This window comes from Coffea eugenioides, chromosome 3 (assembly GCF_003713205.1).
Source record: "Coffea eugenioides isolate CCC68of chromosome 3, Ceug_1.0, whole genome shotgun sequence".
Lineage (NCBI taxonomy): Eukaryota > Viridiplantae > Streptophyta > Magnoliopsida > Gentianales > Rubiaceae > Coffea > Coffea eugenioides.
In genome coordinates this window covers 2,850,326-3,130,148 of record NC_040037.1, presented here as the reverse complement: position 1 = coordinate 3,130,148, position 279,823 = coordinate 2,850,326, and the positions used below count along the sequence as shown (strand labels likewise).

The 279,823-nt window shown below is 36.4% G+C and overlaps 38 protein-coding genes, 1 long non-coding RNA gene and 3 other non-coding genes across 53 annotated transcripts; 15 read left to right on the top strand and 27 right to left on the bottom strand.

Moving 5' to 3' along the window:
* Positions 1–276: 276 nt before the first annotated feature.
* On the bottom strand, positions 277–6,515 carry LOC113765565 (probable LRR receptor-like serine/threonine-protein kinase At1g67720). Its single transcript, XM_027309790.1, has 9 exons — positions 6,084–6,515; positions 5,141–5,687; positions 4,175–4,638; positions 3,472–3,607; positions 3,319–3,390; positions 3,174–3,242; positions 2,751–2,822; positions 862–933; positions 277–764 (listed from the first exon to the last, which is right to left on the bottom strand). The coding sequence occupies exons 1-9, from the start codon at positions 6,157–6,159 to the stop codon at positions 725–727; spliced, it is 1,548 nt and encodes a 515-aa protein (XP_027165591.1). The 5' UTR covers positions 6,160–6,515; the 3' UTR covers positions 277–724.
* Positions 6,516–9,959: 3,444 nt separating this feature from the next.
* On the top strand, positions 9,960–11,271 carry LOC113764523 (2-hydroxyisoflavanone dehydratase-like). The gene has a single exon (XM_027308445.1). The coding sequence runs from the start codon at positions 10,097–10,099 to the stop codon at positions 11,051–11,053; it is 957 nt and encodes a 318-aa protein (XP_027164246.1). The 5' UTR covers positions 9,960–10,096; the 3' UTR covers positions 11,054–11,271.
* An 87-nt stretch (positions 11,272–11,358) lies between these two features.
* On the top strand, positions 11,359–12,409 carry LOC113764524 (2-hydroxyisoflavanone dehydratase-like). Its single transcript, XM_027308446.1, has one exon. It carries the CDS (start codon positions 11,439–11,441, stop codon positions 12,393–12,395), a length of 957 nt encoding a protein of 318 aa, XP_027164247.1. The 5' UTR covers positions 11,359–11,438; the 3' UTR covers positions 12,396–12,409.
* Positions 12,410–12,812: 403 nt separating this feature from the next.
* LOC113767150 (2-hydroxyisoflavanone dehydratase-like) lies at positions 12,813–13,881 on the top strand. The gene has a single exon (XM_027311332.1). The coding sequence runs from the start codon at positions 12,813–12,815 to the stop codon at positions 13,773–13,775; it is 963 nt and encodes a 320-aa protein (XP_027167133.1). The 3' UTR covers positions 13,776–13,881.
* Positions 13,882–18,258: 4,377 nt separating this feature from the next.
* On the top strand, positions 18,259–19,305 carry LOC113767114 (2-hydroxyisoflavanone dehydratase-like). Its single transcript, XM_027311291.1, has one exon. It carries the CDS (start codon positions 18,259–18,261, stop codon positions 19,237–19,239), a length of 981 nt encoding a protein of 326 aa, XP_027167092.1. The 3' UTR covers positions 19,240–19,305.
* A 3,043-nt stretch (positions 19,306–22,348) lies between these two features.
* TRNAN-GUU lies at positions 22,349–22,422 on the bottom strand. Its single transcript has one exon. It is a non-coding gene; the product is annotated as a tRNA-Asn (tRNA).
* A 970-nt stretch (positions 22,423–23,392) lies between these two features.
* Positions 23,393–26,287, top strand: LOC113764981 (RAN GTPase-activating protein 2). Its single transcript, XM_027309031.1, has 2 exons — positions 23,393–23,604; positions 24,336–26,287. The coding sequence occupies exon 2, from the start codon at positions 24,346–24,348 to the stop codon at positions 25,969–25,971; it is 1,626 nt and encodes a 541-aa protein (XP_027164832.1). The 5' UTR covers positions 23,393–23,604; positions 24,336–24,345; the 3' UTR covers positions 25,972–26,287.
* Positions 26,288–26,580: 293 nt separating this feature from the next.
* On the bottom strand, positions 26,581–36,882 carry LOC113764980 (probable ATP-dependent DNA helicase CHR12). The gene is made up of 12 exons (XM_027309030.1): positions 36,290–36,882; positions 35,346–35,502; positions 33,847–33,911; positions 32,513–32,701; positions 32,091–32,240; positions 30,811–31,209; positions 30,458–30,717; positions 30,126–30,344; positions 29,534–29,741; positions 29,282–29,435; positions 28,222–28,824; positions 26,581–27,609 (listed from the first exon to the last, which is right to left on the bottom strand). The coding sequence occupies exons 1-12, from the start codon at positions 36,680–36,682 to the stop codon at positions 26,960–26,962; spliced, it is 3,447 nt and encodes a 1,148-aa protein (XP_027164831.1). The 5' UTR covers positions 36,683–36,882; the 3' UTR covers positions 26,581–26,959.
* Positions 36,883–38,620: 1,738 nt separating this feature from the next.
* LOC113764485 (putative methyltransferase C9orf114 homolog) lies at positions 38,621–43,771 on the bottom strand. 3 transcript variants are annotated; one of them, XM_027308398.1, is made up of 11 exons: positions 43,489–43,771; positions 43,041–43,088; positions 42,692–42,871; positions 42,510–42,576; positions 41,183–41,247; positions 40,495–40,573; positions 39,991–40,109; positions 39,801–39,880; positions 39,577–39,646; positions 39,227–39,304; positions 38,621–39,134 (listed from the first exon to the last, which is right to left on the bottom strand). In XM_027308398.1, the coding sequence occupies exons 1-11, from the start codon at positions 43,741–43,743 to the stop codon at positions 39,060–39,062; spliced, it is 1,116 nt and encodes a 371-aa protein (XP_027164199.1). In that variant the 5' UTR covers positions 43,744–43,771; the 3' UTR covers positions 38,621–39,059. The 3 variants fall into 3 exon arrangements, with proteins under 3 accessions (XP_027164199.1, XP_027164201.1, XP_027164200.1); XM_027308400.1 differs by having other exon boundaries at positions 43,041–43,153; positions 43,489–43,576; XM_027308399.1 differs by lacking the exon at positions 39,577–39,646 and having other exon boundaries at positions 39,043–39,134.
* Positions 41,554–41,615, bottom strand: LOC113767232. The gene has a single exon (XR_003467950.1). It is a non-coding gene; the product is annotated as a small nucleolar RNA snoR101 (small nucleolar RNA).
* A 1,143-nt stretch (positions 43,772–44,914) lies between the features above and the next one.
* LOC113765353 (protein phosphatase 2C 70) lies at positions 44,915–52,245 on the bottom strand. Its single transcript, XM_027309498.1, has 13 exons — positions 51,941–52,245; positions 49,974–50,163; positions 49,631–49,828; positions 49,352–49,527; positions 49,104–49,262; positions 47,658–47,801; positions 47,515–47,576; positions 47,232–47,367; positions 46,500–46,594; positions 45,655–45,767; positions 45,446–45,575; positions 45,234–45,288; positions 44,915–45,139 (listed from the first exon to the last, which is right to left on the bottom strand). The coding sequence occupies exons 1-13, from the start codon at positions 52,163–52,165 to the stop codon at positions 44,978–44,980; spliced, it is 1,845 nt and encodes a 614-aa protein (XP_027165299.1). The 5' UTR covers positions 52,166–52,245; the 3' UTR covers positions 44,915–44,977.
* Positions 52,246–61,133: 8,888 nt separating this feature from the next.
* LOC113764979 (protein FANTASTIC FOUR 3) lies at positions 61,134–62,036 on the top strand. Its single transcript, XM_027309029.1, has one exon. The coding sequence runs from the start codon at positions 61,134–61,136 to the stop codon at positions 62,034–62,036; it is 903 nt and encodes a 300-aa protein (XP_027164830.1).
* A 10,053-nt stretch (positions 62,037–72,089) lies between these two features.
* On the bottom strand, positions 72,090–78,183 carry LOC113765134 (mitogen-activated protein kinase kinase kinase NPK1). The gene is made up of 18 exons (XM_027309210.1): positions 77,733–78,183; positions 77,584–77,625; positions 76,919–76,984; positions 76,717–76,827; positions 76,410–76,490; positions 76,252–76,329; positions 76,071–76,153; positions 75,574–75,655; positions 75,357–75,457; positions 75,150–75,189; positions 74,925–74,984; positions 74,787–74,839; positions 74,457–74,688; positions 74,125–74,361; positions 73,683–74,020; positions 73,512–73,579; positions 72,803–72,905; positions 72,090–72,707 (listed from the first exon to the last, which is right to left on the bottom strand). Exons 1-17 carry the CDS (start codon positions 78,066–78,068, stop codon positions 72,805–72,807), a joined length of 2,109 nt encoding a protein of 702 aa, XP_027165011.1. The 5' UTR covers positions 78,069–78,183; the 3' UTR covers positions 72,090–72,707; positions 72,803–72,804.
* A 3,415-nt stretch (positions 78,184–81,598) lies between these two features.
* On the top strand, positions 81,599–85,771 carry LOC113765728 (peroxisomal adenine nucleotide carrier 1-like). The gene is made up of 5 exons (XM_027309972.1): positions 81,599–81,907; positions 82,834–83,065; positions 83,561–83,707; positions 84,815–84,975; positions 85,217–85,771. Exons 1-5 carry the CDS (start codon positions 81,765–81,767, stop codon positions 85,500–85,502), a joined length of 969 nt encoding a protein of 322 aa, XP_027165773.1. The 5' UTR covers positions 81,599–81,764; the 3' UTR covers positions 85,503–85,771.
* Positions 85,772–85,972: 201 nt separating this feature from the next.
* LOC113765332 (uncharacterized GPI-anchored protein At5g19250-like) lies at positions 85,973–88,372 on the bottom strand. The gene is made up of 2 exons (XM_027309469.1): positions 88,177–88,372; positions 85,973–86,710 (listed from the first exon to the last, which is right to left on the bottom strand). The coding sequence occupies exons 1-2, from the start codon at positions 88,256–88,258 to the stop codon at positions 86,202–86,204; spliced, it is 591 nt and encodes a 196-aa protein (XP_027165270.1). The 5' UTR covers positions 88,259–88,372; the 3' UTR covers positions 85,973–86,201.
* Positions 88,373–91,313: 2,941 nt separating this feature from the next.
* Positions 91,314–96,396, top strand: LOC113765099 (glucose-1-phosphate adenylyltransferase large subunit 3, chloroplastic/amyloplastic). The gene is made up of 15 exons (XM_027309157.1): positions 91,314–91,645; positions 92,069–92,182; positions 92,465–92,638; positions 92,793–92,885; positions 93,212–93,295; positions 93,380–93,435; positions 93,718–93,811; positions 93,891–94,003; positions 94,150–94,222; positions 94,421–94,501; positions 94,940–95,026; positions 95,108–95,212; positions 95,482–95,588; positions 95,689–95,749; positions 96,115–96,396. Exons 1-15 carry the CDS (start codon positions 91,418–91,420, stop codon positions 96,214–96,216), a joined length of 1,572 nt encoding a protein of 523 aa, XP_027164958.1. The 5' UTR covers positions 91,314–91,417; the 3' UTR covers positions 96,217–96,396.
* Positions 96,397–96,857: 461 nt separating this feature from the next.
* Positions 96,858–101,343, bottom strand: LOC113765623 (DEAD-box ATP-dependent RNA helicase 58, chloroplastic). Of its 3 annotated transcripts, XM_027309858.1 has the most exons (10): positions 101,080–101,343; positions 100,428–100,521; positions 99,759–99,872; positions 99,549–99,671; positions 99,016–99,120; positions 98,645–98,803; positions 98,404–98,472; positions 98,080–98,169; positions 97,316–97,456; positions 96,858–97,177 (listed from the first exon to the last, which is right to left on the bottom strand). In XM_027309858.1, the coding sequence occupies exons 1-10, from the start codon at positions 101,199–101,201 to the stop codon at positions 96,914–96,916; spliced, it is 1,281 nt and encodes a 426-aa protein (XP_027165659.1). In that variant the 5' UTR covers positions 101,202–101,343; the 3' UTR covers positions 96,858–96,913. The 3 variants fall into 3 exon arrangements, with proteins under 3 accessions (XP_027165659.1, XP_027165661.1, XP_027165662.1); XM_027309860.1 differs by lacking the exon at positions 98,080–98,169; XM_027309861.1 differs by lacking the exon at positions 101,080–101,343 and having other exon boundaries at positions 99,759–99,868; positions 100,428–100,495.
* Positions 101,344–103,156: 1,813 nt separating this feature from the next.
* On the top strand, positions 103,157–107,121 carry LOC113765251 (E3 ubiquitin-protein ligase RHF1A-like). The gene is made up of 8 exons (XM_027309365.1): positions 103,157–103,469; positions 104,358–104,404; positions 104,561–104,623; positions 104,752–104,842; positions 104,934–105,241; positions 106,058–106,165; positions 106,245–106,635; positions 106,753–107,121. The coding sequence occupies exons 1-7, from the start codon at positions 103,281–103,283 to the stop codon at positions 106,633–106,635; spliced, it is 1,197 nt and encodes a 398-aa protein (XP_027165166.1). The 5' UTR covers positions 103,157–103,280; the 3' UTR covers positions 106,753–107,121.
* A 356-nt stretch (positions 107,122–107,477) lies between these two features.
* On the top strand, positions 107,478–109,323 carry LOC113764977 (DELLA protein DWARF8-like). The gene is made up of 4 exons (XM_027309026.1): positions 107,478–107,622; positions 107,777–107,867; positions 108,437–109,076; positions 109,141–109,323. The coding sequence occupies exons 1-4, from the start codon at positions 107,478–107,480 to the stop codon at positions 109,321–109,323; spliced, it is 1,059 nt and encodes a 352-aa protein (XP_027164827.1).
* Positions 109,324–111,673: 2,350 nt separating this feature from the next.
* On the top strand, positions 111,674–113,409 carry LOC113765793 (DELLA protein RGL2-like). Its single transcript, XM_027310046.1, has one exon. The coding sequence runs from the start codon at positions 111,675–111,677 to the stop codon at positions 113,097–113,099; it is 1,425 nt and encodes a 474-aa protein (XP_027165847.1). The 5' UTR covers position 111,674; the 3' UTR covers positions 113,100–113,409.
* A 10,394-nt stretch (positions 113,410–123,803) lies between these two features.
* LOC113764878 (peroxiredoxin-2F, mitochondrial) lies at positions 123,804–127,285 on the bottom strand. The gene is made up of 5 exons (XM_027308919.1): positions 126,989–127,285; positions 126,853–126,882; positions 125,477–125,635; positions 124,507–124,601; positions 123,804–124,228 (listed from the first exon to the last, which is right to left on the bottom strand). Exons 1-5 carry the CDS (start codon positions 127,199–127,201, stop codon positions 124,123–124,125), a joined length of 603 nt encoding a protein of 200 aa, XP_027164720.1. The 5' UTR covers positions 127,202–127,285; the 3' UTR covers positions 123,804–124,122.
* Positions 127,286–128,142: 857 nt separating this feature from the next.
* Positions 128,143–130,520, bottom strand: LOC113765102 (3-dehydrosphinganine reductase TSC10A-like). Its single transcript, XM_027309162.1, has 3 exons — positions 129,890–130,520; positions 128,756–128,903; positions 128,143–128,641 (listed from the first exon to the last, which is right to left on the bottom strand). The coding sequence occupies exons 1-3, from the start codon at positions 130,418–130,420 to the stop codon at positions 128,346–128,348; spliced, it is 975 nt and encodes a 324-aa protein (XP_027164963.1). The 5' UTR covers positions 130,421–130,520; the 3' UTR covers positions 128,143–128,345.
* A 4,169-nt stretch (positions 130,521–134,689) lies between these two features.
* LOC113765098 lies at positions 134,690–135,841 on the bottom strand. Its single transcript, XM_027309156.1, has 2 exons — positions 135,566–135,841; positions 134,690–135,333 (listed from the first exon to the last, which is right to left on the bottom strand). Exons 1-2 carry the CDS (start codon positions 135,689–135,691, stop codon positions 135,079–135,081), a joined length of 381 nt encoding a protein of 126 aa, XP_027164957.1. The 5' UTR covers positions 135,692–135,841; the 3' UTR covers positions 134,690–135,078.
* Positions 135,842–137,393: 1,552 nt separating this feature from the next.
* On the bottom strand, positions 137,394–143,225 carry LOC113765063 (NEDD8-activating enzyme E1 catalytic subunit). The gene is made up of 9 exons (XM_027309114.1): positions 143,027–143,225; positions 142,741–142,904; positions 141,642–141,844; positions 140,423–140,655; positions 140,265–140,327; positions 140,105–140,161; positions 139,726–139,847; positions 138,866–138,983; positions 137,394–138,070 (listed from the first exon to the last, which is right to left on the bottom strand). The coding sequence occupies exons 1-9, from the start codon at positions 143,126–143,128 to the stop codon at positions 137,783–137,785; spliced, it is 1,350 nt and encodes a 449-aa protein (XP_027164915.1). The 5' UTR covers positions 143,129–143,225; the 3' UTR covers positions 137,394–137,782.
* Positions 143,226–144,323: 1,098 nt separating this feature from the next.
* Positions 144,324–148,590, bottom strand: LOC113764433 (protein trichome birefringence-like 11). The gene is made up of 4 exons (XM_027308330.1): positions 147,810–148,590; positions 146,586–146,975; positions 145,941–146,099; positions 144,324–145,077 (listed from the first exon to the last, which is right to left on the bottom strand). The coding sequence occupies exons 1-4, from the start codon at positions 148,262–148,264 to the stop codon at positions 144,699–144,701; spliced, it is 1,383 nt and encodes a 460-aa protein (XP_027164131.1). The 5' UTR covers positions 148,265–148,590; the 3' UTR covers positions 144,324–144,698.
* Positions 148,591–157,387: 8,797 nt separating this feature from the next.
* LOC113765243 (ATP-dependent (S)-NAD(P)H-hydrate dehydratase) lies at positions 157,388–162,014 on the top strand. Its single transcript, XM_027309355.1, has 11 exons — positions 157,388–157,473; positions 157,719–157,970; positions 159,041–159,117; positions 159,237–159,346; positions 159,473–159,587; positions 159,956–160,018; positions 160,121–160,284; positions 160,894–160,955; positions 161,389–161,455; positions 161,551–161,730; positions 161,820–162,014. Exons 2-11 carry the CDS (start codon positions 157,733–157,735, stop codon positions 161,848–161,850), a joined length of 1,107 nt encoding a protein of 368 aa, XP_027165156.1. The 5' UTR covers positions 157,388–157,473; positions 157,719–157,732; the 3' UTR covers positions 161,851–162,014.
* Positions 162,015–162,674: 660 nt separating this feature from the next.
* LOC113765122 (nuclear transcription factor Y subunit C-9-like) lies at positions 162,675–166,307 on the bottom strand. Of its 4 annotated transcripts, none has more exons than XM_027309183.1 (5): positions 166,193–166,307; positions 166,030–166,084; positions 164,308–164,380; positions 163,538–164,214; positions 162,675–162,971 (listed from the first exon to the last, which is right to left on the bottom strand). In XM_027309183.1, exons 3-4 carry the CDS (start codon positions 164,336–164,338, stop codon positions 163,562–163,564), a joined length of 684 nt encoding a protein of 227 aa, XP_027164984.1. In that variant the 5' UTR covers positions 164,339–164,380; positions 166,030–166,084; positions 166,193–166,307; the 3' UTR covers positions 162,675–162,971; positions 163,538–163,561. The 4 variants fall into 4 exon arrangements, with proteins under 4 accessions (XP_027164984.1, XP_027164985.1, XP_027164986.1 ...); XM_027309184.1 differs by having other exon boundaries at positions 166,051–166,084; XM_027309185.1 differs by lacking the exon at positions 166,030–166,084.
* A 2,680-nt stretch (positions 166,308–168,987) lies between these two features.
* Positions 168,988–172,150, bottom strand: LOC113764840 (stem-specific protein TSJT1). The gene is made up of 5 exons (XM_027308856.1): positions 171,835–172,150; positions 170,126–170,366; positions 169,898–170,018; positions 169,597–169,706; positions 168,988–169,396 (listed from the first exon to the last, which is right to left on the bottom strand). The coding sequence occupies exons 1-5, from the start codon at positions 172,035–172,037 to the stop codon at positions 169,361–169,363; spliced, it is 711 nt and encodes a 236-aa protein (XP_027164657.1). The 5' UTR covers positions 172,038–172,150; the 3' UTR covers positions 168,988–169,360.
* Positions 172,151–180,748: 8,598 nt separating this feature from the next.
* Positions 180,749–182,376, bottom strand: LOC113764976 (probable aquaporin NIP7-1). Its single transcript, XM_027309025.1, has 5 exons — positions 182,197–182,376; positions 181,853–182,077; positions 181,575–181,784; positions 181,246–181,307; positions 180,749–181,131 (listed from the first exon to the last, which is right to left on the bottom strand). The coding sequence occupies exons 1-5, from the start codon at positions 182,374–182,376 to the stop codon at positions 180,948–180,950; spliced, it is 861 nt and encodes a 286-aa protein (XP_027164826.1). The 3' UTR covers positions 180,749–180,947.
* Positions 182,377–183,543: 1,167 nt separating this feature from the next.
* LOC113764975 (basic 7S globulin 2-like) lies at positions 183,544–184,785 on the bottom strand. Its single transcript, XM_027309024.1, has one exon. The coding sequence runs from the start codon at positions 184,783–184,785 to the stop codon at positions 183,544–183,546; it is 1,242 nt and encodes a 413-aa protein (XP_027164825.1).
* Positions 184,786–185,116: 331 nt separating this feature from the next.
* On the bottom strand, positions 185,117–186,666 carry LOC113765729 (basic 7S globulin-like). Its single transcript, XM_027309973.1, has one exon. The coding sequence runs from the start codon at positions 186,632–186,634 to the stop codon at positions 185,312–185,314; it is 1,323 nt and encodes a 440-aa protein (XP_027165774.1). The 5' UTR covers positions 186,635–186,666; the 3' UTR covers positions 185,117–185,311.
* Positions 186,667–188,538: 1,872 nt separating this feature from the next.
* LOC113765645 (basic 7S globulin 2-like) lies at positions 188,539–190,021 on the bottom strand. Its single transcript, XM_027309878.1, has one exon. The coding sequence runs from the start codon at positions 190,000–190,002 to the stop codon at positions 188,728–188,730; it is 1,275 nt and encodes a 424-aa protein (XP_027165679.1). The 5' UTR covers positions 190,003–190,021; the 3' UTR covers positions 188,539–188,727.
* A 566-nt stretch (positions 190,022–190,587) lies between these two features.
* On the top strand, positions 190,588–193,894 carry LOC113765336 (dual specificity protein phosphatase 1). Of its 3 annotated transcripts, none has more exons than XM_027309477.1 (6): positions 190,588–190,730; positions 191,572–191,748; positions 191,861–191,996; positions 192,431–192,551; positions 193,050–193,195; positions 193,467–193,894. In XM_027309477.1, the coding sequence occupies exons 2-6, from the start codon at positions 191,641–191,643 to the stop codon at positions 193,490–193,492; spliced, it is 537 nt and encodes a 178-aa protein (XP_027165278.1). In that variant the 5' UTR covers positions 190,588–190,730; positions 191,572–191,640; the 3' UTR covers positions 193,493–193,894. The 3 variants fall into 3 exon arrangements, with proteins under 3 accessions (XP_027165278.1, XP_027165277.1, XP_027165276.1); XM_027309476.1 differs by having other exon boundaries at positions 191,514–191,748; XM_027309475.1 differs by having other exon boundaries at positions 191,511–191,748.
* Positions 193,895–195,702: 1,808 nt separating this feature from the next.
* On the top strand, positions 195,703–197,686 carry LOC113766801 (transcription factor MUTE). Its single transcript, XM_027310952.1, has 3 exons — positions 195,703–195,864; positions 196,113–196,514; positions 197,133–197,686. Exons 1-3 carry the CDS (start codon positions 195,769–195,771, stop codon positions 197,229–197,231), a joined length of 597 nt encoding a protein of 198 aa, XP_027166753.1. The 5' UTR covers positions 195,703–195,768; the 3' UTR covers positions 197,232–197,686.
* Positions 197,687–220,641: 22,955 nt separating this feature from the next.
* Positions 220,642–223,832, bottom strand: LOC113765411 (heavy metal-associated isoprenylated plant protein 33-like). 3 transcript variants are annotated; one of them, XM_027309580.1, is made up of 4 exons: positions 223,228–223,832; positions 222,866–222,941; positions 222,334–222,660; positions 220,642–222,231 (listed from the first exon to the last, which is right to left on the bottom strand). In XM_027309580.1, exons 1-4 carry the CDS (start codon positions 223,255–223,257, stop codon positions 221,036–221,038), a joined length of 1,629 nt encoding a protein of 542 aa, XP_027165381.1. In that variant the 5' UTR covers positions 223,258–223,832; the 3' UTR covers positions 220,642–221,035. The 3 variants fall into 3 exon arrangements, with proteins under 3 accessions (XP_027165381.1, XP_027165380.1, XP_027165379.1); XM_027309579.1 differs by having other exon boundaries at positions 220,642–222,300; positions 222,403–222,660; XM_027309578.1 differs by having other exon boundaries at positions 220,642–222,660.
* Positions 223,833–228,154: 4,322 nt separating this feature from the next.
* On the bottom strand, positions 228,155–233,713 carry LOC113766878. Its single transcript, XR_003467809.1, has 3 exons — positions 233,548–233,713; positions 230,397–230,514; positions 228,155–228,630 (listed from the first exon to the last, which is right to left on the bottom strand). It is a non-coding gene; the product is annotated as an uncharacterized LOC113766878 (long non-coding RNA).
* On the bottom strand, positions 231,058–231,131 carry TRNAI-UAU. Its single transcript has one exon. It is a non-coding gene; the product is annotated as a tRNA-Ile (tRNA).
* Positions 233,714–238,040: 4,327 nt separating the features above from the next.
* On the bottom strand, positions 238,041–239,098 carry LOC113765718. Its single transcript, XM_027309965.1, has one exon. It carries the CDS (start codon positions 238,867–238,869, stop codon positions 238,420–238,422), a length of 450 nt encoding a protein of 149 aa, XP_027165766.1. The 5' UTR covers positions 238,870–239,098; the 3' UTR covers positions 238,041–238,419.
* Positions 239,099–240,139: 1,041 nt separating this feature from the next.
* Positions 240,140–246,654, bottom strand: LOC113767071 (TVP38/TMEM64 family membrane protein slr0305). Its single transcript, XM_027311240.1, has 9 exons — positions 246,211–246,654; positions 244,034–244,095; positions 243,253–243,307; positions 242,782–242,880; positions 242,518–242,604; positions 242,303–242,419; positions 242,005–242,097; positions 240,862–240,892; positions 240,140–240,598 (listed from the first exon to the last, which is right to left on the bottom strand). The coding sequence occupies exons 1-9, from the start codon at positions 246,310–246,312 to the stop codon at positions 240,414–240,416; spliced, it is 831 nt and encodes a 276-aa protein (XP_027167041.1). The 5' UTR covers positions 246,313–246,654; the 3' UTR covers positions 240,140–240,413.
* A 1,671-nt stretch (positions 246,655–248,325) lies between these two features.
* On the bottom strand, positions 248,326–251,116 carry LOC113765133. The gene is made up of 2 exons (XM_027309209.1): positions 250,906–251,116; positions 248,326–250,719 (listed from the first exon to the last, which is right to left on the bottom strand). The coding sequence occupies exon 2, from the start codon at positions 250,709–250,711 to the stop codon at positions 248,819–248,821; it is 1,893 nt and encodes a 630-aa protein (XP_027165010.1). The 5' UTR covers positions 250,712–250,719; positions 250,906–251,116; the 3' UTR covers positions 248,326–248,818.
* Positions 251,117–255,281: 4,165 nt separating this feature from the next.
* LOC113765433 (UPF0613 protein PB24D3.06c) lies at positions 255,282–260,506 on the bottom strand. Its single transcript, XM_027309608.1, has 9 exons — positions 260,178–260,506; positions 259,092–259,168; positions 257,684–257,789; positions 257,125–257,217; positions 256,962–257,027; positions 256,387–256,532; positions 256,139–256,247; positions 255,819–255,883; positions 255,282–255,676 (listed from the first exon to the last, which is right to left on the bottom strand). Exons 1-9 carry the CDS (start codon positions 260,391–260,393, stop codon positions 255,529–255,531), a joined length of 1,026 nt encoding a protein of 341 aa, XP_027165409.1. The 5' UTR covers positions 260,394–260,506; the 3' UTR covers positions 255,282–255,528.
* Positions 260,507–275,027: 14,521 nt separating this feature from the next.
* On the top strand, positions 275,028–276,831 carry LOC113765763 (adenylate isopentenyltransferase 5, chloroplastic). Its single transcript, XM_027310009.1, has 2 exons — positions 275,028–275,084; positions 275,291–276,831. Exon 2 carries the CDS (start codon positions 275,304–275,306, stop codon positions 276,303–276,305), a length of 1,002 nt encoding a protein of 333 aa, XP_027165810.1. The 5' UTR covers positions 275,028–275,084; positions 275,291–275,303; the 3' UTR covers positions 276,306–276,831.
* Positions 276,832–279,823: the final 2,992 nt, after the last annotated feature.

The window sequence follows — 279,823 nt, the reverse complement described above, 5'->3', positions numbered from 1 at the left end:
ATAGAACTAATTACGTTTGCTGGCACAAGATAAGAGGTTGCCTACTCAGGAATACTAAATCTTTAATCCGTCTTCTTTTATGAACTCTTGGGCCAGTTCAATGCAGAAAAAGATGTTCTTAGTTTCTCTCTCTTCTGCAAAGATGCCCAACATTAGCATTGCTCCCGCACTGGTCTTACCAAAGCATCTTTTGTTTCCATAGCAAATGAATCAAGACCAAGAACGATATCAAAATCTTCACAGAAAGCTAATAAAAATTCAAATACCATACAAAGATGCTACTAACTAACGTCACAACAATTTCAGAAAAATTAATTACAGAGTATTTGATTCAGATTACAACTGTGCAAATTCCATTTCCTTCAAGAATGCGGATTGACACAAATTGGTGTCATCATACCGAAAAAAAAAAAATGCGTCAGCGCTACCTCTGATCTGTATAATCCCATATACAAGCAGCATTTCCCAAAAAAAAAAAGATGTTCAGTACTGTGAGAATAGTCCACAAACAGGATCCCATATGCAAGACATAGACACGCAAGTGTTCGTTTTACTGAATGAAGCAGAAAGGTCGATCACAAATTTGTACACCCAAGTTTCCATGGTGACTGATTTATGGCAACCTCTATATACCAACAATAAATAACAGGAAACGGGCAGCTTTTAGAAAATGCCGGTACAGTCTTGGTTGTTGGACCATAAGAAGATACATTCGCTTGGGCTCTTATGAAGCAGGTGGTGGCAAAAATGGATTGCCGGAAACCCTGAGAAGAAAAAGAAAGTTTAATTAAAGAACTAAACACCTAACCCAAGTTCAATCAAGAATATAATAGAAAAATATACAAGGAAATGGTGACTTACTTAAGGTTCAGCCCAGACTTCCCAACAAGGTTGCTTGGTACTGTTCCAGTCAGATTATTATTTTGCAAGAAGCTGCCACGCACAAATACCACAGAAATTAAGTGGATGAAAGGTCATAATCTTTAACCTGCTCTCCGCTTAAAAAGAGTCGATATAATTATTCATTTTTTGATGAGTACAGTAAGTCTAGATTATGGAAACAGCCTCATAAAAATTCAAGCGTTTTGTTCCCTCCACCAGTAATAAGTCAAAATACCACTGGATCTTCAGACATTATTTAAGTCTTAATCAATAGTTAATATATGCAGAAGCAACTCGAGTACCAAGTATGCATCACGCTAACAACACTAACTCTAGTAACAAAAGCTCCTCATATGAATTTGAAGAGTACAACACAAAATATGATAAGAGTAAATAAAGTACAATTTTATAGGCTAGCACTTCTTTACACCATGACAGACAAGCTAATCGGAGATAAGCATTGCAGCACATTTGCATCAAAAAGGAAATGTCTCAGGAGAACCTTCTTTCCTTTGTTACAACCATATATGTGTAAATAGTGTGGTTAAATTTAACTCCTAAGATGTCATGGCCATCCAATGAGTAAGTCACAATACTGACAGTGGAACACGAGAATGCAAAATTAATGTTTGATCTGCATATAGTATAATGCTCCCCAAATGTAGGTATTATTTCCTGTATGTAAATAAGCAGATAAAAGGAACAAAATTATCTTCAGATAGAAATGATAAGCATTCACAGGTACTTGAAAGCCAAAGCTGGAAGGCATAAGTAGTTCTAGTTTCCCATTTTTCCCCTATAACAGAAGAACTGTTACAGTCAAATGGTCTTATTGTCACTAGTCACAACCAAAAAATGTTTCATGATGCATGTTTTGTTTGATCACTAATGAGCCTGCCTTTGTTGATGAAAGAGTTGCCTTCTAGAATACCATTGGTAATTGTGAAGCTACCATCGATAACCCGAGATGTTGCACAAGATATGTGTAACTATACAATGATAGGGTATCTGAAAGTTGCAGGAACTACAAGCAAATTAAGGGGGGCTTCTTGCTCTATTTTCTCATGCAGCACTTTCTCAATAGTATTAATGGAAAATTTGAAGCCCCCAACTCTAACACGTTTCTAAAGGTCTAGCTAGTATGAAGGTTTAGTATTTTACTTCTTTTGTAAGTCTAACAGAGAAACTACCATTTAGCTGCCGTGACAAAAGTCTGAAGAAAAGTGTATATATGGCCCATACAATGTAGTTGAAACATATATTTCATAACATAAGCTTCTGTTTCACGATCTCGCACTTAAGCATCTAAAACATATTGTCGACACTATTAATCCATTTAAAACTACCAGGACAAATGACAATGACCCATCTACCAGTCAAAAGCAAAGAAAAAACCCTAGTCTAAATGATACTATAAGGTTAAACAATCTTGTACAAAGAATATGTATAAACCTTATGCTAATGAATATTCAAGCTCATGTAGTTAAATTAACCTATTTCCTAGCAACCTAATCTTCTAAATATTGTGGTGATTCATTAGAAACAACTTTTAAACACAGCGTTCTGGTTCGTTGCCATCTAATGACTAAAAGGGTTTACCTACCTAGCATCTAGATTTTCCCTGACTATGCAATTGGAATGGCATCAGCCATGATTGCTAGGGGTAAACTAGTTCAACATCAGTAACCTGGTAGAGGATTTATAGGAGGTCTTCAAGGTAGGATGAATATATCAAGACACATGCATGCATGAGTGTGCATCAGGCGATTGTTCACATGGCATATAATGCACAAACAAGGCAGAGAAGTGAATATCCATCTACATGTGAAAGAAATCTGAGCCCTAAGCATGATAAGCATAGAACTCACAGTTCATGCAAATTTTGAATGTTTCCAAGTGATGAGGGAATCTCTCCACTGAGCTTATTGTCCTCCAGATGCCTGAAATAAAATATTTGGTCCATCAGATTTTGGAGACAGCTAGAGCATAATGAAGATTGCTTAAAGTATGAAAGGCAAATCTACTCTTGAAAATTATCTTGAAGGATTGAAAGAAAAAATCAAGACCACTGACATCAAAACAAAAGAGCCTCAAGTTACAGAATTTATATATCAGAGCTGCAAATTGCTAGCTGCATAAGAGAACCTAAGAAAACTATGGTCTTGGATATTTTACCAGACACCCTTAATACCTCACTCTATCAATTCTTGAGAAATCATGCTCTTCAATCCAGCAAATAATATCTCACCAGATGAAAAAGAGGTGAGGAAAGAAGATGAGATCCTACTCACAGAATTTCCAGTCTCTTCAGTGAAGAAAGGTTGGGTATAGATCCTGTCAAACTATTGTTTCCAAGCAATCTGTCAAACATTAAGAGATTGTTTAGCAAAGAGCATAAATCTCTTTGTCCTAGTGCAAAAAGAATAAACCACTTACATGCCAGACAATGCTGATAAACTGGATATGTTTGGTGAGATAGATCCCGAAATGCCCATATTCGTTAGGTTTCTGTTGACAATAAGGATGAAAGACTAAGGCATGATATGAGGTTGAGTCTGCCATTTTTATTCATATTAAGTTTGAACTTACAAGGTGGTAACTCGAACTTTGGGACCTTTTGAGCATGAAACTCCAGTCCAAGAGTATTGACGTGGTAAACATGGATCACCGTTCCAATCAAGTGGAGGGTTCTTAATGCTCGCCTTTATTCTTTCCATAGCAATTACTGCAAAATACAAATTTACATCATTTAGAGATACACAAAGTGCTCAATCTAGAGAAAGAAGAAGAGCAAACTTCTTGAAAACAAAATGAGAACCATATAACCAGCCACCATTTTCTAGCACTGAGAAGAAAGTCAACTCTGCAGGTTGACAATCTCGTAATAATATTAAGCTAGCTGCCACATAGCAGATTGCTTCATCTTAGAACAATTAGATCAAATCTGAACATCAGCATTCCCCCTTTCCCCCTCCTTCCCATTTCTTCTTTCCACTCCACCCTTTGCTTCCACAGGATTAAAAAAGGAATACAAGAAAATAACTTTCTGATGGGTAGATTCTACGTGAGCAAAAATTAAAGTCATTTAAATGAATAAATAAATTAAAAATATCATCAAGAATTTCATTAGTTTGCTAAGCCCCCAAAGATAATCTCTTTGAAATTGACTCAACCAAAATGTATCCCATTGAGCAGCTAGAATGCATGAAAAGAAATTAGACAAATGGTTACAGGTTATTAGCTGTTTATTTCCTTTAAGGCAAGAATAATAACTCATAGTTAGGAGCCAAACCATCTCTTGTAAGAGTTCTTCCACCAAGATTCAGAACTTCAAAAACCTCTCCAGCATTGATTAGAGGACCAATTGCCGAGCCAGTAGCTGGAGTCAAAGTTATATTTGTTAAGCCAGCAAGAGGCCACTGGTTTGCAAATACAGCTTCACCGGCTTCAGTCACAGCCAGATTCGCATAATACATAATGCCATTAACAGTTATGTTAAACACTCTTGGGCTCGCCGAAGGAGAAACACGATCATCAGCGAAATAAAGAGCAATATAATAGATTGAGTTTGGGAGAGACGTTGAAGGCCACGGTAACTCCAAGGGTTCTGGTTGATTGGTTCCTAGATGCGTCTGGAATACTTTAAGTGGTGGTATATTCCAGAAACCAGATACAGAGACATTCCTGGAAGATGGTGTGGTGGAATTATCTTCTCCAAATGGCTGCCAATACCGATCAAATTGATCATCAGGATACCTGCCATATTCTAATGCTTATGTCAGCACATCAACAATATGCATACCAAATACTAAAGTCGATGATATTTCTTTTGCATTTACTTGAAGGAATCAACTGAAGCATTAAAGCTGCTAGCCACTCAAAAAATGAACAAAAAAAAAGAAGAAAGAATTGTGAAGTAACACTAGTTTGATTGTAAAATCAGCAAAAGACAGAAAAACTATATTTAGCAGCTTTTATTGGAAAAAATGTAATAAACAGAAAAATGGGTAAAGGGAAAATGTCCTTTAACCCAAAGCCTTTTTTCTGGGAACCGGACAAAGAAAATCAAAATTTCACATTAACATCAAAATTTCACATAGATTTCACATTAAGCAGGTCGATATTCAAGCAAATTTGAACATCAAAATTTATCCATAATGCAAAATCTAAAGGACCTCAATATGATTCTGGCAAGACTTAATATATACGACGAAGACAAAAGCTGTATATAAAAAGGTGTAGCATTGATGCTACTCACCTTATGAGTGGTCCATTGTATCCAAAACTGTGCCTTGCCACCAATTTCAAACCATAAGTACCAAAATCCGTAGAATTATACAACGAATTAGCCAAGACTACAACCTCTAATGCAGATATAAAAGGGTCTGAATCAGTATAATTGTTGGCTGCCAAACAAACACTTATAGCTTTCCCTGCAGCCACAAAAATCCCCTCATAAATTGAAGCCTTCTTCTGTCCATAATCCTCAGTTGTATTCACAATACTCCAAATGGTCCCATCCACTACCTGATCAAATACAGGAGGATTGGCATTCCCATTTACTCCCCCATAAAAATATGTAGTCCTCACCAAGTATTTACCAGTTCTGAAAGCAGGAATATCATAGCAGAATTTCTTGTAAATATTGTTTTGGACTGGAAATGTACGGACAGTTGATAGGGTTAAGTCTTCATATTGAGTGGATAGATTCTTCGGTGTGCCTACAGTAATGAAATCATTGTCTGGAACCCATTGCTGGCCGTTGATCACTGTTGGGCTTGTTGCTCCACAATCGATAAATGTACCTGAAAAATGAAAAAGTCCGCACGATAAATATCATCTTCAGCAACAAAAGAAATAGCCCGCAAAGCTACAATTTTGTATTCAATTCCCCAACCCCGTCCCCTCCTCCCAAATGTAAAAGAAAAAGAAAGACAACCCAGAAATTTAGAAACTTTGGCTTAAATTCAACAAAAAAACAACCCACAAATTTCAAAAACTTCAACTGCAATCAGCCCTCCTCTCCCCTCCGCACCCCCCTCCCCCCCAGCCAAAAAAAAAAAGCAACAGGTTTGAAAACTTTGTCTTTAATTTTTTTTTAAAACAGAGAAACCACGCAGTTGAAAACTTTCTCAATCAATTTAATACAAAGATGGAAAAACAAGCGGAGAGATGATGTGATCATGCAAATGGGGTTTTACCTCTAAGGGATTCAGAGAAGGTAAGAGAAGGGATGAGAGACAGGAAAAGGAGGAGGAAGGGGAAAAGGAATTTCATGGTTGATGATGATTTTGGTGGCTAAGGCCAAGGTATACATGAAAAAATTGGAATTTTTGAGAAAAGGAATACGAGTTTGACGGGTCCGAGTGATTAATGTTACATTTAGTGGAGGAGTTGAAGTTGAATGAGTCGTTGGATGAGCTGTGCAAGAAAAGAATAGCAGCAATAGCGAGAAAGAGCAAGGGGTGAAGTTGGTGAAGAGAAAAGAATAAGTACTAGTATAACTGTATAACGTAGCACCAGGAATAATAGTGATGGGGATCAACTAAGGTCAGGCAGCTTTAGCAGCTGCTGGGGCCTCATGACGCACGAAGGAATGAGTTACAAGGACGCGGGAGGAGGAAGGATCGAAGAATCAGGGTCTGAAAGGTTGGATTTTTGGACGGAGGTAATAAGGGAGGTTAGGGAGGGAAGGGACTACGAGCCGGGGGCAGGGGCCGGCACGTTGGCTTTATTTTTCGGGTTAATTGCACTTTGCCCACCGAAGCTTGGGCCCTTATAATATTTTGCCCCCTAAACTCCAAATATATACATTTTACCCCTCATGGTCAATTTTTGACAGAGTTAACATGAATACATTTTTCACGACCAAAATATTCTTGGCTAATTCTTAAACACACATAATAATTATAATATAATAAATACCTATTTCTTTAATAGTTGCTAAATGTATCTAAACACAATTATACTATGCATTTCGATTTTTTAGCCTTAAAATGAATTAGATAATTCACAAAAAAAGGTCTAAGCAACTCAATGTATTTATCTTAATGTTGCTAGCAATACTAATTTTAAATGAAATAAAATTAATTAGTGTATTTGGAATGAAAATTATTTACTTATATTTTTTTATTATAGCACTTTAATGTGTTTTATATGAGATAAAAATATGATTAAAAGTAAAAATGTATTCAAAATGTATTAGAGAATATTCAATTTTTTTCAAAATGTAGAATGCAAACAAAATACAAAGAAAGGTATGAATGTGATATAAAATTACCAAATAGCATCTTATTGACTCATGAAAATCATGTGACAGTCACAAAGTAAATGAGAATTATCAAAACTAATCCGTTTATAATTTAAAGGAAGAAAGATAAGCGATGGAAAACTTGTGTAGATATTTTAGAAAATTTTAAATTATTTTTTTCTCTATAATACAATTTTTTAAATTCTTTGGTATTATACCATCTTTTATTTTTTAAAACATGTGATTGTGTTTTTTTCTAATAAAATGTTTCATATTTCGATTAAAAGTATAGCATTATTCTAGAACTATTATGTAAGGGTATTACTATTATTTTGTTAAAATTTTGGATAAAGAATTTATCATTAATATTTGATTAGTCAATGAAGAGGTCAAAGTATATATATTTAAAGTTTAGGGGCAAAGTGTTGTAAAAGATCAAGTTCAAGAGGTCAAACTGCAATTAATCCTTATTTTTAATTTCCTCCTTTGCGTCTATTGCCATTTGTTGGGTCGTGGGAATTTGGTGAGATATGGAATTGGTGTCGTTATTTTTTGCTGGTTTTTGGGATGCTTACAGCCAAACTGGAGCCCATGCAAGGATTAATTATTGTGTTTGACCAAATTACAAAACCTCGTTCTTAGTAACTTCCATCCAACTTCACAAATATTACCAAAAACAAAAAGAACTTCACAAATAGAAGATCTATAAGATAAGACGACCACAGTGCCCTATTACGCTGAGGCTTTCCTGCAAGAGTACTGGCAGATCCATAAGAGGCGAGAAACACGTCATTATAAGGAACACACCAAATGGGTAGCACCAGAAGAGGGTTGTCTAAGAATTAACGTCGATGGAGCTTTCGATGAAGAAGCAGCTGGTGTTGGTGTGGTGGTGAGGAATCACTTGGGTCAAGTAGAGGCTGCAAGGGTCGAAGGAGCCCGCAATGCTGAACACGTAGAATGCGCGGCTTTCCTCACAGCTTTGGAGTTTTTGCAAGAGACTTTGGCATCTCGCACTTCTTACTCGAAGGGGATGCTCTAAATATCGTACAAAGGATCAACAGCAAGGAACCTGATTTGTCATTGATAATAGGTAACCTAATCCATGGCATAAGATCATTTGATTCTGTCAAGGCCAGTCATGTGAGGAGGACCAAGAATGTCCCCGCCCACATCATGTCAAAGGTATCGTTGTCTCTTGAGGGAAGTAGAGTCTGGTTTGTAAACTTCCCCAAATCTGTTCTGCTGTGGATGCTGCTCTTGTCGATTTGCAATGAATGGAGGTTTACTTTTCAAAAAAAAAAGAAAAAAGATGACCACAGTGCCCCATGGCCCCCATCTAAGACGGAACAGGTAATCAGAATTCAGCAAATTACCCATCTGGCTCCTAAACTTTTATTCCCCCAACCAAGTTAACCCATTATATTATCTTGTAGATAATTTCATGAATAAAAGAACAATAATATCGTTGCATTCAGTTTACATGGGAGGTAAAGCGGATATATTTAAGGTTGAAGGGGGTAAAATAATGACTATCCAAAAGTTTCAGGGTGGAGTCTTGCCAACCCTTCTACCAAGTTTGTTGGTAAGCAAGATATGCCATTAATGTTCCAATGGATACCAATTTAACAGGTCTCGAGCCCAACCACCTTTCAACTGGCGGAGTTCAAAACAGCCAAAGGGGTAGCCAGCAATCTGATTTTCATATGAATCATTTCGGTTCACCGACGTAATATTAGCAGCTCATTTTAGAACTTCAGCCAAAAGAAGCCTAGAAAAGTTGTAGTTACTAGTCATTGGAGTCTAATCCCGTAGTCAAAGTTGCCGTTCTTACTCTTGTCAGCAGAAAATTCTAACCTTAACCATAAATACAAAGGATTCCATCAAGGATTCCAACAGTTAAACAGTGGCCATGAATATCTAAATGCCATCTTCTTCACAGTAAGTAATGCATATAGTAAAACGTTTTTGTCCCTCTATATATTTTGGTCTGTGTGTGCTTCAATTAAAATTTTTTTTTTTTCCAATCAATGTAGTATCTGTTTTACACTCAAAAAATAAAAATAAAAATAAAGAGTTCTGGTATTGGAAATGTTTTTCTATATTGTATTACATGCCTAATTGACAGTACCCCTTACTTGTCCAGAAATTATGATATATATATATATATATATATATATATATATATCTTATATCCACTGACAGTGCATATAATATTACTGTTGGATTTATGACATATGTGTAAAAATTGAATTTTAAATTCAAATTTTATATAATTGTCATTTATCCAACGCTGACTGTGTATATACTGTCAGTATAAAAAATATTTATTATATATATATATATATATGTGTATAGAACTTAGCCAAAAGATAAATTTTGTGATTCAGTCCATCAGGAGTGCTAATAAGCAAAAAAATAGAGAGAGAGAAGATTTTTAAGTTTCTCTTTATGATGCATATACGGATTTGAGACAGCTAGCAATTGAAGATGCATATACGGACAATTGAAGATAATCGTCCGAGAAAATTTACAGCTCTGGCAAGAAAAGCCGCTAAGTTGGACCACCGTAGAAGAAAAAACAAAGGAACAGCAGCCATCCATCAATAATTGTCCGAGGCAACTAACATCCTATGGACATCTATCAGTCCACAATTACCTCTTTTGCAATGGTAAAATTAACCATCATCTGATTATTAGTTTCTTATCCTTCTTGTACTCTGATGTTTCAGCACCACAAAAAAAAAAAAGAAGCGTTGCTACAATTCCAGAATGGACGGAACGGACGGTTTCTTATCTTTAAGCTATATTCAATGCCTTTACCGATTTCTCTTCCTCTCCATTTCTGTGCACCTATATATATGGAGTATTAAATTATTAATTCAACTTGTTCTCATTTCAATGCACCAAGTGAAGCCCACACTTTCACACACCTACAAAGGAAGAAGATAATTTCAAATCTCCATGGCTAACTCAGATTCCAAAGAGGTCATGGTCGATCTTTCTCCGGCCATCAAAGTCTACAAAGATGGGACGGTGGAGAGACTCTCTGGCTCGCCATTTGTACCACCGTCGCTAGATGATCCAACCACCGGTGTTTCTTCCAAAGACATCACTATTTCACCAAGCATTTCAGCTAGAATGTACCTTCCTAAGATCTCTGACCCCAACCACAAGCTCCCCATCTTAGTCTTCTTCCATGGTGGACGCTTCGTTGTCGAATCAGCCTTCTCTTCTCTCCACCATCGTTTTGTCAACGTATTAGTATCTGAAGCCAGAGCTGTTGCTGTTTCTGTGGAGTATAGGCTGGCCCCTGAGCACCCTTTACCAGCAGCGTTAGAAGATGGCTGGGCTGCCCTTCAATGGGTGGCCTCACATGTTGTTGAGGGCTCCTGCATTGAGAAAGAGCCTTGGTTGGTCAAACATGGCGATTTTAACAAGATTTATGTGGGGGGTAACAGTGCTGGTGGAAATATAGCGCATAACATGGCTATTCGAGCTGGAGTTGAGAGCTTGGTTGGTGATGTGAAAATCTTGGGTGGATTTTTGTCTCATCCTTACTTTTGGGATTCAACAACCAAGAAAGAAAATAATGAAGAAAGCATGCCTTACAAGGTCTTTATGTTTGCTTATCCCTTGGCGCCAGGTGGGATTGATAATCCAATGATCAATCCATTAGCTGATGGTGCACCCAAATTATCCGGGCTCGCTTGTTCCAGGTTGTTTGTTTGTACTTCTCAGAAGGATCAGTTCAGAGAAATCAATCTTCTTTACGTCGAGGCATTGAAGAAAAATGGTTGGAAAGGAGAACTGGAGCTTGTCGATGTTGATGGAGAAGATCATTGTTTTGAGGTCTTCAACCCTGAGACTGAGAAATCAAAGAGTCTGATTACCCGTTTGGCTTCCTTCATCAGGGATTAAGTTTGGTTTATGCTTTACATTACATATCTGTGTCTGTTTTTCCTGATTTGCGTACCTCTTTTTCTTTTGACTTGTTCTCCTAGTTTTGGCTTCTGCTAAATTATTGTTGACAATCATGCACAAGTCAAAGAAGGGCATGGATCGTGTATCCACCAATTATCCGTGCCTAAACATTGGTCAACCAGAAGTGGAAAATCACATCAGAAAAGAATTTCTTATATATCTTGTCCACATTAAAATACATTATCTCTTCGCGCTTTCTGACGACTTCTGTATCACCAAGTAAATATAAATGAAGTTTTATAAAAAACAATGATGTTAAGTTCTATTTCACCATCTAAACTAAGCACTGGTAAAACAAGAGAGACAATTTCCAGTTCTTTCCATGGCTTCGGATTCAAAAGAGGTTGCAACTGATCTTTCTCCACTCCTTAAGGTATACGAAGATGGCAGAGTGGAGAGATTCTTTGGTTCACCATACGTTCCACCATCACCAAAAGATCCATCCACTAGTGTATCATCGAAAGACATCACCATTTCAGCAGACTTTTCAGCTAGACTCTACCTTCCAAATGTCCAAGACTCGAGCAAGAAGTTCCCCATTTTAGTCTACTTCCACTGTGGAGGCTTCTGTACTGAATCAGCCTTTTCCATTCTCCATCATCGTTATCTCAACCTACTAGTCTCTGAGGCCAATGCACTGGCTGTTTCTGTTGAGTATAGACTAGCTCCAGAATGCCCTCTACCAGCAGCTTATGAAGATTGCTGGGCTGCCCTTCAGTGGATCTCTTCCCATGTTGTTGTCAACTCCGACACGGATAAGGAACATTGGCTGCTGAGCCATGGAAACTTTGATGAAGTTTATATAGGGGGTGACAGTTCTGGTGCCAACATAGTTCATAACATAGCCATGAGAGCTGGGGTTGAGAGCTTAGATGGGGATGTGAAAATCTTGGGTGGATTTCTGTCTCACCCTTTCTTCTGGGATCCAGAAATTAAGGCAGAAAATGTTGAAGAAACTATGCTGTATAGAGTTTGGAAGCTTGTTTATCCAGCACCTCCAGGTGGACTTGACAATCCAATGATAAATCCCTTAGCTGATGATGCACCTAGCTTATCCCAACTAGGGTGTTCGAGGTTATTTGTGTGCACTTCTGAGAAGGATGAGTTGAGAGAAAGAACAGGTCTTTATGTTCAGACTTTGACGAAAAGTGGTTGGAAAGGTCAAGTGGAGCTGGTTGAGATTGAAGGAGAGGATCACTGCTTTCACATCTTCCACCTCGAGTCTGAGAAAGCCAAGAGCCTTGTAAAGCGTTTAGCCTTTTTTATTAATAATAACTGATGTTGTTTTGCTTTTGTTCGTTCCTTTTTTATTAATAATAACTGAGAGGATCATTGCTTTTTTTTTTTTTTTATTCATGTGCCGTTTCTAGAATTTAACTCTTGCATTCGATGTTTATTTAATTCCGAGATTCATTGATCTATGAGACAAATTTATCAGCATATAATACTGCTAAGAACGGTTTTCCAAGATTCGGCAATTACAGGGAGAAAGAAGATGCTAATTGAATCAAACAAGAGCCGGTTCCTCAACTTAGGAGTTGGGACCGTTGATGTGAACCTCTTTGTCCAATTCTCTATCTCCTTCCTACTAATTAGTAATATACAGTAGTAACTGATATGGACTAATGGAAATAAGTACCATTGTTGACACCCTTTCCCCTGATTCCCCTGAAGAATAAGATAACACTGTAATCTCATGGTTTCCAATTCTAGTCATATTGTCACAGATCTCTTTCCAGTAATCAGAGTCTATAAAGATGGCAAAGTAGAGAGACTTTTTGGCTCACAATATGTTCCACCATCACCAGAAGATCCCATCACAGGTGTTTCCTCCAAAGACATCACAATCTCACCAGAAGTCTCAGCTAGGCTATACCTCCCAAAGATCACTGATCCCAACCAAAGGCTCCCAATTTTAGTGTACATCCATGGCGGAGGCTTTTGCATTGAATCGGCCTTCTCCTTTGACCATCAACGTCATATAAACCTCCTAGTCTCCCAAGCCAAAGTAGTAGCTGTTTCAGTCGAATATAGACTTGCCCCAGAACACCCTTTGCCTGCAGCATATGAAGACTGTTGGGCTGCCCTTCAATGGGTGGCTTCTCACATTGACAATTCGAGCATGGAAAGAGAACCATGGCTAGTTAGCCATGGAAACTTCAATAAACTCTATGTAGGAGGGGATAGTGCTGGTGCAAATATAGTGCACAATGTTGTTTTGAGAGCTGGTGCTGAAAGCTTATATGGGGATGTCAAGATCCTGGGTGCATTTCTTACTCAGCCATATTTTTGGAGCTCAAATTTAGCGTCTAAGGGTTGTGGCAATCCCAGGGTGGAGACTTTGGCAACTGAGATATGGATGTTTGCTTATCCATCTGCTCAAAGAGGAATTGATAATCCAATGATAAACCCTTTGGCTGATGGTGCACCTAGTTTGGCTAGACTAGGATGTTCAAGGTTGTTGGTCAATGTGGCTGAGAAAGACATTCTTAGAAATGGCGGAATTCTTTATGTAGATGCTGTGAAGGAAAGTGGATGGAAAGGTGAAATAGAACTGTTGGAAGTGGAAGGAAAGGACCATTCCTTTCATATTTTCAATCCAGAGGATAAGGAGGCAAAAATTCAGATGCAGGTTCTGGCTTCTTTTCTCATGTATTGAATATTTTGCTCTCACTCTTTATTTTTTTCCTGTTATAATTCGAACTGCGTAATGATTCTTGGGCCAATTCTTGAATTTGCACTTGGTTTTTTGAGCTTCTAGTTTGCTGGGAAGAATGCTAAGCAAAAGCATTTTGTGCCTAAACAGATGCCCATTGGAACTATGTTTCTTTACTCGTCTATTTGTCCCAGGTTTCTGTTCAGATTTGATCCTTATTTAACATCTCAAATCTTTGGATCTTTGTTGCGTTCCTTTTGTCTATTATATTGCAAACTAGTGATAAATCTCACTACTGTAATCAAAGTCTAGTCTGTGGATCATTAGCTCACTTACTACTATCATATTGCACTGGATACTGGCTTCCCAATCTCAATATGCCGCCATCTTTTCCCTATCATCGCTCTTATGTTTGATATTGGACCTGATGTCTGTATAATTTGATTGTTTTCACACTGAGATCAGAATACAAGTCAAATATCTGTAGACAATTTGGAGTTCCAATCTGCAACTATACTAGTTAAAATGAAAGAGATGAAAGATAAACACCACCCAGCCCTTTATTGCCAAAAATGGTCTCATTTCTAAGTTGAAATGGAAAATGAACATCAATAAAAGGTGCATTCAAAGCTTTTCAAATGAATCCTTGAGGTCATCTTAGAAAAGCTTCGGAATCAAATCCTACATGCTAGTATTCTTAGCCAGATGTGGTTGAACGTGGTAGTCAGTACGCATAAAAGAACAGATAATTGACCAACACTTCAACAGAGTCATGAAATGATTCTTTTTCAGCGTGTAGCCTCCTTCTGGTGGCGACCTTTTTCCTTCTCTTTCACTTTACTTCCTTGGTTAGTATCACATTCAGGGACTTTTGCTTGAACAATCTTCTCTTCATCATTTTTGGAAAGTTCATGATTTTCTCCATGTACCCCTCCAAACCCTTCTTCATCAGACCTCGTTGCATGGCATTCTCCAAAAGAATTCATGGTTTCTTCCCTTGGATGTTTGCCTTGAGATTGGTCCTTTTTTTTTTTTTTTAAACAAATAAGATGATATCCAAACAAACCCCACTCATTCAAGAACCTTTTCATAAGTTTGGGTTGGGGGTGGGAGGGAGCGAGGGAAGATGTAGAACAAAGGGTGGAGTCCCAACTAAAATAAGATGGAAGGGCAGAAATGCATGGCAGTTCGAGGAAAAATGAAGCAATCATAAGTCAATCTTAGATCATGCAAAGAAAAGAGTGGCTGGAGTTTCAAGAAGAACAACTAGACAATGATGAAAAGCACAGGACAGGAATAAGTCACCAGGTGTACAACCACCAGATGAAGGAAAAGTGATGATCAACACTGATGCGGCTGTATCTGCAACATTGGCTGGAGCAGGTTTGGGATTGATAGCAAGAGACAAACATGGAAGCCTCATTGAAGTTAGAGGTATAAGAAAAAACAGCAAGCGTGAAGCTGAATTAGAAGGAGCAAATGCAAATCCGGCAGGGATTGGCTATGGCCAAAAAATGCAAGGTGGCAAAGAATTGAGGTGGAGTCTGATTGCAAAGCTGTCATTGAAAGAATCCAAAGGGGATGCAAGGAGGAGTCACCCTCAATTGATATAGTTTTCTCTCGTGGCTTAAAGAAAGTATACATGAAGGAGAATAATAGGACAACTGTCCTCTTTTGTAACTGATATCTTGTGTTTTCAAGTTCAATATATAAATATGTTATCGTTAGTTCAAAAAAAAAAAAAAAAACTCAAAGTATACACACCTATTAAGATTTTTTTTTTGGGTTAATATGAGTACCATAAATTCGCAATTGTGAGATCATTTTGATACGCAAAAAATTAAATAATATCCAATTTTGTAGTCTAACATCTAATCATCAAAATTATTTTGGATCTTTTTTTAGAGCTCGGTATTTAATGGTATATCCAATTTAGAGTGAATCGTCTGAAAATCGAGTCCTGCATGACCGCAAGAACAAAAAATTTTTTCTTTTCAACTTTAAATATTAAAACTGCAATTCTATGTGTATTGTGGAACCGGAGCCCTCGTTCTTTTTAAGCACGCAAGATATGCTTCAAGATCGGGCCCCTCCAGAGTTGGGATCAGTCTTTGTGAATCGAGTTTAGCCCACTAAAATTTTAGGCTCAATACCTTGTGTCAGTTGAGGCCCATGTAACCCAACATTGCCTGCTCCGGACCACTCATTCTTGGTACCCTTAAAATTTCCCAAAAAAAAAAAAAAAAAGAGCAAGAAGTTCTTTTTGAATTTATTTATTTTTTGCACTGACAGTGTAATTAATTTTTATATTAACATTTATGAAGATATGTCACGTACGTGTAATTTGAAATTTGATTTCATATTATATAACGTGATCTAAATTTACTAGTAAAAAAAAAATTATATAGTAAAAGTGTATAAAAATATATATATTTTTTTTTGTTTTTGTGTGTGGCTTTTACCCTTATTAGGAGACATTCCGTACCAACAGGGGTTGGTCCGAGTGGTAAGCAGCTCGGATTCGCTTAAGCAGGTCTTGTGTTCGAGTCCTAGTGTATACAGACACCCTTGTTGGGAGACTCTCCCATCATAGTCAGGTGCGCGATACGAGTCGGATCCGGATTAGTCGAGGCAAAAGCTTAGGATACCGGGCGGGCAACCAAAAAAAAAAAAGGAGACATTCCGTTTGAAAAGACGGTGTGGAAAAGGAGAGTAAAAAATTGGGCGGGGCAGTTGGCTGCCACTCGTGAAAGTCGTGTGGTTCTTACCATGAAGACAAAAGCGACCGTCTCAAACTGGCTGATTGCCGTGCTAAGTGAGCTGTAATGGTTACCTAATCAAATTGGTCAACGAATTTTGTTAGTACCCAGAGCATCACGTCGTTTCCACCATAGTCGTCCCAAGCCATTCTTGAAAGTCCCTTAGGGGATTCATTCACATTATTCTGTTCGAAACCACAGTCTACTAGTGACTGTTTTGTGGCTGCGCGAAGTTTCTCGTTCTTACCGCGAAGACAAGTAATAAAATGATATCTTATTTGATTGACGTGCTTAGATAATTTTCTAAGGCTCACCTATTCGTATTTGGTGGCACCGGACTGACAGGACCATTCTAATTTTCACAACTTTTCATGTGAAGGCAAATGCTTTATTTTACGATCAATATAAATGCTTTTTTGGATTAACTGAATACATTACAGAATTTATTATATATATACATACATCTGTATATGTCAAAAACCTAATACATCTGTATAAACTCAACTTATTGGCTTAAACATGCATTTATCTGCGTGCATAAAGAATCCAAATTCACGAGGGTTTGTTTCAGAATACATATTGAAATTGGTTAAAATTCAATTCAAATTCTTGAAAGTCATTTTCTTGAGTTGGGCCATCCGAATATCAAAATCTACTCAATTTTGCTTATGTCCCTGTATGTCTCTATATATATATACATCCAATCACATCCAAAGGTTAATTTTTGACTCAGTCAGCAAGAGACTTGGGTTTACAGTGGAATACATGACCAGGGTGTCTTTTTTTTTTTTTTCTTTCAGATAAACAATCGAGTGAAACTCTTGAATTTAAATAATGTGGTGGCAGACTGCAGTCTTGTTAATTCACATGAAATTTGGAGTGTCAACTTTTCAAACAATAAGAATCATAGAATTCAGGCTCAACTTATAAGTATTTTCTCTACTAGTTGAAAAAAAAAATTCAATTATTTCGTCTTCTCAAATATACGTAAGGATGGCGTGAGGGCAACGTCAATATTAGGTTACCACAATTTTTCAAACTATATATACATGTAAAATCAAAATAGTAGTGTCTATGCAACGGAGAAGTACCATATGAAACCGGCCAATAATTCAATTCAACTTACCTGTAGTCATTTCTCTTAACTGAAACTTCATCAAATCCAAATCTACACTCGATCGAGTGCATGACAAGCGAGTTATAGTCCTTTCATTTTCTACGCACTTGAAAAACCGTGGTCAGAAAAACAATCAAGTAAAAGTCTTCAATTGAAATAATGTGGCAGCAGATTAATTACTGCAATCTCGTTAATGATCATGAAAATAGATAATTGTCATCTATCAAAGAATAGCAACCGTAGACTTTAGATTCAACTCACAAGTATTCCTCCCTTGCAAATTAATAAGCAACTTGGATTTAAATATGTCTAACAATGGCGTGAGGACAACATCAAACATATTTTGTCCATTATTTAGGATTTCCTTTCCTTTTCTTGGCCCAGAGCTCAAAATTGACATTCTAGCCCAAGTCTATTTAGTCAAGCCAGTCTGGAGCTGCTGTCTTTCTTTGCTAGAAAATGCTTTTAAATTTAGAAAAAGCGCCATTTTGGTTCATTGTTGAGGCTATATAAACGGCCATGCTATTCGTGATAAATGCAACAAAAGTATTAACTCGTACAACCGATATTACAAGCCAAACTGTGCCTACTCTTTGTTGAAAATATTGAAATGGTGTCTAGCAAGAAAGAAGTGTCATCTGAATTTCTTCCCTTCCTCAGGGTCTACAAAGATGGTTCAGTTGAGAGGTTTCTTGATTCACCATATGTTCCACCAGCATTAGAAGATCCTGCCACTGGAGTTTCCTCAAAGGATATAACCATTTCTCCAGACATCTCAGCCAGAATTTACCTCCCAAAGCCCCCCACCACCACCCAAAAGCTTCCCATTTTAGCCTATTTCCACGGTGGAGCCTTTTGTATTGAGTCTGCCTTCTCTTTCCTCAGCCAGCGTTACATCAACACCTTGGCGTCTCAAGCCAAAGTCCTCGTTGTATCAGTTGAATATAGACTAGCCCCTGAAAACCCAATTCCCACAGCTTATGAAGATTCATGGGCTGCTCTTCAGTGGATTGCATCACACTCCAGCAATGATCAAAACTACAAAAAAGAGCCATGGCTTCTCAACCATGCAGATTTCAATCGAGTCTTTGTCGGCGGCGACAGTTCAGGAGCAAACATAGCACATAATTTGAGCTTAAGAGCCAGCCGTGAGAGCCTTCAAGGTGGCATGAGTATCCACGGAGTTTTGCTTTCTCATCCTTACTTTCTGAGTTCAAAGCCAATAAGTTTAGAGCCAAGTTCTGATGATGATGTTGACAAGAATTTACTCTACAAGGCTTGGGAATTCGCGTATCCAAATGCACCAGGAGGTTTTGATAACCCATTGATCAATCCATTTTCTAATGACGCACCCAGTTTATCAAGCCTGCAATGTTCAAGATTGCTTGTTTGCGTCGCTGAGAAAGATGAGCTGAGGGAAAGAGGAGTCAGGTACTTCAATGCAATCAAGAAAAGCGGATGGAAAGGAAAGGTGGAGCTCTTTGATGTTGAAGGAGAAGATCATTGTTTCCAGATTTTTGATATTGAAAGTGGAAATGCCAAAATCATGTTCAAACGCTTGGCTTCCTTCCTCAGCACTCCATTGAATTAGGATATAGCAGTAATAGACTGTAGAAGTTGGTGTACGTTCTTCAATTTGTTGGGCTGTATTCTTTAATTTGTGTTGTTTTGCATATCTAGTCTATTCATTGTTGCCAATTATTATATGTTGTACCAGTTTATATTATTGAAGGTTCGTTATAATTAGTATGAAACTTGATCTTGAGTGTGCTCTGGACACATTTCTAGTTGAACTAGATTAACTGCTCTGATGCATAACTCTCGTCCACCAATTAATATTCTGAAGTAATAAGCTCATAATCGCAGGCGCTTGGTTGAACCAAATTCTGAATCTTATTATTTGAAAAGATCATTTCAACCAAGTAAATCCACGAATTATGCTGTCAATTCTTGAGTTGGGTACATTAGTGCCAAGAAAATTGAACTGAGATCTTGTGGCTCCAATGCCCACTGTAAACGCTTTAATGAATGTCTGCGCAATAAAACGAAAACTCTGACCAAAAAAAAAAATTTGAAACATGAAAAGTGCTGTCAAATTCGGAGTTGGGACTACCTCCGCAATTACTGTGTGAGTAGTCAAATTCGGAGTTGAAGTAGTTGTTTTCTTCTCTAAGAGGGAAAAGAATTTGAAGTGCATGAAAGCAATTCTTGCAATTGGACGGGGCATCACAATTAATGGTTGTTTTGAGGTGCAATTTTTCCAAGTTAGGTTTGTGATGGTCATTTCATAATTATTGTGTAGATTCCTGAATGTCTTTGAATTATTCAATCCTACGGATATTCGAGAAAGAAATGTACGCGAACCCTGACAATCAAACACAAAATATATATAAACAGCCAGTTTACTGGATTACACCCAATTCTTAAGATGAAACCATTGATTTCCCTTGAGGAGATTTGTTTTACTCAGTCTGTTTTGGTTTGCAGCAGTGGATTTGGTAACGAGATTGTTGGCACCTGCTACTTGGCCATTCTCCAAATTTCAACCAAATCAAACAACCCTCCTTTGACTGCAAACCACACAAATCAAAACAAGCACAAATTTTCTTTGTTTAACGATTCCAATCTTCAATCATTAGACAAAAAATGAAAACGATGAGCACAAGAGCTGACCCACGAAAATAACAAGAAAAGGAAAAACAAAATCAGCGGAAATTCCTCAGCATGTTCCTAAGAAATAGGTATAGCTACCTCAATCTGTTTCCCAACTCCCAATTCTGAAGGCGACACTGATGATTGTACATTAATTAATACCCATTTGTTTTCTTGTACCTGTATGTTTGTGATGTTTTCAAATATCTTGCAGGCCAAACCGGATTAACAAAGCTCTAAGAATCCACAAACACCAAATACTAGTGAATATCTTTCCAAGATCTTCACTCGAGCCAGAGTCCTATATTGTTAAATAACCAAACGAGGGATCAAAGAACAATGGATTAGAGGCAGAACTAATACCTAGATAAACAAACGTATACCAAGTCAATCTGTTTCCTTTGAAATTTTAAAAACTCGTAAAAGCATCTTCATAAGTAAAAATACATAAAGTATAAGAATAAAAAAATAGAATAGCGATATAATTAAAGTGAAAATCTAGTGACTAAAACAAGTCTCTAACTTTTAAAGTCATAATACGTAACATGTCTAGTTTTCTTCTTACATTTTGACATGTCAACTCTGATTCGCTTTCTTGATCTCAACAACACTTAAAATTCATGAACTGCTTCGAACAGTGTCAGCCAGTATTTTCCAGCATTAATCATATTACCAATGGCATCATTTATTACAGGTTCGAGAGAGAAGTATATAATAAATTTTAAAATGAATGAGGTACATTTACATAACAAAAATCTCAAAACACCCAAAATGTTATTTCTTCAACGCGGAGACAGTCGGCGGAAGCCCCCAATGGACCCATATCTTTCACCTTATGGGCTGAAAGATCAAGAAATCTGGCAAATTATAGACGGTCAACTCCGACTTCTTCTTGTTCTTCCCTTTTTATTTGGGATTTCTCAGCAGAATTGCACAAACACTCGTGCGTGGCATTTCTTTGGCTGCTTGGAAAGGTGCCATCGATCCGTTTCCTTTCCTGCATGGATTAATCCTGACTCCAACCATCAAAAGTTACCCATGCATTTTAACTCTTCTTCTTGAATTAAATTTTGTGTGACATATATACGTAGCAATGTCACATACTGTAGAAGTTGAACCCTTCATAGGTCTAGCAGCTTCCCTAATTGGCTTTGAATTTTGCCCATTTGTTTTTCCTGTTTCATCCAAAATTGCAAACGACTGAATCCAATGACCCAGGCATTCCGCTTCAAACCGTGGACAACAACATCTCATCCGACACGACCTTAACAAATTCGGTGGAGTACAAGTAATCTCAATCTGGTGACATGATGCGTGGGGGCTCCAATTGGTTTCTAACAGTTCACTGTGGAAAATGTCATCGTATCCCAGTAATTCTTCTTCTTCTTCTTTTTTCATTCTTCCTTCGTAACTAGAAGTGCATTATAAAGAACTATTTATGTCCATTCTAAGTCATTTTTGTTTACATGACAAATTAAGCTCCAATTGGGTTGTGACATCAAGAAGGTCTCTGTGATTGTGGAGGAAGGCAACTCTTATCTGCCTGAGTATTGCCGATTGGCAAGTCCAACAAGAGTTTTTGGTTCTAGGATAAATTGTATTCTTTCCTGTACAATTGGAACTAATAACGTATGTGCTACGAAATTACAGAGCGCAATATATCAGAAAACATGAACAAGATCAGCTTTATTTGTTAGAATTCTATTTTGATTGCATGGTTGGGCAAAGTAGTTGGGCAAAGCAATTTCTTCAGGACCACAAAAACCAAATTGTTTGACTAAATCATGCAACCGACTACAATTTTCCTTTGATCCGACTTAGTAATATGGGCTAAATCATTTCTTGTCTTTCAAAAACAGTTGCCTGATTAATCAATAATCCCCATCTTCATTGAAAGAAGGAAAAAAAAAGAGTCTTTCAAAAATAGCTGCCTGATTAATCAATTCCATGTTCATTTATATTCATTGAAAAGTTAAAACAAGAATGCTCTGCCTGATTAATCAACCCCATCTTATCCTAAATAGGGAAAAAAATGATATGGGGAGAAACGCTAGAGGAAGGGTTTGAACCTTCGACCTTGTGGTTAACAGCCACACGCTCTAACCAACTGAGCTACTCCAGCTTGTTGTGTCGGTTTATGTCTTAGTGATCCAATTGGTTGAGAATAAACGATTTATGTTAATAAAAATACTCCTTATTAAGGCAAGACACTAGCAATTTTCTTTTTGCCTTTTTGAGTCAACTATTAAGCATTAAAATCTTGATTCATTGTACATTACTTCTCTTCTTAATTTCAAAGCTGACCTTTACTTTTTTTTTTTTTTTTTTACATATTCGAATCCTGCATGGAGAATATTTTACCTTCTACCTAAGAACTAAATCAGATGATTTTGACTGGGCATTGACACAATAATTTTGTTTGGATTGAGGCTTATTTGTAAAAAATTATTAGCTTGTATCATAAACATATTTTTACATCATTTTTTTATTTTTTCAATTACATTTTTATCTGACATACATTTCATCACAAAAAACGTGATAAAATATTATTTTAAAAATTTTTTTCCCTCTAGAATTGATTGTCTATGATATAAAATTTGTACAAAAGAACAAGAAAATCCTCCTATCAAATACAATCAAATTTTTTTTTTGGGGTTGAATATCCCTAAGCATTTTTTTTCTCTCCACAAGAGCAGTGGGCAAAATAGAAGTGAGGGAGCCCCAGAAAAGAATTTTCAAAAAATAAATAAGAACGCAGAGTTAAAACAGTAATATGTTATATGTTGCGTACAATGATGACATATCTAGTTGTGATCACTGGACTGGACCGTACCGTCCCTGTCAATGGGTCTCAAGCGGGGCCACTATTTTTTATTGTGAGACAATCCACGGTAACATGGGTCAGCATTAAAATTTGCATTAATGTTAAGACAAGGTCCAAGGTATCGCCCTCAATTTTCCGAATAAAAGTTCAAAGCTACATCCTCCGAGGCCCAAACCAAAACAGAAGATTAAAAAAATCCAAAAAAGAGAAAATTTTTTTTAATCGCATTCATCTTTTTGGTCCTTGGGAATTGAGCCCACCGTCCCTAGTTTCTCACCACTCACTAGTCACACTAATGCTACACACTCTCTCTCTCTCTGGTGCAGTTCAGATTTTCTGAGTCCTTCCTTTTTCCCTCCAATCCAACCCAGCCCTCTCTCTACCTTGTAATCCTACCGAGAAGGCATTTTTTCACAGAGTCACACAGTGAGAAAAGGGTATTCCCCTACCTGAAAGAATCAAGAAAAGGGTCAAAAAAAGGTATCTTCTTTCTTCAAAATTGCCTCTCATATCTAGGGTTTTAGGGTTTTTATATCGTTGTTCCCTGCTTCATACATTATCTTTTCAGAATGGAGAAAAAGGTTACAATTTTGTTTCCTTTAGTTTTTCTTTCCCTGTTTCGTAGAAGGTTCCTTTTTTCTCTTCGATCTGTTGCGTTTGGTGCATATTTGGCCATTTTCGGCCTTAGTACTGTATAAGACAAATGTTACCAAAGAAAAGAAGGAAATTATACGGATATGTTTGTTTACTTGTTTATCTTTTGCGATTGGCTTAACTGATGTAGATTCTGAAATGATCATATTATAGTATTTTCACATGAGGAAATTATTTCAGTTTCTAGGAATGCGTTATGCTTGTAAATTAACTACTTTCTGGTGTGCTTATTTGAGAAAAAAAGATTTGAACATTTTATTTAGATAATCTTGCTATTTTTTTAAGGAAAATGTAAAGCTCATTTGTTCCAAGATGATAATTCTTTGTAAAATTAACTAGGCGTGATCTAATAGTAGTGGCAAAATGTTCTTTTGAGGGATAGCTCTCCTTAAATTGATTGTTATTAACTTTTTTCGCCATAGTCGTACGAGTAATCTGAGGTGGAAATGGGGATGGAGACTAAGGATGCCCATTTAGTTTATAAGTTAGTTTGGAAGCAGTTTCAGGTTTTTTTGAATAATCATTGAATATAAGCTAACATGCAACATTTTATTCAGCTGTGTCTCAATGGATTCTGTGACTTCACATCCACAACGCCGACCATTTTCAATCAAACTCTGGCCCCCTAGTCAGAACACACGACAAATGCTTGTGGAGAGGATGACAAATAATCTTTCCGATCCAACCATTTTCACCCGCAAGTATGGCAGTCTAAGCAGGGAGGAGGCTACCAAAAATGCCCAACAAATTGAAGAGACAGCTTTTGCTTTGGCCAATCAACATTACGAAAAGGAGCCCGATGGTGATGGAAGTTCTGCAGTGCAGCTTTATGCTAAGGAATGTAGCCAGCTCATTCTGGACATTCTTAAAAAGGGACCCAGTACAGAGGACAAAGAGGTTCTGAAACCTAAAGATGTCTTTTCTCCAGATGAAACTTTTTTCGATATTTCTAAAGGACAGAGGGCATTTATAAAAGCAGAAGAAGCTGAGGAACTTCTGAGGCCGCTCAAAGAACCAGGGAACTGTTACAATAAAATATGTTTTAGTAACAGAAGTTTTGGCACTGACGCAGCCCTTGTTGCAGCTCCTATATTGTCATCACTCAAGGGACAATTGAAGGAAGTTGACTTGTCCGATTTTGTTGCAGGAAGACCTGAGGAAGAGGCTCTTGAAGTCATGAAAATATTTTCGGCTGCACTGGAAGGTTCTGTTTTGAAGTCTTTGAATCTTTCACACAATGCCTTGGGTGAAAAGGGAGTTAGGGCATTTGGGGAGCTCCTGAAGTCACAGACTAGTTTGGAGGCATTGTATCTGATGAATGATGGTATCTCTGAGGAAGCTGCACGAGCTGTTTGTGAGTTAGTTCCATCAACTGATCTACTTACAGTTCTCCATTTCCACAATAATATGACTGGAGATGAAGGGGCTATAGCTATCTCTGAAGTTGTAAAGCGTTCTCCATTACTTGAGGATTTCCGATGCTCTTCTACCAGGGTAGGCTCTGATGGAGGAATTGCCTTGTCTGAAGCACTTGGCACATGTACCTATCTCAGGAAACTTGATTTGCGGGATAACATGTTTGGTCTGGAAGCTGGCATTGCACTTAGTAAGGCACTTTCTTTCCATGCAAATCTCACTGAGGTTTATCTGAGCTACCTGAATTTGGAAGATAAGGGGGCAATTGCAATAGCTGATGCACTTAAGAGCACAGCCCCTCTACTTGAAGTGTTGGACATAGCTGGAAATGATATAACAGCTGAAGCTGCTCCTGCTTTAGCTGCCTGTGTAGCTGCAAAGCAGCACCTCACCAAGCTGAACTTGGCAGAGAATGAACTGAAAGATGATGGTGCCATTCAGATAAGCAAGGCTCTGGAGGAAAGTCATGACAAATTGAAGGAAGTTGATGTTAGCTCCAATTCATTGAGAAGGGTTGGAGCAAGGACGTTAGCTCAGTCCGTTGTGCACAAGCCTGACTTGAAGTTGCTGAATGTTGATGGGAACTTCATCTCTGATGAAGGCATTGATGAGTTAAAAGATATCTTCAAAAAATTCTCTGACAAGCTGGCACCTCTTGATGAGAATGACCCTGATGGAGGGGATGATGATGACCAGGAATCTGGGGATGGAAGTGAAGGGAGTGAAGAGGAATTAGAATCAAAACTTGAGAAGCTTGATGTCAAGGAAGAGAAATAGATGTTCTATCATTACAGAGAATTTATTGGGTCATTTTGGCGAACTTGCTCCTGAATGTTAAACTAGTCAAAACTTTTTCTGGATTTCTTGGTAATTGCTAGTTTGTATGTTGTTATGCGTCAGAGGTAACTGTTGCTTTGACTCCGGCTATGCTAGCAAATTCTTCCATCAAGATTTTATGTTTGATGGAAGTTTGATAGTCAGTTTTTGCCTCTCCTTGTTTGTTTTTCCAAAATTTGTAAGCTAATGTTGGGGGCCTTGGGGCACTATTGCAAACCTTTTACTATTTCGATTCTACTTTAGATCTTCTGCATTCCACCTTCTTTTTGGGTGCTTAAACTATTCCATGTATTTTTTTTTTTTACCTTTTTTATTTTTAAGTATAATCTCCCAACCGAGTGAAGCTATATATTCTCATCTTCTATGATACTTTGGGATCAAGTTGGATCCAGAAGAAGCTAGCTGTTGTACACAATCTTTTGAGGTTAGTAATTGTCTCTCTTTAGCCATTACATTTCCAAGTCCAGGTCACGAGAAGCAGTTACATTAGCAACTTGGAAAAAAAAAAAAAAGGGAAGAGAATCGAATGACATTTTCAGAAGATTTGAGTGAAAAACCCAGGACTACTGCTTTCACTTTATAGTCTACCCATTGTACATGATAAACATGTTGCAGCTCCGAAGTCCTATGAACAAATAGGATTCTACCATGGAGACTTAGCAATTGACCGGCCAAGCAGGTAATATTCTTTGGCCATCTCTGCTACGTAGAATGGCCACTTCCATATCTGCAGCTCAAACAAAGAGGTCAAAACCCACGTTTACATGCTAAGAGCTGCAGGTATCATACAAATTGGTATAGATACCAGAAAGAATATTCATTAAACATGCGGATTAGACTATCTAGATCTGCATTGCTTTATTTGCAAACCATTATGATCGCCTCTCTCTTTGCAATTCCCCCTTGAGCTCGGTGAATTTACTGAATTTTATACCAAGCTTGACCTCTTTTTCTGATGTGCTTTCCACGTCAAGCCATCCAAGCTGCCCTCTTTTCGATCTGAATGATCAATTTTGGAAGAGTTTGCATCCTCGTACTTCAATCTTTTAGGGATTGATGTTGACCCAGAGGAAGTTCTTGTTATTTCAGCTGCCACAGCCACAGTTTCATTCTTCAAGACTGGTAACCTTTTCTCACCTCCAGCACTATTATTTGGCAGGTCATTATTCAAAGTTGGATTGTCCAACCTCCTCTTCTTACCTTTATCTGAATGCTTAGCCAAGTCTCCATTCTCCACAGCCTTTGTCCACTCTAATTCACCATATGTATCAGCATAAACAACCTCTTTTCTGCGACGCTTTCCAGTGATATTAGCAGCTTCATATTGAAAACCTTTCCCCTTGCGCTCCTTAGTTTCTGGAGCTGCATAAGCCCAATCTGGTACTTCATGCTCTTCCATAAGGCGTGATCTGTAACTCTCCTTCCTTCTTCTATCCTCATCCATCTTCTCAAAAAGCCAGAACTCTTCATCTGATCGAGCAGCAAGACGGTTAATTTCTCTCTCACTAGGTACATCCGCTCCAAGTGAACTAGTACCTTTGCGCATTATCTCTTCCAACATCTCCCGCCTATCTTGAGCTGCAAAGACAATGATGAGGAGAGTCAATTTCATCTCTCATAAAATCCACAATGAGAGCATGGTGAATGCAGACAACTCAGATGCTACTGAACCTTGACGCTTCTGAGACCCAATAAATCCTAGAACAAAGCAATGCTAAACAACTATACTTTGAGCTGAACAGAAATCACTAGAGCACAAGACATAGATAATCCTACTCAAAGACTTGCACATTAGCAGCATAAAAATCTGATTTTTGTTTCTCATGGTAACTTAACAAAAGTCAAAGTGACAAATAAAATTACTGCAACTGAAAATTCGAGAAATTAGAAGTTCAGAAAGTGAAGCATGAAATTTCTTATAAAGACATGCTTATATAACCCCCCAAAAAATACAATAAAAAAAAATCCGAACTACTACCTTTTCTAGGTTACCAGAGTAATGTATAACTACAGGTACGATCTTTTCTGTGGTACCATAAAGTGGAATTCCAAAAGCATAGGAATTAGAAATCTCGAAAACAAAATGGAAAAGACATCAAATGAAAGCTCAAGAACACAATTCCTGCCATTGACTTCCACTTGAGGAACAAAGATAATAGATGGATCATGGAATTTGTAAAAATGACTAACCGGTAGAAGTTGTATTGAATAATCCAGCCTGGATAACCTTGGCATCTATGCCCATCTTCTGTTTAGCACGCTCCAATATAACTTCTTCAATTGATCCAACACTTACCAACACAAAGACCCTAACCTCCTTCTTTTGCCCAATGCGATGAGCTCGATCCTCTGCCTGTTGGTCCATTTGTGGATTCCAATCACTGTCAAAAATTATCACCGTATCTGCAGTCTGCAAATTCAAACCAAGTCCTCCAGCACGCGTGCTGAGAAGAAACATAAAATAAGGAGAATCTGGAGCATTAAACTGCCTTAGTAAAGACCCTCTTTCCTCGGTTTTTGTTGACCCATCAAGTCTAAGATATTTAAAGTCATGAAGTTGGAGATATATTTCAAGAATGTCCATGAGACGAGTCATTTGTGAGAAGAGGAGAACCCTGTGCCCAGATTTGTGTAGTTTGGGTAATAAGCGGTCAAGAAGCTCAAATTTGCCAGATGCTCTGAATACCTCCTCTTTGCGCCACATATTATACTCAGCCACAAATAGGTATGGGTGATTACAACATTTTCTGAGTTGCATGGAAAGGTTCTGTAGACTTTTAGATTTCCCAGTTCCTGCAATATCATCAGTGTAAATTAGCTACTTTGCCTAGGAAATACGGATTCATAGGCCACCAGTGGGCACTCCAGATAACGTGGGATCAGCCTCGGAAAAAAAAAAAGGGTAATATTATTCCCTTCCATGGCACGAGAACAAAAAATAGGAAAAAAAAAAGGGGAAAGAAACAAGAACCATCATTATTTTGTGAACTCAAACATATAGTTAAGTCAAACAACATACTAAATATGGACCCGAAAAAAAGAACATGCTAAATCAGGAAATGGCAAGTGCATTACTTAGTTTAACTGAGCATAATAATAAAACACCAATTCGGCACAATGAAGATGAAAAATAATCAGGTAAACACATCAAGGTACAGAACTTTGAAAGTTCAACCTGTGATGATTATAAAGATTTATAAAAGCAAACAACATTGAAAACACGAAGGGCCTACGAGGCATCATTTTTTACCATTATCCAGTCCAACTCTTCCCACGTCAGTGACTTGCTGATAGTATACTCTTTGCCATGCTGACATATCACACTTCAGTATGACCTGTATCTTCCCAGGAAGGAACTTCTCCACTTCATCTTTCTTTCTCCTCAGTATAAATGGCCTTATAACCTGAGGATGTGTCCAAAGCAAGAACAATACAAAATTATTAACACATAAACATCATAAGTAGGCAAGAGGTATAGGAAAAGGTAGAAACCAATACATACATGGTGCAGGCGCCGAATGACCAGAAGTTCTTCTTCATCTGTCAGGGTGACATTACCTCTATCCGCAAAAGGGGCATTAAACCACTCCTCAAAATTCTCAACTGAATTAAATATATTTGGAAGCAGAAAATTAAGCAGGGACCATAATTCCTGCAAGCTATTCTGAATGGGGGTACCAGTCAGTAGGAGTCTCCTCCTAATGTTGTAGCTGCACCCAAAAAACATAAAAAGGAACTTCAATCAGTTGAAATGGACTTCCATGCTACAATGTACTTTCTTGCAGAAAGAATGCAATTTCAGAGGTCCAAAGCAAGTAACGGAAGAGCAGGTTAACAAAAGAACATATATGTAAGAAAAGATCAAAACTTGGATTCTTTAAAGTGCAAAGGACTCAGAGAACATAAACAAACACACAGATATTCATGGCTTTGCTAACCAAAGCTAGATGAGAATTGGAGAGCATATAAAACAATATACTATAAACATTGAGAATAGGAACTCATGAAGCAGCCACATATTTGAAACTCAGGATTGATAAGAAAGAGGTACACTAAAGTATTAGTATTACTGTTGGAAATTTTAGCTGACATACCCCGTTACAATGGTTCGTGAAAGAACACAGTCATGATTTTTCAATCGATGTCCTTCATCCACAATCAAGTAGTTCCACTGAATTTTGTTTAGAACCTTTTTGTCCCTAATAACAAGGTCATAATGGGTAATCAACACATTGAACTTCCCCTCAATGAAAAACTCTTCTTTGATTGCCTTCCTTTCATCTGCACGCCCATCATAAAGAACAGCAACAACACTGCAGCCAGGGTGGGAGTTGAATTCCATCAGTTTTCATGCATGAAGATTCGTACCTGTAATTAAAAAAGCATGCATACAGAGAAACAGGCAAAAAGCGTGAGCTTGACATACCTTGGAGCCCAGGTTGCAAATTCATTGATCCAATTTGGTAGTACAGCTTTTGGGGCAACAATCAAGTGAGGCCCAGTTACCCCTTTATTTTCCATGAGATAAACAATCAAAGAAATTGTTTGAATCGTCTTCCCCAGCCCCATTTCATCTGCTAAAATTCCATTTAGATTATTATTGAACAAGGACAGCATCCACTGAAGCCCTTCTAACTGGTATTGTCTTAATTCTCCACCCTGAAGCATGGCTGGTTGCTCAGTCACCTGCAGAATATAACTGCAAATTAGATATGTACTTAAATAGGCATTAGTGTACACCCGACCAAGGTGAACAGAACCACAACCATTAAAAATTACCTTCTCTTCAATTGAATGCACAACTGAATTATACTGCCTCTGGCCTTCAAGTAAATCGCCTCCTTTTTTTGGGCTATTGGTTTCATTATCTAGAACGTCCTCATCTTCCAAAGGGCGTGATTGCCCTGGAGTTTCAGTCTTTGAAGCAGACAACTCAGGTAAGTCAGCATCTGAACCTTCCAATGGTTCAATGCCCTGAAGTTCAGCATCTTTTTGACGCTGAACAGCAGCTCCCAAACGAACCAGGAGATCGTTAGTCTTCCCTAGAAGCATAGTCAATCGTTCATTCTTGCTCTCCTCAACCATTTTCATATAAGCTTCCTGATCATCAGCCTTCAGAGCTTGAAATCTCAGTTTCTCTGCCCGTGTAGCACGTTGCCTTTGCTTTGCATGCCACGCCTGCATAAAAAAGTAAAGATGTGTCAGATGCTAACAACATAATCTACAATAGCTTTCTAGTGATTTGGATTAGCCAGTGACAAGATTATGTTGATTTCTGTGGTTCCATTGGATGAAAGTTGCCACACTTGAGATTTCCATGATAATTAGCAAGATATATTTATTGGGAAACAGAACTACCATTTTTCAGCTCTAACAAATTCTTTGACTAAACCTTATAGTTTCGTTTTAGGTAGATTACTAGAGTCTTCTACTGCTGTTTTTTGTATTACAGACAAACACCTTAGTATAAAGTGTATTGTATTTGTCCACCATGAACAAGAATATTGCAGGTTATGCAGAAAAAGAGAATAAACAAAATGCTTCACTGATGAATGACAAGTGAAACCCTACTTAATTCTTCTCCCATGTGCTGTGTATGATCTTGACAAATAACAATATGCCTATCCGATCCCAAGCTTCGGAGGGGCACAGGCACACACTCTTTGCCTTTACAGTATTCTTACTATATAAAAAGCCCAAGGGGAGAACTGAGTTACACTCTCATAACAACAATCTCATAAAAATTTATTCTTACAAAAGTGGATAAGATATTTTATTCCTGCATAGCAGTTCAACATATCACTGTCTCACCTCACTTTCTTCTTTTTAAGCACAATCATGGAGTGTCCCTCACCTAAATTACTAGTTTCAAATATTCTTAAATCAAGGCCCATGAGAGATACAGGACTGAACAAATAGAGATGTACCACCCATAACCTGATGAACATTCCACTGCCACAAGGTAATTAGTAATTTATCCAAGTTGTAATTTTTTTCTTATGAATGGCATAAATTTGCAAATAAATGAATAATTCTGCAAAAAGAAAAGAGTTTCATGCCTGGACACCATCATTGCGTTGTTTTCGCCTTTTTTGAGAAGCTTGAACTTGTAATTGGAGTTCACGTACAGCATTCAGCAAGTCTGCAAAGAATTTTCTTTTTCTAGTTTCTACATGGTTCCTTTCTTCCTCCTCCAATCTTGATAACCTCTGCAGTGACAATAGCTAACTATATTATCAGCTTATTATGAATTTTAGAATGTCCTCAATTAAGAATTCTAATTGCAATCAAAGGAAAAGTAACCCATAAGTCCAGGTCTGATCTGCAAATATCCAGATTGCAAGATATGCAATCACATACCAACTTTTAATCAGGCGAAAGTTTCATTTAACAGTTCATGTGGAGAATTGAAACAAAACAAATCCAGAGATCAACCACAAGACAGAGTTCAAACAAAAGCAGACTGTAAACAAAACTGCACCTCTGCATCACGTTTCTTTTTCAGGGGATCTTCAGTGTCAACAGCAAAAGCATCACCAATTCCATATAAAGGACGGCGCAGCCGCATCATGCCCCAATCAAACAACTGATTTTCAGGGCTTGTACAATGCAGACGCAGCCAGTACTCTGCACTGACTTCAGATCTTACTTTGTTCTGTAACTCCACTAACTGCAGAGAAAATCAACATATCCCAAATCGAACTAAGTACCACAGATAATTTAATGTAACAAGGAAACAGCTGCTGCTGCTATGGAAGCAAAGATGTGCAGCAGAGTCATCAAAGTCATGTATGAGGTTCCGATGGAACTGCTAGCTAAGAAATACAAGGAAATAATAGGTAGTGCAACTATTATTAACAGTGAAAAGGTAAATGTAAATGGTTGAACAGTTTCTCTGGATGCTACATTAAACTAGTTTACGTTGATGGCAAGAGTTTCATTAGAAGTTAATATCCAATGATGCAGCATTTTCATTCTTTATGATACATTAAAATCAGCACCTTAATTATCAGACCAATTACTATGATCAAGGATTTGTTTGCATGCTTCTAGAATAGTCTCAAGTCAGTAACTACTAGTGCTTAGAGCACTCCATAAGTGTGCTTGATATTAGGGTAGTGGGCATGTAATTAATCAAAACAATTACCATTAAAAGAATTTATTTTTACCCTTTAACATAAAGATGATATCATAATCTCAGAGATAGTTTTGGAAAATCATAAAAAATGACATTAAACTAAAGCATCCTCTTATGCTTCATACATAGATGAAGTATTTGCTATTTAACCCTTCAACATAGAGAAAATATCATCATGTAAAACAGTAGTTTAGAACAATCAGCAATTACGATCTAAGTTTTCAAGATCTGGATCCTACCTAGGATTGTTTTTGGTTTGCAGAATTGGATCATAGGATCAGTATAAAAAATCGTCAGATTTATGATTTATATGTTTGCAATTCATATATATAGTAACAGATAATGTAATTCATGTGCAATCAATATAATGACATTGTTAATTAAGGTTAAAATTGTGCTATATAAAGTATTTGGGGCAGTTTGGAAATTATATTATGACATTACATGAAAAATTGCCTTGTGCTTTGTTATAGCAATATTCTTTGTTTGGCACTAAGAAGTTAGCTAAAGCAATCAACATAAAATAAGTTAAATATCCTCAACCCACAAACACAATTGGGTACAATTACTTAAATAAAGGTGGCCAACTTGTACTAATAATTTATTCCTGCCACGATCTATTCCATACTAAACATGAAAATTTAAACAAAATATAACAGCTCATATCCAAAATCTACCTTTAATCCATAGAGTTCAAGCAAGCACTTTGTCTGCAGGTCCTCACCTCTGCTTGCGGGGAGTTCTAGTGCAAAACAAAAGCAAACACAATCTTTTATATGGATGTTTACTAAGACTGGCATCAAAAGAGTTTATTAGGATCTGATCGAGTATCACTCAGTCTCCTTCTATTCAAATCTTGAAGCAAAGATTTAAATTAATTATTGTGCATTCACAACAAATGAATGCTTAAATCAGTACCATGTTATTAGTATCATCTCAATGAACATGCCTGCTAAATCAATGAAATTCCACTGCAAATAAAAGGAAAATGTTGAGAAGAAGGAATAAGATAGAACCTGTTTTACTTTTTGTTTTTTTAAAGAAAAAAAATTGTTCCAAATTAAGCTAGATACCATGGAACTTTGACTTTTGCTCAAGCATTATCCAATAACGAGAAACGTGCAAAAATAATCATCTTCTTGGAACCAAATCTGACATTCTAATCATCACGAGTCATACACCAGCCAGAGAGAGAGAGAGAGAGATCCTTTTATGTCTAACAAGCACATATTTTCTAGAGATGGAAATTGGCCCTCGCCAATTCGCCTTCCCATAATTTGGCCATGTACAATATGGAGTTGGTTGAAAATTGCATTGGCATATGAGGACACCCACCTACCCACAAATATATAACAAAGCCCTATATGTCAAAGACATGTACTAACAACTCCCCAACCCACAAAGAAATCCAACAAGAAGCACATGAATATACCCCAACAGAATGCCAGAAAAAGTAGTAGAAAACTTTTACTGTTTAAATCACTAATCTAATCCCATTTGTAGGTCTTGTTAAACCTAACTATTGATCATTCCCCTCTTCTACAGTATTATTGATTAACTGTAAATAATTTCAAAATATCAACCTATTCAATTCCAAAATAAAGCATATGTAGAAAAATGGGATCACAAAGCTGCTTGCGGTATATGACAAAATTGAGTAGAACCCCTGTGGTCTGAAGTATACATGCCACTCTGGGTAGGACAAATAATAATCTAACTTTGATAAATACAGATAAAACAAATGCTCTCTAAACTTTACAGACATCCATCTCTTGTAACATTTGATTTAGATGCGCTGCAAGTTATCTGTGCAGTTGGCCAATAAAGTATTACTTGTCTACTTGGCATGGAACTTGAGGGGAAATGAACTATTTTTTCCTCTAAAAGCACCTCTATCTCATTTCCAATTTGCCACCTTCTCTCAAAAAACTGCTGGCCCATTTCCAGCATTTCCCCTTCCTTTCTCCTTACCCACCCAACATTACACCATGCATAACAACCCCCCCCCCCTCCCAAAAAAAAAAAAAAGCCAGCAACATCCAGCTTCCTCATAGTCACGAAGATTGAATCAACAAGTAAGTACAATAAATCAAAATACCAGAAATGACTAAGTGGAAAACTTGATGCACTTGATAAAATTACTGATGCAAGATACCCACAAAACAAATCTAATTACCTTCAAGTTCAGTCAGACGGCGGTGAATATGGCTCTGGAAATGAGATTCTTTTAGTTCACCCAATCCAGAACCCGACATGCAATTCTCTCGTTGCTTCAGCACTGCCACCTCAAAGTCTGCCATTAAATCCCCATAACTTGACATTCCAGCTCTATCCTGCAACCAAGTCATTAACTTTCATCACTGAACGCAACAAGAAAGCAATGATAAACAAGTGGCAAGGTTTAAGTACAAAGGGGTAAACTGACTACCAGAATAGAAGTATATGATCACTGACAAACTAGAAAGGTCGCCTGAAGCCCAAAGTAGAAAGGAATGTCAAAGCAGAAATTATTGCTATCTCTCCAAGTGTATACATCCTAAGTACAAGATTTGAAAAACTCTAAACTGTCCCCTTTCAACTCAAGGTGGAAAAGAAAAAACCCTCAAATCCTAAAGAACTTTTATTGGAAAATCTCCACATGATACACCCAAGGAAACCAAATCCTATTTAAACAGTTCATAAAAATGAACTCCGTTATGCACTACGACAAAAGAAAAATAAGTCTAATTACTCTCAGAAGAATCTGTGAGCTGTTTCATAACACTAAACTAGTTACAGCTGAAGAAACAAGTATAAAAACAAGCTTCTTGTTCCTTCTTTTGTCTTGATTTTTTTTTTTTTTGATGAATAGCACTCATTTGTACCACGTACAAATATGAATAAACTAATCTTAATAATCTACCGATGGCATTAACAAATTATCCACGAAATTTTGCGATAAGAAATACTTGCAATAAACGGTGACAATAAGAGCTCGTCAAACACAAGAATTTAATTCCATTAAATACAATAAATTTGTGGTCTGCCAACACAGCTAAAAATTGATACTTTCTCGGAAAACAAAATCAAAATCTGATAAACGCAACCTCAATCGCTGAATCACACTAGAAAATTACTCACTTTCGCCGCAGCTCTTTCGGCAGCAACCGCACTAGATCCAACCCCGCCGCCACCAACGACGTTGGCATCGTCGTTTTGATTGTCGGCTCCACGCTCAGTTGCCTCCTCCTCCTCGTTCTTGTCATCATCAACATGGTTATTCTCCTCATCGGCGGCAGTATCAGCGGTGGTGCCGTCATGGTAAATAGAGGAAACAGCATCAAAAACATCTTGAGGAAGGGGAAGATTACGGGAGAGAAAATTAAGGGCACAAATTAACGTCCTAGTTTTCTCTATCTCCTCTCCACTAGCATTATCACCGGAATTAACGTCAGTATGAATTTCGCTAGGGTTACCGGCGCTGCCGCCTGCTCCTCCGCCTGGCTGAGAAGTCGTTTCGACCTGAGCCGCCATGGCTCTCTCGGCTCGGAGCCTCTGGCGCGAAGAAGGGAACCGTTAAACTCTTTATTTTTTTCGGTGTTTAAATCGTTGGAGAATTTGAAAAATTAGAGGCAAAACAGGGGTGGGTTTATATATGTGTAATCGGCTGTAAGTATATATGTTAGTGCTGATTTGAGTCTTAAAAAAAAATTGAAAAACTAATAGAAGAGGCGAGGCGCTAGTTTTCTTTTCTCCTGTTTCTCTCTCTATAACGAAGGAAAAAATGCCTGCTTATTTGAGGGCCTGTGACAGTGGCTCGGGTATTTGACCCGTTTGAATTCCGGATATTTAGTAGAATTACGGAGCTGTCCTTGTTGAGTGTTATGACGGTTTTACCCCTCCAATTATGGCATTAAACCCCAAAATGGGCTGAATTCTTGCGTCCAATTGGAAGGGTTTTTTTTTTATTTTATTTTAAATGTATGTGGAAACAATATACTTGTATGTGAATTTATTCTTTGCGGGGTTAAAGTCTAACTAACTTTATTTAGTTTTTACATTGTTGCGATTATCGTAGCATATTTTTTCTAATTTTTAATTATTTTTGCGGATGAGCAAATTATTCTTTCAACATGTTCACTGGTAAATTTTTCCTAACATAATTTCTCTAATTTTTATTTTTATTTTTTGAAGATAAGCAAGTTGCTAAATTAGGTAACTAAAAATTGTCAGATATTTCTAAGTGGAAATTATTAAGAGGAAGAGAGAGAGAAGGTTGGAAAAACAAATAAGAAGTGAAGCTACTCTATTGTCTTTTAAATTTACACTTTAATTGCATGGACATCGTTGCTTAATCATCTTCCAAAAGAGAATATGGACCAATTTACCACATGTAGCATATAGGCAGACACGAAGGTCTGTACTAGGGATGGCAATAGGGGCGGGTGATCGCGGACACCCGCCCCGCAAGGGGGTGGGGCGGGGACGGGGGAAATTTTTTTTCCCCTGCTTAGAAACGGGGCGGGGGGCGGGGGGCGGGGGAGTGTACCCCCGCCCCATCCCTCGCCCTGCCACCCGCTTTAAAAAAATAAATATATAAAATATATATGTATATAATTATATATATAATATATAATTTAATTAGTTACAAACTTATGATAATGATATTATTAGTTATATGTATTATATAATGTCTATTAGTATATATAATATAATTGATATTATTAATTATACTAATAATTATATATGTGTACTAATACAAATTATTAATTGGTTATACTAAATTTACTAATACATTTATACTAAATCCCTAATTACACTTAATACAATAACATTTTTTTCTTAAAAAAAGCACAAGCACAATAATGAATTAGTGATTGTATTTGTGCAAAAAGTGAAAACTTAACTACTTTAGTTATATTTATTTCATCATGTTGGATTGTATTCAAATAATTTTTATTTGATTATTTTTATAAGTTTCAATTGTAAAATTACAATGAATAATAATTTGATAATGTGTTGATATTTTAGTACTTGATTATTTGTTAAAATTTAACCATAATAAAATTATATAACAATTTTTTATTAGCCCCGCGGGGGAAGCGGACGGGGCGGGGCGGGGAGTTGGGGGGAGTTTGTAGGCAGCGGGATGGGAGCCCGTTGCCATCCCTAGTGTGCACACATGCTAAGAAATCATAGGCTGCTTTCTGAGTCCCCCTTAGACGGCTTTCTGGGCCGTTCTCTCGTTAACTGCTTGTGTGTGTATCTTTATTAGTTGTGTGTGTTATTTGCCGTAAGGGGAAAAAAATGCTAAGAAATCATAGGAAACAGAGATTTATGAAGTCAAAATATTGGGAATCAACGCCTTTAATTTGTAAGAGTCGAACAAGCACACGATTAAGCATTTTGGAGGCTCAAAGGAGAAGTGACCCAGGGGGGTATATGTATGGCGGGGTACCAAATGAAAGACAATGAGGAAATTCTTGATGCAATTGCCACGAAAAAAGGTTAGCAAAGACGACAGGTGAAAAAACCCCACATCTACAAGTACTCTTATGCTGTTTGCAGCTGCTAAATACTAATACAATATAAAGGTTTCAGCAATTGGTGCCATATTACAAGGCTTGCCAAACAAAAAATGTAAAATTTACAAGAAAAAAATTTCCTGGCTGCAGGAGGAAACACCCGCCTGGCAGATGTTCATGCCCCATATTCCTTTCCATCAAATCACCATTTCAGAAATCTCCAATGAAAACAGCTCAAGGAAAGCAATATTTTTCTGCTCCTTTTCATGATACCATTGCTCTCCGTGGCAACAAGCTTCAGAACAAGAAGAATAGTCATCCTCAAACCTGACTAAAGGGTTGGTCATTATCTGATATTACGTCTGCTATTTGATGGCTTTAGGTGGCTAGATCCTTTTGGGCGCATCTCTAGCCCGACTAATTGGTTCTTGAAAATACTGCAGAGAGATAAATACCGCTTCCTGGTTGTAGAAATAGACAAACAAAGACGTTAGTGAAGCCTTTATTGATGGATGACAAGTTCTCTCCAGGTGAAATGAGATTTATGAAGTACCTCAGTCCGTATGGTTCTACTTCCTTGATGAGGACACACGTTCAAATACAAGTCAAACACTTCTCGCACATCTTTTCCCTGAATGGTGAGAAAAGATTAGCATACACAGAAACTCTAGTCAGTATCCACCTTCGTCCATAAAATCTCTTAACTGAGATAGCAGCATGTACCAATTTCTTGACCAAAACCTAATGTTACCATGCTTGAAATGCTTCACAATTCTTCAGCATAAAATATGATCAAGTGCAGATCAGGAGGAGAGAGAGAGAATCTACCAGGCTAGCCACTCTATATGCAACAACTATATGTTCAGTGAGCTACCAGTAAGAACAAGAAAGACTCTACACTACCTTCAAATTTTTGTCTTCCTCGATACATTCTTCCAGTCCAGCGAGCCCTCCAAAAGCAATTAATAGGTGCCTAAGTTATGAAACATGCAAAAGCTGGAATTTAATGCTTAAATGACACATGATGATGAACGAGTCAGACACTCTATGCTCCTTGGATGCACCGAAACAAGGCTGAAATAGCATATACTGGTAATTCTGCCATAACATTAACTATGTTGATATACCTGAATGATGGTAGCGAAAGTTCAGAAGACTTGATAACAACTCCATGTTCTGAGGTGCCAATCAGAAGATCATACCCTCCCTAAAACCAAATTTCAAGAAATCAAATGAGAGAAGCGCATTTTCCATGTTGCAGAAAGAAGAACCAAGCAATGCTTTCCTATATAGGATTAAGAAAAGGACAATAAATACCTTGTATGGGCAGCTACTTATCACAGCACTTATGTTGGAAGCATATCTTACTTTGTAACCCCAGTACATCCCCACTTCATCCCTAGGCCTGGAAGATGGGACAACTTGATAAGTTAGACCTGAAATGAGATATTACAAAAGAATTACAATTAATCCACCATTGTGATCATGGAATACATTCAAGGACTACAAGATTTAAGAGGCTCAGCTATGAGCATCTTGGCAAGCTTGTTTTGACTCTGACCTACACTAAATATAAGCGAGATAAGACCTGAATACTAAGACATCTGTGATCTACACTAAACCTCTCTTCAACAACTATTAACAGTTGATTACCATTGTCTTATGTAAATTAAAACAGCAAACCATGGTCGCCTGATTCTCCTGAACAACAATTTCCACTCCAAACTTGCCATGATGTACAACCATGTGATGTCAAAAAAAAAAAAAAAAAAAAAACCATGGTCTTACAAATGAAAATTTATATGAGGTCTAGTTGATTACCTGTATCCAGATTACGATTTGAGCCCATAGCCACTGTTACTCTTCTTCCTGGTTCAATCACTTCATCAATCAAAACATTCTGCAGGGAAGAGCAATCATGAGAAGTAAAAATAAATCCTGCTCTTATTTTCCTTTTTTTTTTTGTTTTTTAATCATTTACAAAAAGTGAAAGCAACCAGCCACACAGAAAGTAAACAGCATGGATAAAAGGATTCAAAAGGCAGATGCTCAAAAGATCTGTCAACTGATGCAATGGATGATTTGCCCCAACTCTGTCCTTCTCATCCACAGGGACTTGTATACAGGTGAAGCAATCGACAAAATTGTAGGATCAATGCAAGCCTCAATAATCCACAATGAGAAAAAGATGAATGCATGCATGCTCTTCCAATGCACATTACAACTTTTGATGTACTTGTCCACAATACGTAGCTGTTTCTATCAAAGGTTAAAGGCACAACCATAATAGCTATGCTTTGCTGCATGACCACTATTAGATTGAGCCCTTAGCAAAAAGATTTTCAAGACAATGCAAGTAACCATGTTCTATAGAAGCTGAACTTATTTGAGTAAGATAAATTATCAGGCATATATGTCTATACCAAATGTATCGTAATGCTACTACCTAAGTATAAACGAACCATCGACATGAAACATAACCCTCCTGAATGCACACAACATGCTATACCTTGCTAAGCCCCACATCTACGAGACTTCCAGCAGAATCAGGAGCTTGGTTTTTTAACGTGATGCCTAAAAAATTCAAAAAAGATAAAGGTTAAAAGTTGAAGACAGACCTGCTTTAGGTCTAAACCAAATTTAAGTATATTTGTCATGGAAATATTTCCAGTCATTAAACACAAGACCTTAAGACTTTTGACCAGATATTTATGTCATTCACTTTACCACCCAAAGGTCTGGAAAACCCTATAACTCAAGCCTCAAGGTTGGAGAAATAAAAATGCCCCACATAGTTGGTATCAGAAACAAAACTGTTACACTTGATTATGCAATATAAGAAACCTAATCAGTGTCATAGGAGGAGAGGTGCAAAGTCATTGCATCAGAATATAGCTTGTCAACAGAAAACTTACCTGAAGTTCAGCGATCAAGTGTAAGCCATCATATGCACAGACTTTGCACCATATCCATGAACAATTGACTAAATAGATGTATATACAAGTTGAGGCTCTAAAGGGCAAATTGTGGACACTCAGTTTACTTCTGAATGGATTAATAAATTCCTCAGCAGGAGAGGTACAAATTCATGGCATCACAACGTAGCTAATTAACAGAAAACATAGCCAAAGTTTGGCAATCAAGTACAAGTCATCACATGCATAGTTTGCACCAGATTTATGAATAACCAACTATTGTCCACATAAGCATTAATTAAAACTTTAAAGAGACCAAAATTGAACACTGAATTTATTTTCTAGTGAAAAGTGGAAACCAGGGTTGCTAATTTTAATATCCGAAATGAAGGCCAGGAAATAATCAACACAAGGATTCCAAGCATATGGAAGAAACAACTCAGAATTTTAAAGATATCTAATGAAACTACACTCCTACACAAACAACATGGTGCAACACTCAGGACATCCATAGAATCTTAGTTGATTAGATTCTGAATTTGACATTGCTGTAGTTTTTACTTAACAATCTTAGCAAGCTTGCCATTTGTCCTGCTCCATTAACTATGTTAACTAATAGTTTCAATCGATGGATGAGGATAAATAGCTCAAATCACTGATCACTTAAACACACTGAAAGCGAAATGAGGATGTTGGCTAGGGAAATCACAAGAGAAGGACTTATTTGTCTATTAGGTGGCAAGACGAGCATTTCAGAGGCAGCTAGGAAGCTCTGGGATAGCTTTCTAGAGCATGCCTCTTGTCTCAGAATCTCACTAGACAATGATCCTCACAATTTCTTTCAGTACCCTCGCTTACCCTTCTACCTTCCTTTCAATAATCCCACAGCTCTAATAGGAAGGAGAGGAAATTGGTTTCTACCTTCTCGATAGGGAGCCCATTCATGCCTACGCAGATGATGTGGGGCATCAAGGGGGGGCAGCAGACCCTGCAAAAAGTCCCTCTCAAGTATAAGCTCTCAACAATTACAAAATGGAGAAATATTCAAAAGAATAAATTATCTTGTGACACATTAATCACAAATTGAGAAGTCGGGTCCTCACCACAAATCTTAAGTTGTTATGCATAGGAAAAAGACTCTTCCTCAGATACTGTGGTGTCTCCAAGTATCTCAAAATCCTTACAAGAAAAGCTGCACCACTTTCATTATCATCTGAATTGTTCTCTTGGTTCAGCAACTCAGACTCATCCACTGAGGTACTCTTATTATCAATCACAATAACCTGCCAAAAACAAGAACAACCATGTAAATCTTGCTGACACTTCCCCACAACCCTTTTAAGCCCTTTCCTGCCTTGTATGCATCCGCTTACTTTGTGATCTTTGTTACCATTCAGACTAAACTGACCAAAATTATAGTCGATCATAAGAAGCAAAAACAGATTGACAAACCTCATCTACTCGAAAAATAGTTGCAGCTCGAGCAATCTGACCAGCCAACTGATAAAGCACAAAAAAAGGACGGTAAAAAAAATCAACATTGGAAATGCATAACATATATCCTCCTGCATACATAAAAAAAACCACTTAAGAAACCCAAAAATCTCATTAAGCAAACAAAAAATCAATTTTTTTTTTCTATTTCCAACTGAAACTAAAACTCAAATACCTAAAGCAAACATATTCGTCTCGATATTTTACTCAAAAACTTTACACAGAAAATCGATAGAGACCCCTCTAATGAAATCCATGGATGCTTATTGAGCAATCTAAAGAATTCACCTTCCTCTATTTTCCACAAAATCTAAAGCAAAAATATATTGGTCGAGATACGATCTTTTTTTTTTTCCTTAAAAACACAGGCTAATTAACACGAAGAGACAGCAAAAAGAGGGGTTACTCGGGTGGCAAGTTCAAGGGATTGAGCGTTGTCAATAATAGAGCCAGGAAGAGCAATGGAAACTGTAGGTGTTTCATTTGAATCGCCGTCGTTTTCCTCTTTATTTCTCTTCTTCTTCTTCTTCTTCTTCTTCTTTCTCTCAGAAGAATCAACATTAAGGAGCTCAAGCTTGGTCTCTACTTTAGCATTATCATCAGGGCCATTCTCTGTAACTTGTTCTGCTGCTTCTCTCGCGGCTCTCTTCTTCTTCCCCATTTTCAGCTGTCACACCGGACAAGGGTTTATTGAGGGCTTTAACTTTTAATGCAATGGCTTTCCAACGACACCCTTGAGAGTCTGTAAAAGTATGAAATGGCCTCCACAATTTTAAGCAAATTGCCTTTCTGACCACTTATCTTTGCTTTTTCACATTATGTTAAAGATTTTTCATGACTTGAAATCTGAAACTATTACGTGTTACTATTACTTGATGGTTACCGTCTTGTTTTCATTTTTTTTTCTTTTAATAAATTTGAAGTGAAAGTGTCAACTAAATCCACAACTAATTAATTCTAGTAGCATCCCACTTTGTTCTATTTGTTCTTTTTTCGATTGATAAATTTGGAATTAAGATATCAATTGAATCAATTAATAGCGATTGTAATAGCTTTACAGGCACATTAAGTTTGATAGTCACAATTACATATAGAATTGAAGATGAAAATATCTAATTTTTGGCATAATGAGATAAAATAACGACAGATTTGAAGGATTAGTAATTGAGAGCAATCTATAAATTTCAAAATAAATATAGTGTATGTAACATTTTAATTTTCCTATATTATATATACTAAGAAAATTCTACGGTTCTTTTCAGAGGAGAACCACTCTCTCAATGTATATCCCTTAATGATGATAGTGATTTATATTTTAAATAGTTAAAACTTTTACAATGACGAGCCTAAAATATTTGTGTTTGCTATTCAAAAGAGATTGTAGAATATTCCTGCATATCATTCAAGAGTAATCTATTTTGAGGAATCACTGCTCAATTTCGCAGGAGACATACTTCTAGTGGAGATTCCACGCAAGCAACTACTAGAGATTTTTGTTTGGTAGATCTTCTTGTTTCACGTAAGGCCGTGGCAACTGCTTGATTTTATCCCAAACTGCAAGATGGTTTGAATACTTACAGAGGTGAACGCATGACTTGAAACTAATTTTAAGTGGTTCAAAAGAAAGAACCAAACACTCAATAGTGACGCAGAGGATCCTTGCAGTCTTCTTAGTTAGTGCCCCTCCCAAACCAGTTTTTGGGGTTTTCTGGAGGACTATTCATCCCCTCCCGGCCAGATCACTTGAGAGGGGTGGACATGTCCGAGCCAGGGAAATTGAGGGGTATTTTGTAAAGAGAGAAGGGGGGCAGTGGAAGAGAGCAAACCACATCTACAGCAACTAAGCTAAAGCATTTTATAAGATTTTGGATTATTGACATTAATTGAGATTCAATCTAAGGATCAAGTTTACAAGAACCAATTCTGTTAGTAGCGTCAAAATCCAAGAAAATTATAGATGTGTTGTCCTTCGTTCTTTGGGTTCTCGCTTCACCCAACAAAGCATTAGCTACCTTTTCTGCAGAATTATCTTGATTCGCTGAATTTCTCTCCATTGTCTGCACAGTTAACAAGAGGATTCAAGGTTAGATCCCTTGTCAACAAAACCAGAATAATCCAAAGAAAATTATACATGAAATTCAGAATTTATACCTGGTTTACAAGCTGAACTGCCTTCTTCACATTTATAACATCCCAAAAGCCATCACTGCATCCAAATCCACAAACCACCAATTTAAGCGTCATAAAATAAAAAAAAAGCCTCTCTCTCTCTTCAAGGCCTGCTTTCTTCAGCATTCAAGCAAGGAGAAAAAGCTAATTCATCAGCAGATATCAAGATGTATAATAGAGCCACAAAGGATCACCTAGCTAACAATGCAAAGCTCCTGTTTGATTGATTTATGTACACTACTTGACTTATATAAGGTTCTGCGCTGAAGCGAGCATCCTGCTGCTTAAGAAATTTGTCTCCAAGCATTCGAGCAAGGTTAAGGCCTGCTTGAGAGCAACCAATGAGAGACTGATGATAATTGACATTTGATACACTGAAATATGAAAAAGGAATGTCAAATACCACATAGTCGTGTTTCACCATCTCTCAAAGGTTCTATTGCCTGGATTCGTAATCTTTCAGAATAACTAGTTACTCTATGGTCTTCCGTCATCTTCACGTGCTTTCCATCAATGCTGCAGTAATTTGAAAATATTATCTCAGTTTCACAGGAATTACACAAAATCTTGAATTTCTTTGAATCCAAACGACAGAAAACTCAATTTATTCATTTACGAGAACATCGTGGAGGAGCAGATAGAAATTATGCACAACAGCCACAGCAATTAAACTAAACTATATGTTATCGGCTGATTGTTATGTTTTTCTCAAAGCAACTCAAAGGCCTTCTTTTGGCAGCTCCATCCCTTCCAGGGTAAAAAGATATACGTTCTCTTAAACTCCTGCTCATGAATGACTTTGTAGCCAGTACAATTAGGTGAACTGAAAGACCAGAATAACAACATACATGTAGTGTGATTATAGAAAGGTGGAAAGTGGGTGTATAGTATACAAAAGGCAGTGCCAAGCGTCAAGAGATAATCATGGTACAAATATAAGTACGACATTTCTATCAATCTGGAAGGAAACCATAAAGTTTAATGGATGTACATAAGTAATGGAAAATAAGATCACCAGAATCTAGAGGCCACGATAAGAACTGAAAAGTTATACTAGATACTCGAACCCAAAGATGTTCAGCAAAGTCAAAATATTGCCCCATCAAATCAAACTCAAAAGCTTTGATATATAGTGAAGCACTAATCTTGGTTTTAGTGTAGTAAATTATTTCAATTGGTTGAGAACGTGTTAACGTGATAAAATTCTTCTGAATTTAGTCAATGCATAACAATAACAAAAACACATACTTTATAATACAAGCAGAGTCTCCCACATTTGCACATTGCGCAAAAAGACTGTCGTTACCATCAGCCCAAACAAGAAGCACCGTAGCAGTACAGCCCTGAAAAAGATGATCATAAAACCAAAATATAATATCAGACCCTGTATAGCCAAAACCATAACAGAGTAGAAGACCAACAAGTCCTGCTTCACTTTCTGTCTTAGTTGCACATAATATACTTTTCAGCTTTATATTAAAGATAATAATAATAATAATTTCCTTCAAAAGTGTTTCTCAAGAACTAAAGCTTTGAAGCACTCAAAATGTTTCACACGTTAAGTGGACACATTCCATAATCTCTGTACTTATCAACATTACTGTAAGTTTTTGCACTAATGTTGGTCAACCAAGAGGCTGCCAACTATGAATGTATTTACATTATCTAATTGTACCGAGTACGCCAACAAGGTACTTTAGAGCTAAAAAAGGTTTCCTTCCTCTCTTACACAAGAGTCAGACTTATCATAAAGAAGTCATGAAAATCTCAGAAATTTTTGGTTAAAAAAAAAACACCATCATAGAAACTCTATTAAAGTATGTAGTGCCAATATCACAAAACCTATAAAGCCACAAATATGAGAAGTAAATGGATGAGGGAGGCTACAGGTTGGTACAGAAGGTGCATATCCCAATGGATTAAATGGCAGAAGCAATACAAAAGCGTAAAGAAAGTACAGAAACTGAAATGAGTAGAAACCTCATAGTGGTGATTTATGCATGCTTCCGTTTGATAGAAAGCTTCTCTAAGAACATCTGAAGCATCACGCTGTGATAACACTTTCTCTCTTCTGAAAGAATCTGATAATATGCTTGCAACCATTTGAGGCATCACTCTAGCAAGAGAGAGAGAGAGAGAGAGAGAATTAAATTAAAAAGAAAAGGAGAGCTTAAGTAAACAAGATGGCACCAGCGTGGTCCCATAATAAACCATCACATGTGACTTAATTGAGTTAATCAAGGACATGAAATGGAATACTAACTGGCTAACAGATGTAGCAGCACCTGCTCCGCCATGTCCATCACACACACCAAACAGCCCAAACTGCAGGATCAACAATCCAAAAAAGAATTAAAACCCTTCTTGGTAACTTCTGAAGTTAAAGTAGAATAGAACTAAATAAACCTGTTCAGTCCCAGGAAGAGGCCAATAATAATAACAGACATCTTCCATTGGTAACTTCTTTGCACCTCGGCGCAATGACATGGGATCTGATGCTATGCCAACTCCGAATGGGATCTGGCTCTCAGTCTCAGATGTAATCTGGACCTGCACCAAGTGACCCTCCAATTAAGAAACGGAATTAGGAAACTGACAACTCAACACAGCTACAATGGCACACAGGATATATATGATTTCAGTGATTGTAACATAAAGAAGATTAAAACCCTTATACCAACTCCTAGCTTCTGATCCTTACTCTAGAGTAGTCATATGACTAAGAGTCGTGTCACAAGTTGAGCACTTAAAAGAATATTAACAAACTAATTGCCGACAATGTGACAACCAAAAAGGATCAGGAAAGACATTGCACAATGAAACCTATTCAGTACAAAAGGACAAGAATATTTGGCAATTTCCTTTGCAAAAGAACAATAAAGAGAAGGTCTTAGTTGTGCTCTAACGCCCAATAAGCCGGAAACTGTCTATCGCATTGGCAAAGAGAACCATGATTTATTATTTGTGTTAAGATCAGCCCAAAAATCGATGTGTTCTAAGCTTACCTCAAGGAGCCTCAATTTTAATCATAAATTCAAGTAATATTCCTTCCTGTCACACTTCTGCATAATCAGTACTTTACCCATTACTTGTCTATTGTGTATTGAATTACTTTACAATCTCAAACAAAGAAAGAGGAGCAAGAAATATACACATAAAGTAACATACTTGAACTTCAAGCAGAATGTCTTACACATTACTTCTGACAAAAATTGAAAGTAACCAATATATTTGATATCGATCATTTGAGAAAGATTGACTTCAGGGAAGCAAAGTTTGCAGCAAAAAAACCAAGAAATGAAAGAAGGGCTCTATAAAAGGGGATGAAGCAGGGAAAAGAAGTGCCGAAAATTTATGCTTAAGTTCTTCTTTAAACTGAGATACATGATTCAAAAAACAAAAATCAACTCGTAATTGACAAAGTTAAATGCTATTTCCAGATTAGTATAGAGATGAAAGAAATTATAGTTGAGGAATCGGCCTATATAAGGAAGAACTTCAATTGAAATCATATAAATGAAACCCTGATATCAACTGAACGAAAATCCTAATTCCTGATAAGCTCCAACTGACACTAAGAAGCAAATTTGTAACACAAAATGCTCAAACCATGTCTAATGTTTCATTGCATTTCCTTTTCTCCCCCAGAGATAAGTAAATCAATGAGAAACACCAGATGAAAAACAGGAAGAAAAAAGTTCTAATACAAGGAACTCTATAAAAGATACTGCCAGATTTGTGACTTCAACAGAAGCCTACTTACAAACATAGAATAGGTAGCAAATAGTTCAAAAACAACAAACTCTGGAATAGATATTGCCAGATTAGCTACTTCAATGGGAGCCTACTTACAAAAATCTTGGGTGTGGTGCCAAGAGTTAATGTGTCTCCATTTGCAAGCTCAACTGGATCTCCCCATTGCCTGCTTCCTGAATCATGATGATGGACAGGACGAGAATTTAAGCATGTACCATTTAAGCTACCCATATCAACAAGCTCCCACTTCAATCTCTGAAATACAATGCAATGAGTGTTTCCTAAAGTGCAAAGAATGTTGCCAAATTTCCAATCCTGAAGTAGTAAATATTTTGAAACTTTACATTAGGATTCCAATTAATCCTGGCATGCTTGCCAGAAACCTCTGAATCCTGGACCAACAAATCACTAGGTGAAACTCTTCCAAGAGTGAGAGGGAGCCTAGATGTATCTGTTGACTTCACGCAGCATTGAGTCCCATGAGAAAGCCCCGAGACAACCTCCAATGTGAGGATGCTTCCTGCACATCTAACAGAAAATGATGATGACATGTTTTACACTATTTACCAGAAAAAAGAAAAAAGTACACTATGCACATTATACAATGGATAGGAGAAAATTACTTTGATCCGCTTTATATTTTGGAACAAATTCTCTTGATGTTTCACTGTCTATGTGAAATCTTGGACTATCCTTTAAATCATCTTTTGTACAAACTTTTTGCACTTCTACAAGCTGCTTCGTCACCAGTGGACGCTTAAGTGTCTGGCCAACTAGATCATCTTCTGAAGTATCTCGGATATCAAGAACAAAACTATCACCTGAAAGAAGCAAAAGACAAATTATGCATTTTTCTGCAAATTACCTGAAAGAAGCAAAAGACAAATTATGCATTTTTCTGCAAACAAATTAATTTGCAGATGCCCGTGAGGGCATTTTGTAGGTCAATGGGCAAGAGCTGTATACTATGGGTTAGTTGGGGAGATGCAGAAGGAGGACTTTGGTTATTTGAAGCTCCTTGAGCCCTGTGTGAGCTCAAGCCCCCTAAAATTTGCTGATCTGCTTCCTGTGGAGCATAATTCCTAGCAAAAGAATTGCTGTGACCATAAACAACATTTAGATCTTCTGAAATAAAAGGCCTGTGAAGGTCATCAGCCTGCAAAGGAACAAAATACCATGGTAAGAAGAATGCTCAAACAGGAAGAGCAGTGAATCAAGCAGGTGTATGCTCAAAGATAGAAACATGAATCAGATGAAAAGATGCATCAAAGCATCATGCTTTGTTCAACAGTCTTTTATGTATGATCAAACAAAGTTTGAAGAATGTTCTAGCTTGTTCTCAGACCAAGTTATACATCTTAAAAAACATCAACCATGCATTTCAGTGAAGTTAATTTGCAGAAGATGGAGCATAGGAAGTGCTAACATTCATCATGTTAATTTTGTACTCGAAAGACAGATCCAGAACTTGAACTTTCAGACTTGTTTCAGATATTGTCTGCCTGATATAAATAATCTAAAGCCAGACATACAGAGTGCTAAACTGACAGAGTATAACAGTTCCACTCTAGTCAAAATTCTAAACTTATGTAACTCCTTAGCTTTAGAATATCCACCGAATTTCATCAATTAGGTCTCGTCATATTCTCATAGATTCCTATACAGACAATATCTTAATGATAGAACTCTTTCCATATTCACCAGGTAAAAATATTTGTAACGGTTCAACCTGATTTAATGAAGTTTATTTGTGAGCCCAACTTTAAAAGGTATGGTTTGAATTAGCAGTATCCAAAACTGTCCTTATGACCTTTGAGTGTAACTTAAATGGACCCACCGTAAATTTGGCGTGGGTACTTGTGGATAAAAAGTAAATGTCGGACATTGTATTTCTTCAATCCACGATTTCTTTAAAAGGTCCAAAAATGAACAAGGCTCTTCTCAGGTCAGCATTCAACACACCATATAAAAGCACCCAAAATGGTGTGTCACATAAAACCCTTAATGGCCTATAGTGCAAAGCACCAAGAGCTTAAATCAAGGAACAGATGCATAATATGGAAGTCCAAATTGATTGTCATTTTACATTTGGTCTTCCAAAGTGCCACATATTATGGAAACAATGGCTTTGTTAACCTTAGATACTCAAGTCATCAACCCCATTTGAAACGAATACGCCTCAGCTCAGAATATAGGTAAATGGTTGATGCAAACTCGTTGCAAATTTCACAAGTTTGGCATTTCAACTATTTTCAGACTACCGCAGAAAATGCTGAGACCAATAAAGCACCTATCTTTGTTAACTAATAACCAAGAACCAGAGATTTCAAGCACAAATTATTACATAAAAAAGAAACTCAATGCACATATGAGACTATAAGCACATGAACTACTATAAGCATATCCAAATGATAGACACTGTGACAGCAAAATCCCCACTCACCGGACCAGGTTCAAAGCTCTATGCACTAAATCCTTCCTAGATGTTATTGGCTTTTAACATGAGCTACTTTCTTAAGCCGTAGCAAAAGGTAATGAAAAAAAATGCTCAATCTTCTCCACGTTCAACCTAGTTATCGGATCATTCTTCAAGCTCCTAACAACAGCTGGACAAGGGTCTAAAACCCCTCACAATACCCTCTGCCAAAATCCCAAACCACCATAACAAAATACTTTAGATTACCTCTAAATGGAAAATTGCACCGTCAACCCATTTTTATTCACATTAAATCAAAATAGCCCCCGTCAATAAAATCCCATTTTTCTTCACATTCAATCGAAACAGCCCTGATTGCGTAGACCCCATTTCCAATCACCTTCATTGAAATAATCTTAATCTTCAAACAAAAGGGGCAATACATTTTCATCGGTAAAATCTTGATCATACATAAAATATACTGATAAATGAATCAACAAACAGAAGAGAAATGGACCTTGATGGTGCGAGTACGAGAGGCAGCGGAGGAAGAAGAGAGAAAGCGACGCCATAGCTTGAACTTGCAGGCGAGGATGAAGAGGATGAGCAACAAGAGGAACATAACAGCAACAACAACAATCACAACGATACCCTCAACGGAGAACATCAAAGTCCTATTACTTCCGGTGATAAACTTGTCATCAGAGGAAGAAGAATTATGAAGAAGGATCGCCTCAGCCATCGGCGGTGGTGGTCTGGGAAAGATGATGATCCGGAGGAGAGAGAGAATGCAATCAGCCAACCCCTCCTACCATTGTTAAATATTTATCAAAAATAAAAATAAGGTAAAAAGAAATGTAGAAGTAGAAAGTACGAATTAATGGAGTAGTCCTTATTTTTGCAAGTATAAACAATTGGCTTTGCGAGAAGGCCGCTTTGTAAAGGTCGCAGTCACCTAAATTTCCACCATTTTCTTTCTTGGATTTTCCCATCCAAATCCAATAAACAATCCAGTTGTATTTTTTTGCGTACGCAGTTGTAGCTTTTTATGTATTCCTCGTATTGCCATGTAGGATATAGTGGTCTCGTATTCTAGAAGCAATGGGCTCAACAGGGAGTGGTTTGATTAAAAATAAAAACTCTATTACGTGAAATACTTTTTCATACGTCAAATCGCTAAAATTTCAAGTCGATACTTAGAATGTGTTTGAATTATTATTTTTGGATAAAATTATCTATCTCGAGTTTTTTAATCACCTTTTTATCTCATATATATATATATATATCATATTGTTACGATATTTTTTTTTTTACAAAAATTTTAGAAAATGACAATAATCCAAATGGACCTTAAAATATTGAAACATTGGGTAAAATTCAATGTAGACATTAGACAATTTCTGTTCTTAGCTTCGTTAGTCAACATTTCAACTTTTTTTCCTTTTTTTTTTAATGGTAAGAAAATACTAACATTAGCTTAATTAGAAGTACGAGTTACAATAGAATAACAAAATACTGAGATCATATGTATAGACAGCAATAATTGTTTCAAGGAGTTGAAAGTACAAAACAAAATCTTCTTCTTGTTGCGCAACCTTTTTAGCTAAAGTGTTCGTGCACCTATTTGTTGTCAATAATCCAGCTTTAGTATAGTTTGGTTCAATTTGATGTTGCCAAGTAGTGTGAGAATTCAAATGAACTAGATTTATTTGAAGATACTGAAAAGGAACTATTCAAAGATGAGTGATGAGTGCTGAGTGTTTTTTCTCTTTATGTACCAACAATTGAACAAGTCGGTGTAAAATTCAATGTACATATCCAAAGACTTTGCCATTTTCTTAACTTAGCTAAGAACATGAAATGCTTGCACAAGTTGGATTGCTGTTTTCTATATATATATATATATATAACTTTCACATTTTTTGGTTTTTTTATAAACACATTTTTCAGTCACTTTTTTACCTTACATATATCGAATCGTTACAGTAAATTGTTATACAAAAACTCCTAAAAGTAACAATCCAAACAGGTTTTAAGAACTTCAATCACACTTAGAACCACATGCATATAAATGTTTTTGCCACAAAGTTTTTTGCACAAATTAACAAGGGAAAGCCTATCAGAATATCTTCATCTGTTTTAGAAGCAGCAGATATATATATATATATATATACACACACAAAATACCTTAGCTAATTAATATTAATATGAGAAGGTAATGCAGATCAGATAAAAGGTCCGAGGCAGTTTGGATCACATGGAGGTCGTGAACGACAGCAACCCACTAGAGGTCCAGAGCCATCTCTCTTCGGGAATCTTGATGGCTGCATGTCGACATTGTTCAATTAGAAGGCCCAAGGCATGGGCTCCTTTAAATCACAAAAAGTGCTAAGAAGTTTTGGTTGGGCCAACGTAACTGCTGGCTTGTATATTGTTGATAATCAATTAATGTCACAATAATGGAGACAGCATAAGAATCTATTCGAAGCCCAGCCCTAAGCCATATCCTCCATTCAGCCCACACGCCCAGGAAAAATACACAATGCATACCCATATATAAAGAGGATTTATTATTGCCAAAAAAATTAGAGACAAAAATTAGAGACATTGGACGAATGCCTCTAACTAAAGAACTCTCTCTTGTATAATGGAAGCAGTTATGTAGAATTATTAGTTGAGGAAATGTTAGGTTCGATTTTTATTGCATACTTTTGGAGATTTTTTTTTAGAAAAATTAACCGTGTAATAATTTTGTTGATGTGATGTATGTAAGATAAAAAATGGCTGAGATACTACGAAGGTGATTGAAAAATGTGTTAATAAAATATTTTTAAATATATATATTTTTAAAGTGACAATTCAAACAAGAGTGCTCTTTTGCAAGGATCCTTAGTTGAGCCCATTGAAAAAAAAAAATGTTGGATGTTTGTGTGGCCTAACCATTCTGACTTGCGATTGTCGAAAGAGAAAAAAAAAGAAAAAAATCAACTTCTAGAGATGTTGTTTTCTTGAGTCCTTTGAAGGAAATGAAAGTCTTATAATTGAACTCCTAATTTCTTACACTGCACAGTAAACGCATAATCATTAATCATTAGACTCATTCCAGAAAATGATGTTGAGTGAGAATGTATGATCACGATCTTATCAAGTACGTACGAAAATTAGCATCTTAAATATTGAAAACATTGGTCTAGTTTGGGAGATTATAAGCAGGGGGAATTCTACAATCCTTTTTGGATACCGTGATCTTAAATATTGAAAACATTGGTCTAGTTTGGGAGATTATAAGTAGGGGGAATTCTACGATCCTTTTTAGATATTGTGATGATGAGATTAGATTCACCGTTGAATTATCAACCCTTAAATTCTTTCAAAAGTTTGGATATTGTGATGATGAGATTAGATTCACTGTTGAATTATTAACCCTTAAATTATTTTAAGAGTTTAAATGAGTGACTGATGTGGCAAAATATAAATTATTTCAAGAACTTAAATCAGTGAATGGTGTGACAAAATATAATGAATTTGAATCATGAATACCGTATCCAAAAGGAATTGTAATATTTTCCCGTAGGGAGAGCCAAAAAGAATTCTTCTTTCTTAAGAGAAAAAAAAATAAAGAAGTATACTAGGATTTAGCTAAAACATCCATGCTAATGTAAAGGTAAAGATACACCTAATATACGAGCAATGTGTTAAAATTGTCATGAATTCTCCCAAAGCATGCCGCCGACGGATATGGAGTGAAATACAAGGTACTATATCATATGCCGACTCCTAAACCACTAAAAAAAAAAAAAGCCGAGCGATAAATGGTAATTTATCCACCGCCACTCTACTGTGAATTAATATATCTTCTTCCCGTACTTTATACTGTAGACTACATAAATAATCATTACCATTAGAAATCAAGGCCTTTTAAAATTCATTTAGTACACAATGCAGCAAAAACAGCAAAAGAAAGTAGCAGCACAATTAGTTGACAGCACCCGAACTGAAGAAAACCCTCCTGTTATTCATTGGTTATCATCACATTCTTGCTTGATAGTTGATGATACTAACAGAGAATTGAAGTGAACGACCAAGGAATATTTTTACATATCATGTAACCGACCACAAAGTTTTAAGAGTATAAAATGTGCCAATATTCTCTTTGTCCGTTGCTTTGACAAAAAGTATGGCTATTCCTCAACATGCTCGAATTGAAAAATCAAAAATATATTGTGCTACTCCTAGGGTTGAAACAGCTCGCGGACTTGAACAATAATAATATTCTTGCTCGATCATTTTCTTTCCCTCCTTATCATATGGATGATATTAATAAAGTTAGCAGTCAAGATAAAATTTAGGTTTCAATAATCCCTTGATCTAAAGAATCAAGAGTACGTATGAATTAAAATCCTCGGGAAACTAGATCAAAACAGACCATGTATCAACCTAATCCTGTAAACATTAGAGCACGATTTTTTGAGGGTTTAAACTGATTATCATAAACTAAATAGCAGTGAATGAAGCCCTCGAAAAAGTAGATCAAGATCCTTCTAGTACGTACATCGTCTGCCTGTAAAGCTAACCTGGGATGTCCTTGCACGAGTAGCTAGAGATGCATGGTCTAAAAGGGTTTTCATGGGCTCGATGTGATGAAACACAATAATGGATCTTGCAATTTGCATTAAAATGCTATCACGGCAGCTTTCTTAGGCTTTCCCCACTCCACATACGAATGACATGAAATTGCTAACAAGGGAAAGGGAAGGACGGCACTAACATGATGGTCAAAAGGGGATGGTGTTGTACATTGTTAATTTACATGATGCTTGTTCCATCATGAATCGGACTCTTGTGTACCATACCAAATAAAATTAAAGCCCTGGATAAATTTTGATTTAAATACATGCATGTACCAAACGTCCAACTTTAACATTTCATCAAGGACAAAGGAAGATGACGCATTTATTCGTTAACTGGATTGCTTTTATACTAAATGACTAAAGTAAACGTATATGGATTCTGATGCAAAATTGATACACACATCCTGAGTGGGCATCTAGTTTTACTTAATTACATGATAAAAACACACAGACACACGCACTCAAGCACTGTAAGACACCCTAGTGTGTAGTTTATGATGGCAAACTTTTGCTCTAAGTGGGCTGACTTTTGCGATGCCGTCGACATTAGCTTTTTGTACTTGCAAAAAAGGAGTGATCACAAGCATTCTCGCTTATGATCACCAAAGGTTATTAAGCTTATTAATGTGAGATCAATAGTATTTCTAATTCTTGGGATGAGCTTTAGGACCACATGAACTTGTTCGAGCTCCAACGTCTGATACGTGAGTTAGGTGTTCTGATCTAGCACAATTGGTTGGTTTTTTGGGTGTATACACACCGTTCACTATCTTTTTTCTAAGTAAGCACCTTTCACTCTCATAAACCCTTTTAGCAATTATGATAGCTATTTTAATCTCATGTTTGGTACATTAGCTAAGCGAGCTTGCTATTATTATCCAAAGAGAAGAAAAAAAAAACTTGTCATAATCCTATTGCGAGTCTGATCATGTTAGCTGTTTTTCATAGAGACAGAGGCCGAACTTAATAACCTATTTTACCCATAACATCCAGCTAACTATGTATTAACTCTAAAAATCATTTAATTTGAATCATTTGGCACCGCTTTCATTCTGGTTCCCCAAATGAAAAACTTTTTTAGGTCAACTAAATGAATAGATTACCCCAATTGTCCATTCAAAGTAATAATTAAAAGGCATTAGGTTGATGACGGAATATATCAGGAAGGATTAGTTTGCTTACTCAGAGCCTCAGAGCCTGGAGCTGGAGATGTGGATATTATAGTATTAGTACCGTTTAACTTGATATCCATTACATACCATTTGCTCTCGTCATCTTCAACAAAATACGACTAGGTATTTTGGGCTGTGTCCCAAACACGGTTTCTTGTGGACATGCAAGAAAATATGAAGTCATCGATCCCTTCTAAAACAAACATAGAAAGATGCGAAGGCAGTAGATATCCACTAGAACAGCCTAGCCTAGTGACGCAAAGATGTATCCAACTTAGCAGCATGAATCCAAGTTTTCTTGAGAGTGACCATACTGATAGTAGGCAAGAACTTTCATCAGAGATCATTAAAAATCTGCCACTACATTGTTTTTAATGTTTTGAAGGACTGCTGAGGTATGTTGTCACTCATAGTCATCAGTTACATATGTCTGCTTCATGCATTGAAAACCCGGGTAGCTTTTCTCTTCTTTTTTTTTTTTTTTGTCAAGAAGAAATTTCAAACCTTACAAAAGAGAAGAGGGACAAAACAAAAACAAAAAAAAACTTACCTAAATAACTTTGGTGATTAGGAGCCAGGGTGGCTTTCCTAATCACTAGGATTCAAACTTTCTTTGCACGATCACACGCCTAAATTAATTCGCTTCCCACTTAAATATACAGCGCGTTTGATTTGTAAACCTTTTTTTTTTTTATGTACTAAATGAATTTATTTGGTACGAAGCCAGACTATGGTGATGGAGAATTTTTGTCTCCGTAAAAAGATGTGATCCTCACAATTCTATTTTCTCCAATGGCCTAAGTTCCATCCTACTCACCATTTCTCTACTTGGAAACTGCTAACATTAATGCTCATGTGGCATCGGAATTGGCTTTTGATGAATAAGAAACACTAAGCACTTTAATTGTTCATCTAGGGTAGGTAATATACATGCAGTCTAGTATTCACATGGCTTAGATGAAAGTGGCGTAGCCGCGGGGCTTCTTGATAAAAGTTATATATGATGCATTGATGAGTTTGAGAGAGGAAAAGGTAGGAAGGTCGATTTGATGGGGTGAACACCCAGCCGACAAGCATAAAAAGTTTGTGCTAGTGGAAGATGATTTCATCATTCTTGATTGATTTTAAAGGGCTTGTATTTGTATGTTGTTGTACGAAGAAGACCTTCCTGCAAATTGCCTTATGTGTCCGTACGTTTATTAGTGCGCTTTCAAAGCTAATTTTGGTGATCAAGAATTCCATTCTGACTGGGAATGCAGTGGAGTTAACGTTGAACTCAAATAGTACACTAACTTGAGTTAAAAAACTTAGGTTGGAACTAAAACTTTGAATTTGTTTAACTCTTGAAAATTCAAGTTTGAGTTCGAGTTTGTTTTACTTGAACTCGTATAAATTGAGCTTGATTTGAGTTTGATAAATATAAATTTTAAACAAAGGACAAAATAGAGATTTACACTAATAAATATATATGTATGTGTGTGTGTAAATGAAACTTGTTTGAGTTAATTAACCCCGACAAGTTTTCACATATTATGCTCAATTTAAGCTCATTAACTAGCTCAAACTCGAGTTTGAACTTGATCAACGCAAGTTCGAGTTCAGGTTTTAACTGAGCAAACTCGCAATTGTTCAATTAAACTTGACTCATTCGCGCCCCTAATTCTGACTAGGAAAACGTAGGTTTATTCATTGCTGAGTACCGGCTGATTGAAGGTTTCCTTTATCGTTGGAAGCTTGTTTGTTAAAGAAGAATACAAGAACTATCGTAAACAATTGTCAAAAGAAGTAAAAAGAAAATTCCTTGCGATTTAGAAACAAGCATGGTAGTTTATGGCTGTGCCAGGCACAAGAAAAAGCTTTCTTTTTTTAAAAAAATAAAATAAATAAAGGCATAAAAAAAGGTTGAGGTAGGATTAATTCGACAGTAGATAAGGTATCTCTCTTCATAGGCAGAAATCATAAAACCACAACTTGCCCGATGTTTTCTTTATATAAAGAAGTTAGTTGCTGTGGAAAACCCTCAAGTCTTATGCGACTGTGACATTTAAAATTATATATATATATAAAATATTCATATATACAAAAGACCAACCATTCAAACGCTTAATTTTTAATTTGGCAAGAGGGCTGATTGTCACTTTCATGGGGAATAATTGATGTCATTTATATCCCTGCACCGATGACGAATATACCTAACAAAAGTTGGGAAAACACTACTTTGTACATGATTTAGAAATTTTTTTTTCTTACCACAAAGGTGCGGTTTAGCATCGGTTTATATATATATTTTTTGTCGACGCAGGAGTGTCCGGATCAATTCTTACGGAGCCCGACTAATCCCCTGCGGTCCAAGCCGGGCGCCCCAACCCGACCCGAACACGATAAGTGCGCGGAGGAATCCAGCAGAGCGGAGACTCGAACTTGGGATCTCAAGGGTCACCGGTGAGAGGCGCTACCACTGGACCATTCACGCGGGGGCTAGCATCGGTTTATATATCTGTCGAAAACTTGAGATGTTCTAGAGTAATATATAACAAGGAAAAGCTCAATTTCATGGATTAAGAGCTCAAGGACCATTTCTTGTACACTACAATATGGTGTGGTCTCTGATTGAGCCATTGTTGTGACGCCTCTAAAGTGTAGCTAGGTTCATTAATTTGCATTATGTCCAGACACACTTTTGATGAATCAACGGCACAACAAATGTATACCCATTCCTTCTTATTGTAACATCTTTCGGATTCAATTTCAATATTTCATGGTGCTACTTCAAAAGCTGTCAAAATTCAGCGGAAATGGTTGGTTATTAGAGTCAATATACTCAAGGCTATGCAGAGGACATGGTGCACTAGTTTGATGACGGAAATTTCAAAATATGTGGGTAGTGGGCTCTGATGTTCCTCCTTCTTTCTGAATGTTATCAAACACGGGTTTTGACTCTAAACGCCATATGATTCATCCATTAAAATATGTGTTGTTTTCCCTTTCAAACGAAGTCAAAATGGGAGAGAAGAAGTCGTTGTCGAGCAATATTTGCAAGGATCAAAAACCTCTTGTTTCCGGGGCCATTTGTTGGTTTCAATTGGGAAGTAGAACGAAGAACAAAAGTGCGTATTACTATTAGTCCCTCTATCACGAATCCACCTTTGTCTGTCTTTGACAATTTACTGCAAGGCATAAAAAAAAAAAAAAAAAAAATTTGCACGAGCGAAACTTATTAGTACTAGTATAAATCGCAAAAAATGATTGTTTTTAATTCCAATCAACTTATCTATGTGATTAAATCTGAACCAGTTACACAATTTCTGACCCTCAATTTTTCCACAATAGCAATCCATTGGACCAATCTTGAAAATCCCGGCTGGCCCCTCTATAGGACGGTACAAACACAAGGACATAACTTTGTCAATTTTCTATCCACATGAGGAGGTCAGTAGCACCGTGGTGCTGGTTCTCAGGTTTTAATACTTCCTTGTTAAATAGGAAAAATAGTACCTAGGCTAGAATATTTTCTTTCATTCGAAATTAAAATTTGTTTATTCTCTTTTTATTGTTTGTGGTAGACCAACAGTCATGCAATTCAAGTGGTGCAAAAAAAGGCCCTCCACCCCCGCCTCCCCCTGAAAAAAAAACACACACACACGCACACTCACGCACTACACCTTTGGCACTTTTTAGCACTACAAATTCGCATCCCACCCCTCGCTTACCCTTCATTCGACATCAACTTGTTTCTCTCCTCTCCTCTTCTTTGCTTAGCTGCTTCCTCTCAGCTGCCCCTCGCCTCCTGCTACCTTTCTTCAACACTGCTCAAAATCCTCTGATCAACTTTGTTCCTCAATTTCCTCCCTATCTAATTAAGGACATTTGTTTTTTCACCTATTTTCGACCCTTTTGGCCTGTCATCATGACCACCATATTACAATCTTGTCTTGAGACGCAGTTCTGTGAAACAGCAACTGTCAAGCTCAGAGTTGCTCCCTCCAAAACCTTGGAGTCGAGCAGAAGTAGTCCCTGCGACTGTCCAACGGAGGTCAGCAGTAAGGCTACGCCAAACATGTCCTCCAACCATGATTCACGAGGTTGGAGTTTCCTACAGTTTCTCAACAATGTTTCTTCAACTCCCAAAGAAACAATGGAGAAAGAAAATGTGTACGTCCATCCTTTGACGAAGCAATATTCATCCTCAAGACTGAGCGAAAAAAGCTTGGAATTATGCACTGAAAATTTGGGGAGTGAGACGGGCAGTGATATCATGGATATCAGCATTTTGTCACTGTCTTCATCCAATTCTCCAACGAGCTCTGAAGATTCTTGGATAAAACAAGAAGGAAAGCTGCCTCAAGAAGTGGAAACATCATCAAAGTGTAAGGTGAATAATTCTCGAAATTTTCCACCTCCCTTGACTACAATAAGTGGTTCAAATTCACTCCAATTTAGACCCCACCGGGAAGATGGAAGATTAGTTATTCAAGCCGTCGAGGCCCCATTGAAACATAACTATTTTCAAGCCGAACGAAGCGATGGCCGCCTCAGGCTATCTTTTTTGATAGATCATGCTACTAAGTTTGAGTCGCAATTGACTAGAATGGAAGAAGATGAAGTTGATGTTAGTGAAGACGAAGATGAAGATTGCTATCAACTAGAGGAAGAAGAAGATGACGAAGAAGGATGCAATATTTTTGATGTTGATGTTGAAACGGGAAGGGAAAAATTTCACAGGCTAATGAATACTAGATGCAACGAAGGTGGGCATGGGAACAACGGATTGTGTAATTGGCAGGAGCCTGTATGGGTGGCTACATCCTAAAGTTTTTTCTTGTATCTTTTCTTCTAAAATCCAATTTCCACGAATTTTTTTTTGGTTTGTCTTTTAGCCTTTTTGTCCCCCTCCTTTTCTTTTTCTATTAATATATAATTTATTCATTTCATTACCAGCTCCATGTGCTTTGTGGTTGGCAGTTATTTTCGTTATTTGAATATGGCCCCTTCTCCCCACTCTTTTGCACAAGTTCCCATGAAATTCTTGATATCATATTGAGTTCGATAACCAAGCAACAAATTTACCACCGCCTTGAGAAGAATGAGTATGCTGGATCATAAAACCAGAGGACAAACTCCAAATTTCAGTTTTGCCATCAACATCGCATATAATGGTGAATTTGATGCAAAATTATGGTATATTAAAAGTTTTCAACAAGTAAAAAGAGCCTGTACTAGTACTAACGTAACATGATTGATGACCTACCTAAAACCAATTTCAAAAGTGGCAATGCTCGCAAATATTGTAATGATTGTAATGATTTTGCCTGTGACTTATTCGAAGCCCCAACGTCAAAGGAACCAACCAAAACTTTGTCAATAAATATTGTGGTTTCCTTTTCATCATGCTTGCATGCTCCTGGGAACGAAGCCATATCGAGATTGAGCTCATTGGCTATGGATGACGGATGACTCGGTACAGGAAACATTTGTGTATTTTTGCATGCAAACAAGATTACCGGCATTAAGATACACAACCTTGCAGAATACTTGCAACCCAGCGCATTTGTTTGTTCCTGTACATGGACAAGGTATGCATAAAAACAATGAGACGTCAAATTCAAAGCTTAATTAGCTTTGTTTGTTTTGCTAATTTTTTGTACGGACAAGACAAAAAACCTAGCTCAATTAGCTTAAGTACTAGAGAATTATTAAGGAAATTGCCGCCGCATATGCTTCGACCCTTGCTCTAAAATCGAACCAGGATTTGGGTTCAGCCCTTTTTAGTGGTTAATACGTATTTCTATGCACAAGACAGCAGGTTTTTCAACCTTTTACAGCTTTCCTGTCTAGAGAATTTTGTGCATAACAACCACAACTTCATAGAAAATGACAACCACTATGGTGTTGGATGCCGAGGAAGATCCAATTTCTCTTCTTTTAAATAAGACAGGAGCCGCCCTTGCTACCGAGAATATTGAATCAGAAGAGTCATTATAGATTCCGGATAAAATTGACGTCTTACTTCTGAAGTATTGGCCTGGTGGATGATGATTTTTTTACCTTTTCCATTAATTTCTTTTTTCTTTGCTCTTCTTTCTGTATCACAGAGTGGAGAGAAATCGCCACTGTACCAACGCTTTTCACGCTAAAAGGTGATTATAGTTGTGCATTGACTAAGTATTTTCGTAGATATTTTCATCTGAAGAATAAGCAGCAACAAGATAAGTTCAGTTTGACTAATTACTCCACACTATGGTACTTGTTTACCTACCGCGCGCAGCGGGGGGATGCAAATTGCATATGCTGCCTTGACAAATATAGTCAAATATTAGTTCACTACGTATAAACTAACTGTATTTAAGATGTATGGCCAGCTGCTTACTTTTCAAACTTTACAACATGAAATTATTTTTTCTTTTTCTAAATCATTTTTTCATTTTCGGGTAAAATCTTAATGTAATAAATGGCTGAACCTTGCTTGCACCTTCTTTCTTTTTCTTGTTCCGTCTTAATCTTCTTTTCCTGTCATTCTTTTTTCCTTCTAGATTCAGTAGCTGCAGTACCCATTTGATCATATCTTTCTGTTTTGCAGCACAATGAAAAACAACTTTAGCAACTCAACACTTGCACAGGCTGATTTCACTTGCCAGTAGGTCCAGCACTTGCATTTTAGAAATGGCAAAAATGACATTGCATGAGATGAAGTTCTCTTTTCCGTAACAACATATATTTGGTCGAATGGCTTAGTCTGACTTTTATCAAGCATAAGCATTTACAGCTGAACAAACGGCCGACTAGTTGGTCCCCCCCCAATCGCCTTGAACACTAATGTTTTGCTACACTTATACCTATCAAGTTGCCTTTTATAAATATTTCGTATTTAACCATGTACAAATTTTTTTTTTTTTTTAATGAGATGCATATCCTATATATTAGTCATGGAAGCGATATATTGGGTGGTATGAAAGGAGGGAACGTAAGTAAGAGATTTCGGATTCGAAACCTCCTACTTACATTAAAAAAAAAAAATCCTATATATTAGTAAAATTATTAGACAATGTTTTTTCTGTTTGGTGTTCGAAGAACACAAGCTATGTATAATTGAAAACAAAAAAGAATAAATGATCAACTATTAATTAATGCGTTAGAATTACCATGCACCCACCCCTGAATTCAATAATCAATGGTAGAAGACCAGGTCCCCTACACTGAAGAGGGTACATTTAACGTATTCCTGTCGTCTTCAGTGACTCTTAAACTAGAGGGTAGGAGTTGGTGCATGCGAAGAAACTCCCCTATTGCACGAATGGCAAATAAAAAGTCGGCAGCTCTATCTATAATTTTTAAAAGCAACCAATAGCCATGAGCGTCTATATATGTTAAACTTTTTTTCTTGCACTTTTGGTTAGAATATTGCAGACACAAAATGGTAATGCGGGCATGAGCCAAATGCAACACGGTCGAATAGAAGAGCAAGGAAGATTCATGGAGGAAGAAGCCAAGAAGAAATGATCAAAGTTTCTCCTGGATAGGAAATCTATTTGTTTAGCATTTACAGAGATCTAGAATTGGCTACGTGTTTAAACGGGATTGCAGTTGGTTTTCCTGTGAGCTCAAGAGTCAGGGAAGAATGCAGGTTGGCATTCCTGTGAGCTCGATTAGCTTCCCGTCAAGCCAGCAGAAACCGTCGGCACTATTTTAGAATTATAATTGAGTTGCAAATCTTGATGATTAAGGTCAATTTATCTCCATTTACTTGGTCGTAATAATTTGGAGTTTACACTTGAATTAAAAATTCTAGTCTGAATTAAGGCTTATTTACCGGTCAAATCAAACTCATGCAATACAATCTTGTAACACACCGGCATCGAGTCTGAATTCAAACAGTTTGAGTTTTTTTTATCTGATAAATTTCAAATTCAGCGCTTGTCGAATTGAATTGGAACCTGGTCTCAAGAACTGAGCTTTTGCTTTGCGAACTCAATTCTTCAAGTAGTAAGTAGGTTGGTTTATCATCCAATCCTACTCATAACAAGGTTTTGCCTCTTAAGTCGAAATTAAAATCAGTAAACACGATGATCTTTAGCTTAAAATAGATTGGTTGAGGATAGAAATTCGGTTATTGCATGGAAGGGACAGGATGACTAGATATCCCTACTAGTAGCTAGATACAGTAGTATGTTATAAGGTTCACATTATTGGACCAACCAACTCAATATAGCTGTATCACTTTTAGTACTAATATGCGGAATGAGGACGGTATACAGAGACCTTGAGATTGATTGTTAAATGTGATATCTATAAACTGATATTTCGTGTCTGACGGGAAAGATTTGTACCAGAAGGCCGTACAGGTTCGGATTGTACAGTAACAGTAACCCCTGTCCTGGGCGGTGGGTGGGTGGGTGGTGGGCGCGCATGCATCCATCAAAACTGTTGCCCACTGCTATGCTGGCTTAGCGATCATCAGACATCAGTGCCCAGCACACGATCTGGAAGATTGACAACATCCATATGGGGGATCGCATTTGCATCATTGCACTGAGAACTGAGAAGAGAAGGAGGGGTTTGCATGTGAAAATGAAGCAATTTGCAACTTGCAATTTGCAATTTGCAACTTGCCCTGACCGCTCCTCTGGATTGCTAGGCTGCTTGTTGTACCTGTTGCTGTCTTTCTTCCAAAGATCTTCTGTAAACTGTTAAAAGTTGAGGGGTTAATATTTTGAAAAGTAAACAAGTTATGTGAATAGGAAAAATATATATATATATATAAATAAAAAGGAGGACAATGATTATTCGATCGCGTTTGTATTATTTACCTATACGGTGAATAAGTGTAATTTAAGTATACCGACCGACATGTCTTCACTGGGAAGAGGACAATGATTATTTGCGTTTGTCTTTACTTTTTTTTTTTTTTTTTCGGAGACAACAACTATTGTATAATTTAATCTATTCTACACTAAGGGGAGGAGGCGGACCTAAGAAGGCCCAGGAATAATCCGGAGGGGACTGAACCACCATCGAACCAAAAGGATGCACAATACATCCGTCTGAATTTTTTGGAAAATGTGACATTTTTGTGGGAGGCAAGAGCTGGTGGCCACCCCACCCCACCCCACCAAGCTAGGTGGTGGCCACCAACCTTTGGGCTGGTGCGTTTGTATTTACTTACATAGTGGATAAGTGTAGTTTAGGTATACCGACATGTCTTCACACCGCGCTAAAAATGATTATTGATGCATTGGACGATTTGTACATGTTTTAGATTATTTGGTATTCGTACTACCTTTCTACATCGTACATTTATCCTATAGTGGCTGAGACTGATAGCCAATATTGAAATTGTTGTGCTGCATGTTGGATGTAAGTTGGAAATCGACTGTTCCACACCGGGGCTCACAAGCGTCCTAAAAGAGAGCTGGCCATCGGTGTCTGAAAGCTTTGAAAGATTAAAGAAGAAGATATACCATATATCTTACATCCCTACCAAGAGGACGCCAGCGTCTTATCGTGGACTAAGACTATCCATTCATAAGGAATCTCACACAAGCTTCTGATCGTAATCTTTTCATTTAATAATTTCTCCTCAAGTCCTATATATATTTACCCTTTAAATAAATAAATAAATAAAAATCTGTTGAGATATATATATATATATATTTTTATCAAAGCTTAGCTTTTAGGATTTAATTAATGGTTGACTAACATTGTCGTCGAATAGTTCTTGGAGACGGTTCTGCATTTCTTTTGTCTCGAATTCCTTGAATCTGAAAAAATTTCAAGCATGCATTTTGGAAGTCCTATACCACTGAAGAAATTTTAATTTAGTGACCACATGAGTTGACTGGTAATTTCCAAAGCAGAACAAACTTTTGAGATTTTTCATCTTCTGTCATTCTAAATTAGCTGCGGCCAAGGTGAAAAAACAAATGAAAATTTTCAGCTAATTATTAACTAAAAAAAACAATTGTTATTCTCTGCTTTTGGTAGCTGACTTAATTAGGTTGGCCTTATCCTCCTCTGCTTTGTTGCTTGTTTACAAAATAATGTGCACGGGTTGAAATTAAAAACAGGACCATTTATTTAATACCTACCTAAAGTAGGGGATTATCATCATATGTTTGAAGCGACCTATTGGCTTTTTTTTCTAATTCTATTCGAGAAATGACATACATCCATTACCAAGAAGATTCATTAGACAAATCCTCATCCTTTTTCATTTTTATTTAGTCCAAACTTTGTAGCTAAGCAACCATCTTTCATGTCTGTCGAAAATTTTAGACTCCAAAAGGAGAGGAGATCCTTTTTTTTTTCCCCCCTGTTAGTTAAAGCAAGTATATCTTTTGATTTTGTTCATGCAAAGTCTACTTGGAAATTGGATGAGTTTGCTGCTAATTCCTTGGAGATGAAGTCATTTTGAGTGGGTACTATAGTCTATGAGAAAATTGTGAAAAGTAGAACTGGAAATGGCGGACGCTGTTTCACAAATACGTGGACTCAAATCATGTTTATCCATATTTGGAAGGCCAAGCTAGGTTGGTCGATACCTGGGAAACTAGGGAAGCCTTGCTTGCTAAGAAACATACCGGAATTGGAACTCATGATATCAAGCATCCACTTAATAAATAAATTCTCATCAGAAAATTAAACCAGTCATATATACACAAAAACTATTGAATAAAGAAACCTGTCAGCTCGATCTCCTCTCTTTTGTTTTTCAGTTCTTTTAGCCTTTTAGTGAATGCCTTTTTTTGGCCAAAGTGGTGTGCTTCAATATATACCAACGCAGTGAATACTTGTTCTTCACTCGTGGTAAGCATTTCTTGGGTATTCATGTTTGGTTTGGATAAGCATCCTTACTTCTTAGTGCCAAAGCGACAGCACACATCAATGTCTGTCTTTTTCGATTAAAGGAAGAACAAGGAACTAATTGTTGACCTCAAAAAGAAATCAAGAAAAGTTGTTGATGGCCGGCTTAAAAGTACTGGTTCACTGTATAAATTCGTAAAGATTATCCATAAAACCAATTCTTACGTACGATTCATTTTTAAGGACCAACTAGCTAATTTTTCCACTATAAAGAATAAGTTCATTTTCAAATTGCAAATAAATTCCCTAATTCTATAAATCCCCATAATTAACCAGATTGCACTACAATTTCCTTTTTGATTCATTTCCAAAATTAAGGAGTAGATCTTTTGACTTGGTACGTAGACACTTTTGAGCGGCGCACTCATTCAATCTCCCACTATTTTTGCTTTTTACATCCTTCATATCTCGTTACTAGCTGACAATTTGAACTAACTCACAATTTGATTAGTCAACGACTTCATCAACAAAGTAAGAAAAAGAGAGTGAATCATATGCTTCTTTATACTCCCATTTTCAATGATAGTCATTCATTTACTTTTTTTTTTTCAATTTAAAAGAATCGATAATCCTAGAGACGAGAATTTTGCAAATTCTTTCATTAGGATCAACTCGTGGAGCTACGAAGTGAAGATTTCTATTAACACTCCGATTAATCAATAGCATAGGCATTTTTTAGGTTCAACATCACAAACCCTAATAGAACCCAATGACAAATAATAATGGAAATAGAAATAGAAATTAAAAAAAAAAGGCGGAAACTTAGCATCTTAAAAAGTGTAGGTATTGCTTTGAGAGGCAACTAAGAGACATGATTTCGGTGGTAGAAAGGAATCCGCTTTGAATATTGTTGGGACCCCCTCCATGCCCAGCAGCCTACCCAACAACAATAATACTCGGCAGAACCAGATTTAGAAATCCAAAGGCTCTTTAAGAAAAAGCATATTCCTCTGTTTATGACTTGTCTGTTTCATCCTCTGTTGTGTTTCGGCTCATTCATGTCCCCTCGTGTTTCTACATCCTTCTTCCGCTCCTCCGCCCCGCCGGCCCCCCCTCATTCTCCTCCCTCCTCCCGTATCACACGTGTTGATATATATATATATATAGTTATATATTTGAGTTTTTTAATCTCCAATTTCCATGCAGATATGTATGTAGACCAACATATGATTAACACAGATTTTTGTGTTGACGTAAATGGCATGTTACCCCCCCCCCCCTAATGTCCACGTCCTTATAAATCCCATCAAAATTAATTGGATTTTTGAGTATTATATTTGCGACTTAGTAGAAACCTCACCCTTTTGGTCGGGTTGATTAGATTGATTTTTAAATAGATCTTTACTTAAACTCGAGTAAATTTAGTCAGAGAAGATGGGAAAGAGGATCGAGGTTTGGTAACAAACCCTCTTCTCGAACAACGTTTATTATTTGCTATCAAATTTAGGAGTTCAAATACTAATCTTGGTAGGTAGATTGATATTTCTCTTGATGTATGTGAGTTGTTACTCTCATCATTTATGTAGTTTATTATTGAATTGCTTGTAATAATGCTCGAATCTTGACTTGGTTTTACTCATCTCATTATGATACGTGTCAGTTTCTCACGTAACATGTAATTACATCAAAACAAAAAAAGACATAAAAAAAGGAATAATGCAAAAGAACAGGAAGAATGAGAGTGACAATGGCTTAATAAGGATAAGGAATACGAGCCATCGCAAGTAATATTTGCAGAACTGGTTTTGATTCATGTCCAATAAAATGTCCGCAAGTATCCTTGTCATTTTTTCTTTTTGGGGTAGTGGGGGCTGAGGAAATGTGATACCTTTCCAATAATTTTGTGAGGAAGGATTAAGAAAAGGATTGCTCACTCAACATCAATAGATGTGAGAGAGAAAAGGGGAGATCTCACTTTTAAAGGAAAAAAGAAAGGTATAGGGCATGCAATAATATCATTTCGGTGGTGATGATGAAAGGACCAAGAAATTGAAGCGACCAAATCACCTCATAGTCCTCAACTAGCACGACTTAAGAGATTAGGAAACATAGAAAATTCTTCTTATAGGCATGATTCATGGTATCCTTACATATGTATCAACCAAATTGGATGGTATTAGATTGTTAATTTTCAGAAATATATACAATCACATTTTAAATATTTCTTTCCTTTCCTTGCTTCTTAAATCCTACTCTTTTCCTTCCAAAAAAAAATTGTACACTAATAATAAATTAAATTACTTGGTTGACTATAGACAGGAGGAAAAAAAAAAGGAATTACTAAAGAATGTCACCCTAAATATTCCCAGACTCTTGAAGCCTCCTCCCCGTCCCTTCCATCCTGGATCAAATCTCCCATAAAGAATTCAGGTATTTCAACAAAAAGAAGTTCCTTTCAGTGCTAGTGTAAAAGAAAAGGAAGAAAAAGACCTTCCTCATCTAATGGAAAAACATCTCGTCATGCACTTAACCAAAATCTGTTCCTTTCTTTCAAAGAATCCATATCTGCCTTATACTTCCAATGATGTCACTCTAGTACTCCATGCTTTTTGGATTTCCTGGGAATCCCTTTATTGATAAGGTAAGGAAAGAAGGAAAGAATGAATGAATGAAAGAAAGGAAAAAAGAAGGCATCAAAGCAAGTTTTGACCTCACCAACCGATGAGTAAATCCTTATTGACATGTCAATTGGAATGATGATTTTTCAAGAAACAGACGGAATTGTTGAAGATTTTGGTGATTTTTTTTGCATGAGAACTTTTGTCAGACAGATTGCATCGTGCTCGTTTACCGGGAAACAGGATCTGATATAACGGGGCGGCTATTGAGTAATATTTAGGTGACTTGGACGATCACCATATATATGTTTTTTTGCTTGTCCACATGATGAGGACCATTTTTGTTCCTTGCCCGACTCATGCGCCTTTGACTTCAATCAATCCGTAATACCTAAGCAATTAAGCATGCCCAAAAAAAATTATATATATATTTTTTTTCGAGAAACAAAAATTTTGACAGATAAACCTTAATCTCAGGAGAACTCCAAAAGCCGGTATCTTTTGGAGCCTCCCAGGGACTTAACTACCCAAATTCCCAACCCCCCAAAGCCGACGTGGGATAGAAACCCCCAAAAAAAAAAAAACATATATATATATATATATATATATATATATATTAAAACTGTAGAACCAAAAAATCTCGCGACAAAATTCTCTGAACAGCAAAGGACAAGATTCTAGGTCATTCTTCTGAAGGAGGAATCATTACCGAAAGTTTGTGTGTTTCACGGGGATAACTGTTGTATTACAACTTGCACTGTGTTGTAGTACTTCCAGTTCTGTTCACCAATTAATTACTTTTTTCCTTCCTTCCTGAAGTCATCAGCCGTGACATCGTTTTAGATGTGGACAAATGGGATTGATTCATGCAAAAGAGAGAGAATTCAAGTCAAATTAGAAGTTTTAGGTCAATTGAAACATTTCCAAAGAATCATATTATATTGTGGATTCATGCTCACTCCATCACTTCCAATTTTGCATGATATAATATGGCATTCACCGCACATGGTAACGAGATTCATTTCACCCCATGGCAGCCAGCCGACACTTATGCATGATGATGACCGTAAAAAAAGCCAAAACAAAAAAAAAAGATATAGTATCAAATCAATCCAAAATTTCTCATTTTTGCGTCATTCTCGCAATAATAATCTCATGGCAGAGTATCACATTGCCATCCAAATTTTCTCGTTTTGCATGTCATTCTTGCGAGAAGAATCTCACGGTAGATTATGACATTTTCCTAACCGGATAGGGAAAGTTCAGACACCACACCCCACCGTTCATTGCTAACACTAATGTTGACTCTCACCTCACCACAATTCAATATTCAAGCTCAGTTTTTTCTTCCTCTTGTCTTTTTCATGTGAAATTATGGGATACTCCAAAATTAATGCCTGAATCATGTGTACTCATGTTTGGTCAGGGACCAAACAACACTGTTAAAATTCGAATTCAATAAAAATGGCAAAGGATAATTCATAATGTACCACCAAAATGGAAAATGGAGGAGCAATATTCTCTTTATAAATAGACTCTTCAACCAATCACAACTTTTATATAAAACACCTAATAAGCTCATCATATACTACCCTCTGGAAGAAGCAGGGTAAGAAAGATACACTCCTGGATTCTGAATGATGAACAATACATTTACATGTTAATAAGCTCATCATATACTACTACTCTCTGTCGTATATTATCATATTCCGCAAGGACATACACACAATCCTTTTGAGGGACTTTTAATATATAGAATAAGCAGATACAGATTACTCGTACCATACAATAGGCGGATCACATGAATTGCACGCAGAAATCGGCAATTGCGCGCTTGCTTACATGGGAAAATGCCCACCACCCTGCCACTTAATTAATCAGAAAGAGTTTTCATCTTAAGAGGAGCAAATGCACAGCAGATGACATTTTTCTGCAAGCGCTTCATCGGTTCTCAGCAATAGATCCTCTCTCGTCTTTGTAGAAGCCCAAAAACTGTTCTCCTTTCGGTTCATTAAATCTACACAGATCGCCTTTGAATCTAGGCACCAGTGAGTGAGTACACATCTCTGCATCAAACAGTTTGATGGTCCAGATGTCAGCATCACATGAGACACACCATAAAACATAATCCTCCATAGTTTAGAGATCATTTGAGATTTACATTTATGTTCCGGGAGATGCATATCTTAACTGATCCTTGAAGCGGTGCACAATACGATCCTTGGGAGACGACGTCTTCACTACACCTGCCTGACGCATTATTTCTGTAGCATGCAATATCAATTTCTCAGATCAGAAACTACAAATTGTGCAAATGTCATCCAAAAACAAGAACAGTAATTGTCTAGAAACACAATTAATAGCTTTTCATGTAATACAGCAGAAATGGCTCTATTAGTATTCCAGGTGTTTCTTCATAAACTGGTCTGGCACTTGAGAGGATTTTATAAGATGCAAAAACCTAACTGCTTCTGCATTCAACATAAATGACACCAAAAACCACCTTCAGCACTGAAAACTTGACAAGCATACTCAAGACTGACACACTTACGCATTATACCGTAAGAAAAGGATGAACCACCAGTATAACACAGAGAACTAGTCTTCAGAATTGCTGATAAGTGCCAATTTCAGTAAATTACTGAAGCTTGCTGCACTACAGGTAAGCACAAATCTAACAAGCAATGAAGATTACAACTTTAGAATGCAGGACAAATCTCCTATAAACTGGAGCTGAGTTTCATACATGAGACTAGGTTAAGCAAAAATACAGGCCACTAAATTGCAATGAATATATGCGGGAAAGAACTAAAAGTGAACCTAATTGTAGCAGAAACATATATATGCAGGAAAGAACTAATAAAACGTACCTCGTTTTCTTTTAAGCTCCTCATCAAGCTCCTCTTTCCATTTTCTCTGTCTCTCTGAGAAACTTGCACTGTCGGCGTCAGCAAGAGATACTTTTAGCCCAAGCAATGGTAAGTAAAACTAAAATCCATTAGAGCACATAAGCTAAATATAGGAGGATCTTTCCATCAGACCTTGGACTGGGTGGCTCCCTCTGAGAATCAAAAAGGAGACCTTTAAATTCCCTAAGCTGAGAAGACTGAGCATCATGAGAAACTTGATGATTTAAGCCACCAATATTTGATGAGCGCTTGGAACAACTTCCAGGGCTACAACTATTGGTATTGTCAACAACAGCAGAAAGCCGTCTGCTAGGCAACCTATTAGGTGACCTGCTCTTAGGAGGCAGGTTCAAATTATCTGACACCTTTTCCTTGTTCTCAGTAGCAACAGGACTCACTGGGCTGGCAGCATTCAAGGAATTATAGAACTCTTCATACAAAGGACTTTGCAGCTTCTTCAGTTCTAAAGCCTATGCAGTTGAACAGAAAATTTGAACATAAGACTAATATTCATCATATTATTAGTTTATCAAAAGTCAAAGTAAGTGTATATAAAGGTATTTCAAATCAACACCTTTTCGTCCAGGAATGCCCGAATTTTTGATTCAGTTACTTCATCCTCATCATCTGCTACCAGTTGCCCAACTGGAAATGTGAAGCCACCATCCTTCTTGCTGGAAAGTTCAACGTTATTCCCAGGATATTGAATAGCTTGACTTGCGAGCAAGCTTGTCCTGTGCCTCTCCAACTCTGGACTTTCATCAAACTTGCATGGCCAATCGTCCTCAGGTTCACAAATTGGATTAAAACTCTAGATTTAGCAAAATGTAGAAAATACTTCGTCAGTTATAGCACCCTGATGTTACAAAAGTTACAGCCATCAGTGGACATTAAGACATCTCAAACCTTGTTAAAATCTTTGGAATGAAACTCTGAATTGTATGACTTCATTGATGAGCCAACCATCAGAAGGTCATCTTTATCATCTAATTGACACATGTCATCATCAAAGTTGCCTGACTTCCAAACGGATCCTTGTCCAGAAAATTTCTCAGGATACATGGTTGAGCACCTTACACTACTCATTGTGCAAGCATCTTTCAAACCGTTAGAACTCACCCAGGGATCAAATTTTGTTCTGCAACCATTAGCACTATAGTTAGAATTTACATCCTGGAAAAGCAGATTAAAGTGAAAAGGCTTGAGATCCCAATCCCACTAAAAGCAAATGCTTACGACTTGGTAATGTCCATCCTTGTTGCAGCAATCCAATTCCCAGAGTTGTCCAGCTGATTGAATGTTGCAAGGTTAGTTAAAAAATATATGGTAAAGGAACAAAGGAAATGATTATGAAGGCCTCAAGTAATAGCTGACCATAATTGAATGGCGGAAAACGGGATGAGTTCCTTCATACTCTCCAGTTACAAATGGATGCTGCAGATTAATGGCAAAGAGGTTAAATATCATTGTTAGTTGCTTTGGTTTTATAGCTCCAATTATGCTGCAGATTTACAAAAGACCCAGATATACCCTCACAAAACTGACATCAAGACTGAACACCACTGCATGAAACAAGGAAATATGACAAAACTATATTACCTTTAGCAAATCTGATGCACTTGGCCTTAGATTCGGCTCCCTGTAATAGTGCTAAAGTTAGAAATTTCAAATCACTGGAAGAAAGGATGAACACAAGTTCAAGATAGAGCACATATTTGATAAGTTTAACCAAGTACCCCCGGTAAGCGGGTATGAAGGGAAGTAATAAATGTGGTCAGGGGGAGCAAAATAATCAAATAAACATACTTGTGTAAACATTTAAGCAAAAAGTCTTTTGCTTCAGCTGAAAGCTGCTCAGGGATGGGTGGATGAGATTTAGTTGTTCCTATATGGAAGAGAGCGGCAACCTGAAGAAGAAACCTGTAAGTCTAGGCATGAAATCAAGCCGAAAGCAAAACCATAGTCCACATCGATTTCAGCCTTACTGTTTTGACTTCAGTATAAGAAGTAGCAACTGACGTACCTCTTGATACTGCTGGCTCCAAGGAGGTTTTCCAGTTGCCATCTCAATAACAGTACATCCAACACTCCATATATCAGCAGAGCTGTATTGTCATGATTAATCAACAAGTCAGCTCTTCATCAATAATGCAAGGAAATAGGCAGAAGTAAAAGGAGATAACTTAAAAGAAATAAAAGAATTGGCGCTTTCAGCAGGAACCTTTCCGTTTAAGACCTTCTAGTTTAAGAAACCTTTCCGTTTCATCTACTGGTACTCAGTTCAATTTATTTTAACGGACAAAAGAAAAAAACATAAAATACTTTGAGAATGCAATACTTTATCTGACCCATTGCCTTCATTATACATCTTATCCAAGATATTGGAGCCGCAGAACTATAGAATAGTGTCAAGTGCTGAAGCCACAGAACTACAGAATCTACTGTTTGATATTTAAACAAGCAAACTCCATGACTTTTAATCAGCTTTAGAAAAAAGCAGAGCTACATCTCTTTACTCACAAGGTATGCCCTGTCTGCAGAATGACTTCAGGAGCCATCCAATAGGGGGTGCCCTTCATTGACTTAGCACCAGTCATTGTAGCCTGCAGCAACGCCAAGCACCAATTCAGTAGAATATTTAAGCAGTACCAGCTAACAAAACCAATATAGTACAAAAACAGAGCTAAAAGTATGATCATACCAATTCAACAACTTTCTTGGATGCCCCAAAGTCTGCAAGTTTGATGCATCCCTTATTGTCGACAAGAATGTTTGCACCCTGCACAAGTACAAGTAGCACCATCAGGGTGCTTCTCATAAATTTTCTAATTGCTTAACCATGACAAATGAATATACCACCTTGATGTCCCTGTGCATGATATTATTCTTGTGGAGGTACTCCAACCCTAACAATAGTTGTTTTGTGTACATTCTAATAACCTGAATAGTATCAAAATAGGCAAAAGTTAATTCCTAGTGTCTAAATTACACAACTTCACAGATATTTAACTTCTAAAACAAGTTGGCGTCTTTAGCAGGTTTCATATTAAGCTAATTCATGACAACCATAATATAACTGCCAAGCAAGTCCCCAAAAAATAAAAATAAAAATCCAGCTTTTGAAAACATTCAAGTTCTATAAACTGAATACATAGCAATCACTTACAGATTCTGGAAAAGATCCAAATTTTCCCAAAAGGGACGAGATTGAACCACCTGGAACAAACTCCAGCAATATATTCAAAGATTCTTGCTCTCTAGCAGTTCCCAAGTATCTCTGACACCAAATCAAAAAATTTCAACATAAAATGTAGGAAAATAAACTATACCAGTTACCGTACACATATCAACATAAAAGTCATACTTACCACAATATTTGGGTGAGAAAGATTTTTGAGCACATTCACTTCTTCTTCAAGTTCTCTAATGTGAACCTACAATGGTCCAAACAAAACAGATGCACAAAATTTAACTAACTACACCTTAGTCCTGCAACCAGAGCATCAAACCTCACCAATATTACACCAAAAAAATAATTATTAACTCAAAAAAGCAAAAGTCACCAATCTAGCACACTCAAGAACTGCTTCTGTTTCAAATAAATCAAATGTAATTCAAGCATTGAACCATGCTGCATGGAGATATAGATAAAAAATCAATCAAAACGAGACTCACTGAACGTAAATACAAAAACTTAAAAACTTCATGCTTACCCCATGATGTTTTCATCTAATTTAGCTCAGTCTGAGTGAAACTGCAAAGTCAAAAACATAACACACCCAACCTTCCAAAAAATATATAAAAAACCGTGTCCGTAAAAACACAATAAATTCAAAAATCTACCATCTGTATTAGTTGAGCTTGAGAGAAATACAATATAGAAATCTTTATGCCAAAAAGTGCAATTTCCTCAAATAATTAAGTGAATGCTAAAAGCCATCATCTATATCAGTTGAATTCATATGCCGAAAACATAGCTGAGAAGAGGAAAAAAGAAACTTCATGAAATCTGCAAAATGTCAAATTCGCTTACTTGAGTTCTCTCTTTTGAAGCACTGTTTGCAGCAATGGAAACCTGCATTTCATACAAGACCACCCAAAAACAAAAATCAAATCTTTATCAAATCCTCAGAGGCCCCAAAATCAAATAAAAAAATGAATCTAAACCAATCAAAAAATCACCTCTTTTACAGCAAGTAACTCTCCCGAATCAATATTCATTCCCATATAAACCCTACCAAAAGCACCACACCCAATCAATTCCCCTTTCCGCCACCGAATCTGCGGCTTACTCTCATCTTTCCTCACTTTCACCGGCTCGGATTTAGCAATAGGCGGGAGGGAAGGAACCTGGGGCTTGGAAAAAATCCCAATTCTAGATTTCCGAATACTAGATCCGATCTTTTCCACAAAACCGTTGAACCCATTAGCAATTGTGCCGTTATTATCTGGGGAGTCTCCTCCGGTTAACGGTTTGAAGACGAGAGATCGGCGGACTGAGCCGATGAAGTCTTGCATTTGGGGAAAGAATGTAAATGTGGAAAATTTTGGGAATTTCTGCAGATAATTCTTTTAGGGTTCTCTGATTTGCATTTGCTGTAAGTGGAGAGTGAGAATGAAAGTGAGAGTGAGGAGTGGGGAGAGAGAGAAGAGGGAAAAAGGAAGAGGATTCAAAATATAAAGAAATAATTATTGGGGAATTTTGAACGTTTTATTTTGAATTATGTTGACTATTGATTTTGATTTTTGTTGTTGGGGATTTTTGTAGTTGGGACTCTATTTGTCAATTTAAGGGATAATTGCAGAAACCTCCCCTGAGATTTCTGACATTTGTACTGACCTCCCCTCTAAGTTTAGAATTGCATTCACCTCCCCTAAACAGTAACAATTCGTTGCAGAAACCTCCTTGACAGCTTTTGTAGAAGTGAGATAAGAATTTTCTTCCAATTTTGCCCTTACTTGCTTGACAATTATTATTTGCTTGACAATTGCTTAACTAATTATCTAATTAGTTAATAGTTAAACTAATTAACTATTATCTAATTAACTATTAACTAATTAACTAATTAATTAATTAACTAATTATCTGATTAACTAATTAACTAAAGCTGTTGTCTGTCCGAAACTAACAAACTATTTGCATGTTAAACTAATTAACTAATTAACTGCTTAACTAACTAACTTTAACAAACTATTTGCATGTTAAACTATATGCAGTACGCATTACCTATTTAAAGTATCGGCTTTTTATAGGTATTTTACTTTCAAACATTTAATTTATGATAAAAACATCAATGTTTGTAAGTAAAATTCAAAAAGTGTTACAGTAATATTCTTACAAAAAGGGAGGGGTATAGGGCCATAAATTAAATGTTTGAAAGTAAGAATATTGATATTACTGTAACACTTTTTGAATTTTACTTACAAACATTGATGTTTTTATCATAAATTAAATGTTTGAAAGTAAAATACCCATAAAGAGCCGATACTTTAAATAGATAATGCGTACTGCATATAGTTTAACATGTAAATAGTTTGTTAATTAGTTAGTTAGTTAATTAGTTAATTAGTTTAACATGCAAATAGTTTGTTAGTTTCGGATAGACAACAGTTTTAGTTAATTAGTTAATTAGTTAATTAGATAAACAGAAATTAGTTAATTAGTTAATTAATTAATTAGATAATTAGTTAGTTAATTAGTTAGCAGTTAATTAGTTTAACATGCAAATAGTTTGTTAGTTTCGGATAGACAACAACTTAAGTTAATTAGATAATTAGTTAATTAGTTAATTAATTAATTAGATAATTAGGTTGTTAATTAGTTAAGCAGTTAATTAGTTAATTAGTTTAACATGCAAATAGTTTGTTAGTTTCGGACAGACAACAGCTTTAGTTAATTAGATAATTAGTTAATTAGTTAATTAGATAAATAGAAATTAGTTAATTAATTAATTAGATAATTAGTTAATTAGTTAATAGTTAATTAGATAATTAGTTAATAGTTAATTAGTTTAACTATGCAGAAATAGTTTGATTAGTTAATAACTATTAACAATTAGATAATTAGTTAATTAGTTAATAGTTAATTAGATTATTAGTTATTAATTAATTAGATTATTAGTTATTTAGTTATTTAGTTAAACTATGCAGAAATAGTTAATTTAGTGTAATTTTTATTAATAAATGTTTTGTTGGGTTTGATAAAAGTACTCATCACATTCATTTGGTAAAATTAAATCATGTCAGGGGTACTTTAGTAAATTGACCCACATTTGCTTATTAAATTGCCTCCAACTTTTGATAGGGGAGGTCAGTGCTATTTCAAAATTGATAGGAGAGGTCAATGCTATTACTATAAAAGTCAGGGGAGGTTTCTGCAATTATCCCTTTACACAAACTGTTCTAGGATTTTGACCACTTCTTGGGTTTATTTGTTACTTTTTTTTTTTGGTTTAAACTGGGAATGAGATTGAAGTCGATGTTTCACTTGAATTTTTTTAAAAAACTTATGTGAACTTTATACTAGTTAAAATGTTTCTTAGCCATTCAAATTCAATTTAAATAAACTATGTACGATATAGAATTGGATAATTAACATGAATTCAATGATATATTAGCCAATAAAAAAAAAAGAAATGACAAGTTATGAGAGAAAGAAAAGAAGAGAAGGGGCACGGTTTCTTTGGACATTGATTTGGAATTTATGCACTAACATGAATGATTTTGGGCTCGTTGTGTATTAATATGTAATTATTGAACATTTTGAAGTTCGTACTTTAATTGAAGTTTCCTTCCATTTTTGAAGGCAAGCAAAACTAATTAATCTAGTCTTCCATTTGTTTCCATCTCTTTTTTTTTGTCTTCTCACTTAAACTTCCCTAACAGGGGTTTCTCTTATTTTCTCTTCAAATCTCTGCTCCCAAACTAAGCCAAACAAAGCTACAATTAAAATCATTATAATAAAGTTAAGTGTAAACAGCATAACGTTCGACCTATGTCTTACCTTCAAGTGAGAATTGAGAAGTGAAATTGAACCATAGGTATGAACACTCGTCTAAAATGAAAAATACTAGGAGAAGGGATGAGTTAGATGATACGAAATGAGAAGTGCAAATTAAAATTTCAACATCTCTTACTTATACTGCTTTGTTCAATAGTTTCCATATTTGATCTCCCCTTGCTTGCCACCAAACTAGGGCTCCATTTGACAAGTGAATTTTTTTTTGGGTATTTGTCTAAAATTTTACTGTAACTTACTGTAGAAGTTTTTAAAAAAATGTTTAAAGTATGTTTTTTTTAATATTTTAAAGTGTATAGTTTAAAAACTTTAAGAAGTTTTTTGAGATTAGTGTAACTAAAATTTTTAAAAAACTTATAATAAACAAACTTGGCAAAACACTTGTCTATCAAGCAAGGCCTCTTGCCTCCCTTAATGAACTAAAAAGACCTGATGGTATCATCCATCTTAGTATTATTATTGACGACATCAATTTTTTGTGTACATCTTTTTGGTGTTATACATTCTCATTTGCTAAGAGAAATTCAACCAATGTACTCATTGTCAGGATTTAGTTAAATTATCAAAAACCGTCTTATTGGTGAAACTAAGTGAAAGTTTTCGTCTGACTTGATTAGCTATAACCGCAAAAAATGATTTCTTGTCAGTTACCAGCTCTTTCGACAAAGTTATTTAAAAATTTAATAGTATTTTTTAATACTGTATATGTAAAATAAAAAAGCAATTCGAAAGACAAAAAAATAATTAAAAAACGTGAATTTTCTTAATCAAATAATGACCCATCCAAAAAAATAAATTTAAACTAAGAAACAAAATTTATGACGAATCTCATTTACAATAATTATGAATATTTAAAACAATTTATTGAATCACAAACAAAAAATTTGTAAAGATACTACTTATTTATAATTTATAGACAACTAATTTGACAAAAAAAATGTAAAAAACTTTTGTATACGCTACTAGTAAATAAAATAGAATTCGGCTTACGTTTCCGCTTCCCAATATGCCTTCTAATATCGCCATGTCATCTGACCGTATGGCATCAACACACGTCACTCTCCTCCATCTTCCTCTCCAGCACTCAGCTCCACATTCAGGCCTCAAAGAATCCACTTCCTGGATCTCTTCATATATATTTTCTGGAAAGAAAGCTTGATTCTTTTTCAGCAATCTTTTCTAGTCTTTAATAAATTATGGCTTTAAATTTGGAATCATTATCAGAGGCAACTTCTGGGGCGGTTGGAGCGCTAGTAAGTACAACTATTTTGTATCCTTTAGACACCTGCAAGTCCAAGTATCAGGCTGAAGTTCGAGCTCACCATCAGCAAAAATATAGGTTCTTTACTTCTTTTGAATCTTTGGATTTTTGCTCTCATGTTTGAGTTTTCCGGGTCCCACCTGTTGATATGGATATCTTTTTTGTTATGTTTGGTTTTTCCATTTTAGCTTTAACTGTAAAAATTTGATCTTTTTCTATTACGAATGAGAGACCCTTTTCATGAATTATAATTCTTTGCTGATTACCACGTGTAAAAGCGTGATCTTTTTCCTATTCTAGTATGAAAGACCCTTCTGATGAATCATGCTGTTTTGTGGATTACCATGTACTAATAAATGGCTAGAGACGGATGCAGCTAAAATTGGGATAAGCCCAAAATTAGCCATGTGTGTGAGTTTGTCTGTGGGTACTGTGTATACTCTTTCATATAGGAATCAGGCTGGTTGAATTATGATTGCTGCATGAACTGTGAGATGTGTATGCACACAAGTGAAGAATGTGAGAAATAGCTGTAGCCTGTAGAGAATGTATGTATATGCTTATTGAAATGTGGCATGTGCAGATGGGAAATATGCTGTGACATTGTTATTTAATTGAAGTTGTAAATGTTTTACATGAATTGCTGGAAACAATAATGTCCTCTGCAAGAGTGAGGCTGCTACAGATACCTAACCTTCCTTGACCGACTAACTCTGAAACTTTCACACTGGGCTTGTCCTCTTTATGAATTGAACTTCTGCATAGCTAGATGTTAATATTAGGTCGTTTTCCATGGTGGCTTGCATCTCTCTAGTTTGACTTGGTAGAACACATAAATTCAGAGAGGATATCAGTTGGATCTTTCCCATACAAAATCTGCACGAGAAATGAAGAAGTAAAGTTTCTGATATTCTGATATTCCTAACCCCTGCTTCCAAGAAATAGGAAGGAAAATGAACGGAAAATAGGAAGAAGTAAAGTTTAATTGCTCTGTTCTTTTGCAGGAACATTTTGGATGTTCTTTGGGAAGCAATTTCAACTCGTCAGATCCTTTCACTGTATCAGGGTCTCGGGACCAAGAATGTACAATCTTTTATCTCGCAGTTTCTGTACTTTTATGGATATAGTTTCTTAAAGAGACTGTACTTGGAGAAGAGTGGATCTAAATCCATTGGAATGAAAGCAAACTTGATCATTGCTGCTGCTGCTGGTGCATGTACAGTTGTAGTGGTTCATGTAAGTCAATTTTTGTAATTGCTGGTTTGCAGTATTGGAGATAGTTGTGAGTTCTTGTAGATTTTGGATATGTTCATATGCACCATTTGCATTGTCAAATCTTTGCTAACAGTGCCATTGCTTAGAAAAGTTCATTAACTGATGCATGGCTGTTAGAAAGTGCTATTGCAAAGAAAAGTTCATGTATAGTTGTATTGCATTACTCTGCGTTCAATTTGAACAAGGGATGGCAACTGGGAAATACACCACCAAGAAAAAGATTCTCTTCAAAAGGACTAGCTAGGGTTGTACATCATTTTAAGGGCCTGTGATTTGGGGATATGCTAATTTTTAACTATAGAAAGTTTTGCTGGGGAATGTCCATTTGAGAAACTCCATATAAAAATAATTCTGCAAATATTGATTATACAAATATCTGTGGAACTTTTTATAGGATATAGCAGTTTTACTTAATTGCTATTCTTTGTCTGTTCTAATTATGAACCAACATTTCAGCCACTAGATACAGCATCATCAAAAATGCAGACAAGTGATTTTGGGAAATCTAAAGGTCTGCGGAATATCCTTTCAGAGGGATCCTGGGATGAGGCATATGATGGTCTAGGCATATCTCTCCTTCTTACTGCTAATCCATCTATTCAGGTACATGGATATTGCTGCTGAATATGAATCTTCCAGAAAAATGTAGTTAAATAACTTCAAATAATTCACTTATATTATTCCTCATTTTTTTCCCGTAGTTGGGAAAATACAGACACAGTGAGAAAAGTTCTTTTTTTTTTTTCATTTAAACTTTCATCCTTCTATTGATCAGAAAAGAGAGTGTACAAAGGAATTAAATTCAGATATATCATAAAAATGCTCTATGCTTATACAAAGAATTCATCTAAAGCAACTTTGAGAAAGTTCAAGTTCCATCACTAACTCCCAGTTTTCTTTGTTTTGTGGGATTTTCTTCCATCCAGCAATTGTACTCTTCATAACCTCCAAAATATTATGTACAAGTCTAGTAGCATCTTCAGGAGTTTTTTGGAATATACTCTGGTTCCGTGCTTTCCACAAGTAGTATACTGTAACAGCAAGAGCAAGTCTCCGCACCTGATCAGGAAAAGAGTTGGACTTCCAGTGAGAACACACTCATTGCAGCTCTTGTTGCCATGGAAATGGTGCTCTCTGAACCAGGCATAGCTTTATCAGTTTCTGCCACACTATTCTAGAAACCGGGCACTCAAAAAACAAGTGATCCATTGTTTCCAGAGAACCTTTACACAAGTCACACGCATCAGATGCCATGTTTATACCCCAGGCCTTCATCCTATCCTTAGTAGTCAATCTCTTCCGACAAAGCAACCAGACAATGACAAAGTAACATGGCACATAGCCCTTCCCCCATACTAATTGATATCAAATAACACGAGCTCCAGGATTTTGAAGTAGTTTCATAGCAGACTGCACAATGTATTTTCCTGATGCACTAGCCATCCAGTACACCTCATCCTTAGCATCTGGATGGGGTAAAAACAGAGCAGGTGTTTCAGCTTTTAATTTCCGAACTTCACTAGTCATTCTCCTACCTTTTGGCCATTCCCACCCTACTGTTCATCACCAAACAACGTCTTGATCTGATGGTTCTGCCTATGAGTTGAAAAAACCTCAAGACCTTTAGATTGGGGTTTCAACTCGCTGTTAGATGTCTTTTACCTGTGAATTTTGAAGAAAGTTTATAACTGGAATTGTGCTCTTTTGCAGTACACTGTATTTGATCAATTAAAACAAAGAATGCTGAAGGGAAAAATGAGAAAGAAGAGAGACAGTGAATCATCTCCAGAATCTCTTTCTGCTCTTTCTGCTTTTGTGTTAGGTGCTGTCTCAAAATGTATTGCTACCTGTGTAACCTACCCAGCAATTAGGTAATCATATGTTTTTTCATGGTAATCAATCATTACTTTGTTAAATTTGGTATTCGGGATGTACAAGAGAATTTTACTGACATACCTTATGAAAATGATACCCAGTTAAATATCTTACAACAAAATTTATTAACGTACTCCGTACTAGAAACCTGGGGAATAACTGTATTGCCTTGGTCTCTGAAATGAGCATTCTTTGATGTAGATCTTTTCGTTGTTTTTTCCAATTTGGCTTAAACAGGTGTAAGGTGACAATTCAGTCTGCTGAATCGGAGGATGATGTGAAGAATGAAGCTCAATTAAAAGCTCGTAAAACAATATCAGGTGCATTATATACCATTTGGAAACGGGAAGGTCTATTTGGTTTTTTCAAAGGGTTACAGGCCCAGATCCTGAAGACTGTACTAAGCTCAGCATTGCATTTGATGGTGAAGGAGAAGATCTCAAAGGCTACATGGGTTGTATTGCTCGCAATTAGGAGGTATCTATTGATAACCAGGACCAAGACCAGGTTAAAGAGCTCTTGAGATCAACACCGTGTAGCAATTGTGTACTCAGGTCCCTTGAAGAGCATGGGTCCTTTTACCTAATACAGCTTATAAGCATGTGTAATGAAATTTAGAGGAAGAGGAAGAGTGTTGTAGTCAAAGTGAAACTGTCCTGAAACATGACTTTTCCCCTTGTATCATTTCTTGTCACCTTCTTCTTTTGTTGGGTGGGGTGGTCGTTGATGCCTTTCTTCTTTTGTCATAACACTAGAGTAAATGATTGACTTCCTATGTTCTTGCAAACTGTTCGAATCCTGTCTTCCGTTCTTAGTTAATTCAATTAGGCTTTCCTGCGTATGAAATTCAATACGCACTCGATTTTTCTGGCAAACCATAGTCGGAATAAGGATCAGGTTATTAGATAAACTGGAGAAAAAAATCCCAATATCAATTCCTATTGTAGATGGAAAGTGCTTCAATTTTCACAGCATTAACAAGAGGCCCAGTACTAACTCTAGCTAAACAGCACTAGATAGATAACACAAGAATGACATCAAAATCAGGCAACCACAAGGGTTCAGCTGAGATTAAAAAAAAAATGGTAACTGCAATATTCTTTCTTTTAGTGGATCAATGAATTAGTCAATCTACAAGCGTTGAGTAGGTATACATTAATAATAGCCTCAGCGAAAAATGTCTCAGCATGAAACAGTGTATAATACATAAGCAGTGATGCTTTCACATCAACAGCAAGAAAGCCACGCACAAAAATAATGTATAGTATACTGGACCTGGCTTCATTGCAAAATTGGGTGAATTATTATCAGCAGTCACATAGCTTCCCTCTGGCGTGTCTGTTGTCAAAACAACAACTATCCAGTCATTTTTGGAACCGATTCCAACTCCAGTAAATTTGGTGTCGTTAAGGTTGTTTGCGTACTGTGTATCCGTGAAATTGGCAAGAACAATAGTAGGATCAAGATTGGGAACACAGGCAGGCATTATGGCCCCATCCCTTGTGGTGGTGACATTCAAATGGCATTTAGCTAGAATGTTGGGATAGTCAGAGAACTGTGATTCGGTGCCCGGAACAGTATTGGCGCCTGTGGTGTTTGTACAGGGTTGATCCTTGAAATTATCTGCCATTCCATCAGCAAGGCACTTTGCTTTGTCATTCTCTTTTAGAGCTGTCAAATTTAAGGATGCTCTGTAACTGTTAATTTGCTGCAGAAGATTCTGTTCCTCATCTGCACATTAACAATAATCATGTCCTTAATTAATTTTTGGGAACAAAAATAAAATGGCTTCATGCTTGTTAATCACACGAGAGATGATGGTGGAGTATGAGGCTCATAGCAGGACAGATCTTAACAGAAATACAACAGTGCAAATTGTAGAAACATGAAAGTCAAGCAATTATACACATATAAATTTCAAGAATTTCATTCTTCTCCTCTTCTAGAATCTTAAAAAGGAAATAAAACTGATAGAATGAAATAGCACTAAGCACAAATTAATATGATTTGGAGCTAATTTTTTAGCATGGCAAGAGCGGCAACATGTCTTGGGATGTGCTAAAGAATATCAAGAAGTAGGAGTTGTACAACTTCTGGTCAAGATACATAGGTTAGTTTTAATCGGTCATACAAGTTATATTAAAATTGACTGCATCTGGAAAATCTAGAGAGCTTCAATTGCTTAAGCACCTTAGATATGTAATAAAGATCACCGAGCTAAAGATCATCAAATCATTAAATAGAAACAACACCACCACCGCCACCATAAGCAACCACATCTGGATTCAATCTTTGCATACATCAGCTCATCAAGGACGAAATTTACTGAAGCATGGTAGAGGTATGAAGGGAAAAAAATGCACAAGGCTAGCGGATTCAGAGCATTCTGCCAGTAAACGACAATGGATTAAGATAAAGAATTTTGAGACTTAATGATGAAAGATCAATGCAAACTCAAAAAGATTGAAAAGGCTATGTTGTACACTATAAATGTCAACCTCCAAAGTCGACATCACTATCTTACCATTGAAGAGGTAAAGATCAGATCTTTAATCCGAAAACCAATACATAAAATTATGAGCAGCCAACAGCTTCTGGCAAACAATATCAACACAACCCATTTATCCAAAATCCCTTCAGCTCAACCGGACAATATTTGCATCGGTTTAGGATGTGATAAAACCAAGAATCCCAATAAACAACTTTAACGAGACTGCAAGAAAATGAAGAAAACAGCTGGTCCAGATCAACTAAACTTCAGACCTAGCTGAAGCATTCATAGTCGTCGAAAAGAAATCAGATCTTTAATCTCAAAATGGACTTAAGATGCATATTAACTCAAAACTGATCAATGATCATTCTGAGCTTCAAGGGAACAACATACCAAAAATGAATATTAATTATCACAAACCACAATAATGAGCATCTTATCACTAAATTAAAGCATTATGAACAACCGAATAAAGCAATAAACTTGTACATTGCATAAAGATCAGATCTTTAATCTCAAATTGGTTCTTGATCATCCTGAGCACCAAATGAACAATAATAAAAAGAACCCATGTAGCAAAAATGCACATTTAGCATAACAAACCACCAAATGAGCATCATTTTATTAGATTAACGCATTATCAAGAATCCAAAAGAGCATGAAATTGTACATTGCAGAAGGCTACTGCTAGTAAATTAACAATTACCGGCACATTTGACAGTGTGGCTGATGAAGAGGACGAAGTTGAGAAGCAGAGGGAGAAGTAGGTAACGTGCAAGAGACGTCATTGTTGTTGAATCAAATTGAAATGAAGTAAACTCGACGTTTCAAGAGGGGAAGGAAGGACTGAGCATTTATAAATGTGAAGTGACCTGGAAAGCGGCAACAGGCATCTCAAGTTACGATGTCGTGTTGGTGGAATTTCGTTTTCGGATTCTGGTCATTGACTTGAACCTCAAAAGCGCAAAAACAGAAAAGAAAAAGGGTTAATTACATTTACCTCCCCTGAGGTTTGACCAAATAACGAATCGATCCCTGAGATTTGACCAAATAACAAAAAGGTCCCTCAACCGTTAGTCTTTGCCGTTGACTGTTAGGGTTAATTACATTTACCCCCTTGAGATTTGATCAAATAACGAATCGATCCCTAAAATTTGACCAAATAACAGATTCCTCCCCCACACTAACTTCTGTCACTTATATGTAACAGAAATAGCCAAAAATCTAAATAACCCTTATTGATTTCCATCAAATTTTTAAGGATTAATTACATCTATCTCCCTTGTGGTTTGACCAAACTACTTTTAAATCCCTGTGGTATGGTAATATTACATGTACCTCATTTTTAAGTAATCTCGTCAAAGACACTTAAATAGAAGTAATGAAATATCATATTTACCTTCTTTGTAAAACTTGTAGTTAGAGAAAACTTACCGTTAAAAAATCGAAGGTGGTTTCAATAATAACGAATTAAACTAAGAGTTTATTACTTAAATAAAACAGTTTTTAACCAGTATAAAAGAAAAAAACCAAGCATGTAATAATCAAACTTGATAAAATATGCGCATAAAGGAACAAAAGAAAGAAAATGAAGAAAGAAGAAAAGCTTAGAAAACAAAAAAGAAATTAAAATGTGAAAAGCAAAGAAAGGAATGGAAAAAAAAAAGTAGAGTGAAAAAAGGAAACCGACAATTGAGCGATGAAAGAAAATTTATAGAAGCAATGTAAAGGTTCACTCAATCCACCATCCACCACAAAAATGAGACGGACATGATTTTAAAAAATGAGACCATTACCGGATTCTCAAATATCCTTTAACTACTTAATCGGCCATGACAAAGTGTTTTGTGTAGAAAAGCCTTCTGCTAGTTTGGTTTTACAATGGGTTACTAATAAATAGAGTAAAATATCAATAGAAATCTGGTACTTCATTATATAATATAGGAAAAGTATAAGGAGCTGGTACATTATGGAAAGAAAAAATGCGTACTACATTTTCAACCCTCTTATTCGCTAGAAATTTTAAATTTACTTTATCTTTTAAATAAATTATTTTTTGAAAAAATAGGTACTTTGTTCATATAATTGGGAAACGTCGTAAAGCACTGGTATTTTATGGGATAATGGGTATTACCCCATGTAATCCAAAATTTGTCACATTATTTCACCAAATTACAAAATACGTGTATGGCAAATTTTGCATTACAAGGTCTATCAAAATTTACTCTGATTTTATCTGTTAAATAAATTAATAATTTGTTGGATTCAAAATTTTATCTGTTAACCAAAATTTTTTTCTGAAAACACAAAAATCGATAGGTCAAAAATTTGATGGAAATCAATAAGGGTTATTTAGACTTTTGGCTATTTCCGTTACATATAAGTGACAGAAGTTAGTGTGGGGGAGGAATCTGTTATTTGGTCAAATCTTCAGGGGGGTAAATGTAATTAACCCTAACAGTCAACGGCAAAGACTAACGGTTGAGGGACCTTTTTGTTATTTGGTCAAATCTCAGGGATCGATTCGTTATTTGGTCAAACCTCAGGGGAGGTAAATGTAATTAACCCAAAGAAAAAAGAACAAAAGATATTTAATTTTTGTTTTTTTTTTTTTGAGTTTTTTTTTTTCTCTTCTCTGGGAACTCTCCCACCCCATCTCATCCCCATCTGCTAGATTTAAGATTCTTGACAGCAGGAAGGTCTCTAATGTCCATCTCTGGCTACTCTACATTATATAGGCAGAAATGTACACTTTTTAATTGTAACATGTACAAATGTTTATTATATTGTAATTAGTATTCAAATGTTTATTATGTGTCGTCCTAATTAATTGGTTAGATCGTCTTGTCTAGACTATTACATAACTTCTTATCAAAATCCCAAAATAACTTTTTGCTAGACCACCCATTAATCCTGTCTTAATTTGTAGAATCTTATATGGTAACCTTATTCTAGATTTGATGGTAATTGTCAACATTCTACTTCTGATTATCAGCTTGTTTACTTTTTTACTCCAAACCAACAAAGGAAAAATGGAAACCAAGGTGTTGGTAGGGAGTAATCCAGAAAATCTTGATTCGTGACAACTTAACAAGCTTCGATTTGTCCATAGCAGAAGAAAGTGACTTGCCATCCTCTTTCATGCAGTTTAAGAGCAAGTTCACAGGGGCGATTTTGGACTTTAATTTTGGGTGATTTTGGTATAGTGTTAAGTTTGAGACAGTGACCTGCGGCCTAGAGTTTTTAACGAATTTGCTCAAAGAAGCCACGATATGGTTGCAGGATATGAAGAATTGATCTGCTAGAACTAGAAATTTGTGACAGGGAGAATTCAATTAGTGTCCCTTGTGATGCTTCTGATTACCCTTGATTAGCTTGACCGCCAATATCTCAAGGACCCGATTGAGGCTCTCCAATGCGAAAGTGTGCAGTGTGCAGGGTTGAGGCTCTCAACTAATTTTGTTATTTTTCATAGAGTTTTAGAAAATTCTCAACAAGGATAAGAGTATAATTCCCTAAATCTTGTCAATGCCCTTCTATTTCAACTACGAAGGCATAAAACTGCACATGACGATAAAAGGAAAGAACAGTCAACCAAGTGGAATGTGATCAATAAAACATGTTTTGTCGTCTAAGTGAATATATGTGGTTTGAGGTTCAATATGGACTAAAAATCTCGAAAAGCCAGAAACCATTAGCATGTCAATCAGCAGCCTCTTTGAGGACCTTTTTGTAAAACAAGTGGATTTTCTACTTTTAAAGGTTCACATGAAAACAAAAGATTTTCGTGGCTGAAATTGAATTTGGATAGATGTGGTTCAATTCCTCAATGCCATGCATTAGCAGTCTCAGTCTTCTCAACTCCCTGCTATTGCAGTTCAGCATCAAGCCAAAATATAGATACATATATAGCCAGATTTCCTGTTGTCCCCTAGAGTACAGTGAAAATGGCTGTTGCCATTGATGGCCGGATTGCCTTCCGACCAGCAGGACAGTTGCATGGCACTGTTGCATTGTCTGGGAAAAGGAATTGGAGCATTATTAAGTTCTGCAATGGAGATTTTATGGGAGAGAAGCTCAACTGCAGAAAGCTTCAGCAGAGGCATCTTGAAAATGGTATTGCCAGGGCTCCTGTAAGCATGTCCCTTACTGCTGATATTGTACGTGACACTAAGGTAAGCGTTCGAGGTCCATGCAGCCCAAAGCAACTCAAAACATGGGAATTCAAGAGTACAAACCTTTTTCAGTAAAAGAAGACGTCTCATTTCTGCGTCAACTGGCAATTTCATAATAATGATTTTTTCTCGATCAAATTAAGATGTACTCTGCAAGAATATACAGCCAACAGATCTTGGGCGCATTTTTTACGTGATACTTTTAGTTGCGTAGCATTTGGTCTTTCAAGTTCGAAGTTGAGGATGTACATGATGAATTATGCATCTCTTCAAAATTACTTCAGCATCATCATGAGAGCATAATCGAACAAATTTTATCTTAAACATAATACATGAATGGGCATTACATTTATAAATCGTCCTTGACTGTAGATCAAATATTTATTCTCCTCTAATTTGGCTGAGTTTACAATTTCCAAGCAGTTAAGGGACCTGGAGATGGAGAAAAGGGATCCAAGAACTGTTGGGGCAATTATACTGGGAGGTGGAGCTGGTACCCGTCTCTTTCCTCTCACCAAGCGCCGAGCAAAACCTGCTGTACGTCTATGCTATCCTTGTCCTCATCAACTTTCTTTCAACTTTTCACAGATGATAAGAATCTTTAAGACAAGATGGTAAAAAACAGGGACATATATTTTCAAAATTTAGGATAGATTAGGTTATACAAATGTCGTTGCTGTATAAAAAAAAAAAAAAAGATTCTCAGAACTTAGGGCTATAGATGACTACAAAGCTAAAAACTAAAAGCTTTTTCTACATCAACATTGGTAATCCGCACATCTTCCCTAACCCAAGAGCTGCACATCTTCACATTTCCAGGTACCTATTGGCGGATCATACCGGCTAATTGATGTGCCAATGAGCAACTGTATCAACAGTGGTATCAACAAGGTTTACATTCTTACCCAATTTAACTCAGCATCACTCAACAGGCATCTCGCAAGGGCTTACAACTATGGCAGTGGTGTCACACTTGGGGATGGCTATGTGGAGGTATGCATTCTCAAAGTTCTCCCCTCCTTTTGCATCCATTTCAAGTACTTTAGTCATACCTGTAATATTAACTTTAATTAAAGTCATTAGCAAATACCCATTTTTCAATTTAGCTTGGCTATTGATCTGCTGCTCCCTGCAAACCATACAACAGGTCTTAGCAGCCACTCAAACCCCAGGTGAGGCAGGTAAAAATTGGTTCCTAGGTACAGCAGATGCAGTACGACAGTTCCACTGGCTTTTTGAGGTATCCCGCTTCATGTTTGCTTAGACTGGTTTCAACTGCTTGCCTGTGACACAGATCAATTTTCACTCCAACTCAATGGACACGGGAAGATTCTAATGCTTCCCTATTTCTGATCCATATAAGGCATATATGTTTCTTATAGGGTCATTTCCATCCAGATGCCATTTTCTTAATCAGATGACGTGTCAACAAATATGAAAGTTAACAAGATCAGCATATCAACTTTCAAAATTGTACTGCTACACAATAAGTCATAAATTACTGTTCTATCAATGGACTTGTGAGTGCAAAATCTAATATTTGTGATGAACATTTGACAACTGCAGGATCAAAGATGCAAGGAGATTGAAGATGTACTGATTCTATCCGGTGATCACCTGTATAGAATGGACTACATGGACTTTGTTCAGGTGAAGACAGACAGTGCTTATGCTCTAAGGATGCTTGCTTATAGATAAATTACCCCTTAAATATTAATTCTTTCCCTTTCACAGAATCACAGACAAAGTGGAGCAGATATCACTATATCAACTTTGCCAATAGATGACAGGTAGGATAATGTTTTGTACCCAGAGCCATAAATGAATCTTTCAAGAACTCAGTTTAATGCTAAAAACATCAAGTTTAGGGAGTTATATTGCAATCATATTAACAATACACTTTTGAATCAGATGACTATAGTACCACATAAGCAAAAACCTAAGAATATGGTCACATTCCTTATTCATATCCTTCCTGAATAGGTTCTATCATTATTGTTATTCACTCTTCATGTCTCCATAGGCTATCAACCACATAAAGCAGCTTATTTTTCATTTTTTTTTTATTATAGACGTGCATCAGATTTCGGGTTGATGAAGATTGACAACAAAGGCAGGGTCCTATTTTTCAGCGAAAAACCCAAAGGAGATGACTTGAAGGCAATGGTAATAGTTAAACTTTTACTTGTCTCTCAGAGCCAAATGCCCATAAAAATTTCCTAACCAATAATGATACATCCGTTAGGCTGTAGACACCACAGTTTTGGGGCTATCTAAAGATGAGGCTCAGAAGAAACCTTATATTGCTTCAATGGGAGTTTATGTCTTCAAAAAGGAAATCCTTCTGAATCTTTTAAGGTAACAACCTTTACATATTTCTATCACTCATCAGAAAAGGGATTCATACAACAATAGATTAGAGGGACTGTAAATATTTCTGAATGTTACCATTCAAGCTTGACAGAGAAAACTAAATTAAAGTATTGCTTGTTCTGTCACTCCAGATGGCGTTTTCCAACTGCAAATGACTTTGGATCAGAAATAATCCCTGCTTCAGCAGCAGAATTTTACATAAAGGCCTGTATCATTTTTCTCCAGTTTGTTTATCTCTTTTCCGAGCAAGTGTTTTTAAAGAGTACAACAATTCAATAAACTTGACACAACTTGCACTAGGACTTTCATTCAAGAGGAAAATATTTATCAGTTTATAACTGCGTGCATTTTCAGTCCACAGCCTAACAAATGCATACCAATTTTATCTTAATTATTTTGCAGGCTTATTTATTTAACGATTATTGGGAAGACATTGGAACAATCAAGTCCTTTTTCGAAGCAAACCTTGCCCTGACAGAGCATGTAAGTTCTATGACAATGCATTTCACCTCTGCTTTCATTCTTAAAATATTAGGCTGCAGTCAGTAGTGAGATTAACAATACATGGGTTTATATAGGTAAATTGACATACCCTGTTCGTCTATATATGGAGATATAAAAGCATGCATCAGTCTACATAGTATACATTGCAAAAAATTAAGGAAAGTTTCTGTGAATCAGATTAATTAGTCCATAAATAAAGTCATGATTGCTCATATAAGAATTAATACAAAACAGACAAATAAAACTTCAAAACATGAATACAGCATACACATATTATTATTGAATGAACCATTACTAGATCATTAACTTTAGGCCCTTGAGTCTTGCACTATGCAGTAGACTATTAAAAAGCGAATTTCATTTAGATTACTTTCATGTGGACTCTTACACAAATTCTTTCGATCTGTCTTTCTTCAGCCACCAAAATTTAGTTTCTATGATGCAACAAAGCCAATCTATACATCCAGGAGAAACTTGCCACCATCGAAGATAGAAAACAGCAAGGTTATTGATTCTCCCTGCAGTGTCATCCTTGTAAAAGACCTACATTAATGTTTCTCATGGATATCATATATTTTTCTGCAGATTGTTGACTCAATCATATCACATGGTAGTTTCTTGAGGAATTGCTTTGTGGAACACAGTCTTGTTGGTCTGAGGTCCCGCATAAATTCCAACGTTCACTTAAAGGTATATCTCAAACCATATCAACAGTTACAGATGTCAGATCGTATGTTTTCTTAACGTAAAACAAGAAACTTGCTGCAATTTCATTTCCCCATTTCTTTTTCAACTTCTTTCACTATTAACAGGCCAAATATTCAGATTTTGCTTGAAACAGCAGTATCCAGTAATTATATTGAAGAAAACCATTCCATACATGTATAGAGTTGATTTAGTAGACTACTGCTTTTATTTCTGTATTTTTGTCCTGAAAACTGATAATTTTCCACTTGCAGGATACTGTGATGCTGGGGGCTGATTACTATGAAACTGATGCTGAAATTGCCTCACTGTTAGCTGAGGGAAGAGTCCCTATTGGAATTGGAGAAAATTCAAGAATCAAGTATACATAACCCAAACCATCCTGCTCCTTATCTAGCATCAAATTTTCTTTTCATTTTTTTCTAAAATTCTAAAGCCAAAAATTTTATGTGTGTTTTCAGAGACTGCATCATTGACAAGAATGCCAAAATAGGCAAAAATGTCATCATCGAAAATTCAGAGGTACGTTCTCTAGACGTTTACTCAAAATTTTCTTCATAAGCAACCGTATGCTGCTCCATCTTTATCTAAGGATCTACTTTTCACCTTTCAAACATCTTAAAATTAAGATTTCAACCTTAATGGATCATTCAAGCTAATACTCAAAGCTAGTTTTGTTGAGAAGATAACAGTAACATTTCTTACTTCTAAAAATGTCAATACAACCAACTCAACATCTTTTTAGTTGCTTGAAAAAATGAAAATGAAAATGTGATAATATCAATTGTCGATTAAGGGCTTTAAGCATGAAGCCTTGTTGGCAAGCTAATTCCTATTTAGGGAAACTTGGCATACTCATAATTTTCCTGTTTATGCATGATTTGCAGGGCGTACAAGAGGCTGACAGATCTTCAGAAGGATTCTATATCAGATCAGGCATTACAATCGTATTAAGAAACTCAACAATTAAAGATGGTTTAGTGATATAACACATGTACCAATACATTCAACTTTGAGAAAAGAAAAACTGTCAGTTGCAGTAGAGCAGGATGGGATCAAGACACAAGAAATATGAGTCTTTCCTTTTCAAATAATACACAGAAGCAATGCAAAGGGTTGAATTCATGGTATTGAGAAGTGGAAATCAATCTTTTCCCTTCAATAGTCAATGCTTTCAAGATTCTGTTCATACATTGCCAAACAAGAATATGGATATTCTCTTTGCGCTCAAAAGACACAGATTATTAATTTATTCAACCAAAAAAAGAAAAAAGAAAACTCTTAACTTCCATAAGTGTCCATAGTACTAATATTCAATTAAACTCGGAAGAGGAATGGACCTGGCCAAATTATGTCTCTGAAAATTGATGCTGGTTAAATACATTTATTAGAACTAATCTACTGAATTAAGCCTTCTGCCCTTAATGATTTTAGAAGTGCTAAACCACCACCACCATTGATAATGTACGTCAAACTAAGACTTTGGTTTATTTATTTATTTATTTTTATAGTGCAGATTTCACCAAATAGTCTAGTTCACTGACAAAACAACAAATTTAGTACATAGGACGGTGAGAAAAAGCAATAAATAAATAAATAAACAAATAAAATTTGATTCATTATATTCAAATTAAGCCAATTGGCTTGGATTTCACTCACGCACAAACCAAAAAATCATTCACACAATTACAGGAACAACTCTTCACAGAAAAACTTCAGTTCATTTTCAAATCTCTGCAATACAAATCGCTCAGCTGGTGCTATAATGTTGGTCACAAAATATTTATCATCTGAAAATGGTTTCCTACCTGTCCTTCCAGCTCGATGAAGGTAATTTACTGCATCTCTTGGCAGATCAAAATTGTAAATATGAGTTGTCTCAGGCAGGTCAACTCCTCTAGCTGCTATATCTGTTGCAACCAGAAGAAAGTCTCCTCCTTCTCTAACATCCTGCATCCCGAAAGTGATTAGGCTTAGCATAAATGTATTGGCATGCTGTCATCCGAGGATATGTAAGAGTTCTGCTCTCCAATTAGCAACCTAAGGACATAAAAGAGGAAATAAATGCAATTACCAAGCTATACTTACAATTAAGGATGCTGCTCGCTGATTAAAATTCATATCTTCCTCCAGAAGAATTATTGTGGAGCATCCCAAAAAGGAGGTCTTTAAAAAATCAAATAGGATAGTTGTTGGTGGAGCATTTCCAGCCTTCTTTGACTTTTCAGACTGGAGAAAAAAATTAAAAGACATGCAAAATTTAAGTCATAATGTAAAGTAACTGAAAAATAGAATAAGGTATTAAGTACACAATGCACAAACATTTCGAGCTTTAGTGGTAAGAATTGCTTTTCATTCAGATAAATAAGTTTAGTTAAAAATTTGATCCCCAGATTTTGTGCATTAGGGTTCACTTGGAAACAACCAAAGGTAGCCATTTACTCAAAGAACAAGTAGCCATAAACTCCCTGAAAGATAAACAGTATGCATATACTAAAGGCATGTTAATACACCATCAAATTCGATATTGGATAAGTTTAAGAAGATACATAAAATTTGATGTGTAATTAAGGTGCTGTTGCATATCCTACCAAATTTTTTCATTTTGGGTGAACAGTAGCCACGTCTAATGATGACAAGCTTAGGAAGCTTATTTCCAACTTAATCTTGAAAGATCCGACAAATACAATAAGAATAGAACGATTTAATATGTTTCACCTTCAAAACTGTCGACCTGAACAACCAGTGCTGATTACATTCCATAATAGTAATTCACACAAATATGCTATTACTTTGTAAACATGAATGTCAAGTTACATAAAAAAGAACATGACAGAATATGAAGAACTGACTTGTTCTCCAACAAATACTATAGCAAACTGAGGAGCATCTGATTGTAATAACAATAGCAACGTTGAGTGCCTTTCCCTTTTGCCACATACCTGAAGCCCCAAGAAAGAAATTTTAAGTATGCAAAAGAAAATTAGCTTGCATTATCAAATAGTATGCCAATGAGCAAAATAAAAGTCAACTAAAATGGAAAATCAAATTCTTAGTTATTAGCATGGTGTTTTGGGGGGGGGGGGGGGGGGGAGAGAGAGGAGGCCAATATGCTGAAATCAACAAAACGCCAGACTTATAAGGGGTTACTTTCCTGGATTCAAAAATTGTCTTACCACAAATCTGTGATGTAGGCATGATGGCATTGGCTGAACTGGATTTCCATGGACATGAACAACATCACCCTGCCATAATCACTAACATAAATATCAAATCTTCACAACTCATAGAAATTAATAAGCAATACCCAAGAATAGAATCAAATGTTCAGCCATTTTAACTTTAAATTTCATAATCAGCAATAGATTGTAAGAAATGCTAACATGAAAATCAAATAACATATTCTCACATGCAGACCTTGGTCCATTTATGCTGTATACAGTCGTGCAGAAATCGCTTGTGCTGGGGAACTGATGCACTGGCAAAAATCGTTTGACGACTACTGCTTGAAGAGTATGATGTCAATAGCCTTCGAAGAGCATCAACTTGTTTTGAGGAATTGAACATAAAATCAACCTAACAAATGATAAAATGTAATTTAAATATGCATAAAAATTCACATAAATGAGCTTCACTAATTGATTTTACCATATCAAAAGATGCCAAGAAGAAGAAAGAGTTAAATTAGTTCTTGAATATTAGACAGTCAATACGTCGTTAACTTTGCAAGACACAAGGCGTCCTAAACTGAGCAAGAATACTTTTAAGATGAAGCTACTCCAACTTACCTCATCAATTACCAGCACTTGCATGGCACCTAACCCAAAAATTTGCTTCTCAAGCATTTGACACAAACTCTGCAGAGTTGCAATCACTATAGTAGGAGGCTCTGCCTGCATTTGTGGAAGCATCTTAGTAAGTGTTATATCACAAAAACAGTGTCATCCAGCATCAAATCTAATTGCATCAGCTTGAGTTGCTTTGCCTTTACATTCCAGTTCCTTGTCACACCATAGAAAGCAACATGATAAGGAAAAATGAGAAGAACTTGACAAGTTTCATGAAATGCCTCCTTAGTGCTCCAACAATTAGTATGATTCCTAGACAACTGTTCTTTCCACTGTGATCCTAATGAAACATAAATTTGAGTTTCCATCTATAACATCTATTTATCATTCAAGATTTCAGGTTTTGCGCTGAGTTATTTGTTTAAAATTCCAACCTGGCTATAATACGCACAGTCACATGATCATTCCCGCTCCACCCAACCTCAGTGTAATATATACGAATTGACATTATTGCCATTGGAACACTTTTGTACCTTTAACCACCTCTTATGTCTTGTCAACCTTCCCCCATCTAAAAGAGCCATGACGGTGCATGGCTTCTGCTGTCGTTCAGCCTGTGAAGGCTTAGCAGCAAGCTTTCGAGTAACTTCTGTAACCTTAGTTTTGAATACAAGAGCACAAGATTCTCTTAGATAAGTATATTAGTCACGAATACTCAAGAAATCAGGGAATTGCGTGCCTACTTGCATGCCAAGCTCCCTTGTGGGCAGAACAATCAGTGCTTGAACACCAAATCTTTGAGTATCAATGACTGAAAAAATCTGCAGCAGGTATGCAAGAGTTTTTCCGGAGCCTGTCTAGAGGGCCAAAAAAGAATGAGTGAAACACTCTGATAGTTTTTCCAGCAGTCACAAAGCATAAGCAAAAACACAATGCTAAGTTCTGCATAGACCTTTCCTGACATAAATCAATCCTAGAGGAAAAAATTGTTTTGTCTGACAGCAGTGCAGATAATAATTTCAGATCATGACCTTGAACTGAATTATGATAAGTATCTACCTGCAGTTCAAGGCAATAAATCAAATACTACAATGCAAATGACAATTTAAACAAAAGAACATGTTTACTAATTTCCTACCAAAAAGACTTTGCTGAAGACAAACGATGGCAATGACAGCTGTAGATATCCATTTAACTCCATGGACTAAATGAACTACCACAACATTTAGAGGGACACCATGACCAATGATCAATTAATAACATGGTCTTAGTCCTTATGAAACACGCAACAAACAAAGTTGCCCAGATATTCCTCAAATACACTTAATGATGAGCAAACTATTAAAAGTCTGAACAACATAGCAAATGCAGAACTATCTTCCACAATTTTTCGTTTAAAGAAGCAAATTGACCTGGGCCTGAAGTATACAATCTCGTCCAGCAAAAAGCACCGGTAAAGCTTGCTGCTGCACCTCTGTTGGTGCAACATATCCAATTTCTTCCATCCTGCATTCAGGTTTATATCTTCCTTCACCCAAAACTACCTTTCGCAATAAAATTTTCATTTCTAGGAAACCAATATTACAGAAACTCAGATTTGTAGAGTCAACCAATTAAAAGGAAATAGTAAAAAAAAAACATTTTCTTCCCCAACAACGTCTTACTATTCAGCACCTACAATTTGCAGACAAAAATGATACATGTGAAATATAAAGGTGAATTTCTTAATACTAACATTTGATAAATTAACTACCATTCATTAGTTCTTTAAGTTCAACTCAAGCTTGACTCGATAAACCCTCATTTAAGCTCGGCTCGAACACAATTTCAAACTCGTTAACAACATTAAACGAAGCATGAAGACACAATGATATTCTATTCGATTAAGCTCATTTACACCCATAACTTAGTCTGTTCATCGTCCTCAACCTCAAGCTCCAAACTTTTCAAATAATAGTATCAGTTCAAAACCAAATTACCTTAAATTCCACAATCAAACAGAAAAAAAAAAAAGAAGATACCGACATTGAAGAAAATATAAAGAAGGCGATAAAGAGAACTAACCTGTTAATCACGTGCTCAGGCACGTGACCTTCGCATAGCTCTCGTAGCGTGGAGAAGCTGCTGTTCTCTTCGATATGGGCATCTGTGGTATCCATGGAAGAAGAGGCCACACGAGCCTTCATCAATGGGCAGTGAATTTGCAGGGCGCACTGAGTCCGCTTACTACACCTGAAATCTAAAGACTTTGTAACGTAGGAAAGATTAGAGCTTTGTCCGAATTTCGCAGAGGAGGTCCATGAAACATAATGAGGATGCGTTGCAGAGAAACACGACGCCATTGCTGCTCCTCGAGTAACAAAAACAACAGGAGTTATTTTTGGTTTTTTTTTTTTTTGGGTGGTGGGGCCTAGAGTTTATATTTATTTTGGGCCTATTGGTTGTGGAGTCAGCCTTCAGAGTATGGGCTGTAGAGAATATTGGGTCGAGTAGTTTTGCTCTTACCCGATGCAGGCCTCCTGTCATCAATCAAACAGAAATCCTCCAATTTAGTCGCCCAACTGACAACAATAATCAACCCTTTCTAGTTTCTATAGAACTACGAGTGAAATAAAGAACCGTTTGGTTAGTTAACTATGCACACGTAGAGAAAGAGTTAGGGATTAATTTTTAAAAAAATACAATTGATTTAAAAAAGTATCTAAATACAAGAAGTGCAATAATTATGATCATGCGTATTCACATATAATTCCTTTAGCAAAATCTAATAAAGAATGTGGACATTTTATCTTTTCAAATAAATGAATAAAGGTATTAACTCGAATGTCATCAATAAACATAGGAGCATTTCATATGAGCGAAAGAGAAGTACCATTAACAAATTACCTGATTTCAATAAACATCTCTTTCTGATTTTGATTGATTAGTTGATGAACAAGTGTTGAATACTAAAACTATCTTTTTGAAGTAGGTAGTACTTTTTCTTTTTTTTTTTTTTTCAGTTAGGGGTGTTCGGGCTTACACCCGACTAGTTCCCCAACCCTGAGGAGAGCGAGCCCTACCGATCCTCAGGAAATTATGTTGAATTGTTGAGCTCGAGATCGAACCCAGGCCATCTCACCCTAATGAGGGCTACACGACCATCCGAGCAACCCGTCGGTGGTACCCCGAGCAAGTTTTGAAGTAGGTAGTACCCCGGGCAAGTTCTCGAGTGTTGCTGTTTAATGTTTTTTCAATCTCATAATAAATTGGGGAAAAAATTAAAGTACCATGAAGAAAAAGAGCAAGACGACTTGGTCTACGGCAAGGAAACCGGTTAGCCTAGCTGTACCTTTTGGTCGGGATGACTTTTAAGTTTTACCCTTTAGTGTAGAATTCTTGACCAATACTAATAAATAAATGCATACAGTACTGTCCCTGCCATTCATGTTCTTGGTACTTGAGCTCCAATTTTGACTGACTCCCTTGAATCACGCGCTTCCTTCTTCGTTACCCCATTTTCATCCATAAAAATGAAGCATCACCTATGGCTATGACTCCATCCATCGGGACTTTGAAAATGTACCCATTATTCTCCATTTGATATATCATAATAATTTGATATATATAAAATAAAAAAATAATTAGAAATCGCAATCGCAGAAAAGTAAAAAATTTTCTGCAGGAAACTATTACAATCTAATCATCCTTTTTACTAGTACTAGTAGTCTCCAAACGATAAGAAGGAAGGGGGAAAGGAAAGAAGGGAAGGTGGAAATGGTAAAAGGGCGTTGATTGATTCCACACAACCACCGTCTAAAACGGAATTCATTGCTTGGATTTTCATTAATTCAGGTGCTAAGCACTATTCGTCGATTATTATAAGGTTGTAATGCTCCATTTTTAACATTTGTCCACTGCTTTTTCTTGACCTTTTTACGCAGGAATACTCGGCCCTTTCCTCTCTACACTCTTCCAGCATTTCCTCTCGTCTCCTTCCTTTTTTTTTTTTTTTGTAATTGGTTTAAGAAAACTTATTTCGTATTCTTTTTTTTTTTTTTGAAAAGTGATTGATTATTTCGTATCACCTTTTTTTTTTTTTTTTTTGTCAAAATAACTGTTGTAGTATTAGTACTTACTAGTAGTATTTCTATTCCTTTTCTTCTTAAATTCTCCGTCTCTTCGGCCTCGTCCTCTTTCCACACACATACAATTACACACATTGAGTGCGTGAGCTGAGCTGAGCTGAGCTAAATTAGTCACTTTTACGATTAATTTTTTCCACAATGGCTACTGAGACGATCATCTCATCCGACAATCCATCAACGATCATGAAGACCATGACGATCAGCACACCATCATCCTCATTTCCGGCACCAGACAATGCCGCCGGCGACGTCGCCGTTTCGGACGACTGTTTCGAGGACGGATGTAGCATTTGTCTGGAGCCTTTCAGCTCACACGATCCTCCTACTGTACTCTCTTCTCGCTCCTTCTCTCTCTATATATCCAAAGGTCTCTCCTTGATGAATTACGGGTCGTTTTGGGGTCGATAAAATTCATTGTCTTATTACTTAAAATTAGAGAATTTTTGCAGAAAAAAATTTTATACTATTTACAAGATTTTGAACTAGAATAAGTGTTCCTCTCTCTCTCTCTCTCTCTCTTTTTTGTTCCTTTTTTAGTTTCAATTGAATTCTTTCTTTGTTTCTTGTATGGATTATATAGTAGGTGATTTCTGATCTTTAAAAATTTTTCTGGTTTTTACAGCAATTATTGATGTAATGCCACGTGACTTATATGTTACTAAAACAGGCAAACACATGTAAAGTTGGGGCCTTGTTTTTTATTAAAGCAATATTCAATCAGTTTGCAATGCTATGTTGGATGGAGTTATACCTTAAGAGTAATCTGCTGATCATTTTTTTCTTGATTGGTAGATTATTCTAAGTGATGAAACTGCAATTCTATGGTAACCATCTTTCTATGATTTGATGACTCTAGTGTACTTTTAAGGGCCATTTTTTTACTTTTCTGTTGGTTGTTTCGATCAAAACATTTCCCAAGCTAAATGAGATTACTTTTCTAGTTTTAGACTAATCCTATGCAGCTTGTTATTTTTGTCTTGGTATTCTGGGATTATAAAAGAACTTGAGAGCAAATATACCTCACTGCATTGACAACTTTATATTTTTGGTTACCCTTTTCAGAATATTGTTTTTGTTTAGTTGCCTCTCCGTTTGCATCCAAATGTAGTTTCTGCTGCGCTACTCTGCATCTGTACCTGGAGTTGTACAAGGATTATTTGTTTTCTTTGCGATCATTGATACTGTTATTAACTTCTTGACTTGTTTTCTTTTCAGGTCACCAATTGTAAGCATGAGTATCATTTGCAGTGTATTCTTGAATGGTGGGTTTCTTCGTTGTTTGTCAAACATAGTGCATTCTTCCCCCACACCCCCCCCCCCTCTTTCCCAAAAAAAAAAAAGTCTTCCATGTTTTGAGGGCTCCGTGTGAATATCAGCTATCAGATTTTTGTTAATTGACCGGTATATGCCCGTTTCAGGTCACAGAGAAGCACAGAATGCCCTATATGTTGCCAACTTCTTGAATTAAAGGATCCCACCAGGTATGATGCAAGCCTAATATGTAAAGATTTTATTGGTTAATTTGTTTCACTATCTTTTCTTCTCTTGTTTTTACTGCATTGAATTTTTCTGATTTCTTATACTACCACTGTTTAATTCCCTTCTCCAGCCAAGAGCTTTTATGTGCTGCAAAAGTTGAGAGAAGCAAGAGAGCAAGAAGTAGTATCCGTGTTGTTTATGAGGGTCCTGAAGTGAACCACGTAAGTAGTATAGCAACTCTAAATTCCATGTATGTTTCTTCAATGTCTTCATTCCTTGTGCTGAGAACATTTTTCTGTTTTTTGTTTCAAGGATTCTTCTTATGTAATTGATCCTGATGAGGAGGAGCAATTTCTGCAGCATTTTGCTGCTGCTACAAGCAGAGCCCGTCATGTTAACAGAAGCAGAAGGCAAACAGCATCACGACTAGATTCTTCCGAAGTATTCCCTACTGTCCCTTCGGAAATTGGGATTAACTTGACTTATGGGTTGGAGGGTGGTTTAGTTACTACAGGTGCACCAGCTAGCACCATTGAGGTAGAAGCATCATCAGCAGTTCCTTCTGTTGTGGATGTGACATCCATGACTCCTGAAACTGGAGATGGTCATGTTGGCCATAGGTACAGCTGGAACTGTTACTCTTGCATGTTTCTAAAATTAAATTTAATTGAATGGCTTAAAGGAGGTACCGGTCCTCTATGCTTACTGTTCTTTACATTATGCTCATCAATGTTACATTGAGAAATAATCTGTCCGACTTGAAATATAAACAAACCATGGGAGTAACTGGATTACACACTACAAGAGAGCTGTTCTACTAATAGCCGTCAGAAAACCTTGTTAGACAAAAAGGCCTTTGTTCTTATGATTTTTCTTGCAACGTAGCTTGCTAATATTTTCAAAATTACAGTTTTAATTGTATCAAATGTAAACATTATACGTCAACCATGATGTAATTGTAATGGTTTGAGAAGCAAATGATATGCATCATGCTAAAATTTCTAGTTGAAGCAAGGTTGTTGCTAATTGTCCTTATTGTCCTATAAGTGGTTACTTGTAACAGTTTACTGCAAACTGGCCTTTCTAGAGTTCTCTTGAAGGAAAATTCCTTTGTTCATAAAAAGATATGTTTTTTTTTTAAAACCTGGCTCCACTACAGCTTATATTCATGGAAAGAACTTCTTGACATTCAAAAGCAATTATCTAGTTCACTGCTACCTCATTGCAACTCCAGACACTGTGTGATTAATCACTGTGTAATTATATACATGAAAAAGATGATACATAGCGGCATTTCACAGAAGTTTATTTGTGCTTGATTGTTATCATCTTGGAACTTTCATCACAGAGATTCTTTCATGGTTTCCGTACTGTCTAGAAGTAGTTTCTTTCACACAACAATCATTGTCTTACTGATGAATTTTGTGCTTGTATAGGATTTTCTTTCACCAACCATCACCTGATGCTCCTCGCAAACTGAATTCATTTGAGTTCCTTGCCTTCTCTGAGTCTGTTAAAGCTAAAGTGTCTGCTGCTTCAGCCAGGTAAAAGGATTCACTTTTGGTATTTTTTGAGTGGCTGTAGTAACTATGTTAAATCTGAGACTGGAACAATTCTGTTCAGGTATAAGGAAACAATTACAAAAAGCACACGTGGTTTTAAGGATAAGTTGTTGGCTCGCAATACTACGGTCAAGGAATTGGGTAGAGGAGTTCAGCGCGAGATGAGTGCAGGCATTGCTGGAGTTGCAAGAATGATTGAACGTTTAGATCTTTCCTCAAAAAGAACTGGTGTTTTTGTTCCTCAGTCAAGTGCTCCGGTAGAAACTCCAGGAGCACCGGCCCCGACCGCCGATACGGTGAACTTCTCACACGAAGGAAAGAGTGTAGAGGAGAGCATTGCAACTCAGTATCCCATCGCAGGTTATAGGGAAATTACACATGGTATGAGTTCTGATGTTCTGTCATTCAACTCCACTACCAGACCAGCCCAAGCGGATGTTTCTCTTATATAGGTATATTACCTCTGTCATGATTATTCTTCTCTCATCAACTTATGCAATTCTTTTGTACTTCTAACCATTTGCTTTTTTCCTCATGATCTTTACTGATTTTGTTTCTTCTCTTTCCAGAGCAATTGCTGACACTTCAGTGATTGGAATTGCTGATCGGTGACTATCTATATGTTTTCCTTTTGGAAATGGAATCTGCAAGTGATGTATCCGACGTTTATAGAAGGATAATTGATCCGCATCCTGCAGCCTCTGTAAAATGTGAGATCCCAGGAATGTCCAGGCATATTATGTATTGCACTAGCTGCACACAGTTGATTGCATGACAGTCTGTTTGCTTTTAACTTACCTAGTTGAGCCTCTGTCCTTTCGAGGTCCTTTGTATTGTCCACTTTGAAATGGATGCCACAGCGGCTGAGATTGAGATCATAAAGCCAGCTCTTTCATTTTTATTATATCTAGTATTGATGCATCATGTTACTTCTTTTACACTTTATGCCTTTGCTCTATTTCCTGACGCTTGCCTTTTTCTTCAGTGGATATCTTACAATTCTTAAAATTAGGTGTCCGGAGAAATTAGGAAGAAAGTTAACACCATCTTATAGCTTTCTGCCTTTCTTCAAAATTTATGCTCTCTTGATCACCATCCGATTCCAATTCACACATTACCGTACTGCTCCACACAACCAAGAGGTTTATGACAAGTCTTTACCAACATGCAACAGTTAATGTTGTTCTGTAGTTTTAACATCTACCAATCTAATCATTGTTAATTTCTAAACGAGGTCCATGGGGTTGAGAAATTTTCATTTACAAGTGCAATTTCGTTTAAAAGCAATTAGGAAATGGACGGGAGGATTGAGCAACGACTTCGACAGGAAGACTTGGAAACCATGGCCTCACAACAAGCAGAGACGAAAAATAAAGCTACAATTCCTCTGTCATCATTTTATGTTCTGAAGGAGTATGAGAGCAAAATGAAGCAAATCGGTCGAGTAAAGATTAATTAAGCAAAGCTCTATTGCACCATCCAGCAGTTCCTGTTCCTGCTCTAAAGAAATGTCACCCGCTTGTATTATCCAAATGGCCAGGGCAAGATTGTCTTGGTTGACCTCTCAATATTCTGATGTTGTCTCTATGGTAGTCAGTGACTGTGTTTGTGCTGATTCTGGTCTGCCACCTAAAAAGCAGGAAGATTTTGAACTTGAGTTAGACTTCAAGCCGCAGCTCTTATCGTAACCAACCAGGAATTTGCTTTCCATTTCCTTTCCTTTCCTCACTGGAATCCTGGAAAAAAAAACAGGGCCTAAGAGTCTCTGATCGTAACTATTTTAAAACTGAATCCATGTCAAATTAGTTTCTTCTAAGCAGTGGGCGGCCTTTATATGCGAATGACACATTAGAACAAGAGTAAGTTATGCATTAAGAATTAAAAAAAAAAAAATCCTTTTTTTGCAGTTCTGGAGCGGCTATTTATGCGATGAAAGAGTAGATTCAGAGGAAGTAATGTTGAATGGATAGAACAAGATCATGAAAAGACACGATTCTGGGCTGTGCTCTGAAATTTCTTGAACATTTACGACTGAGTTTCAAGAAACTGCAGAGAAAGAAAGCAACAATGTATCATCTAGCCAAAGCAAAGAGTGAACTTCCATCAATTCCTCTAGAATCATTACAACTTTTGTAGACGCATGAAAGTAAAGTGAAACGAAGTTTTTTAAAAAAAAAAAAAAGTTAAGCGAAGTTGGGAAAAACTGAATGATTTGGGCTGCAATACAGCATCTTTTAGTTTTTCTGGTCCTAGCCGTCTAGCATTCCCGGCTGATGCAATTATCAAAATGGCTAGAGCAAAATTGCTCCAGTTCACCTCTATCAGTTCTGGTGGAGCTTCTGTTTTGATTAGTGTTGATGTCTACGCTGATCTTGGCTTGTCGTATGATCAGCACAAAGATTTTGAACCTGCACTACTACTTCAGGCTGCTGCAGTTAACTTCTCAAATGAGAAGTTTGACTGTGCATGTAATTCGCTTGGGATCTGTGTACAGTCTGCCTTCCTCACTGGTAATCCACTTCAAAGAGTCGCCTACTTTTTCGCTACAGCCCTCCAAGAAAGGATTACACGGGAGGTGGGCACAATGGTTCATTCAGAGGCACTTGCAGGAAATCAAAGGAAGCAAACAGTTGATGAGGCTTTTACGAGTCTACAACCAGCTGTGATAGAATGTCAGTATGAACTTCCTTTCTGTCAAATATCCCAATTCGCTGCAATCCAAGCCATAATGGACAATGTGGCTTCTGCCAAAAGAGTTCATTTGGTTGATCCGGGGATCAAAACCGGGTCATATTGGCCTGTCATGATGCAAGCTCTTGCTGATAGGTATGATTGTCCACTTGAGCTTCTCAAAATAACTGCTGTTGGACCATCAAAACAGATTATTGAAGAGGTAGGTAATCAGCTGTCTTCTGTCTTCTTTTGCCAAGACCGTCAACGTACCCTTTGCATTCAAGGTAGTTGTCTCAGGGATCAGGTATCTTGAGGCAGATTTCTTTGAGTTAGAAGCTGATGAAGTATTGGCAGTTCACTCAAGGTTCCATATAGTAAATTTGTTAGCATGGCCTGATAACTTACTTTCTCTAGTAGAAACTTTCAACAAACTTAATCCTCGTGTTATGGTGATAACAGAAGTTTAAGCACGGACAGATATGCCTATTTTCATGGACTGTTTTATTGCGGCACTTACAATCTCCATTGCTGTTTCAGACTGTCTTGAGGATTGCATGGACAGTGACCATCCAGGCGGAACAACTATAGAAAGAGTTTTCATGTGGCGGGCGGTTCAAAATGTTATCACCACGGAAGGCAAAGCTAGAGATTTATTACAAAGAAAGCATTCATTTCTGGAGCTAGCAATAGGTAGTACCTGGACTTTTTTCTCTTAAGTATTATCTTTCTGCTTATACATATCACGACTTTGTTAAGTTAGTCTTCTATTGCGCACTCAGTAAAATAAAGATAGAGATGTTCACTTAGCTGAATCACACCTGGTTTTCAAGTTGACTACTCCCTTTCTCCAATATCTGCTGCTGCATGACATTTTATCCTGATTTCTGTAGATAGAACATCGTAATTGTTGATCTTCTCTCTGCTTTGCTTTTATGCTCATAGGTTGAGCAAAGAAATCTCGAAAAGACACATTGTGCGTTTTGGGATTTTGATTGCTTGAAGGAGCATTGGAGCCTAAGAGCGAAGCAAGAAAAGACTTGGCAAATCTGATGGTCTGTACAAAGTTGATTTGGAAATTTATGTGAAGTATTCTGCATTCACTATCTTTCCTAAGCTTTTGTTCAGGCTTGGACAAAAGAATCGGCAAAAGTATCAAAATTCCTTCGATCTTTTAATATGATATCCGTATCTCTTAAGAGTTGTTCCCCCTGCTCCATGATGCTTTGCATTCTAGGTTTTTCGTTGTTCTTCTCGTCACAATGTGATGTTTTTTTTGGCACTCTCTAGAGCATTATTGAAAAGTTTAACCAACAAGTCCAAAAACCATATGGCAGTGCTGGTGATGCATTTCGAAGAAAGGGAGCAATAATGGTGTAGAAGCAATCTGTAAATTACGTTGGAGATGAAAATTAATCACAATAATCAAAAGAAAAGCTTTTATTGAAACATAACACATTATCAAAGCAATCTGTACGTAAGACTTGTATTTGAATTATATCAATGAGCAAATTCTTCCCTGAGGTTCTCTGCAGTTCTCTCCTATTTTTATTTCAAATAGCTTCATCTGGGCCTAGAGTATGTTCAAATTAGTATTCAGAACTGATGTTACCTCAAATGAAGCAGAACTCTTCCAACTCTGCAATAGAAAGTTGGACTAACGTTGGTCCTCTTTTGAACTATATCAGGACATACAAAGTTTGTCATAGCTAGGATCATTCTTGTTGCAGGAATAATAGTACAACAGTACAATAACTGAGAAAGTGTAGGTCATATCACACTTCTCAGAGCGCTCCAAAGATTCTGAAAAGGGGCTAGGACGGTTGTCTGTGAATCACGGCCATCATTTGGCCAACGGTGCAAAATTTCAAGATGTGCGGTCCAAATAACTAAATTTTGAGATGCATGAATGATGAACCATACGAACAGTAAGCTATATTACATCTCTATTATGAAATTGTACAAGTAATTCGCGATTTATAGCAACCCTTTCAAGAAGTGTTACACCATTCAGGAAGAGCTGCAATATTCTCTCCCCAAAGATTCATAACAACTGAAGGTTTGGCCTGCACATTCTTAATGTAAGGTTATAGCTTACCCCAAAAAGGGGGAAAAAATCTATAGATTTCATATGAACCCTCATGAGGTTGTTAATTATGATCCTAGCTTCCAAATCTAGTTTTTTTTTTTTAACTTAAGTATGGCTGTTGACGAGCCAATACTTCCAAAGAGATTGGGAAGATTATAGCTAGATTCTTATCTTAATGACATTCGATTAAAGACTGGGAAGCAACTATCCATTTGACAAAAGAATATGCTTAAGTGGTAGACCAATGAAGAACTCTGACTGTTTTGAGAGATCAAAATTTTGTCGTAAGCTGATGGGTAATTGTGCTTTGGGTTTTAGTTCTTCTTTCTGCATTAGACGGCTTTGCAACCAAGTAGACAAAACCAAAATTTCTGATGTCTAGAGTGGCTTATCATTGGCTTAACATCACATCCTTTTTTAAATAATAATACATTAGCCCTCAGCAATGAAACAAATAGCAGAGAGTTAAGAAGTCCTTTTGTCCATGTGAACGGCAATTAGGAAGAGTACAAAGTCTAAAATATTCCATGAAAATATAGTGATCATTTCTTGTGAATGAGAAAAGCATTTGGGAAACAAAATTTTATGTCTTTTGGCCTTTCTTGAGAATTTCAATTGAGCTTCGTCGGCTTTTTTTTTATAAAATAAAATTTACACATATTTTCCTGTTTAAAAGCCCACAAATTGGAGGAGAGAACCAAGCTACAACTTCAAAAAAGTAACTCGGAAAATATGGAACCACAACATGAAGAAATCACAAAGGGAGCTCAAACTACAGTGCCAATCTCTTTTCTTGCTGAAGCAAAGAATAAAAACCAACTTCTTCCTGCAGCATCCTTGCATCTCATAAAGAAACATCACGAAAGCAAAGTGATGCCTGAGCAAAGCCCCACCAGTGAACCATCCAGCATTTCCTGTCCTCTGTCGCTGGAATTATCAACTGTTGACATTATCAAAATGGCCAGGAAAATAGGATCAGGTGATCTTTCTTATGTTAAATCTGCAGTGTCGCCTGAGAACTACAAAGATTTTGAACTTGCACTACTACTTCAAGCTGCTGCTTTTAACTTCTCTAACCAACAATTTGTTCATGCAAGAAATTTGCTCAGCATCTGTCAAGGTTCTGCTTCTCTTAGTGGTAATCCAATTCAAAGAGTAGTCTATTATTTTGTTGAAGCTCTCCAAGAGAAGATCACCATGGAGACGGAAGGAGAGGTTCTGCAAGAAAAACCGGAAGGAAATCAGAGGGATCTAACAATTGAAGAGGCTTTTCTGAGTCTGCATCCTGCTCTGATGGAATGTCATGCTAAACTTCCCTTCTGCCGAATCACCCAATTCACTGCAATTCAAGCCATACTGGATAATGTTGGATCTGCTAAAAGAATTCATTTGATTGATTTGGGTATCAAATGTGGGACACAGTGGTCAGTCTTGATGCAGGCTCTTGCTAATAGACATGAATGCCCACTTGAGCTTCTCAAGATTACTGCTGTTGGACCATCAAAAGAGATGATTGAAGAGATAGGTAAGCAGCTATCATCTTTTGCTGCGAGCTTGAACATTCCATTTGCATTCAGAATAGTTGTTTCAGACTTGCAGAATGTTGACCAATACTTGTTCCAGTTAGCAGCTAATGAAGTAGTTGCAATTTACTCCGAGCTGCGACTGGCAAGTTTGTTAGCATGGCCTCATCACTTAGAATCTCTTCTATCAACTATTAAGAAACTCAGACCACGTGTTATGGTGATGATTGAAATTGAAGCAAATACAAATGCGCCTCTTTTCATGGATCGATTTAATGCATCTCTTTCAGTTTCAGCAGCTCTTTTTGATTGTCTTGAGAGTTGCATGGACCGTGACAGTCCAAGCAGAGCAATTATTGAAGGAATGTTTCTCCGAGAAGGGATTCAATATCTTATTACCTCGAGAGGTAAGGAAAGCATTCATCGCCAAGAAAGTATTGGTTTCTGGAGAGCTTTCTTGAAAAGATTTGGCATGGTTGAAATTACGTTGAGCAACTGGGCTTTCTGTCAAGCAAACTTGGTTGCGAAAAGCAATCCTTGTTGGAGTTCTTGCACTCTAGAGGTAAATGGAAAAGGCATGACTATAGGGTGGAAGGGAACTCCAATTCATATGCTCAGTGTCTGGAAGTGTTGATTAATGTGCTTGGGATTAGTTCATCGAGTTGGCCTACTGATACTTCATACAAGTGTCTTAGAATTAGTATTTCAAGGAGTCTTTGCGTTGATCATGTTAGGGCATCATCTACAAGTTCAGCTCATATGTAATTTTAATTAAGAGTGAATGAAATGAAAGGATTTATAGACTATTTGCTCCTCGTACTTTTCTTTGTCTTGAATATCCAACAAGCAGTTCCATAGTGATCAGCTCGTCAGTGGAGCATGGAAAAGCCAGCATAGAATCATGAACTAGTGCAATCTTTGTAGACCAATAGCTGAATGACAGAACGAAGCAGACATTATGTTTCACAGTAGGAACTTGAGTTTCCACTGCATGAAATGTTGGCTTTTGAAAAGCTTTTGAGTTATTTGTTATCAATCATGTTAACATGAATCTAGGAACCGTGATGTTTTGCAGTTTCAAACAGCCATTCCAGGTAATTATGCAGGAAGGAGATGCACATAAGAACTTAAATGAACTCTTTTTAACATATTCAGAATCAATCTTGCTGTTATTTAAATGATCTAGAGATTAGATACAGGGTTCTATCCAATATGTGCCTAACTAGTTCATCTTCAAAGTATAACAAAAAACAGCTCCACTGGCTAACAAATGTTCTCATCCTGATCATTCACAGCAACGAGCTACTACAGAATCCAATTTAGTTTTCTAACTTCGTTGAAGCTTCTATGTGCTGCCAGCCACATCCTAGGCTTGAAAACCGAAGTTTACAACACCTGAAGGATAACGAATTGAAGATTTTTTTTTGAACTAAATACTGTTCCAGAATACAAGATTGAATATTGTTTAAAAGATTGTAAAACAGATGATAGATGCCCTTTTGTTGTTTCAACCTGCAAGACTCATCACCAAAGGAAATGATAACGTGAGGGGTTTTCGAGACAAGAATGTCATATTTTTGTCTGTGACTATACAGCATTATCACGCAAGTTAATCAGTGAGTTCCAAAACCGGATTACAATTTATAAAAGAACTACCTGATGCTAGAAGAAAAAAATACGCAGTGAGAGTGACTTCTTGGCTGAATGGATGAAAATAATACTTATTGAAGCAGTCTGTGAGAATTGCATTGATGATCAACTGCTATTACATCCTTGCTTCCCCTAAGCTTTCTAGAATCATTGTACCGCAGAAATGCTCAAATTAGCCAGTCTGTGATCATGAACTGCTACTTAAAGCAAAATCAGGTGTACTTCTAAAGAATCTAAACATTGAAATGTACACATCAAAAGTTTGTCTTAAACTTCAAGCGAGAAAACAATGCATCTTAGAACGGAAAGAGACGACTCTAATGCTCAAATCCATCAGAGACAGTGCTAAAAATATTTGTGCTTAAGTTGATTTTTATTTTTCACTATTTATGGCCATCGAATATCTATCTTTTCACTAATATATCAGGTCATTGGTAAAGCCAAATGTATCTAGTATGAACTTCGTTCTGACTTTCCTCGAAGTTATTCTCATGGAAATGTCATCTTTTAGGAAAGCAGACCTATAAAGTCTCCTGCTCCATTTTTTATTTGAACCGCATGACTGATTTTTCCGTTCACCATTTTATTTGATTCAAGGCTCTTGCAAAGTCACGCAAGAAAAATCTTTGGATTAAACCGAGGAGAAGCAGAATCTCTAACAGGTTTCACTACTTCCAAAACTGGGAAGATTACAGCCTCATTTGCACAAATAACTATTTCTTGTAAAAGTTACATAGTATCCCAACAACTATCTATGGACAAAGAAACATGCTTGATTATATAGACCTATCATACATTAACTTGTTGGGAGATCGAACTCTTATACATATACTTTAGTAGAGGACAGCAGCAGGTTGCTGCTACATCTGTTTGGATTTCAGAAACTTCTCCCGCATTAGTCGGCTTTTCATCTGAAACACAAGACTAGATTAAATAATAATGTTTCAAATGGTACATCCCGGTTTTATTTCAGGGCAAATTACACTTTATCCCCTGTGATTTAGTGTTTTTTACATAACTCCTTATGATTTCAAAAATTATACATAACCCCCTCATGATTTAGATTAAAGTATCAAAGTGACGGAAATGATCATTCGTTACTATTTTTCTGCGGCTCTTCAAGAGAGGATCTCTTGAGAAACTGGGGTTGTGGTTCCTGAAGCATCAGAAGGAAGTCAAAGGATGCCAACGCTTGAAGAGGCTTTCACAACTCTTCAGCCTGCTGTGGTAGAGTGTCAGCAGGAACTCCCTTTCTGTCAAGTTACTCAGTTCACTGCAATTCAGGCCATGGTGGACAATCTGGCAGCAGCTAAAAGGGTTCATATAGTTGATTTAGGAATCAAAAGCGGATCGCACTGGCCAATCATCATGCAAGCTCATGCTGGAAGGCAAGAATGTCAACTTGAACTTCTGAAGATAACTGCTGTTGGACCACACAAAGAGAGGATTGAGGAGATAGGTAAAATGTTATCATGTTTTGCAGAAACCATCGACGAACCCTTTAAATTTAGGGCAAATTACATTTTAGCCCCCTGTGGTTTTCGAAAAAACCACATAACCCCCCATCGTTCAAAAAGCTATACATAAACCCCCTGTGGTTTGGGTTGAACTGGCAAATAGACGGAAAGCATCCACCGTAACGATTCGTGGGCAAAACGCGCCTGTTCTTCTGGTAGCAGTAGGAAACATACCCATATTACCCCTGACCAATTTGACGTACCCAATAAAGCCTAGATGGGTGCTCCTCATCTCTTTCCATCTTCCGAAATACTTTGTAGCTGACTTTGCACTGAATGTTGGTGAAGGAACCCAAGATAGAGAACGAAGGAAATCTGAAGGTGAGTTCTAACATCAAGGTGCAGTCTTTTCCTTTTCCTGAAATATGACTTGAATGGATTATTAATTTTTTTTCAATAAACTATAGATGTCATGCTCAAGCAGTGCTGGTGGAAGTACTGAAGATCTAAGGTACCAATACCTATTTTGTTCATGTGGGAGAAAAGCAGCGGTAAAAATTGTTGAATCTGACAAACCTTCAAAAGGAAAGCTATATTTTGTTTGTGCGACAAGAAGTTGTGAATTTTTCTCATGGTGCAATCCAACAAGGAGAATAAGACAAAATTACACTAGTGATTTGAATGTTACAAGGAGAGACATATTTAGTGGAGAATCAAGTATTGATAGTTCAGAAGTGGAAGGCTTGCGCATGGATGGTGGTTTATATTTGAGGAAAATGAAAAACATTGAAGAAAGCTTAGGAGCCATGAAGATTTGCGTGGGTGCTTGTTTTGCTATATCTGTGCTATCATTTCTCATTTTGATGTTTAAGTGAAAATAATTCAGATGAATTGTGGCTCTAAAAGTGTTGTAAATCTGAACCTGTTGTGTTCAATGAATGAATGAATGAATCTGCTTTGGTAGTCAATTGATATAATAGGCAAACATGATTTCCAGTTGGTATGAACCTGCTTTGGTACTCACAGGCTGAACTTGGTACTCATCGAGACAGCATAGCCAAAAAGCACATACATGAGCTATCCAAAGTGGACATTTGCAATGGTTTAAAGCAAAAGAAAGTATCTCAATTAATTTAAGAGATAATTTCAGAAACCTCCCCTGAGAGTTGGACGGGTAACTAGTGTGTCAGAGAGTTGCCATAATCTCCTTAAACCCGCATGCGGGTTTAAAGAGTATTCGGATATTCTCATATGCACCTATGCAAATCGAACCAACCGGATATCTTATCCGTATCCCATTTTTTTAAATAAAAATCTTATAAATTTGAAAAATAAAATCAAATTTAGATGTATTAGGGTTTTAAAAATATTATATAAGTGATAAAAATTTTATAAATTGTAAAAATAAAATCAAATTTAAATAATTAAATGTTATATTTGCATAAGAAATAATACAATAATCATAATAATGATAATACAATAATATTGGTGTAATAAAACTGCCATTAATTTAAATATTTACTTATAATGCCCAAAGAGCCTAATTACCAATTTTTTCTTCTCGCGCTCAAATATAACATTAACCCGCATGCGAGCTAACCTTGAAATAGAAAAAACACAGAATCCCGCTTGCGGGTTTCAGTGTTATTATGCAGGCGGGATTTTAACCTGCTTGCTTGTAAACATGTACCACATTGCTCTGAAATTATCCCTTAATTTAACTACCATTATAGCTATGCGGCAAGAGTTCAAGTATAGACAAATAAGGAGCAGTAAAGGTTCAGACTAAGTTCTAAAGCAAAAAAGCACACATCAAAAGCCAATTTCCAAGATGCCTCAAGCATGGAACCAAATTCTGAAGCATTGAACCAAGCATTGAACCAAATTCGTATGACTTACTTAACATGGGCTCACACCACTGAACTTTGGATTCATTTGACAATATAGCTATCCAGAAGTTCATAACCAATTTTTACAAAACAAAATAAGGTACATAAGTAGCTAATCATTAAGTCCAGCAGACACCAAGATTCAACAAAAAGTGTAGCAACAACATATTAACAGTAGACACCAAGATTCAACAGAAAGTGTAGCAACAACATATTAAAAAAAAGCATTTGCAGACAAATAACTTAATTGAATTACAAACACGTTTAGCCCTCTTAGTCCTCACATTCTAGAAACACGTTTAGCTTTCTTAGCCCTCAAATTTTCCAACACACTTGCAACTGTTGGTACAAGTTTTCTGACTCTAGTTGATCTTCTAGTATCCAAAATGGGTTCAACAGCAGAAGCAGTTCTTGTAGTATCCAAAACAGGTTCAACAGGTTCATCAGTTGGTCTTCTAGTGTCCAAAACAGGTTCAACAGGTTCATCAGTTGGTCTTCTAGTTTCAAAAACTGGTTTAGCAGCAGAAGTTTCACAAGGCTGCATAAATAGATAGGTTTAAGTCAGTTAAATGCAGTAATTGCAGTAATAACCATCATCATTAATAGTACCTGTGACACTGAACCCTGTTGTGAGACAGATCCAATACTTGTATTTCCAGCATTTACAACATCTTCACCTGCATTTCCAGCATCACTAGCTCCAGCAGGCACCTATTTTAATGGTAACACATAAGGTAACAAATTAAGTACATATGACACTGATTACAAATTAACTACTACTTACCTTATAAAACTTGGACTTTGGATGGATTGGGAATTTACAAGTCCTAGAATTATGTCCTGGCCTAAAACACTTCTTACAGTGCACAACAAGTCCTTTTCTTGTAGATGTGGTGCCTCTAACTTCATCAGCTTCTCTTCTTCTCACTTTCTTGGGTCTTCCAGGTTGCTTTCTAATCTTTGGGGGATTCACCTTTTCAGCTCCTTTTGAATCCCAATAGTCTTCAGAGGGCATTGCAGCTATAGTGTAGTTATAGGTGCTCAAGTATGCTTCTTTGCTATAACAAGGATCAACATAGTGTTCAGGCTCTGATTTATCTCTTTGAATGGCAGCAATAGAATGTGAGCATGGAATCCCACTTAGTTGCCATGATCCACATGTGCATGTTCTACGACTTATATCAACAACATATACTCTAGTCCCACAATCCACTTCATACTCAGCATCCCGAGAATAATGAGCTATGCAGAACCTACTATTTAGCTTGTTCCTCTCAAGTCGTTCTTGTATGTTTGGACAAAGGTTCCCTTCATACTGTTGCATGCCTTCCCTTTTCACATTTAGCCTCTGCATGAGTTTTCTTCTTATCCACTCAAACATGGAGATGATTGTGAACTCTCTTGCTGGAAGTATGTAGGAATTAAATGACTCATTCAAATTATTAACAAGAATATCACTCTTGCATGAGGAGCTGAAATGTGACCTGGACCATAAATGTGCAGGAATCCTGTTTAACCAACCAGCTGCATTCATAGCTTCTCCCACCTTTGGATCAGCCCTTTCCAATTCAGCCATTGCTATCTTGAAGTCACGAATGTTCCCAGCAGACGCAGCTGCCCAAAAGTACTCCTTCAACTCCTTTCCCTTGAACTTCTGTTTGAAATTTTGATATATATGACGAAGGCAGTACCTATGCTCTGATTCAGGAAACACATCATCAATTGCACTGACTAATCCTTTTTGCCTATCAGATATGAATGTCCATGGAGCTCCATTTTCAGCACCAACTTCAATTTTCAAGTCCATCAAAAACCATTTCCATGAGTCATATCTCTCGGCTTCCACTACAGCCATTGCAATGGGAAACATGTTATCATTGCCATCCCTACCCATAGCTGTCAAAAGTTGTCCACCAAATGGACTTTTTAAAAAGCAGCCATCTAATCCAATTATTCGTCGACAACCAGCTAGAAACCCATTCTTCATTGCACTTAAACTCCAGTACATTCTTTCAAATATCCCAACCTCGTTCTCATCCAGTCTAGTCACTTGCAGGACAATATGGCTACCAGGATTCCGGATCAACAAGGTAGCAGCATAATCTCTGATGACATTATACTGTCTTATATCATCCCCTTGTAGTGCCTCTCTTGCCAATCTTTTAGCTCTATAAGCCTGTCTCATGCTTATGTCCACCATAATCTCTCTCCTCACAGTCTTGACAAATCCTTCAATAGAAGAACTTGGTTCATCTCTGAACCTGTCTAAATATTTTTTGCTCAAATATCTTGCATTTGCATGATGATTGCTGTTCTCTTCCACACACATGCACTCCCTTTATTGATTTGATCTGAAAGGTGCTTTCATTTTGAATTGGGCTTGCCCGTATTTTCCAAGAACAACCCTTTTTGCACATGGCAATAACTTTTGCTCTTTCATTTTTTTTGTACTTCATGGTGTAGCCTTCCCTGACATTCCATTCCACAAGTGCTTCTCTAAAGGCCCGTAAGTTCTTAAATTTATCCCCAACTTTCAACTCAAAATCTGACTTTCTGAATTCAACTGCAGCATTAAAATCTCGACAACTATTACCTTTCCCATTTCTTTCATCATCTCCCCACATAGTGTCAAGCAGTTCTTCATCATCAATAGCAAATTCATTCCACTCTTCATTAGTTTTAGAACTCTCCCCTTCTTCAAATTTGTTCTTAGAAGAGCCTGGTGTTTGCAGATCCTCCATTGTATATGTCTGGTTCGCTGTTGTTGGTTCTTCATCTGTGCCTTTTGCCTGCTGCTGATTTTCTATTTCATTAGCCTTTGCTCTGTTTGCAAAAATATCCTCATCTTCTGGTCCTTCTAATCCCTCTTTCAACCACTCAGGCTCTTCTAAACTATCAGATGTAGCATCACCGTACTCATCTTCATTTTCAGGCTGTTTTTCAACTTCATCTTGCTTTTCTACAGCTTTTTCACCTTTTTCCTTTGCTGAATTAGACTCTGATTTGCTGTGCTTTTTGTTTCCAGTTAGCTTGGTCTGTCTTCTCACTGACTTCTTGACTATCTGTTTCCCCTTTTTGTTTGCTAACTTTTTTGGGGTATCTTTATCAGATGCCACATTTTGTGCTCCACTATGTGGGGCATCAGTGGGGGCACTTTTACCATGACTTTTTACTCCAACTGAAGCAATTTCACTAGGCATTTCATCACGCAATTCAGCATATATGTTGATAACATCTACTCCTTCATGTGCAGTTAACATTAACTCTATTTCTTTATCTCCTTTAATTTCAGCTGCTCCAACATACAACCCACAATTTGGTATTTCAAAATATAGGTTCACATTCGAGGCATCACCATACCTACTATACAATTTACACAACATATCCCTGGACAATTTTCTTGTCTCACAATTTTTAAATATGGCTACATCGTTACCAGTATAGACAGTTTCTGGTTCCCATATGAATATACCACCGAAATGCAATTTTATAGTAATTCTTTTTGAAGTTGTCATTTTTTTCAAAGCCTGCATTAGAAATAGTGAAACACATGATAAGAAAAAAAAACACAATCTGATTAAGAAAAGGACATTTAATAGATTACACACTTCAATGAAAACACATGATTACAAAAAAATACAATCTGATTAAGAAAAGGACATATTGCATATCGCATACTTCCATGGACCACATGACGGCCAATAAGCCGACAAGCAAAAATTATTCAATGTCCAAATTGTCAAAACTTTATCAGCAGCCAAATCACTCTATATTATTGAAAATCAAGCCACCCACATTTGACCCAAATCTGACACTAATCAACAAATCTCAAACTAACAAAGTCGTATTCTACCCATGTTTAGTTGAAATTCCGGTGATTTTAGAACTCCCGAATGCAATTTTCTTTACCCTAATCTTAATGCATAAATTCAATTCTAGTCGATAAAATACTCTATGCTTAAATATGATAATACAGATTGTCCCAAAGCAGCAAAATTTTAAATTAATCAACGCTTAAGCAAAATAATCATTGATTTATTAACTTTCCAATGCCCGCTAGTTTCTGTTCAAAAACCATGCAAGTGCATCTTATATGCTAAAATGATGTCAAAAAACTTACCAGATGCAACAACAGCTTTCGTGATGCTCTTTCACAGCTACTTTTTGGTCTTCAATGGTAGATCTTTGTGGGTTAAATTTCTCTCCTTCATTCGGTGGTCATGTTTTTCTCTCCTTTTCTCACGACAAAGACAGAACAAGGAAGAATCTGACTCATCTGCTTCCTTTTTGTATTTATATTAGGGTAATTTGGACATTTTGCCCACGAATCGTTACGGTGGGTGCTTTCCGTCTATTTGCCAGTTCAACCCAAACCACAGGGGGTTTATGTATAGCTTTTTGAACGATGGGGGGGTTATGTGGTTTTTGCGAAAATCACAAGGGGCTAAAATGTAATTTGCCCTTAAATTTAAACTAATTGTATCAGAAATGAGGGATCTTAAGAAAGATTTCTTTGAGTTAGCAGAAGATGAGGTGCTGGCTGTTTACTAAGAAATGCGTCCGGCGAGTTTGTTAGCATCGCCTGATAACTTGGAATCTCTTGTAGGAACCATAGCCAAACTCAAACCATGTGTGATGGTGATGATTGAAATAGAAGCGAGTACAAAGTACAAACACACCTAACTTCCTGGACCGTTTTGATGCAGCACTTTATCTTTGTGCTGCTGTTTTTAATTGTCATGAGGATTGCATGGAAAGAGAGAATTCCTGCAGGGCACTTTTAGAAGGAGTTTTCATCTGGGAGGGGATCCAAAACATTATAACAACTGAGGGTGAAGAGAGGATTCATCGCCAGGAAAAGCTTGAGTTTTGGAGAGCTTACTGGCAAGATTTGGCATCGTTGAAATAGCATTGAGCGACTTGGCTTTGCGTCAATCACAATTGGTTATTAAAAAAAAATCCTCCTTGGAGTTCTTGCACTCTAGAGCTGAATGGAAAAGGCCTGATTATGGGGTGGAAGGGAACCCCAATTGAGTCTCTTTCTGTTTGGAAGTTCGACAAGGATGACGGATGACACACACGTTTTGGATGCCTCCCATCAGGAACTTGCTTTAAGCTACTTCCTTTTGCGTAGTTGACCAATAAAAGGTTCGAGTTTTCCCATTTGATTCTCAGCACAATCTATGATCCTGCTATACTTCTTTAACCAGGAAGACCATCGTGCTGTAATGCATTTCTGTTTATCATCTATGTGTGTTTCTTTAGCCAAGAATAACATCCTGATATTGTAGACTTTTTATTCTCATTCTATGCTTCTTCTTATTGTTTATTGCAATCAGGTTTATGTGGCGATGAAACTACTTTTAAAATGAGCTGGTTTTTCCTGTCGAGAAATGCCTCCTTTCCACCCTGATTAAAACGAAATCTTTATTTCATGGGTTTTCGCATGTTTCCAAATCTTTCATAAGGAAAGTACTTTCAAATAAAGGGGATTGAGAACCAATGTGGCCATCAAAACAGGTAAATCTTGCTCCAATCTGTCTGAAATAGTTGTGCAGCCAAAATAGTGGGATTTGACTGACTCAATCTCAGCTGCATTTGAAACAGGTTAGGTTCTTTGTATCACGACATATGTTCATTCGAATGACCCTTTGATACCAGTTAGAAGGCTAACAAGGAGTAAAGATAACATTTGGGCACAGTGACCTAATATATCCTCTTAACATATTCTCTCAGATTCCACTTAGCTTCTGGTTTTCAACACAGACACACACATGATTTTTACTCCTGATTCCTGCGGTTGTATGGTAGAGTTCTCGGATAATGGTTTTCGTTGTTTTACTTGATTTTGATACTTTTTCTGCTTTGTGGTAGTCGTTTAGCATATACTGCTGTACTTGCAACCTTTACGCATTCTAAATAACGTTCAAATCGAAGTTTGTTATACAAGTACTGAAAATAAAAATACACCTAATACATTTGGCCAGCTTTCCTTCTTGTGTTGCTTGCAGCTCTGATGTTCGCGTCACAATATTGTCCTAGGCACTTTTGTTTCCTTAATCCTCAACGTTGCTCAATAACAAAGTCATGCACCGGTATAGTACCCAGTACCCAGGGAACCCAGAGGGACAGGTGCCTTTATACCTACTGGTGAAATTTTCAGAAAATCTTGGACAAGAATGTAGATCAAGAGATTCGATCCCTTGACCTACATCCAAGGAAAAGAGCTTTAAAGCTCTCGTGGTGGCCAATTACTCTAGAAGTAGTTGGTTCGGTATAGTACCTATACGCTGCATTCTTTTTTCAAGAATCACGGGTGACCATTTAGAATGCTAATCGCCATTCCAAGTAATTGCCCGACTGCGTTTACAATTCCAAATGCTCTACCAAACGAGCTATAGATGTCTGTTTGCTTTACAAGTTAGTGTGCCGCAGGAAGTGAAAAATGAAAAAAGGAAATATTTCAACCTGCTTAAATCTTAAAATCTTACGAATTGTTCGAATCTTGAGCCATTCAGATCTCAAAAAACGATTTCAGAACGAAGGAAACCTTGACTTCAGAACTTATTTTACTGCTTAACCCATATACACACACAGTGATATGAATCATAACCACACCCATATATTCAGGTTGTTAACTGCAGAAGAAACTGAAATTTTCTTATATCTGTCCCAATATAACATCTCCACCGGAAACCTTGACCTCAGAAGGTGCTTGTTCCAGATTAAAAACCTTGACCTGTCCATCAACCACGTAGGCTGACCACCTGTACACAAAATTATCATCAGGATCTCTTTACCAATGAAACCTAGATAGATTGGTTCTAAGCAGCAACAAAAAATTCTAGATAGCCAGGAACATTATGCTCATAATTTATGAAACGCATTCTTCCAAACAGCAGTACCTAGACCGTTGATTTACTACCTGATGTAAAACACTAAGCTACTAAAAAGGCAATTATTTGATCTTATTAAGCACTCTAATGTTGGACAATAGAAAACATAGAAGATGTTAAAGACAAGGTCTCGAGGATTGATCTTGTACCTATGAGAGCGAGGTCCAAGCAGCGCAGCAGAGAGATCAACCATTAAGTCCAAACTTTTGTGGAAGCTTCCATCAAAATCTCCATAAAACTCTATCTGCAATGACCACGATAAAATAACTTCTGGATTCAAATGAAATGCAAATTTCATCCTCATTTTGCACAAAGATATACTACAGCAAAAATTGGCATATGGTCATATTATCAAAATATCTTTTTTTTTTAGCTCAAGGAAAGATATCACAGAAACTATCTCAGTAGATGTGATCCCATCTGATCGCCCAACCAAAAAGTAATATGCCTATTCAGGTATATATAAAAAGGCATCCATCAACTGCTACGGAACGGCTTTTTGATTTAGCATTAGATCATTTTGTCAGAAGATAGCCAATCTACCAACCAACTCAAACAAACATACAAGGAAAGAAAACAACAGTCCTGTACCAGGAAAAGTGAATAAAGAAAAGATTGTACAAGGGGGCACATCAAGACAAAGGAGTTAGGAAATGTTCTTAACTTGGACGATATACATCTAGTAGCTTTCTTGGACTCGAAGTTTCCTTTTCAAGTTCATATTCAGCATGCAGAAAAGGAATATCGATTACATATCCGTGCTAGCAGCAGACAGCCATTAACTAAGCCAACAAAACTGAGCAAATTACTTAAATGTCCTGTTTGGAAAATTGATAATATAATTGCAAAGCAGGACAGATGAACAAAATGTACACACCTATATTTGTCATGATCTTGATCAGAACCTTCAAAAGATGCTAACAGATCAAAATATTTCTCTAAACATATTTGACAAAGTTTTCTAATTTAAAGAGGAAATCATTGGATACTTAGCATAATTACCAAGAGTGTAGTAAAATCAATCCCATCAAAATACTTGAAAACAACAAACCATTAGAAGACAACTGAAATATATGTTTCTTTAAAATCAAGACTAATAAACTATAGGTTATATCTTACAGTTTCTTTAGCTTGAATTTTTTCTGCCCAACCATTCATTGTGTATGGATCATTGACAGCTACACAAATTACAGAGTCGATCCCCTTGGCCTTGAACTTGTCGATATTGTTCTTGTAACTAGGGACATGCTGAGCTGAACAAACTCCTGTATATGCACCCTGGAATATGGTTAATCAAGCTCATCAGATCATATATGTAAAAGAAAAGAAACAAACACTACGCGACCACTTGTGGGGCCAAAACTCGGTATTTTGTGTCAAATTGAAACAGAAAATACTTTTTCAAGTTAAAACATTCTCCTACCTTTCCTTATTCTGCCTGAAAGCACTTGTATGGATTTTGACAGCATAATTTATTTTTCAGATGGTTCAAAACATTAACTAGTTATCTATACCTTCTTTCTAAGGATGTTTGCTAAACTTATACTTGAACTTACTTTTCTGATTCCCACCTCCCTATTCCCCTCCATCTGTTGATTGCCCACACTACAGAAAATTTACTTGCAACTAAAGTGGAGTGTGCTGCACAATTATGTCACAACTAATCAATATCACTGGTTAAGTTCTTTGTAAAATGGCTATTTGAGTGCAGAAAATTGAACACTTTTCCTACTGAATAGCCTACAGAAGATCAATTAATAGGCATATCATGAGCCAAGGCTTAAAGCATATTATGTTCACCAAAGAAGCCCAAAGATATGAGCATTTTTTGTACAACTAGTTCAAGAACATAATAGCATCAGAGTTTTATATGTTAATAAGGAGCACATTTTCTTCCATCACTTGGTTTGGTCTGCATTCTGCAATTAAGCATCACTGCATCAACTTATTATTGTGCATTTTCAACTTGTTGACAAGCCGAAAATGTCTGATACTTGAGAAAGTTAAATGAAATAAAATGCAGGAATCCCCAAGTTCATCCAATCACGTGCGAAGCGAATATGTTTGCCTACAACTGTCATAATACTATCTCAACTCAAATTTGCATGTAGATTAGAAACACCCATCAATTAAAGATGTTGAAGAATAGTTGAAAACCACATATTACAGAATTATACATCTCTTCAATTATTACATTTCTCCCCACCAGCCCCTACTCCGTCAATAAATCAATCAGTCATAAATATCAGTCAAGTCAGACATAAACCCAAGGATTATAAAATATTGAGCATAAGAGAAATCTGAATGGCAAAATTCCATAGTTCCCTATCCCTGAAAAAAAGCTTTTATCTTTTTCGTCGATGCAATTACAAGTCATGGGCGATGATTAATGAAAGTAAAACGTCGGGAAATCATTATCCCAGAGCTAACTCTTCCTCCAGACATTCAAAAAACACACACATCATGACAACAGCTAGGTATGAAAATCAACTTACAGGTAGGCCAAAGACGACAACTTTTTTCCCCTGAAAATAAAAACAACGTCATCAAAGCCAAAGAAACAATCAATAATCAACAATTAGAGCGCCCAAAAACTCATATATAGCTAAAGGAAAAAAAACACAATGGGACCTTGAAGATATCTTTGAGAGGGGTGGTGGAGAATTTGGAGGCAACCCCTTCATCCCAAGTCCGAGCTTTCTGGAGAGAAACATTAGGTGCAGCCGCCACCAAGTCTGTACCCTCTGCAATCGACGCATAGGCCCTCCTCCTAGATGTCTCCTGCAGGCCTTTGAACCCCATTGATTTCACCATTGCAGCTCTTTTCAGCATTGCTGAGGCCATGGCTTTTCCCTTTTCTGATGATGTTTTCTTGTTTTCACAGCAGGAAGAAGTGTAGAGCAGAAAGCTCTCTGGGATTTTTTCGTTTATTTTTATTTTCTGTTTTAAAATTCAGGAGAAAAGTTTTTGTTTACGTGCTTTTGGTCCTTTAACTATTAAATTTCCACTTTAGCCATCAACTCTTGAAATTTGTATACTTTTAGCCCCATCCACTTTTACAAAACCAAGTTCTTAATTTGTCAGCAATTTTTTATCTTTTTTTTTCTCTTCACTTCCACCTACATTTTTACCTCCACCTCTACTGCCACCAATTCCTTCTCAAAAGAAACCCCAGAAACTACATTTTTTATTTACTTTCGCCTTTTGTATTTTCTTTGTCTTTATTTCCTAAATTTTGAAATCCAATCTAAAATGAAAAATCTAATAATGTTAAAAGTATGAAACAGTCCTTAAGAACTATTAACCCGCTTATTAGTTTGGAAAGAGTCAACTTTCATTTGCCAAACAAAATTGAAATGAAGGGCCACATTGGAACATATGAGACTTTTAATAAGGAGAACTATCTGAAAACTTTTGCATTTTTAGTTTGAGGGGCAAGGTTGAAAATTTCTTTTCGGAGGGCCGTATTGAAATTTTTGGTCAATTTGGAGGCCCAGAATGACATTAACCATTTCATTTTTTTTCCTTTTTAATGACTGGAGTCCAAGTCATCACTTTGTGTGATTCCAATTCCAGGTCTACAATAACATTAGTCGAGTCTACATGAACAAGCAATTCTTATTCTCTCATCCGAAAAAGTTATGCAAAAGATTTGCCTCTGTCCACACCATTGGATGGTATATGAGTCTCTTCCTTTTATTTTCCTTCGTATCTTGTGGGATCTTAGGAAGATTGAAGCAAAGGATGCACCTTTGCCAAATATCAATTAGAAGAAACATGACAAATAGAGAGCAAGCCACTAGAAGTGCAGTGTAATTTCAACTATGACAAAAATCGGAGACTACCATGATAGTTAGCCAACCGCGAGTAATAAGATGGCTCTTAAAATTCAGAAACCTCACAAATACAGGCCAAAAATGGGACAAGAAACCAAATGAAATATTCCCAGGGAAACCTAATATGTTTGGTAGTCTGTTCTACAAAGTGATTATAACTTCTTTTGAGCATGCCATCTTTCGATGCTTACATACCAATTCCACTGGAAACACAGAGCTGCAATGCGTAAGATACTCGCAGCAACCACCTCAATAAATGCCATCAGGAATGATCTCTGTGGAGAAAGACCAGCAGTAGCAATCGATAGTAAAATTCCCTCAAAGTTGCAAGGGACAATAAAGCTACCAGATTGAATGCCTTTCAATGCCTTCTCGGCAACTTCTTCAGCCTTCATTGCACCAGAGGAAGCTGCTATTATACTTGTTAGCTGCGGCCTCCTTTTGTTCTCTGTAACACCAGCAAGTTATGGAGAATTAACTTATAACTTTTGACCAATAAGATGACAATGTGCCAAGAACTGCTCGTCGAGCCAACAAACTGGAGAAGATAATGATTACAAACCTTCGGCAAAACCAGGAGTTTCAGTGTCCGGGGGAAATATAAGCGAGACATGAATGTCATCACCAATAAGCTCCTGTTGCAGGGCTTCGGCCATACCCCTAAGGCCAAACTTACTAGCAGAATAGGCAGAATAACCATAAATGCCAACCTACGAAAGTTAACAATCAAAAATGCATCAGTAGGGGAGGCTAAATAGAAGCACATCATCTGCGCAAAACAGATTAACTGAAAGTTCTTTTTTCTTCATCCCATTCAACAGATGCAGATTCATCCATTTCACTATGAAAAAGATGTCAAAATGGATGCTTTAATTGCTTGCCTCCTGATATCCCTTAAACAGAGCAGCTTGTCCTTCCTGCATGAAAATCCTAAAGCATGCATACTATTGGAGCTAAGTCAAGCTAACAACTATTACAGACGGATAGAAATGCCCTGTACGCAAGAGTGGGTGAAACCATTGTTTGGTTGCAAGTCTTGAATGTTTTTTTCAGCTATCCTATCACAGCCAATTCATACACAACGATGCAGTAAATTGGAGATGATGATGAGCGCTGCCTTTCATGTCTTCAAGCTATGTATTTTCTCATTTCTCTAGTCATTTAGATCCATACTCCACTGTCTTTTCAAACTTTTGACAAAATTCGTAGCTTGTAAAATAGGTTTAGTTCATAACCCTTTGGTTCCAGGCTTGTCACATGAATCAACTGTAGAACCACCATGGCAAACAAGCAACCTAAGATACTAACGACGGGACACATGTCAAAAAACTAGACTTTCAACATTAATCTATCACTCCAAAAGCTATTCTCTTAACTAACTACCATGCAAAATCTTTATACGACCATTAAAACTCCCAAAGTAGATATAATGGAAAATTAGCCTATTCGCCAACTCCATGATGTACTAAAAAATGAACAGCAACTCTCCTAAGCAATTCGATCGATCCAATGAGCAGTCCACTAGATTAAACAAATTTGCTCAAAAGTCAGCTCAACAATCGTCCTTCTTAAGCTTCAAGATGAAATCTTTACCAAAATTCACCCAAAGGTCAAATCATTATCAAAAACCCACCAAAGATTAAACATCAACAAACACAATACAATTGAGAAGGGGAAAAAAAAAGGACAAACATACCTGACCAGCCTGAGACGACATAATGGCAATGGAACCGGGCCCCCTATCACCTCTATTCTTCATATTGGGCAAAGCAGCCTTAATCAAATGAAAAGTTCCCATCAAATTCACATCAATCATGAACTTGATTTCCTCCAACGACTCCTTTTCAAGCTCTTGAGGCACAAAAACGCCCTGGTTGCAGACCAGGATATCAATTGGGCCGGCATCCCTGATAGCTTTATCCACAGCTTCGAAGTCTCTAACATCAGCGCTGAAAACGGCAACGTCTCTACCAGTTGCCAGCTTAATCGAGTCCTTGGCTTCTTGGAGCTTGCTAGGATTCCGGGCAAGAATTGAAACTTGGGCTCCCTCTAGAGCGGCTTGGTGGGCTAAAGCCAAGCCGATGCCACTGGAGCCGCCAGTGATGAATACATGGCGATATTTTAATGGGATTTTTGTGGGTTTTGGACGGACAATTATGGCGAGGAAAGTTAGGAGAGAAATGGGAATTATGAGGATGATGAGGAGAAGAAGAAGAAGAAGTCCCATTGTTGTCGTTGTTTTTCTTAAGAATAAGACGCTGTTGATTAGTGTAAGAGTTAATGGTGTATTATGCGAAACGTCGTTTGTGCGACGTCGTATTACGCTCTTGCAGTTGCAGGGCTTGGATTTCTACGCCGGCATCTTCTTCCCTGGGCCACTTTTCTGTTTGTTTGTTCTGAGTCTGATGGAAACAGATTAAAACAGGCCGGAGAAAACAAAGACCCGGGTTGGTCCGGTTCTATTTAGTGACCGGACATCGACTTCCTTTATGGGCCTAAGGACTAGGAAGTTGGGAAGCATTTACTTTCTCGTCTTTGGGCTGAGAGCAAAGATTTCAGGACAGGAACCTGTAATATCTGAGGGAGACAGGGCCAGCGCTGTTGGGCTTGCTACACTATTGATACGATTATTGTATTTCTTTTTTTTTAAAGGTATTATACGTTTACCATTGTGGTTGTATTAATTAGAAAGTTGGTGTATAAAAATACAAATTACGTACAAAACAAAGAAATATAAGTATACATCAAATGATGTACAATCATACAAAAATCTCAACTGTACCGGCCCCTTCTCCATTTCCGAGGGAGGAATTTTTACATTTTCCTTGGCATTTCTATGTTTTAGAAAATACGTTGCTAATTTATTCCCTTAAGAGTGTCTAAGATCATGGGTTGGGGGACAAACAAAAGTAGATTTTTGCATTTGATCGCTTTCTCTACCTAGGCCATGGGTGATGGGACAACTAGTCCCCATGAAATTTTTTCATGAAGTGACCTCAAACTTTTTCTAGGCCATTTCACATACTTCAGTCCATTTTCCTCCGGGGCCAAGAGCACACTAAGACCCATGTCAGTCAGGCCACATCAAGGCCTGATCTGATCTATACCATTTCTTGTACTATTAGAGTACAAGGAAGTGAGGAACCCACAAGGCCAGAATACTACAATTGACAAACTGATCAGAAATTGTGAGGATTACGATTCAACAAATCTACAGTATTACCCACAAATAGTGAGAGAAAGAAAGTTAATAAATTCCACTTCTGAACTAGATCCAGGCTGAAACCAGTTTGTAGAACTGGACAGAGAAAGTTCAGTCCAGTCCGTTCCTTTGTTGCTGCAGTTATGTTTTGTGTCTATAGCTAAGCTAGTTTTGTGAGTTGGTTTTGACCATCCAACAAGGGCAAATTCTCAAGCAACTTTATCCAACAAATTGGTGTCTATACGATTCTCCAAACAAATTGTGAAAAGAGATTTTAAAAGCAACTTTATCAGCCCCTGCTCTAAAAACTTGTTGAGGATTACTAAAACCACATACTACTATATAAGTTATTGGGAAATAATTGTCAGACTGTCCCAGCGGAGACATCAGCAAACTTTATCTAATCCATGGGTCATTCTATATCTGGCTTTATCCCATGATGCCAAGAATTTACTTCATCAGTGGATGATGTGGAAAATCTCTTTATTCTTATCCAATGCTGACAAAATAGTAGTACCAGTACTTCTGTTCTCTACCACAGCCAGTGATCATGGGATGTTGGCTTTCAATGATGCGTCAACTTTCAACTGTCCACTATGAAGTTCTACTGTTCGAATGATTTGGACTTTCAAGATATTAACACGAGTGTGTTTGGATTGCCAATTAATTCACTTTATTTACACACACTGATTTACTTGTATCATCGACACATTTTTTAATCACCTTTTTATCTCACATATGTCATATCAAAAAAGTATTACAGTACTTTTTCATAAAATTATCTCAAATAATTTACAATTCAAACACACTATGGCAGGATATTTGCTTTCTCTTCATAAATGTCGTGATGGTCTAAACTTCTTCTTCTTGCAAAATTTGTACAAATAGGAAGAAGAAGAAAATGCAAAAAAAATGAGACAAACGAGGAAAAGATGAAAGGAAAAAGAAGAAGACAAAGACACAGAGTCGTGCCCTTTTTACGAGGATGAAACTACTGTATCCTTATCACTGGACCATGTTTAGCCAAGTACGAGAATCTAGATGACTAGGTCAATGTGGAAGGTAAAATTTGTCAAAGGCAGAAGCCTTTACGTAGAATTTGATTGGTGCACGCCATTTGCTTCATATTCCATCAGCTGTAGCTGGATGATCACTTGTGGAGGTGGCCCTTACTCAAGATTTATGAAAGCAATCTGCACTCAATTAAGTTGGGGGGCGTTAGGTCATAGATGTCCTTCAGAACAAGATATGGGAACCCACACATCATTCATCCGTTTCTTTCTTTTGTCACCTCTTGTAGGCTTTGAATAATTCAACATTGGCAGTTTGAAGTTTCAATCAACCGGACCAGTAAAAATTCACCTAAAAAATTAAAAGGGTGAATCATATTGTATGTAATTGTCCTATTTTCCCATGTCTAGAATTGAATCAGACCTCTTGCTCTTATCCCCCACAAATTTTTGGTCAGATAATCCCTATTGCCATGGTATCTTTTTTAGTTGATCTTGAATTGTAAGTCCAACAAATTCTTGAGGTAAATTAGATTCGAACCCCTGTGCTTGGAAATTGGAATCCAGTCCACTAATTTGACCGCAAACCCTGCAGGGCATAGACTGCTCAAAAGCAAAGCCACATAACATGCGGTACACAGTAAAATCTGGACCGGAAGCATTTACTACTACATTTGGTATTTGGCTGTTTTTTTTTTCTCCTTCAACTGGGCTAATAAGTGCGACAGGGACTGAATCACCGTCCGATCAACGAATGATAATGTATTACACATCAATCTAAATTTTTTTTAAAAAAATCACATACATAATGTATCCTTCGACCCCACCAAGTCCTTGAGTCCTTAAGCCTTAAGGATTTGGTGACCAAACGCAATTGGTGGTATTTGGCTGTTTCTGAAAGATTTTTCTTTTAAGTTGTCAAATCACCAAGCGAACTGGCGAAGGTGCAAGTAGAGCAAAACGTACGATGTGGAGTCACGAAGCGCCAGATCACAAGCACACGCTTTTATTGGGACAACAACACATTTTCCAACAGTTTAGACATAAAAATACAAGCAAGTCATACATCCATAGCCATAGAAGTAATTGCATGCCTGTTCCAGAACAAACTACTGCAGTATAAACTGTTGTATTTCTTGGCCTCTATATCATATTTTCCATCAGCAGCACAAGAATTGGATTTCTTTTCTCCCCTCTGTCGGTGTCGGTATATGGCTTCCAGGATGGCTAAGGACAGCTATACTACATCCATGACCCCAGCTGGGTTTTTTATTTAGTAACAATAATAATATAACCGCACTAAAGTAGAAACTTAATTAGATGACAATTGAGCATTGATCCTGGTTGATCCAATGTGTATATATTATATTCAATCTGTTAACCAGCCCCGGTGCTTTCGTGGGATAATGATGTTTTCAAAGTTAAAACATAATTCAGTGCCCTGATAAATGATGATAGTAAATCAATTATAGTACCAGGACGATTTTCACTTTACCTCGGTTGGTCTGTGAAAAAAAAAAAGAACGAGGACGAAAGAAATAAATGCCAAGATTGGCAATGATGAGCCAGTTAGGCCCTCTTCCATGCTTTTAGCTAGGTTGGATTCCAATGTAGTAGTAGTTCCAGAATATCTCAAAAGTCAAAAACTGCCGCATGGAAAACCTGTAGAAATTGTTCTGGGAAAATTCAAAAGGGTCTACTAATTTTCATGCAGTCTTTTGCGCAGTATTTCTTGTTCCCACCTATGTTCCTTGATCTGTTTTGAAGTTTCATTTGTCAAAGATGTGAAAACGTGTAATTATGGCCAGCACATAATAATTCCCCAGATCTGAATAGTGTGTGTAATGCTTCGACCATGTGACAGCAGAAGTATACTTTTAAGCCAGCTGGAGTTTGAAAGTCTGGAAGAGATCCATCCCAGAATCAGACCACCGTCATTTGCCCTTTCTGACTTTTATCAGGTTGTGCTGTTTCACATGTACATGGTACGTATCTATCTTGTTAACGTCAATAAGCTCAGAGAAATTGGTGTATTAAGTTAATTAGAACATGATTAGGCTCGTCTTGTTGCAAATGGATAAACGAATATCAGAGAAGGATGCAGGAAAGAGGACAAACCAAAGCATATTGCTCTAAATTCTATTCAAACAAGATAGGAAAACGAACAAAAGAATCATTACAGCATCTAACATGCATGCCAAGCTTGATAAGCACCATAAAATTCCACTACAAGAATTTTTTTTTTTTTTTTAAAAAAACAAGTTAAATCAATTCAGACAAGATAGGAAAAGAAACAAAAGAATCATTATAGCTTTTCTAACATGAAGGTCAAGCTTGATAAACACCGTAAAATTCCACTACAGGTGAGGCGAGGCAACCTGCCTATGGTTGAAGCCTGCCTTTAGGCTAAAAGCCATGAATACAAATATACCCCCTTATACATGAATACCCTTTGCTGCAGAATTAAAATCCTCACTAACACATTAATATTCAATGCTTCTAGTAGTAGTAGAGTTTCCTAACTTTGTAAAGGTAAGTATAGTACAACACGTCTCCTGACAGAAAGCACACTTCTATATTATTCTTGTGGAGCTCTTTACTGATTGGAGTAGTAGAATTTATTTAGTATCTACAGAATTCTTGAGCTCGAATAGATTGATGTTACTGTTGCTTCTAAAATCTTCTCAGGTTAAATGAATCATAAGCTGCTTTATCAGTATGAGCAACTTGAGCATGCCCTCTTGGATTTTCATGGTTCCTCTGGAACTTGGAGTTGGATGAAGTGTTTGAGTGTCTTCCTTGCCTGTTCTTTCGTCTTGGTTGGGATGAACGTGGTATGAAAACTCCCGTTCCTTTGCTTTCTCTTCTGATAGCTTGCTCATATCCAAATAGTGCTTGTGGGGTTTGATGGATTGATTGAGAGAAGGCCTGACGTTTGGATCAAGAAAAAACACGGTTAGGCTTCTTCAATTTCTTCAAGAAATCGAAATCAAGGGGTTTCTTGAAATTCACAATCTTAAACAATCCTAAAAACAATCTAGCCTACGCTAGCTAGGTAGACTTGAATATGAAACCTTTTATGTTCAGAACTTTTTTAAACAGCTAGACCTAGACCTCAGAGAAGAAAAATAAGAAGAAGAAGAAGGGGAAAATGAATTACCTGAAGAGAAACTGCAGGAGAATGAGCCAGCAGGTCTTCTTCATCATCCATAATCAGCAGAGAGATTCGCTTGCTTATGTCGGCAAAGAAGACATCATCATCTAGTTCAACTGCTATAGCTTCCATGTCTACTTTATCAAAGTATTACCAATACGAGGAGCCAGATAGTTTGTTGGCTGTGGAGGCAGGCAAAGGACAGAGAAGAGAACTTGAGGGTGGCTATGCAAGCTAAGCCAACCGACTCACTTTTATCTTTTCTTCAGCCGATGGAATGAATGTTTACTTAAATAGTGAAGGGCCAAGGATGGGTTTAAGTAGGGTGTATGGGTTGCAGACATGAGGGAGGTGGGGACAGATCGAAGCAAAGGGTCATCATCTGGTTGGCTAATCTGCATTTGGGAGTCCCACAGCCCCACAGGGATCATGAAGTGGGTTAATGATATTATCCAGTTGGGAACGGGATGAGAAAAGGCAGCAAGGCAACAGCCCACACTAACATATCCGATCAAGGAAATTTCTGAAGATAGATAGGCTTCCTATCTTGAGAATATACTTACTTGGCTGTGAATGTATGAGCACTCTCTCCACCCCTCATCCACAAATTTATGGCTCGGATGTCAATCTTTGCATGTGCACAACCGGCAAAAACATGCACTTTTGACTGACTACATATTTTGCATGATTCATAGGCTTTATTGGTGCCTTCCTTCAAGGCTTAAATTACTTAAGATATGACTAGTATTAGTATTCTACAAGTCCTGGATTTCGCATAAGGTAAGGCATGTCATGTCATGAGCTAGTCTGCGGTCGTTGTCTGGATTCAAGCGTTAGTAATGTAATGAAACTTTGGATTCATTAATCCTAGCTGAGATTATAGTTCACGAGCAATGTTGCTGGATTATTGATTATACAAACATGGCTATGATCTGACAGTTAACTAAATCTCAGCCTCCAAAATGGCTTTTTTGTTCCAATCAAGAATTTTGTAAAACATAGTAGTGCATGCTTGCTACATTCAAAGGTGCACGCACCGAGTACCCTTTCACATGTCTTTCTTGGTGAATCAACTCATGTTTATAAGCATATTCGTTTAAAATGCTTAATCAAAAGAACAAAAAGTAGTCTGTCATTTGGGCAAATTTGCCTCGTCCATGCAGATATATGAGTATAAATATATATATATTTACTACATGGTAGCTACCGTGGTAAACACATTCAATTTGGAATCGGATGGGGTGCAACTTCAATTCCATTTCATTATTAAGATATTACTGTGCGCTTATCTTGTGAATCTGGCCTTGAATAACCTGGGAAAAAAATATATAGTCTATTGCAAAGTGGAGAATCAGGAAAAGGATTGTTGGGGTCCAGAAGGGCACAAGGGTTGCTGCTGGTTATATATATATATCAGGGCGATGTAGAAAGGAGTTGGTGATTGGAGAAGATCGTGGCGCAAAAATTTTTCAGTATTGTATATTTCAACAGATGGATGTGTATTGTATAGTTAGTCAATTCATAGCATTTAATAGTCATAATCGGAATTCCTCCAGAGATTGCAGAAGAGTGAGTTGGTCTCCAAATTTATTGGACACGGATGATATGCATGCTATTGCTGGCCTCACAAAAAGGAGGAGTTCATTTTCAGCCAGCTTTTAAGTTTTTTGTTTTCTGAGTTAGGATATTAGGCCTCCGGCTGCGTTGGCCGGCACTTGTGAACATGAACCCATTGAGGTTTAAATGCAAACACAGAGCAGTACAAATTTGACCGAGTATAAATGCAAGACTGGAGAAAGAATGGGGATCTTTATAGCGCGCGGCGTGGGTAAACTTCAGAAAAATCATTGGAGCCGTTTTCACTGCATCAACAGTCTATAATAACCGCTTTGATTCCAAATTTCAGACGTAAATTGGTCAAGCGATGACCAAAAAGATCAACTACCCTTGTCCTACATGACTCATTTACATATACGTAGAACAAAAAAATTACTCGGAAGAGATGTCAGGAAATAAGATCTCCGCTCGCAGTGATGCAATTGCTTATAAATCAATCCCCCCCATCATGTTATGAAGTAAAGCAGCTCCCAATTTTCACCGTATCAGTCCTTGCCTTCTGCTGGATATCAGGAAAGATAAAATTGAACAATTTTTGCTCAGCTTTCCACCAACTAGAACCAATTCTAGATTCAAACACATGGTATAACTCAGAGCAATAGAACGTCATGCTCCACCGGCCATATCCAAGTCTGTAACACCATCAAGTCCCTTGAACACAACCCTCAATTTCCTCAAACATGATTGCTTCTTCTCACCTTTGCCGGCTGTGCCGGTGACGTGGATAATGTCCTTGGGAGTTCTGTCCATTAGTTCAAATAGCTGGATATCTAGATTTGGTCGTGTCATTTCTTCTAGTACTGGAGGCGCCCGCATATACAAATTCTTCCCTCGGTATGTGATGCTAACTCCAGTCAAGAAGAGTTTAGGATGATCCTTGAGCATATCAATGAACTGAAGCAATAAGACAGAACTAAATAGTTTAAAATACAAAACCAAGGAAAAGCCAGACAACTCTAAAGGCAGTTTGATGACACAAGGACATAACCAAATTATACAACCTTTCTTGTTTCATAAGGATGCATGAACAATTTTGTACAGATTAGCTACCAATTAAAAGAATTTAGGCAACTAAACAGAGAATCTTTAGGGGTTAAATTTCCTGGTTTACTGGCTCTTACAAAATTGAGACCCAATCAAACCAGGCACCCGTCATACAGATATAAAAGGAACCAGTAAAAAGGTACCCTGGAAGAGGGAGAGCACGTGATATAGCTACTTTAATTTTCTGACTTATCACAAATCTAAGTTAATGGAGGGTTTCACTTCCTGATTGTCCAACTTTTCATTCATTAACTCAAGGTACAGAGTACTAGTTATTAGGTAGTTATTATAGACGGTCTTCCTATTTCCATGAATCAAAAGATTCCTTTACAGAAATCCAGTTTCAGAGAAGGAAAAAACGCATTTTCTTTGGAACAGTATTCTGTAGTTATAAACACTCAAGTACAGAAATCCAAACAGTAACCCACCCCTTTAATACTGTCGACAGCATTTTCCACTTCCACATGTATGATTTCCGTGCAACAATTTAAGGAATGATTACATGAAGGAACAGTGTGTGTACACAAGGTTTACAGAATAATGCTAAGATGATAAAAACTTGGAACTAATGCTTTACAGGGAAAACAAAAACGAAACACAAAACTTGAACTAAAACTACACAAGTAAAAGGAGATAGAAACAGACCTTTTTCAAAGTAACTGAAGCATCAAGCTCAATCAGAACTCCAGGTCCACAAACAAGACAGTCTTTGTCCCTCACAAACTCGGTCACTTTTGTGTGGAGCCCTTCAACCCCATTATACCTATAAAAGAATTCAGAATCACAAATTAGTCCTAAAGTTCACTTATATTACTTAAAGTTCACGTGGTACAAATGTACCTAAAATGCTTTAACTTGTCTACTTAATGCATGAAAAGGAGGTCTAAGAGTCCAAGGAAGATTTTAGAAAAATATTATACACCTTCCTCAAGAAATGAAAGCCCACTCACAGAGGAGGCAATCAGAACATAAAGACTTCATACACCATATTAGGTGATAGTTTACAGCCAATGCTGGGCAATGTATCCTAAGAAAATTGGATATCATCCCACTGATGTAACCTCCTGGTAGTCTATGACACCAAATGCACCCAAACTCGCACAAAAACACATAACATAATGCTCTTACACCAGAAGATAGAATGTATTCAGAACTAAACAGAGTGTAGAAAATGGAAGAAAATCTTGAATAATTTTAGCTAATTGAGAAAAAACAAATAAAAGAGCTCTTTCGGACAGTGTAACAAAATTTTCATTTTTCAGGTGGAGACCTATGAAATGAGTAGAAGAGAACTTGCATTGCTGTTTTTCTTATTCATAAGAAAAGGTTTAGGATTCCAGAGAATTACAAAATTCAGTTAGTGCAGGGACAACTACACCTGGTATAATTCATTAAAACTAAATCAAATGAGACAATTAATACACCCTTCATTTACAAACTACAAATGCACTGCTTCACCTGTTGGATGCAATCAATAAACTCAGGAAATTTGAAGTGGTACATACGTCAAATAATTTGATAACAACTTGCTGCATCCAGTTGCAATCTTCAAAGTTTCCAAAGAACATGCTGCTGAAATAATGGCATTGGTGGAAGCTATAGCAGGTATGATATTTTTCACCACTCCCTGTAAAGGAAACAGAAACAAATATCTGAAAGCGTTATTTTCTGTTCTACTAGACCAAATAATCAAACATGAAAATGTATCTCCAATTGCCACTCATTGCCAAAGAAACAGAACATAAAGCAACTCATGATAGAAATGCAATACTTGGGGTACTATTGCCACTAATGTAAATCAGAGAAAAGGAGATACAACTAAAATATCATGCTGTACATCCTCAGAATGTCTTGGAAGCTCAAGATTTCAGAGCAGAAACTAACCTGTGTCAGAGAATATGTAACACCTTGAATCCCAAAAAGCTCAGCTCTCTTAGCAGCCTGTAGCACCTTGATCGTATGAGCCAGAGAAGCCAAAATAGATGATACAGGGAAATTGAGGATGCAAGCAAAGATAATTTTCAGAATATTAACAACAATTGACCTCTGTATAAACCCACTGCATGTGATCAGGATTATCTGGATCAAAAGATTTTCCACTATGAACCTGCAAGTGACAACCAAACAGCAAGAGGAGAAAGCTTGAGCTTAAGCCTTACATTAGATATGAAAGAGTTAAGAAATAATTGGTTAAAAAACCACCTCATCCCATTTAATTAAGTGAGCATATTCAATACAATGAGCAGCATTTCTTGGAGTTTCTGCAAGAGTACATAAAGGAAACTTCACTTGTGGTGGGAAAAGCCAAATTGTACACTCAAAGCATGGCGTTAACCCTGGTAAAATAACCCTTGCATGGCCTTTAAATCCTTCTGTTCCACCATCCACCATAGCTTTCATTGTTTCTTCAATTGGGTTATCATCAGAATCATACTCTACATATTCCAACCAAACAACATAAGCTCAAATTTCCAGAACCAACCTTGTCATGGTAAGAAGGCATATCCTAGTAATAGATAACAAGTACTTCTTTCCAGCAAAAAGAAAGTTAAGTATGGAAGTTTTAGTTTAAACCCAGAACAACAACTTATGTGATAACTCTATAGATAGTTGGAAATAGTAAATTTCCAACCTGGTCAGTCAGGGCAAAGTATAATGAAAAACCAATAACTAGTAGTCTCAACAAAAAATTTCAGGAAAAAATAAGTCAGATTTGAATGCAGGATAACCTTATAATATACAAGACCTCATCTAAGGCAAGAATTATCATAAGATGGCTTTCTTCTCCCATCTCCACCTAAATAAAAGAACAGAAAACTAGGCCACTTCAAATTTTTACTCTTTGTTCAGAAAGAATATCTGTTGCTCATGTTATTCAACCCATAGGAATTAAAAAAAATTAAAATTTGCAAGTGCCATATCTTTGGAGCAGAGACTTCACCATTTAACCTACTAACAAGAGTAAGTATATTCCCTTATTCCTCAATGGCTCAGTATAATAACATTCGGCTGTTCTTTTAATTTTGCCAATTAGCTGTCTTCATCAATAAACAATACCTATAATCTTCTTAAGCATATAAAGACAAGGAGTTTACCAATAACATGTAACCAAAAAATAGAAGTATAGACCATAGGAAGCATAGACAAAAGTTTTAATCAGAGGCATTGTATAACCACCGACAGGAACCAAAATTTCTAAAAGAAAATATGAATGCATGCACTGATGCTATGCATTCCACAGTGATCAAATGTGACATCAAAACATATGCCGCAAGAATATTCTGTCGGAGAGATAAAATAAGCAACAGGCAAACAAATGTTACCACAGTTCCAAAAGCATTTAGATATCTATTATAGTGGCAATGTCTTTGCTATTATTATACTATAGAAATCAAATGAAACAGAAGAAGAAAATACAGACCTAGAAAACCGCAAGCCACAGCATTTATGTAGCTCCGAGCCTCAATGGAATCAAGACCAAGTACAATGATATTAAATTTCTCGTAGAACTCTAGTGGTTTATCCTCAATCCGACAGAAATGGTGCCTGATTTCTACACCATTAATTCTTTCCATAACTCGTTTAGCAGCAACTTCAGCCTTTGGCTTCCCTACATCTTCAAGCCTACAAAGGAAACATCAACTGAGTACCTATAACAGAAAACTAGAAAGTGAGTCTAAAGCTGAAAATAAACAACATACAAATTACCTGCAATATAGATGCAGTTATAGTTTCAACAAATTTGAAAAGCCAGCAATAATAAACATCAAAAGAAGCATAATTAACCAGCAAAGTTTAGTCTTGGTGCTCCTACTCAGAGACCTTATCATAAAATGGATGTTCTGACAAAAGCAAAAAGGACAATGAAACATTACAGAAAATTGTTCCCCTCATGTGTCCTTTAATATTTGAAATTCGGCAACAAGTTAACACCCAAAGGTTTCTAGATCCCAGTACTGAATACGCAAGGTCCATTCATAACTCAATTTCCTAAAGAACGACAAGAGAACAGGATTTTCTTGTGACTTTGATTTCTTTTCAGCATTAATTTCCAAGTTGTAACATGGTCTAAACATATGTATCAGAGATTAAATCGAGTAAAACTTCTGCCAGGCTTCGTGCTGCACACCAAGAGATCTTGAACAAAATAATTCTTGCACATATGTCTGATCCCATCAATTTACACTTGTAAAGCAGACAGATGAATGCCTCCAAAAACAGCATACAGCCTGAAAACATTGCAAAGTAATCTCTTTTCATCCTGGCATCCACGGTATTCACAATGTTTGCTCAGTCAAATCCACAAACCAAATATTTCATCAACATACATAAAACAAACCCATTTATGACATCATCTAAAACCACGAAACCCTCATCAGTTACATAAAGTGCCCCTCTAAATTCACAGCCCAAATGGTTCATGCCATCATCTCAAAGTCCAAATGTTTCCACCGATCACCAAACAACAAAATAAATACGCTATAATTCAACGACCCACATTAAAAAAGTGAACAATATACCTAAAAAGAAACTGACGATTGAGATTGGTAACTTCAATCCGGTCCATATCGATAACTTCCAGCTTTTGAAATCCTGATAATGCCAAATCCTTTAACAGCTCGCACCCCAATCCACCAGCTCCGACCACCAAAACATTCAGAAACTCCTTTATATCCCCGATAGTCTGCCCCCAAAATCAAATAAACAATGAGAAAAAATAGTTAAACTTCCTTCATAGAACTAAAATTGGAATGCAGAGTAATCGTTTGTTGAAATTCCGCAAAGAATTTTTAGGACAAAATTTGCCTCTGAGGAAGCTGAGAAGTTGTCTCCCACTAAAGGACCACGGCGTTCCAATAGCTTGATGAGGTCCCTAGTTCGGCTCGACTTCGCCGTAGAGTCCGCCATTGAAGAGGAACTCAGCTGGGTTGTGGAGTATAATCTATGGGAATATGCAGCAAAACGAGACCGACTTGTGAGCGTGAAGCTTTGAGTTTACGCTACCGGTGTGTACTGTCGAGGGGACCAAATAAGAAGCGCTTGAGATTATTCAGCGCTTTCAGGAGAAATCGGAGGTAAGGCTCTTATTCTGATTTGTATGTAAAGCGTTAGCCTGCGTGTTTAATTTTATATTTAATTATTTTTTCTTTTATAGGCACATCGAGGTGTTAATTTTTTTGGAAATATAAGAAGTTATTTGGACAGTGATTATTTGCCAAATTTTTTTACTTGCATTATCAATATATTTTTTAACTATCTTTTTATTTTACATATCAAAAAAGTGTTACAATATTTTTTTACAAAATTATTCCACATAATCTAGTATCCAAACACACCAGCAACACCACAGATTATATCAAACGTGTTACAAAATTAAATCAAGAAAGTACATAAATGTAAAGAAAAACAATAATTGTTAGTGTGTCCATCTATAAAATAAGTAAATAAATTTAACTAATTTACAAGTATACTAACAAAGAGCCAGCCAACATAAGAAAAACTTTTTTTAATAAAACTAAAACATTCTACGATCTTATATGTTTGAAAATCAACTTGCCTAAAACTTTATCAAGTTTTCACGGTGATATTTTGTATACGCCATAGTTCTTCAGATAAATAAATTAAAGCCCTGTTTGATAATTCACTTCACCACTTAAATTTAATGAATTTAAATCTTAATATATTCACTTATTACTTAATGTGATATACACTTAAATGCATCTGATTTAGTACTTAATAATTCATAACTTAGTGAATTCAGACTTCAATTTTATCAAATGCATCCTAAATTTCATGTTACAAGATGAACGAGCATTAACTAATTCACGTTCAGGTATAATGAATCCCGAAATTATGCTCTAGCCAGAAATAATTGAATGAACAAGAAGAAAACAAATAATAGAAAAGATAAAGAGGAAGAAAAGTACATTGTGATGGTCATTCTGCTTTGAACCAAACATTCAAGATATATATCATTTAACAATGAGTTGCTACAATTACCTCTTCACCAAATCTATCTATGGTATTCTTATGTACAAAAACTGTTATTGGCCCTGTGGTGCAGCGAACACCTGATCTCCAGCAATTAAGACAGCAATATATGTGATGAGAACTAGTTTATTAACAATTGATCCTATGGTAAAGGTAATGCTTTCCACTACAGCTATGCTCCGAATGCTGGAGGAAAAATACAAAGAAGAGAACCCTTCTTAACTCATTTGCCCCAAAGCTGGCTTCTTTCACCATCAACCAGAAAGAAAAGAAAAGAAAAACAAAAAATGGTGTCTGACTAAGACCCTTGTTTACATGGAGTCTCATGTTCCCAACAGCTTGAACATTCATTTTTCAGTTGATCTACACTCACCGCTATACTCCCACAAAATCCTCCTTTTCTTCTGCCTTTTCCGACATAAGAATACCACCTCATTGGTGTCCAGGGGAGTAAATTGTTCCTAGTCACAGAGTATATATACACTTGCTAAGAATCATCCATGTGCCCAAAGTAACGATTTCTGAATTGCAGATTCTCACGTTTTAGAAAGATAGCATACAGGAGCTCATTCCATGCATCTGGGACGCCAGGCAGACACCAATGGCTGCAGTCCTGCCTGTGGGGAGGCGCAGGACCAACATTGGGATCCAAGTAATACAAAGATGAGTGCCCATCTTTTCTCCTCGCGGTCATATGAGTTATATTTAGTACTTCTACTGCTTCCGCATTTGACAAGTTCAAGTGAGCTGAAACAACATTGCTGAAAAGGTTATACATTTCCCAATTGTTCGACGGTACCAATGAAGAACCTAGCTCTGGAAGTGTCTCCAGGTGACAGTTTCCCCCGTTTCTCCAGTCTCCTCCTCTACAAAGCCACCATGTCATGTCAACAGCGACATTACATAACAGTACGTAAGCATATATGGACATGACTGGAAAAGATTTATTTTAAACTCTTAAATCTTGCAACCTGAAAGCAGACCCCCTCAAGACATAGAAAGCATAAGCGAGAATAATACAAAGGAGGAGAAAAACTAAAAATTTTGTTGGACGTTCAATGCAAATAGAGCAACCAATGCATAAATTTGGAATTCATGCCATAGAGCTCCTACTTTCCATAGTTCTGCCAATGCAGCAATGTGGAGCATGAAATACAGTACTTACAATCTTCAATTGGCAGCACTTTGGCTCCAGTAAAATAAAACACCTGATTATGGCATGCAACCACACCAGGACAAACAAGTCAAACAATTTGCACAATAGACGGAATTGGAGCGATGATTTACTGCAATCAATTTTGTAACTTATATCTGAAACTAAATTGATTTTTTGATGAGGTCAAAATGGATACCTCATCCAACATTTCCCAAATTACCACCAACTGAAATTTGGAATGCAGGGTTCAAAGTGCCTAGGGGATCTTATGCTTGAACAAATAAGATGACATGCATTAAGACAGAGAGCAACATCCTATTACATGACAAATTCTCCTTGGGCCTGGGTGATAACTAAGAATCTCCGTCCTCTAAATCCATGACGGTTTCCTGCATGATGGACAATAGAATACAGAACAAAAGAAACACGAACAGGGTCCTCATTTGAAGGTAATAAGTAAAGAAGGAGCTAAGCTAAAGTTCTAGATTAAGATAATTTGAGAAATCGAGGAATGAAAACAAAGACAGGAAAGCCTCAACAAGAAAATTACCAGATGGTAAAACTACAATTTACCTGAAATGGACAGGAGCATATGTGCGAAAGAAAACCTGCGTTTTGCTTGTATTTAATTCACGATGAACAAAATCTAGAACTGTCTGTAATGATCTCTTGTATGCAGTCTCAACTTCCATATCCATCGTTATTTCCAAACCTTCTTGAAAGTAACATCCCCTAACAAAGATATTGAAATCTTGCAGTTGGTACACTATAGGCTAGAATCAGAAACAAAAAAGGAACAGAGGAATACATCACCTTTTACAGGGATTTCAAATAAACAATTACTGCCAGGTTTATAGTTCAACTGGCACTAAAACATCAAGCCTATTATAGACTTAGAGTCACAAATAAAACCTTCCTTTTTTCTCTTTTTTCTTTTTTTTTTTTTTTTTTTGAGGGGGGAGGGGAGGAGTGACACCCTTCACTGAGTGTTACGAGTATTGGGATCTTGCATCCTAACACTATACGTTGGTTCCATATAATGCATGGTACAGAAATTGTCACAGATAACAAGTCCTGAAGATTCCAAAAGTTTATTAAATTGTTCTAGTCCATCTTGCACACAAACTCAGGCTTTACTCATTCAGTCACATCCAATAAATCTGTTCAGAACATAAAAGCAGTTATACAAGCAAAATATTGTCGAAGAAGTCTAGTTACCCTCTTATTGTCTTCTCATAATTCCACCAGTGCCCTGTGTTGAAAATGAGCATATCAGCATCTCTCCATTTTGACCAACTCCAATCCATTTGGTCTAACTTCAAAGTAGTTTTAATGTTTGATGGAGCTCCAGCAGGAGGCCTGCTCTGCAGTACAAGAAAAGGAGCCCTGAAGTACTCCACCGTGCAATTATAATCTTTGAACTTGAAGATCAGAAATCCTCTGTGCTTCGTGATAGGATTGCCATTTACTTCATAAATTGAATCCTTGTCAGGGATAACAGAAGAAAGGATGCAGAGTAATGATTCCCACTGATTTCTTCCAATGGAATCACCCACGAATACCACCCGCTTATTCCGCAGTTTATCTAACATAATTTTAGGATCAAATCTGTATCATTGATGAGAAGAAATGTACCATTATTAATACACTTCCTTAAGTGAACAGTGATATTGTATTTATCACACCAGAAAGCACATCATATCATGGAGACAAAATAAAATGATTGACTTCCATCACTTATCTCCATCCAGCATTCTCCAATATTCTAAAATAGTATAAAAAAAGTCCCAAACTGAATGATTCATCAGAATTTGATGAGGCACTATTTTGCCATACAATCCAATTCTATTAAGGCTCAAGAACTATGGCATAACATGGTTCTTCTTTCTTTCCTTCTGAGTATTACAACTAAACCAGAATTAATCTAAAAAAAGGAATTTTGTTAGCCAAAAAACTAATATAAATGTTTAGTATACACTTTCTTAATGCACTTTATCACTTTAACTACTCTAATCCATTGTTAGTTTAGAGCTGCATAAAGATTTACACGTGGGGAATTAGCAGTAGAAGAACTACGTCCGACAAGAAATTAGAGGTCATTTTCAGAGCACAGGTAAAATACTTATCATGTGATACATGTCATTCTTAGTCATGAGTGGAAACAAAATAGCAACCAAAATACATGGAATTCGTAATGCTATGTAAATGCTTTCTTTTGCCTAATATAATTGCAAAGAAACATAATTTGTTTTTCCAAGTCATTGAACTCAGGAATTCAAATCATCGAGCAACTAAACCAGGTCCACTTCATTAAGTATCATATGATTTTTCAAGTTAACTCATTTTTAAATTACCAATTTAAACATTCATGTCTCCCTATATTACTCAATCAAAAGGTACAATTTTTAGCAGAAAAATGAAGAAAACAAATAAGTGAAGCACCTGGGCAAGTTGCAATCTTTTGGTTGCCAGCGCCACTTGGTATAGAACATATCAGGCCTACCATTTTCCGAGCACCTGAATCCTTCATCCAAGAAACTGCAATCTGTGGACTGATACAATGGATAACTATCATCCCAAATCCAATCACCTTCAAACACATTACATCTACCACCTTCTTCACTCAAAAAATCAACTTTCCTTGCTCTCTTCTCACCACCCTCATTCAATTTCAACCACAGCAGCCTATCAGACTCCGCAAAAAATCTTGACCCTTTAACCACAGCTTTGTAATCCAACAAAAAGAACCCAAAAATAACACAAACAGCAACTAGGAAAAATCCAAGAATCCCCAAAGATGGCTCAAATATCCTCAAACGCTTCATTTTCTTGAAACAATCCATAAAAAACATTTCGTGAAGTTGTTCTGCAGAAGGTTCTTGGTCCTCTTGGGACATCTAAAAATCAGCAAAAATCAAGAAACCCTTTTGTTTATTAGCAGTAAAGATGAAAGTAAAGAGTTGTGGGGTGGCAGCAAGTTGAAGAAAGCAGCAACTATCATAGCCACTAGTTCAGTTTGAATCATGATATACTTGTCTTGGGCTTCTTTACTTGGTGATGGAGTAACAGGCTTATTGAAAAAGTCAGCGTTTTCGCAATCTCTTTTAAGTTGTTGCAGGATTTGATTAGTTAGTAAAGAGGGGTGTCAAGAAAGCAAGGTACTGGTAGTAGCAGTTATGGAGGAATTAGAGAGAGAAATACAGGAGAGAGTTGGCTGAATGGAATGATGAAATATTACAAATTAGTACAATAAATGGGAGACGTTGTGCGGTTGTGGGCTAATGGGATGGTGGGGGTGGCAAATAAAATAGGCCATGAGGAGAAGAATTGAGAAATTGCAATTCAAATCTTGGACGAATCTTAATATATGCTAAATGTGTCATTTGAACACATTGGAGTAGCCGACTAGACTGGATAAAATATGTTGCATTAGTTTACTTCTATCTGATCAGGTTACATTTTATTATTATTTCAGCAGTTAACGAAGGACGAGGGAAAGAGGAAAGTGTGTCCGATCTTGGAACCAACAGCCACTTTCTTTTCTTTTCTTTTCTTTTCTTTTCTTTTTTTTTTACCATTTTTACCTCAATTAAGCCCAAATTATGTTTCCTTTTATTTCTCAAAGTGGTATTTGCACTCTCCAATTAACATCTAGGTATTTTCGTAAACATGGAATATTCTACAAAACAAAGTAGCTTTAGCTCTGTTTCTCTTTTTTTTTTTTTCACTTGGCTTGAAATAACTGGGCAGTTTTTGATCATATTTGTATGCTAGTCATTTTTTCCATGATATCAGAGATTTATCTACTAATATTTTAGTACTTCAATTTAATTAGAAGATCCAAGCACAGCACGATAGCTAATTTCAATTTACGAGGATCATCAGGTTTATTTTCATGATCAAAACTGACAAACATAAATCCCATTTCAGTTTTTATTTTTTAAAGAAATTCTCTTCTTGTATTCGAATGAATTGCTTTTCCCTTTTAGTATTCACTAAATCCTTTTTAGCTAAGACATTATTGTTATCGATGAAATTAAAAATAAGAACTTGATTCTTGTTTTGGCCTATTTATCATCTAGCCTTAGATGAGCAGCATTTGTGGTTGGAAAACCAGCTAGCATTCTTCAACCTTTATGAGTTGGAAAAGGTTAGTACCATACCATTATGTGAGTTCGAACTGTAAATTGAGGCCTAATAAATTCTCCATCTGCATACAACACAAGACTTTTAAGTCCTTCGTAATTTTTGTATTTAAGTGAAACATAAAATGGATAAAAGTCCTTTGTAATTTGTATTTAAGTGAAACACAAAATGGATAAAATGCAGGAAGCCTCCCTAAACTATTTCTCAGTGCCACTTTCCCCTTTTTTCTTTCACTTGCAATATTTGACCTCCCTTAAATTCATGCAAGTTTACTCCAATTTGGATTGCTATTTTTTAGAATTTTTTTTTTAAAAATTTATATAACAATTTGATATATGTAAAATAAAAAAAAGATTAAAAATGTATTCACGAAAAACGTAAAAATTTTTTGTTAGAAAACTATAATCCAAACATAGTCATCTTCGGACACCAGATCTATTGTAAACGCAGCAGTTAACTATTGTTGTCCTTTTGACCTTTTTCTTTCATTGAAGAACTACTGATAAAAAATGAATCACTTATTTTATTGTTATTCAATTTGTGATCAAATTTGATTAACTTGCAGAAGTGAAAAGTAAACGAATTTGTTGGATCTGTAAGATAATCAATGAAGAATGAGTAAGGGATGTTAGTTTATTAGGTTTCACCAGGTAAACACACCAGTAGAGATTAATTTAGTTTAACTGAGCTACTCGTAACAGATTGATGTAGATTCAATTGAAAACTATATGGGACATAAGTGTTACAATTGAAAGAATAGGGGTCCTTCAAAAAAAAAAGGAATAGGGGGCAAAGTGGGACAAAATGGTCGTTTGGGGAGTTAACTGTATTTACCCCAGATTAAAAAAAACGAAAAAGTAAATTTAGGAAGGAAAGTACCTTGCTTTCCTTGGCGGCAGTTGCTTTCCAGACAGTGATAATAACGGTTAGAAAATAGTGACCCACGTTTTTTTTACCATGGACTGCCGTATCCAAGCGAGAGGTCGCCAACGTCCACTCGCAGATGTTTCCTTTCTGTGGCTTTTGACATTGACATGAAAATAAAGGTGATTATCAGGTACTAAAAATGAAAAGATAAATACAGTAAAGAACGTAATTTCTTTCTTTATTTGTTTGATGGCCAGCTAGTAAACATATATGTTCTCTTCTCAAATTAAATGTAGGATTTTTCCAATCACTATATTTAGCTAATTTTATCACGTGAGCACATATGCTAACACTTCAAGATCTTGGAGAGTTCATATTAACATTTGTTACCCTCTAAATTTGGACACTTATTCAAAGTAGTTACACTTTTACCTCAAAATTAACACTTAAACCCCGTGCACACATGTTAATCAAACCCTTTAAAGGATATCCCTCCATACGGTCTTCCACCTCCAACTGTCAGATTCGAATCTTGAATTTTATAGTGAAAAAAATTTTGAGAGTTCTTCTCTCCTCAATGATTATTCATGGTAAGATAACAACTCTAGTTGTTCATTTTCTTATTGTTCCAAGCTAGTTCCCACACAATTCCAATTGGTTGATTAATCTTAATATCCGCTTTATTTTGACGGGTCAATCATAGCCAAAAAGAAATGCAAGACAAATATTGGGCAGAAACAAAAAAAAATTGAGAAAAGAAGTGCCAACTATATACATGAATCATGATGTTTTGTAGTGAAATCGAAAACTTTTAAGATTAAATGAGATCGATAATATGGGTTGCTGTCTAATGTTGATAAACGTCAACCCAAATACTCCCTCCATCCCAAAATTTTAGTCACACGTTGAAAATTTGACTTTTCATTAATAGTGCTTTGATTGTCAATGAATTTGATTAAAAGTAGGGACAATACTTTTTTTTTAAAAAAAAAAGAGAGAGAGAGAGACCAAAAAATATTTATTTTGACTTTGAGATATCTCAAAATGAAAGGTAGGACTAAAATTTTGAGACGGATGGAGCATAAGATAAGACTACATGGAAGGCGACTAAAACTCTCCTATCGTGACGAAAGAAACAACGTGGATCTTGTGATCGAGTGTGGGGTCTCAGCTGTCAACACCTGCCCATCTTGCAGAAATGCACAACGTAAAGTCCACTCTTGCAGAAATGATGCACGAAAGAAAAGAATTTGGCCTGTAACTTAATCCTTCACCACAAGAAGCATCCAAGGGTACTATTTTGTGGTTGGTCCTCCAATGATTGAAAGATTTTTCATTTTGTTGGAACAAAAACAACTAAGTATTATTAAGATTGGTTGTCAATAATTGAAAGAAATATATTATTGAATCTTGGGATTAAAGCTGGTTTTGCACCATCTTTCTTAGTACTGGGGACAGCAATGCTAGGATTTAGTCATTCACGTGCACATTGTCTAATGTCCTCTTGGGATGGAATGATACAGAAGCAGCATAACGTATCAGGTGTGTCTTTGTATTGGGGATCTCAGTTTCTAGACGCACCATTTGGATTCTTATTATTTACTGTACTAAAGTAAACAATCTTGGCCACTGCAATTTTCTTGTGTCTTGAGTGATTGCATCTCCAGGATACTCCATCCATCATGCAACAAGAGTCAAAACCAGCTTCAAGCCCATCAATTTACAGAAAACATGTATATTGGTTCGCCTATGAGCAAAGGCTAGTTGAAATAGGAAGTCTTGGGAGTAGAGAAACTAGTTGAAATGTTTGGTAACAGAAAAGTATTGCATTCAAGAATTAGGCAAAGATTCTTCAGTCTCTTCTAAACTAAACCTTGGCGTGTTTTGCTAGTGGATTTATCAAGGGAAGTTCAACAAATACACTAAGGCTGTACACCACCTTTGCCATCTTCAGATTTAGCAAGCAAATGAAAACTGGTAGAATAGAGATCGTCAGACACTCTAGAATTTGACACCAATGAACTATGACAGAGCCAACCAAAGTCATAATACCAATCTGGAGTTTTTGGTCTTCAAAATAAAATAGTCTAACCCTCTGTCCGAAATTTGACATGAATCTGTTTTAGTTAATCCATTTATTGGAAGTTCAAGTTACCACATAATGGTATTTGTCTAGAAAGATTTTACTTTGACATAAAATATCATTCAGAATATTTATCCAAAACTTGACTGAGAAAAATAGCAATCAGGTTTGGAAATGTCGCCCCCGCGGGACTTGATAATTGTTGCTTTCAAGGCACCATCAGCAACATCAATTTGGCTTGAAATATTCCTACCCTTGACAAAAACAACATGATTCGGTCAAACTAGAGGATGAGTACAAAAACAATAGCAAAATAACTTAGAATAAAACCATGACATTGTATCGAGGCACTTGGATGGTTAGTAGACTCAGTTTAGATGCCGAGTCATAAACAAATAATCAGGCTAGATGACAACACAGGCACACTGCAGCATGATGGATACAGAATTGTCAAAGAAATGAAGGCCAGTGATGAAATGCAGACCCGAGTCCTGCATCTCCACCGAAAGAAAAACTACGAAAACCACAGTTTGAATATTCGGAAATGGAAAAGACATCATGAAAGCAACCATTATATTTGTCGATTCCTTACGTAAGTCTAAATTTAGTTGATAACCAACTGCTTGGCTTGGCCTACTCCGCGTTACTTGCCTGATTGCAAGTGCGTGAAAATGATAGGTATGTCCAGTACTTCTGACCAATTCCCTGAAGCCGATGAATGGGTTTGCAAGAACTGCTTGAAAGAGATCATAGGATAATTCTTACTACTGATTGGGTCCATTCAGGAAAAGGGTAGGAGAAAGTCCAGGCATATGCAGTTGCAACCGTAGCTATTCCTATTTGGATTCTCTGTTGGAAGGCAGGCGTGCCAATAATATTGAGCCACCTCAGATAAATCATGGGCCAAATCTTCTCTAACTACAGCAGTAGAGAAACAACATTCAAGACAGGGCTAAGAAACAGAAATGCCAAGTGCTTATGTCATCTAGGATGCATGTATGTGTCTTAATTGATAACCATCGTGATAATCAATGCGGACTTGAGCTTTGATTGATTTCATGTAAACTGGAATGCCGACACAAGCAGTAGTAGTTCAAACATCTATTGATAATAGCATTTCGTTTCTCTTTCTGTTCGTTTTTCTGGGTCACCAAAAAAAATCCAGTCTCAGACTTTGTCATCATTTGTAGTCATGTTTGGTCATCTGGGAAATCTACTGATCATTCAAATACACAGAAGTGGGAGACGAATAACCTACTAGTTCCCACTCTGAGCAGAAATAGATATAGGCATATTCCCCAGATAATTATCTTAATCAAGTGCTTTCCTCCATCGTAATGGAGGAAGGAGCAAAGGAATATGCTGCTTCTTCTTGAAGTCTTCAATGTTCTTTGAGTCTATTGAATCATGGACAAACAACAGATGAGCGCTTCGCTAGTTCTACAATTAGTAAAGCACAGTTAGATAGTCAGTCCAAACATTTATGAACTGTTGCACCAATTTTCTGAATTTTAATACTGTTGCTGAGTTGTTGATAATTCTTTATCATATGGTTGAGAAATAAACACTCTTATACAGAAAAGAAACAAGTATCTGAATACTACATCACAATGTGAAACCAGAAAGCCCCCTATTCGACATATATTATACAGGAGTACCACTTGCTCTTCCTTGACATATATTATACAGCTAGCAGTCACTTCATCATGTAACAAAATTCTCTGAACTTGTAATCATCTTAGTTTCCTCTCAAAACATAGCCTCATCATATCACTAAAACCTTGACTTGTTCTAGTTGTAAGATCTCTCTCCTCCCTTCCTTTACCAATCCTGTTAACCGTTTTATGATAAGTAACTTCCTAAAATATCAAAGATTCAGCAGCCACTGCCACTAATCTGACTCCACATGTAAGATAGAAATCATAATTAAGCACTGCATGTTCCACTTCCGAGAGCCTCCTCCTGGACCTAATTATCTAAGCCTTCATGGTATACTTCTGCTTAAATATCCTCATCCTCAGCATCATCACCTACTTTCTTGGTTTGATTATCTTTTACATCTTAAGCATTGGTGACTGATCATTACAACATAACTTTCCATTATACTGATTCCATGAGAGCTTTGTTCTTACAGATAATTAAATTGTAGCCTAGTTCTGTTGTTGAATTAACAGATTAAGCGACATCAAGCCTACCATACCACCTGTATGACCAATTTAGTTTTATAGAACTCATGTTAAATGCAGTCCACAAAACTAGTGACAAATCAACACATCTATAGTACCCAAATCTTCAGAAGAAATGAATTTTAAGAAGAAAAACAACTCTTTACTAAAAATGTTGCTCTTAACTTAGAAGATAAATTTTCCAGAGCTTTTGGATTTTGATCTTCTGTCCATTATCCTTCATACTGTCATAACTTTACGTAGGAGCAGCTCTTATGTTCCGGTCCAATAAAATTTCCATATCCAACTGAATCACATTGTTTTGTCATTGTCTAAATTACTTGTGATAATAGCTCGTCATGGTTCTATCTCCTATCACTCAGGCTCTAAACAAGCAACTCTTTCAGAAACTGCCTGTAGAAAATACTAGCTCTCTGTTTCTATCTTTTTTCAAACATTTTACGATTATCACTTAATTGATCTTGAAAAACCTTACAGCAACTATTTAGATTGTACAACATTATTGAAAAAAAAAAGACAAGAATAAATGTCATTATGTCCACAACAAACATGCCATTTCCATGGCCAACTGAAACAGGCTATTGGATGTACTTTTTTAGTAGATTAATACACCAACTTCAAACTGCAAACCAGATTAGCAAATTCATCCCATGTTTTATCTTCCCACAAAGACAAAGATATACACAAATTCCACTACAAACGGAATGAAGTGAAATTAAGAAAATTGAACAGCACTAGAATAACTGAGACAAGTTTACTGCCATAATTACCGAAACTAGATTTGTAGTTCAACAAATGTGTGATTTTAAAACTGGAAATGCAATGATAATAAGCACAACTAAGAAAACACAGAGAGAAAAGTTGTAGTTGCAGCAGTTACAGATGATTCAGAAGAACCATCATTTATCTGTGATCAGAGAGCACTTGAGATGCTTCTTCAGACTGTTCTTGTTGTTGTTGGAGGAGGAGGAGGGATTCTTGCCACTTTTGTGCTTTTTCTAGAGATGGCTTCAAATCATTCGGAGAAGAGCAAAAAATACAGCCCAGAGTGCCAATCTCCAAAGAAGAAAACTGCCACTTCTATTCATTCTTTGCAGGGGGTTCATCACCATATCATAATACTTTAAACATCACAACAATGAAAAACCAAAGTTGTAACTACTTTGCTAATCACCTACAATATCCCACACTTTTCTTGCCTGATAAGACTTAAAGCTCCTAATTCAACTCAACTTTATAAAGCTTATAATAGTGGATTTTCAATGATGAACCTTCTACAACTACTTAAGGTCTATCTATGATCATTTGTTGACAAACCTACTTATAGAAATGATCATTTGTTGACAAACCTACAAAAACTCAAGTTAACACATTATGAGAAAATAACTTTCTACATATGAGAATTGTTAAGTCACTCCATATTAGCATTTTATTCGGATTCACTTTCCACCTTCAATTTCTGATTGGTCTCATGGCAAAAGCAAAACTTTATTGAGGAACCAATCAAAACAAGCTAACCTATATTTCTCTTTACGCTTTGCAAGGTTCATCATCACTTCATCTGCTCTGGATTTGCACACCAATCCAAACTCAAGCTGGAGACAACTACCACGGTAATCATTGGCAGTGTCTCCTCCTCTTTGGCTAGGTAATAAGACTAAAAGCTCCCAATTCAACTTAACAAGGTTCACATATTGATCTTTATCTACAAAACCTTCTAATACTACATCCAACAAGTTGTAACAAAAATTCTTCTAACATGTGAAATGTAGTCATTCCTTATTATTCTACCTGAGCTAATAGTTTGACCTGAAATTGCACGATAAGACTTCAAATACATGCTCCAAATCCTGATTCAGAAAAATAAAATAAAATAGAGCAAAGCTTATAGCAATGATCTTACATCCCAGCGACCTGCCCATACTAACATAAACAAATATGCTATAGTATATGAATAAATGTCAGAATCTTTGCTTATTCTTCAACTTGAATAACTAGTCCAGCTTCAAAGTAGTTAAGCCATTATTCGCCACATAAAAATTTCAAATTCCAACAAACAAAAATCAACATACAACCCCTATTAGACAAAGAAATCATTAGAAATGCTGATCACCGAGAATAGCTAAGCATTTCAATGTAAGACTTCGTTCAAGAAAACTGGAAATGTTACTAATGCATAAAACATGGAACTAAAGGGCAGAACTGCAGAAGAGACAAAAGTTTGAGCTTTCGTTTAAGTTACAAATTTATTGAGGAGAACCATGAATTACTTCTACTCAGAGAGTGTCTGAGAACCTTCCTCAGATTGTTGCTGTTGCTGTTGGAGGAGAAGGGATTCTTGCTGCTGCTTTTGTGCTTTTGCGAGAAAAGGCTTGAAGCCCAGTTGCAGGGTCAAATACCCGAATGCTAAAGCTCCTAACACCACTACCCCTGACCTCATTGCATTCATCTTTGCCGTCCCTCTCATTCCTCTTCTTCTTGTTCTTCTACCTGTTATTTTCTTGCCCGACCACTCTTCAGTTTCTCGTGTATGCTCTCACCAGTATTGATTGGAAATTGTTCATTTCGCAAGTTTTTTTCTTTTCCTTATTTTCAAGAAATTTGTAAATTCCTAAAGTGCCTAAAGCAATGCGCTTGCACTGCAGCATACTGCTAAGCGGGGTTTTGGGGTATAATGGTATTTACACATATATTATTAAATAAAGTGGTTTCACAGGTGAAGATCATCGAATTTTCACTTTCGAGAAAGTAATTTTCACTCACCTCAACAAAACCTTCGAATTTCCGGCATTCCGCTGCTGTTTCTGACTACTAAACTCCACAGGTATAAGTTCCTATGAAAAAGAAAAATTCTTTTATATCTCTTCATCATCTTGTTCTGCTCTACTCTGAACACCTGAATTTCTACAATATCATTAAAATACTCGTCATATGATTATCTACTCTAAAGAAGTGATTTTTATTACAAGTTCACATCACAACAGGAGTCCCAATTGCAGCATAGTATTTGGTTTTTTAAATGGGTTTGGGGAATTAAATAATGGGTTGCAATTGATTTTTCTTGTGCAGGTTGACAAAGTTTTATGGTGCGTGGTTTTTCTCCAGCTGCTGCAGCTGCTGTTTTTAGGAGGCAAAATTTCTTGATAAGGTGTTTGGGAGGCTACAGAAAAGAGAAGAACTACAGCAACAATTTCCATCATCATTGTGTTATCAGAATGCATTCTGCCATGAGCGGTGGTCTCTCTTTGGAAGCTGACGCAGTTAGCATTTTGAGATCAATTACTCCTACTCTTGACCCAACCAGACATAAAGGCCAAGCTGGTGTGCAATCTTTCTGCTTTTGTCTCTGTAAAAAAATACGCTTTACATCTCTCACACACTCATTGACTGATATCTAAGCGAAATGCTATTGGCTTTTGTACATAGTTGTGGTGTTGTTAGTCTTTAATTTGGGGTTGCTGAAAACGATGGTGCTTGAGATGACCCAAGTTCTTAAATTTTGTAGATGGACCCTTTTTTTTAAAGAATTTTATTAGTTCCATATTCACAATCATTGCAGACAATCTATTATAGTTAGGATCAGAAGAGAAAGTAGTGTTGACATTTTTCTTCTTAATTTTGGATGTGTGTGTGTACGGCACTTTATTTAGAGAACAGTTGCAAAGCTAATGGATTATGAAAACCAAGTTGTGACATTTTTCAGCAAGTAGATTACATAGTGAGAAGCACGCATAGATGGTTAGGCTTCTGCAACAGTAGTTTTTCTAAAACCACCTGAGGTCACTTCATAGCTAACCTTCAGACTGATCGATGACACTACTTGGTTTTCCGTGGCAGTGGTCATACATTGGATACTTATTGTGGAGGATTAGTTTCATCAGGTTACATAAAGGATTTATTCTGGTTTCATCATTTGCTTTGGGCCCTGCTAAAACAAAAGATTGGTATTTACCTGTTCAAATGAGATCCACCGTATTATTTTTTGAGCTGATGGACTATGAGTAGCTATTTGATCATAGCTACTTGTTAGTAGTGGCGTTGAAGAGATATTGAAGTATGGTCTCTATCCCGGCCTTGGCCATTATGTCAATTTTATCTTTGTTAGTTGGCCTTTTGTTTGGACTGAACTACCAGGAGAACTGTTTTCCTTCTTCATTTTATGCTTTAAACTTCGGATTAAGTTTATCTTGGACATGAATAGCTAAATAGGTGGATGTGAGAGATTGGTGATGTAAAAATTTGTCCAGTAGTTGTCACCACAGGCAACTGAATGGATATCGTCTTAGAACTTTTCCAGCCACTCCATCTATTAATCAACTATGTTGAGTTTCCAATGGGAAAATGGCTGTCTAATTGATAGTTTTGTTCCAACTTGTGCATATCCCAATTAGGAAAAGTAGCTGTCGTTGGTGGATGTCGTGAATATACTGGAGCTCCATATTTTTCTGCTATATCAGCTCTAAAACTTGTGAGTCCTACCAATCTGTGCTTCTGTTTGTTGTCATGTTTTGTTTCAATTTCCTGTACCTATCTATTTTTCAAATTTAGCTGCTCAAGAGTTCCTAATTTACATCTTCTGTGCTTCAGGGTGCAGACGTATCACATGTATTCTGTACTAAAGATGCTGCTACTGTCATAAAAAGCTATAGTCCCGAGTTAATAGTGCATCCTATTCTGGAAGAATCTTACAGCATCAGGTGGCTTTCTTTCTTGTCTTCCTTTTGGTGCTATTCTAACTACATTCTTTCTTTTCTCTTAGTCACGTAGAGAGTTAACCTTCAATTTGTGGCTTATAACTAACTTTTGTGGAAGATCACTTCCAGGAATGAGGAAAAAGGATCAATATTAGCTAAGGTGATTGAGGAGGTAGATAAATGGATGGAAAGATTTGATTGTCTTGTTATTGGTCCAGGACTCGGGAGGGACCCCTTTCTCCTTGTACGTATCTTTCATTCTAGTCCTTCCAAGTTTTAAACCTGCCTGAAGAAATTGCCTCATTTCATGGTTTAATGTGGTCATGTGGAGGTCTTGATGTATCCCAGATGATATAGAATTGAAGTGATGAAATGTCAGATGTTGATATAAGATGAGCGTAATGATGGTTGTTTCACATTATAATGTGGAGAGACTATGGTTTTATAGTATATACTCCTAATTTGGTTATATTATAGTTTCCCTTGCATTTATTTTTGCATGGAACCAAAGAGCCATCAAATTCAGAATCAATCCTTGCAACATGTCTTCTTCTTTTTTTTTTATAATGGTTGCTGTAACAATCTATTCTAACGATCAAGTTTCATGTCCAGGACTGTGTGAGTAACATCATGAAACATGCAAGGGAGTCCAATGTGCCAATGGTCATTGATGGTGTATGTAACTACAGAGATGGAATTTATTTTCCTCAAGGCATATATTCCTGAATTGCTTTTCATCTTTCAATTTTTGAGCCCTTTGTGCTGTTGCTTTTCCAGGATGGGCTTTTTCTTGTTGCAAATTCCCCTGATCTAGTTAGAGGTTATCCGTTAGCTGTTCTGACTCCAAATGTTAATGAATATAAGCGGCTTGTTCAGAAAATATTAAATTGTGAAGTAAATGATGAAGAAGGAAGCAAGCAGTTATTGGCTCTTGCAAAAGGGTATGTGCTTGATTGACATCTGCAAGCTATTGTTCACTTATTCGGTAACCTGCCTTGTATCAGTTGTCATATGAAGTTTGATAACTTGTGCAAATGATGATAAGGATGTTCTCCTTTCCTTCTGAGACACCTATAAAGGATGTTTTTGGTGCTGATTAGTGATACGCACAACAATCCTAAGTGAGGACATACATAAATCCTACCAGAAGCAGAATGACCCGTGGGAGGGAATGGGATGTGTCAAAGTATTGGAAGGAAAATCTTAGTCACACCAGATTGGATGGCCTACTTGTATTCATGGTAGTGGTACATGATCCATGCTGACATATATGCTTTTACTCCACCTAAAAGGATGATAGCTCATCCTTAACCCCTCCTCTCCTCCCAACTATTTCACTGTTACTCTGATTTATTCAATGAAAAAGCAATTTTTATGCTAATCTTTGATTTTGGAATGAAGCAAAATAGTGCAGGAGATTTCTTTTGAGCTGCATCTCATAGCATGTTTATAATTCGATCATTGACTCTTAGTGTTGCATGTTTCTGTATTGTGTGCTTAATTCTATAAAGTCAAATAGCAGTCCAATAATTGAGTCTCTTCCTGATTAGGATTGGTGGTGTGACAATCTTACGAAAAGGAAAATCTGATTTCATCACTGATGGTGAAAAAGGTAACTTTTTATTTCTTCATTTTTTTTTCCCCACAAGGTCAGAGCTTGTTACATACATAAGCTACTCTGTTTCCCCAGATTTAATTACCTACCAGTGAAACAGATCTGCAAACACACTACTTCTCACTAATCCCGCCTTGGCTTTTCTAGTGCACAAAAGCACACTTAATGATCTTCAACAATGTATGAACATGGAATTATATCAACGAACACGAAAGGGGAGAAAAAAAAAAGGATTCATACATGGGCATGGATGAGTACACAGTCCAAATTCTGGTATTGTGCTTAAAGAGTTATTCTAAATTATAACTTCTTGGGTGCTCGAAATCCAGTGGGTGTCTTCCCCATTTTGAGCATGCTACAATGTTCTGCTTTTCTTTTTATGTGATTAATGTATGCATAGATTTGAAGTTTTCTTTTTTGGTTTATGCAGTTAGTGCAGTAAGCATATATGGTTCTCCTCGGCGTTGTGGTGGTCAGGGTGATATACTTTCAGGAAGGTAAGCCATTGTGACGAGTTCTCTACATGTATACCATTGGTCTGGTGTCGATTGTCCATCATTTCATAGGAGATTTCTTGTACCTTTTTTGGCAGTGTTGCTGTATTCCTTTCTTGGGCTCGTCAGTCTGCTAATAGAGGAGAGTTGGGTACGAATCCAACAATTTTAGGCTGCATCGCTGCATCTGCAATACTGAGAAAGGCAGCTTCTCTTGCATTTGATCAGAAGAAAAGGTCGACTCTTACCAGTGATATCATCGAGTGCTTGGGAAGAAGGTAGGTAGTTTCTCAAATAATTTTGTTAAAGAGTTATGCTTTAAGCATACGTACTAACAAAAACTCTTATTTTTTTCTCCTTTCTGCAGTTTGGAAGAAATCTGCCCCGTCATTTCGTGATATGAATAAACCCATGATAGAGTCCGAGTAGTTTGGCTTCTTGCCGGAATTGGTCAAAACCCGATAGGGGAAAACTGATATAAAACTAAAAGTTGAAGCATCTTTGTATGGATATTAATTTTTTTTTAAAAAAAAAACCTTTATATGAGAGTTTAAATTCGCAATTATCATATGATTAAGAGCACAGCTATTCTCCAAAAAATTTTTTTTTTTTGGAAAAGCATAGCTATCCTGTTTTGCTAGCGAGCTATTCACGGAAGATAGCAGGATCCTTGCCCGGGGCATGGTCCAATGGTTTTGTTCCTGCAATTTCTTTGCTATGATATCTTTCTTTTATAATCATAATCAGAGAATAATGCAAATTTAGAAAGTTCCATCAATGTACTGGGACATGGAATGCAAAAACAATTGGCAAAAAAAGAAAAGGAATGTATATTTTCTTAACGAGCAAGGACATCACCATGGAAGAGGAGTAATGGAGCTTATAAAACTTTTCCTATCTATAATTTCTCAAGGGAATACGATAATGGGTGTAAAACGAATCAATTCCTCACTGTAAAATGAAGAGAGAAATTGGCTCATAACTTAAAAAGAGGCCTCCTGAACAGCCTGCAGCATCGGTCTTTTCTCCAAACACAGGAAAAAGGGCAATCTCAGGATTGTTTTCTCATCGTGAAGAACCAAATTATTAAACGAACGAGTGATGAGCCACCGTGCATTACTCACTTGTCGGTGATCCACTTTAGCTGCAGCGAAGCAGCACCTTATTACTAGAGTCATTTTTCAAGGAAACGTTATTGCCTAGGAAGCAGTTGGAAGGGACATTGAAAGATACACCGACAAACTAGACAGATCAGTCGCAAATCTGGAAAACATGGACAGTAGGCAGCCCAAACAGGCTGGTACATGTTATTAGCCACAAACCATGACAATCTAACTTAACTAGTACATAGTTAAACACTACTTAAGCCTTAAAACTGAATTTGTGCAGAATTTAGTTACATAACTTAGGAATAACAAAGGTGCAACACATATTCTTCTGTCTTTTAAAGTCTCTCTATGCAGTCATCTATCAGTTTGGTATGTCTCCAGTACTTGATCTGAAAAATCTCTCACAACTCCTGCAAATTCATTTCATTTGTCAGTCATGGAAAAAAAAAAAAGTGAAGCGTACACTTGATGTAGAGCAAATCAACTAAAAATTAATTACCTCATAGAAAGTTGGGAAAGGGGAAGGGGGTGGAGTTGGGCTGAGAAGTAAAATAGTCAAATCGTAAGTGTGAAGATAATTTTTGGATTAAAAGTTCTCATTGTTACATTAAATATACCCCAAATATAGACCAGTCACTAAATTATACACCACAAAGTGAAACTGCATGAACACCTAAACAAAGTATGCACAATCCTATCTACCTGCAAGTGGCTTATGTAGCAAAGAACACATCTAAATCATCCATACGCATAAAGTGTAGTCAAAGGCAACCATGCGGAAGATGACAAGTTTAAAAGCCTTCTTAATCCTCAAACATAATCGTGAGATTTGATTGCTCAAACCACCAGAGAATTACAATGTTGACAGTGTCCAAAGAAAACATGAAGAGATCTAGCGGAACCAGAGAGCAAAGTGACATAATTGTCAAACTCTGGTACATGCATGAGGATTCACCGTGAAGATAGAAGTACTCACAGTTGGATAATTCTTCACTTCTGCCTAAGAATCGGCAGGTGGTTGCTGTTGGTGTGGCCACATCTGCTGAGGCATATAAGGACGAGGCTGATGGCCATAAAGAGCTTGATCAACGGGTTTACCCATATACATCCCTGGAGCTCCAACCGGTGGAGCAGACTGGGCTGACATGTAGTAGTAAGGGACACCCTCTGCAGGACCTCCAACAGGAAGGGGCCCTCTGGGGATTGATGCAAGCATCTCCTCTTTCAAGTCCTCTCTTGGTACTATGTCAACCAAAAAATCAAATATGTCAGTCCTAGTGATGGCTGCTGCAATGTCATTTTTTTGAAGGGTCCTCCTCTTATTCTCCTCTGTGTGGTTCCACGCACGCAGGGTTAACTCGAGGATAAACATCTCACAGGCCCGGGCAAATATAACTGGTGCTTCTGCTGAAATCATTCTAACATCTTCATCCGCTTTCATTATTTTCTTGATCCTGGCCAATGGCAGGCTATGATTCTTGAAATCAGTCACTTGCTCAATTTCTTGGTACTGGTTTGCCCAAAAGTTCTGGAGCTGTTGCTGCAATTGCTGCTGTTGTTGCTGGTGAATGTGCTGATAGGCAAGCTGGTGTTGCGCCATCTGAGTAGAAGAGGCAGGAAGGCCAGCTGTTTGAGGAGCTTGAACTGGACCAGCTGATGCAGAAGGAGAGAGGCCCATCATTTGGTTAGTTTGATATGGTGCAACACTATATGGCACATGAGCAGAGCTACCAACCACCTCCATACCTGGAAGTTGTCCGTTTCCTTGCTGATCCATGTTTTGTCAAGTCTTAGGTAAAAGCTTTAGGATATTCACTTCCTGAATGCAACATGGAGAAAGAGTGAATGGATATTTGGAGAGAAGAAAAAAAAAAGTGTAGATATTAGAATACTATTTAGCTAAAGTTGGACAGCCTTCATTTGTTTTTTCATCCCAGAGGAAGACACATATTGCATGGAGTGGAAGTAGGTAAATTACTTTGAATTCATAAATCCAATAAACTCCATTACTATAACAGCTCAAGGGCTATTTATGATATGTGGTGTGATAAGCCACCTCAACAAAATAGTTATTTTGACAGAACTCCTCAAATACCATAACCAAAAGCCCAGGTCAATCAATCAGTAATCGTTCTTGCCTTGTCTAATGCTTTGGAGTCATGTCTAGTAACTTCAAGTTTGATACCTCCAATTATGCAGAAACCAAGTGCCTAGACATTTAATGCAATGGAAAGTTCTCCAAAAGCCAACAACATAAGAGTCATGTAATAACACATGATGCATCTGTAACATCCAAACATATAATTCATAAAGACTCCACCATAGTGCACACTCAAGTAGGACCAGGGGGTGTTCCATCAACAATCAACACAGCGAGCAGAATTTACTGGGGATGGTAGAAGTTAGAACAACAAATGATCAGAAAATTATCCAAACATCTTCCTTATCATAAATGCGGCTACATTACCGAAAAGCAAAATTAAAAAAAAAAATGTTTACAATAGGCATACAAGGAATTCTACATCACCGAGTGTCATGATGACAAAACTCTCTTCAATACTAAAAGAATGACGACTGAACAGTGTCAGAAAATACAAACCAAAGCAGAAAGAGTCTATATATCAGCGAACGCAAACAACAATAAACAGCAGAAACTAGTTTGATTAAATAAGATGAAAGACTCAGCATATCAAATTTCCGGCAAAAAATAAAGCCATACCATTCAAAAGTCAACTAGTAACGAAGAGACAGCCTTGATTTAACCTCAAGAATACCGAAAAATGGCCCCTTTCCTTTCATTTTCAACAATTAATCATTTTGTAAAGCACAAAAGAAACATTTAATAAGGTAACTATTATACCCATAAACCACACAGCATGAATCAGATTCGACAAGCACAAACTCACTTGCCTTTTCACAAAAACATACACATACCTATGCCTGGTAACTCACAACCAGATTAAGCATCAAATTAATACAAACTTGGGTGAAAAAAAGGGCAAACATCAAGAGAAACAGCAGCAAAGCCAAAGAAAAACACAAACATCCATAACAGCATCACCATACACTTATGTTGCATTCTATACCGTATATGTAGGTTTAGAGACGAAACAACAGACTTAATAGGATGATTCAACAAAATACACCTATTTACATGCAGTGAAACACCAGGAAAATCCCAGAAACAAAAGTAGCTAAATCATCACACAAAAGTATAAAAAGCAACAATCTTTAGCGAACTTAAACTAATTTCTTTCACGGGTTCAGATTAAAGTTGATACCTTTCACTGAAATTCACTTACTTGAAACTTCAAAAAAGCAACAACCTTTAGCAAACTTAAAACTAATTTCTTTGACGGGTTCAGATCAAATTTGACACCTTTCACTGAAATTCACTTACTTCAAAAAAGCAACAATCTTTGGCAAACTTAAACTAATTTCTTGACGGGTTCAGATTAAATTTGATACCTTTCACTCAAATTCACTTACTTGAAACTTCAATTCTGCTCAGGATCAAATAGCCCTATAACAACAAAGCAAGAAAACCCACGAGTCCAAATCATATCAAACTTGTAAAGACACAAAATTTAAGCATAAAAATTAAGTCTTCATGCATATGCACGTATCTCACCTAGACTTCAAGGGACCTCAAGGGTTTAAGAATAGGGATAAACGGAGACAGAGGATAGAGTGAATCCCAAGTCCAAACTGCATGTGATGTTGTCACTATATTTGCCTTTTTGTTTCTCTTCTAAATCCTTCAACGGGCTATTGTTTTGTGCACTGAGGTGGGTGTATACGTGGTCCCTTGAGAAAAAAAAAGGAGAAGAAAAAGGAAAAGAAAAGAAAAAGTGGAGGATACGTGGCTGTTGGTAATGGCTTACAAGAGAAAAACAAAGAAAACAGTAGTACGTACTAATGTCTGAGTAGTTTTTTTTTTGTTTTTTTTTTATTGTTTCCCCGTCAAGCTCAACTTTCTCCAATAAATTTATTTACCTGCTTTTAAAGTCTATAGGCCTCCACCAGTCATTTTTTATTTATTTTTCGCTCCCTCATTCCACTTAAACTTGATTAGTTGTATGTTAGGTTTGTCCATTTTAAAAAGATACACTTGGAAAGTTGTTTCTGTTTAAATTGTTTCATTTCTTTAAATTAAAAGGTAGATTACCTCAAAACTGGATCAATCTCTGAGGTTCATTGCTTTTTTTTTTTTCTTGGATTAATTTTAGAAACTTCCTCTAAGATTTAAAACCTAACATCACCTAACACTTTTGAAGTTTTAGAAATCTCAGTAACTTCCCTTGAATGACAACTCTCTCCGGTCTAGCCATTCAGTTCTTTTGAAAGTTGTTGTAATATATGATTCATTTGTTATATTTATCACTTGTTTAGTCCCCTTGGAATTTGGTATAATTTATCACTTATTCATTCGGAATCCTAGATAGATTTTTTTAATTACTTATATTGAAAAATATATATTTTGTAGAGTTGAAAGTCGAAAAAGTTGTAAATCATTAGCAAAACATGATGAATTCATGTATGGTATTTTAAAACATGATAATTTTATGAGTAAATTCTAGTATGCCTTTTTTTGTTACTCACAACATATATGCACTATTAATACTAGGTACATGACTATTGATATGTCCTATTTTTCAAATTAAAAAAAAAAATTAAGCAAGAAATTCTATTAATTATTGTCTTTGCCCCTAGTGTGAAAGTTCTTTCCGGCTCTGCCATTGCTTTGTAGTAAAAGTTTTTGCTTTTGGATGTGAAACTCCAAGAAGGAATTTGTTCAAGTGATGAATATTAACACTTGAAATTCTCCAAAATTAAAATGAATTGAGTGGGCCGATGAGTGGTGAGTCACGATCAATCTTATATTTTTACCTAGTCATGCAACTAGTTTATGTCATGACTGCACTCATGATGATCCCTTGAGATTTCCAAATTTCAGGCGAGTCATTATCATCACTACTAGGTGACTCGGTCACATTGGCAACTATATATACTTTTGTCATTTTCAGTCCAATTTTATAACCCCCGCCCCTTCCCCCCTACCCCAAGTTAGATTTGTCCTACCCTATATTCTAAATAAACATAGGCCTGTCCGACAAACAAATTTTTGATCAAGTTTATCTGCTATAAATAAGTTTTTTAATGACGTTAGCTACAGTGACTTTAAAAAACTTTTCATAGTTTTTAAACTATACACTTTAAAATTTTAAAAAATTTACATACTTCAAAAATTTTGCTTACAACTTTTATAGTAAGTTACAGTGAAATTTTAGACAAACGTCTAAAAAACTCATTTGTCAAACAGGACCATAGTTTAAATGGATTAGGAATTAAAATTGAGAATTCACAACAATAAGGCGTCTAGAATACAGCATGTCCCAAGTGGATGGAACTAAAACAAAATTTGTGGGAGCAAATTTGGGCCGAACTTCTGCAGAACAAGGTCTAGCCTGCGCCCCAGCCCACTTTTATACGTTGTGGAAAACTGGAAATGCTCATAGGTGTTATAGGTGTAGTTTGTCAGCATGTTGGCCACATGATGAGACAGTATGGCATTATTCAAGGAATGGCATATTTGATGTTAAATCAGCGTATCATTTGGCAAGAAACTCTAAAATCATCGAGTAGTAAGGAAAAGAACTTATGGAATGGAGTATGGCATCTCAATATTCCTCCAAAAGTCAGAGGGTGTTCATATGGAGGGCATGTTCAGGTATTTTACAGGCCTGTTTCATAATTTAAATGCTAGAATAAGATGTGAAAATAAAAATTGCAGATGATGTGGGTGTGAAGTGGAAACTGATAAACACATATTTTTTGAGTGTGAGTTTCACATGTAAGAAGGAAGAACAATATGTTTGGTTTGTAAACTTCCCAAAGGAGATTATGTACGCTGCAAATGCAGATTTACTTTAATGAAGTTCCGTTTTTCATTATCATCAAAAAAAAAAAAAAAAAAACAAGTTGGCCCCACATTGTTATCATTTATTTCTTAAACAAAATTCTAATTCTTTTACTTGGTCAACTTTAAACAAACTTCATTGTAATAAACTTTAACTTTTTTTTAGTGTGAGTTGAAAAACTCGAACCCAAGACCTTTCACTTGCACTTCCTCCCCGTAATAAAACTGTAACTTAAAACGAACTTCATCGTAATACAAATCTTTTTTTGTACCCTTCTATTTACAATTTCTTCTCTTGCCACCTAACTCAATCCAATCCTTCCCATCATAACAAAACTTGCTAAGTCGTGCTAAGATATCATTCGATCTTTTGTGAGTAATGCAATGCATCATTAGTCAATTTGCAAGGTAATTAGAGGGTAGATCTCGCTGAGAGGAGAATTAGATTAAATAATAAAACAGAAGAAATTGTAACTAGTAAGTGTGTTCCAGACCTCCTTCTTAAAAAAAAAAAAAAAAGGTAAACTGAGCTTTTATTAGTAATTTATAGAGAAAAAAGGTGAACTGTACAAATTCCAAAGGAAGCAAGGCATTGGAACCAGCGAACCGCTACATGAAGAGAAGAGAAGGAACTACTTAGGCAAGCAAACAAACAACTCTAGAACCTTAACAGTACCTAATTCGGCACCATCCTCATTCATTCATTTAAGGAAGTAATAACAACAGCTACTAAGGGAAAGACAGCTCCACTAATTTTTACATGGTCCCAGAGATCAACCCCCTCCCTCCCTCCCTCCCTCCCTCTCCACTCCCCCTTCCACTGTTTTCCTGTCTTTTAGCAGCAACTTGCACATTGCAGGTGGAGGAGATTATGAACTTCTATTTTGTGGCTGCAAATACTGCTGGCCCTTCCACCTGGAAAAATATCACCAAAAAGAGGTTACAAAAGAGAACAAATTTCAGTATCACCAAATGACCTCACTGAGTATATATATATACACTCCTGGATTCCAAAAAAAAGAAAAAAAATGGTTTGCACAATTTTTTTCTTTTTCCTTTGCGTAGGTCGACTGTATTACTTGGCTGGTAACATAGAGAGAATCTCATCTGTTTACCATGAACTTTGCTCCCCATATTTCTTCCTCTTTAGCTGGAATTGCAGTGATCTTATTCTTTGGATTCTCATAGCTTCTCAGTTCACCCAAAGCTGTGGAGAAGAAGCAACCTGAACAAACAAACAGACATCAACGTACATTACAAGATAGCAAAGAAATTTGAAACAAAAGATGTACTAACAAAAAAAAAAAAAAAAAATGGAACTTTAGTGTCCTTAACACAAAGCAGTTAATATATTCATTAATTTAAGAATCAATTCTTTGATGATGGCTAACTTAAGCGCCTAAGAATCAAATTTACCTTGAGGGAAAGATGCAAGGGACTTGCCACAAGCACCTTTAAGCAAGTCAGCATCATCTGCAAATGCTACCCATCCATCAGCAGTGATTCCCCAATATAGAGGAACCTTAGCCTTTTCATCCTGTCACAACATCACCAACCACACCCGCTGGATTAGATACGACTTAAATGCAATAAAACATTTCAATGAAGTCAAATTGGTAGGTAAGGAGATTGAAGATCACTCACAGTAGCCACAAACAAGGTGGAGGTGGCCTTGTCGAAGACAATAAATGCAAAATTCCCTTCTAGGTGGCCAACAACATGGTTTGGAGGGTAAGGTGCCCTGTCACGAAGCGCCTTGTATGCTTCAATCATCAAAACCACCTCATTTGCAGACTTTGAAAGCCCGTATTGTTGCTTCAGACTCCCTAGATTATCAAGTGCTCCCTCAAACAGGCAAAATATGTCATCCTTAACTGCGAATGACCTGCAAATTTTTATGGCCAAGTTAGCTTCACGCGTCTCACTTTTAAAAAAATTCATCAGATCATCGCACGGTAGGTAAGAGTTAAACTAGTGGGTAACTGTCAATTTTAGCTTAGAATTTCAGTAAGAGAACTTTGTTGTTACCAGAAACAACTAGTCAATAGTCATAACCAACAAAACCTCCTTTTTATATATTTTCCAAACCACTTGTGGAAAAGTAGTTGCCCATCATCGTCACCATTAGAATAATACAAGAAAATAATTATTTTGCAATTAACCTATAGACAAAGTGCTAGCGTTACACGGCTTGATCCAAACTTTGAAAGACTGCCATTTTGAGCCGGCATGATTGGCATAGAGACTAGATAAGGATTCTAGTAGGGTCTACCAAGGCTCCGGATTAAAGGAGGGCCCAACTTTTGGAGATAAAATCTAAACCAGAACATGGTCACCGAAGATTACGAGTACCTAAAGAATATCACGCTTTTTATTACTTGACACAATTACTAAGCAGACTTTTTTAGGCAAAAATTGAATTGGCTTAATGTTTTCTGACTAAACTATCAGATTTTTTTTTTTTTTTTTTTGGGCATGTTGCCTTTTACTCCTCTAATGATTGACACGTGTATGGATGCAATCTAACGTATGTGGTACCAGAAGTTTTGGAATCAAGACACTATACAATCCGAGGTAACAAAGAAGGATCCACAATTTTTTTTTTTTTTTAAAAAAAAAAACAGGCAAAGAGAGAGAAGGTAGTACAAAGTGCGATATATACAGATTCCAAACGTGGCAAGAGAGCGAGGAAAATTTGGACAACTGGACTAAAAAAAATCTTGGAATCGGTGACTTCCATGACTTAAAAACTTATGTCGTCATCATCATCTAAATCACAACCGCTCAAGAAATATTTGTTGCCAAAGCTGAGCTGAGAGATGCTAACAAACCAGTACATGGATAAAATCACAAGAAAAAAAGACATATAATTATCCACAACAGAAAGAACCTCCATGGTGATTACTAACCAGCTTACAAGATTATAGAGTTTGTAGTTTATTACTACAATACTATAGAGCTTTTAGTTTATTCTAGTTTTATTATAATAAGCTTAGCTCCAGAAAGCTTATGTATATCCAGAAAATTATCAGATTCTTGAGTAACATAAATCTAAAGAAATACAGAAACCCACTTCAGGAATTTTATAATCAAATATATCCAAAAGATTCATCGCGATGTCAATATTCCATGCATTCCATACAGACCCATCAAATTCTGATCAACCAGTCCCCCACCTTTTGATTCTTAATCATCATCATCATCTCGTCAAACGGCCAAGATCACTACTACTTTACTCCTAAGTCAGCTCACCAAACATTTTTTTTTTTCCCTTGAATTTCCCTGTCCATCTATTTACTAACTTAATTTTTTCTTGATTTTACGTTTCTCGAACTGATTGGTAATTTTATTACCTGGGGTGTAAAGGTGACTCGTTGTGATGAGTATAAGCTAACTGGGCATCATCGCCGATCTGCATCGACACCGCCGAGGAATTGGTTTGTAAAAACCGATTCACCAGCGCCGCCGCTGTGATCTTCGGCGACGGTGTCCGGCTACCTGCTGCCACCAGCTCATCCGGCGGCGACATTATTGAACTGCTAAACACTCCCAACATATTTGATATCTAACTCCGAAACCCAAACCCCCAAAATTTTCTATCTCCAAAATTTATCTAACGGACACAGAAACACTCTCTCTCTCTCTCTAGAAATGTGAAGGTAATGGGAATGGAAGATGGAGGGTGGTCGACGAGCGAGACAGACATATATAGAAAATGCCGGTTGGGCAAAATTGTAATTTTACTCAATGACGGTGAAAGTTTCTATATAGTTTTTGCTTTTAAGTTTGGGCAATTTCTAATCTAGTCCCTCGCATCTATCAAAAGTTTACATTGAAGAAATTTAATTTATCGCCAAATTTAATCTACGATCCTATATTTTAGTCATCGTAGCCCATTTGCCCTAACTAGTTCCTAAATTTACAAAAAAGTTTAGTTTCAATTTATCATGTTTAACATGAAGCAATTTAATTTATCTAACATGCATCTCATGTTTACTAAATTTTGGACTACAATTTTATACATAATGATGCCTATAAATCACGTGAATGTAATTTTAAAGCAAGCACTAAATTTCTACTTATGATAAGTGGATTAATCAGCGAAAAAAATATGAAATACTGCACATATAAAATTTTCTATAAAATAAGAATATGGTTAATAATATTTATTGCAAATTACCAAAGAAACTTGTCATATTACAATGGGTTGATTTAGGGTGATTTATCGTGCTGAAAAAGACGCAATATTTTAATAGTTTCAAGTATCAAATTGTGAGAAAAAAGAAACAAAATAAATTCTTTTGCAAAGCAAAATATGCGGTGCCATTCAGCAAATATCGATTTCTTTCTTTTATCGGGAAATATCCAATGAGGAAGAGGGGAGCATGTGAAGTGGGGTCCAGAGGACGGGCGATGATTCCCGTGTGCAGGGATAGGATTAGTGGGGTCCACTTGGGTATGGGACACTTGTAATTTTGGCGGTATTTGTGATGAAGAAGAAACTATCTGGTGCGGCTCGTTGAGTTCTTTGTCTGCTACATTTGGGAAATAGGATTGAAGGTGGTTGTGCCACGTCAAAAATTTAATTATTTACGAGTTCCAATTTAGATTCTTTGTCTATCATTGTTTAAAAGAAAGAAACTACTACTGTAAAAATAATAATGTCAACATTTATTGCGGATTCTATTCTCTCTTACATCATTGAAATATTGATGCGTGGAATTTTTAAAAATTTTTATTAAAAAATATAATATAATAATTTAATATATATGAAATAAAAAAATTATTAAAAATAATGTAAAAACTTGTTTTTGACCAAAAATGACTTTCCAAACAAAATCTAATAATCAGGCTTGTATATGAGTTGGAGCAATGGACGTCAAACCCTAACTTGATGGAAGAAAGTCAGTTCTAGGAATAAAGAAAAAGGAATTTCACTTTTCAGACGCCATTCCATCTATCTTTTGATGTACTAACACTGTATTGAATGTATAACACCTGTCTAAACGATCCACTTTAGCTGGCAGAAACCAATTGGAATGTCAATTTTTTTTTCAAAAGAATTTTACATTTTACGTAATATATATATATTTTTTAATTAACTATTTATCTCACCCACATCAAATTATTATAATATATTTGATACTAAAATTATTATTTGCAGGTACTAAATTAACTTTAATTAGGCTGTTGAGTGGAAAAGACAGTCTAAACCAACTCAAAAGTTGTGCTGCAGTTTGATGGATTTAATCTGGAATAAAGGGCAAGTCCAAGGTTCTAACTTCCAATTTCCAAATCTGTGGATGGAGAATAATTGGAGATGGACCCTGTTTAACTTTCAATGTGCTGATCTAATTCCGGGGCAGGTTTGATGATAATTCTCACGTTAAGCCCAACTTGGTTAGCGTACTATAAAGTGTGTTAATTAGTGTCAGTACCCCTGAATGTAGAGATTAAATAGCATACAATATTCTGTCTGCTGGCCCAGGGGGAAAGAAACAGATTAGATATTTAGATCAGTCGGACAAAACTACGAAAGTGAATTATTCTAGTGGCTGTCCTAGTCGGCCAGACTAATTAAGAATGCTAAATAATTAGTGTATTTCTTGTCAGAGAGATACCATCTAACATGGAGGGATGCAAGATTCCGTGGCAATTGGTCTGGTTACATCAACCATTTGGTCTATTCTTCTGTTCTAACGCAAAATTGCTATACATACCATGAGGTTGTAATTTTGTATACTGCTGTTATACCCAAAAAAAAAAAAAAAATCTTTCGTATACTGACTGACAATGTATACATTATTGTCAGTTTTAAATGAATGATAATTATATAGTATTCAAATTTGAAATTCAACATTTGTACAAGGTTCATGGATTCAACGATGATATCGTATATATATTATCAGTATATATAAATTTTATTTGAAAAAAAAAAGTTTAAATAAGTGGGGATTTGCATAGTGGAGAAGCTTTCGATTAATCTTCATTAACTTTTGTCTTCGAACATCTTTATGTTTAGAAAAATCTTCTCAGTCTAAATTAACCTAAATGCTTCTTGTAAAATATGGAAAATATTCTTTTGGAGAATTTTCAATGGCAGCACAACGAAGGCATTCAATTTGCTTTCTTCCCTCGAGTTCTACTTCTACATCGCTTTCTTCTTTTTGTTGGTTCCGTATTGTCTTGTCCAAGCGGCGGCAATGAGGAGGAAGACAATCAATACATATAATTTACTAAATTTAATTATTATAATTGCCATAAAATATGCTACATGTACAGCGCTGATTAAACATACAACTTGGTGATTGCAATGCCCACGGTATTCGCAGGCACTATGGCGGTGGTGGTGAAACCCTCTATTGTAGCTTTATTCTTTTTTTAAAAGAAATTTTACATCAAAATAATTAAGAATTAGTTTTTTATCACTAGCAGTGCATATATTATTAGAGTAATATACATGATAACTAAACTTAATTTCATTTTGAATCTAAATTTTACATATATGACATGCATTCATACCTGATTATAAATACATTGTGAATGTATAAAAAATTAATTCAAACAGTTAATTGTTATACCAATTTTTTTTTTTTTTTTTGTTTTCTTTATCTTCTTTAGAATAAAGAAAAGCAAAAAATTGTTATTCGCAAGGAAGCCAAGAATTTTTTTTTTTTTTGAGCCATACCATCTATTCCATGTAATATTTAGTTCGAAATTATAATAAGCTAATTTGACTTTGTCATATGTGTTCGCATTTTTCATTATTCAATAGGATTTGTTTGCTTGAAAAAGTTTTGCAGTTGAGATATACAAAAGCGTTTCCTGGGTTTAAGGTCCGTGGGGGTCTCCTCCTGTCACCAATTGGCTGGATGGAGGTTCTCTGTGGATCCCACCTTAGATTACTTTCGGATCGTCTTTCATGTAACCTCTGAGTGTAATCTAATTGTGTGTGTTGGTTTCTATCGTTTGACAGAAAAAAAAAGATATATACAAAAGCATTTGCGTAGAGAATTGTCCAGCCAATGATGGTGCTCTACTTTCCTTCTTGGATTAAGTGCATATGCACATGGATAATAGCACTTTTTTCATATCAAATTGGAGCTCCACTTTTTTTTTTTCTTTATTCAGGCCCCCTCGTCAAAGAAGAGTGAAGCAACAAAATTAATGCTTACTAGTTGTTTATTCGGACAAAATTTTCATTCATCATTGAAATCCCATAAAGCTATTTAAAAACATAGGGAATAGCCGTGAAAGTGGGTCGAGTTTTACTCAAATTCAACCCCGATCCAATGTATTTGGATAGGGTTTGGATATAATTTTTGAAATCCAAACCCAGACCCTATAAAAGAGTCATAGTTTGGGTAGGATTTGATTTTTTATAATTCATATTCAAATCCAAATCCAAATCAGATTTTATTCAAATCCATTTATACACACATATATATATTAGTAAATTTATAAAATAATTTAATATATTTATGACCATGGATCGAATACAATAAAATTAGGGATGGCAATGGGGGTGGGTGCCCACGGGTACCCGCCCCGCCACCCGCAAAAAAAAAAAAAAAAATATATATATATAAATATATGTATAATTATATATAATATGTAAGTTAATTAGTTATAAACTTATGATAATGATATTATTAGTTAGATGTATTATATAATGTATATTAGTTTATGTAATATAATTGATATTATCAATTATATGAATAATTATACATGTCTACTAATAAAATTTATTAATTAGTTATACTAAATTTACTAATACATTTATACTAAATTTCTAATTACACTTAATAGAATAACACTTGTTTCTCAAAAAAAAGCACAAACACAATAATGAATTAGTGATTGCATTTGTACTAAAAGTGAAAACTTGATTATTTTAATTATATTTATTTTATCATATTGGATTGTATTCAAATAACTTCTGTTTGATTGTTTTTATGTGTTTCAATTGTAAAATTACAATGAATAATAATTTGGTGATGTGTTGATATTTTAGTACTTGATTATTTATTAAAATTTAATTATAATAAAATTATATAATAAAATTTTTTTAACCCCGCGGGGGAAGCGGGGCAAGGCGGGGCGGGGCGGGGGGAGCAGGAGGCGGGGGCGGGGCGGGGCGACGGGGGGAACTAATAGGCAACGGGGCGGGGGGCGGGGGAGGGGTCCCCCACCCCAACCCCACCCCGTTGCCATCCCTAAATAAAATTTCATGGTTGTTAGATTAAATAATACACTCTTAACCTAAGAAAATATCATCTAATTCTACCTATCTATCACGCGCTTCTATTGTTCTCGTTATAGTTATTAAACCTAGCCCCGTCAGGCGGTTGAACTGGTCGGCCTGGTAACTCGGGCATTAAACTAAATCGGGTCTCTAATTTGACCAGACAAGCAATTAATCCGGTCAAACCCGGACAATTCAATTGACCCGGTGGTTTAATTGGGAACTTGCCTGGTTTTCCAATTGATCCGATTTACCTTTTTTTTTAATTGTGGGTCTTTGTTTTTGAAACAAAATATATATATGCTTTTGATAAGATTTGTACATTGGATCTTCATTTAAATATATATAGACTTTACCACTTACTTAGTTTTTATTTGATAACTAAACATTTTGTAATAAACTTGTTTATTTTTTTATTATATAATTAATCATTTTAACTTTTAAACTGACAATATTTGATTAATTAGAAAATTACTTTATTTTTTAAATAAAAATAAAATAATGTAAAATAACGCTTTATTTTTGAAAACAAGTGATATAAATTTTGTTTTATACCTGACTATATTATTTATTTATTTAAAAGTGCGATAAAATGGAATTAAATCTTCTATTAATATGTATATATTTATTATATATCATTATAAGTATAATAATTAGTATCTAAAAGCACTTTATTATATATTTTATGTATATTAAAATTACTATTTTATATTTATAAATATTAAATTAATACTCGACGGTTCAACCGGTGATCTACTTATTGACAGTGACCAGTCCCTTTGCCAGATTCTTTATTGAGTTGGGTTCAACAACTATGGTTTTCATCTCCCTCTTTAATTAGTTTAATTAGAAATCTCACAATCTACTTTCTTTTGCCTTACCATCTCTCAATTTGTTTTTGGAAATATTTTTATTTTAGTTTTTTACTTTATGATCAGAAAAAAACTAACGAATATCATTGGATATTCGAACCATGAAGGTTTGAATTTGAATTTACTTTTTCAAACCCATAAAGATCTGGACCTATGTCTAAATCTAACTAAATTTAATAGATTTAAATTTCAATCAAAGAGATCTAATATATATTTTATCCATTGACATGTCTAGTCGTGAACATCAATTACCATTCTCTCGTTTCTTGAAAAGGAGAAGCAAACAAAATGAAAAGAAAAGAAAAAAAAACAAACCATTATCCCGAATGAAATATGGAAATAAACATCAAGAAATAACATACTTTGCAAAATAATCTTAATGGATGGTTTTAACCCTAGATACCATAAATATGCCATAAGTCAATCTGATGAAAGGAGAAAGAGAAGAAGATGTCAATAGGTGATCATAATGGGATTTCGATTTTCCAACCGCAGGACTTGGCCACGTAGATGATGAATAATTGTTGCGGTGGACCAAAGCTGAATGGGCTATTTGAGGGATGTAATTGTTGCCTTGATGGTCCATCACGCTTGTGAAATATGCAAAGTATCTCAACGGATGAAAATTAACCACTCATAAATGAAATGTCACTGGATTTTATATTAAGATTGTGAAATTGATTGATCCAACAACAGATATAAAAGGAAGTGGGGCTCTGGCTTAGCACAACCAAGATTATTGTACTTATTGCTATTGGACAAAATCCTATCTCAATTTCTTTTTCTTGCTTAAATTAAAACTGACCACTTATTTTTTTTCTTTTTTCTCCCTTGACCCTGGGAGCATTCAAAAATTGAAAGTGACCATTGCAGGGATAAAGTCATTAGATTTTCTTCAATCCCAATGGCTTTTTGTTGTTGGGAGGTGACCCTTTTGGGCACCTGTTGTCTATCCATAGGGGATGCTTTGACATCGACTGTAAAACAAAACATTAATCGGTTTTCTAAGTATTGTAAAGTGGTCCATATTTTCGAATTCTTCTATATTTTTGCCCTAAGACTAGATAAAATATCTGTCCGCTATTATCTGGTCCATAAAATTTATAATTTTTATGTGAACTATAATTAATTTATGAGGGGGAGTGATAATGTTAGAATTTTATAAAGTGCAAACCTCTCTTCTTAGTGCATTTATAGACAGAGCCCGGTTAAATCATACTTTTTCCACTTCTTAAATCTCACAATATTTCTGTTAATAAAATCTTTTGAAAAAAAAAGAAAGAAGGGTTAATTCCCACGAGGCTTTTTGTTAATCTTAAACTTTTTAGTTTGTCATAAGAGGACATATCTTGTTTCACCTCTTTATCCTTTTGCTCACAAGTCAGGACATCCATCTCATAAGGGTGGAGAAAAGTCCTTATTTGAAATTAGTTCCCAAACAGTGAAGGTTTATCTCATAAGGGATTGAACAACTTTTTTTCAACAACGCATCCGGTGAATGAGTTGTTTAAGAAATTTGTGCCTATACAAGTAACAAAAAATTCATTCGATTTTTTCTTTTGGTAGAAAAAAATTTGGCCAGTTTGACTCTGATCACTGCCATGGTCCAGGACATACCTCTAAAATCATAAGTCGCTTATAAAATTTTTTACAAATCGCCCACAAATACAGCACCATAAGTCGCTTATAGAGACTTTTATAAATCGCTCATCAATATTGTTCTCATATTGACAGTGAAATTCGAACAAAAAAGTGACTTGCTCTTGTCAACAATTGAGCTAACTTGTGTTGATAAATCGATGAATGTGCTTTTCTTCAAGACTTTTAAAGAAACCAATTGCATTTGCTGAATACGTTTGCCTTACGGAAAAAAGTTTGAGAAACATCAACATTTAGGAATTCTTTTTAAAAAGTGTCATTCTTTGAAAATTCACTCCGTAAGGATAAGAATTTCCATTGATCACGCCTTCTACAAACTCATCAATAGAAGATCCCAACTGAAAAGAATTAATCTTAAGGAGCAATTATATCCGAAGTGGTCCCGTGGGCAGACATCTCCATCATCTACGTATTTCTCCAGATCACCACGCTGTTATCATCTCCGCCATTTGCCACAGATAAAAAAAATCCAATACATACCGATGTGGACATGCATGTACTTGTATATGAATTAAGTCATGAGTGATGACTCATCTTGAGGTGCCAATTTCTTTTCCACACCCTACTGCTGAATTAAAATGTCTTCTCAGCTCTCAGGATGTGTGGAAGATGGTGACAGGTTTTTCTTCAAACGATTTTGGGCTTATTATATATATATATAGCAGTTGTCATTTTCAAATGGGCTAATTTTCTTAGTGAAAGTTATCCTGAAATAGACTAGTTTTTTTGCTTTTTTTTTTTTGGCCTACTTATTTTTGCTGATGGGATGGCCTCTTTAGACAAATTCCCTGACCTTATCCCCTATCCCCAAAAAACCCTTGAGTAATTGTATCAGGTACCCCTGTGGGGTTTTCTATCCCACATCGGTAATGGGGGGTTGGGGTTTAGGTTTATAAGTCCCTCACAGGACTCCACAAGTTACCGGCTTTTGGAGTTACTGTGGGGAGTTAGGTTTATTTGCCAAAAATTCTTACTTTCGTAAGAAAATGTCAGAAAGAAAACTCATTCTCAGGGGGCTTGGGGGGTCTTTATCTCTTAGCAGCAGGGCACCCCTGTGGGGTTTTCTATCCCACATCGGTAATGGGGGGGTTGGGGTTTAGGTTTATAAGTCCCTCACAGGACTCTACAAGTTACCGGCTTTTGGAGTTACTGTGGGGAGTTAGGTTTATTTGCCAAAAATTCTTACTTTCGTAAGAAAATGTCAGAAAAAAAAAATTGTATCAGACAAATGATTTAGAAATAGGTAAGATCTCACTACATCCGAATTTATGCTACTTAAATTTTCACATCAAAAGCATCCATTTAATGGGCTTTTTTTTTTTTTGTTTGCTTAGTAATCTTAATAATCCAATATTAAATTTGGTGACCTATTAGATTTCGGAAATGAGAGAGAGTCTGAAGCATTGAGAAATATGAAAAATGAGCCAATCAGAGTTCAGAATTAACCATGATGCTGGATTTGAACAATAATGTATTGTACATTGGCCCACTGGATTACATGCTTACATCTCGATTCAGAAATCTCCCTCGTTACTTATAAATAATATAGGAGAATGCAGCAACCAGATGTTTTCAAGAAAGTCAATTTTGGGTACCATCAAGCTTTGTGGCTAACAGTATATAGTCATCATTTTTTGTTTCAGTGTATAATAATCATGCATTAGATGCAACTTTAAAGCAGAGGAGCATTTCAATTTTTTGAGGGACTTGGTTGGCAAGGCCAGCCTTGAAGACGGATGAGGCGATACAAGATGGCACCAAAAATGGCTCCTAGAGTTGGGGCAGCAAGATAGATCCACAGGAAAGTAAAGTCCCCTGAAACAATTGCTGGTCCCAGTGATCTTGCTGGATTCATTGATGCTCCTGAGATAGGCCTGCAAAATGCATATAAAAAATGTTTAAGAAGAAAATGAATGGTGATTAGATTTTATTGTGTGTTAAATATATGGAACAAAGTGTTTGCAAGATGCAGTTGAAACTGGTATTACCCTGTGATGAGCACTCCAAGCCCAATAGCTCCTCCAACCACAAATCCAGACAAGTTCTGTACCTGTACAATTCCCATATCACAAGCATTTGTAAGATTCATCTTATTGGTTTTGTTTAATTTTTAGGTCATTTTCAAGAAACATTGTCATATGGATTGCATGTTGCAACTAAAGATGTGATAATAGTAGTTTTGTGGTTGGAATTTAGGAGGTTGTGAATTTCTCTGGAGTTCAGCTAGGTACCTGTACTTGGCCTCTTTCCCCTCCCAGAAGGCAAAAAGGAGTGAAATAAAAATGAAGGGATGAAAAAGAGCAGCTCATTATCTTACAGATTCTGGTGCATTTGCCAAAGCTGCAGCTAAGAATACAACCATTGATGTTGCAATGAACTCAACAGAAAAGGCTGCAGCACTGCGTCCATGGAACGGTTTTGTCAACACCAAATCTGTTTGTAAGCCATAGACGAACTTACCTGCATAGGTTGCCAGGACAGCACCTCCAAGCTGTGCTGATAAATAAAGTGGAACCTTGACAACAATTTGGAGAATGCATCAATTACTGTATGGAAAGACCATTTTGATGTTGGTAGTTGGAATGGAGTGTGTACCGTGGACCAGGGAAATGGACCAACAGTTGCAAAAGCAATTGTGATTGCAGGGTTAACATGAGCTCCAGAGATGGTACCAATAGCATAAACTAAAACCACCACCGTTAAAGCTGCTGTTGTTGCATATTCCATTAGTCCTATCTGACCTTTCATTAACTCCATGCTCGCAATGATTCCACATATACAGAAAACCAATATGAAAGTCCCTACTGCTTCAGCCAAAACCTGCATTTTGGAAAGGCTTGTCAACCTGATTAGGTAAAACTAAGTGACAGCTACACTAACAAAAACATTAGCATTGCTCTGGTACTAAAACAAGAAAGTAAGTTCAGGCGATCTGTTACCTTCCGGAGACCTGGGCACATTGCACGTGGGAAGCCACGAAAAGACTGATTTTCTTGCAGAGGTTCTCCACTGATTGGTTTTGCATCAGTCCCCATTTCTTGATCATTCTTTAATTGGTTGCTGACCAGCGCATCAATTGAAACATCAAGAGTCGGTGGATCCTCAGGCAAGGATTTCATGACAGATCAACCTTATGCAGATTCTCAGTGGGGTGAAACTCAGAATACAAGATTATGGCAAAGAATTTTATTTTATTTTATTTTTTTGTCCTTAATCATTATGTTCCTCTGGTATATATATGCAGTTTCTGCCTGACGATGTAATATTGGAGATTTTTTTGGTCTTCGCATTGTCTGAGATCTTAATTGGCGGACAGACACTCGAGAGGTCTAGTGTATATCCTTCAGCACAATCTTTGCGTTCCTTTGGCTTGAGAAAAGAAATAATTCATGCTTCTTAAATGGCCTGTAAATAAACGGGATATGAGCTATTTTCTACCTAACTGTTTCAACTTTTGGTTGAATCATATATGTGATCATTTCTTCGCTTCTGGTTTACATTAACCTGTACTTGGAAGTTGGAACTATGCAGATTGTGGACTAGTGTATGTTTTCAGCTGTCATACAAATATTGTTGTATAATACGGTAGCCTATTTGGTCAACAAATTCTGTAAGATCACTTGGTAAACGGAAACTCATCTGTGATAGCCGTAGATTGTGATTCAGGAACAGCAATAAGAATTGTCCAAACAATAGATATATTAGCTCATGAACAGGTAATAAAGGCTATATAAGACAGCATTTTCTCGTTGGAGTGTGCCTAGCTTCATGCAATATAAACTTTGATTACCATTCTAGGTACAATAAACAGAACCACCATGCTTGCAGGCCATAGAAAGCCTGATCAAGGGGCCTGATGACCATCATTTCCCATGCATAAATTTGGTTAATCTTTCAAAAATATGCGATTCATTGATGACAGTTATCATCTATTCGTCAAGCTAAACAGGCGCCAAATCTTTTAATGTCCAAGTTCGAAAAATAGTAGTCTTTTACGCCTAACCATGATAAGATGAAAATAACAGCAAGGCAACAGTGAGGCAAGGAATTGTTGAGAATCCAACCTTCCACTTGAAAATAACTTGTTAGTGATTCCAACAATGATGCCTGACCAGATGAATCCTGATTGCCAAATGATGCATTGGTAATGCAATTAATGATAATTCAATTGGGAATAAATGCTTCATCTTAGTTTCCCTAAATAAAAGCAATCTTATTTCGTTGGATCCTGACACCTGAGGCAATTTGATTTATTTTTCGGTTGATCTTCAGAAGATATTTTGAGATCATGGTACATTTGTAAAATTAAAGTTACCACATGTGGTCCTAATAAAGAACAGGGAAGAACTGAAGCCCAGCGTTGACTTTGCTAGATCAAACAGTAAAAAGTTATTCTCCATCTGGAATGATCCAATCAGAACTGCCTGTTCAGCTGTCTTCCCACCATTGACAAATGCCAGACAGGCTATCTCTTCACTGACTTGCTTCATAGAGTTTGCGCCAAATATTGTCCAATTCTTGCCATTTGCCAACTCCAAGTCAATCGGAGGCACATGCAAACCAACCCGACTAAAGCCAATTGCAGTAGAGTTGAAACATAATCTGAATGGCTTCACTGCATTTAGCTGAGGAAGGCCCTGAGTGGACTCTATAAAACTGTTGACAAATGCCTTGTAAACATCAGCTCTCAGTGTGGTGTAAGGGACAACTGTGCTGAGCTTCACCCCGCTGTGGCCTAATTTATCAGCTGCTAGCGACTTTCTTGGAACAGGAATCGCCTTTCCACCTATTGAAATAGCCTTAATGTCAATGTAATAATCTGGTGATTTTGGAATCTTTTGCAATGGAGTGTAAGTGAGAATGCTTGCTACATCAAAATTTGTTGGAGGCAGCAGATTATACGGGCCATCCCCAAAGAAGACCAGGCCAGGGGCTGCATCTGTGTCAGGCAAACAGATTGCGAACTTCTTGCTTAGTCCAAGAAATGAAGGAGTAAATTGAGACACTAGAGCCAAAGGTGCCGTGGAAATGCCAGCCAAGCCAATAGCTCCTTTAGGCAGGGACTTCAAGAGGGAGTCAGGTGCACAAGATACATAAGTATTACTGAATGTTATGCTACCAGTAGGAGTACTACCGTTTATTGAGGAGATAGCGAAATTTTTGTATGTCAACTGGGCCGAGGCACACAATTTGGTGACAGGATTTACAGGTGTGACCAGACAAGTACATGGTACCTGCGGGAGTTGTTGTTTAGATTCTAGGATACAAGAGGGTGGAGGGTAAGACTGGGCTTGCAAGCACTGAGGTGATCTGCAGATCACAAGAGGGTGTTGCAGTGGGCAGTTATACCACAGAAAAGGAGAACTGAGGTCAATGACGTAGTGCTCATTGATGTTAAGTCTAATGCTGTAAAGGGAAGTTTTGGTGTCTTTAGCGATGGATGCAACAAGCGTTTTGTGAGGTCGAGCTGCAGAGACTTCATATGCTATGAAGGCCAGCAGAAGCAGGAAGAACTTAGAAAGATGCATAATTATCAGCTAGGTGCTTTTCTACAATCTTTGGTGATTATTATGGAGATTGCTGGAGAATAATGAGCTGGAATGCTATAAAAAAAAAAGAAAAGAAATGATATGGTCGATTCAAATTGTCTGACCAAAGCTAACAAGCAATACCATTGACTTAAAACAGTTGATTGACAACTAAGAGATATTTTGACTTTGAAATTATCCACAAAGGCCATCCTTAGTTACTGCCTCGATATCGCAGGCTCAAGTTTCGTTAGTCTTCATAAAATGTACTAAAACAGTTTGCTTTAATGCTAAATAGTGAAGAATATCTTGAATCCGTAGATGTGACAAGTAATCATCATAAATGCAATTTTTCACGCGGCATCAGTTGGGCTGCTTGTTCATTCCAGCAAACTATTACACAAACCCCCACACCACAAATTTTCACGCGGCAGCAGCTGGTCTGCTTATTCATTCCAGGAAACTATTACAGAAAATAGTTGTCTATTGCCTATGGATTGGAAATTGGAAAATGAATCGAAGCTCTTTAAGCTCGAGATGTGAAGTTGAAGTTGGCACATGTTGTTTGGCGAAACAGAAGTGAAGAACTGAATCCCAGCCTTGAATTGGCAATATCAAATTGCAGTAAATTCTCCTCAATCTGATATCCTCCAATGACAATTGAGGTGGTAGGTCTAACACCTCCATCAACAAAAGCCAGACAAATAACATCCTTGTTCACCTGCACCATTGAATTTGCACCAAAAATTCTCCAAAACACATTTTTGCTTTGCAAGACAAGATCAATGGGAGGAACTGCTGGTCCAGCGCGTGTGCTGCCAATACTATTAGAGCTGAAACATGTTCCAAAAGGAGCAACTGATGCCACCCTAGTGACATTAGAAAGCTCTTCAGCAAAAGCCTTGGAAACTGCATTATATATTGAAGTTTCCATAACTGTATAAGCTCTGCCAGTGCTGATTTTAGTTCCACCATTGCCTCTCTTGTCAATGGCCAACAATTTTCTATTGACTGGCACTGCTTTACCATTGATATTGATAGCTTTCACCCCAATGAAGTACTCAGAGGATGACTCATTTAAGTAGGGGACGTATCCAGTTCCAAATGGATTAATAAACAATGGAGTATAGGTAAGAGACTTGGAGATATCAATATTAGGAAGCATGATATAAGGGCCATCACCAAAAAATACAGCACCTTTAGAACTCGTGGAAGCACTCAAACATATTGCAAATTTTCTTGCGAAGCCAAAAACCCGAGCAAACTGAGAAGGGAGTGCTATGTCATTTCTTCCCAAACCTGCTGTGCCTTTAACTCCACTAGCAAGACCTTCAGTGAGAAAAGTTGGAACACAGGTGAAAATGAACTGCGGTACCTTAACAAATTGTCCTGGATTGAATCCATCAGTTGATTGGATTGATACCACGTCCTCAGCAATTTCACCACCATCATATAAAGTGTTAATGAAAGGATTTTCAGGTGTATTCAAACATGCATTCTTGTTGCACCCTGGCCTTGGTGTTGGGGAGGAGGTGCAGTTATAACAGGTATTAGGCTTGGCAATTGTGCATTGAGGTGAACCGCAAATTGCTGACCGATAAGTTGAGCTCGTGAAGCCTTGTTCACAGTCTACCCATAAGGTCTGGCCACCAAGATGAATGCTTAGTTTTACAGGAACAAAAGGAGTTCGCTGGCTAATTTGGGTAAGGTATTGGGAGGATGACAAGTCTTTTGTTACTGGGAGCACAAGTGCCTTGGGACTAAAGGAAGTTTGGGCTGTGGAGATAGAGATGAAAAGGAAAAGAGAGTAGAGTAAAAACTGAAAGATATTGCAAAGATTGGAAGCCATGGAAATTATGACTTGAACAGTTTGGATGCATAAGCTGGAGACTTGTTATACGTGTAGTTGATTTCTTCTAAATCTTCTCTGGAGGGTACTGTTAGGCATTGCTAATTCTGGTAAGTCCCTTTCTTATCAAATTGGATGGTTGACTTATCATGTAAGTCAACGATCAAACTACAGCTTGTCAACTTTATAGAAGGACATGAATGTAGCGTAAGACAATACAGACCACAGGGATGTTGTACATTGGAAAAAAAATTAGTCAAAAAATTCTAGTTGGTCCAAATCTGCTATCGGATTTCATATTAAAAGCATATGAATGTAGTGTAATACAGCACAGACTAGAAGATATTGTACATTGGCAAGAATAGTGAAAGGTGCTAGTTGGTCCAAATCTGCATATCTGGTTTCATATTGAGCAAAGACTGGGGCACATGACAGATCAGAAGTTGAAACATTCAACATACAGTACTCAGCTCCAAGTTCCAAGTAGTTATCATGCTTTTATACTTAAATATTTGGCTCTGGCAGCTGAAACTGAAGGAGTTGTATCCTGTTTCACATTTCTCATGTAATAGATTAAGTTTAAACGAAGATTTTAACTTTGTTAGAAAATGTAGTCAAATTCCAGTTCCAACAAATATCTTTTATTCAAAAGCAGGAGTTACAAGTGGAATTTATTAGCAACTGAGATATTAGAAGGAATTCACTCGCTAAGAAATCACTCCCTAACTTGTTTGTTGGAAGACTTTTCATCTCTACTACCAATTTTTCAACCTTTAGAAGTAAAGTAGAAGTTGGGACAAGTAGTTTGGCGGCCCAAGGTTGTAGACAGGAACCCCAACCTTGATCTTGCTAGATCAAATTGCAAAAGCGCATTCTCAAGCTGATATCCTCCTATTGTAATAGATTCTGCAGGAGAATTTACGCCTCCATTTACAAATCCGAAACACAAACTTCATTTCCAACAGGCACTATTGAATTTGCTCCAAAAAAGTTCCAAAAAACACTCCTGCTTTGCAAAACAAATTCAATTGATGGAACACCAGGACCAACACGTATAGAACCAAGGCTTTTTGCACTATAACGTGCCTTAAATGGTGCCACAGCTTTCACTCTAGGGACTTTTGCTACTGAATCAATGAAAACATTAGTAACAGCACCGTAAATTGACCTTTCCAAGACTCTGTATGGAACTGAAACAACAGGGCCAGGATTTGATCCATGAGTAGAACGAAGGGAGATGACATCTTTGGCAAGCTCACCAATGGTTTGAATATGAACTATGGTGTTTTCTTGTGAGACTTAACATGCATGGTTGTTGCAGGCTGGTTTTGGACCATCATGGCATGTGCCGCATCCAAAAGGGGTATTGATAAATGAACAGAGAGATGAACGGCAATGGACACGCTGATATGTTGAGCTGGTGTAGCCTTTCTCGCAACCGACCCATTAAGGATTCGCCACCAAGATCTAGTGTGAGTTTTATTGGCACCAGTGGAGTTCTTTGGCTGATTTGAGAGAATATGAAAAGGAGTATGGTTTCTGATCCTATGGGTCTTCAGACGTTCCAGTATTAGAGATGCTGCCGTTGCAGGTCAGTTCCATTGAATCATATGATCAGCTCATGTTAAACTGACAGGTGAATATTTGCATGCAGGAATATCGGATTCCTGAATAGGATTTTCTGGTGACGTATTAGAGTATGCAGCCACCGACTGGTTCTTTGGAGCCTACTACAACGTTTGAGCAAATGGCTAGTCCAGATTGCATAGTGATCAATTGATATTCTGAACTAAACGCATTGCAAAACAATGATGATATTAATCGCGATTGGTCAGAAACCACAAAATGTAAGCACAGGAGGACCGAGATATTAGAGACTAATGCTCAGTATGAATTAATCACGATGCATCAAAGAAAACTTTTTAAGTTACACAGAAAGTTTCACAAGTAATTCTACAAGCTCTCAGTAAGGGATGTTATATTTTGATTCAGCTAAAATCCTAAACAGCTACTTCCAATGAGTTGGACCCTAACATGTACAAGGGTCATCTGTCTCCTAAGTCACATCTAGAACTTTTCAACAAAACCAAGAATCAAAATGCTTCCCTAGGGATATAACTTGACCTTAAATTAGAGCAAGTTGTATGTCCCATCGCCAAAGCAGAAAATCCTAGCATTTTAGTTCCAAGTTTGAACTCCAGCAAATTGTCCTCCAATTGATAACCTCCTAGTACGACAGAATCCTTTGAGCTCGATCCTCCATCCAAGAACCCCAAGCACATAACTTTATCATTAACCTGCACCAACGAATTCCTCCCCTCAATTCTCCACTTAACCATCTCACTTTGCAGCACAAGATCAATAATTGGCACATTAGATGCATCCCTATTGGCCTCCAACCCTTCTGATCTGAAGCAGATCCCAAATGGTGCCACAGGAGGCGCCATGGTCATGTTCATACCAATTGCTGCCTTGATATAGGCCTTAATAAATGTATTATACAATGTGCTGACCATGGTGGTAGAGGGAACTGTTGTGCTGATTTTGGTCCCTCCAACACCTTCTTGATTTACCGATAACAGCGATTCATTAATCGACAACTTCTTGCCGTTGATTTTGATGGATTTCACATTAATGTAGTAACCTTGCACCTTGCTACCTTCTCTAAAGACAAGGGGTGTGTACATTAATGACTTTGCAACGTCATTATTATGAGGTAAAACATAAGGAATTTCGCCGGCGATCAGAGCCCCATTTGATGATGACAGACACAAAGAAAATGTCCTCTGGAAGCTAAATGCATCAGCAACTTGTGATGGTAGTGAAATTCTAGTGTTTCCGAGGCCTAACACACCTTTGACACCATCACCCAATCCCCGCAGTAATAATGCAGGCACATATGAAAACAGAAAATGAGGAACAGAAGCTAATCCTGTCTTTATCCCATCAGTGACTTGCACAGCTATGATATCTTCTGTTAACTCTCCTCTGGTGACCATATTTGTGATGGGATTTTCTGCTTCAAGAGTACAAGTATTGCGACTAGTCCTGCTGGGCCTGGTGCAGCTATTAGCCTCTGCCAATGAGCACTGCAATGAAAAACAACCAAAGGGCCTGGGATGCCCAGATGAAGATAGCAGATGGGCAGAATCAATCCAAGAAGATGAACCAGTAATATCTATCACAAGTTTGGTTGGAGCGAGGGGTTGATCACCAATGTATATTTGTGTCACGTACTGATGTGTTGCAATATCTTTTGTCACCGGAAGAATTACAGAATTTGGCAAAAAGGGTCCTTCTTTGGCTATGGTAACAGTGCAGAAGCAAATCAGAACAAGGGGAAAGAGCAATCGGGCATTGGAAGCCATTGAAGAAAATAGTCGAATACTGAGGAGGAGGGAGACAGAAAGAGGGGCCTTCATTCGTATTGGCGTCGCTATTTCTATATTCTAACGTGCTGCGTAGGGGCGCCGCGACTGACTGAGTTGGTCAATAGTCATCCGCTGTCTAGTGGGCCTACAATGCTAAAGAAAAATGGGAAGTGGATAAGGCCTTAGCCTTTGCTGAGTAGATTTTGTATGCTTTTCTGCAATTCCAAGCCAGAAAGCTAGGGATCAGATGCCTCTGCTATCAGAGGGTACTTGAAGGTAGACATGAGGTGTTTCACAAATTTTATTAACAGTTGATCTTCATTTTGTTTCCTTTAAGGCATGTACAAAGACATCTTGTAACCAATAAACAACTTTAAAATAGTGGGGAATTAATTGCCAATTTCACCTCTGTAAAACAATTTGGGATTAAAAATAAGAAAGTGAAATGTTTTCAACGTGAAATTGCCAACTCAAAATGAGAGAAAATAACAGAAAGATAAAAACAGAGAATATGCCAATAGGCAGTAGGCCAGATCACTAATAGCTGACAGAGCAAAACTAGTGGTGGACTCTAAAGAAATCGACTACAAAACCCACTCAATCAAAATTCTTTCTTAACCATTTCTTCCTTACCACAAAGCGATTGGTTCAAGAGGTTTCTCCACTTTCATCTATACATTGCAATTCAACTACCAAAGCAGATTCCCCTCGCATCATACCTAACTGTGAGTTTTTTCTTCAGATTATCAAGAATTCGTATTATTCATGTGGTAATGTACATCTTGGCTTTCTGAAGTATTGGATGATTTGGTTGTCTTTTTCCTTTTTCCCTCGTTTTGATTGCCAACCAATTAGTAACCTGTAGGTGTAAATATATGGAATTTTGAGGTATTCTTTTGTTCTTGCTTTTGGATTTTGCAATAGCCGAGATAATATTTTGACCCCTTTGATCTGATTTGGCATCAGTTTCGACTCCTGGTCGATTATCAAAATTGATAGGAATAAAAAGATGCGATTTTTATCTTCAATTTTTTATTGCTGGTACAATTAACTGAAAAGGAACTGCAGAGCCGAAATTCCTCATGTTTGATAGTGTATTACTAACACACGGTGAAATCTTACATGCCCCGGTTGGTCGAATATGTTACTTCCTCATTAGGTAGGAAGGTGCGTGTGCGTGTGCGTGTGTGTGTGTGTGTTTTCTTTTTTTTTTTTTGTTGGTGATGGGATGGTTTCAGAAAATAAGCACAATAGAAGTTGGTTTCTTGACTAAGTAAATGCCAATGATCTAAGAAAATTTGCATCTTTTCGAGTGTCAAGAATAACTTAGCAGTAGCAAATGGAAAACCTTTAAAGTTGGGTGAAACAGCTGGAATGGAGCTCTATGTGTAGGTTATTGTTTCATGGATTAGGATACTCATCTTTTATTTTGTATTTTTTCTTCTTTCGAATTTGTTCATTTAACTTGTTTTGAGATGCATCAACAGTTTGCGTGTCTTCTGCAGCAGGAAACTGATATATACTGATTACACATCGTATTCAATTTTGTTTTGGAGAAATTCTCAGAACTTGGAAAGTTCAGTACTTTATTGGAAGAAAAAGATAAAGAAATATCAACCAATTCGTGTTCTGAAAATGGATCGATTCGATGAAATGTATAAAGAACGCATTGCAGCATTATGGCGAGCAATGTATACTACAAAATGCGTCAGAGAGGACAATATTCCGAGCAAAATTGAAGAGGTAACTTGAGCTGGACTTTGTTTAGTTTTTCTGTTGTGATTAGTTGCAACCTGGTAATTGTATACTTCAAATGGATATCCTATATTCACGTTAAAGTTCTGATACTTATCAGGGTCTCTACTTGGGTTCTCTTGGAGCTGCCAGTAATAAGACTGCATTGAAAAGCTTAAACATAACCCATATTCTGACAGTCGCAAATTCTCTGCCCCCTGCTCATCCGAATGACTTTGTCTACAAAATAGTTAGTAGTAAGATTCTTCAGAGTATCATATTTCTTTTAATTTTAAGCTCAGATGATCTTTAATCCTGGTATGAACTGAGTTTTTAGTTTTTGAATGAGAATAATTCTTCTGTTATTCATAGCTTAACAAGTTGCTTATTTTTTCCTTTTATCGTCATTATCCTTCCCTCTATTTCCCCCTCCCCCCCTCTTCCTTCGGGTGGAATGGGGGAGTTCTGGAGTTGATATAATTAAGAGGGCAGAACGTTTGTCTTATACAAGTGCCGTATGTCAACTCTATGCTTTGCTTAAAGCTGTTGATTCTCCCATGCAACTCATATCATCTGTACCCAAATAAAGACTTCTTATTATTGTATTAATGAGATCACTACAAATTTTATTGTCCATTCTACTAAGTAAGATGTTATTGATCCTTTTCTGTTATATTTGAATTTATGACAGTACCAGACAGGGAAGACATAAATATCTCACAATATTTTGATGACTGCTTTGAATTCATTGACGGAGCTAAGAGAAAGGGAGGTGGTGTTTTGGTACATTGCTTTGTGGGAAGATCCAGGAGGTAATATTTCTGCTTTGGGACTAAATACTTAAAGGTCTTGCAGATGTATTTGTCAAACAGCCACCACAAATTGGACTTTGCACCTTCTGGTGGTTTGGAAGAGGTCATTTTTGGATTATGTTTTCTACAACATGCCAGATAGCAATATAGCATTTGAGAAGTAACTTATTCTGTAATTTAGATCTGAGTAATAGAAAGGGAAATATTTGACTACTTATAGTACTTCAGTCATGCTTTGGTTGGACTTATGAACATTTAGAAGGAAAAGATAGCTCGATGATTAGATTAGTTAACCAAAAATGGTAACCAGACTGCTTCACATTTTTAATAGTCCTATGTTCTAATTTTAAGTGATTTTACATCTTGTATTATGAGCTTTTTTTGATGCCTCGAATCATTTAATGTCTTGGTCTCAAATTAGTTGAGGTTGTCTTTTGTGTTCTACAACATAGAACATGATGAATTGGAGCAAACTCAGGTTAGATGTTAACCTTGCAGCGTCACAGTGGTTGTTGCTTATCTAATGAAAAAGCATGGTATGAGCCTATCTCAAGCATTGGAACATGTGAGAAATAAAAGGCCAGTGGCATCACCTAATCCCGGTTTTATGTCGCAACTGCAGAACTTTGGGAAAACTCTTAAAGGTTCGGATTCCCTTTTTTCTTTTTGGGTTTAATATCAGCCAGACATGATATTTCACCTTTAAAGTATATGGCTCATTGGCTTCTACTTTGTTGAGTACCTTCTTCCTGGCCAGAGCTAGTAGTACTTCAATACATAAAATCCATTTTGCCAGTGGTAGATGTTTTCTCTTGCAGATATCTTTATACATTTGTTGCTCGAGCTTTGCTACTTGAAGAAATTTTCTTTGACTAGATGATCTTTTCTCTTGTTGCCAACTCTTTTGAAACGCAGGCTCTCAGTCTACAAGCGAAGTTTAAGTGCGGAAGCAATCAATTAGCAATACCACTTGAAGACAGTCAAGACAGAAGTTTCATGTGTAAAGATCTACATAGCTCAAAATAAACATCGATGTCATATGAAAATTGCCCTGAAAAGGTCATGAACTTGCCACTTTATTTGATAAGAATAAAGCAAGAGTTCTGATTGAGCATTCTTCTTCTTCTGATCCTATCAATCAGAAGATCAGAAGAAGATGATAGCCTCGACTAACATAGACATTGAGTCATTGACCGAGGATAATAGCCTCGACTACTCAACTGAACCAGATTGATATAAGGCTTGCTAGCCGAGTTTAGATATGTATCAGTTCCTGTGTTCCTCGCATTCTTACCTTGATTCTACCTAAGTGCACCTGTTATAACATCCTATTCTTAAGATCATTATGGGCAAATGTCATTAGTAGTTTAGTACAGCTTTGGAATTCAAAGAAGTCTAAACTACATAATTTGATGCGGTCAAAAAATATTACAAGAGTTGTGAGCAACTACTACTCTTACGCTGGCACTAATTAAAAAAGAAAAAAGAAAAAAGATGCAGTGAGCTCGGTTACATATTGGCAATTTTTTCCATGTCTATAACTTATTAATGCAACAATTTCCAAAAGAATACATGTTCATGCAATATCCGAGCCAAGATGCCAACCTTCTTAACTTTGATCACCATTGTCCATGCTTTTGCGAGTCCCCTAAAACAATAGACGCAAATGATGAGACTATGGCAAGGTAAGATGAGAAAAATTGCTTGTAGTGCTCATACATGGTAGTAGTGATGAGCAGTAGTTTGAAAATTACAAGTCTATGTGGACAATGCCATGCAAAGGAAAGAATTCAATTTACCCATTGGGGTCCTCCAGAAGACAACTTGTCATCCACAAAATCCCCCATCCTCAGGCTTCAGCCGCCAAAAGTCCTCCATAGGGCCCATAGGCTAGCAGCAGAGAATTCAGTGACAGAATTATTGGTGGGACACTGGGCCTGCGGCTCTCCAGTTCACACTATTCAAATCTTGATGAACGTATTATTATTACACAATAACGCAAGGGTTTCCTCCAACACACTCTACAATGCAGTAAACAAACAACATTGCATTGCAGCACCCAGCTTTGTAACCTTTGAACCAGGCTACCCAGCTAGACAGTTACAAAGAAACAAGGCTACTGCAGTAAAATTTAATCTGAGCGAATGGCGAAAAGGTGAAGACAGTGGACATTAGACAAACCCTTTTTCTTCATTTGGCAAAATTTGGTTTTGGTCAGCATAAGAAACAAGAGGTTGGCAAACCTCACTACAATGGGACTTGCTAAATTAAAGATTCTACTGTATTAACGCTACAATTTATTTCAACTCGAAATGTATTTTGTTAACACTAAAATATTACGCAGGCAGGCATATACAATCTTTTCTTCCCAAGACTTTTCTGTACTAATTGACTAGCTGGTTTGCCTTGTAAGCAATTATATACCAAAACCTTGCTTCAGCTTCAAATTTATGTTAGTTCATCTCACGTTCGTCTGGATGAAAGGATAAAATACAGTTCCGTGTCGGTTAAAACCCAGTAAAAAGTATGGCAAATGTATGACCAGTACACCTATATATGAACATTAACTAACTTGGAGTTATCTATTTAGCAGATGGATCAGATGAATAATGTTCTTGTAGGAAAAATCTGATACTTCATCTGATCAGGGACTTAGAGAAGGCATCCGGCTTCCAACTTGGCCTTGGACAAAATATCAGAAAGACGGATGGATGGTGAGTCGGAAGAGATGAAGGATGGAGCGTGGCACGCATGAAGGGAAGCGGAGGAGCAGGAAATATGCATGACAATGTCACAAAGGATGAGAAGTAGTGGTAGAGCTACTACCTAAGTATTAACCCCTACTGCTGTATTTTATCTCACGAGGGGGAAGGCGTAATTGTTGCGTAGATAATAAACGTGAGATGTAAATATTCACATACACTGCAAGAGAGAGAATGACAAGGGGAGTAAAACTAATTAACCTCACGAGACTGCAACATTTTGCATTTATTATATACTACTACATCAACTTTAGACCTAGTAGAGATATCCTCCCGTCCCCTCTTTCTCTATTCACTAGGTTGATATGATTCTTTGACATGTATTTTTGCCTATATATATAGGGGGAAAGAAAGAAACTACTACCAATTTGGTACAAAGGAATAACAAGAACGCAAAATAATTTACCTGAGCTAGCTTTGTTTCTCAGCTGCCAAGAACTCCAGCATCGCTAGTCATGTCTCACATAGCTGTGGAGAGGAACAGGAGAAGACAAATGAATGAACATCTCAAGGTTTTACGTTCCTTGACACCTTGTTTCTACATCAAGCGGGTAAACTATTCCTACCTCTTTATTCCCCATCCCTTTTTGTTTAAGGGTTTTTGATTTGGAAAGGTTTCGCAGTGAAATTATGCCAATCGATTTTGGTTCGAATGATTGTTCAAATAATTACCACCTTATTTAAGCTACTGGAGAGCGGCATAATTGATTAATCTAATCCATAGGTATTGGTCAACTTATTAACTGAAATTTTGGGATGCTTTAACATATTGAAATGTTTTTGTTATGTGATATTGAAGGGAGATCAAGCATCAATAATAGGGGGTGTAATAGAATTCATAAAGGAGTTGCACCAAGTTCTACAATCCCTAGAGGCAAAAAAGCGAAGGATGAGTCTGAGCCCTAGTCCTGGACCTCCTGGTCCTAGCCCGAGGCCAGTCCTATTACAGCTAAGTCCTAACTCTGAAAGTTCACTTGGAGGGCATGATAAGTTTAAGGAAGTCGGAACATGCTGCAACTCTCCGGTGGCTGATGTGGAAGCAAAGATATCAGGATCAAACGTTATCTTGAGAACCGTTTCTAAGCGAATTCCTGGTCAATTGTCAAGGATCATCAGTGTGTTGGAGAAATTCTCCTTTGAAATTCTCCATTTGAATATCAGTAGCATGGAAGATACTGTTCTTTACTCTTTTGTCATCAAGGTATATGTGCTATATATATATAGCTACTCTGATCATCCAATATCAAGAGCAGTGCTAGCTATGCAGAAATTGATTGCAAGAAGATATACGGTGGAAGGGAAAATAATCTCTAAAATATATATGGTCAATCACCTTTCCTTATTTAGTAAGGATTTATCACATGTATTGCTTGCTGATTCAGTAGGTATGACATTATTTCGTAAACAATGACGGAGAGCTGAGGCAACAGGCAAGCTATGTAATAGAAACTTCACCTATACAATCAATATCAAAGAAGAAAATTAAGCGAACAAAAACTAACATTTTTTCATAGGAAAAGAAAATGTATAGGAATGAATACTTGATACTCTTAATGATCAATCAGATAGTATAACACCTATAACATAGTACGTAGTATACAGTATGGTAGTTAGATATAAAGCCAACAACGATTTCATCCATATTGGCTTTAACCCATTTAGCATTTAAATTTACAGGACGGATATAATAAGAGAAATGTAGGAGTACCTTGTATATGTTCATGGATGAACATATTCATTTTTTAGTTCTAAGTTACTCAATGGTTTTGCCTCACTTTTCTCCTCTTTTTTCTTTTGCTTTGTGATTATTTCACTGCAGATAGGGCTTGAATGTCAGCTGAGCCTGGAAGAACTTGCAATGGAGGTTCAACAAAGTTTCTGCTTCCAATCAGTTTATGCCAAGGAAACTGTAGGATAGGAATACTGATCATCGAGAAAATTTATGTAAGTGGTATATGTCCTCCCTTCTTCGAGGACATCCCATGAAACTGGGACCTAAGTGATATAGCATCTTTCCTTGTATAGTAAAGAAACTGCCATCCTGAATGCATTTTAATGCATACAACATGGTACTCTTTACTAAATAAGGAAAGGTCAAGCATTATCACTAATGGTACATATTAGTGCTCTAGCTAGTATACTAGATAGGTACCCTAACGGCAATTTCCACCACCTGAAAGAACACAAAATCTAAGTCCACTTTTCTGTTTTGTAAGTTGTATCAATCATAAGGAATGCTATCCATAAATGATATATATATATATATAGCAAATATGAGCCCTTGTTAGTTCTTGAAGCTGGTAATGGAGGTATACATACAATCAATATTGTAGCTAGCTAGTACAATATTCTAGCCGTCAGTTGAAGTGTGCTATTTCTTTTTCCATCATTCTCCCCACAAATTTTTCATTTTAGATTATCCCCCTGAGCAGATTGCTAGGGCATCAGTCAATCTTAGAAGAAATTGAGTAGCTGGTAAGGGAAAGGTCCTATGGAATTTATTTTCAATTGTACTAACCCTCAATGATGTTACAAATAAAATGCAAACAGCTAATTGTGGGGAGGAGAAGACTTCAAGTTAGTTTCAGAAATTTTCAATACGTCAATTCTAGCAAAAAAGAAAATAGACAAAAGAACTGGATAAACATCTTCTTTCTTCAAATTAATTCAAATCACTCTAAATGGCAATAATTACATGATTGTGCTTAGCTTGATCCCCCATCACGAAACCTTCTTAAATCGATCAATGAGATTAAGTAAAACTCAAATTTATAATCAACGAATTATACTATGCAAAAATGATTTTTTGACCTTTGAATAAAATCTTAAACGCTAATTCAAATTTAATCAGTATGTACTGAATTAAGTACCCATATTGGCGAGAAGACAAGGTTCTGAGGTGGAGCTGGCGTTAGGCTAAGTGAAGGATCAAACAGAACTTATCATGTCGGACTCCACAAAGGCCCATACAGCAACTTCCTTGGAATGTGGAATCTGACTCTATTAACGGGCCAAGGCTATCCAAGTAGAAACCTCTGTACTATTATGGCCCAGTTCGTGGATTCTTAACTCCAATTGCAATACAGAGAACATCTCGTCCAATAATATGTTCATAGCCTCAACGAAAAAAAAACCATCACGACTTATACTTGTACATGATTTTTTTTTTGACTGACAACGTTCAAATTCAATCCTAGGTAAAATGCACCAAAATCTTGCCGCATACATTGAAAGAAAATTGGATAATCTCCATCCACAAAAATCATCATATGATATTGCCGCAACATAATTGGTGAGACGTTTCACTCGTACTCGTAATTGATAGGTCAATGATTCGAGTTGGGTAAGTGGGAAACTGCTGTTGATTTTTCTTTTGATAAGCGAGGAACTATTGTTGATCTTTCCATTCTTTCCCCCCCCATACAAAAAGGTGACTTTTTCGGTAATAAATAGTGGAACCTGGGCTGGGCTAGAAGCCCATTTTGTCTGCTTGTCCATTTCCAAGTGAAGAATACCTAGCAAGAGTAGAGACACGACACCTCGACTATGCCATGCCGAATCCTCAAAGTAGTGCGACTTAAAAACAGTTTCCTTCTCATTCAATCCGGTGCTATAACAAATTGGGACGTACAAAGTTCTTTAATTAGTTAATGATATTTATTTCATTTTTTCCAGTATACGAAATTTTCTTATGATGAGAATTTTTTTTTTCCCTTTCTTTTGTTGGCCTCTCTATTCAACATTCCTGACTCAACTTCAGAATTCCAGACTGAGCCTCCCTATGTTCTAGGTTTTTAACAACGTATGTAGAGGTGTAGGCACCATAGGCCGGGCTCTTCCCTCTCAACAGAATAATTGAGAATGGTCCCATGAACAGAGATTTTTGAAGGGAATCAAAACTCGTTACAGTAACCTTATCCTCATGATTGCTCAGTCACATGAGATTAGGAAAATCATTCGTACCATTATTTTTTGTCTATTGTCAATCCTCACATGCAATTTTTGCAAACTTCTTGTTCGTTATTATAGTGTACCAGTAAGAAAAATGTAACGTCTTGATTCATGGCCCCCAATTTCACATGATCAGCGGACTTATTAGCTACCAGCTTGCTCACACTTCCATAGTGAGTTTGCTTTGACTGGAAAGAATTTATTAGTTAGTTGACACTTTTCTATCAATTTTGAACATTACTGCTTCATCCGACATGACATGGTATGTGCCAAACCTAGGTGATACTGCACATGAAAAACAGCAATTTTCAAGCGATGTTCTTTCCACTTCGCGGATAGGATTTGGTTTCTCTCAAGTCAAGTACTTGGTTTATCTGCAACTATAATTGTTAGTGCAGTTATAGAGAATGATTAATGGCTCAAGTCGACCAAGATAAGGGTCATTAATATGTACTTGAATTAATCAGATCAAGTCAACCAAGAACTACGTAACCATCGAGTTTTGATCTAATGGAGAATTTCTTGGAATGCATTAATTAGGGAAGGGTTCAAAGTCCACTTAATGCATTATAATGAAGTATTGTGTTTCTTGTTTTCGAAAAATCTAGCGAGTACAAAAGTGTCGAGGTTCACACCACACTAGTGTGCTTCTTGTTAAGTCCAGAGGTTCACTTTCTAACACTCGTGCAAGTCAAGTTTGGCTCCCCCTCCCCTATAAGATAGGAGAGTGTAAATTATTGCCGTTAGACCAATAAAAAAAATCTTTTTATACTTAAAATTTGAAATAAACGTTCGAAATTAAGTTTAGCTGATAGTGATCCTAAATTACAAATTAAATCCGACTCTGCAATTGCATAAACCTTTGATCTTAGAGGATATGCTACACAAGCAGAATCTCAATTACTTGGCTAGCTAGTAAATTGGCTGTTCAAATCCTAACAAAGGCACAACGTGACACTTGATTCGCGCATGCACATTAGAAAATCAAGCAACCCCCACAAGCTTCTTTGCCTTTCATGAGAGTACCAGTTTCCTCACTGTGAGGTTCAGAGTTTGAATTCATTTTGAATTTGATCTTTTACGAGAGTACTAATTTTCTCGCTACAAGATTGAATTCTGAATTTGATACTTCGGGTGACGAGGATATGAAAAGCTTAGTTATTATATTTGGCCTAATCAGGCAGTTGAACCGGTCAAACCAATGGACTTGTCATGAAATTAGGCCAATTTAGTAATTGGATCGAAGTTGCAGATGATTCGCTTTAAACTGTTTAACCTTAACGGTCGAATCGGTGACCCGCTAAACCTGGCGGTTTTTAAACTCGGAGAGTTTTGAAAAATTTTTTAAATTACTTTTGGAATAATTTCAAAAACCTCCCCTGAACGACAATACTACCGTTAAATATTTTAATGAAATTCCCTTGTTTGGTATGCTTATACTTAGAATGACTTTAAAATTATTTTTTCATTATTTTTTCTTCTTAATTCCTTTTTATTTTAATTTTTTACCGATAAAATTGTAAAATTACCACTATTATCTCTAATTTCTATTGTAACCAAATGTCGAACTAATGATTTTTTGATGAGTTAACTTTATACGTAATTCGATGTTTTTTTGCTAACCTTTGTTCTCTATTTTTTGATAGTAAAATTAACAATAAATCAAAAAGAAATTGCCCAAAATCATTACTAAATTATGATAATCTCATTACTCAAAAAGTTCATAAGTTCTGAATCAATTATTTTAAAATTTTATTTTCTATCTTATAAATCTAAATCCTTAATAAAATACCATCAAAAGTATCCTATCATAGTGATAAAATTATTATTATTATAGTTGTTTATCAAATAGTAGGTATGGATATAAAAAATTCGGCACCTTTTCCTTATAATTACATTAGATAATTATATAATTTTATAGGGAAGTAAATTAAAACTCATTACACAAGGGCATTTTTGGGTATTCATTTAAAAATTTGATCAAGTTAATATTATTTTAAGATTTTGTTACTAAAACTATCAAATCAAAGGAGGTATGCATAATTTTTTAAATCTCAGAGAAACTCAGTGAAATTGTCAGAAACCTCACGAGAGGTTTCTGAAATTATCCCATTACCTTTTTACCCAATTTTTTAATTTGACCAACCACACCAACGTAGGTATTGTCGTTTTTTTGACAATTAGATGAGAAAAATTGAAAAAGGGATTTGAGAATTATGGTTTTATTTCTTTTTTGACATTTAAATTTATCATTTATATTTGTGTTTAATATCAATATGAATTTATGAACTAAGAAACACGTATGAATGTGACTTGTGTGTATGAACTATGAACTATGAATTGGTTATGACTTGTTAACATTTAAGAATTTCTGTACTTATATTATAATGTATATATTTATTTAATTATATTATATATTTTTTTATTATATTGTGTCATCAAACGGTTCAATCAGGAACCCATCGATTGAATTACTAATCCATCAACCCGACCCTTCTGCCGGGTTGATGTCCGGTAGGTTTTAATAACTATGATAAAAAGGGACTTAAAGAGAGGAATGGAGCCCTGAGTTCCTTCATGACCTTGAGCAGAAGTGGTAAAGACCAAAAGGATTTGACCATCAAAACTTCTAGTATGACTCTTCCCTACTGCACAGTGCACACCCTCACCCGACACTGACCTCATTTCCTGGTCAGCACAACCTCCTCTCAAAGTACATATACCCAAAGCATCACGCCACGTGTACGGTTCAGTTATAAATGATGGGAATGTGAAAGTACTAACTTCCCCAGATCTTTTCTAAATTTTCATATTTACGAGAAATCTGATGTAAGATTTTTCTTTATGGTCCATCGGACCGTTTGTAGTACTAAGGCATGGTTTGGTAACTTTGTCATAGCACTAGAGGTTAACCTGTGATTCCAATTCTTGTGTACAAGCTTGGAGTGCATTTGTTCATCTTTCCCGCTTTGGCTCTTTTTGTAAATTAAATTATTCTCACTTAATGCCTTTTCCCCCCTCAATTATGGTTAATTATCTTAGGTCATATTTAATAATTCAATTCAGCACTTAAACTTAATGGATTCAGATCTTAATATATTCAGACTATTTGATAACCAAGAATTAAACATCTGAATTAATTAAGTAGCACTGAATTTTTCAGGCAAAACTTGCTCAAAAAATTAATTGATAAGCTATTCACTTATCACTGAATGTGATATGCATTCAAATGTATAAGATTTAATATTTAACAATCTAATAACTTAATGGATTCAGACTTCATATTTCAGATTTTAGACTTCAGTTTTAAGACTTTAATTTTATCAAACGCATCTTTAGTTATCACATCATGATTTTTGTCATTTTTCTTTCTTATTATTTTTAATTAAAAGTCTTATTTTAAAATGATTTTTTTTAAAATTTTTTGAAAGAGAGAAGTTCACTCTATTCTAAAATCAGAACATGTCACTAACACATTAAGCGACTTACAGCGACTCTAATTAATCTCCTACCAACAGTGCTTTACCAGATGTAATCATATTATTATTTGTTTAAATCATCACATTTTAAATGTTAAAATTCACACGATTGAGGCACTCAGAATTGGATTTAAAGTTGTAAAAATCTTTGGATTTGAAGTTTCTAAACTATAGTTATGAATTCCATTTGTAACTTCCACTGTTGATTTAGATCGCAATCGAGAATATATCAAGAAGTTGTTCTTACCTGCAAAATATAAAAAAAAGTTTGTAATACTCCACGCCCATTGAGTACAAGAATTTTTTATTTTTTGAAATACAATTAAGTACAAGCACGATAATACTGCGCAAAGATAGAGACGCATTTCCATGTGAAACCGGCGAGAAGGGGTAATAATGAGGCTGGCGTGGGGAGTGGGTCCCTTTCCTCCAGAGTGGGACCCATTGTGAACCCATCCTACAAACAAAAAAAGATTCCGTCTCTTCTGCAGAAATTAGGGCCCTCAGCTACAGGCTAACGGACAGTTCTCGCCGTTTATGGGCTTCCGTCATCGTTTTTGACTCTCTATTCCTCCTTTTACCACTTTATCCCTGTTAAGGTTCTTTAAATACGTTTCTGCCACCGTAACCGTTTTCTACTACTATTTACCGCGAAATTTAACTGTTCTGGCTTTTGCTCGGCTCCGGCGGCTCGGCTGATTAATCGACCCTTGTATTTGTCAACTATATATTTTTTTCCTTTTCCAACATAAACAAATTAAAGAACAAACTTAATTTTCATGGAAAAAATTTAAAAACATTTTGCTGATAAAAATTAAGAAATAGGTAATTTCAGAAACCTCCTCCCTCAAATCTTCTGTGGTTTGTATTAATTACACTTACCCCCTTAATAGTGCAAAATAGCTAGAACAACCTTCACGTAATACCCTTTTTTTTTTTTTCTCCTCCTTTTTGGTGAAGACCTTCCCATAAGACTTAAATGCACTTAAAATAAAATAAAATAAAATGTTCAAAAATTAAACAGGAAAGAAGACTCACTAATCTCCTTGACCACCCCTGCCGATTCAATTTTGATGGGGAATATATGACTTTTTAATAGTAGTAGTATTATTGTTCATTTATTTTCGCAAACAAATTTAGGGTATTCATAGATTATATATTTCTCCTTACAAAACTTTCTGCAATTGTGGAGGTGTGTTATTCGTTACTATTACTTATTTTACTCCTTAACGTTTGTTAATTAATCAAATCATGGGAATAATTATACCTTAAACGGAACTAATTTAAAGAAAAAAAATATATAGAAGCCGAAGAAAGAATAATAATTAATATATGATCAACCGGAAACACACGGTAGTGAGCTGAGGGGGTGGCGGGTGGTGGGGCATAGGCGGAAAGAGGTGGTGGCAGTGGCCAACATGGACCAACCGCATCATGTGATGTTCTGCTAATAATACCTCGGACATAGCGCTTTGAACGCAGAATTTCCCTCGGAATTAACCCCCAAACTCACTTTTTTGACTTCTATCATTCACATCAATTTTTTAATCATAAATTATTACTAACTTACTACTGCTTCTTTGATTCTCTCTGCATGAAATTTTATCACAGCCATTCTTTATTCTTTTCTTATTCTCTTCTCGGTGCAGTAGAAAAAAAAAAAATGTGGTAGCAAGGGGGGGGGGGCTTAGCAATTCAAGAATTGTACCCTTTTTCGTTGCTAGTTTATTAGAGTCATGGCAGGGGCTTAGGCTGCATGATTCACCAAGAAAAAAATGGCTGCAGGCAATAACTTTGTCTGCTCAACAACTTACACTTGGTCCGAGACCAAAGTAGCAGACAGCTTCTTGTGAATTTATGTCCATTTGAGGGAAAGAGATGCTCGCTTCGCATCGCATCGCATCGCATGTGCACTTCTTCAACGCTTTCAAGTCTTCTCTTCTGCTTCTGCTTGCATTATGTGCGTTGAATTTTGACTCTGCACAAAAATTATTCTCATGTACTCCTGTTAAATTCCCAAAGAGATTTGGACATTTTTTTTTGTCTGGGTGGGGCTAATCATGCATTAAATTAATCACTAGATATCTTTGCTACTGTCTTCTACAGTAGAATCTAATAATTGAGACTTAGAGTAATAATCTTTTGTCTGATGGACAACATATGGTCGATCACTTGAAGTTTAGGGTTCAAGTTCAAAAAAAACAATTGATGGATCAAGAAACTTCAAATCCAAGCACAACTGTACTAGTATGATTTTTGTTGGGAATGGGGGTAAAAAGGGGGATCATCACAACTTGTTTAATCTTGATTATAACCATCACAATTTTTTTAGAAACTTGACGCCCAATACTAATGGTGATCTTATAGAGTACTATGTGTTGAAACCTTCATTCATAATCAGCTGCTGTATCATTAATCATCCTACAGATCTTTTATTGTTTACAAGTGAGTCTGGTATCAATTTGTTAATTTTCTATAATGGGTTCATAATTTTGTAGTGATGTAAGATTGTTTAACAAAAATTACGTTAATCACAAGGTGATGCTCAGAATCTTGCTCAAGAATATCAGAATCTTGGATTCAATCTGGAAGGCAACTATGACGATGCCAGCATCAAGTGAGTATGTAAGGGAATGATTCATGTGATGAATATTGTAGATCTCCGGACGAGTGAGAATAAGGTACATACGAACTAAGAAAAATACACTTTCACGACACACAACTGGCCATTGGCTCTACTTTTCGCTCTATTTTCAGGAAAAAGAAAACTTCTTCTTTTTTTTTTTTTGACAAATTTTTTAAGGTTTTCAAATCTCTATTTTTTTTTCTCTTTTTGCAAATGAAATTCCATGCCACTTTTGTTTGCTTGCAAGCCCAAAAACTAGACCAATTTTATATCAATTAATTGTTTATGAAATTTAACCATTTAATAATAGCTTTGGATCACTGGCTCGATATTAGGATGATGCCCCTTTTTTTTTTAAACATTCAGACGTTTATGGTCCCAACTTTTCAACATGAGTAAATTAATAAATGACAGTAGTATTACTAACGTATATTATCCATCCTTTCACTTTGTGCAGATTGAAGCTTATCATCAAGCATCAACTTGTGTGGTTTATTATACAATAGCTAGCATGACCTACAATAATAAGGCCCTTCAATTCGTAGAGTTGGAGACACTGGGCACCATGAAGTTTATCCGATGGGGCTTAAATCCTGCCATTATAGAACCCACACTAAAAGATGCAAAAGCTGATCTGTATTATATGCACTGTGATTTTAAATTCGTCATCATATGTCTAGTTCATTTATTATATTAGGATGGTTGGATCAAGGAATAATAATTAACAGTAGAACAATCGCCCATAACAATCTTTGTAGCAAAGTCAATCTTTATATTTTTTTTATATTTTATTTCATATACATCAAATCGCTGCTTATATTATTTTTTCTACTATGCCCGAATATGCTTTATCAAGTGTTTTTTTTCTTCCTTCTTTCAACATTAAAGCTGTGATGAATAACTCTAGTGTAGATGTATTTGCTCGGTCTATACCACTGGTGTTTGTTTGTCATTCCTTACACATTAGTTCAATTTTTGTTCTTTCGGAAGAAAAATGGCGAAGGAAGGAGAGAATGGAGCAGTGAGGAGCGAGAATTCATCTCGGGCTCTGAGTAAGAAAAGAAAACAAAATTTTGATTGCTTAATTTTGTGTTGTTCTTTATCAACCACAAAACCTATTTAGAGAAACAGGAAAGGAGAAAGAAAGGCTTTCGAGCCAAAGAAACATGCCTGCTGTTGTAATGATACCAAACTTGCTTACATTTTCACTTTAAAGTCTAAACATGCTTCTTTACGCAAAGTAATCATATTGTTGCATAGCATGATTGGTACAAATCAAAACAAAGAAGCACGTGAACGAACACAGGCATACCTGGAAAAGTCATCAAATTGAACAGCTTATAAACAGCAGCTTTTGTTGATCTTTCTTCTACCCAAATCAACTTTTTGAGACAACTCGAGGTAATCATTTAAGTTATGGCCTGAGTCCCATCTTAATTAATCATGGAGATATGCATCGCTTGTGTGAGAAATTATAGCATGCAGTAATCTGCATGCAGAGAAACTGATTTTAAATTCCTTATTATTATAAGGTTCCTAATCATATGTATGAATTCAAACTTTGTAAAAACTTCTTTCATGCCAAATGTGTAAAACTATTCCATTGGATTTAAGAACGGCGAGGTTTAAAAGTGAAGATTAATGGGTGATTTCAAGTATGGGGTGCACTGCGGAGACTTCTCTCTTTGCTTCTAATTTCAGCCAAGAAAAGTGAAAGTAATCAACCATTCCACTCTCGGGCATGAAAGGGACATGCACGAATTGTCAAAGTTTGGCAAACTCAATATTCATACCCACACACAGAACGATATAGAGCTATATATAGATATATATCCATGCAGCACTAAGAATGAATCTTTGACGCTTTTAACGAATCCATAGATGTATACGAGAAGTCGTTTCCCATGATTTTAATGGAGAAACGATTCGTGATGAACTTTCAAATCATGTCCCACGTTTATGAGTATTCAAGTCACTGTCACCATCACCATTATATATTTTGCATCACTTTTGGCTTAGGGTTGTCATATTGGGATCCATGCTCAGTTCCAATTTGACATTACCACGCCATGCATTTTCTTAAAGATGTTTGGATTGTATTTTCTAGAGGTTTTTTGAAGAAAGGCGTAACGTCTTTTTTTTGAGATGTGATGTATGAAGGGTAAAAAAGTAATTTAAAAATATTTTTTTTCAAAAATAGCAATCTAAACAAGGCAAGATCTTTTGTTAATTGTAATTTTGAGGAATTATATGAGAGAATTGGCTGTGAAATTATTCAAAGAATCTCGTATTAATTTAGTGCCTTTTCTACATACATAAGTTTGAAGTTTAAATTTAAGGATCACTCATAGTGTACAATGTTGTGTGACCACTACTATAAGACGACATCTTACCCCGACATGATAATCCATTCTGGATTAAAGAAGGAAAACTGAAATTCAACAACTTCACACTAAAGTCCGCTTCGCAATCCTCCAAACATATTTCGCAGCATATCCCATCAATTATCGTAATTGATTACTACTGTTTCTCAGGTCAAACTTGACAAGATCTCACCAAAAATTTTATGGTATGGTGGCCCCTCTCGAAGAGAATTAATCATATATCCGGATTATGTTTCGTTTTGGGAATAAACTCTTCATCTTTCCATTAGTACTCTGTTTTTGGGGTCTAAATATACATCCAAATTTTATCTGTTATTGGTTCTTCAATTTTCTTCTTTTTTTTTCTTCTTCTTCTTCTTCTTGGTTTTATGGAAAAGGCATACTAGAGGATAAGAAGGTAGTTTACAGTTTGCGTGCGCTTTAAAAGCTGCAGCCTTAATCAAACACAATAAAAACGAAGCTGGAAACTTATCGGTAAGTAGCTAGTGGGAAGGACAATTATTGCTGCTTTCCAATGTTTTTATATGGCTCAGAATGATTAAAAATATGCCTATGAAATTGTTTACATCTTTGCTTTTGATTGAGGAAAGAAAGATTAGATACAAGAAGACAAAATAGTTTCTCAAGCTAAGCCAAAATTAACAGTCTAGCCATCTTATTGGAGCTCTCTTTGTATAGAAGCGAAATTTGAAGAAAAAGGAACACAATGAAATGAGGAGTCGTGCTTGATTTCTTAGTTAAAGTTCTCAAGGCCCTTAATAAGCCTGTAATTACTTGTACAAGCTTCAGTGCAAATATTAACAAAATCTTTAACTTTTTCTTTAGAAGAAAATTCCCAAAAATAAATCGTATATCTCAATATACGAATCAAGTATGACAAAAAGAGAATGCTCGTCTTTACATCTCTAAAACATAAGTACTAGCTAATTTTGTTCCTTTTGTTCTTAGCTTGCATGCTAGATTGTACTAATTAAAGTCTTTCCTTCGTTTGAAAGGCAGTTGAATTCAACTCATTGTTTGTTCGCTTCTTTGAAATTTTTTTTTAATGATTTCTATATCAAATGCATGCAATTTGGAGGTAATGCATCCAAAGAATTTTATATGTTACTTAAGATTATTATTATTATTATTATTATATATTGCACTGGCAAAGAGAAGGGAACAGGGGAAGTTGTACCCTCAAAATAAGCATGGTAGAGCTGAACTGAACTACAATATTATATAATCTGTCCATCGACATTATTAGACGTTCGTTCATATAAATTTTCTACACGAAAATCTCTGAGACTACATGGATGCACTTGGTCTAATTGAGCTACAAGACAATTGATGGATAAAAAAAAAAAAAGAAGAAAGAAAGGAAGAAAAAAACAACCGAATAAAGTAGAGATGAAATATTGAAAAGGCATAGTTGAAACTCAAATGGAAGAATCTATCCGTGAAACAAATTATTGTATTGGGCTATATATAGTGCCTCAACATGCAATAAAGCAAAAAATCCAAAATTATTTGAAGCTTGCTAAGGCCTCATTTAATCTGTTCCTCCACTTTGCTAAAGCGCATGGAAGTATTGCTGTCGGGAATGGTTTGGACGTAATCCTCATATCATGACCTTCTTCAATGAACATAGACAAAATGCATAACAGTGAAATCGGATGTGGACTTAGGCAAGCACTGTTGGTAGTGGAATATGTACTATTATATGCTTGGCATAAGGTAAATTCTACTGTTTGTTTTGGAAGCAAACGGGTTCGCCTTTTGAAAGGAAATCTTTCATTTTCTTGATGCAGTTAAAAGGGCAAAATCATTGGAGGGCTGTACAATTTGACTTGTAACATTCTCCACACAAATAATGACGAAATAGCCTAATTTTGAGTTGGCCAGAATGAAATGTTGATTGACGACGCTCCCACTTGGCTGCTATCCTTCAAATGGAAGACTTTTTTTTTTTTTTTTTTTTGCTGCACGTTAGTGCATGTCACATTTTGATCTAAAAAAAAGTTCCAAATATCGACCCTCTTTTTCGTTTCACGAAGGATTTAAAATATTCTAAAAATAAAATTTGTAGTATATCATGTTTAAATTTGCTAATAGATGTTTTCATTCAAAACATCCTCAGCTATTTTTTTTTCCCCTAATCCCTGGTCATACTAGTGTTTTCATTAGACGAAGTGAGATCTATCAAAAATATTTCGTCCATCCCTTTTGTTGGCCTATGTTTAAGCATTATGGCTTCAAAAAGAAAAAGAAAAAGAAAATGGAAATCAAGAAATGGAAGCGGAAACGCTCGCGAAATTCGAGGCTACGTCCGCTATATTACAACTGCGTGCATGTGACAGTAAACGCAGGGCTGACATATTATTTTGTTCCGGCGTTTGATGGGCGCAGCTCTATGACTTCTTTGCCTATTATGGTACGAAATTACACGATTTTCATGGGCTCTTTTGCTTTTGGACCCAGTAGGGGTAATTATTATGTTTTAACACCTTTTCGTTTGCAAACATCAAAAGGTTCAAGGGGCTGTATTATGTTTCTCTTGTTTTGTGATAGCTGTACTTCTATTTTTCTTTTTTTTCAATGCAAGTTAGTTGAAGTTTTCTTTAATGATTTCCATTCCAGTGTTCCACACACTGTCATGGGGAACCCTCTTTCTGCAGAGGGGTTTTTGGCTTGTAGATAACAAAAGAAACAAATGGGACCGTAAGAGGGTTTGATCATTGGACCTAGTTTGGAGTTATCTCACTGTTTCAGGTATTTGAGTGGCTCATCTTTAGTGGGTTTTTCTTGCTTTGTTTGTTTGTTTGTTTGTTTCTTTTTTCCTTTAAATCAAAGGAGTTGTTGGATAATTTAGGTGAAAAGGTATTAGAAAAAAAGGGGAAAACTTTGAAGGATTTGACTTGTCAGAAATATTACCATTCTCCTTCTTCACTTCATTTTCTCGTTGAAATTGTTATAATTTGCTGGACAGTGTGTGTGTGTGTGTGTGGTCTAGCCTTGAAAACTTTGTCCTAAATAGGAAATGTCGTTGTTGATTAGAAGGTAAAAAGAAGTGGTTTTGTTAAGACCTTTAACCAAGAAGGTTCATTTGATTAGTAGTTTCGGAGTTTGAGTCTGATTTGAAATAATACTAAACACTAAATACATCAAGAATCAATCCAATAGTCAATGTGTAGCCCTTCACCTTTTCCTTTCTTTCACTACACGTCTTTAACCTGTTGATCTGATTAGATCAATAATTAATTAGTCGACAAAGCTCGACTGTTTAAGCAAGAAAAGTCTTAATATTATGGAGAGCAAGCATTATTAGACAATTAATGAACCATATATCGTTCCATAACAAACTCAAGTTTATGCCAATGATACATGTTGATAATGTTATTGATTGCTCAATAATGGGTTGATTATAGATTTTGATTTTAAATAAGCAATAATTTTTTTTTTCTTTTGTAATGTTCTCGTTTACTTCTATATTTTGATTATAAATTCTTTTAACAGCTACAAAAACAGTTAAAATTCATAAACGGTTAAAAAGTAACTTTTGCTTGTTTTGATTATTCTTTATACTAATCTTTATAATCTTTTTTCGTAATCAAATTTTACAAAATCTAAAGCAAACAAGACTGAGGCCAAATTTAAATGGAATGAAAAGGATGAAAGCTGAAGGACAGGCTTCTCTTGGCTTCTTTATGCTTGGCTTGGCCCTTGAGCAGCGTTCCAGCATATGCTGCAAGAAGGTTCCTGGCTCTTTTATGTGACGACTAATTGCACTTTCCCTGGGAAAACTCCTTTGATTTTATATGAATTTTCTCCCCAAAATTCAGCTTAGATTACTCAAAAAAGCTTAGAAAAGGGTAGCTGACATAATGATGGCCTTTAACTTTCCTGCCAGCAGCCTCAATTTTATTCTATTTTCTATCAGAGAGCAAATGCAAACAAAGACAAACTATTTATGTCTTTTTTCCTTTTCAATATGATGTCCAGGTAGTTTTTGAACTTGTTAGTGCATTGCACCTAATCCCTCAAATCACGAGCTTCGATCGATTACTCATTTGTGAGTTTAAAAACTCAAACCAGATTTTCAATGAGAGTTGTAAATCTCTAAAAAGTCATTTGGCCGGGCTGCCGCATAAGTTTTCGTGGGTCGATTTGGAAAACTGACTTTATTTGCTAACATTAAAACTCTGAGTTTGCAAAAGAGAAGGCTAGAGTTTGTCTTATAACTGTTCAAGTTTGCGTAGTAACTTTGGGCCTGTACAAAGTTTGCTTGCTTGATCCTTTTGTACTGCATAACAACTGGATTAATATAAAACGTGTCCAGCAGACAATTATTAGTATATTTATTGTAATATTTGGATCTCCCACTTATAGTGGCTCCTTTAAAATCATCTAATTCATCTCTTTCTCATATTCTTCTATTTTGATTCGAAAACTTCCGCTTACACTCTCCCTCTCCTGATATCATTCAACTCATCTTTCCTTCTCTCCCTCCCTCCATTCGTGGTATTTACCGTAGCACGTTTAAAAAGTAAAATATTAGGTATTATGCGTTCCAAAGTTAAAAGTTAATTTCTCCGAATTTAGAAAAAGGAAAGAAAATTACATTAGATCCATAAGATACAAAAATTTAACTCTCCAATGGAGCCCAAAGCTTCATTTGCACTATGCCTAACCTCCTCTTCCCATCTCGCTGGCCTTGTTAATTCACGTTTAATTGTTGGGATAATTTCACAAATCTCCCTTGAAGTATCTGATAGTTGCAGAGAACTTCCCTCAAGTTTTAGAAATCACACCTAGTTCCCTTACTTGTACTATTTAGGTAACAAGATAGACCCATCAAGCTAGATTTTTCCTCAAATACCCCAAATTACCCTTGTTCTATAAAAAACAAAAGATAACTAGTTTCCTCAACATTTTCTTCTAGATTTGCAACGACACCACCATCAAGCAAACACTTCGAACTCCAATGCCAAATCTAATTATTTCCAAACATGCGACAAATCTATTAAACAAACAGTTTGAACTGTTCAAGAATTTCAGCAACTCCAAAAATCTCAACATCTATCTTGTAATATCATCCCAACCTAAATGTTTTTGAAAAATAAATTTTTCCTTGACGACCAACAACCAAACTCACACTCTAAATTTCAATTCAGTACTTAACACTGTCGCAAAATAAATAATAATCTAGCCTACCACCACCGGTAGAATAATACTTCGACCGCCATAGAAATATATATTAACATTGTAAAACAAAGTAAAGCCATCCATAACAAAACCAGAACCAACGATATTAATCAAGTAAAGAAAATTAAATGCATTTATTAACATCCTATACAAGTTTTCAGGATAATAATCAATAACAATTTTTCCACTAATCCCTTCTCTTCCATGCTTCTTAGTTATCAATTGCATTATTTATTTCTTTATCATCACTACAAGTATATTCATTTCTCTTTAGTTGACAATGAAATCTACTCCTTCAAGTAAAATAGTGCCATCTTCATCAAGTAAATGGAGATGATTATGGTATAGTAGGTCATCATTAAGATAAATAGAGATGTGGATACAGAGAAATAGTAATAGGAAAGGAAAGGCAAAGGTACAAAAAGAGAAAGGAAGAAAGTATCGTTGCTTACAAGAGTGAGAGAAAGGCAGAAAGAAAGAATGGCTAGTGGTGGAGAATCGAAGAGGTAGGGTTTCTTTTTCTTTTTTTCTTTTTATTGGTTTTATTTAACCCTTACATTATATTGTGAATTATCTATTAGGTGAAGAGCATTATAGTCATATTATCACACCAAGGGAGCTTAGTGTAATTTCTTAAACCTGAAGGAAGTCGAGCGAAATTGTCAAAAACTTCAGGAGAGGTTTGTGAAATTATCCCTTAATTGTGACTTTCTCATCGTTTCACTGACATCAAAACAATTTTTATGTGTCCATGCCACTATTTCCAATGAAAATACCACTAACTATCCTAGAAAAAAGAGATATGCCATGGTGAAAGGGGCTTCAACCCTCATTTTAGCTGTGCATCAATCAATTGTAAAGAAAAACATATTTAGGCCCCCCCAAAAGAGCAGGATCAGATGACAGTTTCTGTGTCTGAACCTCATTTTCAACCAAAGTAATTAAAGAATCACAAGTCTCAACGAGTGTGGGATGCGCCAACCGCTAGGTACCAATAAGCTACTGATAACTCCGAAACACACTTCACTTTCTTGCTTTTCTTCCCACTTTTAGACTTTTAGTTGTTAGGTTTATGCAACTTTTTGTGCCACTAATAAACAACCAATGCCAAATTGATTATTGATTTAGACTTCAGATGGGGAAGGATTAATTACCACAAAATAGAGCCACAAACTAAACGACAACATCTATCCCCGACCCATGCACAACTCCGGGTCCCCTCCCCATGCGATTCTTGACCTGTTGGTCAAGAGGTCACTTCCATTATCTTAGCATGTGTCCACTGTTTCCACCACGTGTGAAATAATTCCTTGTTTAACAAGATTTTTTTCATGCAAATTAGCAATAATAATAATAATGTCTCGTTGCATAAATGTAGTAGTGCATAATTAAATTTACTTGATACTGGAATTTAACGAAGAGGCTGGGGAATATAGCACCTAAAAAGTGAAGGATCTTGGATCTTCTTTGATGTAAGGAGAGGTTCTTCAACCTTCAGACCATAGGATTTTCCAAAGTAGATATAATTGTGGATTTATAGATGAATATATATATATATATATATATATATATATATTTCAAGCATGTCAGAGTACTTCAATTATTCAAATTTCGGAAATAATGTATTGATTATCCTGGAATAATCACAAATTACTCTGAAACTTTTCAACACATTCTTCTGTCTTGTTCAAAAAAATACTAATTACCTGTGTTTACGTACAACTTATTGATGCTTTATATTTGACTCCTCAGCTTCTGATTTGGTACATTAATTGAATATTTCTTACGAAATTCACCTTACGATGATGCGAGATTTGGCATGAATTTTTACCGAATTTATTAATCAATTCAAAGAGAATATATACAAGAAAGTCAGGACTCAGGACTCAGGACCTTAATTTTTTTCAGTCCCTAATAGGTTCGACCAAATTTAATGCAACTCTGTTGATAGTCCAGCTCAAAGTCTATTATCTGGTGCAATCAGCCGCATACCAGGTCTACAAAATCTGGAGCAATCCAGCTCAAAGTCTGTCTGGTACTGTCTGTTTCTCATCCATGAATTGGATCTTCAGCTAAAAAGGTCTGCGACATTTAATGACTTTGTGACTGGTTCTTTGAACGGTGAACCCCCAACCGTCCAAATTCTACGAGGCAAAAGCTGCAGGTGCATTATCCTTCACGGAATAGATATCAGATCAGAAGACAGTTGGTTGACCAATTTCCTTCGTCAATTATAGACGTAATTATCCTATATGTCCATCATTCACTTAATACTACTGCCAGTTTTCTAATAGTTTGTATGGGGGATGGCATGGGTGCACACTGTGCATTATTAGACATGTCAATGCATAGAATCTGGATTGCATCCTCTTTATTCAGATTTATACTCGTTAAATTTAGTTATACCTAAATTCAAATCCAGATTCAGAGTCAGACTTTTTATGGGTTTGAAAAAGTAATCCAAGACCCAGACCTTCATGAAATTGAGTATCCAATGGATATTTTTATGAACATACAGAATTAAAGTAAGAATGTTTTAAAATACATAGAGTTCAAAAACAACATAAACGCCATTCAAATTTTTGTTGAGAGAGGAAATAGAGAAAATAGATGCATGTAATAGATAGGCGGACTTAGGTGGTGTTTTCTTAAGTTATGAGCGTAATATTAGATTATTTTATTAATTTACTGATACATATACACACACTGACATACATATTATTTATTTATATATGGGTTTGCATAGGATATGGTCTGGATTAGGGATTGGATATGAATTATAAAAAAATCAGACCCTTATCCGCCCCGCATATCAGCGGATACTCTATAATCGGGTACCTGCTGAGATAGGGTCGGATCAGCAGGTACCCGCCTCCACCCCATTTATCATTTAATTTTTTAAAAAAAAATGATTTATACCAATTTAATTTTATATTTTACACATTCATCTAAGATTTAATAAATTTTTTTTTCTAAAAAAAGGTTTCCCACCAAGAAACAAGCATGTGAAGAGAATATAAGATAAAGGAAAAAAATTAAAAGAATTCAAAATCAATAAAAGTTTGAAATAAGTAGCACAATTTTTAATATATATGTTCCACATTAATTAAATTTTTTCTATAAAATATAAGATCATGGCCTCTACAAATGAATATTGTAAATAAACTATAGTCTCTCATATTTGTAATGCAATTTGTTCAATAAAATTACTTATTTAGTTCTAACTTATTATTTTATAGTGTGTGTATATAAAAAAAAATATATATATATATATATATATATATGTGGGGCGGATCGGGTACCCGCGGATTTTAAATTATGTGACCCTAACCCGCCCCGCATCTTAGCGGGTACCCGACCCTCTTTTGACCCTATCAAATAATAAAAATCGGATATCTTAATTTTCGAATCGGATCGGATATGACGGGGTTCGGGTTAGCGGATAATTTTGCCCACCCCTACTTACAGGGTCTAGATCTAGATTTGAGTAGAGTTTGAGTTTGAGAAATTAAACCCAAAAACTACCCAAATATATTGGGTTTGGGTTAAATTTAAGTAAAACCCGATCCATTGACATACTTAAACATCGTTTTCCTTAAAATGCATCTGTAGAACCCTCCAAAACCTAGTTTTCCTAATTATATCCCCTGAAATTTGAAGTTTCTTTCATTCACCCCCCATCTCCCCACTTTATCAATGTATTACTAATTGATAATTGTTAAGAGGGAACAACAAAGTACGCGTTAACCCTAGAAAACTAGAAAAATGTCTTCACCAAACTAGTAGAACTTTTCATTCAATCAGGTTTGATATATTCTGACCAATGTGAAGTTGATATGAATTGAAGTTTTATCCTATGTCCTCACTTTAGATTGTTTTCTGATGCTAAAACTAAATTAAAAAAGAAATCACCTCAGAAAGGACTTGTTTAAAATCCAGAACGTGTCATATTTGGATATATCTGGCGGCACATCTAAATTACGGACGTTACTATTTGATATAATTCGACATTTCATGGCAAACACATATAAGTTACACACATTTCTATTCAATGTGTTTGACATCTCAGATGTGAATTACCGATGCTAGTGTTGCATGCGTTTAACGGTTCAAAATTAAGGGAGCACGATGCGTTTAAAGTGATTGTGGATTGATGTAGCGGCCCTTTTGAAGCTCCAAAGTTATTTTTCTATGTGTGTGGCAATTATATAAGAAAAGGTTTTGGCATTTTAAGTATGGATTTTCACACCAAATCACCCCTATTATTTGTCCGACAAGACATTGTAGCGTTTATTCCATGCATTTAACCGTTCAAAACAAAGGGGGTCTATATGTGTTTAAACATTTTAATGATTTTAGATTTACGTAGCAACTCTTTTGAAGTTTGAATGTTATTTTTCTACGTGTGTGACATTTTTTTTGTCTCTTTCTTTTTTTTTTTAACCGTCCCACTGCTCCCCACATCATTCTCATCTCTAATCATTAGGTACAGAATTTGAACCCTAAATTTGATAGCGAAGAAGTGACAACTTTTATTAGAATTTGTTTGGCGTTTTAAGCATGGGTTTTCACGCCAAATCACCCACTATTATCTATAGGACACGACAATTGCACGTGTATTCCGTGCATGTAATAGAAGGGAGATGCGTTTGAACATGTTAATAATTTTGGATTTATGTAGTGTTTTTTTTTTGAAGTTCAAGCGTTATTTTTCTACAACTTACGTAATCATGGGTTTTGGCATTTTAAGCATGGATTTTCACGCTAAATCACCATTATTATTTGTCCGATATGACAATTTAACATTCATTCCATGATATTTAACAGTTCAAAAAAAGGGAGAGGGGATGAGTTTAAACATTTTAATAATTTTGGATTTATGTAGCGACGATTTTGAAATTCAAAGGTTTTTACACGCATGACAAGCTTCATGAGAATAGGTTTTGGCATTTTAAGCTTGGATTTTCACCCCACATCACCTCTATTATTTGTCTGATATGACAACACAACGTTTATCCCATGCATTTAACCGTTCAAGAACAAAAAAAAAAGGAGGGCAGGATGCGTTTAAACATTTTAATTATTTTGGATTTATGTAGCTATCCTATTGAAATTCATACGTTATGTTTTTTGGTGCGATTGACAACTCATATGACAATAGGTTTTGGCATTTTAAGCATCACGTTTAACTCCAAATTACCTCTTCGATCTGTCGGATATGGCCTTTTAACGCTTTTAGACAAAAATACCACGTGAAGGTGGCCCTTAATCTTTTAACCCTATATAAGGCCGTTTCGCCATAGGACAAAATGCGTTTATCGAGTTCACACACGAGAACCGTGCCGCAGAGAAACACGATTTCGGCCAATCGTCTCGCTAAAAGATAGTAATTCAGTAGGAAAAAAAAAAAGAAAACAATATCGAACGTTTTGCTAAAAGATAGGTTTTTCTTGAACTATATCAAATGTTTTCAATGTTCTAGAATATTTGAATTTCTCGAGTTTAATTTGCATTTGAATCCAGCGTTCGCTATTTTGGATTTATTTGACAGCGCATCTGAAATTTTAGACGTTACATTTCTATTCTTTTGACAAGTTTCAAAGAGAAAAAAAAAAAAACGTTACGAAATCCTTTTCTTCTAACCAAAAAAAAAAAAAAATCACCACTAACTTTTGTAGGAAACGCTTAAACATACGTTAACTGGAGGGATTTTTTTGGGCTGGTTGGGGGGGGGGGGGGGGGGAGGCAGGGCTTGTCCTTTCGAGTTAAAACACAAATAGTTTCATTTTGCAACCAAGCATGAGAATCACCTAAACAAAAACTTTTAAAACTCTGATTAATTTAGTCTAGAGACTATAACCTTCGTCTCACGAGTTACAACCAATCATGATTTTTCTTTTTTCTCCAAAAATATTTTTATTTTTATATTTTCCGTGAACATATTTTTCAATCACTTTTGTACCTCACATACGTTATATCGTTACAGTATATTTTTCTAACGAAACTCTAAAAAATAACAATTCAAACATACTCTTAGCATGCTAAAATAAATCATTAAAATCCAATATCAATCTAAGGGTTTCTAAATTTTGTGCTCTGAAAGCACGAGATATATTATGAGCTTAGAAGCATTTCCTTGACATAAATTTTTGAAGAAAATATATATAACTCAGAGGATAAAATATACTAATTAACTTTTTGTAGTGAACAAAAGACCACATTTTTTTTTTTGTATTTTATCTTGTGGAATGAAGCATAAATTAGAAACGCACTTTTCACAAGAATGGGAATTTTCAATAGCCAAAACCAGGGGAGGGTGCCTTAAAAAACAGATGGTACTTTTGCTAAAAGTAAGGACCTACATCTACTTCCCTCTTCACTGTCAGATTTGACAATTGATATGGGTCCCCAGAAGGCATTGTGCCAAACTGTGCACAAATGTACCAAGGTGCAATAATAATCATCATGTGACATTTCAATTCATATATTAATATTAATATAGTATAGTATAGTAGTACAGTAGAAGGCGCTAACAAAAATTGGCTTAGATGATAAGACGGGATCGATTTTTTCAAGAAAAATTGCGTTATGATAATATTGCCATGAATGTGATTACATATATGGTTGTGGAGTGACGACAAGTTAAAATCCTGTAAACAATCTACAATTTCGAAGATGTATACACTAACCTTTTTCTCTATAGTACGTGTGTGTTGATCCGTAGTGATAATTTGAGGCTGAACTTTGCTAAACTTTAATTATCACCAAAAAAAAAAAAAAAAGGAAAAAAACAAAGGATGGTAGTAGAAGGGAGCTTTGGAGGGGTACACATCCTTTCATGTCTCGCAGCACTTGATGCGCTTTCCGTTGATAAGACTAGACCCAATTACCAGATTCGTGTCAAGTGTCAACGCCGTTCGACTGTCGAAATATATAAAGTAGTTAGCTAGTCTCTGTCACTGAGTTCCTTTTTACAAGATCTCTCCCCTCCTCAGTTTCTTTAATGTTTAATCCTCCCACGGACAAAACTTGGACTGACTCTAGTCACTCAACTCTTCAGTCTCAAAGTTGCATCAGTTACAAAATTCACTGAACTGGAACAACCAAATTTTAAGCGTTCCCCCCCAACCAGCAAGTCGTTTATTTATATGGATAGATAGACGGACGAGAGGCCGAAACGGTTGCAGGTGACGGTTTTGATCATTTTTAACAGTGTGTAATTTTAATTGCACACCTGTAATTTTATTTATATAACGTGTAATTTTAGTATAAAATTTTGTGACACGAATTATAAAAATCGATATACAACTAGTGATCTGACCCGCACATTTTTTTTTGCCAAAATCTGACCGTGAACCGTGAACGGTTCAGGAGCGGTCATTCTGCCCCTCATCCATAGATAGACAGATAGATATGGAGCCACTCGAGAACCAGAAACATGTTGACGTCCTAATCTATATATCTCACTCAAATAAAGGAAGGTAGGGTGTGGTCGCTCAAGTACTACTATTTCATAACATCACGATTTCATGTCCCCCAAGCCCTACACATCAGTGATTAATTTCAATCACATAATATATGGAGGACAATAATGATCAATACAACAACCTATCAGCCAAAGTGTCGATGCAGAGAATTTTGTACGCAGTCAAAAGACAAGAAAGATGAAAATTAAGGCAAATGAAAGGAGGGTTTCTTTCCTTGTTAAATCCCATTCTAACGTCTTAATTTTATTACTGTTTCAACATATATATAAACATATATAAACATCTCATGCATTCATCATATCACAGCCCAAGTCCAGCTAACATCTCACGAGTCATATCATATTCCTTCCTAGCACTTTGATATTACTATTATCTATCATTACTGCCTATCAGAAAAAACTTAAATCTAAACTGAGGATTAAAAAGAGTCTAAAAGATTTAAAAGGTAAAATTCCATATATATATTTTTTTGCTTGTATATGATTGCCATCCATGTTTTCCATATCACTAGCAACTTGATCAACTGTGAATTTGATTGAAACCTTCGCACCATCAGCAGCTCCACAGCTCCTCCCCCTTCACCGCTTCTCTGTCCTGGTTTTAGCAAGAAATCACATGACCCTACAGCTCGAGGAGGCGTTCTCATCATTGAATGCCTCGGTGTAGTGCTCGCCAGGGGGCGGGGGGGCATGGTAGGGGTAGGATGAGTAAGGCTGGGGTGGCCAGTAATTGACGGCGGGCGGTGGCCGGGCATACATCATCGGCTGAAACCTCTCGTTCCCATTAGCCCTTTGTTGGTTCATCATCATGGCTGCCATTTGTTGCTGATAGTAGGGGTTTCCGGCCATCATCTCAGGTCCAGCACCTTGGAAGTAGCCGCCGCCGCCGCTACCACCACCATTACCACCATTCATTGCTGGAGCTGGCAGGCCTTGGACTGCAGCAACATTAGCCATTTGACCCATCTGGCTCAGTTGGCCCATGGGTACACTGCCCATCTGGCCCATTGGCATGCTCCCTGCTGGAGGGCCCACATTACTACCACCAGCATTCATAGCCATCATGTTTGGCATGCCATGTAGCCCATCATTCATTCCACCCCCTTTCTTGGCCCCATTAGCATTAATGTTTGGATAACCGCCCCCCCCACCACCACCACCTCCTCCTCCTCCTCCTCCTCCTCCTCCTCCACCCTGTCCACCGTTTCCGTTCTTGTTCTGCCCTCCACCATTTTTGCCATCTTGAGGCATCCCACCACCATTCTTACCACCCTTTTGGGCTCCTCCTCCGCCTGCGCCTGCGCCTGCACCTGCACCTGCACCACCTTGGTTCTGATTATTGTTCCCATTACCACCTTTCTTACCACCACCATTATTGTTCCCCCCGCCACCCCCAAGATTCATCTGCACAGGTATATTTCCACCGCCACCAGGTCCAGGTCCACCTTTCTTCCCATTTGCTGCACCATTATTAGCACCCTTCATTAGCTGAGGATTCTGCCCATTCATGATGTTATTCATCATCATGTTAGGCATCATCCCCCCAGCCAGAGGATTTCCCATTCCCAGATGTGGCTTCATCTTATTATTATTAGCTGGGGGGCCGTCATACATTTCATCATCATCAATCTCGTCATCGTCAAACTCATCATCGTCATACTCATCATCATCAAACTCATCATCGTCAGAAAAATACTCATCTTCTGCAGGCATATACTTGACAGCCTTCTGGTTGTTGTTCCCAAAGGGCATAGCAGGCATTTTCATGTCCTTCAATTGAGGCAGCGTATCTTGCAAGGCTTTCAAATGTTGAAGCTGCTGCATTGGATTCATGCCTTGCCCAATTGGTACTCCCCCTTTTGGCTGCTGCTGATTATTTTGAGGCAGCGTATCTTGCAAGGCTTTCAAATGTTGAAGCTGCTGCATTGGATTCATGCCTTGCCCAATTGGTACTCCCCCTTTTGGCTGCTGCTGATTATTTCCGCCTCCACCACCACCACCACCCTTCTGACCACCACCACCACCACCTTGACCTTTATTGTTCCCACCTTTGCCACCGTCAACATGCAAATTCTTGAACTGGCCGTTCAGCTGGTTGTTGTTATTAGCCTTTGGTGCACCCCAAATTTCAGCATGTTTCCCACTTTTTGTTAGCTTCTTGATCAATGTCTCCGGGTCTACAATTCCAGATATTGTCACCTTCCCAATTTCTGAGTCAATATGCGTCTTGTAAACCCCTACAACAAGCAGAGACCAAAAAACAATCGATTAGACCAAATAATAGTACCACATTTCAAAGGCATAAAAATAAAAATCAAATTTTTGTAAACAAGAATGAAATTCGGTACCAATTTTGCTTTAACCATTTCGGGTAAAAATCGAAGAACAGAGGAATCAATATAGGGAAAATAAAAATTGAGTCTTGAAAAGGAAGGTACATACCATCAATCTTCTGCAAGATTTTCTTAACCTTTTTTTTGCAGCCCTCACAGTGTATGTTGACTTTGAGCGCATATGTCTGCATGCACAAGCAAAGCCACAGAGCAAATAGCCACAGTTAAAGTTGCAAACTTTTATCAATCAAACAATCTAAATAAAACACGAAAAACAAATTTCTAAGGGGGCAAAACATATCTAATTACAAAATCCAGGAATGTAGCTAAAAAACTTTCACCCAGCAGTCAGAACAAAGTGAAAACATCAGACTCAAGCAAAGCCCCAAAAGCAAAAGCCAATGAAGTAAAAGAAAAAGCAACCAAGAAGAAAAAAAGAGCACATAAATGTTTCTATATTTGTGGGTATACCTGGATCTTCAAGATCTCTTCCTTACTCATCGTTTTTTTTCAGTTCAAGGCACAGAAGTACAAAACGGAGAAGAAGTACAAAACGGAGAAGAAAAATGAGGGGCAAGGAAATTTAAAGCCGGTAGATCTGCAAAAACATGGAAATGGGATTCTGCGTTGGTGACGAAATGTGATGAATTTTCATGCAAAACCGGCAAATGAAAAACAATAAAAAAAAGTTCTCTTTCTTTTCTTTGTTTATAAACAAGGGGGGAGTAAAATGGGAGGAAACAACGGAAAATGGGCCTGAAAGACACACTCCTGTTTATACAAACAAAATGCTGTCTTTGAGAGCTCTTTAATATGAGAGTGAGTGAAGTGTGTGTTGTGTGTGAAAGAGAAACACACTCAGAGGGGCAGGTTGTGGGTAGACATTAAAACACCTCTCTCTGCATTCTTCCTTTCCTCTAATTCAGAGATGGAGAGAGAAGAGAAATGGAGCAAGTCATTACCATTCTACTTAACATTAACAGAGCAGAAAAAGAAAAAAAAAACGAAATGGAAGCCAGAGACTACCGGTGCTGGCAAGGCCAATGAGAAAGAGAAAGAAACGAAAAGAAAGGAGCTACGGCCTACTACAGAAATGAGAAGGGGCTCTCTACTCTTTCTTTATTTATATACAATTCTTTTTTGTTTTTTTTCAGCTGAGATTACAAAAATCTGGATATCATCAATCTCCCTCATTAATTAATTAAAATAAAAAAATCAATCTACCTCATTAACTCTTACTTTTTAACTTTGCCTTTGTCCTCTTTTGACATTGCAGGTTTTGGCTTAGCTGGCTTGGCTTTCAAGCCCTTTGAGCCTTGGCTTCGAGTTACCAAATCTTCTTTTCTCTTTTTCTTCTTTTCTGTCTCTTTTTTTTTTTCCTTTTTTTTTTTTTTTTGGTTTGCTTCTGTTTAGGTTCCTGTGGACTAAAGTGTGGGCTGGTTTTGGGCTTTTTACCCACCTAGGTTATCCCCTTTTTTTTTACTTACTTTTTTTGGTGTTGTGGCTAACTGTTTGTAGGATAATTATCTGGTAAACCCGGTCTATAGGTAAACCATGATTTTTAAGTTATGGTAAATTTTTGAGCACTCGATACAAATTTTTAAAGTTAGGGTATTATCTAGATGGGTTTTATTTGAAGATGTTCCACTGTCCTTGGCAAATGTAGGGTAGCTTCCCTTAATTTTTTTGGGGTGGGATTTAGTAATTGCGCCCTATACCAAATTTGGAATGTAACCCAAGTCTTTCTGCAAGTCTTATATTCTTTCCATGTATGACCTAAACTCTTGAGAGGGATGTGTGACCTAATCTTTAAACCTGATATACAGTAGTAAGTTAATTAATACATACCTTATTTTTCCCGAGAGCATGTTATCTACTAACAAGTAATCCTACTCGATGCTGATAAGTAACATGCCATATAGGGATGCCCTGAATCTTTCGAACTAATGAACTTTCTTTATTATGTCAATAAAAATGAAAGTATGAACCAACAAGAAACTATTAGCTAAACAAATCAAGAAGCACAAAGTATAGGATCAATGGCATAATAGGGATGAGTTGATGATTCTGGCCTTTATCTATGAAATTTGCACGATTTTTAGTAAGTTATAATCTAGTCCGAAGTAAAAGGTTTTATGACCATGTTACCCCTTTTTCATTTTAATTGAAATGACACGCCCTATGTAACAGCATATGCACTCGTAAGATTGTTTAATATATGCGAGGTAAAAAAATGCGTTCACAAAGTACGTGAACATGTTTTGAAGAAAAAGAGCACTTCAAAAAGCAGTCCACATAAAAGCTACACAACAGCAAGACTAAGATCCTGCATTAGTATACTCAGCAGGACCTGAAAGTTGTAACCAGTGTTTGGTATATTTCAGGCATTGACAAGATAGTTTGCATGAATGGTTCAAGCCAACTAATTTAGAACAAACTTTCTTGGTAAATTGGTTCTGTGAAGCACAAGTTCGTAGTAAGAATCGTTCAAATGAACTGCACTCAAATGACATGGATATTTATTCTCCTTATATTAATTAAAGTAAAAAAAAAAAAAAAAAAAAAAAACTGGTATCACATATTGAGATTGTATATTTCATTCTTGAACATGATTATTCTACCAAAATGGGTGACGGACTATGACCGTATATCATATCTAAACCACCAAAAGATTTTGTATTCAAGAAGAAAGGGTCCCCAAGACATGTACTCAGTGATTGTATAGATACATATCTGGTGCCCATGATGATATGGGACCAGAACCTTCAAGTTACTAAATAAATCCTCGACCCTGGAATAGACCGGGTTGCAATGTTTCGATCAATCTTCAGCCTCGGTCCCTTTTTCCAGTTTTGGGGAATAGAATTAGAATTAACAGAGAGTTCATTCCAGGAGTAACGTTTTTGATATTTAATGCTCCCGCCCCGCAGACGAGGATAAACTTTGGGCCAAAATCTTACACTCTACGCAAATACGCAGAGAAAAATGATGCAACTGCGACTTTAAAAAAGTTCCAGGATTTCTTTCTTTTCTGGCCTCTATCATTGAACCCATAAAGAAAAATGGGAAGGGGTTGTCAGTGCCATTTACGACAGGATGCAAGTGAACTTTGGTCAAATGTTTTTTCCTTCGAGGGGAAAAGCCTCATTGCACAGGCGAACTCGGAAGTCACCAGATGCATCCTCCATGGCACCCAAATTTCATGTGAAGTGATAGTGCAGTAAAAGACCATAGAATGACTTCAATTGCACGCCAAAAAGTACCGGATATTTTGTTTGAATTCGATCATATGATTGTAAGATTCTTTTACTGGAAGAGTAGCTTTATGTTAAGCTATCATGTCAACCTAAAAAATTTGTTTATGATAGATACTATTGGAGCTGGACAGATGATTATTCGACTACATCTCCATGCAACAAGAAATGTAAGCAATCAAATGGTAAATTAGTAAATGCCCTGATCCCAGGGATATGTCAAATAAGCACAGACAGCTTGATTCTTGTACTGTTATATTTATATAGCACTACTGTTTAAACTTGAAGCAAAGTTACACTGAGCACGAAAATGAGCAATGACTACCTTTGTGGCCTATCTTTTCTTCCCCCCCCCCCCCCCGGCGGGGTCCGTCCCAGTGGTTTTCAATCGAAATGGATGGGCAACAATTATGCATCACTATTGCCTTTTATGTTCAAGAATTACATGTGTGCAACACATGGTAGAGGGCTGTCCATTATCTGCGAGAATAGGGATTGATAATTGAAAATATACCATTTCTACAGGTCTCTGCCATCTCATAGTGCATCCATTATTTGAGCTATTTTTAGAGCTCACATGGCCCATATATGCAGTGCATATAACTAGTCCTCCAGATTTTAGTTAGCAATTGGAAATCTAAGCATATACAGTAAGTTGTAAAAAAAAAAAAAGAAGTTACTTCCGTTCTAGGGAAGGTACGGAATTTTTGATGACTTCAATCTCAAACTGTCTTATTTTTTTCCCATTGGCATCTGATGTGCAATCTGCACAATGGTTTTGTGGTCTCTTGGCGTAAATTATGTACCTCCAAACAACACTCAAGTGGGAATTTTTGGGTCTATAACTTCTTTCTTTTTTTGCCCTTTTTGGCTGTTAAATAGCACTTGAGGGGATTACAAGAAAGTTGAATGGAAAGAAAATCGCCATAGTTATTGATTCAAACACTGCTACTAATTAGATGCCGATCCTTTCTTAGAGGGTCCATTATTCTCTTTTCTGTATCTGCTGTTCCCTTCATCTCTCATTTATTTATGGCTAAATCATGGATTTTGATTTCATATAATTTCTTTCATACTAGATTATTGAATGAGTCCAATAAACTTTTAAACGAAGATATTGCATATATCCAAGTCTTTTCCATGATTTTTAGTCGTGGTTCTTTTCTTCCATCAAGTGTAATGTTCAATCATGCTTTATTTGCTTTAGAAATAAAACACGACATCTATAGTATTCCAATTCCATGTTCAATCATCTATCATAAAATTTTAGGACCCGAACAAGCTAGGGGAGGAAGAGAAAATTCCAAAATGACAGCAATCCATTTACTGTTTCATGTACCCAATGCTTTCTATGTCTGTGTCCCATTATAACAAGCAATTTTGGCATCCTCCAGTCGAATCTAGCAGGTCCATCTGTGAGTAAATATATGCCGTACGAAAATGTGTTCACACAACATCTTGAAAAAATAACTGGGATCGAAAGTCAAAATGAATGTACCGATGCAGGCAGAAAGGAATCTGCAAGGGTGAAAATTATAGGCCATGGCAGAAAAAGAGAGGCTGGGCCATATGATATTCATTGATCAACCAACCATCCATCATTTAGTTAGGTGTCCGATTTCAAATAGTTGGCAGTGAGATTACACCTTCTGGATTTAAGCAGAGGAGATGGATATCTTCCTGCATGCCTCAACTTCATTGAAATGCAGTACTTGATATATTTCTCTACGCTTCCCCTTCAATATTCTGTTCTTGTTTTGTCTTCTGTGGGCTCAGATATTTTTAGTGCACTGATTTTCACTTGAATATGTATGAATTCTTGTTTTACCTCAAAATTATTTGAATAGTAGCTAAGGTGAAAAAAAAAAAAAAAAATTCCCAGTCTCATTTTTTTAAAGCATATTCGATGAAGGAGATAGGACATCTTTTCACCTTTAAGTACATACCAAAGATCCTAGAGGGCATCCAATGTAATGGTTTTTGTCCATATCTTTTCATGAACCAGAAATCTTTTAAGCTCCTGATCCATAATGAGCAGTATTTGAGTTATAAACCCTACCAAGACAGCAATCATAAATTTAATCAACAGACTTCTTCTGTACTAGTACCATGATTGGTATGAAGCAGTTAATGTTTTCCTACTTCCTTCTGCCCTATGAAAACAGAAAGCCGGTTCATACATCATAGGAGTTCAACTGCAGAATGATTCGCCAAGGCAGTGAAAATCTAAGAACTATGGAAAGCTATAAGTCAATTTTCAACCTAAACTTCGCGACTCCAAACACATGGGTAATCAATACCTTCAATGATTATAAATATGCTTCCCACAAATTTCATGAAGTAGTCTACTTCAGTGCAACTAGATTACGGTCCCCCTCCTCTTTCAAACCAAACCAAGAAGCATGAATAGAAACAAGATTGCAAGATCACAGAAAGTTTATATTCTGCATTACCAATTGGAAGTGAACAAAAAATGCTTATTAATATCAGCCCTCAACCTCCTATCCTCTCCTGTTCAGAGGTGCCCATTAAGAGCCCCACCTGAGCTTGGAGATGCGCAGTTTGCCTCTCTCGGTACTAACTTCTAGGGCAAATATTCTCTCCCGGCCACCCTTTTAGGCTGTTAATAAGACAGAAGAAAAGTTACTCAGTATTCATTATTCATGCAACACGTAGATCTTCTCTTGCTTTCTCTCTGCATGCCACATTGTGCAATTTTTCTGACAGTAAATAACAAGATGCAAAACCCCAATAGAAGTATATAAATGGTATAATTTTATCCCACTTTCTTGAGAATTTCAAGAATAAACCTTTAATTAGTACGAGAACTGCCTCTGCTACTCAAAACAGAATAGAAATATTTATGCAAGAAAGTGCAACTTCAGTAGATAATTTGAACAAAATATTAAGCTGGATTACATCTTCTTCGTAATGTAAAACAGGAATGATGCAGCAAAACCCACAAGGAATCAGACAATATCATTGAAACAAGTCAATCTTCACTTAAACTTCATGTGTTTATCACTGAAATTAAGTTACATGAGAAGTAATCCAACTCAAAGCTAAAAACTTACAGATGCCAAAAAGGCTATTGAGACTAGGTAGTAATCACATTAATGTGACTGAGAAAAAGGTAATTGCTTTACTTCGTTTTCTAAAAGGTTCAACTTAAAGTGGCCTAGGTTGTATATGCATGAGAACTCCCGCACCCCCCCGCCCCCACCCCCCAACAAACAAAACCTCCTCAACAAACGAAAAGGAAATAAAAATCTGGATAGCATGCAAAACAGTGGGACGATATCACTACATTGCAAAAGATATACTTCCATGTAATATTCTTACTAGTTCAAGCCTATTTCTCCTAATGTCTGAGCTCTTTAAATTAAGTTTTTGCATACAACCTTGCCATAAACTGACAGCTGCAATAATTTCCACAAACAATAAAATGACAAATTTCTGGAGCAGAAAAGGAAATCATATATCAAGAGTGCTCATGAGCGAGATAAAAGGTAAACCTGTCTAAACAAAGGCAAATCCCTATCCAACATGAAGTAACCTTTGCCTAAAAGTTTTGTAATAGACATGAAGAAGGTCATACTTAAGGTTTCCTAGAACAGAATCCTAAGAGCAAAAGTAACCTTATCCTACGTCTTTCAGACTTTCAGTAGTTAGCCAGTACAATGAGAAAGGAGGAGGTTCGTAGGGAGTTGTAAAGAAAATTATCAAGCGTACATGTTAAAGGTTGTTCACTTCTTTTGCATGATTAAGTAGTATCGTATCTCATTAACAGTAGCCAGAGACGAATCCAACTTGATTTTGAAAAAAAAAAAACAAAAACAGAGAGAGAGTTGCTTTTCCTATTTCTTTTAAATCACTTGTCCAAAATACTCACTATACTGACACCTGTAAAACACTAAGGCTATCAGCTATTGGATCCAGTTCCCCCATTTCTTGTAGAAATTAAGCAGCAACAAGTATATCTGAATAGCAAAAACACCAGGGCCATTAACAGAAATAACCCTAGCACAAAGATATATTCATAGGGATTCATTAGTTCACTATCATCATTTTTTCCCTCTGAAAGAGTTCAATGAGTCCCAACCCCTACCAAAAGAGCCAGTCTGAAGTTAAGGTTGGGTGGAGGATAGGATTCTGGTACCCAACAAACTTCCCGATTGAAATGGTAGCTAGCTCGTTAAAGGCATACAAGGCTTTTCAACTTACTCAGCTCTGAAGCTGTTCTCGAGGCTTGGCTCAAGAAGGCTCGACTTCGGCTAAATATTTAACTAAATGCATGAGAGGTCAAAAGTGGCCCACAAAACATGTCCATCCAAGTGTGTAGCAGCCAAATGGTTGCAGTATTAACGTATAACACAAAAATAATACCTTCAATTCAGGAAAGGAAGAAGAATATCTCATCACATGTCTTTGTGTTAGAGCAGCAATTTCCAATGATATTTCGTAACGATCCTGCAACCCTTTGACAAGTAATTGACACCAAAACCTTGAAAAAAAGAAACATTTTAAAATTCCAACCATCTGGTTAGCTGATAGTGAAACCAGTCCATAATCATGCCCGATTTTTCCACTTCAAGAGGCACTCATTAATTTTTTCCATAACAAAAGGAATCATCTGCATGCAAGGAACATGTATTGTAGAGGGCCAATGTGATGCAAAACCAAAATGAAATGGTTAAAAAATAAAATGCACATCTTGCTAGGTCTATGATTCCAAGAAAAATGGAAAGTATCTGCATACATCCCATGGCTTATGAGATATTATTATATCCTAGAACAACAAAAGCTTAACAAGGTTGAGCATTGAATAGCAAATAACAAATACTCGACGCATATTTCATGCATATGACAATATTGTTTTCAATGTTATGAAACTTCCAATTGAGCATTGACATAACAGACACATCCACTAATAGGATTGACATACTGCTATTAGACACTTCCACTAAACAGATTTCATAGTTAAACACACTGTCAAGAATATGCCTACAATTACAAGTTATATAGAACTGCCAATAATATGTTGATGCTGCGGAGACGGGATTTGAACCCGTGACCTCAAGGTTATAAGCCTTGCGAGCTACCAAGCTGCTCTACCCCGCACAGAAGAGAGTAAGTTCCTAGATGAACAAAGACTCAATGTGATTATCAAATCTTCTTCATAAACAGATAACATGTTGTTAATGCTCTGTGATTCAAGATAAAGAACTGATGCTTTATATCAAACTCTGACCTAATCACTGAGAAATCACAGAAAGCTGCCAACAGCGCCTTCTCCCCCATTCGACTCCCCAGGAGAAAAAGTTCAAGCATTATATTACCTTCACTTCGTAGTTACATTACTTTCTTTGACTTACAGTTCAAAAATTCAAATTTCAAACTGAAAACTGAAATTTATTGAGGGATATTGTACACAAAGAATGCAATTAAAACAATTACAAACTCATAATCAGATCTCTTGGGTACATAACACAGTCACCATTTAATACAAAGATATCCAGTCTGAGGCACAAAGATAATATCACAATCTAAAGAGATACTACCATAACTAGTTGATTATGCAAAATGCACTAATATCCTACTTATCATGCCCTAGAATAGTTTTGGGTTAACAACAAAAAAGCCCCCTGTGCTATAGCTATCATACATAAAAGGCTCCCGTGATTTCATATCATACGGGTCAATACCCCATGGTTTGAATTATTCTGAAAAGTCGACGGAAATCGTTAAAACAGACGGAGTTGAGTGAAAAGACGAAAATAAACTCCCAGGCCGTTCACGTACAAACCATCGGAAACAAGCCAGTTAACTAGAAGAAGACTTTTGTATAGCTGAGCAGTGCCGACTGAAATCTTGGCGGTGGAAGCAAAACCCTCCAACCATTTTTGGGCAAGCACTTAATTATTAACTTCTCGAAAATCAGCTTTTCCGTAGAACCGGATATCACAAAGGTTAGGGACGCATTACATGAAAAATGATGGTTGCCCAGAGCAACATAAAATTGGGAGTTTTTTTTTTTTTTTGGGATTCACCGTGGAGCATGTAAGACCCGAACGACCTGGGCATTAAAACCACAGGTAACTTGTCCGTTCGTTGAATTGTGGATCATCTGAAACTTGGCGGTGCCCGGATAGAGAGGCAAGCAATGAATTGTTGGTCTGCGAGGAGACGTGAGTACTGCAGTCAATAAAAGCGCCCATTATACATACTGTACGAACCCATCAAGTGGTGGTAAGTAGTATTCTTCTTGTATGTGTGCAAATGTTATCCCTGATCTTATCTTGAGGAAGACATTGATTTTCCACTTTCTGCACTTTCCCTTCAATATTTACAAACAAAAAACTGGACAAATAGAGTTCATATTTTTACCTTAAGGCTTTGTTTCCTGCAATTCCTTTGCTGGCTTGCAACCTCTGCTTGATTGATTACTCTCGATGTATGCACAGCCTTCAATTTTTGCCGAAGCCGAGTGCCATGAACTTGTTCAGGTGAAAGTTCTCTTTTTATTAAACTCACTGAAGGGTAAAGTAGGCATATCAGCTCAAAGTTTGTGGTAGAAATCTATTTTTCGCAAGAAACACGCGCCTTTCCAGTGCGTTTAAAACAAACGCGGTACATTTGACGATTTCCGTCCACTTTTCTGAATAATTCAAACCATGGGGTATCGATACGTATGATATGAAATCACAGGGGACTTTTCTGTATGATAGCTATACCACAAGGGGTTTTTTTGTTGTTAACCCAATAGTTTTTAATAATATTCTAAGGAATTTTCAGAGATTCATAACACATCTACAAGCAAGTTGGTTTAAAAGGATTATCTCAGACAATTCCAGAATATATTGCAAGCTAAAGAGCCTTAAGCTTTTAGAAAACAACCCACCTGTTGCTTTGCTCAAAACCCATCAGTCAATCCAAATCATCCCAAATACAATTACTCATTTCCAACTCAACTTTCTCCATCCCCCTCAGTAACAAGAAATTAATTCTCAAAATATTAGATCAACAATGCAACAATGATCATGCGTCCATTGTTTAGCCGACTACACAAAGCTAGATGTTCATAAAAGCTCTCATTACAGTTCTAAAATGTTTTTGTTCAGACTGCAGGAATTGCAGATTTCAGTGTATCACAATAGTGGGACTAAGTATTTTTCAGATACTAATCCTAGTTATCCAACATTTCTGTATCCAACTTGCGCAATAATTTCTGCGCTTCTAATTTGATTCAATATCACTTAGCTTCTATCCTCCACTGGTGCTCCATTGTTGTTCGTTCCTCCTACTCAATAGTCTTTTTTTACTGAAGTAATAGTCTTCTTACTGAAGTTTATGCCAATGATAAAGCTCAAATTACAATCACCCTCTTTTCACATAACTAATTTAAAGACCCTCGATTCTACTCTATTCCGAGCGGAAAGAAACGAAGTAAATTAAAAGATCTGTTTACAATGAAGTAAAATGCTTAGAGAAACAAGCATGAATAACCCAAAAAAGAAAAAATGAAGAAAAATGTTACCTTTCAGCAGCTGATCAAGGGGTGTGCTACTTCATTCAAAGGGCAGTTAAAACTATCCAAGCCAAATCTAAAGTACCATCTCCCAGCATTATTCACCCACTCTAAGACATAAAAGGGTAAGCTTCAATTAAAAATCCAAATACTTATCGTTTCACAACAAAAAAAAAAAAATTAAAATCCAAACTTTAACGGTTCATTTATGAAGGCGTATTTGCACAATTCGAGGCGGGGGAAAAAAGGGATAATTTCAGAAACCTCCCTTGAAGTTTCTGATAATTTCACTGCCCTCCCTTGAAATTTTGGAACTATAAGTCATTTCGGGCTCAATACTTATCTCAGATCAAATGACTTTACTATTCTTGCAACTTATTAGAAAATATTACGTATTTTTATGGAGAGAAACAATTTAGTCACTTGTGCTAAACTAATCATGATTTTGAATATTAAAAAATTTGAAAATCTTGAATACTAAATTTTATAATAATAATTGTTAACATTTTAAAATTCTTTTTCTATAGTTTAGTAGTTCATGTAATTTGTTTCTCCTAAAAAAAGATTAAAATTCCTATTTAAATATTATTATTTCATAAATTTTTCATAAGAATAACAAGATGAATATGAAAATATACAAAAAGAGAGTAAAGTATTAAAATATATTTACAATTAGATTTTATTAAATTATGGATAAAATGTAACTGCACATAATCTTCTTTCCTTTCTTTTCCAAAATACTTGGTGTTTCATTTCTTTTCTTGTAATCTAGACAAGATGGTTAGAAAAAAAAATTTTCTACTTTGATGTATTTGTTTTTCCATTAAAATCATACCCTTTTATTAGTCCAAATGTTGCTTGAGAGTTGTTTTTTTTTAATTACAAATGATGAAAATTTCTTGTTAATCATGTGAAATAATGAACCCAGTAAGTTAAAGAAATAATTCAAAAACATAACATATTTTAGCATATTCTATATTTTTTATCATTAGCCATCTATTGTGATTTTTTTTTTTAAAAGGTCATACTTTGTCTTATTCAATTCTTTTTCAAAATCTTTCAAATTCTTATACTAATAGCTAGTTTGGATGTTTAGGTTAGAAAAGAAAAGATGGTAAATGTTAAGTTATGATAGAAAAAAAAAAGAAGAGAAAGGAAGAGAAGAGATTTTAATGTTGTTTGGGAGTTAAGGTAGGAAAAGGAATGATTTTGAATATATATGTCAATAAAAATTTGTTCGGTAGACATTTGAGGACAAAATTGGCATTTAGAAAAAAATTTATTAGGCATTCTCAGCTTTTTCGATGTTTTCCGCCCATATTTGGGTGGAAAACTTTGGTGACGATAACAGTAGGACATCATCCGTCCAAATCAAATGCTTTCCATCCTTTTCTACCCCTCAAAAACTCCTAAACGCTAGAAAGAGTGTCTTTTTTATCACCTTCTTTTCTTTTTTCATCAAATCACAGCTCCCAAACTAGCTATAAGAGTTTAGGAATTTTTCATGTAAATCTTGATTTCCCCTCCAATACTTTGATTTTACTATTTTATGTAGTACTATGAAAAATATAGTTATTGTTACAAAATTCTATCACACTCATGCTAGAGTTTAGTCTTTATTATCTATTTTTAACCAATAATTCCTTTTGATAACCAACAAATAATAAGTTAAGGGGTATATTTGGTATGAAATATTCTTCTTACTCTTGAAATCATTATTTTATTGTTGGTTTTTTTGAATTGATCTAATTTGTAACAAGAACATTAGTTTTTAAGGGACATTAATGATATTTTGGAAACCTCAGGGGAGGTTTTTGAAATTATCCCAAAAAAGACTGAGAATACAGATTGTGAAATCATCTAATCGGGATAAACTGGATTAAACCCAACATGGAAATCATAACTCCCAGCACGAGCAAATCATTGACACTGCCTATTGGACTTGCCATTGAAGAAGGCTTGATGTAAAGGCGCTGTGTGTCGTGGTGTTAAAGATCACGCCTTTTAAAAAAGGTCAGATGCATGATAAGCACCAAAGCCTTCGAACGGGGTTATTTGAAGGCATTAATTATTTTATTTTTAATTTTTTGGTTCGCAATATGACATTAAGGTACTAATGTTCTGTCCAGTAATAATGTCACAACAAAACTCTCTTGAAATGATAAAATTTAGGGTTAAATGCAAAAAACCCCTCATGAATTATATACCTTATTGCAGTTTACCCTCCAAACTATTTTTATAGAGGCTTTGCCCCCTTTTCACGATATAGTTGGACAAATCTACCTCTTTTATCTTAAGCATTGTTATTTTTCTATATTCCCTATCATTTTCTTTTTAGATTCTTCCTCTTTATTTTCTTCAAGCATTGTTTAAATCAGTATATTAGATTAATCAAAACTTGTTTATTTCTTAATTTCTCATATCAACATTTATAAAAAAAATTCTATAGTATAGAAGACTTTTTTTCCAAATGTTGAAGTAAATATCATTTAAGAAATTGAACTATTCAAATATATAAGAACAAAATAGAGATATTGATTAATCAATTATTAATAGTATTAATAACAAATAAAAAAATGAATTACTATTTTTGTTTATTCTTATATTTTTATTTCACTTCAAATAACAATTGTTAACTTTTCTTTCTTACGTGATATATAATAAGTTACTTTTGTTATAAATAGTTGAGTAATTGTAAACTCTAATTGATTTATAGGTACTTAAATTGTTAAATTACTGGATTAGTACACTTTACAATATAAGCCACTTATATTTTTGTAATAAAAAGAGTTTATGATGAATTATTAAGAATGAATTTAACAAATAAATGAATTAAAAAAGCAGTTAAAAAAATATTAAAAATTTTGATGTAAGTCTTTTAGCATTGGAGGGAAACATTGGCTAGTTCCATGAGAGAATGGAAAAAAAGAAGAAAATAAAAGGGAAAGAAATGGGAGAAAAGGGAAAAAAAATAGAGAAAAAAGAAAAAAAATTAAGATAATAAGGGTAGTGTTGTCCAAACATATAATTCAAGGGAGCAAAATACCATTATTATAGTTTAGAGGGTAAGCTGCAACAAGGTATATAGTTCGTTTGGGAGGGGGGGTTTGCATTTAATTCTAAAATTTTTCGTTTCAAAAATGAATTCAATACTTAGCTAGTAAAAGGCGTAATTATTAGTATCTTTAAAAGAAATTTGCTAAGAAACTAAACTAACTGTTGTAAAGTAACGTTTAATTTTTGCAGCTTACAAGTCGTTATGTTCATTTACCATCCTTGCATAGGTATCGAGTATTCAATAAAATTTGTCTCAAAAATTGATTGAACGCCGGCCTAACATTTACAAAATTGAGACTGCGAAGAAAATTTTACGCGAATTGTAGCATAAAATAATAATGTACTGCTAAAAATTTGTTTCTCGTGAACTTCTCCACTCTCCGGAGCATTATTCAATTGATTTTATCTTTAGTTGAGTATATGCCACTTGCATAAGAATGAACTAAAGAAAGTAAAACATAATTATACTCTCTTAATTAGTTCAATTATCAACCTAAGTATTTGGTAAATAATTATGTTAAACATACAACGATTAATACCAAAAACCTTAGACACTGAATAACCTCATAAACATGAGCCATGTTTTAGAAATTCATCATAATATATTGTATACGGCTATCTTAAAATTTTCTGAGCGTTAGCCTTCGATGATGCATGGGTAGAGGAGTGTTAAATTCACAGAAGTGACCACAGCATCATCACATGGCTAGGGCTCGAAAGAGTAAATCTTATATGTACTAACAGTATATACATTATCACAGTTGGATGTACGATACATGTGTAAGATTTTAGTTTCAAATTCAAATTTGAATTATATATCATGCATCCAATGGTGAAAATGTATACACTATCAGTATATAAAAGATTAATTCTTTCTTCTTAACGTTTCTATTTAATATAATTGGAGTCTAAATGCGAACAGTTGATAATAGTTTGTATTCAAGATCAAGGCAAATGTCAAACATTCGTGCATATTAACTACATAACACAATTATCAATACAATGTAAGTAATGAACTTTTATAACGAAGTAGGATCCTTTCCCCCCCCCTCCCCTTCCCCTCGAGTGACCTACCTGTAACGAGATCCCTTAGATGTGTATGATAATTCTTTAAGCAAGAAAGTCCAGTAATTTTTCTACATTAAGCCAAAAGCAATACCACCTTTCTTTTATACTAGGATAGTGAAGGCTCTATGAACCTGAGAAAGTGCATGAATGATGCGACACTTTTCTGTACTGCATGCAATGAAGTGCTTGCTTTTTCCACAATGGCAAACAAAATGATGTTTAGCTCAGAAGGACAAGAATGGAGGAGCACTCCAGCTCATTGCACTATAGCTGCACAATTTGCATGATAGCAGACAGCACAGATCTTAATGCTTGAGAAAGATAATTGCACTTGCTTGGCTAAAAGCCCCAGTGGAATTAGACAGAAGGCAAAAATATCTAATCAAAATCCTCCCAATTCTACTGATTTTGCCAAGATTACTGAACATAGTTCGAAGCAATACTTAGCATAGAGTTATTTCGCAACAATTTAGCAGACAAATTAAGATGGATGGAGAATTCCATAATACAGAATGACAAACTCTTACAGGAAGACAAAGATCAGAAGTTCCGGTCCATGTCATTCCCTTAAGCAAACTCAATACATATAATGTACCAACTTTAGCATCCCTAAACTTTCAAATCCCAGTGTCAAAGAGAGCTGTATGAGCGAAGAAAGATGCATAAGTGACAACAAATGAAGTAAATAGACTCCCCAGTCACATATCACACATTTATACACTTACAAGAGTTAAAACATAAGCCTCCAAAAATAGTTCAACAAAAGTCTGATCTGAACTTCTTACGAACTGATATGCAGCCCCTCTGATGATCCCTGAAGATCCTGATCTCAGAACAATCCCTCAAATCCTCAAGACTAATATATTGTTGCTTCACCATCCTAGAGAAATCACATCCAGTATCATGTATCCAGATATAGGGTTGACATGTTTCATCATAGTAATACAGCAAGCTCCTCATCCCTCCTCCATTGCTTCCTTTTCCTTTGCCAGGCATGTAACTCTTATAAATACTCTTGCATTTCAGCCTTTTCGATGATCCTGGCTTCAAAGAATGAGCTTTCTTGAGTATTGATCCCACTCTTACCTGCAACTCAATTGCCTTGTCACTGAAGTTCCAAATCCTGGTTCCAACTCCTGTGACTTGCGTATGATCACGACATCCATTGAAGCACTTCGCAAGCGAGAGAAAGCTTATCTTTCGCATTTTAGCCCCAGAGAGTCTCAAACTTGGGAGCTATCGATTTGCAGTTATCAGAGTTTGGTGATGTTTCTAATCAGGGAGACACTACACTAAAACCATAACTCTCGGTGTTCATTCTAATGTCTGCTGATTTTGATCATTGATTGCTGGTCCTACGAAAAATCTATCATCAATAGTCCACTCCTGATATTAAGAGAACTCATTCCTAAGAGCAGAAAGTTTGTTAGTATAGGGACGCCCTTTGAGCACTTTATTAGAGGATTAACATTTTGAGCAAAACAGAAAGTTAAATTTTATCGCAACTAACACTTTTTGGGCCTGTTAGGAGAGCAAAAAGAAACAAAAGGCGCCCATAAAGCACTCAGAACTTAGAATGTCATGATGAAGTGGTATACTTTGTTGCTTCTACTTTCATCATTATGCTCATGCTTTTGCATAGACTTTTCTTTCAAGTTTCAAACAAGCATCTTCCCCTGATCCCAGCAAAACTTAAACTATTATACGTATTTCCGTTGACCCTGACTTTTGATCTACCATCCATTTGGTATGAAGCACTAACAATAGTTAGTTGATTTGATCCCACGATTGCCTTTCTCAGTGGAACTGTAAAAAGTGCAGCAGCTGGTAATGGTGATTGTTGTGAATTTCAGCATTCTGGAATCGTATGAATAGTGCTACCTCTTCATAAGCGAATTGACTATAAACCAAGGTAAGGACCACAGCCGACATCAACCCCAGTAAGAAACTCAACTGGCCACCCCTTAAGGCCTTAATTAACACCATATGTCTGAAATCAATTTTGTTTAGTTGCATGCGAGCATGGTCACATGCATTCATTCATCACCTGTATGGTGGTTTTATTTCATTTACCTGGTGGTCCGAACAAAAGATTTTCTACTTTTATAATTTTATTGCTTAACTACTATAAAGGGATAGGTAGCAACATCAGGTGTAGGAATTTGGACTTGCTATCCCAGATTAGTGAAGTTGGTCTTCTGGTTTTCCTACTCTATTAATGATTTTAATCTAACTATCCATTCTCAGCCACAAATTGGAGCCGATTTTAGGTAAAATCAGAAGGCTAAAGAAAGGCAAGCAATATGCCCATGTATTCATTCCATTGCTGCAGCAAAAGAAACAATTAATATGAAAAAACAAAGGACTAACAATATGTATTAGCAGTTTAGACCATTCCAAGATGATGCACAAAGGGATTTCTCACACGAGAGAGAGAGAGAGAGAGAGAGAGAGAGAGAGAGATTAAAGTACAGAAGAGTGGAGCAACATTTACATGGAAAGACTAAAACTAGTTCATTTATGAATTTGACTGATAGGGTTTTTTTCTGTGAAGTACAAAACTGATTGCTATCCATGAAATATACCTCATGCTCTCCAAAGTCGAAATGGTGTGTATTGTGTAACATTATCAGACTGTACAAGTGAAGAATATCTATCAACCATTATCAGATGGTGATGATGACAAGAACATTGGAGAGGTATATTCTATAAAAATAGATTAGTCAAAAGAATTTACATTAACAAGAGGTCTACTTCTCGTGATTATCTTGAGAGGGATCTATCTTGATTATAAATGGTTCATTAAGATGTACAGGAGAATCAGCCACAATCGGCAACTGCGGTGACGGAGCAATACCATCGAAGTCCTCATTTTCAGCCAATGCTTTCTCCAAAGCCCTCTTTGCAACTCTCGTTACACAGAATATTAGAATGACTGCAAGGACAGCCAAATGAGAAGTAAACATCTGGACCTCAAACAAAGTCAACGTTCTTAGGAGATGACATTTACCAACAATGCTCATGAAGAATACAACCTTCTTCATGTCAGAGTTCATATTTCATATTTCAATTTCTATTAGCACTGAGACCCTACAGGGAAAGTACAGGAAAATACAGAAGCCACTAACAACAGATCTATACAATCCATGGGTCAAGATGGAACTCATGGAAGATGAAAGGAGAACCAACAAAACTTACCAGACACTACAAGGCCCAATGCAATAAATGCCTGCATCACAAAAAACAGAACACGGGAGCACAAGTCAGAATTCACAAAGAAGAGAACTTCATCTTTGGTCTAAACATTTTCATGTTATGATTTGATGATTAGAGCGTGGAAAATAAATCTTGGAAACAGATATTCAGGCCAAAAGGTAGTCAGAAAACAGCGAAAGCTTTATATTCCTCTCATGCAAGCACCACTGTTGCTCACAGAAACCAGAGTTAATAAAGGCTAGATCCAGTATTACATGTCGCCACTCGATTGAATTTGACTACTACGTGCAAAAGAAAGTGCAGATACAATATACTTGCAGATTTTAACATCATCTGACTCATGCCCTTTACTTAAGAACCCAAGACTATGCAACATAGGAAAAAGTGGGCTGTAAAGTGGGAACCGTGTAAACGATATATATAAAGCTAGTCTTTCTTTCCTTTTGTAACATTTTAAGTATCTTGGAGAGTGCATGTAAACTTTGATATCTTAGTTACAGGCAGCAGTAATTTTTGTTAATATAAAACCGGGTGTGATTCTAAACATTTGAAAGCCAGAAGTAAACTATTCAGTGTCAATGAGATCACCTGATATCATCAGTGATGGATGTGTAAAATAGCAATATATACATACAAGTAGCCACCAGAAAATTTCAAAGAGAACAAAAAAGAAAAAGAAAAAATGAAATATTCAAAAGTGGTTCTCCTCCTTCCTCAACAGCAAACATGAACATACATGTAGGATCTATGTGAGCATATGCAAGCAATATCTATCATACAGCTATAACATGTAACCAATTTTCACCAATGATACCCTCGCTAGAGTTGAGATTAACAATTCAAATCACATTCAATGATGGAAAAATGTGATGGCAAAAACAGATGGAAAGAAACACTTTTTAATCTGGAAGGGCAACCATTCGCAGTGAAGGGGAGGACCAGACTATTTACTGCAGTATGTGAGCCATCAATTAAGATCATCATTTTTTCCCCCTTCTCATATTTGAAATAAGCAAATAATGTCAATATTTGGAAACTTGCATCTTATTCTTATTCAAGGAAAAAGAAAAGGGAAACCAAAACCATCTAGGTTAATCAAGGATGAGGGTCAGGCTTGGCTCTTACCCAACGAGTTTTCGAGAATTCACTCCATCCATGAGTTACATCAGAAAGATCCTTCAACGTTGTTCCAACATATACCAGAGCTAGAGTTATTGGCTGCACAGAAAAGAATAATAGACAAGTTTAAAACTATAGAACGTACAGATGAAAACATAGTTGAGAGATGTATATTGGCTTCATTTTTTGTTGGCACAACTTAGGTCAAGTCACAAGTGAAGCTCCTACAAACCAAGTTTGATAAAGACATACATAGTGTCATTCAAAACATTCAATTAAAAACAATTTCTAGTTAGATACATACCATCATTCCCAACCATGAAGCCAGCACATATTCGCCAAAGGGTACTGGAGTGACGGACAGTAGGTAGTTTAACATGTTAAATGGAAGTAAAGGAACAAGTCGTAGGAGCAGCACAATCTGTCACAAAGCCATAGGTTAACTTATAATTGAAGAACTCACCTACAAGGTACAGACAACTGAAGTAAAGAGAGGATTAACTGAATTAACAAGCCAACCTTAAAGCCAGATCTCCGAATAGCAATTGCAACTGCTTGGAACTGTGGATAGTCTTTTAATTTGGAAATAACAAATGACCTCCCAATCTATTGTGACATAGCACAAGAACATTCATTAGCAAGATGAAGCATCCAGTTTAAGGCAATAGTTGATTATACATTCTCAAGGGAAGATGACTCAAAAGATATTTTTTTTTTTGAGCAATTGAAAAAGTTAAACATAGAGATAATGGAGCTCAAGGAAATGGCTGTCACAAAACTTACAGTTCTGCCAAGAAGAAATGCTGCACCAGCACCAATTGAAGCACCAAGGGAATCAGCGATGAAACCCACAGGCAAGCCAAAAAGATAACCACCACCTAGCTGAAATTATTACCGAATAAAAGTTTAGCTACATAAGAACTGAGCATTATTACAAAAGACCGCACTATATTTTCTCTAAATAGAACTGAACTCTCGGCAGTGAAAGGACAGTCAATTGATTTATCAATCAAAACTACATTCTAGAACATCACTCAGCTCGCTAGATCAAATTATTTTGACAAGTAAGCTTTTAATGTTACCACTTTTGAATAGTCCAGTCACTTCAACATACTTGAGTTCAATTACTGCACTAAATTTTCACAAAAATCTTGTCTGTCAATTAGTGGAATAATATGTTGGCAGATGTTCCTCCTATACACGAGAAACAGAAAAATCAATTATGACTTTACAAGAAAAAGGTAGACATCATACTGTGAGTATTGAAGCTGGAACTGCCAGAATTGTCAGGGGGATATACGCAACCGCCCTGCGAGTTTCAGAAATCACATTAGCACAAGCTTAGAAGCACAACAACACATTCATGTCCTATGATATCATTTATATAGCTATGATCCTAATTTCAGAGGTGATCAAGTACAGTAGGCTCTTGATCTACGAATCCAGTGTACAACGATTTCATAGAAACCACGTCAACACATTCTTGCTTATGCTTTTTGCCTCAGCAAACCATAATATACATAACAACAGAACAATTGTTCTTAGAGACATTTAACCACCCCAATACAAGGATAACTTTCTAAATTTTATTCAATGAAAATGTTTAAGTTTTGAAGACACAACCACCAGTGAAATAGAGAAACAATTATCCGGAATAGTTTTACCAAAATAACAATACATAGCAACTGATCACAATAGTCTTGGTGCAATAAGTTATACATCTCCATAGGCACAGTCCTTTATATTCTAAACAAAATTCGAGAAATGCAATCTGAAAGAAAAAACGATGTCTATGCTACTTTATTAATGCACAAAATGTCACTGTTGTCTCACGTTATTGACTACCATGTAACCAATCATTCTCATAATTCATCAATTCTCTTTAAGAGAAGGCCATCGTTAATCTCAGGGGGATTATTTATAATAAACATGTACACTGCAAATGCATCAACTATGTTTCTCAAAACAAGAAAACCAGAAACCAAAATACATTAAGAGAAAACAACAAAACTCTATCAGCAAAAACCATACTTACAAAACAAAAGGACCCCAAGGACCAAGATCCTGCTCTACCCATACTAAAAAGTTCTTCAGCATCTGCAAAAATAAACAAGTTATATAAGCACATAATTTTGGCAACCATAAGTTACTCCACGAAACAACAGTTTAGATGACAATATTTGGGATCCTAAGTGAAACCAAAACTAAACACTATACCTTCTGACATAAAGCCTAAACCCTAATGCCCCTTATTGGAGAGAGAGAAGATTATAGAGGGTAGAAGAGTATCATACCGAATCATTCATGTTAAATTCTGAGCTCCAACAAGGACTATAATTTCAAACACAATGAAAGGGTTACTACACAAGATGCAACTATTATCTATGCGAATAAAGTTGAAAATTTATGTGTTATATTATGCTATCAATGGGAAAGGCACATGCTAATGAAGCTTATTACACATATCTATTGTCCATATAACTACTCCTTTGATCTCTTGTTGCATTTACATCCTTTTCAAATTGTTGCAAATGTTCTTGAATGAAAAGTTTCAACTAAAAATCTTAATTTGCTTCAACGTTTTAAAACAATAAAAAGGGTATTGGGTCCTATTATATCCTCAAAATTGAAAATTATATGATCATTGTCACATATATTTCCTTTTCCTCTACAGACGACGTACCCTTCCAGCCCTTACTTAATGCTCATGATTATCAAATTAAGTCATTCAACTTGGGTGAAAGGGAGAATGTAAGTAAAAGATTAAATGATGGACAAAGTTTACATATGCTCTAAAACATTCCCACTATCCTTTAGTGATCATATATTTTCCTGAAAAGTAACATTAAAATGCAGGGTCCAGGAACATATCCTGGCAAGTGCCTCCTGCCTAGCAAGAAAAATTCTTCCACTTAGCTATAGATGGCAAAGCCAAGAAGTCAAAGTTTCTTTGACTTAGCTCCAGATGGTAAAGCCAAGAGGCCAAGGTCCCATTCTTCCGCTTGCTCATACCACTACCTACAAACTAACCAGCCATCATATTTGTATCAGGTAGCATGATACTGGTGCCAAGGATGGCCATTACTATTCATTGAAAAATCACATTGTTATACTACTAGCATACTTTTTTACATGTAATTTCAGTTTATTTTTGAATCACTATTCTCTGTAAGCTTAAATATCTTATCTTGATTTTTTAGCCAAAAAACACTTAGTTGATACCACCTCTTGATGACGTCCATTGTTCAGTCATGTCTAATAATGTCAGTAAATAAGCTTTCGTGGTTCCAGATCTCTGATGTTAGATAAGAAGTCCTAGATGGAGAACGGAATCTTTCAACCTCAAATTTTATGAACCTAAGAAGCGGCATTGGTGTTAGAAGGCTTTAAAAAAAAAGCGCACACATACATATTGCCACATTCAGAGAACAACAAAGACATGACCACTAGAGAATTTATCGTATAGGATGGTGTACCTAATTAGAAAAAAGCAGATCCTGCAAGATGATAAGCATCACAATGAGTTCTTAATTGGCAATATAGATGAAGCGAAGATAGTCAAAACACTTCAGCAGCTTAAGCTCTAGCTTTACTCTACTGTGGTATTCTTTTTTTTTTTTTCCCCTTATTTTCTCTTTGGGGTCTCTATTCCTTTTCTTGGCACTTCTTTAGGTTCAGCTGAACTTAGTCTCACAGTCGCTAGACTCAAAAAACATATAGAACAAAATCTTCAACAATTTTGCTAGAAGTAAACCGAATCAGACTAAATCGCAGATTGATGGCATCACATATAAAACGGTACACCAAAGTAAAAGGCAGAAAAAGGTTGTACAATACGAAGTTAAAAGCCAAATGCACAAGCATACAAGCAAACATAAATTAAAAAAACTGGAAAAAGCAAGAGGTCAAGGTGTCCCAGGTAAATGTACCTGATGTGACAGAGAATGCATCGAGATAATTCTCACTTAACAAAAATTGTGCGCACTCATGATTCAAAATGAAAAATCTCAGAAAATAAACAAATTTTGGATAAATTAAGAAAGCCCAGATCAATCAATACTTGGAATCATCCAAAGTTACACCAGAAGTGGAAAAATCAGGAAGGAAAACAAACCAGACCTAGATCAGGAAAAAGAACAAAAAGTCCAACAAAGCACAAAAAAAATCAGCAAAATGGAACAAAATAAACCTGAACCCGATGAAAATTCGTACCTTTTCAATGGGGAGAGTGTAACAAGCCGTGGCAATAGCAGCAACAAGGATCAAAAAAAGGGTAATTTTGAAGAAAGAAACCCAGCTGAATTTGAACGCCATTATTGATAAAGAAAGCCTTTTTCGCCAAGGCCTACACTCCTCTTCGTCTTGGTCCTCTGGATAATTGGATTGTTTGAATGGCAACCGAGGCCTTAAATTCAATCCGCCTAAATTTGCCAGATTTTCTCAATTGAAATGAAAAAAATGAGAAAAAAAAAACTAAAAACCCACAATTACTTAGTTTGAATAGAATCCCAAACTTTAGCCCATGTATTTCTGGTTTTCCAAAACACACTCAACTGATTCTTCTCTGCGTATAGATATTAGATAGTCCGTTTTTGTGAGTGTGCTCGGAAGGTGGATTATGTTTTCCTTTTCTCTTTTTTTTTTTTTTTAATGTCGAAGAAAGAGATGACGGCAGGAGTTAATTTACTTTTTAGTTTCCTTAATCACTCGGTCTTATTGTTTCCTTGGTCAAGGTTCAATGTGCTTGGAAAGCAACTTCGCAAAAGTGAGATCCAAGTCTTCTAATTTTTTGTTTTCTTTTACCTTTCTAGTATTTAACCTTTTTGGTGTGTGTTGGGCTAGGTTTGGCTCCACGTAGGGGCGTAATTTGTAAACGAAACTTTTAATCACTCCGACCACCTTAGTGTTCAAATTTATTAAATTTATTTAATTATTTTAACGAGTTTAAAATTATGTTCAAGTTTAATTTTTTTACTTATTAAACTACATTTGAATGAAATTTTATTGACCTGAAGTCCACTCGAATTCGAGTACTTTGAATCTATCTGTTGCCTAAAAATTTTAATTTTATGTTAATCGAACCAAATTTGAGTTGGATTCAAAAGTTTTCCGAATACAAATTGTTATTCAAGTTTTAATTGATTCGTTGGCGTACCAAATTTGAATAAGTTCTTATTGTTCCGAACTTGATTGAATTATCTAATAACTTGATTTGTTTTTTTTACCGTAACTTCAATTACATGGATAGTAACTAAATCGAAATTTAGTCAAATTTTTTTGCAATCAACAATTCAAATTTAAGATTTTTTTTTTTTAAAAAGCAAATAAATGGCACTCTATGCATTATACTACATGGATAAATCAGTATTAACGGTGAATAGGAGTTGCAGTTTTGGTTGCATAATAGCTTCCACAGTCTTAAAAGTTAATAATTATTTCTTTCAACTAGTCATTATTATTTGTTAAATTTTTCATAATATTATTATTGCATGTTTTTGCAATCTCCAAAGCCCAAACTAGTAGAACTTTTCATTTAATTAAGTTGGGTATATTCTAACGAAAGTCAAGAATTGTAAAACTAAAATTAGACAAAAATGAAATAAAACATTATAAAGAAACATATTGGCACACTCACAATTTGAGAGAAGTCGTCCGATTTTCTTTCGTTACATTTTTTTTTTTTTTTGGCAAGGGGTCTTGATTAAATACCTCTACAAGCGTCAACAACAATTACATCATGCTAGATCAACTCCAGCAAACAAATGTAAACACTAATATAATAGATGTAGACACTGACACAACAAATTTTTTTTTTTCAGTTATTGAATTTTGTGTCTAAAAATTGTGTTAACATTTGCATTTTTATTGATTTAACTTCTACATTATTATTTTAATATCTATACTGTGCAGTGCAATTGTACCTGACAATTGTAGTGTAGGTTACTAGCAAGTGATGTTTACCAAGAACATCAAGAAACTTTTCAATTTACTTGCCTAGGTACAGGTGTGAAAGGGGTACCTGACCCCCAAAAAATAAACAGGAGGGTCTTCAAACACAAGGCAGTGACAAAAGGCATAAATCCATAGCCACTAAATACAAACACAAGCATACGAGTCAACCACTGAAGAACACTCCAAAAGAAAAGAAGAGCAGAAAAAAGAGTACAAGTGCTCAACATTCTAGTTGCAGTTTTCGAAGGTAACTTTAGGTAATCGATTGATGATACTTTTTTATTTTCGAAGACGATAACTGTTGTATAACCTAATCTATTCTACATTAAGGGGAAGAGAGCGGACCTAAGAAGGCCCAGAAATAATTCGAGGGACTGAACCACCATCGAATCAAACGGGTGCACAACACACCCGCCTGAATTTTTTGAAGCAAATCACTTAAATGTGTCATTTTGGTGGGAGGCATTAAAAAGCTAGGTGGTATGATACTTAACATCGTACTTTATTGGAACTTTACAGCAAAACGGTTATAAAAAATGGTAAAGAATCTATAGATATATTCAACTATTCTACAGTGGTATTTGACCAAGTGGGACACCAACGACAGAAAATGAAAAGAATCACTACTGAATTTTCACAGTGCAACCAAATGTAAGTAGCATGGAAGGACCAATTTAGTCCAACCTCCTATGATTGCGCTTCCTTCTTTGCCTTGGCAGACCATCTTTCCTCTTATCAAAATCTCAACAGCCCGGCTTGAACTTTCACCATGCCAATACTTTCCTGCACTTGCCGACTCCCAACTAAGAATTGAGGCATTGACAGCAAAAGGCCTCGCAAGTGAGCAATATGGTTTTGCCTAGATACACTACGATCTTGTGCATAACGCGTTCAGCAGTACATGACCAAGCATAAGGTCCACAAAATACTGGTGACCAATTTGGCCATCCCTCCACTTCATCTTCAGTGGGGCACGGCCATAATGAACCCCATCGTTGGCCCTGTTATCATAGTGCCACGGAAAGGTCATATCAAAATCATCGATCACTCTGCTAATCACATTGTACTGCCTCAACTTATCTATCACTACTCCATTGAAGGCCTCCATCTTGGACGGATTAAATCCTAAGCTTCTAGCATAGCCACCAGTTGTCACGGTGGTTCTATATATGACTTCTGGCAGGGGCATCCCCTTCCTCCTCAGCCCTTCCAATATCTCAGACCAAAATGCTGCGGCATAATCTGCTCCCTTGATGAAATGCCTAAGATTAGGCCAATAGATCCCGTCGTGTAAACCAGAATTCATTATCAACGTGTCTGGGACAACTTCATGTGAAAAGTAACCTTTCAACAATTCTCTGTACTCTGCGTTTGACAATGAGTTCAATCCCTGATAGTTTGAAGTTTCATTCCAATGACCGTTGAAAATGCTTGTAATTCGAACAACTTGCGAAGGATTCTTGGGATTTGTGATGTTCATATCGAACCTTCGAGGAACAGTTGCAAAGTCCAATCCTAGGATGAAGTTAAGGATGTTACGGATGGTGTCACAATGGTTTGAGTCTCCCCACCAGAAAATCCAGCGATTACTTAAGCAATTCCAGGCTTGTTCACTGTTAAACATCTTAAATGAACAATGTGTTGAATACACCCAACCATTACTTTCCAAAATCCCCATAGGGCCATCACACCATGGATGTTGGCAGGGGAACAGTGGTTCTTGGCATCTATATCGTCCATCGTAACTAATAGGGCAGCTATCATTCTTGGCATGCCGAGTCCATCGACCAGACCAAACATCTCTGACAAAATCAGACTTCACGCATTGACAGATTTCTGGTAACTGAGCGGATGATTTCTGGAATTTAATTGGGAAAACACGAAGAACTCTATCAATTGCAAATCTAGCAGGGGAAAATTTTAGTCCTTCATAATGTCGAAACAGCAGAATAATGGTAAGATTATAACGTCCTTCAAAATCTGGATGGACTTGGAGCTGAAATGTGTAGGTGCCATTCCCCATATCCGTAATTGGAGGCCTAGACTTCCAATTTACACCAGAAAGGTCAATTTCAAAATAATCACCGCCTAAGCAATGAGGCTTTCCAAAACCATCCAATGCCTGGATCCTAAATTCATGGATATCTCCAGTAGACAACTCGATACTCTCCTGACCATCCAGACTTGGGACTGAGATACCCTCAGTTCTTGAATCCTTGCACGGTTCACCACCAGGAGCCAACCAACCAGAAAGCAACTTTGATGAATAATTTGCCTCTAATTCAGCTAAAACCCAAGGGATAATCATTGGCTTAACAGTGTCTTCCAAAATTTCATCTTTTCGGGCTGGTAACAGGGGTAAAACTTGAGGATCAAAACGGGTATCATTAACTCCCTTCTCAGCAAAATTGGCTGGTTCAGGAGCAACATCAGGAGCCAAAATTTCATGGATTTTTGTCAAGTTTCTCAGGGTGTGATTCAGATTCAGGTAAGGCTGTCTTATATACGGCTGAAGTTGAGAAACATCAGTAAAGTTCAAATCTTGAAGGCTTTTTGTCAAGTTTGTACTACTACTATTAATCTTCAAAGCAACAAAATTCCTCTGAAGCCTACCCATATATATACCATCCATGCTACAAAAAATCAACATCCCAAGAAAGACAGCCATCAATAAAATCTTGAAACCCCAATGAACAGTAGGATTAGACCTGAAAATCCATGCAAAGTTCCCAACTTTCTCTGGCATGTGAGGAGACATCATTGTATTTCCTAACATAATTACCAAAACCAGCAAAAACTCACTAAAAATTTAAGCACTATAATAACGTAAAGGAATTAAAATTTGCCATAAAACTCGCTGACAAACATGCCCAAAATATACGCAGCGTACTAGTAAACAATAGAATTGCAGGTTTCTTGAAAAGATAAAACAAATATTTATTATATAATACTTACCGTTAAGCTTCAATTTTCTGCTGAAAGATGATAAATGCACATCAAAGTTGGAGCGGTATAAACTTTTGTATCCAGCTAGCTAGCAGCTTATGAACTAATACAAAAGAAACTCCAGATGAATTGTGCAGAAATCAAAGAAAAGAGGACAGAGAAAAAGAGGGAGAGTTCAATAATGGAAGACAAGAGCTTGTATTGATGATATTTAGTGGAGCACTAGACTACAAACTACAAAGTAGAAGTGGAGCAGGAGAGGGAAACTGTTTTTTGATGATGATAATACCCTTCAAAGGGATCAAAATTACGTTGAGGCACGAAAAGGACGATTTATACGGCGCCGACAGACTGGTGGGCAAAACTGGCATCTGAAATTGATCCGTGCTCCACATTAGTGCGAACTGTTAAATTTAAAATTTTTTTCCTCGCATCATCGTTTTATTTGTACTTAGTTATGGACAAGAAAGAAGAGGAAATACACAAAAGGGTATGAAGCCTTATTTAACAAGAACGACAAGACACAATCATTTAATGTGTATTTAGAAATAAAAGTATTTCTATTGATTTATATGAATAATGTACCCTTTTTCTCAAGTTGTTTTTACCATTTTAGGCAAAAAATTCTTTTTTTTTTTTGTCAAAAAATTCTTTTTGAATTGCAAAAAGATAGAAAAATAGAACAAAGGAAAAAATATAGTGGAAAGACAACTTAAGAAAAAGCAATCAAAAGGAGAGGTTGTAAATTAACTTAGATTATGTTAAATTATATTACGTCTAAGCAAACAATGCCATTATAGTAACTGTGGTAATAAACTTTTTTCTTGTAAAATATTAATCATTACTATAAATATTACATTGTATTCAATATTTTTTTTTTGAAAATTTCTATTTTGCCTAATTAATATGTGTGCCTATGATAACAATTTATTAGTGAAATTCTCAAAATATTTAAGCCTTGTTCTCAACTGATTTTCAAGACATGATATTAGATTTTAATTTTGAAAAAGTTATTCTCAATTAAAAATAAAATAAAAAATATATATTTCGATGCTTTTTAACTCTGATTCTCTAAAATCAACTTTTACACAATCAGAATTATTTAGGAACAGGACCTTAGTCCAATAGCTCTAGGCTTTTTTTTTGAAAAGAGATTTTCTACCAAAAAATTTCTACGGTTTTTGTGAAAATATTTTCAATTACTTGTTTTACCTCATATATATCAAATCATTACAGTACATATTTTACAAAAATTTCAGAAAATTGCAATCCAAGCACAACTGCGTTGCTCAAACAGTAATCCATTCCAACTCCAGTTTGGACTTGAATCATTCTTGTTAAAATGAAGTGGAAGTTTATTAATTAGTAAAAATAAATTTCCAAGGGATGGATGTCGGTGCCAGTTTAGCCTTAATATGGGTGGTCGATGCTTCTCTAAGGATTAACACCAAACGAGAAATCTCAAATCTGTCCAGAAAGTGATACTAGAAAATGAACTCAAAAAAAAAAAAAAAAAAAAAAAGTGTTGACGCGTGAATTCTGCAGACAGAGGAATTATTAAATTTGAATACGCTGAAACGGCGGTGGGGGCATGTCTGTTCTTTTGTGGATCCATGTGCATGCCCATGGTGGTTCCAGGCTTCCAGCTCAACTGCAGCTACGTGCCCACCCCTTAGATTTTCTCATTTCATTAATTAGTCTCATTTTCGTCCATTATAAATCTGCACCAGGCGGAATGAAATCTTGTCCTCACGAAAAGTTCACACATTCATAAAGTTTTTGTCACAGTCATTTGTCAATTAATGGCAACACAAGTTGGTTCAGCCGTTTAGATAATAAAAACAAACACGTTCTCGTAATAGATTGTGTGTTCTGTAAAAATCTTTGTATAAGTTACTTATGAATAATTTATAGTCTCAAAAACATATAAACGACTTACGATTTAAAAAAAAAAAAAATGTTCTGATCTATGATGATGATGATCGAAATCGAATCCGCTCAAATTTTTTCCTATAAAAAAAATTATCAATTAATCATAGGTCAAGGTGGAAGTCCTCTTCTTTATTCCTCTTAACAGCAAACAACGTTGCCAGACGATCAAATTCGAAAACTACTTTTGGGAAAGAAAGTGATCGAGTTGGATTTTACATCTCAAAACACTAAAGTGCTTTTTCATAGATCCCTCCATCTAAAGACGAATGTAATGTACCGTTAAAGGCCATGTTTGGATTTCCAATTTTAGAATTTTTTTTATAAAAAAATATATTATAATGATTTGATGTATATGAAATTAAAAAAAAATATTTAGAAAATATGGTCATAAAAAAAGTAGAAATTTTTTGCTGCGAAAAACTTCGATCCAATCAAGACTGCTTCATGTTTAATTGAGAAAAAACAATTGAATGAAGTGAATACTTTCATTCTATCATCCTGCAATAAGTTACCCTTGTTTTGTGGTCTTTCTTAAATAATCGTACAGTAGTATTTTATTAGGCAAGATTCAAGGCCATCATGATTAGCTCGATCTTTGCATGAAAGGGCCATGCAGTATCTTATTGGGACTTTCCTTAACAATCTTCCAGCCCATGTTGTGGCCACTATACTTTTCTTTTAGAACAATAAGCTTAATTCAACTATTCAAGGAAAGGAAAAGAGTAGAAGAAGAATTAATAGCTTTCTCACATGTCTCGAGCATTTTTTCTGGAGGAAATATTTATCCAATTATTTTTTTTTTGGAGAATTACTATTGATTGGTCCCTCGTTGTGGTCATTGCATAAATCCTTCTTGAATCCCTCATTTAATTTCCATCATCATCATCATCATCCTCCTCCTCCTCCTTCTTCTGTAGCTACCACTACCTCCTATACTATAAAACAATGGAAGGAACGTTAGCTAATTTTTTTTTTTTCCAAACGGTGGGGTATCCGGGTCACCAGGTAAATCGAACCCGACTAATCCCCCGGCCCGAGAGAAGAGGCCCGTCCCCTCAAGTACGTTAACCCTGGGACTCGATCCTTGGTGCAAGAGATGAACAACGGTCGCTTAGGAGCTTCCGTGACCAAACGAGCTGCCCAGGAGGGACAGATTAGCTAATTCGCTTGTTACTATACTATTGTCAGTCTTATGAAACAATCTCACATGGCAAGATATCATTTGTTCCCCTCACCACCACATGCATCAGCTACCATTCTCTGTCCCACTCACCAATCACATTGATTGTTTTTAATGAATAATTACAATCAATACAAAGTTGATTGCCTTATTAGCTGAACTAATATGTACCATTGAAAATATGTAAAACGGAAATAGAAGTTCTGGCCAGTTTTTGGATGGAACAATCTTACATCAATCTGGTGTTAAGAACTATGAAATATCCATGGATATATATATAAATGGTTAGGGAAACTGCTTCTTTTAAATTTTCTTTTACTGATAATTTTTTTTCTCCTTTCCATAGTACATTATGCTTCTATGCCTTTAAATTCTGGCATTTTCCTACTTTCTGCATGTTGAAACAATGAAAGCCAACAAGTTTGATTGAACACTTTTGTAGTTTTTGACTGTGTGGGTGCTTTAAAGTTCGAACTTCTGCTTTTCGATAAAGCTCAAGTTATCAGCATATTTGCATGAATGGCAATTGGACACAGTAAAATATTTCCCAACTGCATTTGGTTAACATTTTAATGGAATAGATGTAAAGGGTTTAGATGGAGAAGTTAAAGGATAAGGTAACTGCAGGTGAGAAGGATCTTGAAGCTTAGCAGGGTAGGAATCCATAAAACTAGGCATATGCCTCTGCCTTGAGGGTGGTGGTGGAAATTGGCAGGGTTGGGTAAATGTGATTCTTGAATCTTTTGGCCATCTGGGCACAGGCAATCTTTTGGTTTTTACCTTGATTTCGTCGCAAACTTCTCCACAGCTACAACCATGGGAGGAATGAATTTATCATGGTACAGAGGACGACTACCACTACTTTTATTCTTTTATTGTATTTGTTAATACTCATAAAAGTGGAAGCTCCATCGCCATTGAGTAGCCCATTAACATTAATCACCACACCAGTGACATTGCAAATACAGACCCTTCAACACATGCAATCTTAGAAGCGAAATCATCTTCTCGAGAAATGGAGAGCACAGATCTGAGCAAACCAAAACGTAGTTGGTGGCATCAGTTATGACTGATGCCAGCGTCCAAGTAAGTCGAGCTCACAAGCAGCAATGTGCAAACTGTGAAACCCAAGACTAGTAGTATATGAGAAACTCCCAAATTCCCTACCAATCATTTAGAACAGGAAAAATCATCCCTGTCATTGTTGATTGGGTGTTAGGAATACATACGTAAAGAGAAATTAATCACACCGTACAATTAGACCGAGATCCAATGCGGAACAACAGATAATCCTTCACTTCATTCCTGCCACAATTATGTCAGAAATACAAGTCTTTGAACTTTCCATTGAAACTATAAATTCTTCCAGAAGAAAAGAAACTATACTAATGTACTAGCTTTGCTATAGATGCCGTTCCGTACCTATAAAAAAATCAAACAAATTAAAGAAGGAGGACCACCATTGCCTGAATTCAATGACATAGCAATTCAAAAAAAAAAAAGGAAAAAAAATTTGATATTTAACTCCATGGGTCATCCCATCCCTTGGGTCCCTCTCTTTTGACAAAGTTTATTATTGCCTGGACAGCTTCCTGAACTCGGTTGGACAGGGCATGGTTTCCCCATTCAATTTCAACCTTTTCTGCACCACCCATTGCTCTGCATAATCTGGAGACGTACAAGAAAATATCGACAAAAACAGAGGTCAGAATAACGACACAGATCAGGTGAAACAAGTTAAAGCATGTTCATCATATCTAACAAATATTAGACACACGATTAAAAACTTTGATAAGATTACAAGTCTTACCTCTCAACAAGCGCTTTCTTGTCAACATACTCTGGTACATATTCATCAGCCATGGAAAATATGATCTGCAAAACACGAATATTAGAATGGCACTCTAGACCATTACAAAGCATCTTGTATAGTCACATCACAACCAAGATATGGTGATCACAGGCACAGAGTAGCCGTATAAATGAAATCTGCAGGTGTAAATTCAGTTTGCGTTCAAGCAATTCAACCAACCGGAAATCATGTCATGCTAGAAATATAGCCTTTGGTCTATCAAATGCGATGGAAAAAATTACTGATTTTGGACATAACCATGTACTGCAATTTCCTACCTGACAAGGTGTGTGGGACATGTGTCCAAGTCTCTGCCTCAGCTGGTCCTCACTTAAGTCGGAACTAAACAAGTCATCATCACCATTATATGCACAAAGCGAATGATATCTACAAGACATGTTGCCATTTGGTGTCATTTAGGTAAGATGACCCTATTCAAACATATCTTTATTGGTAACCATAAGCCAATAACAGGTTTATCGATAACCATAGGCCAATAACGAGTTAACAATATGCATTTAGTCACCTATAGGTGGTCATAGGGACATCTGGATTTGCTTCCCTGGGCATTAGCTCTGACCCTCGGCCTTCACTTATCATTTTTGAAGCCAAATCAATCATTGAAGCAGTTTCGGGGAGCGTAGCATTGTACTCCCGATCACTAACTGGTGCCTGGACAGCCAACATTGTCAACAAGCTGAAACTAAAGCTCGTCGTCCAGGCAACATTACATACAGTAATGATCACAGTACCAACACTGTCAAGTAATACACTGAACAAAAGACAGTATAACTAAGCAGATTAATCATTCTCCTTTAAACATCAGATAATATATATTATGTTTGACCAACTAAAAGGGGCACTTGTCACGACAAAAGGGACGAGTGTGGATGCAGACACAAAAGTGCACTGATTCAGGAGCTCAGAGGCATGAGAGATTCTTAAATTTCTCTCTTTTATCTCTTATTTGTTATCTAAGGAACAATGTAGAGAAGCTAGCTTCAAAGAATAAGATGGTTAAAAGATTGAATCACCAAGACATTGAGAAACTGAATATATATCTTGAAAGTAGAGTAAAACTAAATGGATTAACTAAATTACCTGCAAAATGGCAGCACGGACTGCTCTGGAGCATGCAGTATTTGTCCGCATGTAATGCACAATGTCCTAATCCATAAAACCAAGTCAGACATGTGACAACTACACAGTTTTTAGATGCTCTGATGCATACAACGTTAAAGCAAAAGAAGAAAGAGGCAATCACCTGACAGCCTGTACTATGTCCAAGCAGTACAACACCCTCAGAGTCTTCCTTGTTTATTAAGTAATTTATCAATTGATCCAGCTCCATAGCATCCTTCAGCATAAATAAGCAGAAAAATGAATATGCAAAACAAAGAGAAAAGATATCATTCCAAAATTACAGAACTAGTGCCACGTTGGATCTCTACAAGCACAAGGTTATGAACTTGCAAACTAAGCAGTTCCAAATCTTAAGACAATTGGATTAAGCAATGTGTGCACAATTTACTTTGGCAACTTATATTTCACAAGAGGGGGATAAGTTTCAGTTAACCAAAAAATAATAATAGAAAAAGAACCTGCTTATCTAGAAGATAATAGTATATTGCTCTTCCCACATACCACTTTCATGGTAATTGAAAATTACGGACATCAAGGCAAGCAACTTAGCAATACTAGAATGAGATATATACTAGTGCAAATGATATATGACAAGCATAAGGACATATATTGACAAATACACACTAACAGCAAATTTGATTGAAGAACTTTAAGATAAATGCTGAAAGGAACTACTTTACTTGCTTCAGACTTGATGTGCCATAACCGCTATATGAGGATGACATCAGGAACTGAACTAGTGACCACTTCTCCTTCTCCAAGGCACTTGCCAAAGGCTCCATGTACCTGCAAAATATATCATCTCCCTTAGGAGCTATACCAACCAATTCAAGTTAAGCTGTTTTTGTGTTGCCAATTCAGCTTGACATGCAGATGAACTTAGATCCTTTGCAAACATTGAATGAAGAACATACAGACACATACAATGTTGCAGTAATTTACATACAGAGGTATACAATATGCTAGTACTCTGCACCTGCTCTGCAAATGATTAGTGAAAACACGAAAGAGAATGGTTGCTTAGAGCATAGAAATGCTTCTTTCAACTGATGAAAATCCAACGACAGCATAAATTTATGAGAGCATGTCATGCAATGTTAAGAATTACTCCATCCTATAGTATTCAGGTCCCATATACTGTCTCCTTTCTAAAGCTTGGGTACCATACCAGTAAATGTCCACCCAATTTTACTACAAATTTCGGTTAACAATTATGCATTTTCTACAAATAAATCTGAATATCCTAAGAATAAACCCGCTATCACCATGAGTCCAGACTTATACATATCAAGATCCTCACAGCAAGCCCAAAATTTCTCAGGTTTGGTAATATTCAATTAATTACTTCAGGATGCCTTTTCAGCAAAACTATCATAGATAACCATGGAAACTTGTATTCTCAAACCCAACATACTCCTGGTGCAAGAAACCTTGCTTTTACTTTAATTAACATGTTTAATCTATATGTTACTTCCATCCACTTTTCAATACCATCATTCAATGTCTCTAACTCTTACATTTCTTCTTTTACTTGCCTCTGGAGAACATAACATTTTTACCTCTGCACCCTCTATTGAGTATTATTGGAATATTAACTGCAAGAAGACACCCCCCCCCCCCCCCCCAAAAAAAAACCCAGCTAATCATGATTAAACATAGTCAGTTTCAGTCAGAAAAATCCTAGTGCCACACTCACATATCATTAAAATAATGCATGATTCATCTTTCTCATGTTTGTTCTACAATGCCCTGCTTTCAATCAGGATGAAAAACTGTCACATCCTTTAATTACTTGACTCCATAATACTTTCCTTCACTACATATTACATCTAATGTTTTGGTCAACATATTACATTCATAACTACAGATTGACCAATTGTAGCCACCGTGAAAAATCCTCGACTCTTCAACTAGCCACAGGTTGATAAACAATTCACAAATAATTCCGATGATCAACCACAATGAATACCACAGAGGGGTTCATGCACTATAACGGGCTAAAACCAAAACCAGGAGACAGAATAAGCAAGGAACTTCATAAGGTGCAACAAACTTATAGTATTACTGTATCAGAATGACAACACATACTGGGTAGCCAAAAATCCATCTGTCAGTCCCCCAATAAAAATCACTTGCTGTTTATAATCACCTGTTTTGAATGCAACCTGCACCAAGCATAAACACTTCATAGGCACCATGTTCAGAAATACATGTATATATTGTGGAACAAAAGAGAAACACAAATAAACCCACAACATTCAGCTGCCTATGGCATTGAGTTACTACACTCCGAACATAGGCAAATGCTTCCACAGCACTTTATGACTCACAAAAGCAGGAAACTAAATTGATGGCCAAAGTAGAAAGCTTTGTGAGTGATACGGTGGTGACTGCACATGTCAACTCATTCACTAGACAGAGTAATCTTGATCCATGTTACATAATTCGAGAGGAGAAACAACTGTGATCTTTTCTCAACTTAAAAACCACCTAATCTTGTTTATAAGGAACAGTATTAAATGCCAACTCAAAATAAGATTCTATTCTATCCATAATAATCCGATTTATATTGCTCATAATTTAAATTAGGGTGTTAGCCTAACCGATTGATGGGAGAGAACTATGCTGCTTCCCTGAATAACTTCATCAATATTCTTCTTAAATTGCTATTCCCTTGCGCATGTGCCAAATCCTGCCCAGAGTAAAGGTTCAAATTTGATTTCTTCCCCATACTCAATGTACATGTTTGTATCAAATTTACAGTCTAATTTCTATAAGTAGCTCCTCCTTTTTCATCCATCCAGTAGATAGCCATGCCATTGCCAAAATCCATCACTCATAGCAACAATTCGACCTCAATATTTAATCTCTGAGAAAATTACAGGTTTCTTCCCCCGCCCCTCTACTTCTCTTCCCTCTAAGGTTCTAATCCTTGACATACTAGCCATGAATTTTCATGAATTATCGTAATTCAACCCAAGAACACAATTTTTCATAACAACAAAGAAAACCCAATATCACATTTTGAAAATTCAGCATGGAACTAAAAAATAAATAATTCATTGCATAAAAAGAACAATTAGGAAAAGCTCAGATCAAATCATAAGAAACTAACTAAAGGGAAAGTAGAGAAAGGCAAGAAATGAAAGAAAAATAATCAAATTTTATGCTTACCTGAATAGACTTAGGACCGTACTTGAACATGACACCCACCAGCTGATTTTTCTTGTTAATTGGTCCACCACCGTCTCCGCCTGCGGCCGCCGGGGCGGAAGAATTATTAGCCATCTTGAGACTGCCGGAACGGCCTCGGACAATGCCGGAGAGCCAAGAAGACGATGACGATGACGATGACGTGGATGAAAGGGAAGCTGAAGTTGAAAGATTCATAGCGGTAGTTTTAGTTTCATCCCAAAATATTTATGGGGAAAAATCTTGAGAAATTTTTTATTCTTTCTAGCAGTGCCAAGATTCAAATGAATTATCTTTTTTATTTTCTCTTTCTTTTGTTCTTTTTCGGCTTACATTTGGTCCAATGGTATTACAAATATTATGGGGTTGATTAACAAAATATTACAAAGGCAATGTCACACGTTTGAGTGACACAGTTGTTCACTGATCTGTTGAATTAAACAAGAAACTCTAATCATTCGTAAGTATTTTTGTACCCAATCATAGATTATAGGGGTGTCAATGTAATCGGCTCCCACTGGCTTATATGATTCGTATCTGAATAGACTGAATTGAGCAGAACTTTGCTTAATTATACATGAAATAACATGTACTAATTTTTTGGTTATCAAGGAGAGCTAAGCAGTTCAGTACATAGATACTAAACGCGGGGTTGTTACTCTCGCAATATCTAAGTTCATCTATCTCCGAACTATGTCTAATTTCAAATACTACGAAAAGTTGCAAGTTTTGAGACTAATTGGTTGCACAATTACATCCGGTGGAAGTTGCAATAGAAGTTTGTATAACCCTTTTGTTTTTTATTTTTGGTTGGATTAGGCCAATTGGCAAAAAGCCTAGCCAATGCGTTGTGCTAATGGATCGTATGCACCATCAAGAAAGACCTGAATTATAGCATTGGCCGGCCGTTCATGGAAAAGGGTGCTGTCCACATGGAAGTTGTAAATTAAAGGTCTAACCAATTGTACAGGTGCGGGTTTCTGTTTGGCCTTCATTAGTTTCCCCTGAGGTTTCTGATACTTTCACTGACATCCACTGAGATTCTCAAAATTTCACTTACCTCCCCTGAACCCCTTTTCTGACATCATGAAGGCCAAAATTACAAATGTATCCTCGGAAGTTATTGTTTATTACTACCGTTTAGTTGCCTAAAAAGGCATATGTAGTGATTAAATAAGCTTAATACCACTCCCTCAAACTTGATTACGGTTTGATGAATTAAGCTGGATTAGGGAGTTTCTGGCTCCAATTGAGCTACAATATTGGCGCCATTTTTATGCCTACTGTGATTTGACAAGAAGATAACATATCACTTAAATGTACATGTAATGACATTCTGGATTACGGAAAGAAACAAAGGAAATAACAAGAACAAAAATGGAAAGGAAGTTATTATCAAACCAGTGGTCCTGATATGCATTGGAGTAGCAGCAGCAAAGTGAAGCTATTAATTGTTGTTTTAAAATAGTTGCAAACACAGCAGTAAGGTACAAAATTATTTGTTCCTTTAACTTTCGTTTACTGGAGCTGCTCCTTTAACTTTCCTTTACTAGTGTTGCTCGATTCCACCTCTGTCTTGTGTCTAAATCTTGATATTGAACATCCATTTTGTTTGTTAAGTGGATTTTTGAGTTAATCATTGACACTTAACTCAAGCCATTGCATATTATATGTGAGACTACTGTGAAATCTTGTGCTACATGTATGCCGTGAAGATTAGTTGATCATAATTATTCTTATGTTAATGAAAGTTGAGTAGCATGCTGCTGAGTTATATAACCAATGTTTCTAGTTTCTAGATGATGTTTTCTCAAACTAGCTTTGGTTGTGATCATCATCATATTTGAATGATGAGATTGTAGGATGGGGAATCTTGCTGCTGCCTATGACATTATGGTTCACTGTAATGGGAACAAAATCAAGATTCCAAATGTGGATCCAACTGGCTATACGTACATCTCCTTGCTATTTGATGTAACTGATAAGGCATTGAGTAAAATGCCTGGCAATGTTAATATGGTTATGCAGATGAGATGTGAAGTTCCTGGAAAAAAATTGCATGATAGATGTTAATGATGATGATTCAATTATTGAGATGTTCAAAATACATAAATCTAAATTAGCAATTAACTTGCATGTGTCTGATATGGAAATTATCCTAGATAATTTAGGCTTTGAACAAATTCCTAGCAAGGCAATAGTTATAGACATTGGATAGTCGGATGATAACTATGGTGACTCTAGCTCTGATGATTCCTGGAAACACAACCTGCGTAGTAACACTGATGAGGAATTAGATGATGATAGGGCAGTAGATGCATACAGTGAGGACAGTGACACTAACTTTTCTGATTTTGAGGACAATGAGGCTCTTGTTGTGGTTCCTGATTCTGATAATAAGGAAGAAAATGATCCTATGAGACAAGTAATGAGACAAAAAATGTGGATTTACAATAACAAAGATGAGATAGAGTTTCAAAAGGGTCAGTTATTCACCAATGTGGATGCCTTTAGAGCTGCATTGAAAGACTATGTCATTCAAAAAGGCTTTCCTATTTTGAGATTGAAGAATGAGAAGAGTCGAGTCACTGCTGTCTGTGGTGTTGAGGGATGTCAGTGGAGAATTCATGCTTCACCAGTGGCTGATTCAATCACTTTTTAGATTAAAAGCTATCAGACAAAACACACTTGTGTTATGGACAAACAATGTGCTGAGGCCACATCTGACTGGATGGCAAGAAGTTGGTTTCTGTCATGAGGGATCATCCTAATATGACTAGTAAAGGGTAGAGGCAGAGTTGCTTAAGTATGGTATGAGGCCTAGTAAAATGCAAATTTTTAGAGCTAAAAACAAAGCACTAGCTGAGATAGAAGGCACACATGCTGAATCATATACAAAATTGCAAGATATGCTGAGCTACTAAGAAAGTATAATCCCAATAGCATATGCAAAATACATTATGATAGACCAAATATCTTAGTTGAGCCTGCCTTCCTAAGAATCTTTGTTAGTTTCACAGTACAAAAGTTAGGATTTCTGGAAGGGTGCAGGCCTTTTGTGGGGTTTGATGGCTGTTTCTTGAAGGGTCCGTTTGGTGGTGTATTGCTCACAGCAATTGCTTTAGATGCAAATAACAGCATATTTTCTTTTAACTTTGTTGTAGCTGAATGTGAGAACAAGGATATTTGGAGGTGGTTCTTCTACTATTTTTCTGAGTTTTTGGACATTTGATCACAACAAACCTTTAACATTCATAAGTGATAGGCAAAAGGTAAAATTTCTGTCCATAGCTTTTCATGTTTAATCTGAAAATGCTTGCTGAGTCATTTTGTTTTGGTTACAGGGATTGAATCTTGCATATGAGGAGATGATTCCTGAGGCAGTTGGAAGGCATTGCTGCAGGCATATATGCAGCAACTTTAAGAGTCAATTTCCAGATATCTTACTTAGCAGTTTCTTTTGGAAGGCAGCGAAAAGCTATGATGCAGTAGGACATAATGATGCAATGGCTAACATTAAAGACATTAACATAAATGCTTGGAAATATTTGGATAAAATTCCAAGAACTACCTGGTGCAGACATGTATTCTCGACTGAGTTGAAAAGTGACCATGTCACAAATAATTTTACTGAGTCTTTTAATGCTTGGATTGGTGATCTAAGAGGAAAACCAATATTGACTTTGGTTGATGGTTGAAGAAGAAAGTTCATGAAAAAAATGCACAAAAGGTACCAGAAAGGTTGCACCTTGACTGATCACATTACTCCCAGAATTGTTGAGAAACTGAAAGAAATTGGTCAAGCATCAAGAAAATATCAAATGCATATGGCTAGTGAGGATATATTTGAGGTTGGTGATATAGACAGGACTTACATAGTCAACTTGAGGCAAAGAATCTGTGATTGTGGTGATTTTCAAATTTCTGAAATTCCATGCAAGCATGCAGCATTAGGAGTTATGTATAAGAGAGAAAAACTAGAGAACTATTGTGAAGTTTGGTTTACCAAAGACATGTATTTAAAAACATACTCGCACATGATTCATCTCATTCCTGATGTGAAGAGATGGCCTCCTATACCTGAAGTGCTACCAACAACTGTCTTGCCACCACCTTTAAGAAGAGCTCCTGGTAGATCAAGAGTAAATAAAAGAAGGGAAGCTGATGAAACTGCTTGCACAGCACAGCCAAAGAGATCAAGCACTCTTAAATGTGAAAATTGTGGAGCTTTTGGTCACAATAAGAGAACTTGCAAAGGAGCACCTATGCAGAAAAGCTCTAGCAACACTACTCCTACTGAACAGGTATACATTACACTCTATATGATATTATAGCTGTCTCCTAACTATTACTTATAGGTATATTGAATTTGGTGTCACAGATGGCAATTAGAAGAGGTAGGCCTGGTAGAGGAATGACTAATACAGGCCTGTCAGGAGCTATTCTCTGGGTAAAGTACAGTTATCATAATCATATGCTGAGTCAATCGAGTAGTTTATCTACTGCAAATCTCATTGCAGCTTGTCTCTCATGTTTTAGGATCATGCAACTGGAAATGTACCTGTTGTGTACTCCAGTCAAGGGAGCAATCCAGGGCCCTCAACTACTCAAAATGGTGCAGCATATATTCAAGTGAATGTGCAAACTACTGCTACTACTCATGCTAATAGAAAGGTATGATTAACATCTGCTATCTCAAATTTCTGTCAATAACATAATTCTAGCTGCTATTTCCTATACCTGATGTAGTTTATGTCTTAAATGTAATAGAGAGGAAGGCGTTTTGGACACTGTCCTGCAACTTCTGCAACAAGAGTTGGTGGTAGAACAAAAAACTTCAACTCTGCTTTCACTAATCCAGTTGTTCCAGTTCCACCTACCACTACATCTCAAAATGCTTCATCTGTTAGCATAAACGCATCTACAAATCAGCACACCAAAAGCATCAGTAGTACCAGTAGTTTCAGCATGCTGTTTTGACAATATGGTGCTAAATTCCAGCTGTTAGTTATGTCTACTTGAATCTCTTTTGTTCATGCTTTTGTTAATGCCTTCTTACAGTGACTAAGAATTGTGGAATTGCAATCCTCACCATCTGCATATAGTGTTTTGATGCAGATGGTGTTTTGTACTGTTGGATTGCAGTGATGCACACGTGATGTTGTATAACTAATATGCAACTGGCATTTTAGCTAATGTAATGTCCTGCATTTGATCTTTAATCTGTTTTTTTGTTTACTTTTCACATAGAATTGTTTGCAAACTTGGCATAGTGGATGACAAATCAGAAATAATGTAGTGATTAATTGCTTCACTCTGAAGTCTAAAAAGCTGCATACACAGTTTCATATTGGTGCTTAAATTAATTCCAAGTAACTTAGCCTTCTGGTATGAATCTTCTATCACCAGAAAAGGCATCATATTACTTGGTACAGTATTGCAGCACAATAACATGAGTTCATCGAATTGATTTTACAATTTGAATGAAAATAAATATAGCTAATAGGGTGAGGTTTATGATGATCAGTGCATTCCCTAAGGTTCCTGGTATCAGAAATTGCTTTGGCCCTGCAACTTGCCTTACTGGAATGCCATCTCCATTTCTGGCATTAACTTCTCCTCTTTCTACATTGAGGTTGTTTCTTCTACTAGTGACTTCTTCTTCTTCACCGCTATACCATTCAAAGTACCTGCACTTTGCATAATAGAAATACAACTTGTCTGGATTCCTTTCACTCTCTGATATCATTAAGGTTGCCTTGCGATTACAATGGCAAAATCTGTTTTTAATGGAGAAAGATGTGGGTGAATTCCATGATTCTCTCCTACGGCTTGAAGAGGCCATGATTGCAGCTAAAACTTTTAACTCAGAGTTTGGATTGCAGCACAACAAATTCACTTTTTTATCACTCCAAATCAGTAGCAAAGAATGACAATAGTATGAAACCTCAGAGGTAGTTAAGTTGCAATAGCTTTATATGCTATTGCTACTGAATTTGCAGCTAGCCGTTGGACCATTTGCAGCTACTGAACAGGTATAAATTTGGCCGTTGGACCATTTGCAGCTAGCCGTTGCAAAATCTGCCAAACAACCGCTTGCATGGCACATCTGGTGCTTTTAATTTTTTGTTTTGCACTTACACCCCCTTAACTTTAGTAATCAGTCCAAATCATTTATTTATTTTTCAATCTTCTACTAATACAAGGAGCAAAAGGGCAGCATTGGAATAAAAATACCTTCTCACACATGAAAATAATATTGTAATATGATTTGGACTGCATTGTTACCAAAAAATCAAAAACAAGGGAGGTAAGTGAAATTTTGAGAACCTCAGGGGATGTCAGTGAAAGTTTCAGAAACCTCAGGGGAGGTTTCTGAAATTATCCCTTAGTTTTAAGTGTGGTTAAGTTTGAAGTCTGAACCAAAGAGTAGAGACGAAGACTATTCTCATTGAGCCATCAAAGTGTTGCTAGAGCTATTAAACGAATCTAACTGTTTGGTAACTCGGTTCGTTTCGACTCGTTTGTATTCGTGAAAAACTCATTTAAAACATTAAATGAATCAAGTTCGAACGAATTTTTTTTTTGATTAATAATAAAGCGAACACGAGTATGTTCGCGAGTTTTGACGAACATTCGCGAACATCGACATAATTGTCATTTGACAAATTTTAGGATTAAATTTATGGCTGGACTTTTATATTTGGAGGGCAAATTGCTTTGTTTTATTTGTTGTTTTTATGTTAATCTTAGTTATATTGTTAATGAATAATAGAATTTAATCACTTAGTACTTTAATTATTTTTTAGGATGATTAATGATTTGTATGACATATTTAAGACTTAAAATAATCTGGATTTGAGCTTTTCGAGCATGTTTCGCGAACTGCTCGTTTATGTTAAATGAGTCGAACACGAACTCGAACTCAAATATGAACTTTATTTAATGAGTCGAACACGAACACATGTTTGGAATTCGAAAGTTAACGAACGAACACGAATCTTGTTCGAATCGCTTAATGAACAGAGTTCAAACATGAGATACTCGCTTCGATTCAACTTGTTTACAACTCTAGTTGCTACCTCTTTCTTATTCTCATCTTAATATCCATGCATAGTTATTAAACTCGGCCCAATGAGGAATCAGACAAAGGGATTGGGTCACTGGTTCAACTAGTACTCATTGAACCGAAGAGTATTAATTTAATATTTATAAATATAAAATAGTAATTTTAATATACATAAAATATATAATAAAGTGCTTTTAGATATTCATTATTTTACTTAGAAAGATATATAATAGATATATAGACATTAATAGAAGATTTAATTTCATGTTATCGTACTTTTAAATAAATAAATAATATAGTCAAGTATAAAAACAAAATATATATCGCTCGTTTTAAAAAATATAGCATTAATTTTCATTATTTTATTTTTATTTAAAAATAAAGTAATTTTCTAACTAATTAAATATTGTCAATTTAAAAGTTAAAAGGATTAATTGTATAATAAAAAAATAAACAAGTTTATAAAAAAAATATTTAGTTATCCAATAAAAACTAAGCAAGTGGTAAAGTCTATACATATTTAAATAAAGATCGACTGTACAAATCTTATCAAAAACATATATACATTTTGTTTCAATTATAAAGACCCACAATTAAAAAAAAAAGAGATAAACTGGGTCAATTGAAAAATCGAGCGGGTTCTTGATTGAACCACCGGGTCAATCGGATTTGACCATGTTAATTGTTTGTCCGATCCAACTAGAGATTCGGCCCGATCTAACGCCCGGATCATCGAGCCGATCGGTTCAACCACCGGGTCAGGCCGAGTTTTATAACTATGTATCCATGATCCTTAATCACATCATTTGGATTAGGCAATTCATATTTGGAAGGAAAACGCAGAAATGACCGGTTTTATGTTTGAGTTAACTTTGCAAAGGCAAAGGTAAGGAGTCAAGAGCAAAAGGGACGAAAAATATTACACCGATGGAGAAATCGAGGAGGTTGCATTTCTTTTGCTAATGAGCCTTTGTTCTCTGCCCTACGTTCCTTTCCTTTTCTACATGATAAGTATCCATTCTTTTCCTTAGAAGAAATTGTTTGATGCATAGTTATTAAATTTGTCACAGTGAGATGATTTAATTGGTCAACTCAATAAATCGATCATCTAGTCCTAAATTAATAATTGGGTAAGATAAGGAACAAATTTATTGAATAGTCAACATCCCATCAGTTCACTAGTAAATCCTTAATTATCAATTGATTTAGTCATCAGCCCAATCGCCAATTCAATAATTACATTAACATGAATATAGTAAAACACCAATTCAATAATTACATTAATATGAATATGTATAGCGTTCTACTGTATCCTGTTGCCACCCGTTCAACAAGTGAGCTTGCAGTTGAACCGCCAAACCCATTAAACCAGTAACTTTGTCGGGTTGGTGTCCGGGTAGGGGTTAGTAACTATGGCTTGAGGGCTTTGAGGCTTCCCCTTGCAAAAACCAATCAAGTGGGCTACACCTCTTGTATTCTTTAGGTATGGTAAATCTCTATGGTTGGTCCTCTTTTTGATTTTTTTCTGCACCTAAGTTTTTTCAGTAGGAATGGAGAAGGTTTGATTTCAGCAGTGTCATGTAAACATGGGCCAATAAGATACCCAATCTTGGTGCTTACTTGCCGGATGTCAATAGGGGCCATGCGTTATATAACCAATCCTGGTGCTTCCTGCCAAGTAAAGAACAAGCTGCATCCCAAGGTTTTCTTCCCTCTCCCCCCCTCTCCTCATGTCTTGACTCTTGAGTCTTGAGTTGGAGAATATTGAGAGAGAGAGAGAGAGAGAGAGAGAGGAAAAGACTAGCAGGCATACTTGAGGGTTTTTCAAGTAGTTCTTTATGACAACTAGCAGGCATAATGTTGTTACCAAATAAAGACAATATGTTCTCCATTACTTTCTTGCTTCGAAGTTTTGAGCGGTCAATTTAGGGCGGAGCTAATGCGCGACTATGTGTTCGTATTGACAGTTTGGTAACCCTAAAACTTATGACTAATACAAAACTCAACTCACCAGACAAAATATGGTAGTTTCGTAATAAATGAAAGTGATAACCATCAAGGGATAAAGAGAAGAATATTGGTTTCAAAGTGGAACTGTGAAAGGAAAGATTGGTCCTAAAATAGATTAAAAGAAATAGTGGTCCTTCATAGAGTATATAGTGTATATATATGGACAACATTACCAAATTAAAACTGATAGGTTAGAAAAAATGTTTATAAAAATCATAGGATTCAAGCAGTGGAGCTGGAAATTAGGATGTGAGGTTATCATGTCTCTGATTCTTTTGACAATCTAGTATATTTTTCATCTCAATTGCATACGAAGTAGAATTGTTGTGTTGGTGATGGTTGCCATCCTGCAGACCAAAACTACACGAAAATATGCATTGTCAATTTGATGCAAGTGTATAATTGTCTAAAGCTAGCAATTCTTCTGGCAGTATAGGTATGGGAAAGCAACTTGGTTTGGCAGAAATATTGGAGTATAAGCATGATTCTCGAATCTTGGTTAACAGCTTGGTTTACTGCATATAGGAGCTAGTAGTAATATATAGTCCGCTCTTGTCTGCTCTTTGTTTGTCTCTGCAGGACAGACATTTTAGCTCAACCAAGGTTACATAATTAGCTTTGGCTTAATTGATGAAGTTGCCAGGTTAATGACGGGGTCTCGTTACATAATTAAGCATTCCCCTCGCTGCATAGTTCCTTAATTCAAGAACCTTCTTTCAACTTCTTCTTAGCTTCATAAAGCAGAAAATGTCGAATTACCATGATCCACTAAATCGGCTAAGAAATAATGATTGTTTCTAACAAGAAATAAGTAATTTTGACATGGTCGAGAAATTAAGACATTGATTCAGTGATTAAAGTTAAAATTTCAGGACGTAGAGATTTTATTTTTAGGTTTAAATCTCCCTTCCCTTTTTCGCTTAAATCCCACACCTCACTTATTAGGAAAAAAAATTTTCTACTTTCATCCTACCGCCCTCTTATAGAAAAAATGTATTAAAAAAAAAAGTACTTTTAACATGGGATAATATAGAATTGCCAATAAACAAAACACTCTCAAAAATCCATCACCGGGATTTGTCTGAGTATTATCCATTGAGGAAACAAGAAGGCAAAGGTGTGATTTCTTGAAATCCAGAATTTGTAAACAAATTAGTTGGTCGATGTTCCCTTGGAGCTACCTATTATAGTTCCTAAATCATAAAATTTTTTCTTGAACTCCAGATTTTGTAAACAAATTAGTTGGTCGATGTTCCCTTGGAGCTACCTATTGTAGTTCCTAAATCATAAAATTTTGTATCCATCTACCACCAAGATACATTAAATTTTGTGACATCTACCACCAAGCTACACTTAGAATAGAAACATTAAACAAAGCAATGCTTAGGAATTTTTGATGAATGCAATGAATGGAAGTCAGTATGGTCAATTTGGAATCAAAAGAAGGTGGACCCGACTCAACAAATGACCCTTAAATAAATTACAAAAATAGTGAGCTAGGAAGGTGCGAAATGCCTCATGTCCCTAGCCAAGTGTGTGCATTTATATATTATCTTTAAGGTTTTCGCCCGCACGGAGGCTCTTTAGAGAATACATGGGATTTCTCCGTTCTGTATAAAGAAATGCATCATTGACTTAGCTCATGATTGCCATTTGCCACTACAGTTTTTTCTTTTCAGTTCTGCTTGGATGGATAGTGAGCCAAATGATTCTCTTAGAGACATAAATTACACCACTTGGTTATCAAAAAGTCCAATTGAGATGACCGATGTGATTAAAAAGTCTGAATCACTTTTATGCATTCTCTTTCTTTCCTCAAATTTCTTTGTTGCGAAAGAGATCAGACACAATTAATGATTTTATCATTCGTTAATTCTTCTTTGCATTTCAAAGGACATAAAAGTTTATTTGGCTAATTAACCAAAAGATGAATTTTTATTGTGTGTTAGCATGCACTTAATGGTGTGACATGTGATACAAAATTATGCTCAGGATCAAACATTGATTTGCGTTTTCAAAGATGAGCCTCCTGCTGTTTGGTTCAGTTTTGTTGTGATTTTGCTTAAAGAGGTTGCACGCTCGATGCAAAAGATTTGAGGAGACTGGAAAGCAGCGCAAGCTATGGCCAACTAGAGCTTGGATATATTGTAATAGGAATGATGATGATTATTTTCCATGACTAAGGATGTATGTATATTCAATGGAAAGGAAGGTGATCCAACAATTCCCTTTTAGCTTTATATTTTAACTTGCACTGTATTCAAGTTGCACAACTGCACAATAATGGCACTTGCATTTGAATTTGATTTATAAAAGACAACTTTTCTGCTTTCCCGCACGCACGAACTTAATGATCCTATCATCATCTTGATGACAAAAAGAATTGATTTAAACATCATTACTACTACCTTGCTTCAACTCCTTGGAAATTAAAGAAGATGCTCTTAATTAGTTCGACTGATTACTTTTTTTTTTTTTTTGAAATACCGAAAAAGAATTACATATGCAATTAAGTACCATAACTATGCATATATATTAACTATTTCGAAAGTGGGTTCTTCGAGATAGTGACATGGTCTTAAATTGTCTTCTCTTCATGATTGTCATGATTGAGTTTACCAGTCAGTTTGCTGCTGGCAAAAACTTTTCCCCAGGATCATATGATGCTATGAAATCTTTATAACAGCCTACGTACATTTGAAAATTTCACCTCAATTTTCCATTTCTTTTGGTGGACTAACCTCTCACAAGTGTCCGTTACGCAGGCATTGTTATGCTGGAGTGGATGTGAAAATGTGATGAAAAGGTGAAAGAAAATAAATACTCCGATGAGGAACTAATTTGATGATGATTTAAAGATGTCATATGATGATCAGTGCTTTTGCGCTTGGACGATGATAACTTTGTTTTTCTGGTTTGCAAAGCCACTTTAATGCACAAGTTTTTAATAATACTACTGATTTTAATGGAGGGCCAGGAACTAGCATTACATATTTATATGCAAGACAAAATGCATCCCAAGAAGCTCCTCCTAATTTTATAATAATGCCTTGGACCTAGATAGATATCATTAAGAATCACAGCTGAGCAGTTAATTAAGTACCAATTAATCGTTTTGCAACCGTACATATATTTTAATTATGGACACTTAAGATGGACGTTACGTAACCTTTTCCCCTCACCGTAGAGTCTAGGGTTCAAGATTGGCTTTTTTGGTGTTCATTTCTCTGTGTGTGTGTGATCTTTCTTTAACTGCCGATGGTGACAGTGTCATATGACGGTAGTTGAAGCAAGTCCCACACCACACTGATGATGATTAGGAAGAATTTTCTTAAGTAAATGAATCTTAGCTAAGGGTTGGCTTATCTTGATGACAAATTAAAACACCAAGCTTATCACAAGGCATTTTCTTTTCTTTTTTTTTGTTTAAAAAAAATTTCAGGGTCGATCGAATAATGGGAAAGGTGTAAGTTTCAATAGATGCAGCTCTCCTAAGAATTTATACCACTATTGGTATCTTATGAAAGGAAAAACCGGCTTTGATATATCTATACAGCTTTTGACTTCAATCTTCCAATAACTTGGAAGCAGAATCAGTAAATGGTTGATGAATTTATGCCAACTGAGTTTTCACTTTTCCTAGCTGGAACTAGGTAACAAGTAAGTACTGCCTCCTTTTAGAAAGCGGCCGGTTTGCAAATTAACTTCAAAGCATAAAGTCCTGAAAGCACTGATCAGTGAATTCATTGCCTTATATAATTACCATGCATCTTGCACTTCCAAACGATTCTGTTTATTCTTAAAGGTAAATAATATTTTGAGAGTTATAAATAAAAAAAAATTAAGTAGGTGGTTCAATCACCTCCAAATGGAATTAGTAGTAGCTAACAACCGGTTATAATTTTCAATATATAAATATTATTGTGTTTGTGACTTTGCTATTTTCCTTTAAAAATGATTACAAAACTGAAGGTGGGGAGAAAAGAAAGGGACAAGCGCAGCTGGTTAATACTCAATCGAACCTCATCCTCTCTCCATTAGTTATCTGATAAATTGATGAAAAGGAATATGAACCAAAGAAGTTTGATTTGTAGTTTTGAGTTGGAGTGAGGGAGAATGAAGTCTTACTAGTAATAAACATGCATCACCCCCCCCCCCCCTCCATTGCTTTCTGAATTTCTTCAGATTCCAAGATTCATCCACCATTTTCTCCCCCAAAATTTTACAGATATTCTCTTGCTTTTATCCCCAACGATTCTTCAGTCTGCCATTCATCTAATGCCATAGAAATCATCATGTCCCACCCTTGGAATTGAAAGAACAAGAAAAGCTGTTACATCTACACAACCCTTTTTATCTTTTCTTTTTCTTTTCTTAAATTCCATTCCCAAGATGCAACATAAGTGAGGAAACTCTGCAGTGACAAAAGAAGCCTACCCTCCACCACCACCACCCCCCAACAAAAGAAAGAAGGTACCCTAGGCACAGCTCAAGATCAAAGTAGCAGACCGTCAGTAAATTTTGCTTCTTAATCTCGAAAGGATTGTTGTGAGGCTCTAGGCACAGCTCAAGATCAAAGCAACAGACCGTCAGTAAAGCAACATATCCTTTTGAACCCTTTTTTCCTACCTCCTTTTTTTTTTTTAATATACAAATTCGAGTGAGTTTGGTTTGCCTATGCTGAATTTATATGTGCCTAATTTGTGTTGAAAGCATAATCTTTAAATGTACGAGAACATTGAGATGCTTCCAAGAACAACATTGATATATATTGTTTATGCAAGATGACAATCGAACTAGCTAATCGTGTGAGGCAGCCTTCTCAAAATTAAATCAAATGTTGTCGGTGTGTTTTTTTCTTTTTTGGGGGTGCATTCACTGTACCACATTTGCCACAAGGAACTAAAATTACAGAATCACAATTAGAGCTAAGATTCAAAACAAGAATTCTTAATTAATGTGTCATTTCACCAAGAATAATTGTTTTGAAGCCCCCTTTCGGCAGCTACTTTAATTAAAAAAACTTGCCCACCAAGTGCAGATAATGAGAGTACTACTGCTATAAATTAAGGCAGGATAATCGATCACAAGAATAAGCCCAAACTAAGAAAAGTTAGTACTAAACATGCTTATTAAGGCGATTCAAAGGGATTCCGATTAGTAGCCACAAACTTCTTCTACTAATAATAATTGACCAAGCTTAACACCATTAATAAATGTCTAGTATTAGCTTGGAAGCTATGTGTGAACCTGTGATTAGTCACTTCTGAGAAAGACCCAACCTTAATTAATGTGACCCACAAATTTTAATCTAACCAAAGCTACATCTTTAAGAAATGATAAAAACTAGCTTAAGAGTTTTATTACGTTATTACGCGTGTAGCTGGACCCCCTTCACGAACTTGTACGGAAACCAGATTGTTCCTCCATAAATACCACCCACTTCAATGGTCTGGGCAGGTGATCAAGCTTGATTTCAAGGTGGAAAATATGGTATATACATCTCTAGTCATATACTACTATACTCTTTCTTAAGCCCACATATTTAAGTAGCAGTCTCTTTCAAATAATTGCTCCTTGTCACTTCATTTTCCGCAGACCCCGTATATATATATATATGTATATATATCTATATTGGAGTTAACATCTTCCCTAGCCTATTGTGCTGCCCCAGTTGAAACTAGCTAGCACGTAAAACACACACCCAAGTCACACATTTCTGTATTACTAGTACTTCTCCTCCTTCAACTACCACTTTTTTTTTTTTTCCGGCGGAGCAACTTGTACGGGCTCTCCAATTATCACCAAAGGTATGTATGGAGTAGTTTTCTAGCTAGCTTCCAAGATCATATATTCCAGTTGGGACATTTTTGTACGTGTTATTAATTACTCATGCATGCATGTTTAAATGTGCAAATATTCACTTGCCAGCATTTGCCTTATCGTATGCGGTAATTCTTCTTGATTAATCTAACTTGGTCAATGAATTTAATGTTGATCATGTGTAATTGTGCAGGGAAAAAATCATTATGATGAGGATCTCACTCTCTGCCTGCAAAGAAGTGCCACCCCTAGTGAGTTTTCCTGGAGGACTGAACATGGACCCCTTTATTCCCTGGCGGAGAAAGGACAAAGTTGTGATAGTGATGGGAGCAACGGGGACCGGGAAATCAAGACTTTCAATTGACTTAGCTACACGTTTTCCGGCTGAAATTGTGAATTCGGATAAAATGCAAGTCTACAAGGGCCTTGATATAGCCACCAACAAAGTTACTGAAGAAGAATGCCTGGGAATTCCTCACCATTTGCTAGGATTCGTGGATCCCAATGAGGATTTTACAGCCCACGATTTCCAAAATCATGCATCACTGGCTGTCGAATCTATCATCAGAAAGGGCAGGCTCCCGATCATCGCCGGTGGATCTAATTCCTACATTAAAGCTCTAGTGAACGATGATCTCGAGTTTCAGTCCAAGTATGACTGTTGTTTCCTCTGGGTTGATGCATCAGTGTCAATTCTCCGTTCATTTGTGACTAAAAGGGTCGATAAGATGGTGGAAGCTGGTCTAGTGGACGAAGTTAAGGAATTTTTCAACCCAAAAGGCGATTATAGTCGTGGGATTCGACGTGCTATTGGTGTCCCTGAAATGGATCAATTTTTCAGGAATGAGAAACAAGTTGATGAGGAAACTGGGAGAAAGCTTCTGGAGGAAGGCATTGACAAAATTAAATCAAACACTTGCAAATTGGCCTGTTGCCAACTTAGAAATATTCTAAGGCTTCAAGAGCAATTGGGATGGAATATGCACCACCTTGATGCAACCGAAGCTTTCCTTAAACGTGGGGCTGAGTCTGATGAAGCATGGGAAAGACTAGTGGCGAGGCCTGGTACCATGATTGTTGGCCAATTTCTCGAGGAAGATGAGTTCGTTTCAACTCTCTCCACCACCCCACCATCTTCTTCCGTTATCGTTGCTGCATCCGTCCTCGCCACCACAAATGCCACTGCCGTTGCTGCTGCCACTCATTAAACTGACCCTTTTACTAGGACACTATGAAAAAATCCAAAAAAAAAAAAAATGCTCGAGATGCCACGTGGAAGGGGACAAATCAGCCTATTATCCTTTTTACTTTGTTGTTACAGAGGTTGCTGTCAGTTCAGGTAGTTAAGTACCTAAATTTGGCGGCCGAACAGTTGGGAAGCAATTTAGAAGTCCGTGCTTGGCTGCGGTTGCATAAAAGATTTGTACGTATGATATGATATTCTGCAGTTAAGTCGGTCATGACTATACAACATGCGTGATGGCAGCGGCCGCCGATTTTTGGTACCATATAGTAGTAGTAGTACGCTGAGGTTTGTAGGTTCTGCTGTGATGGGATGGTATTGCGAACGAGATCACACAACCGTGTAGACCCCTCCACTGAAAAGAGAGAACAAGAGATTGGCTTTTCTGGCTTTGTCTGTTTTTTTTTTCTTTTTTTCGTTCTTCTGTCTTTTTTTGGCAATGAGCTGTATTATTCTGGGATTTGACATCTCAAGATATGGTATATAGAACTTCTGCACTGTTTGCTTTGAAGTTTACATCGTTTTTTAATTTCTTATCTCTAACTCAGGATCGGTCGGCCCTGCCCTTGACTCTATTTCTCATAATATATGCAATGTCCACCTATGGATTTCCAGAACCTGATTCACAAAAATTGTATAGCATTTCTTATCAGAAGTCACGACCCTTTTCATTAACGCAAAACTCAAAAGGATAGGTAGTTAAAAGCTTTGCTTCAAGCCTGTGGTGATACTTTAGCGTCGTGATACATGTAGTTAACAAAAAGTTTTAATGCAAGATCTTGATGAATTTCGGTTTCTTTAAACTTGGACTGATTAATCTTGATATGGATAGAGCAACACCGCACCTTACATAAAATCCTTGAGATGAAATTCTCTCATTCACTATCCGGAATCGAGAAGTAGTTATGTATGTATTGAGCGAGACGCGCTTTCTTGTGAAAGCCACACGCCATCATCTTTAGGTTAGGTGTGGGTACATCGAATAATATGAAGTTATCTAGGTTAGAGGTTGGCAAGTCATGGAGAAAGGAAACTTCTTGCATGGAGTAGGGGTATGTGTGAGCCAAGTTGCTAGTGAGCTATTCGCGAGCAGTTTGATCGAACACTCGATTCAAACTCAGTTGAGCACGAGTTCAAGCTACTTGGGCATCCAACATGCCCTTATTCATAAACATTCGATGTATATAGCGAGTCGAGTTCAAACATCAATATTTAGTACTCGAGTGCTTGACGAGTCTAATTGAATAGTTATATGTATATTGTGTGTGTATACATAAGACTCAAAGTATTTTTGAACTCAATCGAGTCGAGCTGAAGCTTGAGTAGAGCTGTTAATCGAACTGGATAGCTCGCGAGCCGAGCTCGACCTGGCTCGATAAGGGCTCGACTTGGCTCGTTTACTGAGAGAAACGAGCCGAGTTCGAGTTCAACTGGATACTCGTTTAATAGACGAGCCGAGCTATGCTCGACTCGTTTGAAGCTCGACAGGCTCGAATGGTAGGGGCATTAGCGTCATTTCATTGTGTATTTGATATTCTAACCTAATTCATTCTCCTGTTTTGAGCTCGATAAGCTTGGCTCGTGGTTTTCACTCGAGTTCGAGCTCGAGTTTCAAGCTCGATTCGATAGAAAACTCGAGTTCGAGCTCGAACTCGAGTTTTCTACCGAATACACCGAGTCGATCTCGAACAACTTGTAAAGCTCGAATTACTAATCGAGCGAGTTCGAGCTAACTCGATTGGAGGTTCGAGCTAACTCGATTGGAGGTTCGAGTCAAGCTCGATTATCATGTGCTCGAGCTCGACTCGACTCGTTAACAGCTCTAAGCTTGAATACCACTGGTATTTATCGAGTTCAAGTTCGAACATAGTATTATTCTAACTCGATTCAACTAGACTGGATAGCACCCTTAGTAGAATGGAGTAGCTAACCATGGCCAATTGGAGAGAGAGATGCCAAACCAATAATAATGGCTTAGAGCTTGTATTTATTTATTTATTTAGGTTAAATGAGATTCTAAACCTTACAAAATGGGAAGAATTAGATAATTTAAACCTTGCATAAACGTAGCTAAATCATACCTATATATTTCCGAGGTAAGAATTGCGTGAATTAATAACATATATATATGCTGTCTACTTTTTCTCGAAGTAAAACTTATGCTTCGTCGTGAATAACAGAATGGTTCTCTAGACATACAATATCTGTAACTCAAAATTAGATTCAGCAATAACCAATCAAACCTACGATTCTAAAGCAAATGTGGAGAACCATAAAAGAAAAGATGATAATCATTGACTAATGCTGAAGCGTGTGTGGATTTCTTTATACCACCAGCCTGGGGCAGCATCTCAATCTTCATCCTCACATGATTGATCACTGTCTGATCATTACTTCAAAGGCCACGCAGTACTTGTACGGCTGAGGAGTTGAAGTCCCAGCCTGATGTGAATATGCTTCGGAGGACGCTTGATGTTGAATTGATGGTAATGATAAAAACCATATGCATTTAAGAAAAGGAGGGAGGGGGGGAGGTGTTACTGGTACAGCACCTAATTGTTATTCCATTCCTATCATTTTTGTAGTACCTACAAAAATTTTTGTAGTACCTACAAAAATGAAAATTTACCACTGGGGAATCTAAAAACAAATTAAAGGCACAAAGCAGTTGTGTTTGATGGGACCAATCCAGAGAACGTTGTCGTCTTCATGCTTCTTAAATTTTTGTTTATATACATACGTTGGCTATCCGTCATTATACCCACTCACTAAAAGACTTGTGGTTGTGGACCAGGAACAGATAAATAAAGACATCTTTTGTTCTTAATTAGTTTGAATTTTCCTCGCCTGGTTAAACAAATAGGAAAATTACCCTATATATATACATATATATAGTAGTGCCATATATAGTGGTCAAATCAAGCTTTTGGAAAAGTGGTTTGGCTAAGCTTTGCATCCCAAATAGCAAAAAGGAGACAATGATTTCTAACCTTTTACGGGAATCTGGTATCTTGTGTCTCTCATCTCTTTCTTTCTTTCCTTCTGAACATGTACTCGTACCAATACTACCATAATAACCAGCGAGTGGCCTTACACATCTGGAAAAATATAATATTTATGTTGACTAATTATCGTTGGGCAAATGTACGTGTAGTTTGTGGGCTAATAAATCTTGCACCTTCTTAATTTTGTAATTCGAAATTCTCAAAACTCCCTCTTTTTCAAGGTAAAGCTTAGCAGCTGGACAAATACTCAATCAAGTATTCATTTGTTCACAAATTGAGGATCCTCCCAAAGAGATCTGATATGCCCGATTGGCCATGTACATCTGTCATGGGATTTTCCATTTCTGGTGGTTTTTTTTTTTCTTCTTTTGTCCGATTTCCCTTGTGCCAATTAATTAGGTTTTTAAGGTCTGTCGATATTTTCCAAGACAAATACTAGGTTGCCCGTGTACATTATCACAGGATTTAAATGTTTTAA

Coding starts and splice junctions, on each gene's coding strand:
- LOC113765565 (XM_027309790.1), bottom strand. CDS start 6,159: ATGAAATTCCTTTTCCCCTTCCTCCTCCTTTTCCTGTCTCTCATCCCT. Junction 2,823..3,173: donor CTGAAGAGACTGGAAATTCT/GTGAGTAGGATC, acceptor ATTTTATTTCAG/GCATCTGGAGGACAATAAGC. Junction 934..2,750: donor ATTCAAAATTTGCATGAACT/GTGAGTTCTATG, acceptor TGTGCGTGGCAG/CTTCTTGCAAAATAATAATC.
- LOC113764523 (XM_027308445.1), top strand. CDS start 10,097: ATGGCTAACTCAGATTCCAAAGAGGTCATGGTCGATCTTTCTCCGGCC.
- LOC113764524 (XM_027308446.1), top strand. CDS start 11,439: ATGGCTTCGGATTCAAAAGAGGTTGCAACTGATCTTTCTCCACTCCTT.
- LOC113767150 (XM_027311332.1), top strand. CDS start 12,813: ATGGTTTCCAATTCTAGTCATATTGTCACAGATCTCTTTCCAGTAATC.
- LOC113767114 (XM_027311291.1), top strand. CDS start 18,259: ATGGTGTCTAGCAAGAAAGAAGTGTCATCTGAATTTCTTCCCTTCCTC.
- LOC113764981 (XM_027309031.1), top strand. CDS start 24,346: ATGGATTCTGTGACTTCACATCCACAACGCCGACCATTTTCAATCAAA.
- LOC113764980 (XM_027309030.1), bottom strand. CDS start 36,682: ATGGCGGCTCAGGTCGAAACGACTTCTCAGCCAGGCGGAGGAGCAGGC. Junction 35,503..36,289: donor CCGAAAGAGCTGCGGCGAAA/GTGAGTAATTTT, acceptor ACTTGGTTGCAG/GATAGAGCTGGAATGTCAAG. Junction 28,825..29,281: donor AAGAGTTGGACTGGATAATG/GTAAAAAATGAT, acceptor ATGATATTGCAG/GAACTGGGAAATCTAAAAGT.
- LOC113764485 (XM_027308398.1), bottom strand. CDS start 43,743: ATGGGGAAGAAGAAGAGAGCCGCGAGAGAAGCAGCAGAACAAGTTACA. Junction 41,248..42,509: donor ATGGGCTCCCTATCGAGAAG/GTAGAAACCAAT, acceptor TGAATTTTTTAG/GCATCACGTTAAAAAACCAA. Junction 40,110..40,494: donor AAATCGTAATCTGGATACAG/GTAATCAACTAG, acceptor ATCTCATTTCAG/GTCTAACTTATCAAGTTGTC.
- LOC113765353 (XM_027309498.1), bottom strand. CDS start 52,165: ATGGCTGAGGCGATCCTTCTTCATAATTCTTCTTCCTCTGATGACAAG. Junction 49,263..49,351: donor GGATTAATTGGAATCCTAAT/GTAAAGTTTCAA, acceptor ATTGTATTTCAG/AGATTGAAGTGGGAGCTTGT. Junction 45,576..45,654: donor TGGTGAAACACGACTATGTG/GTATTTGACATT, acceptor GCTCTCAAGCAG/GCCTTAACCTTGCTCGAATG.
- LOC113764979 (XM_027309029.1), top strand. CDS start 61,134: ATGACCACCATATTACAATCTTGTCTTGAGACGCAGTTCTGTGAAACA.
- LOC113765134 (XM_027309210.1), bottom strand. CDS start 78,068: ATGCAAGACTTCATCGGCTCAGTCCGCCGATCTCTCGTCTTCAAACCG. Junction 76,154..76,251: donor CCAAGAAAGTTGTTGAATTG/GTATGATCATAC, acceptor GCGTTGCTGCAG/GCTACAATGACTGGTGCTAA. Junction 74,021..74,124: donor GGGCATTCCTGGACGAAAAG/GTGTTGATTTGA, acceptor TCAACTGCATAG/GCTTTAGAACTGAAGAAGCT.
- LOC113765728 (XM_027309972.1), top strand. CDS start 81,765: ATGGCTTTAAATTTGGAATCATTATCAGAGGCAACTTCTGGGGCGGTT. Junction 81,908..82,833: donor CACCATCAGCAAAAATATAG/GTTCTTTACTTC, acceptor GTTCTTTTGCAG/GAACATTTTGGATGTTCTTT. Junction 83,066..83,560: donor GTACAGTTGTAGTGGTTCAT/GTAAGTCAATTT, acceptor CCAACATTTCAG/CCACTAGATACAGCATCATC.
- LOC113765332 (XM_027309469.1), bottom strand. CDS start 88,258: ATGACGTCTCTTGCACGTTACCTACTTCTCCCTCTGCTTCTCAACTTC. Junction 86,711..88,176: donor CCACACTGTCAAATGTGCCG/GTAATTGTTAAT, acceptor GTTAATGTGCAG/ATGAGGAACAGAATCTTCTG.
- LOC113765099 (XM_027309157.1), top strand. CDS start 91,418: ATGGCTGTTGCCATTGATGGCCGGATTGCCTTCCGACCAGCAGGACAG. Junction 95,027..95,107: donor CGAAGATAGAAAACAGCAAG/GTTATTGATTCT, acceptor ATTTTTCTGCAG/ATTGTTGACTCAATCATATC. Junction 95,589..95,688: donor GGAGAAAATTCAAGAATCAA/GTATACATAACC, acceptor GTGTGTTTTCAG/AGACTGCATCATTGACAAGA.
- LOC113765623 (XM_027309858.1), bottom strand. CDS start 101,201: ATGAAGGCTCGTGTGGCCTCTTCTTCCATGGATACCACAGATGCCCAT. Junction 99,121..99,548: donor GACATAAGAGGTGGTTAAAG/GTACAAAAGTGT, acceptor CCACAAATGCAG/GCAGAGCCTCCTACTATAGT. Junction 97,178..97,315: donor AGCGAGCAGCATCCTTAATT/GTAAGTATAGCT, acceptor TTCGGGATGCAG/GATGTTAGAGAAGGAGGAGA.
- LOC113765251 (XM_027309365.1), top strand. CDS start 103,281: ATGGCTACTGAGACGATCATCTCATCCGACAATCCATCAACGATCATG. Junction 104,405..104,560: donor TTGCAGTGTATTCTTGAATG/GTGGGTTTCTTC, acceptor TGCCCGTTTCAG/GTCACAGAGAAGCACAGAAT. Junction 104,843..104,933: donor AGGGTCCTGAAGTGAACCAC/GTAAGTAGTATA, acceptor TTTTGTTTCAAG/GATTCTTCTTATGTAATTGA.
- LOC113764977 (XM_027309026.1), top strand. CDS start 107,478: ATGGACGGGAGGATTGAGCAACGACTTCGACAGGAAGACTTGGAAACC. Junction 107,623..107,776: donor GAGCAAAATGAAGCAAATCG/GTCGAGTAAAGA, acceptor TCTCTATGGTAG/TCAGTGACTGTGTTTGTGCT. Junction 109,077..109,140: donor CAAAACAGATTATTGAAGAG/GTAGGTAATCAG, acceptor TTTGCATTCAAG/GTAGTTGTCTCAGGGATCAG.
- LOC113765793 (XM_027310046.1), top strand. CDS start 111,675: ATGGAACCACAACATGAAGAAATCACAAAGGGAGCTCAAACTACAGTG.
- LOC113764878 (XM_027308919.1), bottom strand. CDS start 127,201: ATGGCCTCAGCAATGCTGAAAAGAGCTGCAATGGTGAAATCAATGGGG. Junction 126,883..126,988: donor CTCTCAAAGATATCTTCAAG/GTCCCATTGTGT, acceptor TTTTATTTTCAG/GGGAAAAAAGTTGTCGTCTT. Junction 124,602..125,476: donor AAATTCAAGCTAAAGAAACT/GTAAGATATAAC, acceptor TGGTCATTGCAG/ATAGAGTTTTATGGAGATTT.
- LOC113765102 (XM_027309162.1), bottom strand. CDS start 130,420: ATGGGACTTCTTCTTCTTCTTCTCCTCATCATCCTCATAATTCCCATT. Junction 128,904..129,889: donor TGTCGTCTCAGGCTGGTCAG/GTATGTTTGTCC, acceptor TAACTTTCGTAG/GTTGGCATTTATGGTTATTC. Junction 128,642..128,755: donor AACTCCTGGTTTTGCCGAAG/GTTTGTAATCAT, acceptor CTGGTGTTACAG/AGAACAAAAGGAGGCCGCAG.
- LOC113765098 (XM_027309156.1), bottom strand. CDS start 135,691: ATGGAAGCTATAGCAGTTGAACTAGATGATGATGTCTTCTTTGCCGAC. Junction 135,334..135,565: donor CTCCTGCAGTTTCTCTTCAG/GTAATTCATTTT, acceptor TCCAAACGTCAG/GCCTTCTCTCAATCAATCCA.
- LOC113765063 (XM_027309114.1), bottom strand. CDS start 143,128: ATGGCGGACTCTACGGCGAAGTCGAGCCGAACTAGGGACCTCATCAAG. Junction 139,848..140,104: donor TTACATATTCTCTGACACAG/GTTAGTTTCTGC, acceptor TTTCCTTTACAG/GGAGTGGTGAAAAATATCAT. Junction 138,071..138,865: donor CTTCAGTTACTTTGAAAAAG/GTCTGTTTCTAT, acceptor TTATTGCTTCAG/TTCATTGATATGCTCAAGGA.
- LOC113764433 (XM_027308330.1), bottom strand. CDS start 148,264: ATGTCCCAAGAGGACCAAGAACCTTCTGCAGAACAACTTCACGAAATG. Junction 146,100..146,585: donor TATGAGAAGACAATAAGAGG/GTAACTAGACTT, acceptor TATCTTTGTTAG/GGGATGTTACTTTCAAGAAG. Junction 145,078..145,940: donor TATGCTCCTGTCCATTTCAG/GTAAATTGTAGT, acceptor GTGGCTTTGTAG/AGGAGGAGACTGGAGAAACG.
- LOC113765243 (XM_027309355.1), top strand. CDS start 157,733: ATGGTGCGTGGTTTTTCTCCAGCTGCTGCAGCTGCTGTTTTTAGGAGG. Junction 159,347..159,472: donor GAAGAATCTTACAGCATCAG/GTGGCTTTCTTT, acceptor GATCACTTCCAG/GAATGAGGAAAAAGGATCAA. Junction 159,588..159,955: donor GGAGGGACCCCTTTCTCCTT/GTACGTATCTTT, acceptor TTTCATGTCCAG/GACTGTGTGAGTAACATCAT.
- LOC113765122 (XM_027309183.1), bottom strand. CDS start 164,338: ATGGATCAGCAAGGAAACGGACAACTTCCAG. Junction 164,215..164,307: donor AGGAAACGGACAACTTCCAG/GTATGGAGGTGG, acceptor CTTCTGCATCAG/CTGGTCCAGTTCAAGCTCCT.
- LOC113764840 (XM_027308856.1), bottom strand. CDS start 172,037: ATGTTGGGAGTGTTTAGCAGTTCAATAATGTCGCCGCCGGATGAGCTG. Junction 170,367..171,834: donor GAGTCACCTTTACACCCCAG/GTAATAAAATTA, acceptor AAAAATTTGCAG/GTCATTCGCAGTTAAGGATG. Junction 169,707..169,897: donor CCTTGCATCTTTCCCTCAAG/GTAAATTTGATT, acceptor TTGTTTGTTCAG/GTTGCTTCTTCTCCACAGCT.
- LOC113764976 (XM_027309025.1), bottom strand. CDS start 182,376: ATGAAATCCTTGCCTGAGGATCCACCGACTCTTGATGTTTCAATTGAT. Junction 182,078..182,196: donor TGTGCCCAGGTCTCCGGAAG/GTAACAGATCGC, acceptor TCCAAAATGCAG/GTTTTGGCTGAAGCAGTAGG. Junction 181,132..181,245: donor CTTGGAGTGCTCATCACAGG/GTAATACCAGTT, acceptor TGCATTTTGCAG/GCCTATCTCAGGAGCATCAA.
- LOC113764975 (XM_027309024.1), bottom strand. CDS start 184,785: ATGCATCTTTCTAAGTTCTTCCTGCTTCTGCTGGCCTTCATAGCATAT.
- LOC113765729 (XM_027309973.1), bottom strand. CDS start 186,634: ATGGCTTCCAATCTTTGCAATATCTTTCAGTTTTTACTCTACTCTCTT.
- LOC113765645 (XM_027309878.1), bottom strand. CDS start 190,002: ATGGCTTCCAATGCCCGATTGCTCTTTCCCCTTGTTCTGATTTGCTTC.
- LOC113765336 (XM_027309477.1), top strand. CDS start 191,641: ATGGATCGATTCGATGAAATGTATAAAGAACGCATTGCAGCATTATGG. Junction 191,997..192,430: donor TGTCTACAAAATAGTTAGTA/GTAAGATTCTTC, acceptor AATTTATGACAG/TACCAGACAGGGAAGACATA. Junction 192,552..193,049: donor TTTGTGGGAAGATCCAGGAG/GTAATATTTCTG, acceptor TTAACCTTGCAG/CGTCACAGTGGTTGTTGCTT.
- LOC113766801 (XM_027310952.1), top strand. CDS start 195,769: ATGTCTCACATAGCTGTGGAGAGGAACAGGAGAAGACAAATGAATGAA. Junction 195,865..196,112: donor CTTGTTTCTACATCAAGCGG/GTAAACTATTCC, acceptor GTGATATTGAAG/GGAGATCAAGCATCAATAAT. Junction 196,515..197,132: donor TTTACTCTTTTGTCATCAAG/GTATATGTGCTA, acceptor ATTTCACTGCAG/ATAGGGCTTGAATGTCAGCT.
- LOC113765411 (XM_027309578.1), bottom strand. CDS start 223,257: ATGAGTAAGGAAGAGATCTTGAAGATCCAG. Junction 222,942..223,227: donor AAGAGATCTTGAAGATCCAG/GTATACCCACAA, acceptor TTGTGCATGCAG/ACATATGCGCTCAAAGTCAA. Junction 222,661..222,865: donor AATCTTGCAGAAGATTGATG/GTATGTACCTTC, acceptor TGCTTGTTGTAG/GGGTTTACAAGACGCATATT.
- LOC113765718 (XM_027309965.1), bottom strand. CDS start 238,869: ATGCGAAAGATAAGCTTTCTCTCGCTTGCGAAGTGCTTCAATGGATGT.
- LOC113767071 (XM_027311240.1), bottom strand. CDS start 246,312: ATGGCGTTCAAATTCAGCTGGGTTTCTTTCTTCAAAATTACCCTTTTT. Junction 244,096..246,210: donor ACACTCTCCCCATTGAAAAG/GTACGAATTTTC, acceptor TTATTTTTGCAG/ATGCTGAAGAACTTTTTAGT. Junction 240,599..240,861: donor ATTGGGCCTTGTAGTGTCTG/GTAAGTTTTGTT, acceptor CTGTCCTTGCAG/TCATTCTAATATTCTGTGTA.
- LOC113765133 (XM_027309209.1), bottom strand. CDS start 250,711: ATGATGTCTCCTCACATGCCAGAGAAAGTTGGGAACTTTGCATGGATT.
- LOC113765433 (XM_027309608.1), bottom strand. CDS start 260,393: ATGAATCTTTCAACTTCAGCTTCCCTTTCATCCACGTCATCGTCATCG. Junction 257,028..257,124: donor GACATAGTACAGGCTGTCAG/GTGATTGCCTCT, acceptor TTTATGGATTAG/GACATTGTGCATTACATGCG. Junction 256,248..256,386: donor GTCCCTATGACCACCTATAG/GTGACTAAATGC, acceptor CATGTCTTGTAG/ATATCATTCGCTTTGTGCAT.
- LOC113765763 (XM_027310009.1), top strand. CDS start 275,304: ATGATGAGGATCTCACTCTCTGCCTGCAAAGAAGTGCCACCCCTAGTG.